This window comes from Mastacembelus armatus, chromosome 9, assembly GCF_900324485.2.
Source record: "Mastacembelus armatus chromosome 9, fMasArm1.2, whole genome shotgun sequence".
Classification (NCBI taxonomy): domain Eukaryota; kingdom Metazoa; phylum Chordata; class Actinopteri; order Synbranchiformes; family Mastacembelidae; genus Mastacembelus; species Mastacembelus armatus.
Window position 1 is genome coordinate 17,713,938 of NC_046641.1, and position 288,358 is coordinate 18,002,295.

Consider the following 288,358-nt stretch of genomic DNA (forward strand, 5'->3'; position numbering starts at 1 on the left):
CATAAAATATTGTTTCAGTTTCTCATCTAATACAAATTTACATATTTAAGACAACTATGCAGTGAGTTTTTCAGCTGGGCATTGTGATGTTTTATGACTGCAGAGCTACACAGTGCGACATGTTTTAAATCTTATGTTGCACTCCGAGCTGGCTTTTTAATGAAGTAGTTTGTATAACAACCTGATTTGCACGGGTTTCCAGTTGGCAGCTGTGACCAATGCATGAATCTTGCTGCACAAGACAGTACTATGGTTCTCTTCACTGTAAATATATCCCTTCAGTAGTAAACTACAATTGGATGAAAATATATATGGTAAAGGTTTAGCAAAGGTGATGTTGTTGAGGGTTTTCTGTAACCCACAAATCTCTGTTGTGTGTTAAAGAACAATGTGAACATCACAGAAAAAATACCAAAACACACAAACATTTTCAACCAATTTCAGTTGTGAAGAAACATCCACACATATGGGTCGTCAATGAACAGCGGGCCCAGTATGTTGAAGCACACAGATTGGTGTTCCAGTAAAAAATCCATCTGGCTCAGCAGGTCCAAACACAGACACTCTGCAAGATTCAGACAAATAGACCAGTTTTCAACTTGTCTAGACACACCCTGTGTATCCATCAAAAGTGAACCAAACATGACCAGAGATTGTGTCCAGTCGTCTGGAAGATTGTCCATCTGCTCCATCTGGTTTGTAACACAGATTAGCTTTCAGATGTATGACCTAATAAATCTCTTTATAAAATCATGCCAAACAAGTAGTCTACAGTAACTGTGTTGGTCCTTTTGCAGCCCCCGATTGCGCCGACATACTGTATTACTCCTCTCTGTCACTTTGCCTCTGTCTTGTTTCTGCAGTGCTGTGTTAATTGCCCTGATCCAAACTGTTACAGTGCTGATATAACCTGGCAGCACTGGCAGGTGCTTAGTGAGGCCATCTGTCTGCCTACATTCTTAAACTCTTAACCCTTTCTCTATCTTCCTCTCATGAATTAACGTAGTAAGCATGAGCACAGGTAAGTATGACCATTCAGGCCATAATAACTTTAATAATTTAATAATTGTGTCATTAGCATTCTCACTGATAAATGTGTGAGTGAGTTTTAGTCTCTTATTGTAGAATATACAGTATATTGATGCTGTAGATCCTAACTTGCCTAGTGGCACTACAGTCTACACAGACCTAAGACCAGATGTACAGTGTCCTCTGTGTGCACTGAAGTTTTTACTCATAATATTATTTGGGATTAAAAAAAATGTATTAATCCCTGAAGGGAAATTAGAGTACTCTTGCATTGAAAGTAATAAATAGTCAGTAGTAAGTGTAGTCAATAACAGTCCAGTTTATATGAATCAGTCATCTGCCAATGGCAAAGTGGTGCAAAGCCTGATGGCAGTGAGGGCAGTGGGGATGAAGGATCTCCTGTATTGTTCAGTCCTGCAGCACAGTGAAGTGAGTCGTCCACTTCAGCTGCTTCTCTGGTCCATCAGGATGTTGTGAAGGGGATGGTCAGTGTATTCCAAGATGGCCTCTACCTTTTCCTGTGTGCATCTCCAGGAAACCAAAGGAGGGTCCACCCCCTTCCCTCTGAGCTTGTCTCTGAGGATGATTGGATGGATGGTACTGATTACACTTGAAAAGGCAAAGAACATAATCCTCACATTTCTTCCAGAAGTTATGAAGCGTGTAGAGGAGAGCGTCATCCACACTGGTGTGTTTTTATTGTAAGCAAACTGCAGAGGATCTATTGTGTATCTGAGTATTAGTAGATGTAGAATCAACTGAGACTCATGGTCAGACACACCACAAATAGATCATTTGCCTAATAGGATGTTAACAGGAATTATTGTTGTGGCTTCCTTATGTTACAGATGCCACCACCAGATGGAGGTAATGAATTTGTCCTTAGACACTATAGCTCTCTACAAGTTACCAGGGGAAATCTGTGAACAGTAGAAGTGAGTCTGCTTGTTAACAAACAATGACAAATACAACAGCTTTAGATTGATGTTTTTAGTCATTGTAACTCTAAATGAAATTAGATGTTCTTTGTTAGGTTTTTTGAAAAAGTACCAATGCCTCTTTTCATATCTGAAAACTTACTCCCTAACTAACAACACATAGCATAATATGTACTAACACAATGCACATTTGCTGCTCATAGTGCTTATGACATGATTCTGATTCTCATTATTATGATTGATTTATAAAAATCCAAACATGAATTCATGTAGTTATGACTATACAAAGAGAAATCCTCCATCAGATCATAACAATAATTATATCGGACACAACAAAAAAACTTGCCAGTTGTTTATCTCAAGGAAATATCAGACCCATAGAGCTCAGAGATGGTGAGAATGAAACCATACTGATAGCTCTTCTTCACGCTATTGTCTTCTCTTTTTTTATTCTGCTGTCATTAATCATGTTAATCTTTTATTTTTAGAGAGATTGGCTTCCATGGCCAGTTGTTTATGACACAAAAAAGAACGGTGTCATATTTTAATCTCTGAGAACCTCAAACATACTACAACAAAAACTCTATCAAGTTTCTGGTCAATCCCCTTGGTGCCACAGGATACAGGTTACTTGGGAAAGTCAAACCTTGTACCAAAGTTATGTGCAAGCCATTTAATATTTATACTGTAAATGTAATAGTATCAACCCTGCAGTTTTACTAATACACAGTTCTTTCAATGAAACATCTTTTAATTTAGCGGGTTTTTTTCTAAAATGAGATAATTACTAGGGAGTAATAAAGGTCAAATTGATTCCTGACTGAGTGGCAGCAATAAAACTTTGATAAAAACTTTTGCAGTGGGTTTTCACGTTCTATAACTTCAGTATGTCTTAAGCTCTTCTTACTTCAGAAGCAATGACTGGTTCTATTTTCATCTTGTAATTCATTTATCCAATTCTCCCTGTAAGACCAAAATATCATATGATTCAGGAATATATAGTGAATTTTGTTACTTTGGTCAATCAGTGTGTCAGGTTGATGTTTACTTTGTTTTTGTTATCTTATGATCGCACTATAGTTTTTCTGTACTCTCAAAATAACCAGTGAGTGTGTTACTTGTGTATGTCTCCACTGTTGTTATATCATTCCTGAACTGAAAGAAAGAAAATGCCCACCTCTTCTTGAGACTTGGAGGGTAAGTTGTTTACTCATAACTTTCAGACAATCATTATATTTAATGCCATGATCCAAAAGAACAAAATACGTGCTGAAGCAATGATTCAGAGATGCATCTGAGTTAAACTTTGCCCTTATTTCTAGGAGAAGGTTTAATCAACACATCAGCCTTAGTTATAATGCAAGCAGATATTCCAACAGCAATTTGTCACCTAATTATCATGTAGTTGGGAAAAGTATTTGTTATCATATATGTGAACATTTTAGCATGATGTCAAAGAAACTGTAGTCACATTTCAAAATGTGATATGTTTGGATTATAACTATTGATGTATTACTGTGTAAGGATCACTTTAATGTTGCAGATGGTGAAGGTAAGGCAAGGCAAGTTTATTTATATAGCACAATTCATACACAGAGTAATTTAAAGTGCTTTACAGAAATACGTTAAAGTTAAAAGTACATATGCAAAATAGATCAAAAAGATAGTGTTAATTGTATTTATACTGTTGGGTAATCTTTAATAGGAAATTATTAATATTAATATCACAAAATGAGAGTATAAAAATATACAATTGGATAAAAACGAATTATTCAAGTAAAGTATCTCAACAACAATCAGATGTCATGTACTACATGTTTCGTTTTGCCCTTTGTTCTGTGACATCAGCGATGTTGAACAGAATCGATTCTTTGTTTGCAGGAGGGGGAAGTTTGCTTTCCTGTGTCGTAAACTCTGAGCCCAGCCTGCTACTGTTACTTAGTGGCTAGACTTCCTCTGTCTCTGCCTTTACTCACTCTATTAATCCCCAACTCCTTTCCATGATCGCTACCATCCTTCACTGCATCCAGATGACCAGCCACTGGGACCACATCCAGTGTTTGGCATTACTCAGATCAGTGAGAAACAGTGTGAATGGCCTCATGAAAAACAGCTATGAGTGTGCTGAGACCCCTGGGTTTGAAGTTAGTAACATTTGATCCATGGGAAACCCTCATGCACAATGATGCTGGCCAACAATGTGGCCCCAGTTCTGTGTGTCCCCAGGGGGCCACTGTAGACTGCAGATCTTATAACCTGTCCTGGATACATCACCCCTCTGGGAGCAGACAACTCCCATCTGAAACGACTGAACGACTGGCCTGTTACACTTGCGTTTACACACGCTCAGTAGTTCAGAGACTGAAAGTATGGCCCGTTTTATATATACATATATATAGTATGTGTGTGTGTGTGACAGAGGAAAGGTCCATAGGTCCAAAGGTCTTAGGCTCCTGATGGCATCATATACTTTAGCTAAGGCACAAAACCAGCTAGAAGGCAATGAAATTGCCAAGCATTGTTCTACCTTTCTTCACTTCCTAGCAAATGAAAACTGCAAAACATCTTTTGGCAATGCTTTATGCATGGATGGGATGGAATCTTACATATGAATGTTTTTACCAAAAGCTCTTTCAAGATCTGATTCTCCACTCTGATCCATTTTATAGTCAATCCCAAAAGAACACTAGAGACCTTTCATATCAACAATGAATGAACAGATCGTCACAGTTGAAAAACATAAACCTGTTTTGTTCCACATTCCTTCTCTAATCTATTTAACATAACAGACCAAATCTGAAGTATTTAGCCATTGTGATCTTCGAACAGAGCAGACAATTTGATTGATCTCTGGGTGCAAGAAAAAAAATAGTAAAAGTCATAGTAAATGTTTTTCAAATCCAAGGCGACTCACACTAGGAAAAAAGAGCATGCATAATCTCTGTGATCCACAACTTCAACCTAAAGTCGTGGGGGACAAGCTAAATGAATAGCTAGATTAGCAGGATATTGCACTGACTATTACTTGACAACTTACAATAACCTTTAGCATAACCACTATGTGTCTAACCCTAACCCAAAACCAAGTCTTAATCCTTACATAAACATCAAAGATCCCTCTAAATACATTTTAGGATACATTCTGCTCTGAGTCATTTTTTGTCTAAACACACACACGAACTCACAAAGTTAATACATTTTCTCCCTTGAATTCATGTTGATATGTCACATTCACTTGTTTAGCTGTTTCTGTGTGCTTTATTGCAGCATCTTTAATTCCTTTTCCTTTTCTTCAGTTTACAAGTTCTGTAGTCCAGCCAACCCCATCAGTCGATCCCTTGCTTTGCGTGCTGAAAACAAAGGAGTGTGTTGTCTGTTGTCGCTTGTTGGGATAGCTGTGTGACTGATGCCATGTGGGTCACTGTGGTGGGGGTGAAGGAAGGAGTGATCCTAATTTAATGCTTTCCAGATGAGCTGAACTTTAATGATAGGGAAGCCAGGGATTAAGGTTGTTAGAATTGGAGTGACACACACAGTCTGGGAGTTTTTGCAGTATGTTTTAGAAGTGCTCAAAATTCATTGGAAAATCTAGTCAAAGCAATGTTGAAAGAATCATTTGCCTGTAAGCTGCGGTGAAACATTAACATTTTCACAGTGGATCTGTCAGAAAAACATACACACAAACGCTCATACACTCAGCTCCTCTCCCCTGAGTTGAAGTTAATAAACTACTTTGATTTGAAGTAGTTGCTTACAATAAAAAAGAAATCTTTCCTCATTCCACTTTTCAAATATCTGTGCAAAAAACTTTTTAATACTGGTGCACACAAGGGAGCTGACAGTTACTCCATCTGTACTCCAATTTAGTATTGTTTCTGTTTTATTTTTTAAATACCTGTACATAAATAATAACGTTTAGATTTTAAATTAATCTTTATTACTGTATTTACCTGACCACACGATGACATCACATCGCTTTAACGTACACCAGCATCAGGGCACAAAGTGTGTGGTAAAAAGTGTAGTAAATAAAAGTCTGTGTTTATATGTGGAGTTCACTTAGAATTGTGTTTTTCAGCCATTACAAGCAGTGTGTGTGTGTTGCAAGTATGTATGTAATTTCATGAGCTCATGTCTTTCTGTTGACATAAACAGTAATTTTATTCTCTGTTGAGGAGTCAATGATATTATTACATTATCATATCACTGTAATAATAATATTACTCTAATGGTGAGTTGACAGAGAATCCAATATAAGAATAAAATACTGAAAAGGTTTGTTGGATGTCAAACCTCTTTGCATCAGTGTCTCTAAAAAAATGATGCTGTGGGATTTTCAGCCCTCACAAGACAGACACTTACAATGATAGCCAATCTGTGTGCTAATAAGCTAGTGACTCAGGCTAAAGTCCTCAGACTAAAGTGCTGAGAGGAGTTGTTCAGTGTTTCTGGGGCCCAGGAGATGACAGAGGCAGATCATAACACATTAAACATTATCTTTCCCTACAGTTCAGATGTTAACTGCCTGTTTATTCAAAAATAATAATGCAGGAGTCTCCTTTTTTGTGTTTTTGTTGCACCTTTATGCTATAATGACCACGGTCTGAAAGCCACAGCAAGTATTTGCTTTCTGATTGCAAACATGTTGATGTTTAGGATGTGCTCATACTTGTTTAGAGACTATAAATACTCATTTACAGTAACTGCACATCATTATACTTTGGAAAGAAAATGCTACTTTTACACCTGAATAGGTGGCATCTTACCAACATTTTATTATTTCTATAAATTAAAAAATTACACCAGTGAAAATGAAATCAGGGGAAATTTTAATAATGCAACTTGTCTCATCTTTGTTACAGGCAGATTTGTGAGAGACTGCAGAGATTGTGAAGACATTTTTTTCTTTAAAGTCTGTTTGTTTCTTTAAATCAGCTGAGAGTTAGCAGCTGTACTTTGGCACAGCAGTGGTTTGAACAAGACACTAATATCATCACACTAACAGACTTACAGTTTTGTGTTAATACATCCAAAATTTGAGGCATTTACACCCTCAGGAAATGTATGTACAAAATAACAGTGATGGAGCAATCAGTCAAACAGTATTATCAGAAATAATTCCAGAAGATTCTCTTTCCAAACAAAGGTTCGCTGCCAATGATCAAAAGATTTGAGTATTTCATTAGAAACTTTCTATCAAGGCACTGCAACCAACTGCTTATCATTGTAGCTTTTAATCTTTACACCATGCAAAGAAGCTGTTCACAACACGGTCTGTGAATTGTTGAGTGTTACAAGTGAGATGAAATATTTGATGATTTAAGCCAAATAAGACTATGAGTTCCACTATGTTGAAATAATCTGTCGACTTATCTCCACATATTAGCAAATTCAAACTTATCTGGCTGGATACTCAAAGTTTTGGATGAAAAAAGGATTCTTTTACACACATATAAGCATGGCTACTGTTAAAAATCTATCAGCGCATTATTTATGAAAATTCATCTGATTCCTAGTAGTTTGCAGGAAATATACCACAGCCAGCATGATTATATAATGTCAATGAGCTCATATGACACATGAGGCACTGTGTGTGTGTGTGTGTGTGTGTGTGTGTGTGTGTGTGTGTGTGTGTGAACTGAACTGAAACATTTCATAACATCTCTGCCAAATATGGATTCCCTTAGTATGAGTCAGTAAAGATGCCTTCAGCTCTGCCTCTCTCATTTACTTTCTCCCTCACACTTTTCAAACACATTCACCCACATCCACACACACATGCACGCGCGCACACACACACGCACACACACACATGAATGCACATTTCTTTACGTGCCCTCAGCATTCATCACACACGCCAAACTGTGAATTCCTGCATTTTGCTGCCAAAATAAACTGCTGGTCATCAGCCAGCTCGTGTTTGTATCATCCTCCACTGGAAGTGTTTTACTTTTTACTTGGCCCACTAACCTCTGTCTCCTGTGGTAAAGCTTAGATAGTTTTTATGTTTTTATGGCATGTCTGCCACGTTTGCCATAAAAACATCAGCAATAACATCAGTGTTTGCCAATGAACTCCAGATCTGAAATGTGTCATTGGTTGCACAGATTGTGTCTTTACTTGCCAAAAACATACATAGCACCAGCTGCACCGCTGGCACTGGGTAAATATTTACCTGTTCTGTTTAGCTTAACAAATTAAAGACTCACAGACTAAATGGACTTTGTATGGTGTGTGTAATGTACTAACATGCAGAAAAAGAAGGCGAACTTAGATTAATTGATGTGTGTGCATGAATCGTTAAGGTATGTCTATATATTTTCTTGGACAGGGGACTTTTATTTCTCTGTTGGTTCATGCTCCACAGGAATCTCCAATCAGGCTGAACTTATCAAGTGTGACAAAACATTTGAAAGGAAGGCTGAGGGCAGCCGAGGAAAACAAGAAGGTCCTTTCTCTTTTCCCTGCTTGGAAAGCTCATTATTCCCCAAGCTCCCCTCCATCTCAAAGCTCCCCCTCCTCTATGTTACTTCACTTTTTTAGACCCTGCAGCACCTCCCCACAAACCCACACCTTGTGACTGACTAACAGTAGTTTTTATTCTACTACAGCACCGCCCCCATTCTCTCACTGGTGCTTTCATTCCCACATCCCTGCCGCTGCTCCCTCCTCCACATCTCCTCCCCTTGCTTCTTTTCCTTCATTATTGGTTGCTCACACCAGCTAACTCACAGCCAAAGAGCTCCTCTGTGCGCCTGACACCGATCGCCAACAAAACCAGAACTTTCCCCTGAAAAAAAAAAAAGACATTACGCCAAAGGAAGTTATTGCTCAAATCTAAAGGTACAGAAACAACTTCTCTCTCAGTCTAAAATGTCTACAAATGCATTTTATCGCTTGATCTGTGCGTGTCTGAGTACGTGAGAAACTTGATCTGTGTATGTGTATCAGCAGAACCTCTAGAGTCTATAGCGCACGTGTATTGTTGTTACTAGAAAGGATATATGAGGAAGTCTGCATGCATTCAGAGATGTGGATGTTCTTCAAACATGAATTATAGCATTTCTTTGATGGAAAAGTTAAAGTATGTTTGTTTTCAAAATTAATTTTGGGGAGAATTTGTTGGATTAATACATATTTTCTACAAATGAGAAGGAATATCTTCAGAAATGTTATAATAAATTATAATTGCATCCAGTTTGTTGCATATTATATATAGATTTGATTTAAGTAAGTCTGGTGTAGCAGAACAATTATAGACAGTAGTTACAGACCTTTATATTATTATTAACTGAGTAGAGCTTGGGTTTCCTAATCAGGCAACGTGTAAGCCTCAAACCAAAGGAGAGGTGTGACAGACAGGAGAGGGGTTAAAAAGAGGTTTTCAGCACCATTGTGGAATACCTGTCACAGTTTAGTGGAGTTCAAGTTCCTGCATGTTTCAAACAGATTTGAAGAATCCAGCGGCAGCTATGACTCAGAGCAATGGGGAGCATCCACAGAGGACCCAGAGTGGCCTACAACAGATCCGGTCCAGGATCCAGTCCCGATCACTGCTCGCCAAGAAGAGAGTGCAGAACATCACAAAGAAAGATATGAAGGGATTCTTCATTAGAAATGCCTTTGTGATCTTTACTGTCGCAGCTGTAATTATTGGTGAGTGGGAATATTTCTGTAGTTTTTGGTGTGGGCCACTGTCACTTTAAATACTGTTTGGCCATTGGACTCTATTGATAATTCATTTGATATGATAGTTTGTTTTGTTTATTTAAAACTACAGATAAAGAAAGAGACTTTATTTGTTCTTCTCTTCATCTATCGCCACATTACCCCTCCTCTAGTCAAACTGATAAAAGAAGAAGGCCATCAATACCCTGTAGCAGAACAGAAGAAAGAAAAGAATAGGAACCTACTCACCAGTTAGGAGAATAGCGGGAACTCACATGAACTTAGCTGGTTGGCCTTTGCTTGACCCTGTTGCTGACCTTTGCCTTGTTGCCATTAACCTCTGAATCTCACTCAGTAGGAAGTGAGTCAGGCCCACCTACTGCCTGCACATCTGCAGCCCTGCTAGAATTACACCATACCACGATAAACTCATTTGATTGATTATTATATTCAGAAGGTTCTTCACTTCAGGGTAACAGGTCAGCCACCTGGGTGTGTTGGTGGGTTACCACTGCAGTGAACAGACTTGTTGGGAAACTAGATTTCACTGATAATGATGAAAAAAACATCTGTTTCATATTTAACGAGAAAATCAAGTTTAACAGGATGACAGATGGCGGAGGTGACTGTCATTGCACAATCCATGCTACTGGGAAGCATCCAAATTGGCGATTTACCCTCTATTGTCAAATTGCCAGTAAATACATGTTCCAGCAATGATCAAATAATGACATGCTTTCACCCTCCACAGCATAAACCCGCCTGTGTTGCATTATTCCCCAATAGATGTGAGTTCACTGTATTTTATTTTTGAAAATGAGACTCAACACATGTAATTTTCCTACTCAGAAAGACACAGGTTGTATATATATACTACATTTTGCAGTAATATGATCATCTTTATGTACTGGTGTCAAATAACGTTTCTTTAATGACTGATCATGTCTGCAGGTATCATCCTGGGATTTGCTCTGCGACGTTATAACATGTCTTACCGGGAGGTGAAGTTCTTCTCTTTCCCTGGTGAACTGCTGATGAGAATGCTACAGATGCTGGTGCTGCCCTTGTTGGTTTCCAGTCTCATTACAGGTATGAACATCTGGACAATTTTGTGTCATTGTAACACGAAAGTGTGTTTGTTCATTTTATTGATTTCCCTCTAAATGTTTTATATTTGAAACTTGAACAGTAAGATTTTTACTTTTAGACAATCTGATATCCCTCACTGATAAGTTGAAACATATAAGGATCTAATAGAAATAACTGTATCAGTAAGACTGACTAATAACGTGACAACGTTTTACACACCCGCATCTTACACACAGCACTCCCATTTGGGTGTAACATGAATACAATAAATAAATTGTTGCTGTCATTAAATTTCAAATTACATCAAACATCTAAAATAAGAAACTTACAGTTCCAGCCTGTATGACACTAATTTGCTCTATTAAACAACTTAGTCACAACCCACTGCACTCTAGTGCATCCCCTGATATAACAAGAACCATCTTTTTTTTTTCTTGAATGTATACATCTGCACCACATATGTGTTCCTGTGTTCTCAGCATGGCTCCTCTGCTCCCTTCACATTTGGTGGCCACAGTAGAAATAGCCCCTATTGGGTAAAAACCCATTCACCCTCTACCACTTTTCCCCCTTATATTGTATCACTACACAGCATCAGTTTTCACATGTGGAAAAGGACCACTGACTGTGTTTATATGAGATTTAAGTTACATTTTTATAGGTAGCATGTGTTTTCTTTGTATAAGGTTCAAACCAGTGACAGTGCTGTTTGCTGTTTTGTGGCTCCACTGACCAAAATGTGCCACATGAGTGGTAGAATGAGCCAGCTATTTGTTCAGACAAGGCTGTTTGTTGGTTTTGGGCCCAGTGGTGTACTTGGTTAGGATGACCTCATGTGTTAAAGAAAGAGAGAGAGAGGAATATACAATACTTGCTTCAATCACATGCTTGACCCATGTTGTAATGGGCATCATTTTTGATACATCATGACCAAAGCAACATGACTCAACATTATTGTGTTTTAATTGAACAAGCGATTCAAAATTTGTAGGCTGGATAACTTTGTGGTCTCAGTGCATTTTCTCTCTTCTGAAGTTCAATGTATTCAAATAACACAAACATTGAGGTTTTCATGTATAATACAGGGATGCAATGGGTTTATTCGTCATTGTTGATATGGTTTATAAGCCCAGCCAGACACCCAGGTACATGCAAAGGCCTGTGAGTTTGTTGCTGAGAAGAGCATGTACTTGTTATGGAAGTAGAAGTATAGCTTGAGTTACAGAACATCTGAGATTACAAAAACACTGGTCAACACTGACTGATAAATGTAGGTGGGATATGCTGAAATAAAATGTCCAGCCTTGGAATAGCGATTGACAGGGCAAGAGGGAGGGCTCCTGAGGGGATGACAGAGGCACGTTGTCTGATAATAAGCAGCTTTGTCCTGCAGTGGGGCGTAACATCAGCATCCTCTGACAGCATATCACATGACCACAGCTACAACATGTAGAAATCAACAAGGTGTGCTGTGCTGTAGCCAAGCCATACATGTCCTCTCTTGTTTGCTTATGTGCCCATATACAAGTTATTAGATTTGTACAGTATACTATATGGGCACAACATTGTCTGCTATGAAATTGGCCTTAGACTTGAAAGTCAATTACTAAAGTATATTTCTATAAAAATCAAATTACTACTGTCTCATTAACATTTCACATTTTCCAGGAACAGGCCTAAAATTATCTGTTCAGGATATGTTGTATTTCTCTCTATTGCTTTCATTTATCAGTGAATACTAATTCAGTTGTGCAGCTTGATTTGGAAAGTCTACGCTGCATTACCACAGAACATTAGCATACCTTATATTTTTTGTAATTTTTTGTTTCCTGATTGAACAGACATAGATACATGTGTTTGGAAGATGTCACTACCATGCATAACAGAAATAACAGAAATGCAGAAATTGAATTGGAAAATGTAGATGAGATAAATTTTGATTACTGATCTAACAAAGGTTATCTCATATTTCACACTTTAAATGGCACAAATCAGATTTTCTTGACATTTGTTTGTCTTTTGAAAGCCTTAAAACTCATCATCTTCATCTTATTATTACACCTGCTCTTACATCCACTCTATCACAGTGTCTCATCACTTATAATTGCCTCAGCCAACATTGTTTTCTTCAGTGCACATTTGGGTGGACAACTTCACTTGATGCATGTTGTGATTGCATGGTGATTTTCAATATCCTGTAGTGCTGTTATCAGCAATCCATTAAAAAACAGAGTACACTGAGGTCATAGGTCACTGGAACAACTGCAACATAAAAAGGCTCTTCAAGCTAGCTAGCTGTGAAACACACATGCGAACGGGAAGGAATTTTGACTTTCAAAACAAGAAAATAGAAGAAGCAGTCGATGATTAGATAAATTAGTAGACTGGTCTTTTTAACAGCTAAGCTCCTATGAGTTCTTTTCTTTTCTGCAAACTGTTGTGCACACAGTGAATTGTGGCTGTATGTGAAATTGGTTGTAAAGAAATTCCTTCTGAGTTTTGATCTTGTCTATAAGTGAGGCTAAACTGGAAATCAGAAAGAGGGGCCCTGAAGGTTATTAAATGAAGGAAAATAGTGGACAGGCAGGCAAAAGAACAAAGGATCAGGGATTATAAATTTCAATGAGGCAGTGAGAATGAGAGAGAAAACCATAGGGCCCCCATTGATACAATTCATTAATAACTACTTTTGTTTCAACATTTCTCTCTTGTTGTCTCTTGTAACTCTTATGCATGCTCACTCTGTTGTCCATTGACCACTAACCACTCAACATGCATTTGCGCCAAAATCCATTTTGGCTTTTTGCTGAGAGTATACTACTGACTACTTATAGAGCCAAGAAGGGGCTGAAAGAGGGGTTGTGCACAATAAAAAGTAAAATTAAAATGATTACAGAGGAGGTCATAATAAGGGAAGCTTAAATGTCAGAAAGGGAGGGAGTCAAGGGGAATACCAGGCCAAGGAAAAAAATAAAAAGGAGGATGAATGTTGAATGTGGGTATTAAAGTACAATGTGTAAGTAGCTGGTAAAGTGTAAAGTAATAGGTCTTCCTCAGTAGAATGGTCACTTGTAGTGTTAACTTACTGTACAGTCACATTAGAGGCTGTAAGATAAAGTACATTTGTATCAAAGCTGAACTGAGTTTGCCACAGCTTTTTTTTTTTTTTGAATATTTGCCCCTCAACATGTATTGAACAAAAATAATCTTTTGAGGTCTTGCAAAGCACTATTTTAAGTGTGTTCTAGCATGAAATGTGAGGAAATATATAAGTTATGGCAGATCTCCAGCTGAACTCCAATTCTAATTTAAGATTATGAACTACTTAGACTTGTAAAGATACTTTCTGTCTGTAGGCCTTTTTAAATTCTTGTTAAAACTATGAATTCAATCTTTGCCCAGCATTAATTGCTCTTTGGACAGACCTCTTGCAGTTGCTACGATGCCCCCCCAAAGTTTGCCTGCTTTTGTTCTTGACGAACAGTCCCCATATGAGAAAGAAAGTCATTCTCCCTGTGCTCCTTCAATCTTGGGTCTTTCATTCTTTTGAAAGGATGGAATTGGTGAGGCTGCGTCTGTTGTTGCCTGGACAACAAGCTGGGGATCATTGTGTGTGCAGGGCTGACTAAGTCAACAAGTTTTCCCAGGGCTATCAAAAAGGGAAGAGGAGGAGAAGGGGGCCATGGTTGTCGGGAGGAAAAAAGCAGCAGTGAAAGAGGATTGCAGCAATAAGATCAGCATGCAAAAAAAAAAAAAAAAGAGGAGGGGAGGCAAGAAGTGGGGTGTGGGTTAGGAGGACGAGTATGAGAGAGGATACTAGGGGGCACTGAAACAAGAGGTGGTTGAGAGAGGAGAAATTTTTTTGGGGGGGGGGGGGGGGGGGGCAGAGGATCAGAAAGAACATGATGAAGTCCTAGGCATGTTGAGACAAGAGGAGAGAGGGGCAAAGTAGGGTCAGGAGTTACACACAGTCTAATGCACACTCACACACTGTGCTGTGTGATATACACAGTGTCAAAGTGATACATATAAAAAGAACACATAGATCTCCAACCAAACAAAGCCTGCATTGCCTTGTGCAGTTCTGAATGAAGATAATACAAATAATAGGACCTGACACTTTGAAAATACAACACCACTGTCACACCTATTGAGACAGCTTGACTGTTTCCAAAAACAGTTCTCTGAATGGCCTTATTTCTTTTTACCACTATTATTACCTCAAAGCCTGCTTAACGCTATTAGAGCTGGGGAGGACACTTTAGCCTCCAGGCCTGGGCCTTCACTCTGGCTCACACCAATCTTCAGTTTTTTCCAGCAGTAGTTTGTTTATTCTTAACTAAGAGCCAGCATTGTCAAAACTCCTTCTCATACAACATGAAATTGATTTGTGGCTTTTTAGTCGGCCAATTAATGTATAATTTGACAGGATCTGATATCGGTTACAAGAATGCAAGTTACAAGATGTAACAGGGAGCAAAGCATTTCTGTGTAACTTGATCAGCTTTTTTTTTTCTTTTTTAATCATGCTGAAACGCATTTTCTCTTTTTGCAGTCTGTTATTCACAGCTACTTTCTATGTCTTGGTTTGGCATGGTGTTCCTCAATTTTCTTCTCATAATACAGATACATTTTTGCTGTATCTTTCCCTCCATAACACAAATATTCTGTTGGGTTCAGACTGTTACACTCTGTTCCCTGTGCTCACAACAAATATCACACTTGGGCACATATGGCTTTGTAAACAAAATATAAAGAGTGATTTGAATGATGCAAAAGTACAAAATCACCATTGGTTTTGGAGTTTTTTCCTGCAACTCATAATTTGGAATTGATTTATCTATATATAAAGAAATGATATATACACATTTTGTATATTAGATGTGCACCTGAGTGCTGTGAGTGTTTGTCCACCAGTAAATGTCAGAGTCAGACTGTGTTTCTTGCCATTCTTTGTTAGGTCAGATAGGCACATAATCCAGATACTGTAGGTGTATTCCATCTATAGTTACGGCACCTTTTCCCAGGTAAACTGTAAGCTCACAGACACAGAAAGCAGTGACACATTTGTTATTAATTTAATTCAGAAATTATTGCATTCTGTGAAAATATGAGAAATATGTTTTCGCTCTCTTGATGCTACAAATAAAAAGAAATATTGCCTACATGTAGCAATATATTTCTTTATTTGTTTAGTAAGATCTGGTACATATCCCTGAGTGTGATGTGTTTACTTGCAAAGTCTCTTATATAGAATACAAATATAACATGAAATGATTGATTGTCACTAAAGCATTAAGTGAATCTCAAAACTGTTTAGTGACGGGTAATCTGGTGCCACTTGAAGCTGCTTATAAAGATAAGTGTAGCGCCATTCCTATACTACTGCTCCCTCTACAGGAAAAGTCCTACAGCACTCCACAGTCAACCCATGTTTTTGATATAATGAATAAGAGTTTAGGTGGACGTGGAAATATATATATATATATATATACATATATATACAGTATATATACTGATATAAAAATATTTATACAATGTGTCCTTTGTAGGTATGGCTGCTTTGGACAGCCGTGCTTCTGGTAAAATGGGTATGAGGGCAGTTGTCTACTATACCACCACTACCATCATTGCTGTTTTCATCGGTATAGTCCTGGTGCTCATTATTCACCCTGGAAAAGGATCGAAGGATGAGTTCACCAAGCAGCAGCAGATAGAACAGGTCAGCCCTGCTGATGCCTTCTTGGATCTAATCAGGTATCCACACATACCCTTATGCATTTGATCCACCACACAACAAAAGAACACTCCAGTGCACGGGGTCTGTCAACAAAAAATGACAGACATTGACATTTTACTGTACATTTAAATTTGCATATTTGTTCATCTTTACAACAATGTACCTGTTTTTGTTACATTTTTCAGAAACATGTTTCCTCCTAACCTTGTGGACGCTTGTACTAGTCAGGTAAGTCTCCAACCAGTGGCCCTTTCTCCTTGTCTTACAATTACATAAAATGTTTTGGTCCTTAATTGTCTCACTCTAGTGGATTTCCATCAGTAGTCAAGTAGTTTGGCATGGTTTAAAGGTTTGCCAGTTGCACTGGAAATTCATTTTATGCTCTCAGTAATTATATCTAGATTTTTTCAAATATAAGTAAACATTAGATGTGCTTTCTGTCAACTAGCTTATCTCAGTCTCTGTTCACATAGTTCAACATAAAAATTGCAAAACCGGGTTAGGGTTAGTATATACATGTCATTTCAGACAGTGGTGGGACTTTTTTATGAGGACCTAATGAGCCAGTCTTTTTGCTCATGCTTACACCTGACACAGTTGAGTTGTTCCACATCCGTGGGATTGTGTACCATATGGTAATACAGGACTTGAAAGCACAAACAAATAACTGACTTCTGAAATGCAATTTTATTGAGCTGGAATCTTCAGTGACTCTTGATCTCAAATGTTATTCTTGTAGAAAAGCATCTATAAACTGTTATTATCCCAGGGATTAATCTCTCTCTCTCTTTAACCTTCATTTTTTAAATCTAGTTCAAGACACAGTACACCAAGAGAGTAGTCCATGTGAAAATAACAGTAAATGACACAATATTCGCACTCAATGGTAGCCAGGAGATAGCTCGGGAGGAGATGATCCCAGTGCCAGGTAGAGTTAATGGAATCAATGCTCTTGGCCTGGTGGTGTTCTCCATGTGCTTTGGTCTTATCATCGGGAACATGAGGGAACAGGGACAACCCCTCAAGGACTTCTTTGATTGTCTCAATGAAGCCATCATGAGGCTGGTTGCCATAATCATGTGGTAAGTGCAAAGAGGGTTGAATGAATGAACAAATGTAATAATTAACAAATTACTGGATATTGAATAAATTTAGAATAACATCCATGAACGATTGTTAGGTATGCCCCAATTGGTATCTTGTTCCTGATTGCCGGTAAGATCGTGGAGATGGATGACATTACAGCCATGGGTGGCCAGCTGGGAATGTACACAGTGACAGTCATTTGTGGTCTGCTCATCCACGCCCTGTTTGTCCTGCCAACGCTCTACTTTGTCATCACCAGGAAGAACCCCTTTATTTACATTGCAGGGCTGTTGCAGGCACTGATCACTGCACTAGGAACATCCTCGAGGTATGTGAACTTAAGTTCAACTCAACTAGTCAGGAGAATTCTAGTGAAGTGCAGTTGCACATACAGGGAAGTGTATCGTTTTTATATACTGTACAATAAAACAAATTAAATAAATGAATATATATGATTCCGTTTTAAAATGCAAATGTTGCATTTTGATCCATTCTTTGCAGTGAATGATTTTAGACATTGCTATGCGGTCAGTCCCTGAATGTGGCAAATGAGAGCTGATAGAGATGATTTATTTGTTTGTTTATTTGTTGTAAGTGAGAAATCTGTGTTAAAGCACTCACAGCACCATATTTCCTCAATGTCTCACTTCTGCAGTAATTTGAACTCTCACACTTTCTTTCTGCCATCTTCCTCTCCCTCTGTTCTCTTTTAGTTCTGCCACTCTCCCCATCACTTTTAAATGCCTAGAAGAAAACAACAAAGTGGATAAGCGTGTGACCCGTTTTGTGCTCCCTGTTGGTGCCACTATAAACATGGATGGCACAGCTCTATATGAAGCCTTGGCAGCCATCTTTATTGCTCAGGTCAATGATTATGAGCTTAATTTTGGACAGATTCTCACCATCAGGTATATGATGTCAACTTTAGCTATTTAAATGATGATTGATAATATCATTCATTCAAAAATTTGTATCACTGTAGTTACAACATCTAAATCAGCATGTTTTTGTACAACGGAAATGAACCCAAATTGATCCGTAAAGATTCTCTACTCTAAGAGGTTTTGGTGTGTCAAGAGAATATTTATATTACATCTGTCTTTTGTTATGGCAAAAAGACTATTTAACCCAAAATAATGCCAAAGGAATAAAGGGAGTGACCATATTCAACACAATGTAATGATTAATATTTGCACAGTCAAACCTGGGACATATTTGTCTTGAAGTTGTATTATAGTGAATGATTTTTGTTTTACACAGTTCATATTCATACTCAGCCAAGTTTTTCTTCATCTGCACTTCTTGACCTGTATTCCCATCAGTATCACAGCCACAGCAGCCAGTATTGGAGCAGCTGGAATTCCTCAGGCAGGACTGGTCACAATGGTCATCGTGCTAACATCTGTTGGCCTGCCCACTGATGACATCACACTCATTATTGCAGTTGATTGGTTCCTGTAAGTATCAGCTATATGAGTGCTTAAATAAATTTTAAATGGGAAAGTCAGTAATAAACACAATAAAGTCAGCAGTGCTCCTCAAGTAGCACTGTTTATGAGAAACTGGAAAATGTTCACTTAGAAACAGAGGTGGTCTGAATTCAAAGAATTACCACCAAAGGGGAATCTTAGGGGTTAATAGATCAACTTGGTGTGGTGTATGCTCTTGAGTTGATTACAAGACAGCTACCAGAGACACTCCCTTCACATTCCATGTATTTCAGTCCTTCTGTTTTTTATTCAGCCAGCATCCAATCCCAGTGCTAAGCCCTACTTCCGCCTATCTACTGGCTGTGTTTCATGTGGTTTGATGCCTGCCTAGAGTGTTTAATACTGCCTCCAGTATTTTAATGATATTTTCATTTACACACATTGGATACTCAACTGGGAATAAACTGAGAATACATTAGAGTTGCTTAATGTTCTTGTTTTATTTAGACCTTCTGGTTTTGTCTTGTGTTTTTCTTTTGTCTTCTCTTGCTTCATTTGTTGTGTCTTGTATTCTCTTTCCAATCCCTATATCCTTTCCTCACCTTGTCTCACCCTGTCTTTTCTCAGGGACCGATTGCGTACCACTACCAATGTCCTTGGAGACTCAATTGGTGCAGGTATAGTAGAACACCTGTCTCGCCACGAGTTACAGAACAAGGACCTTGAGGTGGGCAACTCAGTGGTGGAGGAGGCAGACAAGAAGCCATATCAACTCATCTGCCAGGAGAATGAACATGAGAACGAGAGGCCTGTCGACAGTGAGACCAAGATGTAGTGGCAAGCTTTTTGTTGCATACATTCTTAAGAAACCACTGCGTTGCAATTTCACCTTAATCCACAAACTTTCCTGTCATATGGATTGGAGGGTTCAAATATGTCTACATCTAAAATATTTCATCCAAGATAAGTTCCAGTAGTGTGGGAGGTCTGCTCTGCTGTGTCAGACTGTAGGCTTGAAATGGTGCATTGCTGCATTGCTTCTCTAAGGGTTTATGCTGTGATGCTTCTTCAGAGTACTATATGTATCTGCCATAGGGTGGGATCTGTTTACTATGTCAAATGAACTGCTCTAGACCCTGGTGGCCTGCATGTCATATCTAACTCCTCTCAGAACTGTGATGACTATTCTCACTCACTAGGTGCCAGTATTGCTGTGAATCTTACCACCCCAGCAAATTACAACGTTGGTGTGTACATGACACGTACTTGCAGAGACCTTTACAGGCTTTATTATTGTTTTTCTTTTGTTATTCTTATATGTGAACACAAAACCGTAATCACACTCTTTCTGGATAGTGGTGTGAAATGTGTTGGATATCATGCAGGTCCACTGGGGTGACCATGTTAACTTCATTAGGGAAAGAAGGGCTGTCTATTTACAAAATTATGTACAGACATTAGTGGTTTTATTTTCTATAATTTAGTGTACAGGCTCCAGCTGGAGGAATGAATGATGTACTTTAAGACACATACGTTTCTGTCCCCTAACTGTTCAAACCAGGGTTATTGTTAGGCTAAACCAAACTGTTTGAATATGCAGGCAACTATCTAGTGTTGCTTTTTCATTAGAGATATTCCCTAAACCAATCACTACGCTCAATAAGACTGACAAACCAAACATTTATATTTCAATCAAAAACATACCAAAAATTGTATCCAAATCTTATCAAAGGTTCTGCATAATTTGATTAAATCATACCCACCCATACAAACTACTAACCAGCACAGTAATGAAGTACCATTTTAATAGGAAAGGTAGTCATGAATTTATTCCTGATAAGTACTAATAGTGATTGTGAATTAATTCTTTATACAGACCCTGTAATATGGGCATTGAACTAAAAATGATAAAACCATACTGTACTTGTCAGTATGAAATATTCTTTTACATTAAATTAGCAAATAGTTGGTAGGCTAAAAAGTTTTAAATTGTGTTAGACTATATTCGGGTCTTGACTATTTGCATTTCTTGTAGTTGATAACATCTAACATTTATTTCATGTGATTGAATACATGCTCTAAAGTAATTGATTTCACTCGATTCCCCATCTGATATTCTAGCTAGCTTAAATTTATAAGTGCTGTGTTATATTTGAACTAATTCATTATAACAAATGTAACATTTATATAGAAATTGCTTTGTATAGATGGTGATTCAGAATATACTGTGCTTGTATAGAGAAATGTAGATACATTTGTACATTAATTGTAGATTTAAATTGTAAAAGGTTACTTAGGGATTGCATATATAAAGATGCTGTAACCATGCTCTTACAAACTAATGATACCTGTTGTTTCTTTTACAAATGCAAAACTGGCTGATTTTAAGGACCAAATGTTTTTCTTTTAAAACTTGAGAAAATTGATGTAGTTGCCTTGTTTACAATTGCTGGCATCTCGTTTGATATGTGTTTCTCCTATTAATTCACAAGTGCATGCACACACAAACACACACATACACACGCACATCACTGAACGATAGTTGTAGGTTTTTTTGCATTAATTTTTTTGAATAAAAAAAATCAAAATAGTGGTTGTGTTTATTATTTTATTGTGAACATCTGAAAAACTTGTGAATGCATCGGTATATTACAAGTTAAGCTTCAAGGATAGATATGTGTTAAATAGATGTTTTTCTACCTGGTGGCAGATAGAGTGAAGCAACCGCCAGAGAACAACACATATTTATACCTTAAAGCTGCCCACTGCCCATAACAGTACATCCCGTACTGTAATGAACAGCTTTAGGAGTGGAGTTTGAGACAATATCTTTCATGAGGTAACAAGAATCTTCCAACTACCATGGCTGTGATTGCTGGAATTGATGCTTCATACCAGGAACCCTTATCTACAGTCCATCCTATCTCTGTAACACACACACGACTTGTTCTCAGAATAGCCATCATATTTGCCCATAAGAATGGTGATGCTGACACCTTGAGGTCAAACACTGATCTCATCACCTTAAAAACACTTGTCTTGCACTGCCTGAAAAGAACAGTCACATGCACATTATGATTTACACATACATGCAACTTATTTTGCTGCTAAGCACATGTTGAAATTGATAATCAGCTAGATGCAGATGCCTTGTCTGTATAACTACTTGTCACTCTTTGATTTACTTTCAAACTGTGCAAAAAAAGTGTGTAAAAAAAGTATTAAAAAAATATAGCTACTCCAGATGAGATATATGAAAATTGTGTTGACATTTAAAGCACACATACACAGGTCATTTGGACACACTTAAAGTACACGCATACACATAATGGTGGAAAGTACCTATGAACATTTACTAAGAATTGTCCTTAAGTACAATTTTTAGATAATTGCACTTTATTTATTTTAATTTTATGACATTTCCCATTCTATTCTATTCCATTACATTTTATAGTATAGCCTACTTGTAACTACATTTATGACAGCAAATTGCTTTATGGAAAGTTATTTTAACAAAGCATATGATGACTCTTTAAAAACATTATTACAGATTTAATTTCAATGACTACAATAACTTACAAGTAGCTCCGATTTAAAATGAGGACTTTTACTTTTGATACATTCAAATTGTGTTTATTTTAAATATTGCATAGACTCATTAAAGATTAAAAAAAATTAACGTTACCTCTACCCTAAATCGGTGTAACCTGTAGGAATTGCATATATGATGTTTATATATTTATATAATCTTTTTAAAGTTATTTTTACCCAAGCCAGAATTGACAGCGGGCTGTATGGGCCAAGGAAAGCAAACTTGTCTTATATCGCTCTCCAGCGGCTCGAAGCCGAAACGTTGCATGGTATTTTGTTTGGCGCCGATGGAGGGAGTCACTCCTGAGATCTTTGGTCAGTCAGACGGCAGAACTTCCGGTCGGCATTTTGTTCTACGAGAGGAGAGCCTCTTGATGATCGCAACAATCGTCATATTTCTCATTTACTGTCGAAATTGGCTGCACTTATTGTTTATGTCGGCGCAGACCGACTGAAACTCCGAAGAACGAATGTTTCCCCATGAATGTACGCTGAAACATTCACCCTTGAGTGACGGAAGACGAACGAATCGGTCCGACCCGGATTATTGTTGATAGCTAGCAGGCTAGCTAACCAGCTAGCTGGCAAGCCAGTCGAGTTCCTTCTGGAGGAGCTGCGAGAGAGAAGAAAGGGGGAGCTAGAGACACGGACACCAACCAAGCTAAAACATTCCCCTCCCTTTGAACGCAACATCCGAAGGTAAATATCATCACCTATCTATCTTTACGAGCCGAACTTTACAAAACGCGTTTATTAATAACAACATTAATAAACGCTCTGCTGTGAGACCACCTACGGCGTCGTAATCGTTGACCGGGAGGTAACGGAAGCTAGCGACCTAGCCAGCCCAGCTAGCTAGGTGTGTTTTTGCTCCGCCGAGGCGCACGGCCTCAACTGGATGTCATTTGTCGAGCCCGAGGATTGGGCCGTTGCCACGGAATAAGAATCCGTGCCGCTGCCTTTACATCTACCCTCACAAACCCGTCGCCTTTTTCCGAGCTCAAGCAAAATTAGCTATAACCTTCATTAGCGTAACCCCGAGTAGCGCTTCCTTGTCTTATTCGAATCGCCTCCCCTTTATTTGAACGGGGAGCAGCATTAGAAGCTAACCAACAACAGTCAGAGCTAGTTAGCATAACTAGCTAGCTATTAAAACACGACTATTGTTGTTAGCGAGTGTCGGGCACCTAGCGGCGGTGTCTTAGCTGCTATCATAAGTGTAACAGTAGCTTCGCGGTTAGCTCGGAGCATCCAGGCAGACAACTTCTTGGCAGTGATGGTTTTGTTCGGAAGTAGCGCGGTCCAGCTAACTGGGGTAAACAGTTAAATTAATGCTAGCGGCAGTTATTCGTCAAGTTAGGGTTATTTTGTGTTAGTCGAGTCCTTACGTTGTGTTTTGGTTTTGGTAGGACCTTTGGCAGGGTTAGTGTTGGTTTTGCTTGCTGGTCTGTTTTGAAATGTTTTGACACACTACGGACTGAACACAAGCTACACCGCCTCCTCTGTAGTTAACATTACTTCACTGTGGGAGTTATGGTAATGCTTTCAGTTGGAATCGTTAACTTAGATATTTTTGCGACCACAACAAATGTAGGTAGGGTGCTTTCTGCAAGTTAGCCAGTTTGCAGAATCCGTACGGTGGCTGCTGGCTACTGGAGGATGCAGACCCCCATTACTGCCGCCACCATCACAGTGCATCTGTTCCTTTGTGCTGCCTCCTGCCTGTCAGTCTCACAGCTGTCAGCCAAGCCCCTGCCTACTGAAGGAGACCACATAATCTTTGGGTGCTAGCGTTGGGGTAGCATTGTAGCTAGCTAATGTAATGTTTACAATATTCATCTATGATCCCATATTGTCTAGAATCGGTTTCACGTATTTACTGTTTGACCTCAATTATGGACTGGCACTCAGCTCTGGTTGCAGCATTGTGATTATAGATTTATATGGTATTAGTAATATGCAGACGGTGCTGACAGGGTTCGTTCATTTCATTAGAAGTTATTGAAAAGCATTTCACAGAAGGTCAATAGAGATGCATACTGTTGCATTCCAGGTTTGAAGGTTCTGTAGCAGTAATGCAATTTTGAAGTGCATGTGTGACAGTAAGTGTTGTCTGGCCTTACTCTAATAGACAGAACTTATTTTATTTGTGTTAAAGAAGTTTCAACTGCAGGTTTATGTCTCAAAGTCTGATACAGAGTCATATTCTCTTCCAGCAGATTGAAGGAGTAGGACTTTTTATCTGAAATGTCAGTGAGTCCACCCGAGACTGCACAGAATTCTTCAAAAAGGTATTATCTTAGTGGTTTGTTGTTTATCTTTTTACTATCTTGACATTGCTAATAATAATGCCTGTTTATAATTTTAATGTCTACAATATGGACGTACATTAATCCCAATTTTGTGTCATGGAGATTAATGTGGATAGAAGGAGATCCCTCCACTGGCCTTTTTTTGCTTGTTGCAGTTGAGCTAAGATATTTTAAAAATTGCAGCCTAAAGTTCCCTGTGTTTTTCATTGACCTCTTGTACAGTCTTACTTAAGGTGACCAGGACATCTAACAAGCAAGAGCAAGAAAGATAAATTATGTTCCAACCAAAGCCCTAATTTATGTATATATATATCATATCAAGCTGTGTAGAGCCCCTAAAATTAATGATGGCACTTTTTAGTGAGTTTCACTGTTTTGGCATTGTAATATGTACATTTCAGACAAACAAGAATTATTGATAAAATAGAAGAATGTGTGGGTCTGTATTATATGCACTTTATAGTGTCTGCTGTATCAGTCAAGTCTGGTCTTCTATATTGGGGAACATTATTTTTATTTATATGCAGTAATGGCAACTTTGTTGTTATATTTACAATTTTAAGGCCTAGATTCAGTCTTCTGTGCATTTATATCTGTTAAACATTTCTTAAGGCTGCACTCACACAAGTGGCATGGCATTCCTGAACCTGCCTCTCTGTCTCCCAGCATTTCCCCTATATGCATTTGGAAGCAACACACTGCCATTGCAATATTAATAAGCGCTGCTGAAATTTCACGTTCATTAATATTCACATCGAAATGTAACTGGTGCAACTTTCTACATTGCTGTCGGACCTTGTTGAACTGAGGCAGGCAGCCCCATAGTTGGTGCTGTAGGGGTGGCTAAACATATGTAAATGCCATTTACTCACATCAGAAATTGTGAAATAGCATTTAGACAGATTTAACACCTGTTGGTGCACTAAAACTATAGGTGCCCTTTATTATTTACATCCAGAAATTCTAACACAGAATTTTTGGAACATTGCATCCTTTCTTCACACCCCTTATTTTCTCTTAACATGGACTAAGTACACATCCACCTCATGTAACAGACTATAATTACTACTTGCATGCGAAACAGCTCACTGGAAATATGACATCTTAATTGAAAATAGTGACCTGTTGAATTAAAGAGCATGATGTTAGTTGTGAGCCCTCAAGGTGGTCTGTATACATAAAGTTGTTTGTTGCTTCTTTTTGTTTAAGTTAGCTTGAGAGCAACTTAACAGCTGTTAACCTTTCATTGTTCACCACAAAGTCAGCAAACCATCACTATTGTAAATAACATGATCCAAGCTTGGTTACAGCTTGATGCAATGTTATATTTTTTAAAACAGGTGCTTTTTATATTGTAGAGAATGGGGAAGGGGTGAGGACAAAGAAGTTTTCACTCTGTCAAGTTTAAACAAGTGAATTTTGCATCAGTTAGTTATTTCACAGACAGGACTGCAACAGTAGATAGAAGCGGGACAGCCTGCACTGAAGAAGGACAGAGCTCTAAAGATGTTCCCTTGAGCAGTAGAGAGCTACTGAGAACTAGCTCTGTCTGGGTGACCCTCTCACCACTTGTCAGATGTAAGCCTATCAAATCAAAGTTAATAGAGCATTATAACACAGAAACCAAACATGTGGGATATAATTTCAATGTTCCTCCACTGGTGCATATCAGTGTAGGTCTCCTGGATGCAAACAAACAGCAATGCTGCTAAAATAAATTACAGTGGAAACACTCTACACTATCCCATTCAGAGGGCACTGTGGTTCGCTTATGGATTGGCAACATAAAGAAATAATACGCTATATGTGTATGGAAAGGGTGAGATCCAGCTAAAATGTCAAGAAAAGCCAAGGACATTGCAATTTGTCTGATTGATAAGGTTGAATAAGACATTGATTTATGGCCTGCAGATCGCAGTATACAACATGCATTTTCTCCTTCACAAAACAGAAGACAGCAGTATAGCATCTCACCTTTCACTGTTCAGTTTGTCAATAAGTAATATTTAAGTGCATTTTTATTGTTTTCTTTTAACCCCCTTTTTCTGCTTTTGCTTTTTACATTGCTGCTCTTTCTCTCCCTATGCCTTTGCCCTCTGTCTTGCTCCTTCTGTCCATCACTCCATGATGCTGTTTGTCTTCCTCCCTCCCTTATTAACCTCCCTCTCTCCTAGGTGTCAGGAGATGTGAGGACGGGTGTCGTCCATCGACCCCCTGATCTACCTGTGTATCAACACACTCCCCCACCCTCACCTTAAGCATGAATGGGGATATGCCTCATGTTCCCATCACCACTCTTGCTGGGATCGCTAGCCTCACAGACTGTGAGTGACATGCAGTTTTCTTCCAAACTCACAGTTTTTGTTCAGTTTCCTCTTTTAGTGTAATAGGCCAAACTCAAATATTCTGTCTGAACAGATGTAAATTTGCAATTGTGATTGCATATCCTTTTCTGCCTTTTTCTCTCAATTCTGCACCATATGTCCTGTATTGCTCATGCTTGTTTCTCACCCTCTCTCTTTCTCATCTTTGTTTACTCTCCCACCTCCATCCTTTCCATCATCTCTTTCTCCTTGTCACAGTGTTGAACCAGCTACCCCTCCCTTCCCCTCTCCCGGCGACCACCACTAAGAGCCTCTTATACAATGGGAGGATTGCAGAGGAAGTTACCTGCCTTCTGGGCTGTCGGGATGAGAATCTGGCTACCCAGCTAGCCCATGGCCTCAACCAGGTCTCCACAGAGCACATGTGAGTATAAAAGGGAAAGTGTCAACACCACAAAACTTTGTCATGATCCTTAACAGGGACAGTGTCTACATCCAGATCTATGACAACTTGTTTCCCTGCAAATGGCTCTGTCTCCCTGTTACAGCATGGGGCCCCTAATAATGTCGTTTTAAAATGGTGATGGTGATAAACAAATTTTAGATATTTGTTTAGCAATTAAAATAAAAAAAAGATGAATTTTAATGATATTGAAACATGGAAGGCATAACATTATTGCTAGAATAAATGTTAATGTATTCCCTTTGAGAAAATACTATAGTTGAAAAGTCAAGGACTATATGTTGTGTAATGATATATATTTAGTTGATATATATTTAGTTGTCTATATATACATATGCACACACACACACATATACATACATATCTGAATCAATATAATTCTTTATATTTTCACCAAAGTGCTGGAAATCCAGTTTGGCCATCCAAACCTTCCTATCTTCTGCTGATGGATTTGCAAAATTACTCATAAAGACCTAATACAACCAGATTTTAAAAATAGCTACATCTGCTATTAGCAAAATCTCTGCAAAGGTGAATTTTCTTATTGAATACTGAACTTTACTTTTAGCCCCAAGTCATAGATTATATATCTCTAATTGTGACACCTGTGTAACTTGCCTCCATTCATTTATAATGTGACTGAATCTATTCTTTGTGTGTTTCTAGAGAGCTGAAGGACAACCTGGGTAGTGATGAGCCAGAGGGCGATGCACCACTGTTGCTGCAGACCATGCTGGCCAGGAACCCTGGCATCTTCAGGGAGAAAAGTATGGATGCACATACCTGTTGTGCAATATGACACGAAAGTGTAAAATCACATAGAAAAGCTGCATGGTGAGATGTGTAAACGAATACACTATATTTTCGTTTCTAAATAGATGTAATGCAGCAGCCAATGGTACCACCATTCAAAATGACTCAAAATTCCATGCATAGTCCTGCCCAGTCTGCAAACTTCCAGCCAGCTGCCATTTCTCCCAATCCATCAAGGTGGGTCAAATTACAGGTTTGCAGATCTTTGCAGATGTATGCTGATTTAATATCTAGTTTCATATTTGATTTTCTTTAAGTATTGCAAAACAGCGAAAAGGTATTTTCTTTACGTTTGCTAATATTATATTATATTGCACTACTATTCATGCAACTTCCTTAATTGGTCAGTGTTTCTCACCCTGGTTTCTCCTCTACTTTGTCCAGTCGGTTTGTGGCACCGCAGACTGGGTCTAGTAGCCGGTATATGGGCCAACAGAACAGTCCAGTACCTAGCCCCTACACTCCTCAGAGCCCTGCTACTGCATACATACAGCAGTATCCCCACCAACAACCACCCAGCTATAACCAACACCAACAGATACAACAAGGTGAGAATGTTTGTGTGTGTGTTGCATGTTTGTGTGGTGTGTGAGAGGACAGAGGTCTTGAAAGATGGACTGGTGCTTCTTTGGGCACCTGGGTGTTGGACATTGAGTCACTGAAAGTCATTTCATTACATGAATGCAACAAATTTTCATATTTGCATATGAGGTTTACATATTGTTGAATTTGACATGCCACCTGCATATCATTAGATGATTAGAATGAGCATTGGTCTTTTTCAGTCACCTATGAAGTGTGCATGTAAAGACAAAAAATCCACATTTACACAAACTTTATGTGAAGACCAAATTTAAGCAGATCTGTCCTTTGACAGAATTTCATGGGTTCTTACAGTTATGCTTTTTGTCATGACTACATCTCTGGTAAATTTGCTAAGCTCTACATTTATTGTAATGGAAAATGCATTTAAGCCATTTGGAGAATTACCACCTTAGAGGATAAGGCTTGTGATTCACTGTTTTTATTTGAACAAATGCAACACGTAGACTAAATTAAATTTTGAAATTTGGATTCATAGATGTTATGGTGACAGGGTCATAGAAATTCACCAGCCTCACCTTTTAACATGGTGGAGGAGTTCGTTACAATTGTCGGTGGGGGGCAGGTCAAGACAGGGATTTAGATGGGCTTTATGCTTGTATTGTAGTAGGATTCCTGTGACGTGGATGTCACTTAACTGGTAGGGTTGGTGCATGAGATACCAACTGGATATTACTGCACTCACCTCCATACACAGCACTGATTATGGAACTAAACTCATGGCAAGGGCATTGGACTCTTTTTTTAGAGGTTTGGGCACTTAGAGAAGGAGAAGGGCAGATCTATCCACCATTACGTCCTGGTGTCAAGTTAAGTCAGAATGCCGGAGAAACTACTGGATCTAATGTGCCATGAACTAGGAGTGGCTGAAGCCCTTGTCTGTTTGGTCTTCAACACCAGCGTTAAAGTAGGCCATCAAGCTGAAGGAGGAGGCCTTATTGACATGTTTCCAGTCGGCTTTGATGGATCTTGTTTGTGACGTTCATGAATTTCAAGGTGCAACAGAGTGAGCAAAGTGTCTGTTTTTGCAACCACAGAAGTGCTTCCACTCCGTGCAGCACCTCTTAGGTCTCAGGCCTTGGTTTGTTGCTGGAAAATGGTGGATTGTTCCCACTGGGTTGTGATTGTGGAGCTCAGGCATCCAGAGTATAGTTGCATTGAAAGTATCCAGTTAAAGTGCCTAGAGCACCTGAGTAGGATGCCTCCTAGATTCCTTTCATCAGAAGTTTTTTTTTGGGGAGTGTCCAACTAGTGGGAGAACTCAAGATGGACTTGAAACATGCTGGAGAGGTTTTACATCTTGTTGCCTGTGAAAGCCTTGGAATTCCAAAGGAGGAGTTGGACAATATTTCTAGACAGAATTGCCTTGCTTAGCTCGCTGCCACTGTGACCTGATTCTGTATAAGTAGCAGAAATTAAATGAAGGGGCCATCTTAGAAATCGAATTCTTGAGTTTGTATTCTGAATGCACTCCGCTCGATGTTGCACTGTGTTGCTTGGGATTAGCAGCTGTGGTTTTGCAGGCAATTTTGTGCATAACATACTGCTACTTTTCTTGTTAAACCGCTGTTAATGTAAACTTACGTCTTTCAGTGGCTTCGCTGCAGAGGCTCTCCACCTTTTTCAAATTTCAATCAGAATAAGCTGTGATCAATATAAAAATGTAAGGATTGGATAAAAACTTGGAAAAATTAAATTAATTTAGTATCAGATTTAATTAGTTCTGTTTATGCTTTATAGTTTCATAATTCTGACGTTTACAGTTTATTTTCTAGTGAATTTTAATTGTCCAACATTTAGTGATCTGTTGACTGTTATCATCTTTTAATTATTACTAAGAATTCTTTGTTTTGGGTTTATGTAATGGGCAGGGTTGGCTAGAAAGTCCATGCCCTCTGAACAGGAAAAGTGATAACTGTGGCTTCTAATATAAAATGTAATTGGTTGTATTGTTGCACTTTTGCATTTTGGGTGCTGCTGTAGGGTGTTGAAGTAAAATGTTTTACAATGTCTTACATAGTGGTTCCCAAACAAGTTAGCAGCTGAGAGCCATAAAATATTCATTGTTTGCATCTTGCACGTTTGGTCTAATTACGTGTTTTATGTGTAGTGATTGATATATCGGTAATTAATTCTTGCTGGTTTTTATAAAACCTCTCTGTCAAGAACATCTGTCCATTTCAAGCAGTTAAACTATTGAATTATTCTGTCCAGTAAGTGGGTATTTGTTTTAGATTAGAACCCTTTGATCTATAAGTGAGTAAGTTTTTTTTTTGTTGTTTTTTTTTTTAGGATCAACAATGTTATAATTGTTTCACTTGGATGAATATTTTAACAATGACCTTTGTCTTTTTCTAATCTAACAGTGTCTGTGGCGAGTCCTTTGGTTCCTGGTGGCATACGAAATATCCATGAGGGCAAAGTACCGGGACAGATCGCCAATGCTGCCAATCACCATTCAGAGAGGCATGGCACCGAGGAGTACCTAAACATTGTACACCGATTGGGAAATGAGGTACTACTGAGTGTTTGTAGTATCAGCCAAAACGACATTTTCTCCCTCTAGCTTTGTAAATGGTTTATATGAATTTCTCTGGTATCAAAAAAGCAACAGTTGGCATCTGCTAGTAAGCACTCCCATGTAAGAAAAGCATTAAAAAAAAAAAAACTCTGACTGTTGTGCATTATAACACAGAAACAGATTGGGGAAGGAATTCAGGTACATGATTTTACCAGCTGCTTAAGGTGGAAGAGAAGAAAAGTAATATAAGGTGATACTTTGCTAGGGGTGATTATGTAATGCTGACTTAATATTAAATAATTTTAGGGATTTATCATCTATTAGTATTTCCATTTAGTCTTTTTTAACACTATTTTTGAAGTGTTAATAAATTATGGTTGTATTTGGTCACACCATTATTTATGTAACTACAGTATAAAAGCGAAATATGTACATTGGAGTCAGTTTGCACTCGTAGAAGTTATGTGCAGCAACTGCTGGGCAAAAATTGGACTTTCTGCTTATTGTGTTAACACCTTTTAGTTTGAAAGTCCAATGTGAAGCTAATTTCTGATCGATTACATTTGTCTTGTGTGTGTGTTTTGTTTTTTGTTTTTTTTTGTTTTTTTTTCTCAGGAAGGGGACTCTACCATGAGGAATCCTTCTTTCCCTCTGAGGTCTCCACAGTCTGTGTGCTCCCCAGCAGGGAGTGAAGGAACACCCAAACGTAAGGCCAGAGGAAGAGGAAAGGAGACACTACAGCGCATTCACCCACCTCTCCTCTTAATTTAGGGAAAGGCATTTTCAGCTCAAAGTTGCTCAGAATTTGAATTTTACAGTAATCCAGTCGGTTGAGGCCATTATCTCTCAAAATAGTACAATGCACTGTGATTTTCATTTCAGTCAGTCACCATCTTCCTATATAGCATTACATATTATTACAACACTGCCAGTTGTCATCACAGTGCTGTCAAGTATTTGTGCTTTTTATATGCTTTTAGAGGATAACTTTTTTTTTTTTAATTCTGTATTGCTTCCTCTCAGCGGGTTCTCGTCCCTCACTGATTCTGCAGTCGCCACCTCCCTATGCGCCTTCACCAAGAGAGGGAGGACCAGACCAGAAACAGCAACTCCAGCAAAGGAAGAAAGCCCCAGCAGTGAAAGAGGAGAAAGATATGTACGATATTGTTAGCTCTCCCAACAAGGACTCTACAAAACTGACCCTGAAGCTGTCCAGAGTCAAGTCAAATGAGTCTGATCCCTCTGGTAAGTGAAGATTTAGGGTCAACTAAGATTTAACGGACAGCAATTTTTTGTTACACCTTTTCCTGCACATCTAGTTTCATCACGTCACAGCTGTTTTGTCGATTAGCAATAGGTATGATGTGTTTTATAATTGAAAAATAAAATATTTTCAGTCAGAATCATTGGAATACTGGAGACCATCATTCCTTTAAATGATAGCCTTTAAAATGATTTTTGTTGATATCGCAGGTGAAGTTGTGCCAGGCATGGATCAGAACTCTGACACTATGGAGGCAGACCTGGGCTTTCAACAGGTGCCTGTTGTACAGCAAAATCTAGGGGCCCGACTGCAACAGCAGCAGATCTCACAGCAGGCAGGTGGTGTAAGTGGTCTCCAGCCTCCCAGTTCTCCTTATGATGAGGCAGAGCTGGATGCCCTCGCTGAAATTGAGAGGATAGAACGAGAAGCAGCTAGTGAGAAATGCTCCAAGGAGGTGCAAGATAAAGGTGTGTTGGAAATCTCAAAATATTATTATATGGATGAAAACAGTTAGTGTTGACATCTTTAGTGGGTTTGTTTGGGTTTTTTTTTTTTTTTTTTTTTTTTTTAGTAGTTTTATTGTCATGCCTCTTGTTTTGCAGACAAGCCTCTGAAGAAGAGAAAACAGGACTCTTTTCCCCTGGAGCCAGGTGCAGGGGGACCAGGTGGCCCCACAGGTGCCCCAGGCAGTGGGTCAACAGGAGGGGGCAATGCTGGCAAACTGACACCGCAAGAGGCCACCGCAGCTGGGAATGGTGCCAGCCGCCCTCCCCTTATGGTGAGCATCGACCTCCAGCAGGCAGGCCGAGTTGATGGCCAGCTCGACCCCTGTCTGGCTGCCCCTATTCCAGCCCTTGAGGCCCAACGCTGGCCTGAAGAACCAGCTTGTGGGCCAGCTGCATTGGAGGGTTCTGACACAGCTTTGCGGTTGAAACCTGATGGACGACCGGAAGTCATCAAGAACAGGGTCGATAAACATGATAGTAGAAGAGAAGGTCGGGAGTCATCCAAGCATCGACATGATGAAAAGTCCTCGGATCGACGAGGAGAAATGCCAAAGTCATCAAGTCGAGGAGAACATGGACGAGACAGGGATCGAGAATCTGACAGAGACAGGAGACATCGGAGTGAGACTGGTAGTCGTGACCGACGCTCCCCTGACTCTCGCTATCGAAGTGACCGAGAGAAGTCTGGCTTCCGTGCTTCATCCACTGGAGAGCTTGGTCGGAGCAGCAGCAGGCAAGATGGTTCCAAAATGTCCTCATCTGCATCTGGGGCTAAACTTCCAGATTCTTTCCCTGCTCAGCTCCTGGGAGGACATAGTGGCGCACTGAAGAACTTCCAGATCCCTAAGGTGATCTGGGCTGAACCAAAGCTACCCACCTACCAATCATTCAACTGTCACTGCCTGCAGTCTCACAAAACCAAATATCACTCACTCTTGTTTGTTTTTTTGTTTTCCCATTAGTCAACTTTTTCTTTATTTTTGGGATTGGTCTTAAAATTCAGTTAACATTAATATTCTGTTAACATTAACCCACATGTAACATCTGTTTAAAAGTAGATATAGTTCTGTGTTGAATATTCTTATTTATTACATTAGCTGTGTGTAAACAAAAGCAAGTACCTTAAAGAAATACTCCCCTGGGTAATTGCTACACAATTTTACATGCATACAATCCACTGTTCTCATGACAGTGTATGTTTGTTACGGATAGGGTAGAGGACATCGCAATTTGAAAAGTCTTTTCTCATTGGCCTAAGCAATTAGATTAAATTGTTTTTATCTGAGAGGGTTAATATAAGCATTGTCTCTGGGTGTGCTGTATTTATTTTTGTAATTGCTAGGACAGCACAACCTGGACACAAACTTTAGCATGCTAATATGTGTGCATCAGTTAAAGTTTTACTTCTTTGTTGACAAGAGGACCCATATGCCATATCCAGTGTCCAGTTTTGGCTCTTCACCCATGATGATAGTGAGTAGTAGCAGCCCTCCTGGATGGTTAAAGTTTGAGACAACAGTGGAGTATTCCTTTAAGTCTTTGTCATGACAAATATATTGGAAACTAACAATATCACTAAGGTCATGTCACTCAGTTTGAACCATTGTTCATATTTTTCTCTTCTGTAGGAACAGTTCATATTTTTTTCTCCAAAACTATTTGGAAAAGTGTTATTTTATTTAAGTTTGAGCTTCAAACTCAACAAGGGGCTCTTCTGACTAACTTTCTTTTTTTATTTTAATCTTTTTCAGATCAAACGTGATAAGGAAGGCAGTGGGTACACTGAAAGTCAAATGTGGGGCCAGCCCAAGGTTAAACTGGAGAGACTGGGTCTGGTGCAGGACTTTGAGAAGAGGCCTAAGCCTATAGTGGTTCTGAAAAAGCTCTCTGTTGACCAGATCCAGAGGATTATCCGGCACAGCAAGTCCGGAAAGAACAGGATCTCCTCAGGAAAGTCTAGCAAAAGTAAGAGCAAGAAGATGTGGAGCAGCACTTAGTTTTACTTGTTTCATCCAAGTAGTTTTAAAGGAGTCTTTCACTCTGTTTATACTGTATTTTCTGTTCATCTAAAAGAAAAATAAAATCGCCTTTTTGTTAATAACTTGAAAATGTTACTGTGAAATTTTCAGGTGGTATGGACCCGGCAGTCCTGAAGGAACTTCCACCAGAGCTGCTGGCAGAGATCGAGTCAACCATGCCCCTGTGTGAAAGAGTAAAGGTGAACAAGAGGAAGCGAAGCACCGTAAATGAGAGGCCCAAATATGCTGAGGTCAGCTCGGATGAAGACTTTGACGCAAATGGAGAGTGTAAGTCAGATCATTCGATTCGTATAATTTCTCACTCCTAATCTTTGCACAAGGTTTGATCATTTCATCTCAGAAATATTCTTGAAGTGAAATCAGCCCAAAGACATGACTCTCATTTTTAGATTTAAATGTTTGGTGTGGATACCAGTTTGCGTTATTTTGGAAAAAACATTTTTTTTTATATTTTAGGATCTAATTTCTGTATGTTTTAATGTTTACAGCTGCAAGGAAGCGGCAGCGTCGAGACAAAGACAGGGCCTGGGAGTTTGAAGAAAGGGAGCGCCGGGGTTCAGGGGATCATCGGAAAAGTGGCCACCGGGATGGCCGACGGGGTTCAGGCAGTCGCTACCGGGACTCCTCTGAGGAAGATTCACCACCCCCTAGCATGAGTGAAGGTTTGTAGTCCATCATATCTCATAGCATCTCAGATCATGTTTCTCTTTAGTTTGACAGTGATAAACCTGCATTGTGAGTGTTTGGTCTTCTCAGTTAAACCTAAAGCCACATGAGATTAGGAGACTTTATGTCCATATACCGACACATTGATGATATCACAGACTGGAAAGCATTAAAGAAAGTGGATCCTTAGTTTACAGTGGTGTGAAAAAGTGTTGGCCCCCTTAATAATAAAAACCTTAATTTAAAAACTGCATGATGTGTTTACTTGTGTTATCTTTGACTAATATTTAAATTTGCTTGATGATCTGAAGCATTAAAGTGTGACAAACATGCATAAAAATAAGAAATCAGGAAGAGGGCCAAAACCTTTTCACACCACTGTACTTGTCAAAATAAAATCTAGGTGATAAGGGTAGCTTTTTAAAATAATTAATTTTATAGGGACAATGTTGTGCATTACATTTACAATAAACCACCTAATAAAAGTCTAAGACGAAAATTCTGTTAATCAGTTGCCAGAAAAATGAAGATGAAAGAGAAACAGAAGAAACGGAAAGCATATGAACCTAAGCTGACCCAAGAAGAATTAATGGACTCGTCCACATTCAAGAGGTTCTTAGCAAGCATTGACAACATACTGGAGAATCTGGAGGATGTGGATTTCACTACCATGGGTAATTATCAGTGATCACTGGCTTTCAAACTGCCACTGTAGTCAGTTTTGAAAATACAGATATATCAGCTTCATTATATTTTATTGTGACTTTGTGTAATATTTTGTTTGGTGTTCTCCAGCAGCAGATGATGATGAGATCCCTCAGGAACTGTTGCTTGGTAAACACCAGCTGAATGAACTGGGCAGTGAGTCTGCCAAGATTAAGGCCATGGGCATCTCTAGCAGGGTATTGTATAGTACATGAATATAAAGACTTTTGATGTTGTTGTTACGTGATGCTGCTTCAGATATAAGTCTAAATGATGTCCTCTGTTGCAGATCCCATCAGACAAGCTGGTGAAGCTGCTTAACATACTGGAGAAGAATATCCAGGATGGGTCCAAGCTCTCCACCATGATGAACCATGTGAGCCATCTTGCTCCCTCCTTCGTTGCTTCTTCTTTGAAAATATTATTTTCATTGGTGCTCAATTAATATGATATATGACAGAAATCCCAACATCCAGAAAATAAAAGCATATTGTCACTGACACCAAAAGTAGAGAAGGAAATCTGAAGTGAAGTGAAAGTGACCAAGTATGGTGACCCATACTCGGAATTTGTGCTCTGCATTTAACCCATCCAATGGACCCACACACACGGAGCAGTGGGCAGCCCGGGGAGCAGTTGGGGCTTCGGTGCCTTGTTCAAGGATCTCACCTCAGTCATGGCATTGAAGGTGGAGAGAGTCCAGGCTATTCACTCCGCCCCACCAACAATTCCTGCCGGTCCTTTGACTCGAACCCGCAACTTTTGGGTTACAAGTCCGACTCTCTATCCATTAGGTCCTTAATTTCCACCTTCAGTCTAGTGGTAATGTGTTTGTATTCTTTCCCCTTCTAACCCTAGGACCATGATGCTGAAGATGAGGAAAGACTTTGGAGAGACCTGATAATGGAGAGAGTCACAAAGTCAGCAGACGCCTGTCTGACAGCTCTCAACATAATGACCTCAGCACACATGCCAAAGGCTGTCTACATAGAAGATGTCATAGAGCGGGTGCTACAATACACCAAGTTCCATCTTCAGAACACACTGTACCCACAATATGACCCAGTCTACAGGGTGGACCCACATGGAGGTGAGGATATAAGCTTAGGAATAGGTTGGGAGTCTACCTTCATGCAAGCATATCATCTATAATAAAAATGGTCTAATAAACTGGGCTTCAAGTATCTGCAGGTTTTTTGAAACTGGGTAGAGATAAATTTGTGTATTGACCTCAGTGATTACCTGAATTGTATTGAAAAACATTCAACAGAATACCTGCAAAATATTGCCTTTTTTCCCATCAAAAGAAACAGTGGGTTTGTTAATATGTGATTTTATTTGATTCATGATCGCTAACAATTGGAGAAAAGGATTTACCAGGGTTGCTCTTATCCATCTAGGTGGCATGTTGAGCTCCAAGGCAAAACGTGCAAAATGTTCCACACACAAGCAACGAGTGATTGTCATGTTGTACAACAAAGTGTGCGACATTGTTAGCAACATCTCTGAGCTTCTAGAGATTCAACTACTCACAGACACCACCATCCTCCAGGTAAAAACTAGAAGGACTGTAGAACCATGCTAGACTCCAGTTGCCAATCTGTCAAGGCAAAAATGGCATTGCTAACCAGGTGATGATCAGTGCTGCTCTCTTTTGCAGGTTTCCTCCATGGGAATCACGCCATTCTTTGTAGAAAATGTCAGTGAGCTGCAGCTGTGTGCCATTAAACTAGTTACAGCAGTAAGTATTTTTGTTTTTGAAATGCAGTGTTTATCTAAAAACTATGTGCAGGTATCTTCTTGGATCATGTTATCCAGAATATTACATTGCATTTTTTGTCTACACCCCTTGCTGTATAATCCTTGCATGTACTTTCGCTGTTCTATGAAACCGAAGGTAGACACTAGCCTCCTTATTTCCTGTCTCCAGGTGTTCTCACGTTATGAGAAGCATCGGCAGCTGATATTGGAGGAGATCTTTACTTCTTTGGCCAGGCTGCCCACCAGCAAACGCTCCCTCAGGAATTTCAGGTAATTTGTCTTATAAGAATTCGAATTGATTTATGGTCATTGGGTGTTGGAACAATAGGTCTTTAAATGAGAGCATGCATTATTATAAGGCCACCAGTGTAGCTAAATAGTTGAGGCCTAGATGAAGACATTCTAATGTAAAAATGTGATCCCTTGAATAATACCAATAATGGTACCCTATCGTGTGTCCTGACCTCTCATGTCCATAGGCTGAACAGCTCCGACCAGGATGGAGAGCCGCTGTACATCCAAATGGTGACCGCCCTGGTGCTGCAGCTCATCCAGTGTGTCGTCCACCTCCCCAATGACAAAGAATCTTTCGAAGAGAACGACACCAAGGTAGGAGAGCACACGAATGCACAATATGCCAACTACATAAACACCTATTGACACATCATTTACTCACAGATAAAATGTTTCTTTTTCAGGTGGATCAAGATGTTTTGATAACCAACTCATATGAGACGGCAATGAGAACAGCACAAAACTTCCTCTCAGTCTTCCTCAAAAAGTAATTATGACTTTATTCTACCTTGAAATAAACCACATGCCTTTAAATTTGAGTCTTGAATTCTACTCAAGCTGTGCTTTGTACTTTATTTGTTTATAGGCATACAGTGCAAAATAATGCTGAAGAAAAACTCTGAAGAACTAACACCTTTTCTTTTGGAACGTAGCTCCCTCTTGTGTACTATTGCCAGTGCTGTGTCCTTGGTAGTGAGCTGAGATGTGTATCAACCCACCACTATTCTCACGCTGTGCATGCTGGTATTGCATGAGATATAAACTATGTAGGAGCCTACTTGTCAAATCCTTGGGCTAGAGTGTGTCAAGTAGTCAAGAACTTTATAATGTGTGATAGATTTATTCTGTGCCTTAAAATGTTTATTTTTTTATGTGCTTTAAATGTCTGATTGCTCCCTAACCTCTGCCCCTGAATGTAATTGCTAGTATTAATTTTTTTGTCTTTATACTCTCTCTCTCTCTCTGTTCCTGTGATTCCCCTTTATTGCCCTCTCTCCTCCTTCTGCTGTGCTCCTCTTTCCCTACCTCAGGTGTGGCAGCAAGCAGGGAGAAGAAGATTACCGACCATTGTTTGAAAACTTTGTCCAGGACCTGCTCTCAACAGTAAACAAACCGGAGTGGCCTGCTGCAGAGCTGCTTCTCAGTCTGCTTGGTAGACTACTGGTTAGTATGACGAGCTCTTTCATTGACCTGGAAATGCAACCTTTTGTGCTGAGATGTTTCCAGATTGCTAGCAGGGGACAGCTTTAAGATCCTTTGACAGAAAGGATGAGTTTTTAAAGGTTGCAACTCAGGAGAAGAGAGATTGTATTTATTGCATTTTAAGTATTGTTGTAGCTGTTCTTTAAGACATTTTTATATTGGTAATTTTGTTCTGTACTTGCTCAGAGATCAACACGATTGTTAATTTGTGGCACTGAATTATTTAAATACTATACTAATTCAAACAGCACTAATGTAGTATTAAGATATTTTTTCTTTTTAGTAGTTAAGTGAAAATAAATGTGCATCAACAGTGCATTTCTTGCCAACATGTGTTATGTTCTTTACCTGTCTCTGCCTCTGCTCCCATCAGGTTCACCAGTTCAGTAATAAGCAAACAGAAATGGCTCTGAGAGTAGCATCTCTAGACTACCTGGGTACAGTGGCTGCCCGTCTGAGAAAGGACGCAGTCACCAGCAAAATGGACCAACGATCAATTGATCGGATCCTACAAGAGGTAGAAATGCAGCTTCACTTTCAATAATCTGATGTTTATGACAAAAATAAGTGAAATAAAACAAATATCCCAACCTTTTGTACTAAATATGGATTGTTTTGTTTTAGTCTCCAGGTAATGATGAGACCCAACAGCTACAGAAGGCTCTACTGGACTACTTGGAAGAGAATGCTGAAACAGATCCCTCACTGGTGGTGGGTTTACTTTAGACTGACTGTGCAAGTGGTGATTTTAAACACTGTTGGACCTCTAGTTATCAGAAACCTATGCATGTACTAAGTGTCACATTGGCTTTTTAGTTTAATTTAGTCTCACATGTTTGTGTGTGTTTTTTGCGGCCTGTATGATGCTGGCACATTCATGTTTCCTGAGGAAGTAATTCCTTGGGCATTTATTCCTTCCTATAGAACGCTGCTGCTGCATAACACCGAAAACCATCCATTAAAATTGGTAGACATAAATCCACATTGTTAATCTGCTAAGACTTCTCAACAACAATACACTCCACCATTTCCTTTAGAAGTAAAAGGACACATTAAAGGCACACAACAATGTTGGCTTATAGTATCACTATGTTTAATTGAAATTAGTTTTTATTTGTCACTTCAGAATTATATTCTTTGAGTACATCTGATACTCTTCATCCTCTAGTTTGCTAGAAAGTTCTACATTGCTCAGTGGTTTCGGGACGCCACCACGGAGGCTGAGAAGTCCATGCGGAATCAGAATCCAAAGGATGATGACTCTTCAGATGGACCACAACATGCCAAGGAGATTGAGACGACTGGTGAAATTATGCAGCGTGCTGAAAAACGCAAGAAGTTCCTGCGCAACATCATCAAGACCACGCCAGCTCATTTCACTACACTGAAGTAAGGATTTGGGTTTTGGCAACATGCCACTCTTGCTTATTTGATTGTTTCTACCTTTCATTTTTGCAATTGTTTCTTTCTTGGTCTCCGTTACACTCTTTAACATTCTTCCTGTTTGTCCTTCTCATACAGAATGAACTCTGACACTGTGGACTATGATGACTCCTGTCTGATCGTGCGTTATTTGGCCTCCATGAGGCCGTTCGCCCAGAGCTTTGATATTTATTTAACACAGGTAAGATTAAAATAGTCTTGCTGTAAGTAAGTATCTTGTAGGAAACACGGCAAGTTCATAAAATAATCTGTACATTACTCACAAAGTATAATACAGGTGATATTAGGAGTCATTAGGTTTGTTTTTGTTTTGTAAACTGAAAAAGCTTTGGTTAATTATAGACTCTTTTTAATTTAATAGATCTTGCGAGTCCTTGGGGAAAGTGCCATCGCCGTAAGGACTAAAGCCATGAAATGTCTGTCTGAGGTTGTGGCTGTGGACCCCAGCATACTGGCAAGGGTATGTGAGGATCTGTGTGTGCAAAGACAATTTGTCATGCCCCATTTTTACATTAATTTCATAAACTCTACATGATGTGGGCTGTCTTAATGTTTGTTCTTGTCATATTCTTTCTCTGTTACAAATCACATTTCCTGTTCTGTTCTGTACAAGTACAAGTACACAAGTACTTTTGTAGTCCTATTTTTCCTGGACAGTGTACTGACACACTCTGACCATTTCTGCAGTCTGACATGCAGCGTGGTGTCCATGGTCGTCTGATGGACAACTCCACCAGTGTGAGAGAGGCAGCTGTGGAGCTGCTGGGCAAATTTGTCCTCAGCAGACCCCAACTCACTGAGCAGTACTACGACATGCTCATAGAGAGGATACTGGTAAGTTGGCCAGTCAAACTCATAAACACATTATTGCGTTGTTAGGTCCTAAACGTCCCATATGAACTGTACAGTCTGCACAGTCGATGTCTCAAGGTGCTTCCTCCACAGTCTGCCATTGAGACTACACTAATGAAACGATGATTGCTTTGAACAGACAATATTGTTTTGACCAGTTAATTGAGGCAATTATCATTCTCCATACTGTCATGGTGTGACATTGTCCAAAAATAATTATCGCACTTTACAAATGTATTTTGATGCTAATCGCAGCAGGTGGTTTTGGCCCAACAAATCTGATGTCAAAATTGTTAATTTATCAAGAGCCTCCTCATACTAAGCTTTTGAATTGTGATTCATTGTGCGTTCTGAATTAAATCCTCGAAAAACATCTAACTCTCTACACTTTTAAAACCCTTTGAAGCCCTGATCTTGGTTAACTCTTCACATGAAAAACAAGTGTGTGGATGGATCCACTGATGCATGCAGCTGTTTAACACATATGCAAATGGACATGAGGCCTCTTCTACAGGGGCATGGCTGTGTTTTTTATTTTTTTTATGGTCACTGAGTGTACATGAATAAACACTACAGTGATTGAGTTGAATGAAGAAAAGCTTCTTCATTTTAGATGTTATTAATAGTATAGTAATATAATGATATAAATAAGGAAACAGTTTTTAAAAAAAGCATACCATATTGGATTAATACAGATCACTTTGGTAATATAAGCTATCAATATTGACATGCAGTACTGCACAAAAGCCTTGTCCTTATTCCTTGTACTGAGCATTGGAGAAGTGAACACATTGAAATTGTTGTGCCTGTTGTCATGGAAATGTTCAGGAGGGTTCATGAGAAGTTCACTCTTCATTACAGTCTTATACTGCCACCTTCTGGTAGTTAAATGCTGTTGCATCAACAACACATTGCTTTTGTAAATGAAAAAGCCCTGTTTTGATGTAATGCTTGCAGTGACTTAATGAATTTGGTCCACAGGACACTGGCATCAGCGTGAGAAAACGGGTGATTAAGATCCTCAGAGACATCTGTCTAGAGCAGCCGACCTTCAGTAAAATTACTGAGATGTGTGTGAGGATGATCCGCAGGGTCAATGATGAAGAAGGTATCAAGGTATGGATAAACTGCTCCTTGTTTTTTTGACCAATATATTTGTTTTGAGATATAACATCTATTCTACTTGTCATCATGGTTCTTTTTGTTGTAATAGAATCACCACTGCACACATGTGAGTTTATTAGACTTAACACACAAACTTGTGATCTTTATAGAAACTGGTCAATGAGACATTCCAGAAGTTGTGGTTTACTCCAACTCCAGCCCATGACAAAGAGACCATGACTAGAAAGATCCTAAACATCACTGATGTGGTAAGTTAACTGATTTAACAGTTTGTTGCATGCAGTGCTAAAAAAAAAAAGAATAGAATAGAGTAAATAGAGTAATCTGCATATTCTGAAGGAAATGTAACAGCTGGGAGCCACTGCTGGTTCATGACATTTGAGTTGTGTTTTGTGGCTCAAATGTTATTAGCTAAAAAGTCTTGTGATTGAGGTAACCGTGCCATAAACATCAATAAAAGATTGTTAAAAGTTTAAAGTTATATTTTCCCTGATGCAAAATAATGTTATCTTACAAACGTGTTACTTTTGAAATGGGGGCTATTAATCCTAAAATGTAAAATTAACCGTCTTATTGATTATTACACAAAATTGTTCGGAGCTGAAATTAAAGTTCACACTGAGATTTGATCCACCATATTATCCTATGAGACCATTTGGTTTTGCATAGTCAGCCTGTCCTGTGTTGAATACAGTGACCATGAAGGTGCCACAAATTTTCTCAAAAACCATCTGTCAACTCATCTGGTGGGTTAAGGTTCACATCAAAAAACTCCTGTGGATTAGAATGTTTCATGTTGCAGGTGAAGAAGCATGTGACAAACTTTGAGATGCACAATTTGCTGCTGAGATGATGCTGACAGTGCAGTTTCTTCAGCATGGGTTAATTAACAGTTTTGCTATAATACCAAAGAGGAATAAAATGGCATCAGAGCGCGGTCACCCAAAATCTTTCACTCACCCTGCTTCATGTTGAGGTTCACAAAGTATGTTTTTAATTCTCATGTCTGATTCTTCTTCAGGTTGCTGCATGTCGAGACACCGGCTATGACTGGTTTGAGCAACTTCTTCAGAATGTATGTATTCAATTTTTGTGACTTAATTTAGTGGGAAGAGCATTAAGTGTTTAAAATGAGCGTGAACATGGTCTGTCTTGCTCTAGCTTCTCAAGTCTGAAGAGGAGGCATCATATAAGCCAGCCAAAAAGGCCTGTGTTCAGCTAGTTGATAATCTGGTGGAACACATCCTCAAATACGAGGAGTCTCTAGCAGGTATGCAAGTTCATCTCTCACATAAACTTAAACTCTTATCTTAATACAGAAAGTTGTTGACTTTTCTTTTAAAGCACAGACTACTGCTGGTTGAGTTATCTAAACTCAGTACATGGTTGTGTGAAGGACATTTTTATATGTGGCTTTGTTTTCTTTCTGCTGTAGAGAACAAAGGTGTAAATTCAACACGGCTAGTGGCATGTATCACCACTTTATACTTGTTCAGTAAGATCAGGGCCCAGCTCATGGTCAAACATGCCATGACCATGCAACCATACCTGACCACAAAGTGTAATGTAAGTTGTTTTAATTAAACCTCCTTTTTTTTCTTTTTTTTGCTATTACAAAATTGTTTAAATAATTTGTGTTGCTTAATTGATGTTGCTTTACATCAGCATAGTGAAAATAAAGTGAAAATAATATAAAGGATTTGACTGCCTAATCCACAGATTGGATTCAGTTATCTCTTTTACTGTTTCCCCTGCAGACTGCCAATGACTTTATGGTCATATGTAATGTGGCAAAGATCTTGGAGCTTGTGGTACCTCTGATGGAGCATCCCAGTGAAACTTTCCTTGCCACCATTGAAGAAGACCTCATGAAGCTCATCATCAAATATGGCATGACGGTGTGTCACAGTGGCATTTTTAGGCATTTGTATAGAGTGCACCAACATAGAACCAAGTTTGCCTTGTGAAATATGAATATGACAATCCATGTTTTTAAACACATGACATAATCATCTGTGTTCTTTGTCTAGGTGGTCCAGCACTGTGTGAGTTGTCTTGGAGCTGTTGTCAACAAAGTCACACACAACTACAAGTTTGTCTGGTCTTGCTTCAACAGATTCTATGGTGAGATATACAGACAGTTACTTTCATCTTGTATACACTGAGGACTGCAATGTTGAGTCACTTTTACCACATTCCAAGGCAAGGAACTTTCCAAACAGGTTCTTTCACATAGTTTATGTCCGTATCCCAGATTTCGCTGTAGTATTTGACCTAGCCACCAGTGTTTAAAAATACAATCAAACCTTGAACTGCAAAAACAAACAAAATAGGATGCAACAATAATCTAATCTAATCTTTGTGAAATTAACTTAATATTATGTTTTTTTGGGGGTTTTTTTCCAGGTGCGCTTAACAAGCTCAAGATTCAGCATCAGGAGGATCCGAACAGCACAACATTGGTAGCAAACAAGCCTTTCCTGCTACGATCGCTCTTCACTGTGGGTGCCCTGGCGCGACACTTCGATTTTGATCTGGAGGAGTTCAAGGGCACGAATAAGGTAAGATGTCAGTTCATGCTGAGTAATACCTAGCATTGGCAATTTGGCCAGGGGAAAGCAGCAAAGTTGAAAATGTTGCAGTAGCTTAAGTTAGTCATAGCCAAAATTAGCGTAGATGTGGAACCAAATCCATTACCCTACTGCTGTTATTGCCACAGTAGCAACAGATAAAATGTATGCAGTCTCACAACTATGTTTGTGTGTACAGGTTGTTATCAAGGAGAAAGTTCTCGAGCTGCTGCTATACTTCACCAAACATGTGGATGAAGAGGTCAAGACCAAAGCCATCATCGGCTTAGGTAAGAATATCATTTTCAAATATGGCTTGGTTTGGCAAAGTTTAATATAGTATAATATGTAGTTACTGCAAAAATGTTAGAAACTGAATGTTTATAACAAGTGATCATATGGTATTTGGGGTGCTGCAATATTAAACTACAGTGTCACATTAACAGGGCATAGGATTGGTGAGGGCAGAGATGTGAGAGAAACTGAAATTAAGCAGATTTCCTCTATCCAGCAGATGATTAAGTAGATGGAGACTGTATTGTTTACTTGTTCTTATGTGTTTTTGCTTTTTATTTTCTTTCCTCAGGTTTCCTTGTGATTATGCACCCCAGCCAGATGTTTGTGCCTGAGGTAAAGTCTCTGTACAATGGCATCCTGGCTGACAGCTCCTCCTCCATCAACCTTAAAATCCAGATCCTCAAAAACCTGCAGACATATCTTCAGGAGGAGGACACGCGGATGCAGGAAGCGGACAGAGAATGTAAGCACAGATGAGGTTGTTTCCCTCAGCACTCCAACGGAAGACAAATTGCTTAGTAGCACCATCAATTCTGCATTGTGATTTCCACTACCAGTCAAAGGTTTGGACACACTTTACCATTGAATTGAATGAGAAAGTGTGTCCAAATGTTTGACTGGCACTGTATATAAACATTTTGCCTGCAAAGGTTGATGTATCAAAAATCCATATGTTAAATCAGTGCCATAAATATGTGGTGTATATAATGAATAGAATGGTTAATCAAAACCCCATATTTTGGGTCCTTGCAGGGAAGAAACTGTCCAAACAAGAAGACCTGAAGGAGATGGGCGACATTTCTTCAGGGATGAGCAGCTCCATTATGCAGCTTTATCTAAAACAAGTCTTGGAGGCTTTCTTCCACACCCAGTCCAGTGTACGGCACTTTGCTCTCAACGTCATAGCTCTCACTCTCAACCAAGGTCTAATCCATCCTGTACAGGTAAGAATTGAAAGCCAGAAACTGTCAAATCACAGCACCTGCACTAATTTATGTCATAGACTTATAGATATCATCATGATATCAATACCAAGCAATGAGTTTTCCCTGTTTTGTCATGATTTCCACATATCCAGAATATTGTGTGTTACCATCTTCTCTACTTCCCTGTTAAACTTCTCATTGTATGGTCAAAAGAATTATATAAATGTGCCGTATGCACATGAAGATAACATAATTTTTGTCATGTCTGTGTAGTGTGTACCCTACCTCATTGCAATGGGAACAGACCCAGAGCCCAGCATGAGGAACAAAGCTGACCAGCAACTGGTGGAGATTGACAAGAAGTATACAGGATTCATCCACGTGAGTTGGGCTTTAATGTAGTCGAGCTCGTGGCTTGTCTTGTTACTTGATAAGTAATTATTTTCTGATAACCTGTGACAGAATCTATAAGAGTATTCTCAGATTTATTCAATTTAATTAAATATACAGATGTACCTGTAGTTTCTTTCACAGTGTATATCTAACCTTTGTAGTGCTGGAGATAAACTGAAACATAAAGTTCATCGTTATTATTGTAGCCATCTCACCAGTTTTTTTTGGAATGCTAGATTTACAACACATCAGCATATCTCTTTCCACATATTCTTTAACAGATGAAGGCAGTAGCAGGGATGAAGATGTCATACAACTTACAGCAGGCTATTGATTCGTCCCGTAAAACCATCATAAGAGGTTTCAGACAGGACGAGACTCACTCAGCGCTCTGCTCCCACCTCTTCACTATGATCCGGGGAAACCGACAGCACCGGAGGGCTTTCCTCATCTCACTGCTGAACCTCTTTGATGACAGTGCTGTGAGTGAACCTACACTGAACATTTATTAGCACTGCCCAGTGTAAAATGTTCTTTTCTCATTAACTACATGCCAAATGAAAATCTACTTCATGTTGAGTGAACTCTGTAAATGTGAAGGAATGCCAGACATTTACTAGCAACTTTGCTGTTCCCCTTTTTTTCTTTCTGCAGAAGACAGATGTGAACATGCTCTTGTTCATAGCAGACAACCTTGCCTGTTTTCCATACCAGAGCCAGGAGGAGCCTCTCTTCATCATGCACCATATAGACATTACCCTGTCTGTTTCTGGCAGCAACTTGTTGCAAACCTTCAAAGAGGTAGCTTACCAGTGAAAGTAGTTTGCATATAAAATGCTCATGAGTTGTGCATTGCCTCAGGGAAGAAAAAAGGTTACAAATATTCAGTTCGATTTTCTTTTCTGTCTGTAAAGCTTTTGCTGAAGGAGCCGAGGCGCAAAGAGAAGAAGGTAAAGAAGGAATGGAAGAGCACATCAGATGGGGAAGACGAAGAAGAAAAGATGTACTGTGATTCTCCTAGGAGTGACGACGAAGAAAATAGCAACAGCGATGATAATGATGAAGATGATGATGATGTGGTACGGCGGCCTAAGAAGACCAGAAAACCTGCTGCAGACTCGGATAGCTCAGAGTCCGACTCTGATCTGGAGGATTTGGATGTAGAGGATGTGGAAAAAGTAATGAGGCTCCTCCCAGACAATCCCACGGGTCTCTTGGACTTTGCCAGTGCTGTTCAGGGCATCCTGTTACTGTTGGTACTTAAACAGCATCTAAAGAACCAATATGGATTCTCTGATAGGTAGGACCCTCATACTCATAACAGTGGTTTCTCTACCATCTTTATCTATATTAATACCTTCATTTTTCAATGTGAATTACTTTTGCCACTAAATATATTCAGTATGTTGGTATGTCAGTGTCCCTGAAACTCAAAAACATGTTTTGCCTTTCCACAGTAAAATTCAGAAGTACTCTCCAACAGAGTCAGCCAAGGTGTACGATAAGGCAGTGAACAGGAAAAGCAACGTTCACTTCTACCCACGACAAACTGTTGACTTCATCTCTAACAACATGGCTCATGCCACACTGACAGACGATGTCAAGAAGCGAATAGTCAAACAGTATCTAGATGTAAGTAACGGAGCCAGTTCATTATTTTAGCAACAGCTTTGCTTTATTTGACTGAATGAATGGCAGCATGATAAAAATGTAGTGGCAGGCTGCACTTGTGTATTATATTGTATACAGCCTTTATTCTTGTGGCTTCTCTGGGGTCACACTCATTAAGAGTTTTGCCCTTCCTTTTATACTCATTAACCTAACTTCTGTCACATTCAGTTCTTAGATGTTGGTATTTAACTGCTGAAAAGTGTGACACTTGTGTCTCAGAGTTTCTTTCTTGCCTTTTCACTCCACAGTTCAAGGTTCTGATGGAACATCTGGATCCAGACGAGGAGGACGAGGAAGGAGAAGCGTCTGCCAGCGCTAACATCAGAAACAAAGCCATAAATGCCCTACTGGGAGGCTCCGGCCCCATGTCAGGACCCAGTCCGCGCAATCAGGCAGGACCAGAGACAGATGACGATGACAGTGATGGTGACGAAAGGACCCCAGGGGTGAGAGAGAGAGAGATATATATACACATACACACATATACATATACACACACACACTTTTAAAAAGTACAGTTTAAAAATTTCAGGGGAAAATAGTGTATTCTTCTTTCTTCTGTTTTTCCCTGCAGTCCTCTCGAAAGTCAAGGCGAGCAGGTGACTCCTCAGATCCCGGCCGTATGAGTGAGACAGTGGAGGCTATGGATGTCATTGCCCTTTGCTGCCCCAAATATAAGGACCGGCCTCAAATAGCACGAGTCATTAACAAGACCTCCAATGGATACAGTATCCACTGGATGGCCGGCTCCTACTCAGGGCCCTGGGCAGAGGCCAAGAAACGGGATGGCCGCAAACTGGTGCCTTGGGTGGACACTATTAAGGAGTCGGACATCATTTACAAGAAGATTGCCTTGACCAGCAACCACAAACTGAGCAACAAAGTAGTACAGACTTTACGCTCCATGTATGCAGCGCGGGAAGGAGGAGCTAGCTAATGGCTCCCGTGTTTTTTGTTTTTGTTTTTTTTTTTGTTTTTTCCCCTCCCCCCATTTATTTTTATTTTTTTATTATTTTTTTTTGTCCCTTCTGCTCCATTTCTATTTTATCATAACCTCCTTTTCCCTGCTTCTTCTCCACAACCTGCCACCTCCAACAACACAGCCAAACTTCACTGGATTCCTACCCTCCTCCTCTTCCTTCCTCATTTTTGTAAAACACAAGAGGGCAAGAATATTTGACACTACATACTTTTACATGAGTTATTCTTGCAAAAATGACACAAAACATAAGACTTATTATATTAGAGGGACTACTCATGTTTTGTTTGTGTACAAGTTCTGAGGATAGAATCCAGAAGGCATTAAAGGAATATTTCACCCAAATTATCCCTTAAAAAAGGCTTATCAGAAACAAGACCTGGAGGGAAATGTTTTGTCAACATTGTTGTGGGAGCTCCTTCGCTGTTGTGCAGCAGATTCTAGTCGCTCATTTCTACTCCCACTGTATCATAGTTTAACACGACAAAAAAACTAAAATGTTTATATCTCTGAAGACAAAAAAGCTGTAAAAAAAGAATAAAACCTTAAGTGAATGTTGGAAATTAGTCTTTTTGATGTTCTTATTAAAGTGTTTTTGGAGTTTATTATATTACTAGCACCCTGATGGTTTTTCCTTTTAGCTTTTAGATATTTGAAAGAAAAAGAAAAAAGAAAAAAAGAAGAATTTTTATTTTTGTTCACTTTTATTTGTCCATGCTGTACAATGGCAGAGTCCTCTGAATATAATTTATTCTATTTCGAACTACGCATGCAGTATATGTGGCCTATTGCAGGAGGATATTTTGTAAATGTAGATTTTGTTGTATTAGGTCACTCTAGTAATAAGAGGAAAAGGGATTCATACCCTTTTGGTGGAACAAATACTGCAATAAATTTTCTACTTCTTTGTCACTTGTCTGCTCAAAGTGTTAATCTGATCTTTTTTTTTTTTTTTTTTTGCAAATATAGGAAAGTCTAGGAGCTGGATATTGCTAAAACACAGACAAGCCTGAAATGATATAAGAGGGCCAGACAACCCTTTTATGTGTTATTTCACCGTTGAAAGAAACAACCAGTATGGTCATTCATTTAGGGTTTCTGTCTGTAGCATTTGAAGATGCCATCATGTCACTGTGTGCCCTTTTGCCTACACCATTAATATTCAGCTCATTGGATCCTACGATGGATCATCTCTATGTGACAACTTTGTCATACATTCAGGTTATTGAAGCCATAGCTAGTGCAATTTAAAGTACTGTACTATGCTAATGGACGTACCCAGCACATCAAACAGTGTTTGTAGTATTCTGAAGTATAAATGTATTTTTCCCTTATTGATTTTTAGATCTTAAACAATTAGAAACATTAAGAGGGCTGTACATTCTGTTTTAAAACAAGTATAATTTCATATCTTACTATGCTTTATTCGCCATACTTACTTTACTTATATTTTCTGTACAAAACTTGATTGTATCTCATCTTGCAGCTTTGAGAAACCCACAGCAAGAGATACATGGAAACATGCGCTTCAGTTGGGAATGGTGTGCTATAACTTTTAGTAGCATTTTGAGGTACAGTGTCATTTCAAACAGGTGTCCACTGTCACCTAATGTTACTCCCATTGCAATATGATTTAAAATGGCAGGAAAGCCCAGTGTGCTAATCTTAAAGTCCCATCATTACAAATGCTGTTCTCACTAAAAGCACATGAGGGCAATCTGTAAACTGATTACAGCTATTCCTTAAACAGTAGGTACACAAAAAGCTTATCTGAGTTTTTGTTGAAGCTTTGAGACCCTGATGTCGTCAATCTCCTAGCCCAACTAGGCTTATTAGGTGAAGTATGTAACTGGAGCAACAGTCGTTAGACCTATACTCCTGAGTTGGTGTCACTTCACACCTGGCCCGAATAGGCTTATTAGGTAGACAATACAAGTGAGCACGGGTCGGCATGAGGGGTCTCCATCTTTGTGTGTCTTAGGGAGCCCATACAGACAGGGGATGGTCTTCCCTGTACCTTTCAAGTCTGTGGTAGGTAGTCCTGTCAAAGGCATTGTCCTTTTCTAGTTAAGACAGTTAATCACTTTTGTCTTGTAGGTGCTGGTAGGGCAAAGGCACAGAGGATGATAGTCTGATAGTCTGCTCAGACCCCAGAGGGTTACGACCACTGTGCATCTCCCTTTGTCTGCAGGCAGGATGGCAATAGTCTTGGCCTTGGACAGGGATGACAGGACTCTATTCTCCTGTGTGGTGAGACTGGATGGTGGTGGCATGGAACTACAGTGCTGCAGTGACTGCATCTCTATCAGATAAGCCATTGTTGTGAATGGCAGATTCTTTGGCTGTGATGAAGTCCACAGCAGGAAAATGTTTGGATGTGACTGCAAAGTTAAGTCCTTTGGCTAAAACGTTTCTCTCTGCTTGGGAATTGCCTGTCTGAACTTGTAACTTCTGTGGTTGTAGTTTTAACTATTCAAAATGTAATTTTAGATATCTGAAATGCAATTCTAGAATGTCACTCTAGCCTTTCTATGTTAAAGCTGCATTCATAAATACCTTTACAAGATATCCATAGTCTTTATAGATATCTTCAAAGGAGTTTTAACTAGTCACATTTAAGATATCTACAATGCATTTTTAACTAGTCAAAATGTAATTACAGATATGTGAATTCACGTGACATGTTCATGACATGTTCTTCAATTGAAGAATTTTGACTAGACAGTCTGTCATTGCAGATATCTTACATTTTGACTAGTCAAATACATATATCTTAAATGTAAAAACAGTTGGGTAATTGACTCTATGCACGCAACACTTCTGTGTTTGACATAAGACCACAGTCAATGATATGTGAAGAAGTTTTTGCTCTGAAAGACTATGCATGTCTGAAAAACCTGCAGTTCAGGAAATGTGAACTGGTGATTCATCCTGATCCACCTGAACTCCCCCACCCCCACACACACACACACACACAACACACACTTACAGAAACAGCTGTTAAACACCATAAACCAGGTGTGATTTGTTTTTCTTTTACACATACTTACCAAAATAGCTCTCTATACACCAATAACTCAAGAGCCACGGAAAGTCAAGGGAATTAATTAAGATTTCACTGTAAAGATTAAAAGAGACCTTTAATTGTCATCTGATTACATTACAATAAAACAGTAGTTAGTGAGTGGAATTGTGGTGTAAAGTACATTTACACCAGCATTGAACAGGTGTTTCAATTTTATGTGTCTCTGTCTCTACTCCTTTGAATAGGATGAGGGTTTGCTTGCCCAGTCCTTGAGTAAGGGCTGATTTTGGTAGTTAACCAAGAGGCAGGCAACTGTATAGAGCTGATTAATGCTGCTTATGAGTGAAAGAGGGATTACTGTACTGAATATCTTGTGCTCCTTCACTCTACGAATGAGTCTCTCCACATGAACTTTCAGTCTTGCAACAGACTGTATCTCCCTGACTTCTGGCACAGACAGTTGTGCTCCTCTGGACAGAGCTGCAGGTGCGTAGACCTTACAGGGCACACAGTGCTCCACGAGGAAATCCTTGTCTACCATGATGGCCATTGTTGGTGTGAGGAGGGACACAACGCCAGACTGCTTCAGGAGCTCTTTATCACTGATGGAACCGGCATAAAGAGGTGACACAAAGGTCACTGCCCCATGTGGTGCCATACCAATTAACCCTTTAAAGGCGCAGTTGGATTTGTAGGTGGAACGACCTTCACCCTGAAGAAGAAAGGAGTTTGTTGTTTGGCAGCGCAGCTCAGCGCAGTGCAATACCACCTGTGTGTCCCAGTAGTTTTTAAAAACATCTGGCATGTGAGCCTTTACTGTTTCCTCAGAAAGCCAAATGCCCACAGATCCAAGTACACAGTAAAGAAAGTTAGCCCACGTGTTGATGATGCGGCTCACCGCTGACTGGTGGACTTTGAATCTGTGTGCCAGATCTTTCTGCATCAGACCCAATGACAGATAGGTCATAAACAGAAAAAACTCATCAATGGGTTGCAGGAACTGCCAAAAGAAGAGCATACAGTACATTTTAGATGTTATTGCTTACTGTTACTTTCTTTCTTTCTAACCAGGGTCCTGTAGTATATCGTATTACAAACCGAAACAATGCACCGATTTCAGATTTTCATTTTCCACTCCATAAAGATAAGAAATAAAGTGTACCGTTGGATTGCCAGTGTGAGGGCCCTCGCTGGTCCTAGCCTTCCCTCGTGCATTTGTCACACGTATCATCTTGTGTGTTGCTGACTCTATGTACCCCCAAAAGGCCATCAGGTGAGCATGAGTCGCAAACCTGTAGAGCAAAGGCACATGTTAGAGGAAAGGATGTAAACACTGAAGGGTTTAAAAACCACATGATCATTTACTGAAGAGGTATGTTAATCCCAGCCAACAATGTTTAAGAAGTGATATCGTTGCATACCTGGTGTAAAACCTTATGTCGTCGTCGGAAGCAGCAAATCGCTCCAAACCAAACTTGTTCTTGACGGATATTTCCTCTATTTGTTTCTGCAACCTCGCGATTTCGGCACGGGGATCTTCAGTGTGGTTCAGGACCGGATTAAGAGCACTAGGCTCAGCGGTAGAGCAGTAGTCATGATCCTGGTGATCTACATCAATTGGGGGGTCCTTATTTTCTGCTGTGTCAGGATCCGGCCGTTCTTTCCCCTGCCAAACCCCAGTCCGTAGGACAGGCAGGGTAAAATTATTCCACGGGAAAAGGACTGGGACAGTCCCGCTACGCAGTCGTCGCCGCCCGATTGGACTCGGTGGCTCTATCAGGTCTGTAGTCTGAAAGTGTCGGCTGCACACCCTTGTATGATTTGTAACCGTCAAATCGTCTCGTCTGATGTTAACCACCCACATTTTCTGCAGTTCCTCGTCTTTGGGAAACTTGTGGAAACTGAGAACGGAGTTGAATCTGGCAGAGGCTTTGCACATTGGGACGCAGCAATGAAGACTACTGCTGCTATCCTCTCGTCTTTGGTATGTGACTGTTTTATGGCGTTTTGAATTCATGGAGTAATGCTTATACAATCTTACAAACAAACGTTCAAAAACACCAAAACAAACGGTACGGGTGTGTTGTCTATACCACCTTTCTGCCCGGCGTTACTATACAAACAATTATACAGACGTACACTCGGCGAAAAGTTGATATCACGCGTTAGCTCTCACCGGAAATACGTCAGTCTGTTGTTTTCTTCTCCCAGCAGGATGCGGCAGGACTTTCACAATAAAGGTCTATTGTTATAAGAAAACCACACCGTTATTCAGAGGAAGTTACTGCACCTTTACGAAGTATACTGCATACCCAATTTAAAGTTCAGATTTTAATTGTAGGTCACATTAATGCCCTGTTGCATGACGCACTTTCAAAATAAAAACCTTTTAAAAAATTACATTCTTTGAAAAATAAAAGTTAATTAACAGTAATATGACTGGCTCATGTGCTTTGGCTTCTCAAACACTGATTTAGGCGCCAGTGGAGGTTATTTTTAAAGCCAGGAATATTATGTTCTTCCAGTACGATATTTAAATATTTTCACAATAATCAAATAAACAATTTAAAAGAAAAAACATTCAAATTCTGCTTGTTAGTCATGTGTGCAGTGTAATAATACAAGCTACACTAATGAATGTAGACATCCCTATTATGTATAGATTTTTTTTCATAGGGTCTAGCCTTCGTTGCCAAGCCATTTAAAAACTTTGTCCCCCAAGGCAGGGTTGAAATCTGGACCGTCTGCTTTTAATACAAGAGGTGTATTGAAAATACAGATCGAATACTGTCACCAAATGGACTAAATGAAGAGTTGGATTTGAAATGTTTTCTCATCAACTAGTGTCTTGATGGTGGTTATTACTGTAATTTTGTTTCATATTTGTTTTAACCACAAGAGGGTGCTATTATGTGAGATCTTTGATTAAGCTATGTCATTATCCAATAGGAAGATTTATGAGATTGTATATAGTGTTTTTCATGCAGTGTTCTTGTTCAGCCTCTGATGAAGGCAGTAGTCAAAACGGGCTTTTATTTTGCTTTTGAAATAAAGAAGGAAGATGAAGTAAGTCTTTCCCCTTCTTTTTGTGAAGGTTTTCACAATAATGTAAGTACATTTATTTAGAAGACATTTTGATAACTTCTTCACGCCTATTAATTTCAGAAATCAAACATCAGCTTGTCAAACAGTTAGAGATAATAATTCAGTTACCCAAGATGGGCTCCAAGCAGTAGGCACTGATAATTTCTGCCGCAATTTTCTAGTTTGATATATTCCCTCCAGTTTACAGTGGTGTGAAAAAGTGTTGGCTCCCTTCCTGATTTCTTATTTTGCATGTTTGTCACACTAATGTTTCAGATCATCAAACGTATTTAAATATTAGTCAAAGATAACACAAGTAAACACATCATGCAGTTTTTAAATGAAGGTTTTTATTATTAAGGGAAAACAAAATCCAAAACTACATGGCCCTGTGTGAAAGAGTGTTTGCTCCCCCCCGTTAAAACATAACTTAACTGGTTTATCACACTTGAGTTCAATTCCTCTAGCCACACCCAGGCCTGATTACTGCCACACCTGTTCGCAATCAAGAAATCACTTAAATAGAACCTGCCTGACAAAGTGAAGTAGACCAAAAGATCCTCAAAGGCTAGATATCATGCTGAGATCCATAGAAATTCAAAAACAAATGAGAAAGAAAGTAATTGAGCTCTATCAGTCTGGAAAAGGTTATAAAGCCATTTCTAAAGCTTTGTGACTGCAGCGAACCACAGTGAGAGCCATTATCTACAAATGGCAAAAACATGGAACAGTGGAGAACCTTCCCAGGAGTGGCCGGCCGACCAAAATTACCCCAAGAGTGCAGCGACGACTCATCCCAGAGGTCACAAAAGACCCCACAATGTCCAAAGAACTGCAGGCCTCACTTGCCTCAGTTAAGGTCACTGTTCAAAAACAACATAAAGGCTCATCTCAGTTTTGCCAGAAAACATCTTGATGATCCCCAAGACTTTTGGGAAAATACTCTGTGGACTGACAAGACAAAAGTTGAACTTTTTGAAAGGTGTGTGTCCCATTACGTCTGGCGTAAAGTAACAACGCATTTCAGAAAAAGAACATCATACCAACAGTAAAATATGGTGGTGGTAGTGTGACGGTCTGGGGCTGTTTTGCTACTTCAGGACCTGGAAGACTTGCTGTGATAAATGGAACCATGAATATGCTGTCTACCAAAAAATCCTGAAGGAGAATGCCCGGCCATCTATTCGTGACCTCAAGCTGAAGGGTTCTGCAGCAGGACAATGATCCAAAACACGCCAGCAAGTCCACCTCTGAATGGCTGAAGAAAAACAAAATGAAGACTTTGGAGTGGCCTAGTCAAAGTCCTGACCTGAATCCGACTGACATGCTGTGGCACCTCCAACCACCTTAAAAAGGTGGTTCATGCTGGAAAACCCTCCAATGTGGATGAATTACAATTCTGCAAAGATGAGTGGGCCAAAATTCCTCCACAGCGCTGTAACAGACTCACTGCAAGTTACTGCAAACGCTTGATTGCTGTTGTTGCTGCCAAGGGTGGCCCAACCAGATATTAGGTTTTGGGGGGCAAACACTTTTTCACACAAGGCCATGTAGTTTTGGATTTTGTTCTCCCTTAATAATAAAAACCTTCATTTAAAAACTGCATGATGTGTTTATTTATCCTTGACTAATATTTAAAGTTGTTTGATCTGAAACATTATTGTGACAAACATACAAAAAAAAAATAAGACTCAGGAAGGGGGCCAACACTTTTTCACACCACTGTATATTCTATGACGGTGTCTGTGTGTGACCCGGGAAAGCGTTTGTGGAAAAAGCGTTGTGCGTATTTCTTGGACCAACTGATTCGCCGTACCGTGATGTCACCGCTATCTATTTTTTTATATTTTGGCGGTTTTTTCCAAATACGTTCGTTACGAGCGGACTTTGAATGTTTGATTAATTTTGCAAACATTAGTTTTCCACCTACGAAACATGGATCGGTAAGTCTTATATTCGTTATAAAATAACGTAGCGTTATTTGATATCGTTAAAAATAGCCCACAGTCAAAGTTTTGATTGTACTTGGTTCAAAATATTGCCAGACGGTCTCCACACTGTTTACATTAGTTAACGTTAGCTAAACTTACCAGTGTCATTAACCGTAGTAGTTACGGTTAGAACACCATGGTTAAGTAGTTAGCTATAGTAGCTTAACCTTGTTTGTTAACAAGGACTTTTGAATTTAGCTAACGTATAAGATGGGTTCTGTGTAGCTGACGTAACTAAGATGAACTACATTAAGCTACTGCAGTACCTTTAGATACAACTATTTAAGATAGCTTACGTTAACAAGCTTTGTCTATGGCTAACGGTAATGACTGTAAAAATGTAGCCCACGTTATCGCACCAGCATGTAGCTACTTTAATGCAGTTTCTGCGACTTTATGAAACAGCAGAACAACGTTAATAAACTGAACTTTGTTTTTTTTGTCCAGTGGAAGGAGTGGGAGGATGAGTCGAGCCACGGGCAGCAGACTATCGGAGCTGCCTTTGCGAGTGCAAGACACCAACAGGACGAGCATGGCATACACAACACCCCAGAGGTTGATTTAAAATAACATGCAATGCGTTGGGACATCACAGATAGCAACATTCTTCTTACTTAGCGTTATACTGTATAATCATGTTGGTTTTTATAACATGGGCAAACATCAACTCAAATTGTTATAACCCCAAAATGCTCAGTTTTCTTTCAGATTTAGGAAAGGTAGCACGGTCTCACCTTAGAGAGCCTGGAACCATCAGATGTGTGGCGTTTTTGCTTGATAAATTATGTACTTTAACGACTAATATGTCAGCATATTCTGTTTATTTATTTTGACTAATCAGTTAGTCAACTTATTGTTTCAGTTCTAATTTATTATATGTATAACAACAAACGTCACCATAAACAGCAGGACAATACTTATTTGATTATGTTAGACTTATTTTTAGTGTAGTGTGATATGTAAAAACATTAATTGTAAACATGTGATGAGTCATTGAAGAAACAGACAAATTAATACCCTAACCCTAACCCTAAAATGTAAGTTAATAAGTGGGCCACGTGTTTGTTCATGTTTTTGTTTTTGTTTTTTTAAAACAGTAAACAGCCCTCATTTGGAAAGCTCAGCATAAGCAAACCGCAGTCTGTGACCTCTGAAAAGCGGACCAGCTTCTTCGGTGCCCGGTATGTGAAAAATGTTTTCAAAACAAAACCAGAATTAGAGTATTCTTTACAAATAAGTGTAAAAACAAAAAAACTGAACTATAAACATGTATGACTACGTTTTATTAAAATATGTCTGCAACTCTGATTCCAAGAAGTTGGGAGTGTGTACAATATACATAAAAACAGAATGCAACTCTCATAAACCCACATTTTATTCTCAATAGAACACAAAAAGTATATCACATGTTTAAACTAAGAAATTCTATCAGTAAAATTGTACTGGTACAATCTGTATCAGCAGGATTAAATAAAGTAGGTAATAAAATGTAGTCTTTACATCATGTTTTAGAAGGAAATGTGTTCTCATAAATATCCTGTGAATATGATCCCTGAGCAAGTAATATTGTGCCTCTGAAAACCAGCTGCTTTTTTAATGAATTTCCAAATTTTGAAGTATGGTTATAATGAAGTAATTCCTTTGATTCCCTTGGAAATTAACGATTTTGTTAATTGATATTTTGGTGGTATGTTAATACTTTACTGCAGGACTAGTGGAGCTAGCATGCCTCGCAACAGCTTCATGTCAAGGTTTGGAGGGCCTGAGAAGATCAAGGATGCCAGACCTCTGCATGATAAATCCTATGTTCAGCAGTGTATCAGACAGCTGCATGAGGTAAAACACTGCATTTATTTATAGTTTGTGTAATGTGTATGCATGCTAAACGGTTCGTCTGTTAAATCCCCTCCTGTGTATATGAAAATCTTTTATCTAGGCACCCCATAGTGGTGTTGCCCAAACCTTCACTTTGGTAGACACACTGCACATCTAATTTCTTTGAACATCTCTTTTGAAAACTCCAGGTGTTATAGAGCATCACTGTATGTCAGCATAATGTCAACATTTGCTATATCATGTTGTGTGATTTACTGATTTGTACTTTATGTTCAAAACCATATAATGTTATTGTTGTTGCCAGTATCTGACTGAGTGTGGAAGTGAAATCTACCTTGTTTGTATCTACGCTTATAGAAAAAATATAATATAGGTGTTGGTTCAGAGGTGGAAATGGATGTTCTGCCTACTGTGATATTCTCTCCTATATCATTCAAGTTTTTGACAGAGCAGGGTTACCCAGGCCCTTTGTCAGCCAAGACCCTCCAGTCTCCCTCTACCAAAGAGTTTGTTAAGATGTTTGAGTTCATCTACCGCCAGCTTGACCCATCCTTTGAGATGCCAAACTCCAAAGTTGAGGAGGAAGTTCCAGCTATCCTAAAAGCCCTGAGGTAAAAGGCTATTTTTTAATGTTAATAAATGTTGATTTGTTTTGTGATACATGTGGTGTTTGGTTTATTTCATTTAGTATTCCTACAATCTTGAGTGTGTATTTTTATCACACAAAGCACTTGGTATCCTATCTATGTGTATTTAAGAGGTAGATAAGTACCCATAAAAGTAACAGTTGAAGCTTGCTAAAATTATGTTGCAATATTCATAAAAACAAACATATAAAAACAGATGTCACAGAAAATAAAGTGCAATAGTAAGAAAATTTCAGTAAAAAGGCTACAGCGTACAACAGAACACTTCAAGCTTGTATGTGACAATACCTTAACATTTGTTGGGACTTGTGGACTCCTTTTGTTGTTTAACAAACATTGATTACTGTGTCTGTATCTATTTCTCTCCATATTTATGGTTATGATTAAGGTATCCATTTGTGCTCTCCAAGTGTTCAATGTATTCTGTTGGCGCTCCCCATACCTGGCCTCAGGCTCTGGGTGCTCTCATGTGGCTAATGGATAATGTCAAGGTGAGACACAAGCAACACTTTTTAAAAGCAATTACAGTGGACTGTTATCTAAATCCAGTTTGATTTGCATGGAATACAGAATGCAACCAATTGAACAATTGTTACAAATCTGTGTTTTGAAATGAAATTTGGTAAACAAATGTTTTACTTGTTTATGTGTGTGTCTGTATATCAGATTAGCTGGAGAATGAATAAAGAGGGGCTTCTGTTCAGGGACTTTTGTGAAGACAGTGACAATACCGAGGAAGACACTCAGTATAACAAGGTATTTAGGGTTTTTTTTTTTTTTTAAACCCTCTCCACTCAAAATTGATTTTTTTTTCCTTCTTGTTTTACCCCCATAAATATCTGCCCTCCACTACATTAACTAGTGTAAGTGCATAGTGGCCATGTTTTCACATTCCTCTGCTGAAGGAGGCAGGTGTCCATTAAGTGCACAGTTTTCAATGTAAACCTTGGATGATCTCTCTACATTTTACTTAATGACTATTTAACATTAGGTTATATGAGACATGTTTGGCCCCCTGTTAGTAGCCTAATACTAATGGTTACCTTACTATAATTTGTATGTACTTCGTTCTCGAGTAATATTAAAATTTGTTTGATCTGAATCATTTGTGTGACAAATATGCAAAAAAAAATAATAATAAATTCACCTCAGCTTCAACATCCGCCACATCACTATCCAACACAACTGCTGAAGTTGTCTGTATTATTTGGCAGATGGGGAAAAAAATCTTCCAGCTTCCTCTTCATTTTAGCATTCTTCAGAGATTTCTTGCTATCACAGGATGCACACAGTAATGGTGGTGAAAACAATATTATAGCCTTTCTTTCCATAGAAGCGCACGTCTGCACCACACAGATGAGCTTTCTCTACCGCTTTGCCAAATTGGTCGCACGATGACAATTACACATGCTACTAAGTATATTTTGGGGTCAACTTAATTTTGGTTGCACCTGGGACTAAAATAGTCCCAATTTCAAGCCCTGCATTTGTTGCTGGAATCAAGTACAAGGCATTGTTTGTGTATTCTTACTGATTTTGTAAATTACAAATACATGTTGTGTGTCATTTTTCATTTTCTCTCACTTTGCTGCTGTGCAGCTCTTCATGAGCTACACATCTGAGACCTACTGCAAGTTTATGCAGGGTGATGACACATTTGATGAGGAGGATGGAGCATTCCTCGCTAAACTGAGTAAGACCAGCATCTCTGTCAAATGAGTTGTTTTAAATAATTAGTTCCTGTGTATATCTGTTTTTATATTTTTAAATAGAAATAGGCATTCCATCAAAAATATAGATAAATCAACAGGAAGTGTGTGTCTTTACAGAGAAGATTTACAACGTTGATGAAGCTCTCCTGGCATCAGTGGAGATGAAGCACAAAATACTCAGCGATGAGGTTGAAAAACTGGAGAAGGAGAGCCAGACGGTCAGAGGACTTTTATATTAACGTGTACAGATTAGATTATGATTTTAACTATTAATATTTTCTGCACAAAGTGGAAAGAAATAGAAATGTTCATGATTATTTTTAAGGTGCAACGGTTTTGAAGTGTAGTGAAGAAATATTTTCAGCCTATAATAGTTTAACTCAGTTGTGCTGTTTTATGTCCATATTGTTCCTTCAGTAATATAAAATATCTTTAGTGTGAACAATAATAAATCAGAGAATTTTGTCTCCTCCTCCCCAGGACCGTCTAATGACCAAGAGGATGGATAAAATGAAGCTTCAGGCGCACCTGAAGAAACTCCAGGAATATCGTAATGAATTGATTTCATATAAAGCTGTTCAGGAGAACAAAGCCTCAGAGTTGGATGATGAGCTGCAGGCCAATGGTAAACATGTACAGTAAAAGTAACCATATCAGCCAGCCAGGTCGTTGGCAGAATAAACTGGACTGAGCATTTGATGATGCCTACATGCAAATATTCAGTCACAATGAAGACATCAATATGCATGTCACAGGAATTCAAACTTTCCAAGTTATTTATGTGCCTCTGCATGAACATACAAGGGATTTTAATTTTATGTGAACTGGACTTGTCTTGTCGGGGATCATTTCCCAGCATTTAAAAACATTTAAAGCCTTAAAGTTATATTTCTGACCAGAGCTTAGGACCTCATCTAATTTTATATACATCCTAATTCTCCATCTCTGTCAATTTTGCAGCAAGTCTTGTGGAATCTCTTAAACATGAACAGGATAAATTGCAGCACCTCCTGGAGAACCAGAAGTTTACTCCAGCTGATGTGGAGAGGATAAACAGGGAAAAGAAGGAACTCCAGCAGAACATTTCGAGTCTTGGCAAGTCTCTTGAAGATGCTGAACAGCACAAGTGGAATGAAGAGATTGCTCTGGCTAAAGTGAAAGAGAAGGTACTGCATACATAGACCCATTTGAAGTCCATGAATTATAAGAATTTCTCAAATATCCCCCACCCTCCCTTTTGTAAAATGGTGGTACTATATATCTTTTTGTGTGCTTACCTGGTTTATTGTCGATGTCGATGGGGAATAGCACATGTTTTTGATCCAGTGGCACATATTCTTATCTTTCTGTGTCTGTTCTCAATTCCAGGTGGATTTGAAGATAGTGGACTACCAGAAGCTGGCACGTAAACTGAAACTGATACCAATGTCTGCAGAGAATGCCTGTGGTCATGACTTTGAGATCAGAGTTCATGAATGTGGACCAGGCAGCATGGTTCAGCACAAAACACAGACTCAGGTACTGATCCAATGATCCAATTTACACAATTCTGGGTAAACTAATTTTCGATTTCAGTTCAGTACAAACAAGACTAGCTTCAGACATAAATCTTTTTATATTTTAATGTTCATTCTTGGGTTGTCCCAGTTCGATCTAAAAGATTAATTTCAGGGCTGATTGACGCATTTACCTCCTGATTTGTATCAGCTTTATTCAGTCCGATCCTTGGTTTTGCAGCGCAATGCAGTTCTGCATGGCAGAACTATTCAGTTGTCAAACATACACTGGATTGATGTGAATAATTTACATGAACAGTGCACTGTTTAAATATATTATTAAGGAAAATACGAGTATCAAATTGGGACATGGTGTATCTGCAAATGCTCAGTATTAAATGACTAGGACGGGGTCCGGGGAACAATCCTTGATTGGGACACACCCAGTTAACTCCACTGAGGGCCACTCAAGATGTGTTATTTTATTGTGCATTGCAGATGGTCTTGAGAAAGTTGATCAGTGATGTGGAGGAGGAGAACAATCGATTAGTCAACATGAATCTCAGTCTGGAGGGGTCTTGTGAACAGGTAACACCAAAAATACTGTAATAAGCGGCAAAACCCTCATTGTAGCCTGTCAGTAGTGTGCCATTTATTCTGGTTATGTGTGTTTGTGTCTTCTAGGTTAAATCTAACGTTTTGGACAAGTCCAATGATCTGAAGCAGCTGAGAGAGCAGATTCGCAAGCTGGACGAACGGCTGGACTCTAACATGCAGGTATTGTTGATATACTGCTTTACAATAGTAAAAATGCCGTTAGTATCTGTCTGTCTGCTAGTTGATTTACACACAATGGGTAAATTTTATTTATTAAACCCAATAAACATGTGATTTCTATAAGGCAAAAGAAGAGAGGGATACTATTTGAAAGTATCCAGTAATCAAATTTTATGGTTTTATTGGTAAAGATTTGCAGAGTAGCTTTGCTGAACTAAACAGAATGTTTCACCACAAAAATGCTTTTTTTTAAAAAAAAAAAAACTATTGTCTTAAATTCTTACATTTTATGCAGATGTTTTATATTGTTTATGAAGGCATTGGTTAAAAGAAAGGTTGTGAAATAACTGTTGAAAATGTTATAAAGTCAGCTATGTCAAACATAAAACCATTTAACAAACTATAGAGGCTTTTGCACTTGCACTACTCAGCTCAACTCGGTCAACTTTTTGGATTTTCCATTAAGGGACAGTACCTGGTAACAGGTACTTTTTTGGTTGCTGCTTGGCAGCGGTACCAAGCGAGCTGAACCAATACAAAAATGTGACGTCAACAGACTGGTGGTGAGGTGGTACTCAATCACAATAGAACTGACCAAAACCAAGTCGAGTAGCATTGAGCCAAATAGTGCTATAACTGTGTAATGGAAGAGGGGGCATATGACCTTCGAAGGTGGAAAGTGCTAAAATACATGAGCAAAAAGCTCTTTATAAACTACAGGACTTACCTCCATTTTCCACCCCAGTTTTTTAATTTTTATTGGCATTTTAAATACTGCAAATCCAGAGATTAACATTAAAAATGACAAAGCAAAGCAACAAATTGTGAAAGGAAAAAACAAAAAAACATCCTAATAGTTCCTATAGGTTTCCCAACTTTGGCTGGGCCCTCAAAACAAACTGTGTATAAAGGCAGTGTTACAGTGGACTTTGTCAGTACACTTTTTGGGCTACATAAACAGATTTGATTTGGATTTGGATTTATTTATGGAAATCAGAACTGGATTCCAGTTTAATAAAATTCCACCAAGCCCCATCTCTGCTTGTATGTTTGTGTCTGTATAGGAACTGGCCCGACAGGAACAGGAGTGGGCAAAAGAGGTTGAGTCAGTGGAAAACCATCATAAACTTCTGGAACAAAAAGTTAATCATGGTTACGATGAAGCTGTGCAAAAATTGAAGGCAGCTCAACAACAGTAAGTGACTACCAACTGCAAAAATCAAAATAATTTGGAAATGCTGTTTCAGTTTCAACTCTGGAGACTTATCCTTGGACTTTAAAGTTTTTTGCTTTAGAATCAAAGATGTATGCCCACTTTTTCCCAGGTACCACCTGGTGCTGCAGGAGACCAATGAAGAGAGGCGAACGGTAGCCAACAACCTGACATCTGTATTTACTACAGCTGCTAACCATTTGTCCCTCATAGAGGTAACATTCCTAAACCACTGTGCCTGTAGTATTGCAAGGAACTCTGTATTTCACAAAATGTACTTAGACTTGCAGGATATAGGCATCTCCTGTCTTTTCTACAACAGTACAAAATTTTAATAGTACTAGAAAGCCAAAAGTCTAATGTACTGTTAAATACATCAAACGTTTTTCATGCTTTCAAACTACAGATTTGTAATTCACTGGTTTAGATGTGTGCATAGCCATTATTAACTAACTATCTTAAAATGTATCATGAAGCTTAAATTGCTGCCACTTCTTGTTCACCTCTGGTTCTTGTGGTTGCTGTACTACAGATGGACCAGGAGGATCTGCTTAGCAGAGTTCAACGTGCTAAGTCTAAGACTCATGAAGAGGATGTGTCTGCTACGGAGCAGATGCAGGAAGCTTTGAAGATCTTGAAGCTCAAGGGAAACAGTTTTATAAGTGAGACAGGTGTCCAGTTCTGCTGGTGAAGGTAATTTCAGGGGCAATGGAAGTGTGTTAGAGATCCCCTTGTAATCTGTGTTTTGAAGCTAGTTTTGAAAATCTATCTATTATATACTTATATAAGCAAAACTTCAACAGTGTGTTTACTGTAACAATAATTGTAAATTCAAAATAGTGGCTGTAAGATGCAGGATTTTACAGGAGGTTTTGATGTCAGTTCTTCAGTATTAGCTCCAGATTCACGTAACAGGCGTGTTAATGTAAAGTCTTAATCTCACCTATCCACCACAACAATGGTATGTACATGTGTGGGAAACGGGGGCAGAGAGGAAGGGAAGTGATAAAGTCTCAATTCCATTCTCTCTTTGACTTTCTTTCTCCCAGCTCCCTGTCAAAACACCACTGTGTAGCTGCATTCTGGCTTCCATAGACCTACATTATGACTAGCTCTGGCATTTTGCATTCTGTTCCAGCAGCTAATTGCCTCCAGATTTAGAAGACAAATGAACTTCAGCTATGGCTGTGTGGCAAACATGCACAGAAATGATGCAACAGTTGTAATAAGATTCAGATTTGAACATCTTTTGTGTATTTCTTGCACAGGACAATTGTTGACATTTTGACTTAAGCGCGGTAATTAACAACAATAGCAGTTGAGGAAATAATACGTCCTTTTGGGGTTTAATATGTGCAACATTTGCTCTTTAGGAAGTGCTAATATGATCTGAATATGTTTTGTGCATGAGTCACAACAGCAGTCTTGGTTAAGATGACTTTATTCTCTCTACCGGAGAATTGGCAACATTTTCTTGTTTAACCTTATTTGAACTACAGAGAAGATCAGGATTAATGAACAGTTATATGTGCATCTCTCTTGATCTAGATGTTTTCGACATAACTCTTATCTTAATTGAGTTCTTCCATGTGGTCTTGATCTCAAGTCTAGTATTTTGTTAAAGCTTTGATGTGGTTTTCATGTTATTTGGTGTGTGTGTATAGGTCAAATTATTAAAAATAATAAAAATAACAGTTACTCCAAAGTCTTTGTACTCTAAGTCTTTGGGGGGCTTTGGGGGTGCATTACTAAATCTCTGAACCGTGCCTTCAGGAAAATTAAAATTTCAAACAGTTCTCAGTTTGCTCTGCAACAGTGATTAAATACTGTATCACACAGGCAGAGAGGAGGAAGATCCTGACACAGCTTTGACACTAAAAGGCTTTCAAATAAAAGCCGGACTAGACAGTCCCTTGATCCAAGGCGACATTCAAGGCCTCAGTGCTTAATTGCAGTTTCTCTGCCAGATTCCAGCGTCTTGTGTGAAGAGTGTACAGTTATGTTTGTGAGTGATGAATCCATTTCTGGTGTGGACACTGTTGAGAAACTGACATACGTGCATATTTAATTGAAATGGTATTCACACGGTACAGGAACAACAAGATCATTTGCGCAACCATCAAGTCACATATTTGTCAAAAAGTGCTCAATTATATGTTCCTTCCAGCTTGGCTTGAACAGAAGCTTCTCCATGAATTCAAAACTACTTAGGACCACATGTGCAAGTGGCCCACATCTGATCTGAAAAAATCTGATTTGGTTTGTTCTTGCATCCATAAAAGTCTGTGTGCGTGTGCGCAACAGCTTTCTGTGTGCTGCTAATGATTGCATGAGGCCTGTGCCACCTTCTTGTTATTGTTCCTTTCATGGCAGTGTGCTGTGTTGACACTATGGCAGCTTCCTGTGTGACTTCACTGCTTGTTGACAGTTTCCTGTGTGTTTAGCGTCAGTTTGAAGTGCTCTAATCAGGGTATCTTGTTGAATAATAGATTCAGTGAGTGACTGGTTTACCCACAGCAGGTTTTTTCCATTTCAGCTCACTCATAATTCAGCTAAGGCATGATACATAACAGTTTCCCAAATGTTATTGTTTAGTGTGAGGCCATATATCCACAGGGTGCACAGATCCACCTCAGATTTAGTTTGCAAGAAGGACAGAAAATATTTCTCATGGTTATGCCACAGTCACAGAGAGCTCCACAAAAAATGAAAACAGCTGGAAACCTACTTTGACTTTACCCACGGTTTTTCTCCATGGGATATAGTGTACACTGTGTGGTTTACCCTTATTATTTTAATACAGACAAATTACTCCAAAGTTTTTCTTTCACTTTGGCTTTATTGTCCCCAGAATAAAATGTATGTTGTAGTCAGATAAAAAAAATATCATGCCTTGTTGTTTGTAAACATTAAGATATACAAAATATAATTCTCAACTCATATTTGACAATCTAGATATTTTTATAATACAATTAGTACTGTAAAGTGTAGAATCCTAGATTTTAAGACATGTTATTGCTCTATTTGTACTCAAATAACTGGAAGAAAAACAAAACACTTTAGTTTATTACAGGTAAAAAGATTTTTGTTGTAGTTACAGTATATTTACTGTATATATATATATGAAAATGATCTCAATCTTCTCGTGCAACTCTAAGAGGGCAAAATATTGCATTTCTCAAAATGTCAGACTATAAAGTATGTTGTAATGCTGCTGTTCTGGTTTATAGTTTTTAAACACTTATATACAGTATAACTGCTCTGGTGCTATTGAGGTAAATGTCTTAGAGAGTGCAGGAAAACTGGATGAAAAATCCAGTAAAAATTCAAGTTATTAGCTCTATTTTTGGCCCATACCCAAAGTAGCCAGTGCTGGAGATTTAGATTTTTCCATCTGGAGCGCAGAGGAATTGTTTTTTTTTAGTCTGATACTGTTGTTTTGTGCACCTCTACAGTTAAAGTTTGGCAGAATTATTACATATGTCAATGTTTTTATTCCCTTTTCTGGTAATTTCTGTTAAAAGGTAACCTCTTCACAGTGCTTATAACTTGTCTGTATTGGGTCCTAGTTGGATGAAGTATGTGAATGAATTACAGGGCAACGAGATATCAAATTTCCAGCAGTTCTGTTTCCACTCACTTAAAGCCTTGGATGGGGGTTATTAAAGCACTGTGGAGGGTCATAAGAAGGTCATCCTGTACCATGAAAGGTTATAGAGGGGTTGTAAAGGAGCTGTGAGCCAGAAGTTTAAAATGTTTGCTCCCTGCTTGGGCTCTGTGTGTCAATTTCTGGCTTAGTAGGATCAATTTCAGGGTCCATTCACCTCAAGGGGGAAACAGATGTCTGCTATGGGCCTGTAAATATTTGCTTAGGTATTTCTGGGATCTTACTCACTAATGTTTGGGTTTGACCACGACCTAATAATTGCAGCACTTATTTTTTCCCAATTCATTTACATTCCAATTCACAGCTAAGGTGTGATTAGTTTCTTTACACCAGTACCTGATGTTTTTGTACACTGAGTATATGCATGTTTGAGTATACGCATTTTTTCAGTTTCTTTATCAGTTTCAAGTACTTCTATTTTATCTGCGTGTTCATCTGGAAATATAATCACAAAGTTGTGAGTTTGGATTTCGGTCGTGTTCTATGGGCATGTCACTTCTGCAGCATATCTTTCCTCTGGATTATATGAACATGCTCTCATTTTTATGGTGTTGATTTTTCTAAAAGGACAATGACAGGGCAAAACTGTTGCAGTGGTGGAATGATTGCTTACATGGATGGGAAGTCCATATTGTTTTAGCATCCTGATGAGTGGTAGATTTATGTATATACATATGGCTCGTGGTATGTCCATTTTTGGCACACTGCAGTGTTGTTCTTTCCATTCGGCTCAAGGTTAGAGTATGTGTGGTTTGTGTTAGAAGAGTATAGTACTTATGTGTATGTTTGTATTTGTGTGTGTTTGAATTTATATCTTTGTGTGGACCAGTTTGAGCATATTACTATGGATGTGAGGACATTTAGGGAAGTGGCATTCCTAACCCTTAAGTTAAGTCATGGGTAAGGCAAAGGTTGGGGTTAGGCATTTAGTTGTAATGGTTAGGGTCTGTGTGTGTGTGTGTGTGTGTGTTTGTTTGTCTGCATCTATTTTCCAGATGAAGACCAAAGGGACAAGTTTAGTAATAGGTTTATGAAACTGATAACTCACAGTAACACAGTAATTAAACATAGGAAATGAAACCTAAACAAGGCCACGTTACAGTTTTGTGTAGACAATGAAACAAGCAACGCAATAATTTATAATATATATATATATATATATTATATATATATACCCACCATTTTAATCATTTTCAGCAATCAATGTGAAGTTGTTGGTTGAGTTAGTTGAGTTAATGTAATAGCTAACAGAGACAGTAGCTTTAACTCACATGCTATTCTTCTATTATCTTTAGTCTGAAGAAACACAGATGTCTAAAGTCATAATGCCTAAATAAACAGATTGCTACCTAGAAATTGATGTACCTATGTTTTTTTTAACTGTATCTGCCCAGAGTATCTGTTTAAGACATTTCAATAACTTCTGAGGTGTCTTATTTATACTGTATATCTGCAGTTACAGATAGCCCTTGCTCCTTTGCATACCATCGAGGTGTTTATGGAGGAAATGAGAGGTTCCTCCTTTTTGCACAAGGGAATATACAGACATACATAAGTGCATGAGGATTTACATGCACAAACACAGGAGGCTGCAGACAGCCAGCCAAGTCCTGTCTTTATTATTATGTTACAGAGGGTAACAGAGAACAAGAAAAACAGAAGGATGATGGGCTGGAGCTTTTAATGGGTTAAGCTAAAAGACATCAAAATGCAGGAGACACAAGGAAGAGGGAAAGTCTGGGAGAGTATGTTGAGATGTGGGAGGTGGTGAAAGGGATAAAGGGAGGTCTGCTGTTTCCTCATGAGGAAATTGAGGTCTGGTTTGCCTCCTGTAGTCTTACATACACATACGCACACACATACACACCAGTCCTGTGTTTACTAAGGAGATTAAAGCAGTTCCACTCTGTACCTCAGAGTAGCAGCAGTGCCTCAGAGCCATATGTGTAAACGATGAGGAGAATGTACACTGATGTATTGACAATATATGCTACATACATTTAGTTTTTAAGAAAAGTCAGTAGCCATCAGTTGTAGTTTGTTGTCAAAGTAGTAGTGACAAAGTCTTTATAGTGCTGTTTTGAGGATTTTGACCAAACCACACTGGCTGATGCACGCTACAAATAAACTTAGCTTGTCTGTCTAACTTCTGTTTTCACAGGTTTTTATTAGGTCCTTGTAAGTGCTTTGGTCTTCTCCTTTGGTCCAAAGATGTGCAGGTCAGGTGAATCAGAATCGTTGAATTTCCCAAAGTTCTCATGTAAGAATATCCAATATGTGATCTGGCATTGTCTTGGTATAAGTTACATATACACAAAACTATTAAAAGTAGTTTCCACAGGCTCAGTTTGCTGTTTCAGGTGTTAAGAATTATTAAAGTGGTAAAATATATACAGTAAACCTCATTTAAAGCTGAAGTAAAATGCCCCTTGAGTCTGCCTCAACACTAAAATGTAGATTTACACTCGCTTTTATGAATACACATACACACATTGATGTACCACAGGTGTGAGTCAGAGGCAGAATACTGTAACACACATCCTCAGGTTTCAACTGAATATTTAACCATCTGAGCCAACACCTTTCACCCACCAACACGCAGGTGCTAGTGTTACATTCACACCCATTGCCATTTCCTCCTGCAGCACTAAAAGTCACGTCTTCAATATTGTGTCCTGTTTGTACTGAGAAGGATCAGGTTAACAGACATATATATTAAAAAAATTATTAAGGCATATTTTTCCAGGGCTGCAGAAATTCAGCACACTGTCTTAAGAAACTGTCTTAATAAAAACAGTGTTTTCTTACATTGTATCAATAATGTGGTTTAATAAAATGGTGTTGATTGTCCTCACTCTCCCTCTCACTGGCCATTGGATGAATCTGTGCTTACTCCATCTGCAGCTCAGACATTGATGACTGATTGCACATATCTCTGTCTGTGTGTGTGTCTGTGTGTGTGTGGTATTACTGGGAGCCTGCGACTGGTTTAGTGAGACACCAGTTGATGATGATCAGTGCAGATCAGCTCCATGTTAATCCACTCTGCATCTGCTTTGTGTTGCAGCCAATGTGATGACAGCGCAGTCGTCTTTCTTAAACTACACCACTGACTGTGGAGCAGGTCAGAGGGTTTGTTTCTTGAATGAATTACATAAATAGTACTGTTTTCTTTATCGGTCTATTTCAATACAGCAGAACTTTTCTATTTCCGTTCACGACCTTTAAGGAATTTCAGTTTTTGAGAATGTCTGATTAAAAGCCTACTTTACTTTGTATATAAGGAGATAACAGATCTTCTTTTGAGCTTAAACACAGGGTGACACAGCATCGGTATTGTCTTATATGTCTTGAATTGGGAGCTGTATTGTTTTCATCTGTGAAGCCTTTTCTTTCCCCTGTGGTTGTCTTTACAATTGATTTGTCATATATTTTGAGTCATACTGACAAAGCTTCTTGTGGTTTGAAAAATCTCTTGTTGAGGACCCCACAGCGCATTTGATATGACTACATTTATCATTTGTATCTTTTCTCACGCCATACGATACAATAGTGGCAGACAAGGCTTTGCCCACAGTGGTAAACAAGCTCACCACTGATTTTGATTGAATGATTAGCATTTGAGCAACAATAGACAACAATAGACAGCTTCTTGTAATGTAAATATTAAAACCATGATGCTCCTGCTGAAATTTCAAAGAAGCTGGCTATGCTCTTGAAAGTCAGTTGCAGTGTCAAGTATTGAGTCATAGGTTACCTTTGTTTTGTCAGCAGTCAGAGTCCAATTCTGTGGTTACATGTGTAAAATGTCTTGATAACGAAGATATAATGTGAGTAAAACATGAGCAGTCACATGAAATGTACTGGTAGATGTCATAGTACAAAAGATGCAGTTACATAATTCAACAAAATTCTTGTTATTTTTCCAGAAATAGTGCAGATTTCTCTGGATAAACTAAAAACAGAGTTCACTAAATACAATTTTCATTCAAACTCCAAAACATTGGCAAATAAATCCAAATGTATCTGTACGGCTAGACAGCTTCGCAGGTTAGACAGAAAACATATTAGTTTGTAATTTGGGCGAGCTGATCCTGTAACGTTCTTAACGTGTCAACATGTGCTGTATTTTGCACCTGTTTGAAGCACCATCCGCTTAACCGCGACACTTGTGTTGTATTACACTCCAGGGGAATATTATCCTTCATTACAAGCTCCTCTAACACCACTAACAAAAGAGGAGAAGACTCATCTGACTAATGACACCATCCTCTGACTGCCAGTTAGCGCTAATGATTTCGTTTGTTGTCCATGGCTGAACCTGACAAACATGTTATGTATATTTTCCACTGTGGGGACACTAATACTATGGTAATGTCTGTAAAATGCTTCACTGGCCTCAATGCAGCTCTTATGTGTTTGGTCAGGCTCGATGGCAGTTGGTTTCTTTTTTTTTTTTTTTTAATATTTACGTATGAGGCATTTTGGCTCTGTGTCTGGTTTAGTGGGTTGAAGATGCAGATGTAATGGCTGTGAAAAGTGGTAACTCATTGTCCACTGCATTTGTAAATTGACCAAAAAGAAGTGTAGTTGAAAATAAAATACAACTTGGCTGCAATTTGAACTTAAGATCCTTTTCATTTTATGAAAACGCTGATGTTGTGAATAACCAGTTTAGTTCCAAAGTTCACTGACTGCAGATTTTCACAGGCATAATGTCTCCATGGTGATTTGGTCAGTCGGAAAAAAAAAATAAGTTCATGAAGAGTCTTTGTGACTTCAAGTTTCTCTTTGTGAAATATCCCAGAGAATGAAAAAAACAAAAAGGGAACTTGGGAACCCCAGTTTTGCAGTGTAGTCTTTGGACCAGTCTGCAGTGGCTCACAGTTAAGGAGACAGGCAGTGAAATATGAGAGAGCAGAGGCTGGATCAGATATCAACCACACATTAATTAAGAAAGACACATCCTTTCTTCTTATGTTCTCTAACATTGTCTTCTTTGGATATTAGCCACATTTTAATCACACAGCTTTTTCATTATTCTTCCTCTCTCTTCAAATATATAGCCTCCTTTAGGTTTTCATTGCTCTATTCTCTGTGTTGTCAGAACTGTCTTTTGGCCTTCACTATAGGTACTATAGGTGCTGTCCTGTACTGTATAGAACCTCTGCTCGCTCCAGTGGTTAATGCCTGTTCCTGTCATTTGATAACACCATATTCTATTCATCTTTTTATGTTTTCTCTCATTTCCTAAAGGGCTCAACAAGTTCAGCCCTAATGCTCCGTTGCTTTGTTCTTCTGAACAGACAGAAATATAGTGATTGATGTCTAATACCATTCAGTTTCAAGCTCCAACCACCCAGTTAAGTTTATAGGAATATCAAGGAAGTGTAATAACATTATGTAAAATTAGAAACCTAGTTTTTTCTGACTGTCATGTAATACTTACAAAGTAGACAGATTTATTACAGTAGATTTGTAACCTACAAATTAATTTTTGGGTTTAAATTACAGACTACACTAGACTGTGTATGGATGCATTTATTAGCAATTAAAGGAGACAAATTTTGAGTGAATATTTTATAAAAATAAAGTTGTAGTTATGTTTTTAAAATGAGGAAATCTTATTTCACACAGCAATTCATCTGAGGAGGACATGAAAGTAGCAGTGAATAGTGTTCTGTTATTCTAACCATGTTTTGATAAAGCTTATATCACGTTAGTTAAAAAAAAAAAATCCCAAGAGACTCAGTCAAACATTAAGATACCAAGGGCAAACTTTAAAAGGCGTCCTTTTTGGTTTTTGACCTTTAGTTGTGCTATACAGCCATGTTTACAAGAGTGACTTCCCATCATGTATCTTGAATGCAAACAGGCACCCAGGTGTTTGTTTACAACCCCCTCAGATATAATATAAGGTACTGATGATTTTTTATAAAGTAAACCACATAGTCTTTCACTGCTTTTACATGGAAAAAAAATTAAGCCTTTGGTAGACAGACAGATTACAGTAATAAATAACATTTATCCCTTTTAGAAAAACAAAATAAATATCAATAAGTTAATACATTCAAACATTCTTAAATACACTTTTTGTATTTAACTTTTCCCTATGTAACATAATATGCTATACCAAACTGATCTCACCTGAATGTGCTCAAGGAACATGCTTTGGAAATACCAATATACAATATGTACACCCAGTTCGTACTCACAACGTATGCCTAACTTGTTCCACCTATGTTACTATAGGAAGATGGTTATGATAAGGGACAGAGGTCATGGTAGATTTCACATGGCAGGGAAATGACTCGCCACCAAAACGTGTATCCAATATGTGAGAAATCAGCATTTTGTGTACATAGTGCATGATTTTCCCAAAGTCTGCTATATGAACACATTACAGTGAGATCAGCCTGGTTATACAGCAGAGCTAGTGAGTCTGATCAAAGTCTAAGATTTAGTATACATGGAAACAATCAAATCACACCACAACACATTTACAATCTAGATTTGAAGACTGAAGGAAGTCTTTATGATGGAGCCAAGGTCGAACTGAAGTGATGCCACCTCCTCTTCTTATATACTCCTTTGCTGGTGGACTAAAAATCATACATGGTCACAAGTCAAGCCAGAAGGTTTCCTCAATGTTAAAAATCGAAGCAGAAAACTCACTCGACATCGTACTTCGGAGTGGGAGTGAATTTAAAAGTACATGATGCCAGACACCAGCTCACACTCCCTACACACAACCACATTTCCTGGCAGAGTGCTTCCTCACGGTGTGGTAAACAAGATTGTCATCCAAAAATGAGAGATCGTCGTCAAACGCTATTGGCCGACAGCAAGCCTGAGGGGGAGAGTCTTTGGGAGGAAGCCTCCTGCTGTGAGCGAGGTTGTAAAGGATTTTGTCATAGTTGGTCTCAGACCTCCTGCAGGGCCCCGAGCAGTACCTGAATATCATTTCCTCACTTGTGCGGTAGCCGAGACCAAGGTCTGACACATTGAGGTGGATTTGTTTGAGCACACAGCCCTGTCCTCGTCCGCTGCCTCCTCCTCTTGTCTTCCTACCTGTCTGGACCCTTCTGGCTCCTGCTCTTTCTCCTTCACTGCTCTGCTGGCTTGCCAGGTGCTTCCTCTCCCTTCTCTGCTGAACCCTGCTGCTCAGGTTTTCTTTGGAGGGGGAGGACTTGGTGGAGGAAGAGGATGATGAGAACACGTTGGGTGAGGAGGAGCGTCTTATTCTGCTTATGGTCACTTTGATGAAGTCCACCACATCATTGAACTCAGTCGGGAGGGGCTCCTCCATGATGTCTGAAACACATTAAGAGAAATGGCAAAACGACAAGGATGTATCAAATATGACAGGACATATTGTTTCAGTTTACAATTACTGTTTCAAGTACACATGCTAGTGCAGAAGTGGTACGCATTGTTTTTTGTTTTTTTTCCTGTGGAATTCCATAATTCATCCAAGGTTACAAATGGATCCACTGTAATTTATGCAGCAGACAGTTTTATATTTGAGCGCACTATTGTAAGATACAATATGTGGTGTTGGAGAACATAGCTCTAGAGTTAAAATAATAAATTATTGGATCAACTATAAATGAATCATCAGTTCTCTTAAAGATGAATAAAATCTTAAGATTTAGCTGGTGAGAAAAAAAAAAAAAAAACAACCAATTCAAGCAATTACCTTTTTTTTTTTTTACATTTAAATTATAAATTCACATTTTATTTAAAAAAATGGTTTTGGTTAATCGAGAGATTCATTTGATTATTTGATAATTATGAGTTGCCAACCTGCATAGATTATTTAATTGTGTCAAAACAAAGAAGCTTATGTAACTTTATGCAGGTATTGTACTTTAGAGGAAAAGCCTAAAGAAAGTAATGGCATCAAAATACACTTGTTCTAAATTACAAATGTTGGAAATGCTGCATTGTGCGCTCTAAAACATAACCATATACCAAACCATAAGTTTGGTATAAAAATACTTTTGGAATGATTTTTTCTGGAGGAAAATATGCCAATACAGTGCCCAGTAACAGCCTGTAACTTGATTCACGACAGTTTTGATGATGATGCTTTGGGTTTGGGCATATTTGCCATACGAAATCACAGGCTCACATTTTTCTCCTCCAGTCACAGGCTCTTCCCAGCTCGATGTATCCGCCTCAGCGCGGCTGATGTCCGGGGAAGTGACAGACAGGCGGATATGAACCGGCGGGAGCTCAAGGGGACTCTCGACGACGCGCCCTCTCCTCTTGGTGGACGTGGACTGCTGTCGACTCCGGAACAGCGGGCTGGCGTGCACGGCGCTCAGCAGTATCAAACAAGTGGTCAGGCTATCCCATAACTTCATTGTCCACATCAGTCCGACAGAAGGACATGGCGCGATGCAAAATCAACAGGTATCATCTGACAAACGCGATAGACGGTATTTTGAAGACGTTTAAACAGCTGGAGAGGGAAAGGTGGGACAGACTCATCAGCTCGGGTCCAATGCAAATGGTGAAGATCAATATCAAATTGCCTGCGTACTACAAAGTGCTCGTTGTCATCGGTATGCCAGTTGGCAAAGGCTGTGCAGCGTGGCGCAACATCCAAGACGCACAAAACCAAAAAAAAAAAAAAAAAAAAGACAGAAGCGTAAAAAATGTGAAGCCAAGACTTTTCCCTGAACTTGTTTGCAAACAGACGAATCCCGCGACGCTTCCTAGTTCACAGTCCTTCATTCAGTGCGCACGGTCCCTGCTGCAAAACGCTGTGCCGCTGACTCCTGTTCATCACCATCATCAGTGCGGAGAAAGGAGAGGTGTAACAAGAGAGATGGGGAGTAGCGCTGACGTCGGACGGTCCATCCTCTGCTTCTCCCAGTCTCCACCCATGCAGACACGGCCCGCACAGAGGGATGGAGCTCAAATTTATGAGTGAACTTGAGGTCCAGAGTTGGTGAGAGCAGAGTTAGGATGTTATGAAAGAGGCTCAGTCACTGTGCTGCTTCACACTTTCCACTAACAGCAGATTCTCCATCCAGAGAATTGGTACAGATGGGAAGTGTGTTTCTAATCAGCCAGAGAAAACAGACTGAAAAGACTGTGTTGCTACTTTTAGCCACAGTGTGAATGAACTCAATGATGACATCTGACATCCTTTTGGTACTCCGCCATGCTCCGGGGATATGCCCTGACACTATAGTCCCAGATAAAACGGCAGTAAAAGTGATCCGATCCTAGGAACTGTTGGAGCCCCTGCCAGTTCACTATGGTGCGCACTTTCAGGGTGGTTTGTATCCACATTAGGTACAGGGCTCAGGAGGTAGAGCAGGTCAACCATGAACCAGAGGGTCGGTGCTTCGTTCCTTGGCTTCCCTGGTCCACACGCTGAGGTGTCCTCGGGCAAGTCTCTGAATACTAAGTGTCCCATGGTGGCTGTTCCACAGGTCTATGAATGTGTGAGTGGGTGACTGGACAAATAGTGTAAAAGCCCCTTGAGTACACCTGAGTGTAGAAAAGTGCGACACAAGTATAAGACCATTTACTTTTTCGGGGTCTGCCCGCACCCACCCCGGAGGACAGAGACCACGAAACGGTGGAACTAGCATTTCTCTACCTTGACAAACAACCGGTTCTCTAGCAGCCTCTGAGACACCTGGTGAACGTGAACGGTGTGTTCGTCCAGGGTGCGAGAGTAGGGGGGGGGGGTGCTGGAGAGGCCGAAAAGCATAACTAAGTACCCAAACCTCTTAACGGTGTTTTGAAGATGGTCTATGGTGGTGGTGGTCTTCCACTCGTCACCTTCACGAATAAGCATGAGGAGATTAGCGTTGCGGAGGCCAAGACCGTCTCTTACACCTGAGGCCAAGGACACTGATATATCTTCTCATTGATTCCCTTGATTGATGGAGAAGAGAAGTGATGAACAGGTATGGCTCATTGGCTCCGCGACCCCCTCACCCGCCGCACCTGCGGAGAGTTGGACGAATGAGGGGAACAGGTAGAGACACATGAGGGAGACGGAGGGTGAGTACTGCTGCCTCATGACACACACACACTCCTCTTCAGTTATCTCTGCATTTATTCTGAAGGGAAAATATATAATTCAGTAAACATCATGGCCAAAACATGGGGAGACACTTAAAGGTGACACCAACGTTCAACATGATAATGTACAACAGAGACAACAGATCAGGATCTGGCAATGATAGTTGGGTCACTGAGCTCCTAAATGTGACAGCACAAGTTGATTGGAAAAGCTTAAGAGTTACATTAAAAAGTGCATCAATACCTTTGATAGTCAAACAGTTTTTAGAGGATAATCACAAATCAGAAAATAAATTGTTTATGAAGATTTTTGAAAAGACGAGACACCACAGTCCTGTACACAAAGTCCTTCGTGTACGCAAAGTCTGGATTTTTACCAGATTTTGTTAGTTCCTGTCATGAAGGATGAATCTGGGAGAGTTGGCAGCGTGGATAAGTATAGGCCCATAGCTTTAGCCAGTGTACTCTCACAGTATTTGAAATAATCCTGCTGGACAAAATGATCAACTACATTAAATGTACAGATAATCAGTGTAGGTTTAAATCTAAGCTTGTTACAGACATGTGTATCTATGTTCTAAGGGAGACTGTAAACAGATATAAGAATCACAATTCCTCAACTTTTATGTGCTGTTTAGATTCACCCAAAGCCTTCGATAGACTAAATCACAGGAAACTATTTATTAAACTGATACAAAAAGGTGTTCCTAGATACATTATCTGTATTTTGGTTATTTTTGGCTTAGAGCATGACATTAAGTATAATCCAACTAAAAGGGGGATTATGATCTGTAGGACCAGAGGATAGACAAATAAATGTTCCTGAATTTTGCTTGTCAAATATTGTTGTTTGTGTCACGGATAAAGTAAAATATCTGGGACTTATTATCATAGAGGATATGTCTGATGATGATGATATGTATAGACAGTGTCGAACATTGTATGCTCATGAAAATATTCTATCTCGTAAATTAGGTTTTTGTACAGATCAAGTGAAGTTGACCTTGTTTAAATTATATTGTACACCTCTGTATGTATACTAGTCCTTTATGGACTAATTATTCATTTTCTATTAAGAATTAAACATCTAAAATCAATAACCAAATAAAAACAATAACCAAGCAGCTGCAGATTTCATATTGTGTTGCAGTTCCCAAATGTGTCCACAAGAGGGCGTTTCGATGAGTCACCATCATTCAATTTTTTATGTTAATATTATAGCCAGTTCTTTGACTGGATTTTGTATATTATCTGTCTGTCTGTCTGTATGCCAGCAGAGCCTTTTCCATTTAATGTAATGGTGGTGGTGATTCATTGTCGCCCTCTGGTGGACATTTATGGGAAGTACAACACACTATTAATTCAGCAGCTGCTTGGTTGTTGTTTTTTGTTTCTGATTATTTGGTTGTTTAATTTCTAATAGAAAATTAGGTTTTGGGTGGACTATTAAAGGAGTAGCAGTACAGAATGGGTGAAACAGTCTTATAGTCCTGCTATGATATGGTGCAATGTTCCCCCTTGGACCCTGCCTGTACCTAATGTGGATACAAACCTTATAGAGAAAAAAAAAGGATGTAATGGAGTCGATAATGCAACCCTAACTGAAGAATACTTAAGGAAAAGATAGTATAACTATTTAAGAATATACACGGACGGCTCTAAGGATCCAGGGATGGGGCATGTTGGAGCAGGGGTGTACATACCAGAGTTAAATATATCGATCTGTAAAAGAATCATATAATAATAATAACCTGTCAGTATTCACAGCTGAAATAGTTGCCATCCTGCTGGCAGAGAGTAGTTACCTGCTCAGACTCAGCTGCGGGTATAAACAGCCTAAATGCAAAGGAAACCTGTAGAGATGACATGATAGTATAATTTCACCTAACCCTACTGAAAAATTGTAAATTTCTGTTGGGAATAGAGGGGAATGAAAGGGCAGATCACATGGTAACAATAGCACTTAAACTGGCAAATGAAGAAATGATTAAAGTACCATGTGGGAAAGGGGAGGCTAAAGCCTTAATCACAGGTGAAAGGGTCATGGCAGAGCAGGTGGGATGCAGACACTTGTAGAGTATCCAGCAGTCGGTCGGTATGAAGGCGTTTCATGGGAGGTGCAGGACAGAGGAGGTGGAGTATTCATGACTCATGACTCAGGCACATGGAGTGAGGAGAAGACTTTATTTAATGGGTGTTACAGAGATATGACCCCATGTTACTGTGTTATCATACATAGACTGGAACCTGAAGTACTCACCCTAGAAGATACACACTCCGGGACAGTAGGTGGCGGTATGCACCTTCAAAACCCGGTTGCGACCCGCTGACATAAAAAAAAGAAGAGGAAACTGTCCTTGACTGCCCCACGTGAGAGTTGTCTTCCTAACTTTACCTTGCTCCGGTAGCTAACAGACTTCACCCTGCTCACATATCTACGTATTTCGACCCAAAACACGGTTCTTATGCGTTAGCTAGCTAGCTAACCTGACATCCGGTTCGGTTCTAAAATGTCGTGTAACGGGAAATCGGTGTTGTCGCTGCTGCGCCGGTGTGTCGCAGTCTCACAGCTGACGGCTGTGAAGACAAGAGGCAGCGGACTGTCGGGGAGGTCTGGACTCATTCAGCAGAGAACATGGACATCAGCGACCCGGACTGTGTGTCAGCTTCGGCCCGCAGTGAAAACCGAGCAGCACCGCTTCTGCACCAAGGTGGGTGCCGGACTGACAGTGGGCCACCCAACCCAAAGCACATTGATTAAAATAAAATCTCTGAGGCTGCCTGGATCTTATTTTGTGTACATACCTGAGGAGTCTGCTTGAAGTATATTTTAGTTTGTAATATCTACACACGTCACATGATACTAATTAAAGTTGTTAACTAAGTGACACAGAAGAGTTGGGACCAGGTAGTGGTCCTGTGTGGAAACTCAGGTAGTTTTTTTTTTAGTTCAGTTTTGGGGGGGGGAATTTGTGGCTAAACATTTCAAACATGGTCTTCCAGGCAGGAACACCTTGTGAGGACGAATACCCACCGCTGCCGGCCTATGATCCAAAGCCAGAGAAGAAGGAAGTGTATATTGTGCAGGTGAAAGGTTTCCCATGGTCGTGCTCGGCTCAGGACCTCCTGCAGTTCTTCTCAGGTGAGACTTTGGAGTTTCTCTCCAGGTGTACAGTAAAGCCAGCTGATCTGTATTTTTCTGTTGAATATTTACTGCAATCAGAAAAAAAAATTATGTATTGCCAAACTTAAAAATACACAGGGTTGTCATGATTTATTGTGCAGAGTGTAGGATCCGTAACGGGGTGCAGGGGATCCATCTCACTGTGGACAGACTGGGCAGGCCGACGGGACGAGCCTTCATCGAGATGGAGCACGAGGTGGACGTCAGCAAAGCTCTGGAAAAGCACCGACAGTACCTCGGGCCACGATATGTTGAAGGTTTGTCTTTGTGATGAGGCGTGTGAGGAAACATTTTTAGGACAATAACAACAAAACTAATGTGCTGTACTCTGTCTGTGTGTTTGAAGTTTTTGAAGTGACAAATGCTGATGCTGAAGCCATCCTGAGCAAAGACACTCTGGCTCCAGCTGAGAGTGCGGTGGTTCGGCTCAGAGGCCTCCCCTTCACCTGCACTGAGGACGACATCTTCCGGTTTTTCTCAGGTAAACTGCCTCAAAGTTTTGTCAACAGTGTGTGAACCTTTCAAGTGGCCATAGGAGAACAAGCTGTTTGTGAAATATGTGAATATATATGAATGAGGAACGTAAAGCACAGCATCTGGCTTTTTTTTTTGTGCAGGTTTGGATATAGCAGAGAATGGGATCACCATCGTTACAGACAACAGAGGAAGAAATTCTGGGGAGGCTTTTGTGCAGTTTACCTCCCATGAAGCTGCTAATGAAGCTCTGCAGAGGGACAGAGAGGTCATGGGAAGCAGGTAGGACAGTGGAACTGTATATTCCTGCACAAGTGGTTCTAAAGCAACATCGATAAACTGATTGAAGAAGCACAAATATCTCCTGTGTGTAATCTGTGGTTGCTGCTCATCCTCTGCTGTTTGTGATATTTCCTGCAGATATATCGAGGTGTTTCCCAGCAGAAGTGACGAGATTCGTTCTAGTTGGAGGGTGAGGGCGAGTTCAGTTTCTCAGAACAGCTTTCCTTCGGTGAACAGGACTGTCCCTGCCTCACAGGCAAACCCCAGAACTGGTGAGAGGATTTCAGGACTTGTCAGCTGAAAATTTAACTGTTTATTTACCTTAAAGTAATTTTTAAAAATAGATCTGTTCGTTTTAAAAATAATAATAATAATATTTTAAATACAAAGCAGTCAGCATACTGTGGTAAAGTGAGAAGTTTTTTTTTTTTTTTAAAGATAATTTTCTTTCTGTGTATGAACAAATGTGTTGCTCCAGCCACAAAATACTGTTTATCCCGTTGTAAACAGACACATCTGCTCCATCAGGGTTCCCTCAGAACCCCTCTGTGCCGCTGCATTACATCCATATGAGAGGTCTTCCTTTCCGGGCAGCTGGAGAAGACATTGTGCAGGTAAAAATAACGAACATGTTGAGATGCTGAAGCTGGTTGGGAATTAGAGGACAGGTCGACATGATTTAATAATTTATTTGTTTTCCTGCTGCAGTTCTTCTCCCCTCTGACTGTGTCTAAGATCTTGATCGAATGTGGTCCTGACGGGAAACCGACCGGAGAGGCTGATGTTTACTTCAGCTGCCACCAGGACGCTGTGGCTGCCATGTCCAGAGACAGACAACACATAGGTGATACTGCTGGGGAAGCTTTAACATCAGGACTGTGATTTAGCTGATTCAGGCTAACATCTTGTTAGCAGGCTCAAATGTTAAGCTGTCTACTCCCATCCAGCTAACTCGCTTCTTTGAGCAGTGTGAGAATTAAGTTGTAAGTCCTGGATGAGGTTAGCCTGATTAAAGGACCTTTATTTTTAAAGGAGGCATAAGAAGTAGAGGTGATATATACAGACTTATTGTATGAGTAACTTGAATATCAAACATGTTTGCACAAAATATGGAATAAATTAAAGGTTTACTGTTAGCAGATCTTCTCTGTAGTAAGGTGGTATTTTCTGTAACACCCAGTTATTCTTCTAAACTATTAAACTGCTGCAGGGATATTATATATATATATATATATATATATATATTACAATAAGATATATAACAATTGTTGCTACGTGAATTTGACTCATGTGAACCTTTTATTTTTCAGGTGAACGATACATCGAGTTATTCCTGAACTCTTTGGCACACTGATGGAAGGTGAGAAACTGAATCATTTGGCTTCTTTATGAGAATAATTCACTTTCATGTTGTTTGAGTCTCAGCATTACGCAGCTGCAAATGTTTTTAAAACGCTTCAAACAGAGGAGACTGAATCCTCTTTCTCTTAATGATAGTTTACTGGGAGTCATTGTTTCTCTAGTGATGAAGTTGTAATTACAACCCACCAGCTGGAACATTTCAGCTTTTTAACAACACACTGCAGCTTCTGCATCTCTGTCCTATTGTTTTAAAGTCCTTATCTCTTAAACTAGAAGACTGTGAATTTACATGTTAACTTATACATTGATGTGTAACTCAGCAGGTGTGATTTTACATGTTATATTTTCTCCTGCAGGTAAATGCTGACACACAGGTGACAAACACGTACATGAGGCTATTATATTTATTTTCCAGCCTGACTTGGGCATCAAATAATAAACATTCCTGGTGTCAAAGAAATGTGACATGTCTTAATTTCACAGGAGAGAGTTCAGCCTGGTTATAGATGAATTAATAGATTTAAGGATAGAGTTAATTCTTTTTTAAAAAATGTAGAGATTGAAACCTTAAGGTGCAAAAAACATAAAAATTGTATGTTAAAAATGACGTATCAGGGATAAGTATGCCAGTCACTGTAGAATTGAGGACGTGCTATTTTTTGAAAAGTGTTTCAGATCGAAGTACAATTCTTCATTGATTTAACCTGATATCTCCACTCTGCCCATGTCACATTCACATAAGATTTAATTTACGTGAGAGTGAACATGACAGAAGTCGCACTTCAAAAGGCCGCTGAGTGAAAACACAGAATTAAATAATTCTTGGAAATTTATTTATAATTGTGGGAAATTTCATCCTAAATCTGAAACCTGATCTTTGTGCTTTTACACGATCACTTTAATTTAAGAAATTAGCCAAATGAAAGATTTACAAGGTTTATCTAATTATGTTATTTCACCTTTTAAGTTGTTAAACTTTTTCTTACATATCATGCACAACTCCTGCAAAAAGGAAACACAGATAAAAATGAGCCCTCTGAGTTTAATAAGGATTGAGCTCTTTCTCCCGGTGTCCCAGTTTTCTAAAATACTGGTGGAAATAATCCAATCGTACACTGGTAAAACGTAGTAAAAGTTTATTGTTGATCTAAGAAGCATTTCCAGCTCATGTTAATTAGCTTACACAAGAACGACTGTTTGACTGGTTTTACTCAGCTTTCTAACTCTAACATAAAAATAGCTGACATGCCCACGTCACACCAGGCAGAGAGCCGAGCCTTTAAAAGTGCTGTAATGTGTTAAAACACCCAGAGGAAGAATTTGATTATCCAGAGAAAAGACTAGAATTTGATACCTGAACGTTGCACACTTTAAGAGATGATTGTATCGTTGTTTTTATGCCCCTTCTAACCACTACAGAACAACAACAGTAAAGAAAGAGTATGCCAGCAATATTCAGCTTTGGAAACTTCAAGGAACCAGAAACATGCTTGTTGGCAGATGCCACTCTAATGTAAGTAGTTTTGATAAATATGTTGACAGAAGCAAAATCTTCTACCTGTAACGAAACCATGTTATAGGTGGTGCTGGTAGGGGGAGATCCATGCTAACTGTTTCCACCTGTTTCCAGTCTTTATGCTAAGCTAGGCTAACGGTCGCCTTGCTGTTGCTTCATATTTAGCAAAGCTGACCTGAGCGATATCAATATTCCCATCTAATTCTCTACAAGAAAGCAAATAAACATTTTCCTCATCTGCACTGTGACAATTCAACAGCCTGAACACCATCAAATATTGATATCAATGTTGTGACACTAGATATATAGTATTCATATATATATATATATATATATATATATATATATACACACTCTATGACAGGATTTTTATTGTGATATAACTTAAATATTAACTCCTTGAGTGAAATGCACCTTTTCTAATAACTTTATATTCCATGAACAGCTTTTTACATCAAGTCTCTACCAAAATAATGTTTAATATCAGGGTATTTGGTCAGAAGTGACTTTGATTCTATCAATATTCCCCTGAATCAGTTCTCCCTTTGATCAGAAACATGAAAATTCCTGCTTCAAAGTAAAATAATTAAAAACTTTACTGATTATCACATACCTCAAAAACTGATCTGTATATGATTAATCACTGTTGTGAAGCAGGGCAGATAAGTCATGAGAAGAAAATCCAGTTTTTCCTTCCTTACCTTTTAAATCAAGAGCTTAAAATAACATGAGTTGACTTTTTAATCAAAAATCCACTTAGTGGATATTGTGGGAAGTCAGTTTTTAAATGAATGAGAAGATTCCTGCCTTTTGTCCAATCAGGTGCTATTTTCAGCTGTGCAAGTGCAAATGTAACAGCAGCTCTACACACACTTTAACCAGAAAAGATAGTTTGTGACTACAACAGTATTTGATCAGGTAAAAACCTGCACATACACAACTCTAAGTCTGTGGCACCTGTTTGGACTTTACTGACTTAAACTAAAAAAAAAAAAAAACACCCCACAGGGTCCAGGACTAGCAAGATTCCAGCAGATCTTTCATCAAAAAGTGCATTTTTGCAGTGCCACTAATCCATGCTTCTGGTTTCCTGGTGTCTGATGGTAAGTGTGTTCATGTTGGTGTTGAAGCGTACTGTTGCAGTAAGTGAGAGTAGCAGGTGGTACACACAGTCTCAGGGAGAATGGAGGAAGGTAACGGCAGCTCTTTGGACACACAGCTCTCACAGAAAACCCCACCGCAGTTCTTACACTGTTTCTAAAGAAAGAGAGAAAAAAAAAAAAAAAAAAAAAATCAGGGTTAAAACAAAGATTGACGCATTCATTTGTATTTCTTTGACTGGTCTTCCCTCCTCAATGGGCAGCATATTATGAGCTGCTGGGCACACAAATGTAAAAGGTCCTGACCCTCCATGCACTTTAGGGAGCAACATTCTCATATTGAGCAACCATGTGATTTGCAGTCAGTTTGTCTTTGTAGTTATTTTTGTTTTTAGTCATTTTTTTATGTCTTTGTAGTTCAGCATCTTTTACATTATGTGACTTTTTGCAGTCATATTGTTTGGCCTTCTGTTCTCTGGCACATGGGCCCATCTCTACCAAAGGTACAGATCCTCGGACGCTGACGCTTAATGAGACAAAGACAACTCAGAATACCTTTGTCTTCAGCAGGGAGTCGGCCTGTTCACACATGGTACAGAGGGAAGGTTCACTGATCCCCACGAATGGCTCGGTCTGCAGCAAGTCACAATAATATAGTGTTAATTATAGCCATTATTGGGTATGTGACACTATTACTCCTGTTAGCTGAACCCAGGAAATATGTAAATATGACTGATGAAAACCCTGCATTTAATGTGTGTTCACAGTATTTCATCTGTCTCATATGAAGGTAAACATTTCACCTCACCTGTTCATCTTCATGCTGTGACAAGGACCTGTAGGGGTTGAAGAAGGTTTAATTAACAAAAATAACAGTATTTGCCATATGTCATTAGTTGTAGACTAATCGACTGACTTACACACTGGAGCCCAGACTGCTTTTGTCCTCTTGGCCACTGTGCACCTGGTCACTCTCACATTCGATGGATGGGGATTCTGGGAGATACTGTTGTAAAAATACACGTTATGTTCAGGGACAGAGCCGGCAGCTCTACCGTAACTTTTGAACGCATCAGTGTGAACGCAGACGTACTTTTGGTGTGTTCTCTGGGTGTTTCCTCTCCTTCTGAGAAGTCCGGGATTGTCTGGATGCAGCAGTGAGATGATGCTCGCTCCTTCGCTCTTTTCTCAGCTGATGCTCCAGATTAGACCTGAAACAAGATTTGTTATTAGCAGAAACAAAACTTAGAAATCACTGATTTAAAGGATTCAATTTTGGCCTGTATTGCCTTTACATTTTTATTTATCTCACCAAATCCCATGAAAAGACTGTTCTGATTTACATAAATATTTAAAATCACATTGCCCAAATGCTCTTAGATGTGGCTTAAATTGATTTACAGGATTTATTAACATTCAGGAAAATGAGAAATATAATCAGTCTTTGACACATTTTGAGTTTTTAGCTTTCAATCTCCTCAGGGCTTTACCTGTGCTTCCTCAGCTGCTCCACCTCGTCCTGCAGACTCTCGATTTTGTCTCCAAACTCCTGTTTGAAGAGCCGGTTAGCCTCTAAGGCCAGATCCCTCTCTCTCTCAGCCTGTTTGCATCTGGTTTGGGGTGAGTGGGTTAACATAAACTTATGGTAAACTGAAAACTTGAAAAGAAAAATGCTGGAAAGAAACGTCAACAAAAACAATAAATAAAACACCCAAAATGTTAAAAAGTGTCCAAAGACCGAAACCAAATAAGGAGGGCAGGGAAAGTTTAGTCAAAGAAGATGAAGCAGGCTGGTTGTTTATTCTTTTATTAGCCTAATGATTACTACAGTTTACACCAATGTTATGTTCACATACATTTCAAAATTAAGTTAATTTTGCCCTTTTCTTCGTTCTTTATCGCGCTGCTGTTCCGACACCTGAATCACCCAAAACGACAAACTCTGTGGCTATAGGTCCCTAAACATTCGTTCAGATTATCTCTTTATCCTGTCAGTCTCTGTCGCTTGAAAATGTTTAAGCACAGTCTCTGGTAGTGGTTGAATTCTTTGGAATAACATCACAGCAAGACTACAACCTGCCAAATAACCAGGATGTTTTTGTTGGCACGTCAAGTCCACAGGGGACCTTCAAACCATCTACTCATCTTACCTTTGCCAAAAAGCATTAATGGGGTCTTTATATGAAATGTCACCCAAATAAAAGTATAAATCTGATGTGGCGAACACATCTGTCAGAGAACACAAGGGCTGAGGCTGCTACTGTAAAAGGATCTATTCAGTCCACACTACTCAAAGCTGATGCTGGAGAGCCACTGCAGGAGGTTGTGGGAAGATGGTTTTTATTTTCAACAACAAAGGAGCATCATACAGAAAAGAGAACATCCTAGTTTGGTTATTTCTATATTAGGCAGGGTTGTATGTTCAGATTTCCAAAAGTAGGGAGCTACTGCTGCAGCTGGAGCAGCTTCCCTGCTGCTGAGTTCAGGTTTCTAGCCTGCTTCACCAAATGTTTCTCACTGATTGAGGTATTTTTAAGAAAAGGGAAAATAAATGATGGAAAAAATAATAATAATGATAATGAAAATGAAGGAAAAAAGACAAATAGGACAGTAAGAGATTTTTGTACGCAAGTTATACGATTATAAATTTGTTTACCATAGTTATTCAAAATAATATGTCTTCATTAAATTGTCCTCACCTGGTCTCCAGCTGTTTTACAGTCCCTGACATCTGGTTTATTTTCTCCTCCAGGCGAGCAACGACTTCACTCTTCTGTTTAGAGCTGGCGTCTGCACTCTGAAGAGGAGGATGAGCCATTTAATCAAGTTAGATGATGTGTCTGTAGAGGTGTAATTAGTTCACTTTCTTTTAAACTACAATAACTGGAACAATGAGCACAAAGTCCTTTTCTATCCATTAACTGTATGAATTGTCTCCATCAGTTTTGCTGCTGGTTGGAGCTCACTGGAAGTGAGCTTTAACGCAGCAGCTGTGATCATTTAAGATTTATTCACATTTATCTTGAAATGTTTAGCTTATGAGAAAAGATGTCGGGCATGCAAACATGTTTTAGAATCAATTTGATAAGTGGAAAACAAGCAGGGTTTTGAGGAACATGTGTTGGGCACCACACCTAAAGATTAGATTTAGCAGTGGACACCCAGCATGATCTAGTGCAAATCTTTCTCATCTCATCAGAAAGACAGATACTGCATATTTAAATGACTGACTGCTGCAGCTCTGTGTCTGTCTGTAATCTTCCTGCACAGATGTGGTGAAGATAGCTGAGCTACAATGCTGCCTCACCTGCGACTTGTGAATAAGCTGTTGGTTGATGGCACGAAGGTCTTCCAGCTGCTGTCTGAGCTCCACCAGCGCATCCTGTTTCTCACAGATGTCTTTCTCCAGCATCTTCATGGACAGCTCCATCTCCTGCTTCATCCCGATCTGCACCTCCAACTCCTTCTCCACATCCTGTAGAGATCGGCTTCAACTTCAGACACACTCCACAACCAGAAAACACTCGGCTACTATATGTGCAAATTATGTAACTCCAGCCGAAACAAGTGTGTGTGTTCTGGTGAGTTTATTTCTCCCTAATATTATGTTGAGGCATTTTGAACATAAAATATTTAGTGGATTTATTGTTGTCACCTTAAAGTTTATGTGACAAAAGGTATGAAATACATCTAGGTTTGGATTTGTTTTTTCTGGGGACTTAGTGCCATTTGCTAGGTACATAAAAACTGATGTCTGCTCTTACAGTTTCCTTGATCAAACAAAACTTCAACTGGATTCACATAAGTCAGTATATGCAAAGAGCCTGAAACGCACCAATCGAAGCAGAGTTTCTTCTTTGAGCTGCTTGCGTGTTTCACCTAGTGCCTGTCCGTCTGCTGCTGAGTCGCTCCTTACTGCCTGGAAGACAGCAGTATAAATAGTTAGAAAGCAGTCACATCGCTGCACAGTGGCTTCTGAATTCCCATTGGATGGCATTAAAGCTTAAACATAGAGATGTGTTCACCTTCCTGGACTCCAGCTGATATGAGCTCTCCTCCTTTACTCTCTCCACATCTTCTTGTAAAGTGATAATCCTGTTATTTGCCACTGCAAGCTGTGAAGGAAAGTCAACAAAACACTTCTGTAAACACAACCATGTGTAGCAGCACAGAAAATCTCACAACTTTAGAGAAAAACATACTAAGTGCATGAAATGCCCCGAACGTCTCACCTCTTCTGTTAGCTTTGTGTTGGACTTTTCCAGAGCGTCCACCTTGGCCTGGAGGTTGTTTACTGATGCACTAAACACAGCCAGAAAATGATTAAAAAAAGAACATGTTAGTCATCAAGCTCGGTGAGCTGCTGAACAGGGAAGAGAGTGAGGCCAGTCCGTCTTTCTGTCTAACCTTAAATGTCTGTTCAGCTCCTCCACGTAATTCTTCTGATCGAGAATCGCTGTGATCTGACCGTCGCTAGGAGCAGAAAGAGAAAGAAACAAGAAAACACAATTAGGTGCCATCACCCTCGTTTGAATTAATACAGCATTGTTTCAATAATCAGCTGTCTGGGCGTAGCCCTCTGAAGAATGCCTCATATTTTCTGTCCCTTCCATAATCAGGGAAACGTAGGAAACATCAAATACAAATACGTTTATAAAGTTGTTCTATTTTTATGTTTAGCATCTGGCAGAAGCAGGTTCTGTAAAACAGGTGGCACCACTCAAAACATGGCTATTGTATTTTGCGCCAACAGATGGTGCAAAAATGCAACAAGAGTTATAACTACATGAAATGAAACAAAAATAACTTCAAACCAAGTGAGCAACCATTTTGACAAAAGAAACACCAAATATTTGTCTCCAGCTCTTTAACCGTGAGGATTTTAAGCTTTGTGTAAATTGTGTGTCTGTAGGTTTTGGACTGTTGGGTGTAGAAAACAAGACATTTGATAACACCAGCTTGGATACTGCAACAGTCGTCTTCTAGATTTCTGTATACACTAGTGACCAGGTAAGACCCTAATGTAACTACAGTGTCAGTTTTTTTCTTTATAAATATTATTTCTTTAATCATCTGGCCTTCACAAAACTCAGCAAAGTAACCAGGTCTACTACTGCTGCTGAGAGCAGCGCTGGAACTGACATAATACCAATGACTACATCCCAAAAACTAGAGAATGAAAAACAAATAAAAATGTGTGTACCCAACCCAAACCGAGGCACACAGGGTTGAATTGACTGCAAATACTGTTGCTAATGTGAGGGACTAAAATAGATTTTGGTTAAAAGAAGAGGAAGCAGGACTCACCCTTCTGCACTTTTACTACTGTGTCCACCATCTTTAAGGTACATTGAGAAATCAATCACACCGACCTGCAGAAGTGATTTAACAAGAAACAGAAAATCAGGCAATGATGAAGATAAAAACAACTTTATCACAGAAAGGCAGTTTATTGGGACAGAGGTTTGATATTTTTGCATCATTTGCCTTTGCTTGTAAAATCCCCCAAGCTGCTGCAACCACTAGTCGAACTTTAGCTCCTTCCTGTTTTACCTCAGCTTTAAATGGTGGTAGTGGAAGTGAAAGCAGAATCACCTGGGAGTCCAAGTCCTCTCCTTTCATACAGAGATTGGCATCGATGACATTTAGTCCAACGAGCAGCCCGGCGATGACAGCTCCCTCCTCCTCCATCATCAGTGCATTTGGCTCATAGAATTCACTAGAGTTAGAAACACGTCAGAGCAGTGAAATGATTTTGTTGATATATGTCATTAGGGATGAGGATGAGAACAAATAATATGTATAATAATGTAATACAGATGCCACTGGACATCAGCACAGTGTGATACAAACACACCTGAGCAGGTCCTTTCTGTTGATGATGGTCTTCATGTAGTCAGAGAGTTTCTTCTGCATTAAGGCCAGTCGTAACCAGGCACGCCCCCTTCCTAGAGGAGTTCTGTAATCAAACAGGGAAGTTGGCTATAAATACACCTGAAACTTAACAACTGAAACACATAAACACATGAAAACCTTTGCTAAACAGGGGCAGGCTGCAAAACAACTCCAACTGGCATAAGCAGCGATTCCCATGCTGTTTTTAAAGAACTGGTATGACAGACTCACTTGAGACCAGGCAGGTCTTTTACACTGGCAGTAATCTCTCCTGCCTCAGGTGTCAGCTTCTCAACCAGTTCCAACGCCCCCCAGAAGGACTTGTTCTGACCCAGGAAGGTCTTCTTAGCTGATGGTTGAAAGATAGCATTTTAGTAGATAGACATTTAGTAGCAAATTTGTCATTTGAATCCCCCATAAATCCATTCACTTGGTCTAAATATAATCATAGTGTTAATAGCTGAAAACTAACATTATAAATACAAAAATGTATGTATGAAGGTCCAAAGTGAGTTATACATACTTTTTAGCCCATGTTTCAGACAGTGCTCCATCACAACAAAGAACTGCTGGAGAGGTGCATAGTCAGAGTCGAGTGTGCGCCCGAGGTTGAGAGCAGACTCGATCAGGCCCTTGATGCTCAGTTTGGCCATGTTCATCAAATTGAGCCTTTCGATTGCAATGGGATCCTTAGGATCTAAAAACAGAATTTAAAAAAAAGAACAGACACATGAAAAGTTTCCTATAGATTCAGCAGGATTGACTCAAGGGGTAAAATTATTGAGTGCTGGCACAAAAACAATCTGAGTCAGTTCCACATTTTCAACACTACAAGATCCAGTGTTTTCCAGGATGTTAAAGGTATGAGGAAACACAAGATAAAATGTTTTTTAAGTATGAAACCCAAAACTCACTTTAAGAATTAACAAGCAAAACATTTATATATATTTAATATAAAGCTAAAATAAGGCAGAGATTTAAAAGAATAAAATGGTTCAACTAGGAAAATCACCAAACCTAATCAAGTTCCCTCTATTATTCATTGTTTATGTTAGGAGATAACAGACCCTGATAGGTTTTTATGAGGTTTCTGCAGAATTCTGCTATCCTACATTATTCTTTTCCATTATTTAATACATTTGGTCTGTTGTTTGATGGACTCCAGCACAGAACATTAGGATCCCAGTTCCATACTGAGTTTAATACCCAAAAGGACAAAACAAGTCTGTGTATCGAAAAACTCTGATGACTAAAGCAAATGTGATTTTCCTTTCAGGGAAACTCCACTTCTTACAAAGAAGCATTCAAGAACTCTCCTGCTACAAACGCACACACACACACACACACACACACACACCCAGAGACACAGATACATATAAAGAAAATGCAAAAAACATGACGTTCCAAAATAAACAAAAATATGAGCTGAAGTTTTGTAGATAAATGAGTAAACTTGGTTAAAAACTACACGTGGTAAAATCAGATTTTTTAAAAAGCAAGAGAGAGGCTGCAGCTTTGAATTTGCCAACTGGCTAAAGAAAAGTCTAAACTGCTGCCCAACCTGTCTGCTTTGTACTGCCAGAAGGCGTGGCAGGACAAGAGGAAGTTTTGTTGTACATATACTGTGATCTCCATTAAATCCAAAACCCAAGAAATTAAGTGCATAATGCAGGTTTGCACATCTCATGGCATGTGGTATGCATTCACCACCAAATTTAAATATCTGCATCCAGTTACATCCAGCCTTGCTGAGTCTCAGTGAGAGTATTGAATATGTAACTAAACAATATGTAGAGCTGTTTCTGCTTAAGGAAAACTGACACCACACATTACTGATCAAACTGTCACTTTCCTGTGAATAAATTCAAAACAGAATGCACTTCCTGGTTGTTTGTTGTCAGCCCTGGCCGATTTACAGGCAGCATCCTGCTGCTGTGCAGCTCTCAGGAACATCAAACCTTCTCTCCTGACATCCATCATGACACAGCTCAAACTGTACACATCAACACCACTCACCAGGCAAAATGTGTATCTTCTAGGGATCCTGTATGACACCACACCCTAACAAAGATCGCACAGCGCCCGCAAAGCTCCCCTGACGCTGAGCTAATCTGTCACATTACCTTCATGGGCCGGCTCTGGGTCTGGGGTGAGGGAGATGTCATTGAGCTCACGAAGACACAGCCACTCGCCGTCGACAGATACGCGAAAGTTACAGAGATAAATGGTCTCCCGGGCAGCCTGGGTGATCTTGTCGGTGGTGGGAGTTGGGGTTTCGCTCTGAGGCGTCAGGTCAGACATGATGACTCAGCTAATGCAAGGCAAAAGCAACACCACCGAGGGAAAAAGGCGTAGTAGCTTTTGTTCCAGAAGCCAGTAAAAACTCCAAAAAGATAACAGGTCAGAGGGAAGAGGAAATCGGAGAGGATGAAAAAAACATTTAAACAAAAGAGAGAGAAGGCCAAGATGGGGAAGGCCCACAGCAGCTTTCAGCAGGTGTTAGAAAGGGTGCTGCTTTCCCTCCTCCTCCTCTCTACGCCTGCATCCTCCTTTCCCCCTTGTTACAACAGTGGAATACGCTGCTGTCTTGAGAAAGGCTGGCCTGCCTTCTCCTCCTCCACCTCCAACCTCTTGTTATCCCTTTTGTGCAGACTGGGGATTTAAAATGCAAGACAGCACCGTACTGAAAATCACAGCCCTCCTCCAGTCAGCATAGCACCAGTTCACTCTGATTGGACTGCCTGTGCACTGCAGTGAATGCAATGGGTGGGTGTTGACCAAGATGGCTGACAGTAGTACTGGGTACAGCAAACACTCTGTCACGTGAGCAGATGGTGCATGCGTAAAAAACAAAAAAAGAGGGGGAGGTGGGGGGTCCCCAGAGTACTCAGCCAATGCTAATGATGCAGCAGAGGACTCATCTGCCTCTTAAGCATCAGCAGCGTCCCCCTGCCCTGAAACAGAGGCCTGTTATTTGACAATACAATTTCTGAGCTGGCTGCAGCAGCACAGCAAAAGAAATAAGGTCAAAGGTCCTCGATTTAAATGGTGATGGTTCCTTGTATTGTATTGTAACCTTAACGACTAGGTAAAGTCAATATTTAAGCTCCATTGTGTTACATGTGTCTGGTTACTTGAAAAGGGCTTACAAATATTTGAAAAGTGCTGTATAAAAGACACAATAGGATTTCTGTGGCTAATTCAGCTAAAGAAATACTGCAGGACGAATAGTTCCAGAAAAATTTGTGTTTTATCACACGTGGATGCAAAAGGAGTAAATAACCTCAAACATTGTTTTCAGTATCCTGCATCAAGGAAATGCTTATTTACAGTTTACAAACTGTATCACCATAACATTTAGTTTGAGAGCACAGATAAGTCCATAGCTTAATAAGTGAAAACATGTTTTTATTTAGATTTATTTGCTTCGGTTTTCCACTGAAAGTTGCAGACAGGCAGAAAAATGGCGCCAAACACTAATTATTTCCATTATCTGTTGTTAACCTCCTGCTGACCTTTATTTTATTTAATCAATTAAGGCTTGGTCTATTGAAATGTCAGAAAATGGTGAAAGATATCAATCACATTTTCCCACAGACCCTTTGGTGTCATTTAATGTTGTGCTTTGTCCAGTCCAGATATTCAGTTTACATGAAAAAGAAGCATCGCACATGCTCACACTGCAGAAGCTGGAGCCAGATACTTTTGAGCATTTTGCTTAAATCATGACTGAAATGATTAACTGATTGTCACAATAGTCCCTGATTACTTTTCTCCGATTCCACTATTTGATTAATTGCTGCAGCTCTACAAGGAAGAATCATTATTGGCAAATTCTTATTGATAAATAATGTGTGATTGCATTGCTTTTCTCCTTGTGATCTATGGCAGTAATGTGTCCACATGTCTTGTTAGTTCAATGACTTTATCAAAGAGAAAACAAAGGGTGAAGGTGAAAATCACAAGGTTATTCCTTCTAATGTTCAGTTAAAGCAGCGAATAACTGTTAAATACACACGTTTGATTAGTTAATGTCAAACACAACTAAACACAGAGCTCTGATCTAAACAAACAGCAAGCAGTGACCAATCCACTGTTACATGTATAATACAGCAAACAGCAAATATTTACGTCAATCAAAACAATGTGACAGGAAGGAAGTCCAACACATAAACTATTAAAAGGCAGCTGATTGAGTTCACAAAGCAAATATTATGTTGACATGAGCCAAGTTACCTGATCGACACACACCACCTGGGTTATTTACATCACTGAAACTTATTGATCTTTAGCTGGTTTATTAAAGACATCCAAGAATGAGAAAGCTGACATGATTTATTACCTCCCTAACTTCACCTGAGTTAGCTACTGTCATTTTCTTAAGCCATAACAAAAGATTTAAAAAAAAAAAGTTGGTCATGAAGAGTCAAAAGTAAAGCTAATCACATTAGCAAGCTAACCTAGCATCGCTAACTGCAGGTTTCTATTCGTGGTAAATGAGGACATTAGCTAACTTAGACAAAGGGGAAACTATCTGGATATTTTAAACACTTACTTCTCCGCTTGGACTCGATTCTTTCAATCTGGAAGTCATAATGTCGGAGCGGAGTGGGTGACAGCGACCCAGCCTTCCCAAGCCTCAAGTTTGAGGAGTTCAAAGCCTCCTTGAAGTAAATCACCGAGGTCGGAGACAGGGTCTCATCCGGACTGTCGCCGTGTCCGTTTTCATCCGAGGAATTTTGTTTCCCAGAACTTTCTGAGACCTCTGAGGAGGACTGCAAAGGTAAATCTCCCGTGGACACATCGCGCCCTGCCATCCTCCCTCCGGACAAACTCACTTCATGTGACCTGCGGAGCGGCTAAGCTAGGTTAGCGTTAGCGCACCACCGCCGTCACCTAAACAATCAAAATACCAGTTAGTTTACTCCAAAATCGGTCCAGTGATCACTCTGCCTTTCGTCCTGTCCTCCACAGCCTCACCTCGGTCCGACAACAGCTACGGATTAGCATTTTGGTCAAATCTGGTGATAATTTCGCGAGACTTTGAGTGCTGTGTCAGCGGATTACCCTGACATGACCAGAAACAATACACACCATAGAGACGCGTCACCGGCGGCAGATCCACGACCTGCCTTCTCCCATGATGCATTGCGAGGCAAGGTTGATCATCTCACGTTTCTAAGGCTCTCTGAAGTGTCGTGTAGCGTTGTGTTTACGCGACACCTTAAGCTTTTACTTTAAACTGGACAACAACAAATTTACTCTTTCTGGAGATAAGGTGATTTACTTTTAATACATGGCACAAGTTAATAGACAGAAAAAGACTCTGGCTAACACTTTTCAACTAGAAATTATTCTATATTTAGGCTGTATAACAGATTTGATCAATGTGATTTGTATAATACAGATTAATCCTTAGCCTCTACATGAGTCAACAGTAACAGCAATCTAATGTAAAAAAAAGTTCTGGGGGCTGACTCATAGAGACAGACAAACACTCACCAGAGCACCTGGAGAAAACCCACACAGCCATGGGAAGACCATGCAAACTCCACGAAGTGTCAAACAGCATTCAAACCTGAAATCTTCTTGCTGTGAGGTGACAGTGCTAACCAACACACTGTTGTGCTGCTCGCCATGAAACCCTCCTTTATAGCCTATTCAATTTGGCAATAATCCTACAGTTTCTACAATTAAGTAGAAAATATTCACTGTGGTGATTAGTAAATAGTACACTTACTAGCAGAAACGTGTACTGCCTGCCTTCTTATACATCTTATACATTTTGCCTGTTTTAATGTCATCATGTGGTTTGACACATTTCAGAGAAAAGGGGGAGGTGGATGTTCATTTACTGGAACACTTTCACATCAAAGGTATGAGCTGGCACAAAATAAAAGCCTGTGGAAAGACAACAGGGATCAAAACAGCCGCACAGATGCGTGCATCAAACATTTCAAAAGAACCAACAAGTCGACACAAATGCATCTGAAAGCCTCCTTTAAAGGGAAAATCAAGTCAAATACTTAGCAGGCTTTAAGTTTTTGAAGCTGAATCTGAAGTAAAGCTGAGGAATTGGCACACGGTATTATTCAGTCCTCCTCCTCCCACATTTATGTGGAATAGTCCTTTCTCATAACTTCCCTCAGATGTTTCATACTGGTGTTAGCCTTAACAATATTTTGTGTTATCAATAAAAACATAAAACATTGTTTTGAGAACAAATTTCAACTTAAGGAAAAGTACAGAAGGTAAAAGGACAGAAGAATAGTCTCTTCTTTTTGACTAAGGCATGTTCAAGTAAAAATGTTGTTTATCTTAACCATTCACACAAAACAAATTCATAGTAATAAATTACCTTTATATCATATAACCCAGATATTTTAATTAAAATCATAGAAATTCTAAATTTTGCTTAATATAAAAATCCACATTATCATTTTCTTTTCAAACCATACCAACTTTGACTTTTTATTACAGATAAATAAACCATCTTTATAAATAAGAGGGAATAAATATTCAAATCCCTCACATATTGCAATGTAGGTTATTTGTAATGTAAATGATCAATTATTAATTATGGCTGTAAATTTTAATGCGTTAATGCATGATATTAATCTAAAAACCTTAATGGGTTTCTTTTTAATGCAAATTTAGCATGACCAAAATGTCAAAGAGCAAATGTCAGAGAGCACAGAGTAGAAGAAGTGACTGTTGTGGAGCAGGAAGTAGCAAAGATCAGTAAGGATGAAGTGAGGAAGAGCAGTTGGTCCTGACAAAATACCCGTGGAGATATGGAAGTGTTTAGGAGAGGTGGCAGTAGAGTTTTTGACTGGGCTAATTAACAAGATTGTAGAGAGTGAAAAGATGCCTGGGGAATGGAGGAGAAGTGTACTGGTGCCTATCTTTAAAAACAAGGGAGACGTGCAGAGTTGTGGAAACTACAGAGGAATAAAGCTGATGAGTCACACAATGAAGTTATGGGAAAGAGTAGTGGAGACTAGGCAGTGGTCAGAAGTGAGCATTTTGTGAGCAGCAGTATGGTTTCATGCCAAGAAAGAGAACCACAGATACAATATTTGCTTTGAGAATGCTGATGGAGAAGTACAGAGAAGGCCAGAAGGAGCTGCATTGTGTATTTGTAGATTTGGAAAAAGCGTATGACAGGGTGCAGAGAGAGGAGCTGTGGTTTTGTATGAGGAAGTCTGGAGTGGTAGAGAAGTATGTTCGAGTGGTGCAGGACATGTATGAGAGCTGTAAGACAGGGGTGAGGTGTGCTGTAGGGGTGACAGAGGAGTTCAAGGTGGAAGTGGGACTGCACCAAGGATCGGCTTTGAGCCCCTTCTTGTTTGCTGTGATGATGGACAGGCTGACAGATGAGTTTAGACAGGAATCTCCGTGGACCATGATGTTTGCAGATTGTCATCTGTAGTGAGAGCAGGGAGCAGGTGGAGGAAAATCTAGAGAGGTGGAGGTTTGCTCTGGAAAGGAGAGGAATGAAGGTTAGCCGCAGTAAAACAGAATACATGTGTGTAAATGAGAGGGACTCATAGAACGGTGAGGATGGATAGGATCAGGAATGAGTACATCAGAGGGACAGCTCATGTTAGATGTTTTGGAGAAAAAGCCAGGGAAGCCAGATTGAGATGGTTTGGACATGTTCAGAGGAGGGACAGTGAATACATTGGTAAAAGGATGCTGAGGTTAGAGCTGCCAGGAAGGAGGCCTAGAGGAAGACCAAAGAGGAGGTTCTTGGATGTAGTGAAGGAGGACATGAGGATAGTTGGTGTGGGTGAGGAGGATACAGAGGATAGTTTAGAGTTAAATGGAGGCAGATGATTCGCTGTGGTGACCCCTGAAGGGAGCAGCCGAAAGGAAGAGAAATTTAGCATGACCAAGTTTGACCTCAACCTCTTCCCGTAGCTGGTTACCTGGCTGTGCGTGACGACGGCACGTCATCCGCGGATAATGTGATGCGTGAGGAGACGTAACCAGGTAAGTTTTGTTCTGAAAAGCTTCCAGGTAAAAGTTTGGATAAAACCAAAGTTGAGTGCAGATTTTGCAGTGATAAACGACAACACGTTGTGGTCGCCTGTGGCTGAAAGTGACTCACACTAGGCCCCTGAGTACATTTACTCACGTACTGTACTTGAGTACACTTTTTTTTAGCTATCTGTACTAAAGTATTTTTGTATTCTGCTCCTTCGTTCTTTGACTTCACTACATGTATTTATAACGGTAGTTAGTAGTTACATTTTGGAAATAAAACTTTATTAAGCCTCAGTAGGAGCTATTTCCAGCAGTATGTAAAGCAATAATGAATCAACAATATAAAACACAATGTGAAATATGCCATTAAATACTTTTAATTTTTGGCGGCTACTTCAAGTATATTTGGCATCTAATACCAATACTTTTGTACAGCTAAAGTAAAATGCAGAGTATTGCTGTGGTATTTATACTTATAGGTAAAGGATCTCACCACTTCGGCCTCTGGGCTGACAGTTCAGGGAAAGGATTATCACAAAAGATCCCTTGACGTCAAAAGTCCCCATCCTGGTTTTGTTTTGTCAATAACCCACATTTTCCAAAAAAGATTGAGTTACTGTGCAAATTTGTCTTAGATGACACCTAAAACATCTTTTAACCCCAGTCTGTCATGTTTAACCTTGAGTTTCAAAGAAGTGAAGTGTTACTCCCCTGTTATTGCGTTTAATCCAAGGGATTATTCTAAGAAACGTGCTGAACCAAAGGTTAAACAGTGTATAGATGTTCTAAAGGCTGTTAAAAACTGCTAGTCAAGCACAAAAGTGAACATTAACCACGTCATTACACACTTCTTTTAAAGTCCTCTCTGATTTTGAAAAGCCCTCTTCTGAAAAATGAAGGTAAACATTTACCACACCAAACTAGAAGTAATGGGTGAGACCAGTATCACGATGATGGTGGTGACGTTTTTCAAATGTTAATAGTACACATCAAGTTATGGAAAAGTCACAAATAATTTTAAACTGCAGTGATTCAGCTGAAAACCAGAACTTTGTTAGTTTAGACTAGTAATATTCAAACTCAGTGACTACATCACAATAATGATATAAAAATTGTTAGAAAAATAGATTTTTATAGCCCAGCCTTACAATGAACATGTCTTTTGAGCTTTATTAATTACTATATTTATCTAAAATGACCCTGATGGTGTATGTCCTGTGCTGCCCAACTGTGTGAACCTCTACAGAGGATCTTCAACCTGAGTCTACAGCTGGGGAGTTTCCAGGCTCTGTCGAAAACACCTTGTATTGTTCCGGTACCTAAAGTAAAGTGTCCGGCTCAACTAAATGATTACACCCCAGTGGCTCTCACATCCCACATGATGAAAGTCCTGAAGAGGATGATTCTTTGCCTACAGGAACTCAAAGTCAAATACACAATAGATCCAGTTTGCTTACAAAGAACATGTGGATGATGCTGTCCTCTATACGCTTCACTGTGCCTTCTCTCATCTAGAAGAACCTGCAGGTTATGTGAGGATTATGTTCTTTGACTTTTCAAGTGCATTCAATACCATCCAACCAGTCATACTCAGAGACAAGCTCGAAGGCGATGGGAGTGGACCCAGGACTCCGCGGGGGACTCTGTTGGATCTATTCGTCTACACACTGTACACAGCAATACTCTTCAGGCCAGTAAAGCTGATGGATAATTTCTTTGACGGCAGAAATCCCCAAAATAAAAAATAAAAAGGAAATAGTGGGTTAGACCAAACACAGATAACACAGAAGGACCGGCTTGTAAAACGAAAACAGACCAATGTGTCGTCTTTGCTTCATAAGCACTTTAATATTTGTGATGTAAGATTATCTCAACATATCACTGGTTTTATCCTTTTGATATTAAAAACCATAATCCTTGAAGTATTTATCATTTGAAAGTGTCCTTAACGGTGAAGGACAAGACAGTGATGACACAGCATCAAACATAACATGCTGAAAAATCATGACATAGCTTTACAAACCGAATCAACTAAATTATTTTCATCTTGATAAATGTAATCTGATGTTTCAGGCCACTGCTTGGTTTGTAAGTGTGAAGCCAGTCGCAGACATCATGCCACCAACAGATGGCGCTGTGCAGTTGCACAAATAGTGTTGCACGGCTGAAAAACAATAAACCCAGTAAAGTGTCCCATAAGAAGACAATGCAGGAATCATCCAATATACTGTAGTGAGATGTTTGACAATTATCCCAGAAGAAACTGTTCCAATTAAGATAGAGATGCTTTGTCTGTTGTTTTGGGTTAAAACATAAACATAATGTCTTATTGGCTAAATTATTCTGCCAGTGTCACAGGAAACTTCATGGCCAAATAATATAAAACTTGATTTTTACTAGTACAGGTCCCAGTTCACATACATTGAATCAAAATGTGTCTCAGTTTTGCTTTTCATGTCTTTTGGCTACTTATTCGTGTATTTTCCAGCCTAACTGCTGAAGTTTTCATTTTGTTTATGTTTTCAATAATGACAACAACAACAAAAAATAGAATAATGATTAAAAAAAAAAAAAAAAAAAGAGGCCAGTAACGTAGCGGAGCAGTTTGACCTCCCACCGGAGGAGTGGCTGACGGTCCAGCCGATAGAGGCGGCAGCATGTTGAGGGCAGGCACCGCACAATGCTACATACAAACTTACCCGATCAGTGGAACTAGACTTCTTTACCTTCATGCCACCACAGGGTTGACAACAGGAGCCAAGTACTTATAGCCAAAGATTAAAAATCCAGCGGTAAGTCTTTATACAACTTACCCAACCTGCACTTATTTCTCAAGGCCTTGTCTGAAGAGGCGTCTTGACTATAAATCGCCATAATACTTCTGTTTATTTTCCTGCAGCAGGTCACTGGTGTCTTGAAGACTTTAGCGACCTTATTGTGATGTATGTTGCTCTGAGTGTATTTCGAGCCGTGATGTGCGAAGCTGTGTGGAAACACTTCATGATTTATCCGGCCAGTAAAGCATGGCTTGTGCGTAAAAGCGTGGCTGGCGTGTGTTTGTTTGGGACGGTCTTTGGCTTCTTTGGCTGGTGTGTTAATGCTTAACAATGCGCTTAGTCAGATTTATGAGATTTATGATCCTTCTTCAAACTCCTGTTTCTGTTTACTATTAGAGCTTATGAATGAAAGCCACACATAATCAACTAAAGTTTTATAAAGTGTTATGTTTTTTTGCCGTATGATTATTGCGGTTCTTGCAATCTGTTAGACTGATCCTTTTTTCCCCTATTATTCCCTTTATAAGTGATACTGCTGTGATTGTTTTTTGTTTACTGTGTTTTCATCAGTCATTCATTTTTGCAGGTGCACATTAAGTCTTACATGTGCTGCATCCTTAGATTTTATTTCATGGTGTTTTTCTAGCCCAAAAGTCCAGTTTCGGTAAAATCCGAGTGTGTATTGAGGCTTCAGAAAACACAGAAATGACCTCTGTGTGTGTTACTTTGTCAGGTCAAACATCAGCAGCCGCTCCAGTGATCCGCTCTGCTCAGCACATTCAGTAAGGAGATTTATCACGCACAACCTCGAAAGATGAGCAGCAAGAAGTAAGTGACTTCAGCAAGTTTTACAGGAGCTCTTTTCACACTGCACAGTATATAAAATGAACACGACTGGCCACCAGGGCTTATTATGACAAGAAAATTAAGCTTATAGATCAGGTGCATTTGACAAGTGTTTTGATAAGAAGACTAACAGGTTACACAACATTCACTGACTGGAAAAAACTGTGAAATGTAGTTTTAATCAATGGGAGGGAGATTGGCTGTGGGTGACTTTGCTGTGTTTCAAGTTCATCTGAAAACAAAGTCATCTGATCTCAGTGTGCGCTACAAATCCCTTTACATAAGCAAACTACACTGGGCTGGGCGTTAACTAACTCATTACAGGTTATTTAAATTTGAATGTTAAAAAGTTAAGCATGAAGCCACAGAGAAAACCAGATTTGATTTTTGCGTCTTTAAACAGGTGACTATGACCAAATTGTTGGAGAGATCTTCTAACTCGAGGGCATCACTAACTCACTTCACTCTATTATTATGACTTTGTATTTTTGTGGTTGCTTTCAAAAAAATTTAAAGTTGCAAATAAAAGCTCCCGCAAGAGTTTGAATCCACTCAGTCATCTGAAGCCACATCCATTCTTGTTAAAAATTTTGAAGCCTATTGTTACATCAATATTGCTAATAATCTCAAGTCCAGTGCAGGATACCAAAAGTGAAATGTGTGCTTACAGTTCACTGAAATTGATTAAAAAGTCAGGGAGAATAGCATCACTAAAATACCTTAAATCAAACCAGCTGATTTCCTACCTTTTGTTTCCTGTGATCCCCATTAGGTTGAAGCAAGCAGTGGAGTGTTATGGTGTGATTTATGGCGTGATGTGCAGAGCTTTAAATATTAGCCTCATGCACTTGTAAGGTGTGAATATCATTTAACAGAAACTCTAGGTAGTCTTTTATTGTTTGGCATAACCCATTGAGGGTCAGGGAAATCTGATATCTGATGATATTTTGCCTTTATTGCATTGGGGATTTGACTTTGGAAGCTTGAATGCACAGGATAGAATACAGGATACTAGATATGTGACCTGGTCACATTTATTTATATCTCATATGATGACTGCAGTAGATACTGTATACAATAACACAGTCTGGATCCCTTCAGGCTGTTTGATGTTTCCGTAGTTTGGACACCCGGTTGACAGTTGCATCAGCACGGGTACAAAACCCTGTCTCTTCTCCAGCCAGATAGTGAATGTGGGCTACATGCTGAATACTGAAGGCCCTCTAAGAACAGGGAGACAGATATATTGTTGGTGAACTGACAGAAAGATGGCACATATTAAAAAATAGTGAATGCAGAGCAGCCCGTCTAGTTTCCATCGATAGTAGCACTTGTAATAAGGTTGACGTTTGGGTATTGAACAGATATGCAACTTAAATGATTAGTTTAAAGAAAGATCCACTCCAAAATGCTTTACTTTTTAATGCACAACTGTTGGTCATGTAATGTACATTCCTGGGTTTGTTATTTTTCTGTTCTTCTTATTCCTTATACTAATTTAACAAATACAATGAGGTCATATTGAGTCCTTTCCTGTGCAGCTATAACAGTTTAGTGGCATGGCATGTTTCAGTAATCTAAACCATTAAAGGCAGGGGCGAGGCCAAGACTCAGTTTCCAAGAAAATCCCAAGAAAACAAAGTCAATCTCTGACATGCAAAGAACAGACTTAAGTTCAATGATAAGACAACTTTGGCACTAAGAACAAAGAAGTGATGTTCTGGCAGTATTGTAATTCATGTCACTTGAAATGTAGTTTTTCCTGAGTGTGGTTAAGCACATTGATTTTATGAAGCTTGTTAAACATAAAAATTGTTAGAAAACGTTTGGTCTTAGAGAAAAATCACAAATTTGAAGGAACATTTCTGTCGAAGACTCAAGTAACTTGGTTGGACAAATACGTCATACCTCACTGAAAAGGATATGAACTATACCTTTAAGGTGAGCTCTTACCACAGGTGCTTTCCACTGACGTGACTGACACCAGGCAGCACTCAGTTCACCCCTCAACTGGATATGGCTGTGAGCTCTTAACAAAAGTGAATTAATCCCAGTGGATGTTGCTCAGTGGTGTTTAATTGATGCTTAAAAAGACCTACACCTTCACCTGGTGCTAACTCATTCTGCTGCAACCTGATATCAGCAGCCTGTAAAGGACAACAATATTCAAAGAAAAGATTTTGCAACGTGACTGTTGTTGATTGAACTGTTGCTGTTGTGTTAGAGCCATTACACCAAGAGATTATTAAACAGAAGAAGAAGTACTTTATTAATCCCCAAGGGGACATTCATGTTGTTACAGCAGTTATTCAGTCATTAAATTTGAGATTATTTAAATTATATTAATAAAGGTACATAAGGTACAATAACTGAACAACCACTTATACTGTCTTATCTTTCATTATGTAAATTTGATGTGTCCTGAATTTCCCTTCATGATTAATAAATCTTATCTAATCTTACTAAAATTGCTCCCTACACATTCCCTTGAAGGGTTTGTTCTGATTGTTGGCAGATTTTTTTTTTTTTTTTGCCTTAAATTGATTCTGCAGTGTGAATAATTAAGAGGTCAGGAAACATATCCAATATGATCTGAGAAGTCTTCTATGGAAATGCATTGTGGGAAATGTTGGAAATCGCTTAACACTGGGCTTGGACAAGGCAGATAAAAAAAAAAAAAAAAAAGTATATATGTTTTAAAATCACAAAATAATTTCTTGAATGCATGGGCAAGCACAAATTGTTGACATGTGACAGTGGATTTATACCTCTAGTGTCATATCATATCCAAACTATAAACATGTTTTCTTGCTGAAAGTGTTTACAGAAGCAGCTGCAGTTGTCTGGTCATTCACTGATAATTTGTAAATTTCAGTGTAACACAGATGTGTGTAGGCTGGTATCTGAGGCCGAGTGGACTTTGGCCTGTTATATCCATGGTTGTTCCATAGGTGGCATTGGAGGAAATAGGAAGACCAGTATCAGGAGGAAAACTGGGGAAGTCCAGAGATTAAAAACCTCAACAAAGCTAAAATTTGACAAGCTGTTTTTAGAAAACATCCTTGAGTTATCAGTGATTGATTTTAGGTATTATTAGTAGCAGTAATCGTAGTGAAAATCAGTTGATCCAGCTCCTGAAAAATCAAACTGAAACAGAAAGTGCCATTGTATTGTCAATTTGGCTTTTTGTCTCTTGTTATATACTAGAAACATCTGCATCAAGGGTTTAGTTGAAGGGAAAAAGTGTAATCACTAGAACAATAATTAACAACTTTGGTTTGTGAGTTTAATAGTTAATAACTGCAGAAAGAATTTCAGAGGCAAGTGTTAATTTTGTGTTTCACAAAGTGTTTAGCCGCTTGTGGAGCTAATACAGGGTTGCTGCTCAAAACAGCAAGTGTTAAACCAGCCTGCAATAGAATGACAGAAATAGTGTTGATTTGCACAGTCTGAGTCCTAATAACATTTACCATTTAGCCGCGGAAGAAGTGGACTTAGTTTCAAACTAACTTCCATCCTCTTGTGTCTTTGTAACCACCCAAATTAACTGAATCTTTTAGTCTATGTAATGTACATGCGGCATGATGCAGGGAGCTGAGATGTCTTTGAATAAGACATTGAATCCCAGGCAGCTGGAAGGAGCTGAACTTCTCATATCCATTCCAGTTTGACCTGGAAACAATTTGGTTTCTGGCGAAATTGACTGAATTATTGCTGGAATTATTATAACAAATATATATATAATCCATGGGATTACTGGTCACAGCAACAACATTAAATTACTGCTGAATGACCAAAGATTAACCCTTAAGAGTACAAGGAAGTCTTCAATTTATTGTACTTAATTTATTGAATTATTTTTTGTAAACTGAGGGCAGTTATGAACCTTTTAAATAATTTGTTAGCAAAACAAAAAAAAAATGATGCTGCAAACAAGTAAGTGATTTCAAAACCCAGGTAAAATCCAGGGCTTGTGGCTTGTGTGTGTGTGTGTGTGTGTGTGTGTGTGTGTGTGTGTGTGTGTGTGTGTGTGTGTGTGTGTGTGTGTGTGTGTGTGTGTGTGTGTGTGTGTGTGTGTGTGTGTGTGTGTGTGTGTAACATAGAGGGGTATGGTGACGCTGTTGGTGATGTGTTTACTGGGTCAGCGAATTCACTTCCTGTTGTTAGCGTGTTGTTTTTCTGTACAGCTCGTTTACAGATTAGTTTCAGTCTAACTCACCTAAAAACTTCTCTGTACAACGACTCCTAAAGAGTTACATATTCCTGTACCAGTCAAGTGCTGTCTTTTTTGTCCAGTACTTCCTGTTACTTCCAGACTTAGCGCTCGTTAGCCTACCAGTTAGCTCAGCTAGCTGCAAGCATGGCCTCTCCCTGTCTGTCCTGCTCGGTGTGCCACATGTTTAGTTTTTACTCTGCCTCCTTTAGTTGCAATGAGACCTGGAATAAGTGGAAGTTTCTGGTGACTTTGGAGGCAAGGATCACTGAATTGGAATCTACGCACTGTCGAACCAAAGCCAGCTAGCCTAGTCCTGTTAGCAGTTAGCCTGTTAGCTGTCCGATGGAAACATCCTACTAAGCAGAAGCCCGGGGCTCATCACCTGCCTGTTCATGTTTCTAACCGGCGTGTAACTTTGCCAAAACAATGTCGGGCACACAGACACCAAGAATTGGGATGTGTACTGTATTGTATAGACCCGTTGTGCAGACCGATTACTTTACGTTAAAGGATTTGCAACAGGTCAAGGCAGAACTAGCGACAAAAACATTTTTACTTTTTTCAGGGATATGTGTGAGGCAAACACATTATTAATGTTATCTTTGCGTTTTAAATTCAGCCTTTGCTGTACTATGAAGCAGTGCATTGCCATCGTTATATTTTATAACGACATAACTAGCAACGTTTTGCTAATTGCTTTGTCTTTGTCAGGCTGTGCTTGGTTGTTGACCCCTGAACCATCCCTGAGTTATGCTGCTGTAGACCTAGACTGTCTGAGGACTCTCCATCGGTGCACTGAGCTCCTCTCCTTTCCTCTCACTCCTGTCCCCTTCTCTCCTCTCCTCTACTCTTCTCCTCCCCACCTCTCCTCTCCTCTCCCATCCCCTCCGGCCCAAACCCAGTCCGGTTCTGCTAGAGGTTTCTTCTGTTAAAGGGAATTTTTCCTCTCCACTGTCACCAAGTGCTTCTCATAAAGGATTTGTTGGGTTTCTGGTTTTTGTAAAGTGCCTTCAGATGATTGTATTGGGATTTGAAAATTGAGTGTCTATAAAAAGAATATCTGTGGAGATTCTCAGTTGTCCAGGTGAAATTATCCAGAGGTGGAGTCATGGCAACTGGACTTCTAGTTTTTTGTGTCAGATGTAAATAATAATGTGAACGTGTCAGATGTAAATGATAAAATCTGATATTTATAAAGGGGTTTTATATTATTAAAGGGGTTCTTCCTGTTCACTGGCTGTCAGTCACTCAGTGTGCACATATGACACATATGAGTATACATTGAGTGTTTCTGTGCCAAAAAAATAAACAAAGCTTCTTTTTTACTCCAGAGCCAGCCTGAATGAAACATTTCTTAAATCCTTTTTCATGCTGGTGTTTGGGAAACAGTACGGCTGGTTTGAGGTGAAGCTGAATGTGTGCAGAGTCGTCTTGGCTCAGATGGGCTGACCTGTCCCTGGCTTGTGTGTGTGTTGTCACTTAAGTAAAGCTGGCGTAATCCTGTAAGGGCGGATGAGTAGACAGACATGTGATGCCCCACTTGTTTCCTAGGTGGAGGTGGTGAAGAGGGGGGCTGGCAGGCATTATCGACCAGATGGACAGGCTTTGTACCATGTGTGGGCGTTTGACTGATTAGAAACAATATTAACTGATGCTTTTTTTTCCAGTAATAAAACACAATCCCTTGATTCAGTGTTGAACAGATAAAGTGGGGACAGAGCCAGATCCAAATTTTGGTGGGTTCAAGTCTCAGTCAGTCGGTCATTTCTTGCACATGACCAGCACCACTCACTCTGTCCATCACAGTCAATTAGCAGAGACTTCCTGTCGTCTTCCTCATCCCCCTCCACTAGATTAAACCCATTACGTCCTCCCTATCGACTGCGCACTGGGCCCTTCTCAAGGACGATACACGTTCTCACACTTAGGAGAAGTTTATTTACTGAAAAGCAGATATTGAGGTCCTATCTCAGACTTCCATTGGGTGTCTTTAATGGGTGGAGATGAGTGCCACCAGCAGCACCCAACTGAGCAACCCCAATTTACTGCAGGTGAACGAGCCGAAGCGCTATGGCTCCACATTGTCGCTAGAAGAAAAGTGTGAGCAGTCTTTCTTCCTCTTTTACTACTACAGGATGGAAGATGAGGCGGTGCTGGACCGGGGGGCGTCCTTACTCAAGCACAAGTGTGACGAGGAGGAGGTAGAAGGTAAGTTCACCTGTTTTTTTAATTTCTTTACAAAAAGTCTTTATTTAACTTGTTGCAACACAGATTGATAGGCAAAATAACCAAGAATGGAAGCAAAGGGCACTCACTGAAAGAGGAAGGGCATCATTTCAACTTTTAGAGACTGCTAAATTTTGCTCACTTCACACACAAACGCTGTGACGTGTGAACTGGCTCGCAAAAGATGTAGAACATGGGAGCATGTGATCCTGTGTTTACCTCACTAATCTCCTGAAACATCAACAGGACAACAAAGACAAAAACATCCAGTATGCAAAGATGCAAATGCAAAAATGTCTTTAGTAGCAGTTAAGTCTTTATGAGAATGAATATAGTTTTACTATTAACTATAAACCCTTGGCAAGTAGATTATCACTGTCAGGGAATATAGCTGAACCTCACACATTTGAATTTTTCATCGTAATAAACACAGTTTCTCCTTATTTACTATATTAATTATACAGTATTTTTGTAGGATAGATTTCAAAATTGAGTTAACGAGAGATGGACATGTTAAAATTATATAATAATACAGTCAGATGGTGCATATAAAGTGGTCTTTTTTTTTTTAGAGTTGCTTTGGTACTTGTTGGTATGCCATTACTGTGGAGAACCAGCTTTTCTTTGCAAATGTTCTAACTTGTCCTGTATTTCTCTCATTTCTGAGCAAGTTGGCTGATTGTAGAGGCAGTTGTACCCTATTTTTTTTTTTTTTTAAATCTTAAAATGTTTAACGCTCTGGATGTTTCTTGTTACAGTGCATAGGGGTGAGGTTTGATTTAGGTGGTGGTGACATTAGTCTGCTCTTATCATCACACGTTTCTTCATTCTAGAGCAGATTAAATGGCCTGGATTCAGGTTTTAACCTCCATACTCATCTTCATTTTCTTGATAATGCTAAACATGGTTTAGTTCTGCACTGTACAGAGACAAAAGGAAAACAGTGGCTATAGAGTAGTTGTAAAAACAGTGGCATAAGTTAGTAACGGTGATATGAAGTTCAACTGCTTTGTGGGGCGAAACATTGTAATCAACAAAATTGTGGACATGCTTAACCTCACTGAGACAACTGTGGCATTTACACAGTAGCTTCCCTCATGCTAAAACTCAGTACTTTATCAGGTGTCACCTCAGCTTGACCCCAGCTCAATCTCTCTTGACTTCCTGAGCGTAACCAGCGTCTCAGCTGTGCCTGCATGTGTCCTTGTCTGTTGGCTGAATCTCTTTTTGGAGTCTCATTGAGCTCACAGTGCTGAAAGATTAAAAAAAAAAAAAAAAAAAAAGGAAGACATGACACAACTTGACAATTCTCACAATGTAGGAGATAAAACTGTGAGAGAAGCTTTGGTCCAATGGCCAAATTATCTTTGTCCAACACTGATTAATTTGTGTTTCTGCGCCTGCACTGTGTGTTGTCTGCGTCACTGTCACTGGTCCAGATAGACGATTCAGTTATGCAGCTCAAGGTGCAGATTGTGGCGTTTTTTTGTTTTTTTGTGATTTTTTTTTTTTTTTTTTCCTTATGATGTCAAACCAAATACTACACGTTAATCATAATGTGTGTCATTATTAAAGTAATATAATGCCTCTTAGAAAGGCACCCATGCACCTAAACATCCATCCATCCATCCATCCATCTTCTATACCCGCTTTTCCTGTTCAGGGTCACGGGGATCCGCTGGAGCCTAACCCAGCTCTCTCTCGGGTGGAAGGCAGGGGTACACCCTAGACAGGTCACCAGTCTGTCGCAGGGCCACATATAGACACACAAAGACAGACAACCTCACACACTCACACTCACTCCTACGGGCAATTTTAGAGTCACCAATCAACCTGACATGCATGTTTTTGGACTGTGGGAGGAAACCGGAGTACCCGGAGTAAACCCACGCAAGCACAGGGAGAACGCACCTAAACATGACTTTGTTAATCCAGTAAATGTTTGTAGTCCAGTGATATAATTAATTCAAAGTTTTAATATATTGTTACATACTGAGTCACACTCACCTCTGTCATTTCAATTCCAACGGTATATTTTAAGGCTGTTTATTATTAGCATGCTGTCAGTGCTGTGTGGCATGTTGCCACCCTCCCCACTGGTCTGGGCAGGGCCCACCGGCACCGTTACTGGGGAAACTGGCGGTGGTGTTGCTTCTCCTCAGAAATCTAGGGAGCTAAACAAACCTCCCAGCTAACACAAGGATTTTATTTCATTCAGTGTGTGCTTGTGGGCAGCTTCAAAAGAAGTTCTTCTTCTACCCCCCCACCAGTAAAGAAGAGGAAGTAGTTTCACAAAGCTGCTCTGGCAGTGCGCAAATCTTCCTTTCCAGCTCCTTGACTATTTTTTTATTCCTTCTCCTCCATCACTTTCCTCTCATTCTCTCAGCTCCTTTCTTGTTGCTGTTGAGCCTGTGCAAACGTCTTCACGCTCTGCTTTATTGCTCATCTATCAGCTCTAATGGCACTACGCTCTTTCTTTCTTTCTGTCTGCGTCTCTTCTTTTTTGTTGCCGTTCAGCCATCTGCTTCTGGGTCTTGTCATGCCCACTTGCTGTCTGGTGAATCTGATTGCTTCTTTGGTTGGCTCGATAGCAGCGGTTCTAAATAAACCGGTACAAAGGTAAAATGAAACATTCACGTAAGAGGATTTTCATTCCATAAGGCCTAAATCGTAAAGCTTGAACTTTAGCTCACCCGATGCAACAAAACTTAACTTAATAAAAGCCAGCATTGATGTTTCTGTGGTCCTTTTGTAGAAGTACAATACCAAAAGTCAAAGATGAACATCTGATCAGTATCTACCTGCGTCTCAAACTGACCTTGATATCTGTAGTGTTTGAATGTTGTGATTTTTCATGAACAAAACAAAACTCCGGCTTTTGAAAACTGACATGAAGCACAGAGCAACATTTGTTGGCTCAGCACAAAAATATTTGAATCCCCTATACAAAAACAACAACAAAAAAACAAGCAGGCACTTTGACATCTGCTATAAAGAGAATAAACTGCATGCAAGGGTGTGACACAATTTAACTCATCTGGTTTTCAGTTGTAATTTGCTTTGGTCATGTGACTTTCAGAGTTTTGTTCTGTGGAGTAGATGAGGTTTGTACCTGCAGGACTTCAGCCGTGTATGTTTGATCTTATGTTTTTATGTTAACACATAAACATGGGACAGCTGCCATCTTTGTTGAGTCAAAATCCTAGTGGGCAGCAGCTCTGGTGTGGGTGATGCTGGTTCTGTCACCAACTGTCTGTTTTCTTCTGGAGGGTCCATCAAAGTCTTTGTCTTTGTTTCCCTTTTTTCACAATTTCTCATGTCCGCCCCTGTCTTTGTCTTTCATTCAAATAAGGGGGAACTTATCAAAACACGCTGACTGAAAGAAGTCTTAATTAAAATGTTTGCTATTTCTTGACATATATTTATTGTTTTTCTTTAATAGCCCTCAGTAAAAACTAGTCTTCAGAAATCTGCATTGAAAAATTAACCAGACAGAAAGCGTGCCAAATAAAAACATTCTGACTTACAGTTTTCCCTCAAAGTTCATGTAACTGTTTAAAATCTTCCTCATCTCTGATGTTCAGTATTTGCTTGATGTGCTGACTCGGTGTCAGTGAATTCAGATGAACCCCTAAAAAACAAGGCATTGTGGTACGAGTGAATAATGAACGCTGTTGTGCTTCAAGAGAGATCATTGTTTTGCTGAGGGGTTAAGCCACTTCCTAGTCGGGTCATTTGCAGTGCTAGGTTCAGCGTTCCTCGACCCGCTCCAAAAGGCGACGTTTGACACTGATCGAGCCTTTTGTTTCAGGACTACTTTTGATGTTTACTCTCCAATGTTGTTTTTTGGAATTTTCCTCTATGAAAGAAATTCATGATGCCAAAATGTGGTTAAAGGTTTTATTCCAACTTCTGGGAATGCAGATGGTTAAACCCTTAACAAAAATATGCAGGAAAATTATTTACATTTTTTAGGCGTGCTGTAATCACTCAACTATTTGCTCCAAGAGTTTTTTGAAATACAGTATAACATCACTAAAACTAAAACCCAAATTGAAAAGCCAAACATCAGTCCAGTTAAGAATAGTTTATTGAATTGACCACAGTGGCCATATTGCACTGCTGTGGGATGGGAAATTCTCCAGGAAATGTTTTTGGGCCCCCAGGTGCCAGCTACAAAACTCCTCTATAAAACCTTACCTTTGCTTTGATTAGAGGAACCAGGGTCTGAGAATAGTTTCTGATGACCTCTATTCCTTTTCACTCCTTTTTGCACAACAAATGTGTTTTTTTAAAAAAAATTTTTATATCAGAGTTAGAATTAGTTTGACTCTGAAAAAGATACAGTTATTGTTGAAACTTTAATCTGAGTCTAGGTTATTTGCACTATGAGAAGCAGCAATTAATCTGTGTGCTGCAGTCTTGTCTCTGTCAATGTTTGCTGTCCTGGATCTAAGAGGCAGCTGACAGGGCTGTGTCTGGAGGGAGGATGTGCAGAGAACACCTTATTGTAATATATAACAGTAATGTGTTAAGGCTGCACATTTCTTTGAGATCTACTAAGATCTTTTCTTGGCCACCTGAGGATGTTCTCTGTTTATCTGAAGTTAGAAATGGTCAAGACTAGTTTAGGGTTATGTGCTTTGTTTTACTCATTCTGCAGCACACTGGTGGTCATGTCATGATTTTATAAAAGTTGATGCTTCTTCATAGGATTTTAATTGTCTTTTCATTTTCAGAAGTCAGCTGTACAATTCAGGTTTATCTGTGTCCTAGCATTGTGAGTGTGCCAGGATGTTTCATGTCAGAAGGTTAATTTGCACTTTTGTTTTTTGCAGGTCACCACACCATCTACATTGGAGTGCGTGTACCTAAGAGCTATCGGCGGCGGAGACGTCACCGTCGGAAAACCAGCCACAAGGACAGAAAGGAGAAGTTGACGGAGAGTACCTCTGACAAGTCGGACACAGAAAACAACGATGAAGCAAGCACCAGCATCCTCAAACCTCTCAGTAAGTTCTGATGGGCTCCATGTCGAGGCTGATTACGGCTCATGTCTGTCTTTCCTGAAGGCTGCTTTTTTTTCCCCAGAAAAGCTCCTGTAACTCCCCGTGACCCCAACAAAGTTGCTGAGTCCACTTAGTGGCCAGAAATAGCCTGGCACGTCTTTCTAAGTGATGAGTCTGTTTCGACAGAGTGAATTTTCATGAGAAGTAGTGGCTACTCTGATACAGTTGTATTAGTGCTGATATGAGACTCTTGAGTACATTGTGTTAGTGTGTGTGTGTGTCTCTTGCTGTGCTGTTGTTCCCTGGTTTTAGACATAAGTGTATCTGTCTTCTGTGCGTGCGGCTGTGTTAGCATCTATATGTGTCAGTGCTCGTGTTCTTGGATGGCTGGAGCGTCTCCGTCCCATAGAGTGAAAAGTACGATGTGCCCTCAGGCGCAGCTGCTGTGATCTGTAGATGGTCGGACAAGCAGCTCTGTCCAGTTTGAAGGAAACTTGAGAAAGAAGGGGAGAAGAGAAAGGTCATGTTAGGCAATTGGATGTTAAGATAGAGTTAAAGTATAAGCCCAACTCTGACTGATGTCAGCATTTTCATCTGCTGTGTTCCCAAGTTAATGTTGGAATCAATGTAAAGCTAAAGTCCTTGCAGCTAATAAAACCAGTAACAGTCCAGTGATTTCTGTCCTGTGGGAATGGTGTGAATTTGCCATTTTTACAACCATTAAGTTTCAGTACTTAATGGTTTCTAGCCTGAGGGGTCATGAGATGATTTGAAATCCAACTAAGAAAAGTTTCTGAGAAAACATTTTTTAAATGTTTCTTAAATCCCTAAATTGAGTTTCATCCCCTAAGGAAACTATCTAGATGAAGTTTGAGGAGACATCCTGCTTTGGATGCACTGCTTACATAAACATATAGTCATTCATAGAAACAAATCAGAAAGGATCAGAGTCACATATTGGTCCATATTTGATGAATGTAGAGCTTTTCTGATAGTTTGGATAAAAAAAAGTAAGTCTGGTTATATGACGTCCGTGTGTAACACTACTCATCTGTGAATGTGCCTAAAAATGTTTTTGCTTTCTGTCAAATCCAATAATGAGGCAGTCCACTATCATTTCTACAGAATGATGTAATGTTACACATGATGTGACAAGAAAACCAAAATACACCAGAGCTGGATTTTATAATGTTTGCACATCACTTGATGTGAGAGATTTTCTTCAGGACAATAATCCAATCAGAGAATAGATTACAGCCAGCCCATCTGGTTGTTGCTACTGACTGTGATGATACATATTTATCAAAAATGTGGGTTTTATATGTTTTTTTGTTCTTCTCTCAAAGATGTGTTAGGCTGTTTAAGGATACAATGGTCAGTAATAAGCTCCCAGAGTGGCTGAAGAAGCCATTAATAATATTTCTGGGTTGGTGCTCGTTGTTTACAATAGGAAGCAGAATCATAGTATGATTTATGAATCATACTACATTTTGGGCCCAATCCTTCCTGGAGTAATGCACTGAAAGCCACTCTTTTTGGATTAATAGCCAAGCAGTGCTTAGTTGTCACCACTTGTCATAGGTTGCAGTAGTTTATGTCTTAATTGCTGTTTGCCAGTCCACCCCTGAGATTTATTTTAACAGCTGATTTGTCTGAAGGAGCTTGAAGATGTTTTTGTCCAGCTCATAGCTATAGAGTGATTGTCTGTAGTTAATGTATAAAAGATTTTAGGCTACTTAAACTGTTGTACTTGTTTTCCTCCTCCAAGCCTAACCCTACACTTAGCCCTAAACCAGACTGTTCAGTTACTGGACCAGCATGGTAGAAATACAGCTGTATTCATTGAAGTTAATGAATTGCAAACAGCAGTGCAGTTGCTGGTTCATTTGCTCACACTTTAACTATATTAGTTATTTTGGAGACCATTATGAGTTGATATGGATCATAAGCCGTACACTATTATTGAGTGTTTTGAGTCCAAAGTCTGACTTTTCTGTTTGTGTTTTCCATTTGTTAAAGACAAGGCAAGTTTATTTATATAGCACAATTCAATCACAGTAATTCACAGTGCTTTATAGAAATAAAAATCAAGTTTAAAGTACATAGGCAAAAGTTTAAATAAGAAACAGCAAATAGTAGAAGATCAACTTGAAATGAAATTAAAGGAGAATCAGTGCAGATTAAACACTTTCAGTTGTCATATGCAGAGCTGAAAAGAAAGGCTTTTAGATTGGACTTAAACATTGCCAGAGATGCGGCTTGTCTAACATCATCAGAAAGACTATTCCAGATTTTATGCATTTGTGCCAATTTATTGTTTGAAATTTCAAGTTAAACCAGTAAATTCTTATTTTGTACTGGCTGAAAATCCATTGTATGATACCAAAAATATGCAGTATGTGTCAAAGAGGAAGAATGATATGTAATATATTTCCAAAAAAGTGTAATAAGATAAAACCTGAAGCTGAGAATAACCTCTCATCTCAGTTTTTTAGCAACGGTTTTGTTTTCATTCATAGCAAAGCTGGTTTTATTGGCAAATGTGACAATGTTGGCAGGAGAACGTGAGGATTGACATTAACAGTCAACGCTTGTACTCTGCTGGTTCATGTGGCGATGTGGTGCGAGTACTGTTGGTGCTAAGTAAAAATCAGTCATGGGATTAAGGTATTCATGACATGCACAGTGAAATGGCATTACAACACAAACAGATAGGGCCGATAGGACAGTTGGTTTGTTTGCTTTTGTAAAGTCTCTTCTGGTTTTTATGAACCATCCACATTGTTGCCACTAGCCTCTCATTATTATTGTATAGCTAAGGATATGTGCAGAGTTGAAAGTGAATTGTTGTTGGCATACATTTGATTGAAATATTTACAATATAAGTCAAAGATTTTCTGCATGCAATATGCAATGCATCCTGGTACATTTGTGTCACCAGAGACTTGACAAAGTAAAACCATGTAATACACATTACATGAAAGACACACTGTAACTGTAACAATAAGCAGCAAATTCTCAGCAAACAATAATATTTTATCATTTTTTCCAGTGCTAGGAAATATAAACTGCCTGATCATTGTTTATTTGTATCTTTTGATATTTGTGACTCCTGAGAGGTTTTGCCTTCAAGAAATGTTTGTACAGCTAAAAGTGAAGTGTGCACCTACCTAATGTCCTGCTGTCACTCCCGGCCCTGGTTCGTGTTACTCTCTCTGGGAAACATGGCCGGCCTCAGGGGAAGGCCCTCGTCTGTTGTCTGGACTGAAATCCTCTTGTTTGGTCAGATGGGCGCTGCAGGGTCTGTGAGTCCATCCTCCTGGTTTCATGGGTCTCCACTGCAGAGTTATTTGACCTCTGCTCATTTTGATGAGCATGTTTTTTTTTCTAAGCCTTTTCCATCTTTTCCTGCTAGGATCAAATGTTCTCTCAAAGTGGATTACAAAGATTACTGGGTTCTTATACAAATGGGTTTAATTTCCCAAAGCCAGGGAGAGCAAGCTATGACTGCTGTGATCTTCAGTTGTTTGTGAACACATCTTTAATATTTATGTTTCACTGGAAGGATACCTGCTCCTCTCAGAATTTGGAAGTGCAACCCGTAGATTTATGAAGACTTTCAAAACTGATTACATAAACCTCAGGACAACGTAGACACAGAAACACGTTTGGCTTCCCATTAACACTCACTGGTCTGCCTTGATGAAAACATCACAAAAGCCATGTTAGGTTTTGTAAAACGTTCCTTTTCCACTGGCGCACTGAAAACTCTAGAAATAGGCTGTTTGAGTTATTGTTCAGTATCACGGAAACAACTTCAGTAGAAAAGGTCTCTGGATATTGATTAGATAAATCACTTAAATGTTTGAAATGCTCTTCTTGTTGTTTGACTTTGTATCTTTCTGGACAACAGGATGAATTCATTGTCACTGATTGATCAACAATTCCACCACTCACATCCACAGCCTTATTTTACCTCTCTGTTCTTCTGAGAGTGTAAATGTAAGTAGCTTTATTTTCTGTCACAAACCCTTTACTTTGTATCTCTTATGTGACTAAACTCTTTCATTCCTTTTTAAAAGACTTTTACCTTGTTCTTTGCCACCACTGATTTGAATAGGTAAACAAAAGAAGCAGCAGCTGGACAGTCAGTGGAGTTGTCTAATCCAAAACTCTAACCCAGGACCCTAAATCAGAGGTGGGCGGATAATTAAGATAAACCAAGACTTTACCCCTGACAGAAGATTAACTGATACATAGAAATACTGGTAGTATTGCTGAGCCTGGATAAAGCAGTGCATTAAATCCAAATCTAGGCTCCTGCACAGTGAAAGCACAGAGTGAATGTGCTTGTACATTTGTTATACCTGCAGACACCACAGTGGTCATATCATTTCAGGTGCTTTTCCACAGCTGGTACTAGTTACAATCTCATCAGAACACATCCACCTTGGCTATCAAAACAAAATACCAGAGCTTGATGAAATACTGCACTCCCAGTGGCTCACCCTCAGGGTGTCACTCTGCATTCAGCCCAGTCCCCGTTGCTGCCTGTGTGCTTGCTGCTTTGCATACTGAATTTGTGGCATGGAAGACTTCTCCTGTGATCTTCTCTCTGAATGAGGAGAGGTGGAGTTACAGTGTCATTGTGTACAGTCACAAACAATGGATGTGATATTAGAGCTCATGTAGCTTTTTGCTCTGCTGAGTTGTTCAAAAAGGTCAGAGGAGAGGGAAGGTATTTGTGTAGGATGAATGTCAAGAGTGGGTCTAAACAGGCCTTCAGTGGCAGTCAAACTAAGCTTTCTGCTGGGCAGCGGGCATTCTTCCTCCATCCCCTATCCCATGAGCCTCTGCTGCTGGGACAAAGTCCTCTTTGTATGCCCATGGCTCTTGGCTAGAGCACACAGAGCTTTGAAATTGCATTTGAACGATGGGATTTTCATTTCTATCCCTCCTTTTCGTGCTTGCTCTCACCCCTCTTTGCTTTCACTCTGCACTGAGCCTCACCCCACAACCCTCCTCACCCAACCTCCCACCTTTCTCTTAGCAACTGCTCAAGTGGGACAGTATTGCATTGACACCAGCATTTCTTGTTACCAGCTTGGGCTTTCTTCTCTGGATAGCATGGTTAGAGAGCATCAGTTTCTTGAGAAGAATTAAAAACTCTCTCTTGGGTTAGAAAGTAAAAACTAGTGTAGATGAGAACTAAGAATTAGAGGAAGCTCAGGAGAATTTGAGTTGATGGTTTTTGTCTTTGTGAGGTTGTCTTACAGTTAATTAGAAAGTTAGACAATTTTTGTGTCCTACTGCAGCAGTCCTTCCTTTACTTTGTGCTCTTTCCTTTAGCATTAAAATACTGTGAAATTTGTAATTAAAGTCTGTAGTTTGAAAGCATCTTTACTGCTCTGTCTATACTTGATCTCTGCCACTTCTTTCTCATTAACAGCATGCACATGTTGGAGCACATCAGTATTTTAGTTGTTTGGGCCATATAGATATTTAAAGCTTGTTTTAGCTGTCTACTGTAATTAGTGTAAATCGCAGCGGATAAGAGTGTCAGCTGAATGTGAACATACATGTAAATTACTCAGCCTAAGGTGTTATTAAGCAGGTTGTGGTGACTTAGGTTAGTTGCAGCTTGTGGAAATGTGTGTGGGAGTGTGTGTGTGTGTGTGTGTGTGTGTGTGTGTGTCTGTGTGTGCCAGCAGACAGTTTATCCCCCACCTAGTAATCTTCCAGCAGCTTGTCTGGCTCGTACCTGCTGCATTTGCTGTTATTGTGCTGCAGAAAAAACAAAATGAGCTGAAACTTTGTCTTAACCCAACTTTACCTGCTCACTGATTGAGTGAATGTCTCAGGATGCTGGATGATGTAAGGTTAAATATTGTGTGTAAGTTTCACTTGGAAAGAGAAACATCCAGCTAAAGACTCGACTCTTTGCTTAGCCTGGGTTATTGTTGTTATCGATTTATGTGAATACTTCATTTAAAGGCAGGATAGCACATAATTCCTCTTGTCATCATACCAAATGTTGGATTTCCCTCTGCCATCCTTTTTTTAGGGTCCAAGGGAAATGCTAATTAAATATGTTTTGGGGAAGAATGGTCAAATTTAAATATAGTCTCTGTGTAATCAACACTTTGTGCCACAGCTTTTAATCAGCTGTGTTATCACTGACACACCCCATCCTTCTGTACTTGTGAAGACCCTGATCTTAAAAACACCACAACATGACCATGCTCTTATCTAGGTCTTAATCACGCTAAGCCCTAAAAACAAGTCTTAAACCTCAAAAAGCCTTTGGAATAAATGGAGACCAGACAATATACCCTCACTTTCCAAAAAGACCTAGAACTCAAAGTGGGTCCTAAAAAGATAAACGTAAAACAGCGCAAAGACGATACAGAGGAAAAACCTATTGCTAACAATACAACACTTTTAAAAAGGTTGAAGTACAGTTAGTACTGTATATTGTGTGCACAAAGCAATACATCCATCAGATATGTACTACATATTCTAATAAATAATAATACTATAAATATCACAACAGATATTACACTTCTTCTGAGCTGCTGAAGGTGTTTCTGCACTTACTCTTCTTTAAATGACATCAAGATCGTTGTCTGCGTCACTTTTATCTTTGCAGATGTGTTTACATTCTGCAATTAAATCAAAACCCTGCAGGTTTTCAGCTCTGTTGAAGATGTTAAAATAATCAGATTACATCATTTAAATGACAATCAGTCATTGAGAGTTGAGTCCATTACACAGGTACAGAAACACATCAGCCAAATGATGTAGTGATGTACAGTAACATAAGTACATTTGCAGGATTACTAGGATAAAAACCAAGGGCAAGTGTTATGGTTCCTCTATGTATGAAACTAAATTCTCACTTCAAATAAGTGCATAAGAAGAGTGCTGCTTTTAGGCTATAGTCAGAATTGAGAGATTTTAATCCAACTTTTAATGAAAACACTGACTGATGGGCATGGATTTTTTTTTTTTAAATGTTTTTTTTTTCTCTGCTTTTTAAAGGCTACAAATAATCTGGGAATTTGTTTCTGAGAGCAGAACAGCATCTCTGTCTGCGGCTCGGTTTTTCTCGTTCAAACCAGATGAATGGTTTTTCATCCCCTGACAATCCATTTGGACTATCTGACATCTAATACTATAACTTTTATAAAACTAAATCAGATCAGTTTTTTCATTAAGCACATTTCGAAACAGTTGAGGTCGACCAAAGTGCTAAACAATAAGTCAGACAGACAGTATATAAACACATTATGAAGTTTCTTTCAGATGGACATGTGACAAGAGATTGATGGAGCTTTTCAAGGCACTTTGACTTTGACAGGTCATAGCAGGAAATGCACAGGTCTAATCAATAATATTAATGCATATTGTGGTCCATTTAGGTGTCCCAGATGTGGGGCTCATACTGTGAACATGCTGAAACATGGATACTGTTAGTGTAGACAGTGTTGGAGGTCAGGACAGAGATGGTTTCCTTCATGTGCTCCTTTCTCTCTTTTCTGTAAGTCAGCTGTACCTCTGATGTTCCATGCATTGGTCTTGTGTGGTAGTTTACTAATGACGATAATATTTGTGAGTCACTTTCTACGTGTGTGGATTATTTCATAAAAGGGGCAAGTGATTATTTGTAGGCTCATATTCAGTGTCCATATATTGTTTCCACTTGTTGGAACAAGCTTATAATGGTGTCGACCATTTGCAAAATGTTTGAGTGGCGCTGAAAAGTATTATGCATTTATCAGTCCCATCGGCTGTGTTTTGTGCCCCCTAATATTCAAATGAGAAGACAAAAGGAAGGAAAGCCAAGCCTCTGCTGAAGAACAGGCCAGATTGTGATCCATTTCCTAATTGTTAATGAGGGGCTCCAAGGCAGCTTGCCAAGGCTGGAGGTCCAATAGCGAAGGCTTGTTTGAACAGAGAAGGGGGGGCAGAGAGGGAGAAGGGACTCGCTGTGGGACACTTTCACTGAGGGGACCCCTAAGCCCCATTGGCCCCCTCCTACCTGGTTCACAAAGTGCTGGAGCAAGCAGCTGAGAGTGGCTGTCACTTCCACCCCAGACTTTAATGAGGGTCTAGCTGCAGCTTTGGGACTGTGGTGAGCTTGTCACTGGTATCTGAGGAGCAAACACTGGGTCAGCTGATTGGAAGAGTAAAGGGGTGTTGCCGAGTTTTTAGATATGTCCAGCAACAACAACAACCAAGAAGAGAAGGAAGAGAAGGAAGAGGACACGGAAGAAAAAGGAGAGGAGGTCATGGTGAAAATCCCACCACCTCCACCTCCTCCTGAGGTCAATGGGAAGGGTCCGGCTGTGGAGGGAAAGCTGGTGCCCAAACCTTTGCCCAATGGGCACCACTGCCAGCCGATGAACCGCAGTATTTTTCCTCTTTCCACAGTCTCACCGGCAGCTGAGAGGATTCGCTTTATCCTTGGGGAAGAGGATGATGGCCCAGCACCTCCACAGCTTTTCACCGAACTGGATGAGCTGCTGTCGGTGGATGGGCAGGAGATGGAGTGGAAGGAGACAGCTAGGTAAGGATGCCAGTCTCAGACCAAGGGCTTCCTCTCGAAGTTCTTGTATGTGCACCTTTGAGTTTACAGCCTTAATGATGTTCTGAATCCTTCTCCACACACTTTCACTCAAACAAAATATAATGTATAATGAAAAGTCACCAACACAGCAAAAAGTTCACTTCAGAACTGTTACTTTAGTGGTTTAGATATAAACAGCCACCTCAGCCATGTTGAAACCAGTTCCTCTGACATGATTTCACAGGTTTCTCCTGTGTGGCCCACTAATGGGACAGGATGGGATAAAGACGGGATGATTGTTTTTATATCATTAGTGTTGGATGAGTGCAGCTCTCTCAGGGGAAACGGGATCCATGGGCTGCTGCTTGAGGCTCTAAATGAGTTGATTTGTTTTCCTAACCTCTGACCAATTGTACCACAGTTAGAAGTTACATCTTGGTTCACTGTTGGTTGAATCATTTCCAGAGGAAATGAAAAAAACTGAATTCTGCTGTCAAAGTCTGTCAGTACACTGTCAGAGACCTTTCACTTTTTAGATTTAGTTCTGCTTTTGTTGATTATAAATTTACTTTTCAATATTCCTCCTTATTACAGATGTTGTAAACTTTTGGTGTATGCCTCCTTGTCTCTCCCAGATGCATAGACACGACATATTGTTTAGGTGTGGAATTAGCAGAGTTTTAGCTTAGTTATGTCAAAATTCAAAAGGTGGCACTGTAGTTTATTTCTGCAGAAACCTAGTCATTGCAAGGCAGGATTTAACCTTATCTCAATCTGCATTGGGCCAAATACATGCCAGTCAAAATGTAAATTAAATGAGACTGAATTATAATTAAGTTTTTTGATCATGACGAAGGCTGTCATCTACAGTGTTCTGTTGAATGTTCCTAAAGTGCTGAAGAAATAAATCAATTCTTAATCATTTATGTCTGAATTAGTATTCTCCAAACAACTGTGGAGATTAAGACCCAGTGCAATGTTTCAAGTGCACTCAGGGACTCAAAATGAATAAAAGATCTCACAAGTGCTGGGTAGTCCTGGCTGTACGCCAAGTTTTAGCAGCCAAACGGGCCAAAAAAAAAAAAACACCCTGGTATAGAATCAGCTGCTCAGTCCCAGTTCTGTTTCTCATCCCCCCTCCCAGGGAGGGGGAGAGATTTAAAAGTACATGAATAACATAGAAATGTTACTACTACTTTAAGAAATGATGATTTTGTCTTTTTGGCTAGCTAAAATTATTGAAATCTCAGACACTGTCAGCCTGGCTTTTTTTTTTATGTGCATGTCTACTTACTGTGCATTAGACAACAGCTGACAGTAGGAACATTTGAAAATGCATCACTTGCTTCATACATTTTTATAATGCTTTCTTTCTAATTTTTGAGATTCTGTTAGTTATTCTCCATGATACTGATACTAGAAAATACCATCTTGTGAGATTGTTGCATATTTTGACATTCAGACGATATATGGGTCTGTCATCAGGTTTATAATGAGGCTGGAAAACAGCTGTATGTAGACATACTCTCCGTTTACCGCTCTGTCCTGTAGATTAGTTCATGATTGTCTGATGTACTGAATGGCACTTGAGTAGAGGTGCTTACTTAAGATTATGGCAGACCTGTTTAAACCTGTTTGTGGTTTCTGATGATTTTATTTATTTGAGTTTATAGTTAAGACTCTTTTGTCCCCTTTTCATCCCTCCAGATGGATCAAATTTGAGGAGAAAGTTGAGAAAGGTGGGGAGCGGTGGAGTAAACCCCACGTGGCGACGCTGTCCTTACACAGCCTTTTTGAACTGCGGACATGCATAGAGAAAGGCACCATCATGCTGGACATGGAAGCTTCCACTCTGCCTCAGGTTGTTGGTAAGTTAGCCTCAGGTCAATCTTCGATTTCTGTCTGTATGAAGATAAATCGTATTCGATTTGAGCAGAGTTCAGTTTCTTTGGCTGGTGTTTTTGGAAGGAAAGGTACTGTTACCCAGACTGTGTTCATGTTTTAAGTGACAAGCTCTTAGTCTCTGGTCATATGAAGCATGTGATTTTAGCAACTGGTACCGGGGTCTGTGTTTGGACTGGATATTGGCAGTGATGTCCAATTTGATTTCAGTTCACAAAGAATTGATTGGTTTTGATTTGATTTTTGATTCAGTCATGTCTCATAAATACCAATGTTGTTCTCAGAATTGATCCTGGAAACTTACATTTCTTCAACATTCACCAAGTGAACAACACTTGTATTTCCTTTAAATGTAAAACTATGTGAAATGCAGAAACCTTCATACACAGGCTGAACAGTAGTCTACTAGCCACAATGAGTAAGTAGATTTTGTAAAATCTGTGGACTGCCCCTTTAACCTTAATCAAGTGTTTAGTTACCTTAACTCTACTTTACTTAACATGGTTGTTATCAATCACTAAACATAACAAAACAACCTTAATGATGTCTTAAATGCCAAGAGTAGATATTACTAGGCGGATAAATTCATTTTGTTAAATTCATTAAAGTACAGGTGTAGTACGACATTGATGGAGGTCGGCGTCCCCTTGCCTGTGATACAAGAACCTTTCTGTCAGGTTGATTTTTATCTGCTCGGTGATCTACAGTATTGTTCAAGCTGGTCTGCAGTGTTGCGTGCAGGATTATGGATTGATTCATGGCACACAAGACTCAGAGGTCTTCTTCCTTCCTCTCTTTTCTGTCAAGAGTAACAAAGGGCCAGAGCTGAGGTCCAGGCTCTACTGTCTTACATCAGAACACTGAAGGACTCAAATAGTAGTTTGTAAACGATCACACATAAACTTTCTAATTTGAGGACCACAGCCACTGTCTCATTGCTCCGAGATGATTATGCCTCTCATGCCACCACCACCCCAGTGGTTTCGTCTGCATGAGGGAGCAGGAGGAAGAGTTCCCACTTGGAGTGATTAATGTGAAGTAATTGACTGTGTTGCATGGACTGTACAGGCCAAGCGGAGCTGGGCCTCTTGCTTTCAGGCCAGCCGACTTGACTGATGGGCCATTAATGCACTGTCCCTCCACAAGAAGAGAAACTCCCCGAGGCTGCTATCTGCCTGCATTCAGGCTTCTGACCTTCTTTTTAAAAATAGACCAGACCTCTGATTGAGCATTTTCATGTTTCCGTGATGACTCTCATACAGGCCGGTTCTGGTAAGGGAGCCACTAATCGAGTCCTCGCAAGTATGACAAGACTTTTTATGGTGACTGAGTCAAGGTTTTACTAAATGAAGAGAAAACATAGACTCTAAATGAGATCTCTTTAAACAACTCTCTGACATTATGCAAGTTGCACAAACTTAAAAAAATATTTCTTTAATATTTTTTTTTAACCTTTTATTGATTAATTTGACTAAACTGTTGAGTATTAATGCACTTTAAAACTTTGAGGATGTTTTGATAAGAAAAAGTTTTTAAGTATGCGGAACAAGAGCTAACACAGTTTATCAAATAATAGAAATATGTTACTTATAAAGTAAAGAAAACATTTATCAGTTATAGTTGGTTTGCATTGATGCTGCCAGGTTGTCTTCATTTCCTATCCCTTTATTAATTGATCATTTTGGTCACAGCTGGTCAAACAAAATAAGTTGCTGTAAAATACAAGCTCAGGTTCTCATAACTTGACTATTTATCAATAACATTGAACCCTTAAAGTCATTGATTTAATGGTTCTGAATAATAATACACAACGCAAGGTGGAAGTAAAACTAAAAGTTCCCCTTCTCTCCTCCTCCTTTACCTTCAGAGCTGATCACTGACAACCAGATAGAGGTCGGCCAGCTGAAGGCAGACCTGAAGGACAAGGTGATGTACACGTTGCTACGGAAACATCGGCATCAGACCAAGAAATCCAACCTGCGCTCTCTGGCTGACATCGGCAAGACGGTCTCCAGTGCAAGTAGGCTGTTTTCCAACCAGGAAAATGGTAATACTGCTGCCAGTTTGGTGCAGTCTCTGTTTTTGATCGATTCCACTTTAGACCAACCTTATCTTCACATACAGCACAGGGATTCAACAAGATTTTTTTTTTTTTTTTTAACCTTACCTGAAGTTGAGGCTTAAAGTGAGCTGTGAGGACACACTACTGCCCTCCACTGCATGAACACACTAATGTGGCACTAAATCTCAGTACCAGATTCTCTTTAGATGCAGGAAAACATTTTTGTTAACATCCTTAAAAAAATCCAAACTCTGGCCTATAATACTATAGATTTAAAGTGTTAATGGCAAGAAAAGAAACACAAACATGCTTTAATATTGAAGTTTGTAGATTAATCACAAAAATGTTGTCACTTTGTCACAATGCTATTAAATTTACTAACTGTAGGTAACTAACTGTATTCAGAGACGTCAGAAGCTTTACTGAATAGTTAAGTGAGTGAGTAAGAGCTAGTGGAAGTCAGATTTTCAACATGAAGGAGTTGCATGATTTTATGATACTGAGAAAAGTCCAAGGCCAGGGTAAATCATAAAAGTGGCCCAGCACTGTGACAGGACAGGGCTGGACTAATGGATAACTTGAGATATTAGCATTTATGACAGTCCAAATCTTTGAAATTGATTAGCCTTTAATTTGTTAGAAATTTCTAAAATTGATATTAGACTATACCACATTTTTAATCATACATGATGGTCTGTTGCTTTAACATCAGGTTGGGGTTCTCTGCATATAAGATTCACTGAAATTATTTTGGTAGAAAATCTTTCATGTTAATGAATTTGAATCTGGTTGGTGGCAGCACCGAGCTGCAAGTAAAGGCCTTGTCAGACTTTATTAAATAGTTTATTAAATAGCAGCAAACAACAGATTCAGCCCAGAGGAAAGTGAAGAGACTGACACACTGATGTCTGTCTGACGTTAATAACATCTGTGTGCTTTTATTGTAACACACTGAGTAACTAGATGCTCCATTGTTGTCAGTATCATTAATGTGTTACCAACCTTGGGTCTTTGGAAATGTCTTTATTACCTGCTATCAGATTTATGAAACCAGTTTATGAATGAATGGATACCCACCTCTTTTCTATAGCTTCTTATCAAGATCATTGTGTTGAGATAAGGAGCGTTACTGCTAATTATTAATTGATTCAAGGTCTGCAGAACGTCTGATAAAGTCCATCTACAGATTTATTAAAATACAGTTTGACCCATGTCTTCTGTCCAAAGACCCATCACCGCTCCTCTCACTCTGCTGCTTTTCTTTTGTACAAATACACAGAAAATCATGTTGTGCAGATCTTTTAACAGCTACTTAATTTTGTTTTCCTAACAAACTCATTGCTTTGGCTTGGTGTGTGTCAACTGTTCTGTCATTTCTCCCTGCTCTGTCTTTTTCTTCTTCTGATAACCTGCTGCTACTGCTGCTGCTGCTGCTGCTGCTGCTACTGCTAAAAGCTCGTAGTCCTCTTGAGAGCTCTGTGACTTGCCTGTCGGGTCGCATGTCAATGGAGGATTTGCAGACCCAAAGGAGTACCAGCATGGACTGGCTTAGTAAGTTCACTGGTCCCAGTCTATGTTCAACCTGCAGACCGCTGATCAGTTCTGGTTGTGTTCCTCAGCACCCTCCCCCAGTCGTGTCACATGATAATCAGAACTGGGAAGCTTTCAGGAGCAGTTTGACCATAATCATGACTCAGCTGTGTTTTGTAGATTGTAGTTTTCCGACAATACAATAACACCTTCACCGTCAGTCCATGGTATTTGACATTAGCTTTATGGCAGCTATATGTCAACAAGACTTATTTGATTACCTGATCTCCATACATTTAGCTTTAATCTGAACTCAGTATAGTCAATTTAAATGAGTACAGACGTTTTTAGTTTATTTACTTACATGGCTACATATATACATTCATTTATACTGACTGCATCATACTGGCAAGCGTGGTATTACCCATAATGTTCAGGTGGCAGATGCATGAAAAGCTGCAGTGGCATCAGAATTTGCACCGTGTGAGATTTGTCTGTCCCTGGACCCGTCTCATCAACGCTGAAGTCAGGGCATGTTCTGCTGTCAGACCTGTGATGCTGGAGCTGACAAGCTGAAACTAAACGTCAGCAGAGCATCACTCAGTCTGCTGTTCACCTGCTTCAGACCAGGAAAGCACTTACTGGGAGAGTGTGATGTGAAAGATGGGGATTATGCTGAGGAAATATTCTCTGTAGGAGTAAGAATAGATGTTTACAGTAAAAAAAAAAAAAAAAGAGTTTGAAAAGATAATAAACAGCCTTTTGAATTTGAAATATAGGTAAAAAAGTCAACCTCAGGCGAATGCAATGTTATAAATAGAAAATGCGACATATTTTTGGCACTAAGACGGAACTTTAAATGCTGTATCAAATCCTGTCTGTTAAATGCCAAATACATAAAAAGCATGTGTTTGTAGTTTAGCACTGAGAGCTGCTCAGAACGTTTGACAGCAGCAGATTTCAAGATTTTAAGCTGATTTGTTTGATGCAGTTATTGTTCTCATCAGTTAGTTTCTCCTTAGAGGATTTCTGTGATGATAATGATTTTTTTCTTTCATATATAATAATCAGTGATAATTAAAATGGCTTGGTTTCTGCGTACGGTTTGCATGAGAATCGCTGCTTTCTTTGTTATTCTTTTCGACACTGCATGTGGATCAAACTGTCTGGGCCACTGTCTTTTCCTGAGTCTCTGCCACCTTGTTTTCCACTCAGTTCTTTCTAAATGTGCAGGTGAAGGTGAGGCTGCTCTAACTGTCCTGGGTTGGTATTTTTTTAACAGATAGTCCGACCCCAACTCACCGGAACCTGACCTCCAGCAGCCTGAACGACATTTCGGACAAACCAGAAAAAGATCAGGTGAGTTGACCTGATCAGGTATTAATGAAAATCTACCTTTAATTTTATTTTGAATCTTCATGTTTTTAGCAGAGGTCACCTGTGTAGCAAACTCTAGAAAATGCTAAAACCTGTTTTTTTTTTTTCCCTTGGAACACTAAGTTGATTTTCACATGTGCCATAAAAACATCAGCTGTCTTGTGAATTGGGACAAACAGTTTTATCAGGTTGGGTTTTAACAAATCGGAAATGTAGTAGAAATGTGTAAATCTCCATTGATGCCAGCCAGTTTTAAACAGGCGTTACAGCTGTAAAGTTAGTGTTGGTTCAGTCTGAAATGGATTGCCATTTCCAGGCGGATTTTTTTTTTCTGACTGAAAAATCAAAAGCTTAGCAGTGCAGGAGCAGAAAAAGGTGAAAAGTCTCAATCATGTATTTAACAGCTGGTTTACAAAGACCTTTATCTTAAACACCTGCTTTCCAAGCACATCAGAGAATCCAGTACAGTGTGTACAGTGTCCCTGTGGCTCAGGGACAGAATTGGCTGAAACAATTGGATCCATGAGCTGGAGACACAATTTTGACTGATTTACATTGTTCCAACCCTTGTCATCACCAGGCCGCCTGCAGCAGCCACGTGTGGGACTATATCCAAGCTCCTCTGTCAGTTTTGTTGTTTGAGTGTGTCGATGAACTGAAATAACTTTTCCTTCAGTGTGGAGAGTTTTCTTTGAGTATCTTGTTGTAGTGAGCGTCTCTGCATGGGTGTTTTTTCAGAATTGCCAACCTCATGTTGTAAGTTTCACTCATTCTGATGGTGGAATAGTTACCAGCTGTTCACAGTAGCCATTTGTTCATTTGCCCTCATGTGACCCAGTGAGTCGTCCTGTGGGACACGTAGTGTAGAAAAGAGACAACTGCACAGGAAACACGTGTCCTGAACTGAAGCACTTCTTATTCAACCCATTCAGACGTTTCCTCTGTGAGCTGACAGGCAGGGAGGATTTTTCCACACTGACCATATCTGATAATTAATGATCAGGTGGAGATGAGAGGCAGCCAGATGCATTTTAAACAAGTACATTTACAAAACCACATGTTCTCAGATTTAAACTCTTTTCTTTAGAGATCTACATGTCCTGCCTCTCTGTCAGGACCCGTCAGACCTCTAAGGTCATCATGGGCCCTGTGGCTGTTCAGTAAAAATGAACTAGAATTATGCTGCTTTTGGTTTTATCATCCTGCTTGAATAACCTGCATATTTCAATGGGTTTGATTAGAAAGTCTGTCTGTTGTCATCTGGGTGAATTGAACTGAGTTGAGCCACTGGCAGTTTAAGAGGCACATAAAACATTCAAATATAAAAATGGGTAATATTACTCAGTAACTCACAGAGAACAAACTGTGCGTCATGTTTCCAACTCAGCTGGGACAAGAACAGATTCAAGGACTAAGTAGTTTACAGGGGCAGCGTTGTGTGGATTAACCGTGACAGGACACAGGTCAGGGTGTACGGTTGCACAGGTTTAAGCTCTCAACTCAATCATTTACCAACTCCTTGCCAAGAAGACTAATAGGATCTGTTTGGATCTTGCCAGTAAAAGGTCACAAGTTTATGGGATTTTAGTTCCAGTCATACAAGATGTGGGTTTGACAGGCAAATCAGGACTGGTGGACAAATTGCTTGGTTCCAATTTTATTAACTTCCTTGGCTGTAATTAGTGTTTTCATTCTCTCCTATAATATTGTTTGGTAAATTTTCTCTCTTTTTTTTTTAAACAATTTATTATTTTTTTCATCTATGAATAATTTTCAGAATGACAACATGGTGCTTGCACTGTACTTTTCAGCCTGTTTATCCAGTCTGCTGTGTGTTACTCACTAATTGCCTCAGTGTAATTGTCAGTGTTGATTGTGGTCTAATCCAATTAAAATGTAGACACAGCTGATTCTAAAATCAGGTTTAACGTCCTCTGATACTCCACTGGCATCTTTAAACTGATCAGACTATTCTCTAGCCAATTCAAAATATTTTTGTGGCACCATCTCAAACCTGTGACACCAGGATTGTGCGTTACAGCAAAAATATCCCAGAAATATGGACGAAATCTGGAGTTGAGGTGATGAAATTTGATAGTTTATGCTGTCATTGTGCATGTTCATGTGCTTTTGCAAATATGGTGAGTGAATGAAGCAGTTACAGCAGTCGTGGCCTAATGGTTAGGGAGTCGGACTTTTAACCTGAAATTGCAGGTTCGAGTCTCAGGTTCCCGCAGGAATTGTCGGTGGCACAGAGTGAATAACCAGCAGCCTGTTCACCTTCAATACCACGAATGAGGTGAGACCCTTGAGCAAGGTACCGGGGCGCCGCAGCGCTGGCTGCCCACTGCTTCGGGGGTGTGTGTTCACGGTGTGCGTGCACTTTGGAACTGGGTTAAAATGCAGAGCACAAATTCAGTCACTTTCACTTACTTACACAACACAATGTGAAGCTTTTGAACACACTGAAAACACAGACTGGAAAATAAGCAGTACTCAAAATACTTGTACTGTAGCTTGAAAACTTTGTATTTCTAAAATGTCAGCTCTGTATTGTCAACAGATTTGCCGTTTCTGGAAATCTCCAAAATCTTTTCAGTTTGGAACAATTTGGAAAAAGTCTTCAGCTCATGAAAGTGCAGTTTGCTTTTCTAATTGTCGTCCTCCTAGTTGTCTTTATGTTGTAGTGAAACACAGTACAGTCTGATTTTGTTTTTTGGAAAAGTCCTTGTCTAAAAAGTGTAAAAACACTGATCTGCTCCTTTAATCCTGATGTCCTGGGTGTGATAAAAACTCTGCGCTGTTGGTTTTAGTAATTCTTAGATGATCTTAGATGAAAATTACAACTTAATTCATTATTTAGCTTCACACTGTGAGCTGTGTCACTGTTGACACAAAAGCTGTTAAAATACACGAATGTCAGTGAAAAAGATTTTAAACACTGACTCAAAGACACAACTGGAGGACGTTAGCGAAGGTGAAATGTTGACCCAGCAGGTGTCTGGCCTCCATCTTCACACATCTCACCATCGCCATGGGAGAAAGAAGTCCAGACCTCATGTTACGACTCACTTGTTGTTTCGATCCTGCGGGGCCTCCGGGTTGGTATTTAAGCTGAAAGGGCTTGTCCTGTTTTCATAGAGGTGGCGTAATTCACTGTGCACTGTACTGGGTAGCTTGCTGGTGTGAACTCAACAGTAAAGGTCTCCTCCTGTTCTTCTCTTTTGTACTTTCAGCTGAAGAACAAGTTCATGAAGAAGTTGCCGAGAGACGCCGAAGCCTCCAACGTGCTGGTGGGGGAGGTGGACTTCCTGGACGCGCCGTTTGTGGCATTTGTTCGTCTGCAGCAGGCGGTGATGCTGGGAGCCTTAACGGAGGTTCCTGTTCCCACAAGGTGGCTGAGATTCATGGAATTCACACATTTAGTCCTAATTGTCAGGGAGCCAATTGTTGTGGATGCAACTTAGGCTGCACTGTGGAAATCTGAGAAAACCCTTTATAAAAGTCACCAAATGTCCAACTGCATGTTACCTCGTTTTATCTTAACACTGTTCATCCATGCCAGTGAAGTGCAGAGGAGCAGTGTTGTTGATGGTTTTGTTCCTTCTGCAGGTTTTTATTCATCTTGCTTGGGCCTAAAGGCAAAGCCAAGTCCTACCATGAGATTGGCAGAGCAATCGCCACGCTGATGTCAGATGAGGTTAGACTGCCGTTACTAGACATCATGTCTGTTATATTTCATTGTTGACAGTTAAGCTGATCATATCAGTTTCACACATAACGTTATTGCCTGATTTCGGAGATTGTCTTAAGTCCAGGGTAGATGAAACCTTGAGCTTTGTGTGAGCTAAAAATAATATGTTGGTGAAGACATGGTTTGATCTTTGCTCGCACCGATTCAACTCTGTGGTCATTATTTAGACCGTTTTACTGAAGTGTATAATGTTGTCAGGTGTTCATGACAGTTTGTTAGCTCCTTGAATATATGTTGAGGTTTGAGCTGCCTTTTGTTTTCTCCTTCACTCACATTTATTTCACAATATATGTGTTTGCAATAATATCTCGGAAAAAATAGTTTATTCTACAATTTATGAATAAAATACTTACTGAGCGTTTATTCAACCATAGGATTCGTCAAGGCTGTGCCAAAAATCAGGAATCTTTTTTTTTTTTTTTAAACGTTGGAATAGAAATTCCTAATTTTAGGATTTTTAAGTTAATATTGTTAGTCCTCTGTATTTTACGATTGTGTATTTTAAAACATTTCATCACTTATGCAAATGAAAACTTTAAGTAGAATGTTTGATGTGAGCAGTAGCTCACAGAAGAAAACATGAAGTTTTACTCAAATTTTACTCAAACATCAACTGCAGGCTGCTCATCAACTCTCAGACTGCACTGACTTACAGTAAATGATCTTTTCCTTTCACCTTTTCTGAGTCTTGCCCGAGGTTTTTTTACTTTGACATTCACATTGCTTCATTGGTGCATTTCTATCAATATTTAGATATAAATGCACCTCTGAAGCAATGTAATACTGAGTTTTGCTTTTGATGTCTAGTGTGTACAGCATCTTTCTTACCCATCCATTAATCCTCAGGTCATTATTCCACTTCACTGCCTGGTGGCACCTCATGCTGTAACAGCTCTCCTTCACCCCTGAATGCCTTGTTACTTTTTGCTTATGTTCAGGTTTTCCATGACATTGCGTATAAGGCCAAGGACAGACAAGACCTGCTGGCCGGTATTGATGAATTTCTGGATGAGGTGATTGTGCTTCCTCCTGGAGAGTGGGATCCTGCCATCAGGATAGAGCCTCCGAAGTCTCTGCCCTCCTCTGACAAAAGGTTGGTCTGTGTGTAAACACACACTTTGAGCTTTTTGCCAGCAGCAACTTTTCCTGTCCAGTCACCAGTTGCAGAATAGTACAAATGGTTTTACAGTGAACAAACCATTTAAAGGGGACTTGTCTGCCATTTTTGTCAAGTACTAGTACTGGTCCTAGTACTACAAATGGTTAGCAAGTAAAGCAGAGACGGGAACCATTTAAATGTCTCAGTAGCACTGAGTCTGTGTCTGCATATGAAGTTTTCCCCAAGGTAGTGTCCTCAGGGAAATGATTTAAACATTAACTCACTTTCTGTCGCTCTACTCTGCATCCTCCAATCAAATACTTAAGAACAACTGTGTAGTTAAAGAAATGAGAGTATCTGAAGTTAAAACATGGAAGAAGCTTTACTTGCTGACTGCTTTGTGCACGCCAACATTGTGTTACAGCAACTGTTACATCACTGCAGTGCATCCAGGTGAAGAGCCCTGTGTTAAATTATTGAAGAGCAACACTGTCTATTTTCAGCTAAAATAATTTTGCTGTGTCAGCATTGGGTATTAAAGGGTTTTTTTTTATCATCAGATAACCAGTTTTATGTGATCAAAGGTAAAGTCTGAACAAAATTGTGTTGTGTGTTTTAGAAAAAACCTGTATGCAGGAGGAGACTCTCAGATGAACGGAGACACGCCTCGTGATGGAGGCCATGGAGGAGGAGGAGGAGGAGGAGGAGGAGGACACGCTGTAGGGGAGGAGCTAAAGAAGACTGGACGGTAAGAAAACCCAGTGTTGTTAGATAAGAGCAGAGAATAATTGGACATTGTTTTAACAGCTAAACATGAGTTTAAAAATGTTGATTAATGAACCAAAGTGCAGCAAAAATTGTAAAAACAATAGTGGGATTTTGGGCTTCACTGTACAATGTTTTGTTCCTCATAACTTGAACCATTTGGTTTCAAATGCTTGATTCTGTCATATATTGAAGTTCTCTGGGTCTGTTTGCCAATACTGCCAATACATTGTGCCTAATGTTTACACCTTTGTGTCTGTCCTTAGGTTTTGTGGAGGTCTCATACTTGACATCAAAAGAAAAGCGCCTTTCTTTGTCAGTGACTTCACTGATGCATTTCACATTCAGGCCCTGTCGGCCATCTTGTTTATTTACCTGGGGACTGTGACAAACGCCATCACTTTCGGTGGTCTGCTGGGAGATGCTACAGAAAACATGCAGGTGAGTTTGTGGGGTGTGTTGCTCACGTTATTTATGGTTTATGTTCTGAATGATTCCCTAACGTCTCCCTCCACGGTGCAGGGTGTGTTGGAGAGTTTTCTGGGCACTGCGATCGCTGGTGGGGTTTTCTGTCTGCTGGCCGGTCAGCCTCTCACCATCCTCAGCAGCACGGGGCCTGTTCTTGTGTTTGAACGGCTCCTCTTTAACTTCAGCAGGTACATGCTACATTTTCTCACCCAGATAATAAGAGATCATTTCAGTTTTGAGAAAAACATCATAAAACTGGTGACTCTCAAAAACCTCCAAACTTTCCTCAAATCTCTATTCTCTGAACTCATCGGGTTTTCATTTAGATATTAATTCCTGTGTTGTTTTTCCATATAGAGACAATGACTTTGACTACATGGAGTTCCGCCTGTGGATCGGCCTGTGGTCTGCGTTTCTCTGCCTGGTGCTCGTGGCCACTGACGCCAGCTTCTTGGTTAAGTACTTCACTCGGTTCACTGAGGAAGGCTTCTCCTGTCTCATCAGCTTCATCTTCATCTATGATGCCTTCAAGAAGATGCTCAAATTAGCTCACCACTACCCCATCAACTCCGACTTTAAGATGGACTACGCCACGCAGTACGACTGCCTCTGTATGGCCCCTGCTGTGCTGGGTAAGATTTTGAGCAGAATGTTTTACCTAGCCTCTGCAGGAGGTCTTCTAGTTTACCATATGTAGGCAGTTTAAATGACCAGATACTTTGTCATTTGTACTACACATTTTTTGTCACTACAAGGAAGTGAACAAACTGTTTATAAGGTCACTTGTTTCATTTCAAGGATTTTGCAAAATAGCCAAATGTCCTGCAAATAAAAAAGCCTTGTAGGCCGAGGGCATTGTAGCATACAAAGCATACTTTCATTATAAAGCTTTATTAATTCCAAGGGGAAATTGCAGATACAGTTCATGACAAGAACTTTCAAATTATTCCCAACATACAGAGTGTACATGTAAATATGCATATGTCTGTACAAGTACTATGTTATGTAACTTTAAGATTAATGTTTAAATTCCTATTTTTGTAGAGAACAGTACAACCATCATTGGTGAATCTTTAGATGATACTTCAATCTGGTACTGGAACAACACTGGTCTGGTAAGTGTTTCCTGTATTTTATTGAAGTTTATTAAAACTATTAATTTATAATATAGTATATAAACTCTAAAGTACTAAAATGACTGTGTATGTCGTCTTCTCTTCATTTTGGCTCCAAACCAATCATTTTCAGTCAGAGCTACTCAACCCCTTAGGCTTATTGAATCACATCACCTGAAAAGCCCTCTGTTGTATCTGTTACACTGATGCATGAGTAATTATGTCTTTAAAACCAGAATGTCCTTTGTTTCCTCTGTGCAGCCGATGAATGCCACGTGGTCGTCCCTCACAAAGACAGAGTGCTTAAAGTACAAAGGAGAGCTGGTGGGGAAGGCCTGTGACTTTGTTCCAGACGTCACCCTCATGTCCTTCATCCTGTTTTTTGGCACTTACACTTGCTCCATGTGTCTGAAGAAATTCAAGACCAGCCCGTTCTTCCCCACCACTGTGAGTTGCTAATGACGCCGACATGCTGAGATAATTTAACCCAACAAGTCACCTGTAAAGAAAATAAATTAGGTTTCCAAATGTTTTCCACCTGGCTGTGGACAAGAAAATGAGAGAGCAGCTTTGTAAGTCTTTGTGTTTGTTTTCCCCCAGGTGAGGAAACTCATCAGTGACTTTGCCATCATCCTGGCCATCCTCATCTTCTGTGGAGTCGATATGCTCATAGGAGTTGAAACTCCTAAACTCATTGTGCCAAGTGAATTCAAGGTGAGTCCCACCGCCCCCTGACCCTCAACTGTTCAGACAGCATCCACAAGTGAAGTCAATCACAAGGGCATTTTATTTTGATGTATGATGCTTTAAGAAATTACTTTAACTTCTGTCCTCCCTCGTAGCCAACAAGTCCTAATCGGGGCTGGTTTGTGCCCCCGTTTGGAAGAAACCCATGGTGGGTTTACCTGGCTGCAGCTCTTCCTGCCCTGCTGGTCACCATACTGATCTTCATGGACCAGCAGATTACCGCTGTGATCGTCAACAGGAAAGAGCACAAGCTGAAGGTAAATAAGAAACTTTAATGACTAAATGCACATTTTTCTACGGCTCACATGTAGTTTTAGCATGAATTCTATTTCAGCACTAACTCATCAGTGCAACAACAGCCTGGTCATACTCTGCTGCTCTGAGTTTCCCTTTTTAACATGAATAATGTTTGGATATTCTGCAGCCTTTAATGTAAAACCTCTGGAGTTTCATTCACTGTACCTGAAGTGGTACGGTGGTTTGGTGAAAGAGGAACTCCTGAGGTGAAGCTGTACTGATGAAATTATTGCTGAGGAAACTGATGTTATACTGATGTTATTTAGAAAATAGGTAAAGATGTAGGTTTTCAGTTTGCATTAACTAGTTAACAGGGGAAATTTGAAATATGAGAGTAATTTCTGGTACTTCATACTTCAAACACCACAGGAGCTCTACTGGATTTTCTGTGTTGGCAGCCTTTCTCTACCTACTGTCTGTAGCTGAACAAAAATAACTTTCACCCTGTTGTTGTTCCAGAAAGGGGCAGGTTACCATCTAGATCTGTTCTGGGTGGCTGTGCTGATGGTGGTGTGCTCCTTCATGGGTCTGCCGTGGTACGTGGCCGCCACAGTCATCTCCATCGCTCACATCGACAGCCTGAAGATGGAAACAGAAACGTCAGCTCCTGGAGAGCAGCCAAAGTTCCTGGGTGTGAGGTACGACTCGTACAGCGTGTGCACGTTAACACATAATGTACAGTATTCAGCTGCACCTGGAACCACGTAAAAAAAACACTGACATACTAACTGTTGTTTTTAGAGATTACTGCAATCCTGCCTAGGAATACTGCAGCATAACGTAAATCCTGTGGGAAAAATCTGTTCAATGACAGCTGAATGACAGTAAATAAAATTGCTCCTGTCATCTGAGTTTAGTTTAAATGATATGACAATTTATTTTGGCAACTAGTGCTAATGGACAGCTTATCAAAACCTCAAACAACCTTTGTGACTTTGACAAAACATTTTGTTTTCCCAAACAGGTTTTCCCTGTTTAATTTAAATTTAAATTTACTAATCTGGTACATGAAATATTTTAGACAGAAAATAGTGGGACACAGTGAAAGATTCACTTTGAACCAGCAATCCAGGAAAAGAATTTGGGTTTTATTAAGAGCTCAGAAAAAAAGATCAGGAGTTGCTCTGTCTGGTTGAAAATTAAACTGTACCTGACCTTCCACCAAATGTCACTGGTGTTTGTTTAGCACTTTGAGTTGTCCTGCAAAAAAAAAAAAACACACACACACACACACACACACACCCTGGATTAGAAACAGAAAATACGTCTTCTTAGAGGTAATGAACTGTAATAAGCTGATTTGGTTTATGAATTAAGCCAAACCTCAAATACATTTACACACTAGATTATCGTTTGACTGTTAATCCTGACTTGTAAAATGTTTACTGTCTCTGGTTAACGTCAGAGGGAGGTGGAGGAGATTACACCACCTCCATGAAGTGACAGAAACATTACATGAATCTCTCTCCTTAACTGGATTTTAAAGAAGCACTGTGAAAAGAACAAATCCCCTTTTCTGATGTTCTTTGAGGATCTATTTAGTGCAGTGAAGTCATGGTAATGTTACATGACGGTAAAGACATATTCTGATTGTCTTCCTGTTTTCAGAGTTGTATTTATTTAGTTTTCTTTCTGTGTCTGTCCTGCTGAGCCTCCTGATGTGTCAGCTGTAAGCTGAACTAACAAACTCAAACATCTACACCAACTCTGAACTTCATAAAAATGTTGGACTTGAGTTTGCTTTGGCTAAACTGGATGAGATTTGCTAAATGTTCCTGATAAAACTATTAACTAGGTAAAAGGGACTAAATCCATGTTTTGTTCTTGTAATAACTGTTTTTCAGAGAACAGAGGGTCACAGGTGTGTTAGTGTTCATCCTGACAGGACTGTCTGTGCTTATGTCTCCCATTTTAAAGGTAATAGTCAGATATTTATGTCTACTTTTGTTGTTAGTTTCAAGATGACTACAACTGGGGCATATTAAATGTGGCTTTGTAATAGACTGGTCTCTTATTGGCAATAATTATTATAGTCTCATACATAACACTAATATTTGACTATGAAACATAGTGAAAGGCTCTTTTTATTCACTATTCATGTGAAATACAAGCCACAATGTTGATTGTGAAGTTACTAGAAAAAAAAAAATCTACATTTATTTATCTTTCTTGGTAATAAAAATATCTAATATCTAATAATGATAATTATCAATAATTATCTGCTACATATTTTAGAGAAGACAGAACTCTCTTTCACTGTTTAAATTTTTATGTTTTCTTTTCATTTACTGCTCTTTTAGTTCATCCCTATGCCTGTGCTCTATGGAGTGTTCCTGTACATGGGAGTTGCCTCTCTAAATGGTGTGCAGGTATAAACTTTTTTATTCTTGAATGTGAGCAAAACAAATTTGTACTTTCTACTGGACACATTAAACCTGAACTGAAAGACGCCTCTGAGTGTCCGAGAAACAGTGAGAGTCTGTGTCTAGCTGCTCTTTTGACATGTACATCTTCTGTGTGTGTAGTTCATGGATCGTCTCAAGCTGCTTCTCATGCCAGCGAAACACCAGCCAGACCTCATTTACCTGCGACACGTTCCCCTCAGGAAAGTCCACCTCTTCACCTTCATCCAGATCCTCTGCTTGGCCCTGCTCTGGATCCTCAAGTCCACTGTGGCTGCCATCATATTCCCTGTCATGGTAGGAGACATTTAATTTAGGATGTGGCCTTAAGTCTTGCACTGATTGGAAACTTTCAGCTGTATCTCATGGCCTTCATCAACATTATGCTCAGTTGTCGTGTAGGGTTTGTTTGTTATCACTTGACCTCAGTGTGGATTTTTGGTCATGTGGTAACAAGTTTTCCATTAGTCCCTTAACACAACAATGGACTTGCCATTTAGAGGATGGATGGGAAAAAACTGTTACCTTGAGAATTGTTTATGAGTAATAAACTAGTGGTCACTGTTACCAAGTGGTCTTTTATATAATGCACACTCAAGATTTATTATGTAATTTATTGTACTTGTAAAGTTGTACTTTGTATTTTAGGAAGGAACTGACCTAGAAAGTCACTCACAAACTCTAACTCACATAGTTATGAAAAGGTTACGAGTGTATATATGTAAATAGTATTTCTCAAATGTTATGTTCTAATGTATTTATATATTAATAATCAGTTCACGAAATTGTCTTTTGCTCCAGTGGAGATGTATTAAAATGTACATATTTACAATAGAGATAAAAAATAACAATATCCAGTACTGTATTTAAACTTCATTTAAAGAGATGGTTTCAGCAGATCAGACTGATCTTTTTCTGGGGTCAACAAAAAACTCAAAAATCAACTCTCAGTCTATTCTGACTCTCTTTTGCTCTTAGATCCTTGCTCTGGTCGCTGTCAGGAAACTGATGGACTACATGTTCTCCCAGCATGACCTCAGCTTCCTGGATGATGTAATTCCTGAAAAGGACAAGAAAAAGAAGGAGGATGAGAAGAAAAAGAAAGAACTGGGCAGCACAGACAGCGATGCTGAAGACGTAAGGCATTTGGTTTTACAGTTTTCACACAAGTGGTCAGTCACAATGTCTTTTCTCAAGCCACAGGATGTATGATGCTCCTGACAGAAGCTCCTGCCCTGTGATTCTTACAGACCAGCAAAAATGTTTATCAGCTTGATTCTAGCTGCAACCAGAAATTTTGTCCTGTTATATTATGTTGCTTATGTATGTTTTATCCTTTGAGAACCAAGAAGGTTTAAAAATGGGCAGAAATATTCAAGATGCATTAACCCTAACTTGTATTTCCCATTTGTATGGTGATGCTAACTTACGACTCCAGCAGAGGCCCAGTCTCAGGTTGTGTGTTTCCTCTCTCCAACAGTCTGACTATCCTTACACTGAGAATGTTCCCAGCATTAAAATACCCATGGACATAATGGAGCAGGAACCCTTCTTAGGTGATAAGGCCTCTGACAGTGAGTAGACTTAAAAGCACCTGCAGAACCAGAGGAAAAACACTTTCCTCCTCATCATCTGCCTCACTCTTGCTGCTTCCTCATTCAGCCTGATGACTTCTCCTGTCACTAAAACATCAATGTTTACCTGTCGCTGCTCATCTCAAACTGCATGACAGTAACATGGGTTTTTCTGCTTTGCCTCTCTCTCCTTATCCTTTTTGCCAGGTCTGTAATTTTCCAAAACACGCATGAAATTAACATTTTCTTCCCCTGATTTGTTTTTCTCTTCATGTAGCGCAGTGAATTGGTCTAACCCTCTGCAGCTGAAGTCATCTGATATGCCCTGATTTCTTCCTTGTTTGAGCTAACCTGTTTTATCCTTCAGTTTATAATTTGAATTGGCCTGTTTCTATTGTACTGTCAATTCATGAGATTCATCTTATTGGAGAAAAAAAAAACACACACACACACAGCTATAATTTCAGTAATTGTAAAAGAACTTGTACAATTAGCACAACTACATCTAACTTTTGCCTCAACATTATTTAGCTGAAATAACAGGTCATGTTTCAGTGAAATTAGCTGCTGCTGTTTTTGTTTGGACTGAAAACCTGTCTGTAAGTCAATGGTCTGAATGGATGTCAAAACTGAAGGGGGACTGACAGATCAGTCTGCTCTGCTGGGATATATATTGGATTCACACTAACTCTGCTTCTTCTTTCTACAGGAGAGAAGTCTCAGTCATTGCTTGAACGACACACGTCGTGCTGAGCAGCTTCGCTACTACCAGGCCAACTACTTGTCCAGGTTAAGTGTGTGTGTGTATGTGTGTATGTGAGAGGGAGAGGGAGGGGGTGGATACAGGTGTTGTGTGCAGGCTCAATGCAGTGAGCAGGCCAGATTAAATGGTAAAGAGGGGCTGAGACAAAATATAATTGGCACCGATTTTCTTTTTAAATGCATTCATGACCATGGCATCAAATGTTGCAAAAGGTCAGAAGGCGAGCTAACTAGATAATATATAACGGTAGTCTGAACTTTAAAGGTCAGCTAGGCTAATTAGCTTACCTATGGCTAAACTGCATTTTTTTTTTCCTCCAGCTCAGACATCTCATGTTTCTCTCTTTGGACTTGAATGTTACTCAGAGGAAAAAAAAAACACTTTTGCTCCACAAAGTCAAATAGTTCAGTGCCATAAACTTTTAAATGCTTGCTTTCTTTAATAGTACTTTGTTTTGTGACAGTTCAGGGGCCAGAGGGAAGGAAGACGAGATTCATCAAAGGTTTTTGATGTAGGGGAGTTTAAAGGGGCTCTAATCGATAAACGCCAATTCGAAGACATTGTAAACGGGTCACTTGTAGTGATAAAACTGCAGAGATTGTAACGTCACTATTTCAGCTCACTCACCTCTTGGCAGACAGCTGCTCTCCAAGAAAAACCCACCGTACACCACCTGCAACAACAGAGACATGGTTAGAAAGAAGCTGGTGAACATGGAGCTTTTAGCAGCTAAAAAGTAACATTTTTCAAAATCAGAGTGAAGACTTGGAAATAACAGATTAGCATTTGGTAAATGATCCATTATGTTAGATCCTTCTTAAGGCAAATGACAAACCTGTGTAATCTGCACTGCTGCACAAGTTGCAAATATTTGAAGCAATGATTATGATGCTCAAGAAGAGGATTATGTTTCCTCATCATGCACACAACCTGTCCTGATGACCAGGATCCATGGGTCAGATGCACACGGTCCCATTTTGTTCTGTCTGATGTACAATTGTAACTGAGCTGATGAAAGAGGATTAGTGTTCGGAACAATGTGTGAAAAGCAGCTGTGATCACAGGACATTGTGATGTAAAGCTTATAAGGTTGTTTTTTTTTGGTCTTCAGCTGGAAACGTCAGACTGACTGGTTGGATTTTGGTCATGATTGGTGACTTTAAATATTGTATTGATAGAACAAAACAGACTGAAAAATTCTTCTTCAGCTGTTGCCAATCTGAACTGATTTTTCATTAGAACTATTTTCTTTAAGTCAAAAATTTGCCTAAAACCAACACAGCAACAGTTTCAAGTGGCTCTGCACTGATGGAAAAACAGACTTTATCTCCTTTCCAAACCGGAAGTAGCAACAAACAGATCGGAAATCAGAACTGTGAAATTAGATAGAGAGCTCGGGCATTTCAGTGGTCTGGGCACGTGTCCATTAGTCGGTGACACTGGACTGGGCATGCATCACTGTGATGCCATTATTCTGCCTCCCCGCCTCTAAAATTAATCCTGTCCCACTAAGATTGAAACCAAATTGCTTTGAGCTCCAATGACCCCAGGAACCATCAAACCTTGATCAGTGGTTATGTTACTGCAATGCCTCGAGAGACAAAAACACGTGTAACATGCAACAATTACTGACAGAAAATTAATCTGCAACTATTTTTGTTTTTTAAATGTGAGATTTTGACGGTTCCTAAGGGAAGCCAACATTTTTCACTGTTCTGCCACTTTGTAAATACAATGATTTAACAGGTAACTGAGAAAACATTAGCCTGTCTCCACTGTGTGCCCATCATGCATTAGCATATATTGGGATCACACAGTTACAACTAGTTTCTCTAAAAGACAATTAAGCTTCAAATCCCCAAAGATTCTTCTAACCTTCTGGAAAATATTATAACTTTTTGAAGGTAATATTTCTTAACTTCAGTACAGTTTTGAATGTAGGACTTAAGAGTATTTTTATACTGTGGTAGGATCTGAGTACTTCTTCCATCACTGGCTACAACACATCGCAGCAAACGTCCTAACAGTGGCTGTATTTGTCTTCCAGCCCTGAGATGAGTCCGCTGAAGTCTGTGCCTCAAATTAGAATCGACATGGACCCAGACGACGATACTTCGTTCTACTGGAAGAGCAGAGGCTCGGAGACATCTCTGTAGAGGACCAGACCACAGCCAAGCAACTTGCAACAGCCGACATACACAAAACAGAATGCACTAAGTAAAAGCAGTCTAACACGACAGATAGAATAAAGAAAACAAAACCTTTTTTTCTATTAATGAAGCTATTTTAAAGTATTTCTTTCTTCGCACTCCTCTCTCATCATCCAGCTCCACAGTAAACAGCCTACTGGTAACTGTAATTCCTTACTACTCTTCTATGCAACTCCTCTCACATGTCTCTGATCAACGGTAAATGTCGCAGCTCTCTGACCATGCATGGAGTGCACTCCCTGCTGTTTTTATATCAATATAAATAAATATATATATATATATACTTTTTATATAAATTCAATTTCTCTAATAACATTTTCCTGTAGCAGGAAAATTGTTTTTATAGCTCTACCTCTTGTTTTAGATTAAATGCTTACGAACAAATGCAATGTTGATTTTTGACACAGCATGGGGTTTTGATATTTTCCCTCTGTCCTGTTGTCAAGGTGAAATGATTCAAAAGATTCACTGTACTATAGCTTGTGAAGGAACTGTGTGCAAATAGACATTTTAAGTTAAATAACAGTTAACATTTGTATGTGCAGATGAGGTAAATATTTTATTACTTTTGATGCGGTTTTGATTGCTACACTTTATAATTTTCTGAAATGTTTTTTTTTTTTTTTTAATGATTATGTTTATATGTTGGTAACCCTGTTTGTGTCCTTAGAAAACAGTTCAGCGATACATTAATCATCAGATTTTCCTCAAACAATAACTAGGACTCCATATCATAAAACTGCTTGTGCTGCACAAACTACTTTACCTAAGTGACTTTTAAGACATCGATCCAGACTGGTGACACTAGGACAAGTGATAAGAAGGGAATCAAATCTATGTGTTCTCTGGGAAGAAGGACACAGGTTTATTTCTTTTGGTCTCAGCTGCTGTTGGAATTATCTGATGTGAAAATGGAATCAAGATTTTTTTTGTTTATATGTTAAAGAATATCTTTGTTCAGTTCTATTCTAACACACTACTCACATGCTCATTCTGTATGTACACTAAGGTGGTTAGTTGTTGCTGTAGTTATTCCTCCTCGCTGTAGTACGCTGCACTGTCAAAGATGAGGCACTAAATTCACATTGGAATCAGCTTATTGCAGATAAATCGCTATCTCAGTATGTGTGTGCAAGAAGAATGAGAAGAGTTTGCTGAACTGAAAAGCCAAATTATAGAAAGTTACACAAATGTTTAGTATTAATACCTTGACGATATGCATATATATATTGTCTTGTGTCACTGTGTCTTTTTTAAACTCCTAAATACTGGAATCATTGGTTGAGCTATTTTCTCCTTGTTCTGTGCAAAAATGCATTTTTCAGCTTAGCTAAAGCTAATCTGAGCCTTTAGCTGAGTGTCTCAGTCTTCAATTTTTCCCTGTAAATTTATAATAATCCAGCTAATTTAGATCTTTCCAAGTAGGATTTGGTAATCCTGTATTATAGATTTATCTTGCACAAATGTGTGCTCTTATTTTGAAACTACATGAGCAAAGGGCTGAACGGCCACCTGGCTCGTTTGGCACTTTGCCTACAGAGATCACATTTTTATTTCTTTCCAAAACATTTAATTATGATGCACCAACAATGAGTCTTAACTAACATCTTGTTTTTTTGGTGGGATTTGGTGGTGCCTTTAGGGAGCTGCTCCAGATTTTAAGAACAGTGTGTGCAACAAATATATATGCAACTGAACAAACTCTCTGCTACAGCTCAGTGACTGAACACTTAAGAGGGAAATTTGTCCTGAAAAGACTGAAGGCACCCATATGATTTGTCTAGTTTAGGTTGTTAATTTCAACTGAACTTAAAAATGCATTTTTACACAGAAAGAGCACTGTGAACTTTGACCTCCATCTTTTCAGGCGTCAGGAAGGTATGGAGTTATGTCCATTACTAGGAGGAAGCATAATTACAGCAACGCATAACTTACTCATAAAAAACATACGCTGTATAGCATGTGACAAGCAAATCAAAAGTTGTTTTTAGGACTTAGTTTGCTAAAATGAGGCACGCGATGTAGAATCCCTATAATCACTCCAAGTGAGACTCCTCGATCTGACAGCCGGACTTTCATTGGCCAGTAGTACCTACAGGACAACGAGCCAGAACGGCTTCTTAAGCACTGTTTCTCACTGTAGTGTCCCCGCTGTATTTCTAAAGGGCACACTGAAGCACTTCTCACTTTGATTTTGAAGTAAACAGGAAGTCTTCACTGTTTTAAACACCATTGTAGAAACTACATGAACGAGCCACCTTCTTTCTCTGTAAATCATGTACATAAAGACATGCAGGCTCAAGTTACTCTGCACTGTCACGGTGGCTGTGTTTAAATTTTTGCAGTTCATCGGCACAAAGACAACGTAATTTAGACTCCACGTCAGTGTGATTAGCCATGTGACTGAACGTCGAGGACATGTCCTATGGGAACTTGTTAGATTTCAGTATGTCGTTCTGTGTCAGCATGTCCAACAAAAGTCTACAACATGAAATGAAAAACTTGTCGATGTTAATTTTAGCCTATGGAATACTACTTTTTTTTTTATTATTAACTTTTGGTGATTTTATTTTTTTTTAGAACAGCTGAAATGGTTTATTTTAGAATTTATATTTTTCAAATGAAGTGGACATTGAAAATAAAGAGTTATCAAAGTGATAGTGTCCTGCTTTGCTTCTCAGTCTGTGTGGACAAATCTAACACCTGAGAGGAAATATGAATTAAAAGCTAAACCATGTTTACAACAGAAACAGTTTTAGCTGAAGGAAGGAAAATTACATCAGTAAAGTGATGTTTAAGTAGAGTAAATTAAAACTATTAATTTGGACTGAAACTAGTCAATATTTTTACTAACTTGCCATCTTTAATTAGTGATAATGGTTCTAAAAGTGATTTCCTGACTTTACCATTTAAAGTGATTTAGTTTAAATGGTTTTGTGTCTTTAAGGGTCCGGGGGGTGGGTGTTAATAATTTAAATTGTAGCTGTTGCTTATAAATATCAATCACATACAAAAAGATAAAAAGCTAAATTGCCTTAACATAACATGAGGCTATCAGGTCTTTTTAGTTAAGTTATGACAACCTTTCTGAGCATGTTATGAAACAACTGTCCATATTATAGTAACAGCTGAGAGAACTATGAACCTATTTTACTTTACTTACTTACTAAAACAGACTATTCCCACCTAACAAGCAAGGGTCTGAATAGCTCTGTACATTAAGTATTTCTGTTTTTGATTTTTAGTATAGTGCAATTAAGTGCAAAAGTGTCATTTGGTTTATTGATTAATGGAATCCTGCAGTCACTGTAAAGGATCCTGTCAACAGACCAGTTCCTCATTTCTAACTCAGTGGCTCCATCTTGTGTCAGCGCAGCAGCTTTACAGCTCAAAGACATATCTTTTACCTCAGCACTAAAGCACTACTATACTGTACTATTATCATCAGGGCTAGTACTACTGCTATCACTACCACTATTAACCATTACCACCACCACTACTACAGTACAATTACTACTACTGATGCTAATACACCTCCACCATTACTACCAAGACTGACAATACTACTACCACCATTACTACTGCAAATATCACCAACACCACCAGTACAACTGTACTATTACCAGCACTCAAACTTATACAGTACTACTAGTATTACAATTATCACTACCACCTCCAGTAGTGAAAATACTGACACATAGCATTATCAATCCCTACAAATCACAATAGTACTAGTACTTCAACCACCAACCACCACTACTACTCATTACAATGAACTACTAACTTGGTGGCAATAACATCAGTTTACTTTGCAGTGCAATAAAGACTTTCATTTGCATATCAATGACAGTACTGACATGTGGTTAACTAGTTACTGAACTTGAAAAAAAAAAGTCATTTAAAAGTAAATATTGTGCAGGAAAATGTGCAGAAAATAGCCCTCAAACAAAAAACACAAATCCCCTGTGAGAACCACTTTAGCAGAGATATAAAAGGAAACTGCTCTTTGTTTCCACTACTAGAGTGTAGTAGTTTCCACTATACATGCACATATATGTATATGAATCAGAAACTGAGCAACAGACAGAAAGTGGATGTGGATCAGGAGTTGAAGAGGAGGGCAGAGGACACTGATAGACAAATAAATAACAGGAAAGCATTCATTTGTGGCTACCCTGACAGCCAAGTCATGTCAGCAGGCAACATCTACTTTTACATTTTGCATGTATGCTGTCAGTGGTTCAGGTTTCTTGTCTCCCTCTGTGTCTGCTTATTGATTGCTTCACTGTGACCCATGGTCATAACTAAGAGGTTAGATCAGGTCTAACATGTTACTCTAAACTCTAATTTAATTAACTTTTAGCAGTTTTAATGCTTAATGAATAATAGCTTTATAGAAGCAATGTACTAAAAAAAATGTAAGCTCTATTAAACACATGAACATGTCACAAATGTACTGTTTATTAATATAATATGGTTTTCAGACAACACAGACAGTAATTCAGCACATTTTCACAGTCTCAGTGAAACAACAGAAAACAATTAAGTAAGACCTACTAACATTTTTATCACTTGTTACTAGTCCTAGCTTCATCCCCAGATGCTGGAGATAAAGTGTTTGAGAAGAAGCTTCTGGATATTTCTGCTGCTGCTGTGTTTAAAAAGAGCTTTGCTTCCTTTATCTTCCTCCCTTATCTCTGTCTTGCTCTGCATGATCACAATGAACAACTCAATGTGCAGCTTCACGGACTGAGCTACATTCATCACAACAAACCAGTCATCAATCAACTTATGACAGTTTTGAAGAAGTAAAACTAGTAAATCTGAAGAAGGAATAAATAGGATGTACTCTAGGAGTAAATCTGAAGAAGTCAGATTGACATAGTGTCTACATCATGGGCGTTAGCTTTTATGGATCTTTGTTTTTTTTCTTGTTTTGCATATTGGTCCTGGAAGAATAATTTTACCATTATGGGATTTATTCTTGTTGACTGGTTGGACATTAAACTGAAAAGTTAGTTATATGTGATTAATATTTCCTTCCTTCACATGACTGAAGGGAAGTAACAGGATGCAGTTTTTTTTTTTTTTCCTTCAAAATGAGCCATATGAATTTTCCTGCCTGGCGCCGCAGGAACACAACAGGACTGCAGTTAATAATCATTATGTTTATGTTGACTTGATTCATTATATTGTCAATATAAAAATAGCAGAAAAAAAATGCCTTTAAATTGCTTGTCTCAATTATGTTCAACTTATAAGGATATGAAATGTAGAAAAACAATCTTTCATTCATTCATTCATTCATCCATCACCTGACAATTATTTGATTTTTGTGTTTGAATAATTACTTATTTAAATTAATTGATTCAGCTCTACATATTACTATGACAATTATGTAAATTACCATTTTCTTGTGGGTGAAGTACATTTACTCAAGTGCTCTATTTAATGGTTCAATGTGTATTATTTAGAATATATATATTTAGGGTAATTGAATATAATTTTCATACATGTGTTGGAACAACTTTCAGTCCAATTTTGAGGTACTTTGCTTGCGTATCTCACAGTAATTAAAAGAGCTTCTTCACTACATATATTCCACTGATTGGTACGTTTCAGATCAATATTTTATTTTAAAATATAGATCTTAAATATATATTTTATTTTTTATACATCTTATAAAATACAAACCTTACAAAAAGCAGCCGATTTGAGAATTCTAACGGTTGCACCAAACAAACATTCCCCCTCTGTCAAAAAGACCAGAAAAATGGACAGTAATCATAAACAGAATCTGCCCAAAGGGAAAGATCAACAAAGACAAGAACCACCTCAGGCCCAGTGAACAGCAGAATAACCAGGACTAAAGGAAATAGTCATATAACCTTGGATTGACATAAAAAATGACATCAATACTAATTGCAAAGGAATTATGACAAAGATGGACAAAGAAGTGTCTTCAATGATGCAAAAAAGGACAAAAGGAGGTGAACAGGTAAAAGAAATGAGAGTCGACAGTGACCATGGCAACGTCCTTTCTCAATGAATAAGAATCTGGCAGATGTCACAGGCCTGACTAACATATTTATGTTTTAATTTAACAAAATCTCAATTTCAAGAGTGTACTGAATATTCAGGAAAGTGAAACAGTAGTTTACACCCTGTGAGATTTTGACACTAGACTAGCAACTCAATATTTAAAATACATCAATAAGCTGCATGTTCTTTCATTACTACAAACATTCACACTCCACATAAATATCCTGCTGCCCACAATATTCACTAGGACGTCAAATGTGGATTAATCGATCGCTGAACAATGAAAAATAGTCTCCAACAAATACATTGTTTAGTCCAGTTTCTGTTAGTTCAGAGTCTGTTAAGAAATTAAAAGCCCATCTGTTTAAGGAAATGACAGTGCCACACTGGCAGCATGGCTCAGTGGCAACATCAGTCAGTGTTAATTTGAAATATTAGTATGCTAACAGGCTAATCTAAGTGAGCATATTTGCATGCTGATGTAGCAATGGCCATAAGCACCAGTGTGCTAAAGTCCAGCATCACAGAGCTGTACATGCTCAGGTTTGTTAAAAACGTCCTGTGTGAAAAAGATTAATGTCTTCAGGAGGAAACAATGGGTTTGGGAGAATCACAGATTGGCTGGGGATGCTGGAGAATACTAAGACTGGACTCACACACTGCTGGTGTTTGTCTTGTAGAATCAGTTAACAAGAAAAACACAGGTGTACAGCTGAGGGAGTCCTAGCCTTCACCAACATGTTTAAATTTAACTAATAGTTGGAAGTGTGTTTAATCAGGTACATTTCCTGGGTACAAAGATCAACATAACATCATGACCACCTGCCTAATACTGTGTACACAGATTGGCACTTGTGTTACTCTGCAGCTCACTGTGCATCATCTGTGAATATGTTTGCTTTTATAGTTCTACTGTCAGGAAGACCAAACCTCAGTCTGCCATTCAGTGAAAAACAGATGGAAAAGGAGTGAAAACTGTGATTATGAGGACTACAGCTGCTAAACGACTCTCTTCATAGAAACCAATTATAGACTAGTTCTCATTTTCAACAATTTTAACCAAGATTCAAACAAACAAACCAAGATTCTTTCTGGAAAGACTGAATGAAAATTAAACGTTAAATCCAGTGAGCAGTGGCAGTATATACTCAAAAGTTAAAAGGGAGCTGCAACCTTTAAGTAAACATATTGCACACCAATGCAAATAATTATAATCCTATAAAATACCATTATGTCGGTAGTTTATATTTTGATGAAAATACTCTTGTATTTCTACTCATGTAAAACCCTGAACAGAGGACTGAACAGAATATTTCTTTGTGTGGGAACGTTTCTTGAAGAACAGATCTCAATATGTCTTTCAGAGCTGAATGTAACCAGATACAGTTGAGCTAGATTTTTTATTTTAACGAAAGATGAGCACACAGCAACCATAAAACTAACCCACCAACAAACAGCTTCATGTGGCCCTAAGCTGTTAATAATTAACACGTGTTTCACTGAACATTTGTTTCTTCAGCTTGCAATTACATTAAGCTCAACTAATCAGATTAAAGCAGCACTGCTCCCTGAGAAATGTCACATAACTTTCCATCTGACGTGCTCAGGTAAACAACCAAATAACATTCGTGTGATCTGGGATGGATGGAGAGGGCTGGTTGTACAGTTTGTCTGCTCACTTGTAAAGAAAGCACCCCTGAACTTCAGCTGCTGCAAAGATACCAACGATTTATATCGGTGTCACAGCTTTTGAGCATGAGGCATGCCTTTGTTTTGTTTATTCCTTTCACAGCAAAGACTGTGAGAGAGTGCGCTGTCACAAAATTCAAGCCCGGCTGGATGCACAGATATTCAGTTCAACCAGTGAACCCAGATGGCACATGGGGCCCTAAGGACAAGAAAGAGGGAACCAGCACAATTCATTTCTCCACACTCCTGGTGCTCTAATATGCTCAGAAGCTTCTTGTTGTTAATTTACTTCACTGTCAGCGATTCAAACTAAAGATTGCACTGCATGCTTCACATATTGTGTGTGTGTCATTGTCTTCATCCTCCTTCCCAGGTTACTGCCTAGTCTGTCTCTGCCTGTAGTTCAGTTGTACAACGTTCAGTCTGCAGCTACAGAGAAAGTCAAGAACCAAGCAGGTAACAGATCAAATGTTTACACCTCTACAATTCAATAAGATGAAAAGCCAGAGAGACAACTAAGATGTTTACTGTACCACAACAGAATAAACAGAGAAGTCAGTGGATCAATAATAAAAAAAAGAGATTTACTGCCCCTGGACATGTGTCTCTATGGATATACAGGACTGTTGATCAACAGAAGTGAAGCTTTCCTGGCCTCTTTTTTTCCAAACTTCAATGTCTGTCCCTATGCCTATTCTCCTGAAAATACATAAGCTTAATTTATTTTGTTCATTTTCAAGAAGACCATCAGTGATTTGGCATTTTTGCTTGGATCATGCTGTATAAATTAGGAAAGGCAACGGGACATCTGAGTAACGGCATGCCATGTAGACTGAAATTTAAAATGTACAAACTTGTGAGGCTTTTTTTTTCACTCTCCTACATCTGAAGTGTCTACAGCAATGCTAGCAGCTCTAAGAGCCTCTGCTTAGGCACAGCGATGCTTTGAGCTAAGTGCTAATATTAGCATACTGATGTGCTTACACATCTGTCCAGGGTGTCTGCTGGGATTAGCTTCAGCTCCCTGACAACCCTGTGGCAGGATAAAAAGCATAGATAATGGATGGATATGCTCACAAATTAGATATTTTTAACTTTTTAGGATCGTGGCTTGTCATCCTAATATTAGCTCATTAGCAATAATTTGATCATAAACAAAAAAACAGATTAAAAAAAAAAAAATTAAGAAATTACCAAAAGATTCAGAAAGCATTACACTCTCAGGAGTGGTAAATTGACTGTTTATCTAAAATGTTAATCTTAAACTTCTTTGCTGGCGCTGCCTGAATCTACAATGAAACCAGGATCAAATGGTTGAATTTAGTCCTGTTTTGGAAGAAAAGGTAGGAAGAATAAACCTCAGCAACCAAAAGACCACAGAGGCTTCCAACCACAGCTTAATGTGCTGCAGATGTGCATCAGTCTAACATTCTGACCCCTTATATACAGCACAGAGGATCTGAAACTCTCCTGGGAAAAACCCTGTTTAGACATGGTGTGGATATGGCATTGGAGGAGACTAGTTCCAGGCAATAATATTTGGCCTTTAAAAAAAGAAAAAAAAGAAAGTTTCCACTTCTTCTATGAAAGGAAAAAATAAAATCCTAATATTAGCTCATTAGTCGTAAACCATGGCCTATTTCAATTCTAATCTCGAATTAGGCTTTCATTTATGTGTGCCATTTACCGGCAAATTGTCTACCATTATAGACAATTTTATCAAATTTAAAGTGAAACTGTTTTATTAGGGAAAGTGTTAATCCATACTATGTGTTCATCACCTTTTTCGGAGTTCCTGCTTGGACACATGAAATGAATGACAGTGTAGAAATCAATGTTATACAACATGGGATTGTTGTATAACAGATTAGTGAGAAATGTCAAGTCAATTCGAAGAATAAGGAACATACAGAGTCAACTACTAAATGATCTATTTAAAAAAAAAAAAAAAAGGAAAAAATGAATATTATTATCACACGCTCACTCAGCAGATAAACCACTGTGCTATTTTACATTTAGCTGTGAAAATGTTCCAGCTGGCTGTCACCCACCAATCTGTCACTTCACTGATTCACCTCCTGAATCCAGCAGGACTTCAGAGCTGAGAAGTGATTTTCACTGCGGGTTACTGCCCTGCTTGAAAAATTATTTATTTTCCTTTTTAATCAAATTTTATGAAGTTTGAGAAATTCATACACACTACTGCAAATCATGTTTATAGAGTCTATAAAGTATATATTTTCATCTGCATATTTAACGTTATCATTTTCCTCTGTAATATTCATTAAAAAAAAATAAAAAACAGCATGTTACATAATGCAGTGTTAAAATCTGGTATAGCTACAGGTTGAACTCAAAAATACAGCAAAATATGACACAAACACAGCTAAAGCACAGGACTGGCACCTCCATGGAGAAAAACACTCACGTCACTCCTATATAACCACCAGGCATGATTCAGAAACCACAGAATTTATCAAAAATCTCTGACGACTGCCAACTAAAAATGCTTAAGATAAGCAATTTATATTGATTAAGTAAACAAATAAATAAATGAATAAAACTTGAAGCATCAACCACAGCTGATGGAAACATCTGTTTTCCTGATATAGAAGTAACTTAACTGAACTTTTGGTTCTTTCTGTTGCCCCTTCGGCCTTTCAGCGACCATAAGGCTCTGAAATGAAATTTCAGGCTGGATCATTGGATTGACTGACATTTTGTTGTCCCCACGGGATAAATCCTACTGACTTTAGAATCTGACTTTAGCGCAAACATGAGGTTGACATTTGTTGTTTTGAGTTTGTTTTTAATTTGACATTTACAAGCCCGTTAACCATCAGTATGCTAACTGAGATATACAAGCATTTAGTGAAAAGTACTCCTGTACCTCTTTTATTGTTGTTTTATACTGTTGTAGTGCCTTGAGTGTAAGAAAGGCACATTATAAATAAAATATATCATTATTGTTATTATTATTATTATTATTATTAATAAGAGTACAACATTACAGTGCTGCTAACATGGCTGCAGGCTCTTGTTTTGCTAGTTTTCACACCTTCTGTTATGATACATTTGCTGTTGGTTTAAACGCAATCCAATACTAAAGAGTTCTGCAAAAATGTCTTTCTTGGGGGATTTATGAGTTTAACATGCTCCTGTGACTACTTCAGGAATGTGTGTGAATATGTGAAGCTTTAGTTTTGCTGTAATAAAATGTTAATGTAGTTTGTTGTGCTCTGTTATTTCTCCATTCAAGCACTTTACTTTGAAAAGGTTGCAAATAACTAAAAAGACCCACAAGTGTTTTTACTTCTTTAATCAGTAGAAATTGTAATCTTGAAGGTTAAAGCTCTCAGCAAAGGCCTGTGTTATCTTAAACTATATACAGACAAATCTTGACTAGAAGTGTGGCAGATTAAACACCTGTGCTTCACATTCATTTAAAATACCTTATAGGAAGGTTTGATGGTGCTTTGCAATTGGCATGAGCCATATTATAAAGTGTTGTGAGAAATCTCTGCATTCACTATTTATTAATGTGAAGAGGCTTTCAGCAGCAGGACAGCACTTCTAAAATGCAGCAGAACCACCTCGAGCTACTGAACAATGGGACGATAGATGTTCAATAGGAACAGAGAGACAACAGTGAATGAACTCACTGTTCATTTCCTTCCTTTCTCTCTTCAATGATACAACCTATAAACAGCTGTAAAAGTTTTCATGCATCACATTACCTCCTGCACTGATTACTAAAAGAACAAATCATCATAAATTGCTCATCTGTGTCATATTCATCAAAATTAAGGTTGTAATGGAAAAATGAGTTTCAATGATTGATTATTGCTACTGATTATGATTTTTATTCTTTCTTACTGTATTCTTGGTTTTTCAGATTTCACAGGTTTTCATTTACAGGTTGATTCATAGAGTTCACTAAGGCTCATGTGTTTTTCATAATCATATCTGATGTTTATGTTCTTCCTGACCCAGTATAGTCTGACACTAAGGGACACAGTGTCACATCTCAAGGATGTTGGTGAGGAGGATCTGGGAGAAAGTTTCTTTAGGACACCAGGAAGGGACAAGTATAAGAGAGCACGCCCAGGATGGAGGGTTAACTGTCAAATGAGAATATAGAGTTTTAGAATATAGCCTTACTAGGGAATCACTTTGTAGAACAATAGGGAAGTACAGACTTATCTGATTATGTGAGTGATTATTTGCATTTACTTTGCATGTCTGTATAAGTAGAAAGGAGCTGAGCAACCGAGGAACAACTGGGGAAGACTCTGATCAATAACAGGAGCTGAGCAACCGGGGAACAACTGGGGAAGACTGATCAATAACAGGAGCTGAGCAACCGGTGAACAACTGGGGAAGACTCTGATCAATAACAGGAGCTGAGAAACTGGGGAACAACTGGGGAAGACTCTGATCAATTGTGTTCTATTCTGTTATGCTCCTTTCTTGCAAGAAATATATTCTGAAAAGACAATCTGTCTGCACTCTCTTTATTGCTCATCCAACGGTTTTTGCCACAAGGTATAACTGAATTCTCTAATAAACATTTCTATTTTCTGTAAACACTTTTAATAGCTTGAATGAGTCCAGTGATTTTTGAGTTTGTTCATGGTTGAAGCATTTTTAATACAGACTGAAAATTTCAGTTCACTTTCAATGTCGAACCGAAACAATGACCTTTGCCTAACCTGAAAAAAAAAAACTGCTGAGGAGGACAGACATGAGTCATAATGAAAGGATTTTAATCCAAGATTAAAGAAGTCCAAACTTCCACCCAACTACCTCTCTGTGACTCCAGGGCCATTTGTAAATGAAATCACTCAAAGAAACACTGCTTGTGAATTGAACCCATGCAGTGAGTATTAAACATAACTGAAAAAACAAATTTCCTGCTGATGAAGACAGCTGAAAATGTGATGAATGAGGCATTAAACCGGAATTGTGGCTTTAATTTTGATGGATTGGTGAAACAGGCCTGTACCTCACTACAGGTTGTTAGTACAGGTTGTTAAATTAGAGGACAAGTCTGAACAGAAGCACAGATGGCATTAACATTTGTCAGAAGGTGTTAGGCCATAACATGTGTAGAAGATTAAAATGGATGAGGAAAAAAAAAATATAAGGAACAAACAAATTAAAATAAATGTAATAAAAAAAAACATAAATGGACAATTATTTAGCTTTTCCTACAATAGACTGGCAATCTGTCCAGGGTGGACGCTACATCTCTCACAGTGTTAGCCATGACCCTCATTCTGCTTTACGCAGTTTTAAATTTTTTTTTGCTGTGGAATTACTACAACGCCCCTATCCTTTCACTGACCACTCTACATTTCTCTCAAGCCTCAAATAAACATGGACATATGTAGTAATCACTGAAAACAGCAGAATCTACTGATTACAGAACTATGTGCTGTATGTGGTATATGTGGGGGCACAGAGACTGTGACAGTCTTGTACCACTACTGGTCCATTTCTTACACGTGTACTGTATTAATTAAATATTCATTAGCTAATGTGAAGAATCCATATTACTGTTATTGCACAGATTGCCAGTCAATTAAAGCAATTTAATTAGACAATTTGAAAAAAACTGACTGTGCAAGTTAAGAGCACTTTAAACTGTGTGATTGTGTTACCTAAACTCTGTTTAATTTACATGTATGTGTCAGGTCAGGTCCAGATTTCATTTAGAGATAACTGCAGATAACAGGTTGGGTCCAAGATGGAGCTTTGTGGGTGCAGGTTTGAAAAATGGAAATGGTTTATAGCTGTATTTTCTATTTTGTTGTTTTGTTCTAAGTGTTCTTGGGTCAACATTGGCAGTCTGCACCACACATTAGTCTGCCTTTCTAAACACCCCAAGAAGCTGAGACCTGCGACCATGTATTCAGAAACAAAGACATTCTGGGAATCTGAGGTGTCAGTTAAAGACATGTCAGTTGTCCCAAAAGTGGAGACTAAAGACCAAAACATGAACATGACTTCACCATCTGGACTTCCTGATAATGGAACTATGTGCTTGTTCAGACTGGCATCTTTTAAATTTCTCCCCTTCCAATTACTTTTTTCTTTTCTTTCAAATTAGCAGACTGTAGCATAATTTTGTGGTTTATTTTTTATTCAGCTTTGCTCACCGTTGACAGTTTCATTATTTCACAGAAACATTCATCTTTCACCAGAGTACCAATTTGTGAAAGAACTAAAAACAACACACAAAAAATGTTGTCTCATTTTGAGCATGTGCATTTCTTATCTGAGCTGAAACCTAAAGAAGACATTGATGAATGATCCTCCTGTGAGGATTTAAGGGGCAAAACAGAGGAGAAGGATTTCCAGTGGGACTTAGGTGCCTCATGTGAAACTGCTCTTATTTATTACATAACCTTCTGGTTTTTACACTGATATTTCCATTTCAAAGGTTAGCAGTAGCTCCTGATTTCTGTCAGATAAGGTGTGAGATCACCATGGTTGCAGTGGGGCAGCAATTAAATCCATGTACCATGATCACATCACTACTGCATCCCTTTTGCTGTTCCAGTTTGACTTTGAACAAAAATGAATCCGAGAGACGTAATGACAGGAGAACATTACCTGTGCTCTCACAGAGGCTTAAAGTATAACGATATCAGCACTCGCTCCAAGTTATTGAGTACCATCCTTTTTCATTGCAGATTATCAAGCAAACTGAGGTTTGCAAAAAATGCAATGACACCTTTATTTGATAAAGGGAAATTAAAGCCTTTATCATGATGTACTAATACCTATTATTGACCATCTTATTTATCATTGAGAACTACTGAACTACCTCCAGTATGCACAACACAAGCTTGGTGTAATGAGGTCAGAGCTTGCGTGCATTTGTCCAAATGAATGCAGGAGCAGGGATAGAATTTGCGATGCTGATGAACCTCAGGCTCTGGGCAAACAACCTTTCAGGTGTTTAGAGGCAGATATGTCAGTTGGTTTTGGAGGAACTCAACCTTGATGTCTGTGCCAATCAAGATCCATATTTTGTTACTGCTGTGCACTTTCGGGACCTCACTTTGCAGAAATAAGACTTAAGACTCAAGTTTATAAATGTGCAAAGGATAAAGACAATCTGAAGGAAAGTAACTAATAGTCATACCTCTCATGAATACTATGAATATGTAACAGAGTGCATAAAGAATCCAGTGATAAATGTGTATCTGAAGCTGGCTATTTCACACATCATGTGTACAATGAGATACACCACTTTGTGCTAAAGGCTTCTAAACATCCTAAAATTCTGTTTAATAAGCATTTGTGTTGTGTTAATGTTTTCCCCTCAGCCCGACGGTCAGAAATAGATCTTCATTTGTTTTAAAAGAAAACAGCCGAGTGAATTATTTGATTTTCTGTCAAAACTCAATCATCAGAGACAGTCTATAAAAGTTCAATTAGCTTATTAAACTCTCCATCAGTCTTGGCCCCAAAACACTTTCTACCAACTCACAACTCAACACTGCAGTGTGAATTTACCTAAAAAGAAAACACTAGTCACAGAGCCCAAGTAGTTGAAAAATGTGATGCTTTTCAAACAATCCCAGCTGTATTGGACCACTCCCACTCCCTGTGCATATAAAACACTGCTATTCTCAGTGTTCACCCTTTGGGGAAAAAAAGCCAAAGCTGTACCCATCAGCATCGCAGGATGTCTGTCAAGTATGGTGGCACACTGCTTTGTTGTTACCATGGAGACTTTCATCCACACTGGCATTGGAATAAGGTTCTGGTCCTATACCATCAATATACACCTTTCTGGCAAAAAGATCTAGTTTGTCTGACTTGAAAGGATAAATAAGCAACTAGGCCACTTAGAATACCTTCAGTATGAGTTTGTTCAAACTTGACAATATGTCTAGAAGCATATGTTTCTAGACATATGTTTATTAGTTTTACCAATAACTATTTTTATCATTACCAAATATTTGAACACAAAGAGAGCTTCAAAAAGCAACGTGCTCCTTCATTCGTCACTTTTCTACAAAACTGTGTAATCAAAAATGTTTTTTTCTTAAGTAATAAACATTAAACAAGAAACAGCTGACAACATTTAAGCCAATTTAAGACAAAACAGGCAGCAGCAGAAAAAGGGGAAAATGAGTCTGATATAAAAAAAAAAAAATAACTAAACATTGCAATGACAATGACATGTGTCCCCACTCTTATCAATACAGGGTAAGAAACAGAAACAGAAGAACAAATAAACATGCATGGATCCACTCCAACACACTCAAATTTGTATTCAAATCCATGGAGAAAGTTTGAAAACTCAACCTTTCTCAGATCTGCCTGCAGGCACTTTATTACTTCAAACAACACCATGAATCGTGTTTTCAACAACTGCTGAATGATCATGTCTCTCAAAACTCTATCCATTCATCAGAATGTGAAATTTCAGCTGATTTAGATTCAAGAATACAGCATTACCCGAGTGTCAATGTTTATTTTGGGTGGATTTTTCCATCATTACATTATCTTTAACCTCCTCACATTGGTTTATTATTTTACTCAACATAAGACTATCGTATATATGTTGCTGTTTTTCTCACTTTATGTGTCTGGTTAGCTATTTGTTGTCCCTCCCCACTTAATGTATTTTTCAAACAGTGTGCACCACATTACCATAAAAAAGTCTGGTATGGAAAAACATACTATAAACCTGTTTCTGATTCTGGATTTAAGCTGAGGAAAAATGCAAATCCTAAATCTCACATCTGTGTTAAACTCTGTTAGTTTGCCATTTAGTACTACCTCAAAGTCACTTGCGTAGCTGCAATCTTGTGGTCTTATGTCATTCAGGTGAGATCTTCACATTAGTGTTACAACAACAGTTTATATTGATTAAGTAGCTTAATAAGCATAAAATGGCTGGTTCCAGCATTTCAGATGTGAATATTTGCTAGTTTTCTTTGTTTTCTATTTTTAAGACAAAACCCTGTCTGACTGAAAACCAAGTATATAATTTGCTGGCATTTATTAGACCAAATGGGTTATGAATGGAGAAACTAGACCGGTTAGAACGATGATCAGGGCGAGCTAGTTTACAGTTTGTGTACACTGAGTTTTAATAAAAACAGCATCAGAAAAAGTGATGCGTGTGGTTAGGATCATTATGATTCATTCTCTCTGTTAAGGCATATACGTACTTCACGAGAACAGAGAAATTTGTTCTCTCCCCTAGGGCTGCAAGAAAAAAATGAACTTTGTTCCTGTTCTCCCCACCTTGAGAAAACGAACAGATTTCTCTGCTCTCGTGGAGTATGTAGCAGGCTTTACAATTGAAGTGGATGCAGTGCTGGGCAGGCACCACTGGTGGAGGGAGATAAAATCTTTAAGAACGTTCTCAGTTTTAAGATATATGGGAAATTAGGCAGTAAACAGCAACAGTAAGAGAAAAACTACATTACAGTCAAGTTTTATTTTACTATGTTAATAAAAATGTATTATAAGTTCAATATATACCGGTCATGTATACGTCTTCATAATATCCAGTGGAATTAGGAAGTTTTTTCCGTTAAAACGAAAAACCACTAATGGTATACCTAGATCCTTAATTAGGCAAATAATATCTGTATCTTACAATACACTGGTTTGATTGATTTCTCTTTACTTGCTGAAAGCTTTACTATATATTAATATAGCTTTAAAAAAAATCTATAGCCTATAAATAGTGATTTAATACTGTCTCAGTAACTGCTCATTTTGAAACCCTTAATTTCTCATTCAACTGTTCTATTAAACTATGGCACGTTTGAGCTTCCCTAGATTTGGGGTCAAAATGGGATTTCTTTGCACATTTCAGATATTCATAGGACTACAGTGTCTTCAGCATGTTGTTGCAACACACATTAACTCTTCTTGCTTTTAGTCAGTGAAATGTGCGACCATCACCATTTGGGATGCGCCCTCTCAGTATCTGCATTAAAGACTCTTTTTAGGCTCACAGAGACTGCAGCTGGAAAACATCAATCATTAGTCTGTTCATCCAAGTCTCCACGCACCCCCTTCGCTCCTTACGTCAACGCATCAAATAGAACTGATCCGGCTGCGCATCCTCTACTTGCGCTTCAAGCGGCAGGCTGAGCGCATCCTCTGCCGCACGAAGCAGATTCCCAGCAACGGGCATGAAACTGGAGTGATAATGACACAGCGGGAAACTGACCCTGGTTCTTTCTTTCCCTCACGTTCATCTGCATCTTTTCGTTTGCTTTGACCTTCGTGTGCCAGAGAAAAGTGGACATTTCATACTTTTTCCGTCCATTAGAGCCCACATCCAGGTGTCAGCATAATTTGAAATACACCAAGGTAAGGCAAGTTAGTTTATTGGGGTTTATTGGTTTGCTATGAAATGCCAGGTACCATAGGTATGAATACAGGGGGATATTTATTAGTGAAATATTTTTTAACCAATTTTGTTCATGGCTGTGCTCTGAAAGTTTTGAGTTATACTTGTCGCGGTTAAAGCTCCTAAAGTGCTTGTTATAGTTAACGAAGGCGAGTTTCCAGATCAGTTATCAAGTATTTCGGTGCGCACTCGTGGAGATTTTCATCCTGGTCTCTGTCCATTTCGTTTTTTTGGTTTAGCCAGGAGTGATCACTTATGCGTGCTTTTGCGTCAGCTCTTCAAGTCCGCATCCAGTCCACATTAGTGCAAATTTACGTGCACAGTGCTCAGGAGGGATGATCGGTAAGCAAAGTCAAATTCAAAGTAAACGCAAAACAGCTCTGGTAACAGTTTATTTTCCATCAGCGCACATAGTGACTGTTATACGCGCAATGCAGGCACAAAATGTACTTGTGCAATTTCTTTGCGTTACAGCCTAGTAAACAATGAATCAACAAAGCCCTGTTTGCGTGGTGCAGTGGGGAAATTAGGGGCTGAATTTCCTAAATCCTGAAAAAAAAAAAAAAATCCTAAATTTCCCCTCGGATGAAAGAAGTTCCTCTTCATCTACAGTACACGTTGGTATGGGTGAATGACGAACAGGCAAAATCGCTACAATGCTTATTTCAATACAGCTTGTTAAAGTGAATTGAGAAAATTAGTAACAAAGCATGAACTGAAATTAACGCGTGATGCGGACTGTAGTGGACTCCAATCTGACTGTCATTGCTTTGATTTGAACAAACCCTTAGCGGTCGAGTATAAATGTCATATTAATTTGAAGCTGTACAGTTGGCAATACTCAAACAAGTGAGGAATAATTAATGTTATTAGATAGCTCAAGAACATATCAGTCATCTCTGCAACATCTTAGACTGAAGTGAGACGAGTAATGTGGTAACATCAATGAACATGATATAATGGGATAGATGGAGCTGTGGTTTTAGGTCGCATTAATCAAAAGAGAAACCTCAGGTCTGCAGTGCTGAGGAATCCGTTCTTGTGACTGTTAACGAACAGGTCATGAAGGTCGGTTAATGAGATTATACTGACATGGTGAAAAAGATTCACATTTTGAGTTTAGGATTAGTTTTAGTCCCTACAGAAATGGACCTGACAGTCAAAGAGACTAGAAAACAGTGAATATAAAATACAAATGTCATATAACAGTGATATTTTACATTATCTCTGAAACAATAAATGGCAGTTTAACAGACTATTGACAATAGTTGTATATACTATTGTACATTTTAATCTGACAATTAACATGCAAATCTTAATCATACCTGTAGCAATGCAGTTTTTATGGAATACATATTTTCCAGTTTTTATGATGTTATGTGAAATATTTATCTTAACAAGACTCCTACATCATTCCACTTCTTGGATTTCCAGGACACAACTTCTTACTCATCATATCCTTTAAAAAAACATCCAGAGGAACTCTCTGACCTGGTTGCATATTTATTTATATGTGCACTAGATCATACAAATATCATCTAAGGTAGGAAAAAGGCCATTTATTTACAAATGTTCGATCCATTAGATCCAATAAACCAGAAACCAACAAAGCTTATGCCCAAAATTTCTTTAGCCTATGAGCTTTAATGCAGAAGCAAGTCAAACAACAAATCTGTGATTTTGTGCACCTTGGATACATAAAGTGTTTTTATTAAGGTTAGGGTTCTTGGTTGATTTCACTGTAAAGCCTTTTGATGATGCCTGTGATGAGTGAATTTATATTACATTAGGTGTAGATATCTTGTTGCGCACATACCAAGTTGCCAGGCAGTGAGGAACAAAGGATAGACTAACCCCCCCCCCCAACACACACACACACACACACACACACACACACACACACACACACACACACACACACACACACACACACACACACACACACACACACACACACACACACACACACACACACACACACACACACAAACACAAACACAAACAAACAAAGACCTGTGTCCCTTGGATGCAAAAAGCTTCTCTAGGTGCAAAAAGGACTATTTGAAAGTGTCTCATTTTAGCCATAATTAGATCTACCTTCAGTCCTGCTTCAAAAGCAGCTTCAATTGCACAAATTCGCAGATACACAGCATCCCGCCTAGACCATGAGGACGAATCTACATTTCCATGGCTAAGTCATTAAAATTTTGTTATAGACTAAAGAGCTTTCCAAGTCTGTAAAGCACCATGCTCTCTATTTACCCATTCATAACGTATTCACACAGATAAAGCAACAGTAAGCCTATAAAGCATTTTTATCCAACTCTGAGGATTACCACTGTCACTGGAGCTATAATCCAGAAACTCTCACATGGAGACTGATGCCAACAGTCATCAAGAAGGACAGAAAGGGAGAGACAAGAAGGAAATAATTTAAGGTGCAACCTTCAGCAAAGCCTAAATAGTCAGCATCACAGATAGTAAATAAGTTTTCCATCTTCTAAATGGTGCCATTGTCCTGAAGCATTGTGACATACTGTAAGTAAACTCAAATCATGACTACGCACAGTTATAATGAGGCATAATAACTCAGATCTCAGATTTATAATATATAAGAGCTTATCTGATGCAAATCTCTACATTATAATTACATATCTAGATACTGACAACTGTTTATTTGCTAGAAAATCATGCACCTCAGAAATAGCTGTTAAAGACAGAGATGGCATTTGCATTTCAGGGGCAATTTCTGTCCACTTATTTTCTTATTTATTTGAATGTGTCAGTTTCCAATATGGTACACTGGAGTCAAAGATTTTTATGCTCATATGAACTAAGAACAATACTGCAAACAAGAAATACATGTAAACTGGAATTTCGGATTTCTGAATAAGACGTAATGTTCGCCCTTTCAATTTCAGTCACATTTTGAAAGACACACACTGGAGTCTAAAGTTTTCGGGCAATTTCACTGCTTGACGGTCCAGACTAAATCATTAAAATCTTTGACAAACAAACCCACTTTGTGGAAAAGTGAAAGTCAGTCTTCAGTCATTGAATCGGTTCTAGTCATCGGCATGGAAACGGGAAATGGAAATGGCTACAGAAAATAGTCTACTACAAACAGGACAGGGCTCCAGACTAACTTTTGCATGGGTTGCACTAGTATGCCCAACAATTCTTCTTGTGCACCAACACAAAATTTAGGTGCACTGATATTATTTCACAGTACCTTTAGCATCGTATGGTCGAGAATATGCATATTGGTGCAGAGCACAGCATTTTTCATGATAGAAAAAAATTATGTATAGACCTAATTCGCTTCATAAGTTACCACTGTCATCATTAATGAGTACTCAAGTCTTGATTTCAAACTCACCCCAGTGTATCGGAACATGAAAGTCAGAGATAATGAGAGGCCAAGGCCCGTCCCAAGATGTGCTCTGACCTTCATTGGGGAGGTGGGGGCTACACTCATACATGCACAGACCTGAGAAATGTTAGGTGTATCAGCGTGACCAACAAAACTTTAGTCACACTCAATATATTGTTGGTCACATTGACAACCACATTAGTTGCTCTCTATGGCTCTGTAGTGGGGATCATCAGTTATGCTTAGGGCTACAACATCTTAATTTATTGTTATTTTTGATCTACACACAGACACACCCAGACACACACAGACACACAATTCCAAAACAAGAGATACTGGTCTCTCTAAAGAGGTGGTATCACAGCACTGTTCTTGTTTGGGGATAATTTTCCTGAAATTGGTATTGTTCCCTGTCTGCCCCTAAGTTTCACTCACAAGATAATACAACCTCACACTGCTATTGTAATGCTGCCATCTCCTCACCTGCACATACACAGCAAGGAAAGCTCTGGCTCTAAAAGTTGATGCAAGTCATTTTAAGAAATTTCCTGCATCAGTAACTTAAGTAGTACTAGATGAGGGAAATTGAGGACAAGCAGGCACATGAATAGCACTTCATCAGTTACAGTAAAAATTGTGAAATGCGCTGAACATAAACTAGTGTCAGCTGTAAGACCAGCGCTTCATCTCAGTAACCACAGGTTTTTTCTGAACGTTATCACAGAAAAAGATTGAACAATTTGTCTTGTACCGCTTTGCTGAAATTAGTTCACTATAATGTTGTGTTAACTTTCTGGCTTCAGTTTTGTTACTCTTTCCTCTCAGGATCTGTTTTGTTAGGTATGTCCACCCAGTGGAGATTTTAGAGCATTGTTTGCTATGTTAATAGGCTATTTAGATTTTGTCTGGCCAAGTAACGCACTGTTGAATGAAGTAATTATTTTGTGTGGTTTAATTTAAAACTCAAGCAACCTGTTGTTTACTTACTCTGTTCTTTAAATTGCTAGTTTACTCTGATTTTGCAAACATAAGTCACACTGGTGGTTACAGTTTTATTATGGAGAAACACCATAAAATGTTAATAACTGAATATTTCATATAATATTTTCATATTTCAGATTGAAAATGAATGAAGGACCTGAGGACAACCTGACTCAACTCTACGACAATTGGATATTTTACAATTCCTCCAGGCATTCCGTCATTCGCAGGAACAACATCACCTATGTTGGATTTTACCTGCATCAGCCATCCACAGCTGCCATTTTCATTGTGTCCTACCTGCTAATTTTCCTTGTCTGCATGGTGGGGAATGGAGTGGTGTGCTTTATAGTCCTGAGAAGCAGAAACATGCGGACTGTTACCAACTTATTCATTCTAAATCTTGCTGTGAGCGACCTCCTGGTTGGGATTTTCTGTATGCCCACAACACTTCTTGACAACATAATAACAGGTGAGCAGCTCTCATTGTCTTGTTTATGACTGCGATTTGGGTCAAAACTAGTGTCTGAAATCACATTAGTGTGGTATCAGTCTTTGCATCTAACTTTCTGCAAGACAAGCGGCAGGTTTTGCACTAACCATGCATAAACACTTTTTTCTCAAAAACACAATCATGTATAAACTTGCTGCTCACATATTATTGTAGCCAATTTTGTGCTGATTACAGTGTTATCAGACTTTAGACATTAATATGTTTAAAAGACACTGAAAAAAGCACAAATGTCAGGACATGTCAAAATTTGTCCAGGCCCCCTCAGACCCCAGAGGGTTAATGTATAACATGAACATTTAAACATTAACCCATTAACCCTGAAGCATAGCTGAGCATAAGAAAGCTGGGATTGATAAATGTTGTCGATGTAAACAATAACAATATCAGGCTTAGAGACTATGGAACGCTGAGCCAAGTTTGACATTGTGGAGTTAAACCTAACATGTCTTAAAATGCCCAGTGTATTGAGGAGAAATGTTAAAATCTGCCTATGGTACCACCCTCAGCTTGATCTTTAATTTTTATTTCCTCTCCTAATTAAAAAATAAATAAATAACATAAGTAATAAAACTGTATTGCACAGTTGAAGCTCCATTTTTTATCCAACGATTCTGTTTTCCAATCTGTACAGAAGCATTGCATCTTCACAGGGCTGCTACACTTGTGAAACCTTTGATTAACCTTTAGCCTGAAACACTGATATGATTTCCTTCACTGCAGGGATGCCTTTTTCATTTTAGACTTGCATTAGTATTGACAATTATGTGGAAGCCATGATATACATAATGAACCTTGTGAACATCATGACATAATCTGTTGTTTATTTAAACAGCCTGTGGGGATCAAAAATAACAAAAGCTCAGTGGATTGTGAATTGACATGGAGGCAATAGTCTTCCCTGCCTGCATGATATACACAGCCATACACTGGGGCTTTTTAGTAATTGTACTGATTTAATTTGACAGTTGGCGCTTGACAAGTATAACATGAGTGATTCTCTGGGCTGTTTGAATGCTTACGTCCTTGTTCTTGGCAAAGATGGACGTGTTTATAATAGTCTTCTGCATCAACAGTATGAGCAGAACAGTGCATAGCTGTTCCAACTCCCGTGATAAACTATGGCATCTGAATGTGGCTGATGACAGTGATTGCTCTGATGCCTTGGGATGCATTTATGGGCAACATTATTAATAAGCTGGTCTGCTATATGTTTTTTGATTTTTTTATCCCTTAGCCCACATACTCCTTATGTTTTTTTAAGATTTCAGATCAGTTGCACCTATTTTTCAAACAAAATAACTGCATGACTGCATTGCATCCTTAATGCTTCTATCATACTGAACAAAGAGACATTAGCCAAGCTTGTACTGTCATGGTTTTTCTACACTGTCGAACACTAACAGCATTGTTGGCAGTGTTGTGCCACTATGGAAGGCAGACCAGTTTCAAATGGCATATTTGTCACACCAGGAGAAAACCCACACAGATCTGGGGACAGCATGCAAACTCCACACAGAAAGGCTCTAGCTGAATGGGATGCAAACCCACATGGGCCTATATTTCTTTAGTAATTAAGTGCTCAAAATTCTGTACTGCACATCATATCAGAAGTGAACTCATACCAACAGTGATGCTCCATATACACTAGTCAAAGGGAGAAGCGTTGTGTGTGGTGTGTTTCTAGACTGCAGTGCTTTCAAATAAGTGTTTTTTTTTTACAAATGTATTTCAGAGATGTGATGTGTCTGCCTTTGAGTGTGCTGGTGACTTTTGGTGTTTGTCTGGCTGCGATGACAGTCCTTTTGTCTGACTGTACTGTTTACTAAACATGCTAAGCAACTGCAAAATCACCAGCCTTACAAGAACCAACAATCAATGCATGACTCTAAAGGATGAGTGTGAATCTGTTTGAGGTCTGGTTCCATTCATTCAGTATACAGATATTAAGTCCAACTTTTATGGCATCGTAGCCATCAAGCTGTTATGTCTGAACTTGTCTCAATGGTAAATGAACAGAATGCATCTTTGCTGTTAACAGGTTGGCCTTTTGGAAGCCTGGTCTGCAAAATGAGCGGCATGGTTCAGGGGATCTCTGTGTCAGCATCCGTATTCACTCTGGTTGCTATTGCTGTTGACAGGTACAGTGGCTGCATTTTATTATTACTGCTGTATAACCTATAACAGCCCATTTCCATGTCCCACAGCATTACAAAAGAATGCATGGGAAATGAAAAAATAAAATAAAATTAGAAAAGGCTGCACTATCCAAAAAACTACAGGGCATGGCCTGTTGAGACTGTACCCTGAGAAATTTGACTTTATAATTATGATAGAGTATTTGCTTTTGCCTATTTTTAATTAGAGGCTCACATTTTCAATAAAAAGTGACAGCCTTAGTAACTGAGCTTTGAGCGTAGAATGGCTAACACAGACATGTCCCAAAAGCCAAGCTCAAGAGTGAACCTCAGACTCAACTCTAAATTTATATTTAGGAATTCCTCATTTTCATCTCAATCCCCATCTGTGCCAAAATACACTTTTTAATTCAAGAAGTAACAAAAACAAGAACTTTAATTGGAAATCTTAAAAAAAATAATTCCACAATTTGGGAATGGTATCCCAAAATTAAAAATCACAAAAAGTAAACTTTTTTGTGATGCCTTGCAAAAAAAAGACACACAAACAGGATCATGCTGCTCAATAATATTTAGCTGGTGCTTCAGAACCAAGCAGATGTTCTTCATTGCTGCTCAACAAAGCAAGCTGGGTGTTAATGCACCTTTATCATTCTAGGCGGCAGAATCCCACAAAAGGGAAACAATTTGTTGCCAACGCTTAAACCATTAAAAAAAAAAAAAAAAAAGACAGAGCTGGTATTTTATCATTGCCTGCTCCTCAGATACTAGCTGTGCAGTAACATGATTCTGTCACTATGTGAAGTTACTAGAGGGTGTCTGTGCCTATGGAAAGGACATAAATGCTGTGACATCCAAAAGTCAAAGTCACCCTACATATCTATCAGCCAAGACTTAGACTTGAATTGGTGTTGAAATACAGAGCTCTCATGTGCTGTTTGGGCCAGAATAAACCAGAACGCTTTCAGCCTTATCTACTGTCTTAATTTTAATGTGACCATATTGCCATTTCAACATTATCACACTATAGAAGTCCTACAGTGTGGTGTAATTACACACCTAACACCTCATAATGGACACGGTTTTTCATTATCGAATTACCACCAACTGCAGTCATTTAGAAATCGATGATCAACCACAAAGATAGTTTCTTGATGAGAACTCAAGTCAGCCCACCTTTTTTTTGGTCATTTTGGTCTTGTGTAAACAAACAATTTTTCCATTTCTTGAAGGCAATGTCTGGAACTAATCTGTTGGCAGAAAATGAAAAATATGGAAATCTAGTTTGAAATTAAATTTAAAAAAAGTATTTTTTCCATTCATGTTTACTAACTTGTAGGATACAGGGTTAAACTAACAACCGTATTTTCTGGATTATAAGCAGTGATTTTTTTTTTCTTTTTTTGCTCTCTGGCTTGTCGTGCGACTTAAATAGCAGAGTGTGTGTTGATTTATTTCGACTCTATCGAACAGTCATTAGCGTTAGATGGCACTCTTGGGACTAAGGCTGCAACAAACAACTATTTTATTAATCGATTAATCAGATGTTTTCAACGTCTTTTTGTCAAAATATATAAACCTTAATGGGTTTCCTATGCATGTAATAGAAAAAAAACTGTGTGTGATGACATATAAACAGATCTTAAATTTTATTAAGAATTGCTCACACTGAACATTAATTCTAAAGCCAAAAAAAAAAAAACAACATAAAACGCCACATATTTCTTAAATTCTTATTTGCACATCTTTTTTGCATGTGCATGACACCAAGGTTCCTGACAACAGTCATCTATCTTATTAGACCACAGATTTGTTTATAAATTACACTATTTTAAATTTCACGATTAGAAGAACTGCTTTTTAGAAAATTGGTTTGAAAATCTGTTTATTATGTATAACTGCATCTACCTCATCCAGTCTCTTTTAATCCCTTTGCAGATTCAGATGCATTGTCTATCCATTCAAGCAAAAGCTGACCATATCCACAGCTACCTTGATCATTTTGATTATTTGGGTTCTGGCCATATCCATCATGTGTCCCTCTGGAGTGATGCTACAAGTGACCAAGGAGCAAAGTATTCAGGTGTTACTGGGCTATGACAACAAAACAAGCCCATTTTACTGGTGCAGAGAGAACTGGCCAAACCACGAGATGAGGAAGATTTACACCACTGTCCTGTTTGCAAATATCTACCTTGCACCTCTTTCACTCATCGTGATCATGTATGCCCGGATTGGCATCACTCTTTTCAAAACAACAGTTCCAACAGGTGGAAAGCCAGGCCATGACAACCGCCATACTGTGTCAAAGAAAAAGCAAAGGGTGATTAAAATGCTTCTAGTAGTTGCTTTGCTTTTCATCCTTTCCTGGTTGCCTCTATGGACTCTCATGATGTTAAGTGACTATGCCAGCCTAACTGAGCAGCAGTACAGAATCATCAACATTTACATTTATCCTTTTGCCCACTGGCTAGCCTTCTTCAACAGCAGCGTCAACCCCATCATCTATGGTTTCTTCAATGAGAATTTCCGCAGAGGATTTCAGGCTGTGTTTAAGTTTGGCCTGTGCACGGCAGATGGACAGCAGAGGAAAACCTACTCACACAGGCTGCAGGGAAACTCTGTGCTCCCAGCCAATAATGCACAAACATTGCTGGAGCCTATTTCCCTCAACAGCCTGGGTAAGACCACATCTCGGCGACTCAATCATGTTACCGAACAGCATTTGGTCATGGAGGACCTGGAAAAGGCATCTTGCAGTAGTGGGGGTGTTACTGCAGTGTCTATCTAAGGAGACACAGGAGCCGTCTTTAAGGTGATACACACAGTTTTTCAAATAAATCCTCCACATATTACTGAGTAGCTAGAGTCACGTGAATAGGTTGCAGAAGCTTATATTTGTCTACTTCGGGTAAAAAAAAAAAAAAAAAAAAAAATCAGCTTCAAACTTTAAAGAATGACATCCTGCAGTAATTCATCCCTTTGGCAATACTGCTCCAATGAAAAACAATTCATGTAGCAAGCAACCTCATAATGTTTGCTCCAGAAATATACACACCAAATAAGACAACCATGTGAATGACCAGTTTGAAAAGAGAATACTCATTTTGGTTGTTCTCATTACTGGTCATATTTAAGACGTGCAATGTGCAATGCTACACATGGAAGCAGGTTGTGCTGTTGAGACTAGCTATCAACAAGGAAAACAAAACCTTAAAGCTCTTGCTGTCCAGTGCAAAAGTGATCCATGAGGATTAGCTGATACTGCATTGATAGGCTGATTTCCTGCTCTATGACATACCCTAGAAAAGCTTAATGTATAAATGTATAACAGTGCATCAAATATGTACAGTGGATATAAAAAGTCTACACACCCCTATTCAAATGCCAGGTTTTCGTGATGTAAAAAAAGTACATCAAGATAAATAATTTCACAACTTTTTCCACCTTTCATGTGACCTATAACCTGTACAACGCAATTGAAAAACAAACAGAAATCTTTTAGGGAGGTGAGGTAAAAATAAACAACTGAGATAATGTGGTTGCATAAGTGTGCACACCCTTTTATAACTGGGGATGTGGCTGTGTCCAGATTTAACCAATTACATTCAAACTCATGTTAAACTGGAGTCAGCACACACCTGTCACCAATTAAAGTGCCTCTGATCAACCCCAAATAAAGTTCAGCTGTTCTAGTAGGCTTTTTCTGACATTTTTGTAGCCACGTCTTCCATCACAAGTCATGGTCCACAGAGAGCTTCCAAAGCATCAGAGGGATCTCATTATTCAAAGATATCGGTCAGGTGAAGGCCACAAAAGAATTTCCAAGCAATTAAATATACCATGGAACACAGAGAAGCCGTCATCATCAAGTGGAGAAAATATGGCACAACAGTGACATTTCCAAGAACAGGACGTCCGTCCAAAGTTGATGATAAGACGAGAAGAAAACTAGTCAGGGAGGGTGCCAAGAGGCCGACAGCAACACTGAAGGAGCTGCATGAATTTCTGGCAAGTACTGGCTGTGTAGTACATGTGACAACAAGCTCCCGTCTTCTTCATATGTCTGGGCTATGGGGTAGGGTGGCAAGATGGAAGCCTTATCTTACAAAGACAAAACATCCAAGCCTGGCTTAATTTTGCAAAAAGACATCTGAACTCTCCCAAACGCATGTGGGAAAATGTGTTATGGTCTGATGAAACCAAGGTTGAACTTTTTGGACATAATTCCAAAAGGTATATTTGGTGCAAAAACAACACTGCACATCATCAAAATAACACCATACCTACAGTGAAGCATGGTGGTGGCAGCATCATGCTTTGGGGCTGTTTTTCTTCAGCTGGAACTGGGGCCTTAGTCAGGGTGGAGGGAATTATGAACAGTTCCAAATACCAGTCAGTGTTGGCACAAAACCTTCAACCTTCTGTTAGAAAGTTTAAGATGAAGAGGAACTTCATCTTTCAGCACAACAATGACCGAAAGCACACATCTAAATCAACAAAAGAATGGCTTCACCGGAATAAGATTGAGGCTTTGGAATGGCCAAGCCAGAGTCCAGACCTGAATCCCATCGAACATCTGTGGGGTGATCTGAAGAGGGCTGTGCACAGGAGATGCCCTCGCAATCTGTCAGATTTGGAGCAGTTTTGCAAAGAAGAGTGGGCAAATATTGCCACATCAAGATGTGCCACGCTGATAGGCTCCTACCCAAAAAGACTGAGTGCTGTAATAAAAGCCAAAGGTGCTGCAACAAAGTATTAGTTTAAGGGTGTGCATATTTGTGCAACCAGGTTATTTTAAGTTTTTTATTTTATATTTTTGCCTTTTAAAGGTTTCAGTTTGTTTTGGAAAAAGTTGTGAAATTATTTATCTTGCTGTCATTTTTTTACATCATGAAAACCTGGCATTTGAACAGGGGTGTGCAGACTTTTTATATCCACTGTTTGTACTGTGATGTTTGCAGAGCAGATAGCAAAAGATACATTTATTGTATAACATCCCTGTAGATTGAAACATTAGATCAATACACTTGTTCCTGCATTTGTCACATTAGTATTATTTACTACCACTAAGAATAAGGAGTATTTCAAGTATGATCGAATCTTAAATGGAAAAAGCTCTATTGACCTGTAAAATTAAGCCTCAACACAGTGATACTTCAAGTCACAGACTTCAGCATAATGAGAGCACAGCAGAGAACAGTGACTGACGGTAATAGCAGTAATAATGCTAAAATAGGCTACACACAAAGTTCGCTGTGCAGGCTGAAAGAAACAACCTGCGTGTCCATCAGCTAACAGCAAGGATTCATTTTATGACAGAAGCACAGTGCAGTTCAAGGAATGTTTATGTTAGCCGGTCATGTTTGCCTACTGCAAAGGTTAAGAGCTCTGGTCATTCGCTTTGACATGTGTGAAATCTGGTTCTTTCCTCAAAATAAAGCAAACTGGAGATATACCAAATGTGCTACATAAATACAAAAATTCATGATAAAGATGACTGCAGCACAAACACACAGATCTTCAATCTTCAATATTATTGATTAGCCTTACGAGATCATGAAAGAGACACTGGAGGCTGTTTATTCTTTTCATCTGGAAAATTATAAGCATAACAACACATTTTCCATCCAAAAGGCATCTAGAGCACCAACCAGATTACAGGAACTACCATCTAATTCTGCCCACAGAGCTAACAAGCAGGTTTTCTCACACACTACCTCCTGTTCCATTTTCACTTGATGTGTAAAAATCTTAATGCACCTTCAATATTTGTCATCTTGACTGAAGAAATGTACACAGAAATGTTTCCTGTGAGTGCATTAAACTACAGCAGATTCTTTTGCTGTTTTTCTGTGCCAATTTGTCTGGCTCTGGGTGGGGTAGGTGACGTTACTACAATGAATCCTGGACAACTCTGATGGGCTCAAATATGCTTCCAACCAGTGAAAACCACTAACAGTTTGATAAAGGTAATGGTTTGGTACTAAAACCTTAATTATAAAGCTGGTTAATGAAAATAGAATAACCCACAAGATAGTTGATAGTTAAAATACGTCACCTTAACCATTAAAGAGTTTTGTTTAATGAGAGAATACCAGAAAACCTGACAAAAAATTGCACACATGAAATTCCAGTTACACTTACACACATTATCAATTTTTTTTTTTTTTTTTTTTTGCACAGGACAGAAGGAAGCCATCACTATGATTGTAATGTGAATCGTCTGTTTTAAAATCAATTTTGAATCTAGGTTTTTCTTCTGAAATCTGCTCTGTAAACATGCACATAAAATGTGATGCTGGATTTATTCATTCATGAGTATCTCATGAGCTTGCTATGAATGTACATTGTAAATTTCAGTGTTTTGTTTAAATGTTTTGCTGTTATTTTACATCTCTATGAGCAGTATTGTGCAGTTAACCCATACTAAATAAGAAAATCTGAAGGCCTGCAGTGGCCCCAAAAGGCATTGTCTGCTGTAAGTATGTGCTACTGAGTCTGAAGCTTACATTTGAAGTTATGTGTTTGTGTGAAGTGATTATTAGGAAATATCTTGCAGGCTAGTGAATCATAAAGCCAATGGAGCAAAGTTTTTTTTATATATACACTACAAATCCCTTCCACACATCTTTTAGCTTTTTAAAAGGACCTCATTTGTATGGCCATGAGGTAAGAAAAAAAAAATCAGGACTGCTGATTTCTTAATTTGAACATTTATAAAATAACTTCAAAGCAGGGCTCGGTGAAATGACAATACATTAAATGTCATTTAATCAGTGTTATAAATTTTTCCGTCCAAAATATATATCGTTGCATAGTAACCGAATCCATATGTGCAATATCAGCAAATGACAAACATCACTAGCAAGGTTATTCTCCTTGCTGTGCAACAATAAGGAAAGAGCAGCAAAAACAATGCCGCTATGAATTTTTGTTAAAAGAAAAAAAAAAAAAAAGTAATAACACACCACTAGAGACACTATGCAGGCATCAGCATAGGTTACTATCATTAGTCCAGAGACTGATGTGCAACAGCAGAGGCATTGCAATTTGGTGATTTAGACGTAGTTATAATTAATTTAATATAATGCCAAATCCTACTTCAAAGCTATAGTGAAGCTATAATAATACACTGTCTGGCAGACATATTACAGGTCTTTAGCACTGTACCAGTGTCTCTGTCTTCTTCACTGAAACCATTACACCCCACAGAGCTCTTCTGCTGAGGAAGGGATAGATCTTATCTATATATCAACAAGCAGCTGTTGTGCTTAACTGTGAATATGAAGGTCTTGAAAAAAGCAGACTTAAAAGAAAAAAAAAAGAAAAAAAAAGAGCAGTGCTTGTGACACCAGTGTACTGAACCATCACTTGTTCAGAATAAGCCTGTGTTTAGACAACAGGATGTACATAAGACAAAAAATGGGTTTAGATCAGATAGAGCACTTTGAATGCAATAACGTTTGCTCCACATCATTTATTAGAGGAGAATGTGCAATGCACATTCACAGTTGCCGTGAAAGATCAGTTATCCAGGTCCTTGGACATCCACATTGTAGAATTGTTAGACATGGAGCAGGTTACACAGGGCTCTGAGATCTCAAAATGTTCTTTGTGCTCATACCTCATGCTATTGGGCAATGTGACTGTGTTCAGCAGTGCAAACTTGACTTCTTAGATGGGTTTATCGCTCACTTTTAAAGCTGTGCAGTGATGATGACACATGTAGCACAAGCCCTTTTAGTAGAGCTAATTCACATCTTGTTTAATAGTTCTATTCACTTAGGCGTTTATACATCCAGACATTTATTTTGCTGGGATTTTCTGGCTGACCATTTGGAGCTTCTGAACATACTGAGTGCAATTGTCAGTATTAGTTCTTTTAAATGGAGCTGTGTGACAATGCTCATAATAGTTTGCAAAATTTCAAGTTAATCTTGGCTGGGAAACTAAAAAATGTTGAAAATGTGTGTTTCAGTACTACAATTCTTGGAATTTTCTGCTTGTGCTATAACAACTGATGTTTTTTAAGCAGCCAGAAGTCAGATATCTTCAATTATTTTAAGCCACAAAACATATTACTTGTGATACTTCAGTACTGAATGTAATGGATTTGTGCATTTTGGTGCCTGTAGTTAAAAAAAAATTCTTTCTCCTTCACTTTCAGTTTTTTTACGGATGAACTACTGTAAACTTCTTTGAGATGTAGAGACTCTTGGTTCCTTTGAACAGTCTGCATGTGAATATCTTGTGTAGTGGCATGTGTGTTTTCTGTGTTTGCACCTACATGTTCTTAAAAACTTTTATTTGCTAGGACACAAATGACAGTTGCACAGGAAGAGAGATCCTATCTTTTTATAGAAAGTGAGAAAGTAAATCGTGTCCTATTTAATTGTGAAGGGCTATTCATCACATTATCTATTACCTCTGTGACTGCACAAAAAAGAACTACAAGGTTTGATTAGGTTAAAAATATGAACAAAGGCTTGGGCAGTCTCTGCTTTGTAGAATAATGACCACATTCTTTGTACATATTACACAATTTGGTATAAACGGAAGATTCAAAAAAAACATTTTACTAGATTTAAAAATATGAAAACTGATGCGCCTATGGGAAAAAATTCCAAAAACACCCATAATGAAATAAAATTTCGCACAGAATCTCTGATGCAATGTGCAATTCAAAGTTGGCCTAGTGAAAAAATTACACATATGGATGATATTATTTGCTCCATTGAGGAAATAATCTGAATATGATGTCAAAAAAATATTTTGCATTTAGATTATGTTACAAATATTGCAATCTAACTGACTGACAACATATATACTGACTTAGATCCATGTCTAGCTTCAGAAAAAGATGAATGTGTTTAAGGGTCTAAGGGTTTGCAATAAAGATCAGGGTATTTTAACACTATGGCAAGTTGACACAGCAGCAGCTACAGTATTTTAGCTTTTATCATAATGATTACAAAGTAAAGCACCAAGAATATGCACTTGCACGTATTTGACCGCAATGTATCAAAATTTAAGCTGGGTTCAACTTTTTTGTTAGCCACACAATACTGGACTAGAAGCAAACTCACAAGAAATATGCTTGTGCTAAATTCATCACTGCACTGGTTCTATTATTTATTTTCAACAAATTTTTTTTTCTTATCGATTGCTTACTTTGTCTATTAAACAAGATCCAAATGTAGAATTTATCTGAAAGAGAACAGGGGTAACACTGAGGATGCATCTGAAATCGTTCACTATTCACTGTATTGTTTATCAATTACTGTTGCTGTCAACTTAAAATGCACAGAAATTATCCCTGAATATAAGAACTTCAGTCAAACTTACCAAATAACACACTGCTCAGTTTGTAATGTAAATTGGAAATAATGAGCGATTTCTGACAGGCACTCTTTTCTTTAAGTCGTGCTTTTTTTCTCTCTAGCTACAAAGTGTGAGGCTTGCCTTCTGTTCTACACAAACTCAGTGACTAGAAAAACAACAGACTCAGTTCAATACCACTGTGAACCATTTGTGGCCCTGACAGGGCCTCTCAATTGCTGAGACTGAGGATCATCAGTGTACCGGTAGCATCCTGATATTAAAAATTTTGGATTCAATATATGTTGGTGAACTAATAAACACTAGTTTACATTAGTGTTTACATTAATGTTTCTTGAAACTTTACCCATGTGTGCTTGTACTAAGATGGTTTGTGATATCTTTTTAAAAGTGATACCTCTTATTTCACACAGTATTCGGCTGCTTGACATGTTGAAATTGTGGCTGGACTTCAAATATGCTTTATGTATGTGCTCAGTAATTTGTTAAACAATTTGTTTTTTAATTTGTAATTTGTTTTTCTAAGCTAATGTGAAGATACAAATAATATATATGGCTGGAGGAACCGCCAGACATCTCGAAGGGTAAGAAGACCCTTTGAGGTTCATGGCTGAGACATTCCTCTACCAAGGAAGGATTGCTTCTCACTCTGCAGTCTTGACTATGATCACATCTTTCTCAAAGTAATAACTTTACATGTTAAGTGACAGAATATGAATGAATGGTCATCTGCAAGGGCAGCCTTTCAATCTATCTGGTTACTGAGTGTATATATCCTTAAAATAAATGTTTTTTTTTTTATAATGTAGAGTATAGAGTTGTAGTTGTGTTTATGCTGTTTAAAACTGTGAAGCTCATCTGTCTTGCCTATATCAAAAGATATTTAAATGCGCCCAAACTGTAAGAGGGTGCATCTGTGTTCTTGTGAACAGCAAAATGTCAATGGTCATTGATAAGATATGGCTCTTAACTCATTGAGAATAAAAGCTCCTAAAAATCAGTCTCTGTCATTAATTCAGCATAGGTAAAAGACAGTAGATTTTACAGTAATTACTTTGACAATTAACTTTTAGCAAGAGCTGACATTTAAAGATTAATCTCCACAGTTCAGTTTATAAGAGCACTGAGATTGATTGGATGCTGAGATTTATTTCCAAGCATCACGGCCAGCAAATTTATTAGCAGTCACTACATTAAAATGGACTGAATTTGCTAAGGTGTTTGTGTCATTTGCCTATTAGTTGGGCTTTATTTATTTAAAACAACTGTTAGTGACTGGTAAAATTTTTAATTAAGCAAACTCTAACCAGGCAAATTGGAAATAAATAAATAAATAAATAATTAAAAAAAAAAAAATCGTTTTTTTTTTTTTTACTAAGGATGTGAATCCAGAGCTTGTAATTAAAACACTATATCTACAGTTCTTTTAGATTTATATTTTAAGAGAGAGCTTGATTTTATTGTAAAACTTAAGGTAAGCCAAGCTGTTAAACCTGCACTCAAATCCACTTCTTCCATAAGAGTTGCTAAATTTGCGGTTTCATCTAATGTTATTGAAGTCTGATGGCTAATTCAGAGGTTTTTATATTGACATAATTAACACTTTCTTAAAGACCGAAGTTATATAATCTAAAGTTCCATCTAATATCTGCTCACCCACTGAATTTAATACACGTTGGTAGAGGTTCAGACAGAAGACACTATGATAATACTTCAAATAAGTAAATAAATCATATTCTAATTCACTTCCATCGTCACAGTATAGCTTCTTGTTTTCAATGTTTTGTCTTTTCAAGTTTTCAGTGTTCCCATTTTTCTAGCAGATCGCAGAGAGAGAGCGAGAGACAGGAAGACACATATGCAACATGGATCTACAGTATGTCACAAATACATGGCAAACATCATAACCACTCTCCCCCACAATGTCAGTCTCATAAAAACAATATGGTTGTTGCACTGCTATGTAACTGTTTCTATATCACCATTGTATCAGATAGAGTGCAAAGAAGTATATGCTTATAGCATTTCCTGGAGGAACATTTGTCTGGTAGTGTCCATCTAAAAAACAGAGGCAATACTGAGGCACAAGGCTTTGAAAGTTGTTTTAGTCTAATGGTATTGTAGTCATAATTTGGTAAAATGTGAAACTTTTGGAATTACCTCTTTTTTATATGAATTGGTCAAAGACTGATCTGATCTTCATCTTAGTGATGTACAGTATAGTCAAGTATAATGTGTTTATGCTAATATCACACGAAATTATAATCTTAAATGTCTTTACTGAACACGCCCTTTAAAGAGTCACAACGCTGCTTTGCTGAACATACCTACACAACATTCACAAGATATTTTGGAACATTCATCTACACATCTATGGCAGTTCAGAAATATTTGGCTCTCACAGATTAAGCATAGTCCAGACTGTGGATCATGGAGGTCAGAGCATGCTGATAAGGAGCTGCATGAGTGCAAAAGGTGTGAAGGAGACAACATTTGTGAAAGAGACTATGAATACAAGTTTGGATAGAAAATACTAAATGAAAGGATGACTCCCAGTTTCAACACACTTGGGTGGAGAGGGATTCCTAACAGGATACTAATCCCAAAAACACTTCAAAAATCAAAAACAAAGTTTTAAAAAAAAAAAAAAAAAGAAAGTGAAATTCATGACCTGACCAAGTATGTCACAAAAATGTCAGAAATAAATCTGTGCACCACATTAAAGTTTATCCAGTATTTAGGCAGACATTCTATTAAAACAACAAAAAGTAAAATAAAAAATGCTGAGAAGAGAAATTTCAACTCAGTCAGTGCCTTGTTCAGCAGAACTAACAATAGACATTAAGAGAAGCCCTTAACTGGAATGAGGGGGCAAAGGCCTCGGAAGTTCATTCTAAATTTGGCTTTAGGACAAACATGGAAAAAGAGAAACTCTATATAACTCTGTAAGAATCCACAATCTAACACAACGGTACCATCAAATTTAACAACTACCTGCTGGAAATGATCTGGCCCATGAGTTCTAAACATCTGTGTAATTGTCTGCAATTTGGTAAGTTTAGTGCAACACACTTCCTCTAAAAGAGTAAGAGCCCAGCTGGAAAACAAAAGCATCTCCTGTAAACACCGAAACTGGAATAGAGGCGCTCAATCTCAGAAACATTTCATTATCTGGTTAAAAGGGAAAGAAAATCTCATTTTGGCAAAACAATGACCAGTTAGAACAACTAACCAGCAAAGTATGGAAACATGATTGACAAATTTCTAGAGGTGGTCAGTCAGAGTCAGTTATCAGAGCTCAGGTAAAATAACTAATCATTTAACATCAGTTTGTTTGCCTGCATTACAGCCCACAAGCTACTTCAACTTTGAGCTTATAAAGGGAAACATTCAGCTCCAGATTTAGCTTCAGTTGCTGTGATACTACGTGTGTCAACACTTATCTGAAACAATTTTCTTAAGGCTAATATTAGGAGCTTCATTTCAGGCATCCTGTGGGCACAAATTACTTGGCTGTGGGATTATATACTGTGAACGTCATGCCACAGTAAACTTAAGAGTCAGGAGTGATATCCCACATCTTAGCAGGAACACAAACTGTCTATAATTCCCCAGGCAGGAAAATGCCATACAGATGCCAGGGTGCCTTCAAAAATAATAAATAAAAGAGAATGATTTAAATTTAGACTTATGCCCCTTTTCCATTATACAGTTTTAGTACTACTTTGCTCTACTCTACTTGATTCGACTTGGTTTTGTTCATTTTATATTACAATTGAGTATCACCTCATTGTGGGCAGGGCCATCATAGCACAGTGGCGCAAAACTACAGTGACTCCGCCAAGCACAGAAACGTCCACACCATGTTGTTGTTTATGTTGTTGCGAGCCTTTTGCCTCACTAAAGACTATAAAAATGAAAAACAAACGGTTGCTGCTGCCAGTTTTTAAAAATGACTAGTTTGAATCTTTTAGTGGTATGAAAAAAGTGTTGGCCCCCTTCCTGATTTCTTATTTTTTTGCATGTTTGTCACACTTTAATGTTTCAGATCATCAAACAAATTTAAATATTAGTCAAAGAAAACACAAGTAAACACATCGTGCCATTTAAATGAAGGCTTTTATTATTAAGGGAAAACAAAATCCAAAACTACATGGCCCTGTGTGAAAAAGTGTTTGCCCCCCCTGTTAAAACATAACTTAACTGTGGTTGCTTTGACCTGCCTGACAAAGTGAAGTAGACCAAAAGATCCTCAAAAGCTGGATGGTACTCAGCCCTGTACAAGACTTGCATACACATACACACATACAAGCGCTATAAAATAATGAAAAATTGGTTTAACATAAATAATCGAAGTGCAAACAACATTAGAAATAAGAGACAAATACATCTACTGATGGAAAATCAAGGAATTCAGGATGGATGTGCTCGTGACTGCTCTAGTGACATCACTCCCTGGCCAATCAGTGGCGTCTGTTGACGTCACAATTTAGTATCACCTCAGCTCACTTGGAACCTCGGCTTAGGGGGTACTAACCCCAAAAACCGAGACAAGTTTAGTCGAGTCAAGAAAAGCACCAATAGAGTATTTATACATGCTCCTGGTCTGTTTTTCTCTCCTCGATAATTGAATATTTATTTACCTTTACAGAAACCAGTTTAGCAGCAGGTTTTACACGTTACACAGTGGTGTTTCATGTCAGAACAATGTAAGAAATTTTACTAATAGCACCATGAGGACTGATGATACTTTAGCGAAATTGATTCTTTTTGAATATTAGTTTATCAAATGTAGTATTTTTATGTCTTAAATAAAACGTTGTTATAAAACTTATGAAGAACCCTAATTATATAGTTTGGAATCTTTAATTAGCTATAATTATTTAGGTTGAAAAACTGAACCCCCCAGCACTGTAGTGGAACTACATAGAAGTTTCTTTCTACAAGTGGAAGAGCAAGCAGCACATTTCACTTAAGTTTCATCAGGCTTGTATTGTTTGCTTTTCCACTTCCAGAGAATGTGTAAAAACATGCCAAGATCTTTTAAGTTGGTCCAGAGTTGGGTTTGTGGCCTCTGACAAATTTCATTTAGTTTATATAACTGGTTTACCTAAAACGGATGTATAAAACCACCAACAATACACATTTTATTTGGGTCTTAAAACCTGATTTACTTCTAAGCATCTAGTGCTTAATATTTAAGTTCATAAATAGAAGTAACTATAAAAAGTTATCTGAATGCTGCTTATAGCTCTTATTATGTAAAAAGGAATCATATGTTTTAAAGGAACTGAATACAACCACTAAATATAATCATTCAAACCTGTGCATTTACAGTTGTCAGGTCCTTTTGTTTGTTTTAAAATAGACATAAAGACTGTGCTCTGTAAATGTGCCAAACTTTCAACTTCATTTTTTCTGACATTTACAAAAGTCATTTTACAATTAGTACTTCATTCTTATTGCTTGGAATGACACATTCTGGAGCCTTCGCAAAAGCAGTAACAATTCTGCAGTAACAAACCTCTGACCTGTGAAGAATATACACATATAGAAGACTAGTAGTGTACCTTTTTGAAAACTGTCACAACTAATTTGACCTGTTCTGATCAGTCATGTAGACGAAGACCAATGAAAATGTCAGCTGCTAGTTTTAACTCTTATAGTATTTCACCTGTCCATGAGAGTGAACACATACATCAAACTGCAGTAAACATGTGAATATATGTATTAACTGTACTTTTTTAGCTCTAAATTGTCATGATGTTTAGACTAACAGACACTAAAAATGACATCACATATGGCTAATATAATACCTTATAATACCTTTAACTTAACCCCCTTACCTTGCAACATTCATTTTTGTGCACAAGCTGAAACATAATGTACACAAAATTAAAAAAAAATGTTATTGTTCTTCAACCCTTGTGATTACACTTAATTTAGGTAACAAATTTTTTTACAATCAAAACATCAAATTGAGTAGATAGGAAGATGAAAGCAAGAGTGTCTTATGGGTGGGATGGTGTCTTTTAAAGCTAAGACAATATTTGAATTTCACTGCTTCATTAAATTCATGTTAAATTGTCAGACATTTCAGTGGCCCTAGATAAGGTAATAAACACTGCTCATGCCCACACAGTTCAGAGGAGCTAAGCAACAAGAAAACTATTAAACAAGATGCTCATCAATATAAATATACAGTATAAGCTGTGCATCTGTAATTTTATGTCCAGAGACTGTGGTGCTCAGCCCATTAATTTTCTCCTTTCCACATTTTTTTTTTTTTTTTTTGCATTTAAGTTATTTTTCTTAACAACATATAAATGGCCAAGCAGAATGGGTTGCTCTCTTATGGATACTATTTTGAATGTACTTGTAAGGAGTATTAGCACTAGCCCCAGGAAGAGGGATAAAACAATTTCCACATTGTCCAATTCACTGGAAGCATATGCCTCCTTGTTTATCAATTCCTTTTATGCCAACAGTTGCATGAGTGTCACTACCTCAAACTGCAGCTCCACCATTGGGAACTTGAAACAAAGAGGAGTCAGGTTCAGAGAGGAAAGAAGTGGCATGAAGCATGGCTTGATTTCACAAAGATGACAGCAGAGCTACTTACAGTGAAATACTCAAAGCACGTGCAACATGTTCAGACATCATGCAACAAAAGCATGAATATCACCGTTTCCCAGCAGAACAGTATGTCAGATATTGAGGGCAAATATCCTGTGTTATGACAATATTAGCACCATACAGGCAGGCTTAGCAGGCTTATTTCACTAAGAAAATTCAAATACAAATATTCTCTCATTTAATCCATTTTAGGAGATGACAGACTGTTAATACACACAGAACTGATGCTGTCCATACCATGCATGTTCTGTGTGCAGCATGCTGTGTCCTGTACAAGACTTGCATATAAATTGCATTATATATGACACATACAAACGCTATAAAATATAAAAAAATAGGTTTACTATATATAATCGAAGTGCAAACAATCATTTATATAACCAGAGAGACAAATACATCCACTGATGGAAAATCAAGGAATACAGAGGGATCCGAAGAAAGCTGAGGAGAATCCAAAACCACTCCTAAACTAAAATACTACAAATAATTTTAAAGAGCAGTACACATTATATCACATGAACGATATAATCATATATTAAGGAAGTGAGTCAAAAATCCCATATCACATTGCTATTGTATTATATCTTAAATTTGACCTGAACTGTGGAGTTCAGTTACACTAATCACCTTAATTGTAGATTAGCACCAAAGTCTCAGTAGCAACACAGTGGGAAAAAAAAGTAGATGTTTGCATGTCATAGTTTCTAAAAAAGATGAACATATTGGCCATTTAAATCAGCCTCAGTGCAGACTGGTGCACTTTTAAGTTTAGACAGGTACTACAGCAAGACAAATGCACCCACAACTAAGTGCCATCAATAAGAAAATAAACAAGCAATTCAAAACTGAATAGCGCCAAGAAAACTCATACCTCATTTATCTTTGCTTCTGCAACTTCTCTGGTGCTACTCAGGATCTTGATCAGTTTGGAAAAGTGCTGGTCCAGCTGGTCTGACAGTGTTTATCTGTAAAGATATAACAGTGAAATCACACCCTGTACACCGACAACTGAGACCACATTACAGATGAGAAAAGACAGCACAGCTTTCTGTCGGTCAAGCTAACAAACTGTACTCCTGATGGTGTGGGAAATCCACATTCCAGAAATGAGGCAGAGGGGACTTTTATTTTTTCTCATTTTTTCACTGTGTTAAAACAGACTTCTCAGTCATTCACAGAAATATTTTTTTCAGGACATTTCACAGTACAGGAGAATTTTTCTTTGTCCAACATAAGTGATTTAAAAAAAAAAGTCAATAAGACTCAGTAAGAGTGCACAGATGTGTTCCACAAAGCAGGCTGAAGAACATTTGAAGTTAACCCTGAACTTTGAGTTTACTAACCCTGAGATGGGAAAGGTTCTAGAAGAGCTGACTAGAGTTACCTCAGTCAAGTATTTTCACTCTGAAATGAAGGATAAAGCAGGTGACGTTCTATGTTTTTACTAATTTCCACATTCATATACAGAGACTAAAAGTATAAAACAATTTCATGCAATGTATTCATGTGATTTCAGAGTCAGTTTCAGCATATTGTCTATGCCACAGACCTCCAGTGCTGTCTGACAACACATAACCAGACTGGCCTCACATTTTTCATTAAGACAAAAAAACATGTCTCCCAGTTTAGCTCAATTGTTTGTTTTTTGTACAGTGATGGAGCCCTACAGCACAGGCTAAACAATATTTTGGATTCACAGACATGATGTTCTTCTCCTTTTGGCTGCTCCCTTCAGGGGTCACCACAGCAAATCATCTGCCTCCATTTAACCCTATCCTCTGTATCCTCCTCACCCACACCAACTATCCTCATGTCCTCCTTCACTACATCCAAGAACCTCCTCTTTGGTCTTCCTCTAGGCCTCCTTCCTGGCAGCTCTAACCTCAGCATCCTTTTACCAATGTATTCACTGTCCCTCCTCTGAACATGTCCAAACCATCTCAATCTGGCTTCCCTGGCTTTTTCTCCAAAACATCTACCATGAGCTGTCCCTCTGATGTCCTCATTCCTGATCCTATCCATCCTCGTCACTCCCAGAGAGAACCTCAACATCTTCAGCTCTGCTACCTCCAGCTCTGCCTCCTGTCTTTTTCTCAGTGCCACTGTCTCTAAACCAGACAACATTGCTGGTCTCACCACTGTCTTGTCCACCTTTCCTTTCATTCTTGCTGACACTCTTTTGTCACACATCACACCTGACACTTTCCTCCACCTGTTACAACCTGCTTGCACATGTCTCTTCACTTCTTTTCCACACTCTCCGTTGCTCTGGACTGTTGACCCTAGATACTTAAAATCCTCCACCTTCTTCACCTCTACTCCCTGTAACCTCACCGTTCTATGAGTCCCTCTCATTTACGCACATGTACTGTTTTACCGTGGCTAACCTTCATTCCTCTCCTTTCCAGAGCAAACCTCCACCTCTCTAGATTTTCCTCCACCTGCTCCCTGCTCTCACTACAGATGACAATGTCATCTGCAAACATCATGGTCCACGGAGATTCCTGTCTAACCTCATATGTCAGCCTGTCCATCACCACAGCAAACAAGAAGGGGCTCAAAGCCGATCCTTGGTGCAGTCCCACCTCCACCTTGAACTCTTCTGTCACCCCTACAGCACACCTCACCCCTGTCTTACAGCTCTCATAAATGTCCTGCATCACTTGAAAATACTTCTCAGCCACTCCAGACTTCCTCATACAAAACCACATCTCCTCTCTCGGCACCCTGTCATAGGCTTTTTCCAAATCTACAAAGACACGATGCAGCTCCTTCCGCCCTTCTTTGACGTCGGACGCCCTTCCTGGCACAACCCTCTGCATTTACCCGGACTTGGGACCGGCACATGAAGACACTGGATTGTGCCCCCCTGTGATTGCATTGTTGTTTTGTCTCAACAAATAGCTAACTACACTTACCAAAATAGCCCAACAAGAAAGGCCGACATTTAGAAACAACTAGCCGCAAGTACGATTCTAAAATTAATGTATTTGTGAATTTATTTCGCAATAACACGGTGACAATTAGTTACGATCCAAAACAAGCTAACAAGCTTGCACGCGCGGCAGACGTTTGATTTGTTTTCTGACATGCGCAGTAGGTGGCATTCGAGTGAGTGCACTTTTAATACGACATGGCGTAAACCCCCAGAACCCTCTGCAGAGAAGGCGGGGTTAGCACCCTATACTCAACATTTAAAGGCACTGTTCGATTTTTAATCACTCAAACTGTGGACGTGTTTAAACACAGCATGCATTATATTATATTCGTACCGCCTACCTACCAGCCGAGACCGCCCACCAGTGATACATAAACATGGCAAAGAAAATCACCTGGCAGTCCCATTAAGAGATACATGAGGGGGAAGCGTCTCAAAACTGTTTACTGTTTACAAAACTGTTTAGACAGACACGTCTCAGCTGTATAATTAATATTGTTTGAACACCAAAGTAGCTATTTAAAATACAACCAGAGAAAAATGCTCAGCAATGAACCCATATTTATTATATAAAGGCTTGTTTAAAGGCGTCACAAGAGTATCACAACTTCAGCAGGGCATCTCTGTTATTGCAAAACCCTTTAAAGCATAACACACTTCGATACAACAACATGGCTTGCCATAGTTCATTTAATAAGGCTGATTAAAGACAAGCGTTTTGAGCCAATGGGGGTTGCAATAAGACTGAATTAAATAACTGGGTAGATAAGCACCAGCTGTAGTGGAGTGGAGTCAGAGCAGTGATGCACACAGAATTTACAACACAGCTAATACTTCAGCAGCCTATAAACTCTGTCATTAAGGTCTAGAAGAGTTTACGTCCACACTGTCACCATTCATCTCTGATGAGCCATGAATGGCAATGAAAACAGTCTGTAAGTTAGTTTTGATGATGGAAATCAATCACTGATTTGATAAGCTCAGTGAATGACTGTAGAACAGTTTTAATTATAACCACTGTGATCCACTCAAAAATAGACTGAGCATTTATGAGATGTGCGTTTAAGCAAGATCCAATACCTCAAGAGTCCCGAACATCCTGTGATGGGAGTCAAAGATTCACCCATCCATTCAGTTTCTATTCTGCATATCCTGGAACATCCAAGGTGTATGGGCTGGAGCCACATACACCCTGGACAGACAGGCATCAGTCAAATCACAGATCTTCTCTACCACATGAAACAAGCACTGTTTTGCCAAAAGCTTGTCAGTGTCTTCCAAGTCAAGTCATTTTGTCACAGGATTTTGGTGATCTCACCCCTCATTCAGTCGAGCTCAGACAACTGGAGATCCTGTCATGGAAATGTTCACACAGGCTGAGCCCACTGGATGAGCCCCTGCCACTGGATGAACTCTGCTGTGGCTGTGCACACTGTCAGGAGAGTTACTGCATCAACAAATCATCTGTAGGTGTTTAGTTGTTTTTTTTTTCATCCTTTTTATTGACTCAGCTCTTATACCACTCATAGCTCAGCATGCCTCAGACAGACTTTTCACTCATAGACCTGATGGTTAATATACACATTATACAATAACACAAATACAAATCCAGTAATTTTATTATTTCAATTTTATGATTCAATTACAGGCTTGTTAAAAACACATATACAAACATACATTTACACATATTAATTTTAAAAAAGCATATACACACACAAACATATCCCAGATTGTAATTTGCACATAATAAATTGCAAAGTGCTCAGAATGAGATATGCATTTACCACCAACTTCTGATACTGTACATGTTAAAGTGACCTTCGGCAAGACAAGGAACATCAGTAACATCAATGATGTTCGTTCACATTAGACTTGTTAGGCTTCATTAACAACGATGAACAGCACTGATATGGCCTGGAGTTGTAATAATAGGGAAAGCTAGAACAGATAGAACATCTAATTTTTATTAAAAGTGAATGCAGCAGACTTTCTCAATGGTCTGCCAGTGACTGAAAATTAGCAAGTCACGCTGGTGCAGGCCAGTGGCTTTTCCATAGCTTGGTTACTGTATGCCATGTTTCTGCAGCATTGACAAAAGCAGCCACCCTATAAGTGCAAAGTATTTTATAGTGTGTCAGCTGAGAGGATAAGCTCCATCAGTCATGCACCTAAGCTCTGAGCACTGCAAGAAAGCAACGCAAGAAAATAAATCATCCAGTGCTTTGCTGGTTGCTCATGAAAAATATGACTCTTTATGTGCCTCTGTTCACGAAGGAAATGTAGAAGGAAACAAAAGTTAAATTTTTTTGTTTTGCTTAACTAATTATCTTTTACATGGCCTTAATCTGAGTGGACAATGTTCTCAGGGTTTTACCACAGATAATCTAGCCCCATCCTTTGCCTATATTCTCCTGATTTTGTCATGCAGCACAGGGACTCTGGCAGTGGCGATGACTGCACCAGCAGTGTGCCATTCTCCTTTCTGTCTGCTCCTGCATTTGTGGTGCCTCTGTCTCATCCTATTTCTCAAGGGAGCTCAGAGGCTTACATGCATGGATGTCTCCAGCCGTGCTCCTTTGCTTTTGGTTGTATTTTATTGTTATCTGTGGAGAAAGTTTTGAGGTGTCGATCTTGTCTTCTCAACATCTCCACTGCAGCACTGAGTAGAATAAAAGTTGGAATTTTATATTTTTAGTATTTGGACAAAACGTATTTCTCAGATACTCTGGGAAACATTTCTCAAAATCACATCTTAATAAAAATTAATTTTGCAGCTTATCCCAAAGGGACTCAGTCCAAATACATTCTGCAGCAACATAAACTACACCATACAGATTGGAAGAATTCCGTGTTAGTGGGAAATAATCTAGAGTCCTATGAGAAGGTTGAAATAGGCACCTGGACTAATCCAATATTGGATTTCTGTTGTCCATATTAGCTTTCTGTAGTAAAGTGTAAAAGGCAATTAATACTAGTGAAATGCTTGCTGCTTTTACACAGTGTATACAGAATGATTTTGCTGCAGCTGTGAGATAATCACAGAAGAAAAACTCACACACAGAATGACATTGCAATTTTGTCAAGTTAAAAGAGAAATAATGACTGCAGAGGATTTACATAAAAAGTGTATTTAAATGAGCAATTCTTGGACATCTCAGATGAATATATTACTAGTAAAAATTGAATTGCTGGTATCTATCTGGTCAAAACTATAGTGGAGATATATTGAAATTGAGAATTGAGTTATTATTCACAGTCATCACAGTTGTTTTTTCAAAATATTTAAAAATGAGTCACGGGTGTTTCTTTGGAGACCTCAGGTACAGTATAATAAATTGTAAAACAGCACAATATGGATATTTTTAAGGGATTTTTGACTAGTTGGAGTCAGAATGCATTTGTAAATGCCTCCAGTGTAACTAGAAATGAACATGTCAAACCTAGACAATGTTAAAAATGCTTGTTATAATCTCCACTCTCCATGGGATTTTAGAAACTGGCTGTAGGGTTTGCTCATTTAACTACAGTGCATTCAAGTACAGTACAGTAATTAGTAGCATCTCAATAACTAGACTCCTCATCCAATCATCCATCTGTTATCTATTCCTGTTATTCCTAATTAGGGTCACAGGGATCTGCTGGAGCCTATCCCAGCTGTCTTTGGGTGAAAGACAGGGGTACACCCTGGACAGGTCATCAGTCCATCACAGGGCCACATAGAGACAAACAACCACACACACTCACACTCACTCCTATGGGCAATTTAGAGTCACCAATCAACCTGACATACAGTGGGTACGGAAAGTATTCAGACCCCTTTAAATTTTTCACTCTTTGTGTCATTGCAGCCATTTGCCAAAATCAAAAAAGTTCATTTTATTTCTCATTAATGTACACTCAGCACCCCATCTTGACAGAAAAAAACAGAAATGTAGAAATGTTTGCAAATTTATTAAAAAAGAAAAACTGAAATATACATATACTTATGACCAGGTGATATTTCAGTTTTTCTTTTTTAATAAATTTGCAGAAATTTCTACATTTCTGTTTCTTTATTCATTTCTGTGGGAGGAAACCAGAGTACCTGGAGAAAACCCACACAAGCACAGGGAGAACATACAAACTCCACACAGAAAGGCCACTGCTGGGTTTCAAACCAGGAACCTTCTTGCTGTGAGGCAACAGTGGTAACCACTAAACCACCATGCTGACCACTAGACTCCACCTGTGCTCAGAAATGATGAAACCCTTTATAGTTTCTGACCCAGTAAGTTTATATGCCACTTTAAGGAATTGCAACCCATGTTCAGAAAGACTTTTTTCCTCTTAGGGGATCAATATTTGAAATAACATACTGACAAAACTGAAGATAGATCATGACAGGGACCATTTTAAATTCAAGCCAAAACAGTTTAAAAGAGGGCTCAGTCGTGGTGTCATGAATAATCCAACGCAGCAGAAAAGATCAGCAGCACTTACCTAGTCTCCATAAAACAAATTAATTAAATACCGCGTACCTGTCATGATACATGACAAGATCTTCTCATTTGTTTTCTTAGCACTCAGGCTTCAGTGTTCTAACAGTGGATGAGGTTTAACAGAGTGCTTTTCTTCTTCTCATGGCTGTCTTAATACTCAGTTCAGCACTGTCAAGTAACAAACCATACCCTGAATACTCCTCCTCACACTGCTAATATATAATCCTCCCTTTTTCTCGCTACAAAGGTGTCAATTACTTCATCGTATGATAGCTTTCCAGACACCATAGGACTGATGCTGAATACAAGACCACACAGGTGATCCTGGGCCACTGGTAAATTTCTGTTAGGTTCTATAAATGAACAGGGCAAAATTGTGGTGCTTGTATCCCCACACTGTATACTGGTCTCTATGAAGAGAAACATTCAGCAGCTATAGTGGTGATTCATAACTAGATTGGGGAGGCTGTTGAATTTATCTGAAACATCCAGTTTTCATTCCTCTTCCAACTGTTTTTCATTGAATGGCAGATAGATGTTTGCATTTTCTGACAGTAGAACTATGAAAGCAAACATACTCACAGAAGATGCACACAGAAGATGCACAGTGAGCTGCAGAGTAACACAAGTGCCACCCAGCCGCTGCATTGACTCCTGTGTACACAGTATTAACCAGGCGGTCATGATGTTATGGCTGCTTGGTCTGTATGTGACTTGTTTGGTTGAGTGTGCAATGCCAGTTTCATAATCATTCTATCAACTGGAGGTCAAATATGGGACAGGTCCAAGTCACTATCACTAACGATCATAAACAATTTTCATTTTTCATAAGAAATATTTTAAATATTTTATAGTCAGGGAGAGGAGTTGAGTGATATTTTCTAGTAATAAACACATTTTTAATAATGTTTCTGCAGTGTGTTCTGCGTGGATCATCACAGTGTGGAGCGGACATGACAGTGTATTTAATTGGTGAAACAGCTGGAGTTGCAGCATACAGCATGGTTAAAAAGTTGAGTATCTGAAATAAAATGAAACAAAAACATGAGTGCTGTTTATGTAACGTCCCCAGGAGTAACAGTGGGGTGTATACTGCAACAACTTTATGTTTTAGCACAATTAAAACATGGCGTAATGGTGCTGGTACCTGTAGATTTGAATGGGCTTATTAACCTCCTGGCTCTCTAGCTCCATACTGCTCCAGAGTGTCAACCTATTAGGTAGCAGAGATCACTGGAAGCATATAAGAATTCATAAAGTCATAATTTACTTATTATCAAATACAAGTATATACATAGACAGTCTGAAAACTTTGACTTTACTCACTACTATTGTAGGTAGCTCATTTGAAGTATCTTGAAGCATCTTGTCTACTAGCTTGCTGCTCTCGGTTGGTGACACCATAATAAAAATGAGATTGTTCAAAAACGGATATCCAAAAACAACAGTGGACTCATTTGAAGAAAGAAAGAAATCCATCTCATCACACAACAAAGGTTTAAAACACCATGAAAATATGAATCTTCTTTGTAGGACTTTATTGGTGGGTTTGCAACTGTGGTGTGACTGTCAGAAAGGAGACTATCTAATAAGAAACATTCAGTTTGCTTTTGCTTTTGTATGTGTTTATAGTGTTAATATGTTTAAAAGTCAAAAATGAACTTTTATGCCAAGAGTCATTAATGTTGTTTTCTTGTCTGAAATAAGGATCTAAAGATAGCGTGTTATTCTTCACAGTGTTAGGCCCTGACAGGAATTAGTGATCTTGGGATATAAAAAAAATGGAACTAAAATTAGCGAAATAAATGATAAAAATAAATTAATGTTTCTTTAATGGTGCAATACTGAACTTCACAGATGGACAATGATGATGGAAGAAAGCCAGGAAACAAGAAATCAGAGTAGTTCATCATATCTTTTATTGCTATGTGCTCCCCATTACAACAAACAGCATCAGTAGTGTACACTCCAATCTACATAAATATGTAGAAAAGTGAATAGAGCTGAGAATGACTGACAGTCATGACAATCGTAATACTTCAATGCACGTATAGCACAGGGGTATTGATACAGTACATGGAGAATCCTATGCAGTTATATCTGTCTGAGGCTCAGGGATTGTCAATGTAACATCTACAACTATCCTATTTATTATTAAAAGCTCTGTATAACATTAGCAGCAATGTTTTATAGGCAGCAAGTAAGAGATATGAACAAAACTGGTGGAAAACGTAAATGTCTAGACATTTCTGACAACTACAAACAGCATAAAAAAACAACTTTACTGGGTTACTGATACTACACTACTTTACATTTATTGGGTAAAATAAGGCATTTGTCAGTTCAGTACAAGTCGCTGTGATGTTACAGCTTTGTTAACAACCTCTACAAAACAGCTGTGAAAAGACAGCTTTCTGACGAGTAAATATCTCAAAGTTGAGCATGTATATTTACATCTAATTGTTTTCCAAAAAACAATGTCATTTCTAGTCTACTGTTTTTTAAAAAGTAGAAATCCATTTAAAGTTGGAAAATGTGGATGAAATGAAAAGGTGATCAGTTTTCAATCATTTATCTGCTGCAGCTTATAGACCAGTCGGCACCACACAGTACTGTACTGTACTAAAAACAAAGCAGAACCCTTTAACTTTCAATAAATATTTATGTACTCAATGCTATATACATGTTCTATACATTGGCACACAGGAGTGAGTGTGAATAGTTGCGAGCTACTTCTGTGCTGAAAACACAAAACTGTGTCTTTGCTATTGCAGTCAGATGCATGGTGGTTGTGAGGAAATCCTTTTTTTAATAAATAGCTTTCTTTTTCCTGAATCTTCTCGCATGATAAACAAAAGGCTTTTAGAAAATCCTTTGGGAAGAAAACATGTTCCACATACACTAAAACTGAATGTGCAGCTTCCTGTGCTTACAATGAGGATTTGTTCCTGCAGACCTTTAATCAGACTGAATGCAAAAGGATACAACAGGCTTAAAACTCCATTAAGCAAGATTGTTGATATAAAAATTCAATCAAATGAGTCTAATGTGAAAGGGCTATCAGTACTGACCCAACCAACAATTAATAACCAGCTCTGAGCATTGCAAGGAATAGTTCAACATTTTGGAAAATATGCTTATTCAGAAAGTCATACCACCATGTTTGCATTTAGCTAAATATAGTTTAGCTTAGCATAAAGCCTGGAAAAATGAGAAAACAGCTGGTTGGCTCTGTCTGATAGTAACAGGGCACAGACATGAGAGTGGTCTCACTCTTCTCATCTAAGTCTCAACAAGAAAACTAAAATGTTGAACCATCCTTTAAAAAATACTGTATCTGCAGTACGTTAAACCGCACCAACATGTAGACTGAATATTTCCCCCTTTAACTCCCTTTGTAATTTTGTTAACTCCAGTGAAAAGGTAAACACAATGAAGAACCATTGTTATTTGAATCAATAATACAGGGTGTTTGAAAGTCCCCTTAGCTTCTTAATATAATACTGAAATTTCCATGACATTTTCAAGTACAGTATTTACAGGAACCTTTATAAATACCCACTGTAGACTGCTGGATATAAAAAAAAAAATCTATACAACTAAAATAATTTTCCTAATGGCTTTCACTGGTACATCTCTGGTCACTTTATCTGTGCACTCAATGTCTGGTGTTTGATTTGTGTATGCAGTGATTCCACAAGTACTGTAAAAAGTCAAGCTTCATATGTAGATTTTTGGCAAGAAAATGGCAGTTTTAGCTCTACTGGATTTAAGATCTTAATCGGAACACATAGCAAACTAAATCTCTCATCCAGCTCAATAGGTCACAGGCTAGGCCTCTGATATGCAGTGTTATTAAAATGCATAACACCTGGGATTTACCTAAAGAATATATTAAATGTTGCTGCTTATGCTTCAGTTCGTACGTTGTAGTTTCTTTGATTTTACTATAAGTGCACCAATACCTGTATCAATTTCTGTACTGACTTCTATCGATGCAAGTCTGCACAGATTTTTCCAGAATGAATCAGGTTTAATATTTGCACCTGTTGACATTTTCTCTCTTGCTGTCTGCTGTGTGTTTGCCAGATGACCTGGTGCAAAACACTCCAGACACCAAGACTGAGCCTGATTCATGACAAGAGCAGAGAAAATACCAATCAACAGGGGAAACGCAAAGACCTTCCTGCATCTGTCACCTCAGCTGTGACAGTGCAAGTGTCAAAGAAACCCAAACAAATCTTCAAGAGTCACTGGATCTTAAGGTTTGATTGGAATCAAGCAATCTTAGTAATATTCTGTATCCCTGAAATTATTCACTGTAAACTAGCAAAACTGTGTTTCATTTCCTTTCAGATCATGAACCCCTTTACTTTGAAATTATTGCAAATTTTAATCTAAATATAAAGCATGGAAGCAAAGAGTGCTGTGTAAGCCCATATACTCACTGCACGATGTCAAAGTGATATTAAAAGTCAATATCAGGGGCAAAAAGGAAAATTCTTAAAGTGAACCAGCACTTTTCTTTTGTTCTCTCTGTTTTTCTTTTTGTGGTGTTTTGGCATGAGAAGACTCAGGATGAAGCTGGATTATCTACCGTACATTAAAAGTCCTTAAGTGAAAAAGTGTCAGCACTTTCATCTTTCCACTTCAGAATATGCTGTAGGCCACCAGCTATCTGTGAAGCTGCTTGACCTGTGACCATCGTTAGATTCTGCCATGGGAGATGGTGTCAGGGCAGGCAGCTTCCTGCCATCGAGACCCACGTCCCGTGGAACCCGCTTTGGTGCTGTAGTGATCTTTGTAGGGATTTTCCGTATCGGAGCAGGGGTGGTGAGGTGTTTTGCAGCATTGGCTGATGTGACAGATGCTTTGGTTGAGCTTTGTTTACCACTGCGAGTGCCATTGGCAGCTACAGAGGCTGTTAATGTCTCTAGCAGCTGGGAGGCTGATCCGAAGCGGACCTGCTCCTCTGTCTCAGCCGCCTCAGAGAACAAAGACAGAGCTCCGCTGCGCTTGCTGCAGGAGTCGCAGCACAGTTTGTTGTAGCCTGGTATAGAGCAGTATCGCGCTAGCACCTCCATTTGACAGAAGATGGATTTATCACCATTACATGGCTCATCTGAAAGTCAAAGGGCACACAGTGTGAACCATGGAAAGAGATCAAAAAGGCTTAATGGATGGGAGTGAATTACAGAGCACTAGGGCCCTGCTTTAATCAGTCTGACAGAAAGTGTTTACACCATCAGGAAACTGTTGCACATTTCAGTCACAGCACATTCAGCAGCAGACCTCAGCAGAATGAACATCATTCTGTTGAAGTTTGTGACCTAGTTTTATACCACTGTAAATGTTAATTCTAGGCAGGTCTGAGTTTTTCCTGTTTCAATCTCATGATAGCATTACCATTACAACCGAGTCATGGAGTCACATGCCTGGCAATGCTTGAAAACCCCAGAGGGTTCCTGAACAGTACTTATGGCTGACTCTATTTCCAGATTCTCAACAACTCTTCTAACCATCAGGCAGCCCAATACACAATATCCATAATCCATTTCCTAAATTTTTCTCTAAGATGGTAGATGATTGCTAAAATTGATCTAAATTTGATTTTATTGTGCAGTAGTCAGAAATCTTTGTCATTCAGATTTTTAGACTTTATTCATTTTTATGATATCCTCAGTATTACCTAATATAGACGCATCCCACAGGTGTATGTTCTGACCACTAATTTTAAACTTCTACTAGAATACCCATAAGTCTTGGCGTTTGTTGCCACAGATTCGAACCACTTTGTTTCAAAATGAAATGTGGAAACACAACAGCTGTAAAAGTGACTTAAACTTAAAGGTTGAATTGAGGGATGCTGCAGGTTGGTTTGATGGATATCAATACCTCTGACTATTCTGCAGAGAACGCTTTAGTGTCATTTCTGTAGGTCATGCAAATGTCTTGAAACCTTGTTGTTTGTAAGTAATCAAAGACAATACACTATTTTTCGGAGGTTGGTGCACATTGTTGAGTAAAAATGCACATGATCTGCATTTACAACTCAAGCAAAATAAAAAAAATAAATGAATGCAGACTCACAATGACACGCTCACTTTGATGAATTACTCAAGCAAGTTTCACATTTCTACCAATTGATTTCAGTGCCAGGTGGAATTGGATAGAAACTAATGGCTGCCTTGAAGGTTGAGGAAAATACAGGGCTTATGAAACCTGTAGGTTTGGCTCCTTTTGGGTGTTTTTGAAAAGCAATGACAAATTAGGTGGGTTTTTTTTTTTTTGGGTCTAGAGAACTTTTTGGATTAAGCAGCATGGCTGATTATTACTGCCTTTGATTCCGAAGGACACAAAATGTGCTGAAATGTTGATTAGTTGAATGAAAAAGAAACTGCAGCTGTGTTGTGACTGCTAGAAGAGGTATTCATTTTCCTTTCTTAATGACTGACACTCTTACCATGGCAGGGTCTTGGTCTGCATGGTCTCACAGTCTCAGGTTTTTCTCCGTTACACTGATCTCCGATGCGACAAGTGACCAGACGCCTCTCCATCCCCTCCCCACAGGTCACAGAGCACTGTGGAGAGTGCAAACACAGACACCCTCATATACAGCAAAACAGCACAATACCTGCTTCCGCACAATGTGTGGAAGCAGGTCACACACACACAGAGGTGAATGTCAGAATAACTCTATGGGTGGTCAAGACGGCCTGATCGCAATCTCCACCTAGAAACAAAACGTCCCACTGTTGACCCAGTGAAAATAAAAAAAAGCAGTGTGAATACTTCTCTTTCTATCTATTAGCCTGAGAACCTACTGCAAAAATGTTTGGGAGCTTGCTTTGCTGTTTGTTGGTTACTTTCAATATATTTCCTTTACATAACAGAGTTCAGTTACATTTGGCTAAAGGGTTTTCTTTATTCTTCCACCACCATACTTGGCTTCTACAGAAGAACAAGTGGATTACAGGCCTGAGTGCTACTTTCATCATATGTTGTAAAACCTTTGTAAAACGACAATTCACTGCACAATTCTCTAAATGTATTTCTATGACAATAGCAACATATATTTATTCATATCTCCATCTGGTGGTGTCAAAATACACACAACAGTATCACGTTGGTGGCAATAACATTTGAGTTTGGTACAAGGATAAGTTGTGTATTACTATTTAAACATATCATTTTGTTATAATGTCACCTATTGCAAATTGCTCTGACTTCTTGTACATGGCTCCTGAGTTTATCTGTATTTGCTGAGTGAAAATGATAAATTTATCATTCAGTTCGTGTGAGTTAGGCTACATCTACAGGAATTTGTCAATGTGGCAGCACATATTCAATCAAAAACATGTCATGTAGCAAATGTGGTGAAGATGGAGTAATCAAATGTGCTCTGGAATAAACTTGATCTCATGCTCCACGTTTCTCAGGGCTGCACTTTTCTCAAAATTTCTACAAAATCGATTTAGTAAGTTTTCTGATAACTAATAGTCAAGCAATTAAAAAAAAGTAAAATTAAATATACAAGACTGAAAACAGACTAGATGACTAGATGATATACAAGTATTTGCTGGATGGTGAAAAAGTGGCTGAACTATTCCCTGCATCAATTCTTATCTCATAAAAAAAAACAATTTAACAAAATTGTACTAGTGTTAGTCTTATAATGTTGTCACTGATGGCCTGAATATGCATACTGTATATACAGAATATGTGTAGAGGAGTTAAAGTATATTTTAACATGTTATGCCAGAATAACTGCTGACATGCAGATTTGCGTTGTCAGATGAGATGTGTCACTATTAAATTAAATATCACAGATTCCTCATTTTTGATGCATAACCTGGTCTATGCTCTTTAAAGTTGTAGCAATACGAAACGAGAGGAAATTAAGAATAATAAAGATTATGTTAAAAATAAAATAATTCAGATGGCTCTGTGACCAAATGACCTAAACTCAGACGAACTGAACTTCTACAGAAAGAAAATCCATCTTTTGAACTAGATCTTGTTAATACTGAACCTCTGACCACGCTCCCATCCTCCACTGGGCAGGACATGGGACTCTGTTACAGGGCCTCCTGCTCTCAGGCTTTTCCCCGCTGCAGTATTTGCTGTGGACGGAGCGGTTGGTGCTGTCGTGGAAGAACTGCACACAGCGAACGGTCCGGATCTGAAAGCCCAGGCTACCACAGGTTTTTGTACAGTGCTCCCATTCCTCTGAGATCCATCTGGACAAATTAAAATGAGTAGATGAAAAGCAGGTTTCATTGTCATGTCATAACACATTTAAGAAAAACAGTGGTTGAAGTAATAGACACTGTTCAGTCATGTAAGAGGTACAATAACTCCCTCTGAAATGTTGAGGAGTATGAACCATAAAATTAAAATGCTAAAGTACCATCCATCCCGTTATTCCTAACCAGGGTCACAGGGATCTGCTGGAGCCTATCCCAGCTCTCTTTGGATGAAAGGCAGGGGTACACCCTGGACAGGTCACCAGTCCATCACAGGGCCACATAGAGACAAACAACCTCACACACTCACACTCACTCCTATGGGCAATTTAGAGTCACCAATCAACCTGACATACATGTTTTTGGATTTACTTGTTGCAGGAGTTGATCAAATATCAAATGCTTCTTTTATTGTGAATGAGCCGTGAATATAATTTTAGTCAGCGGAGTTTTTGGGAATTAATGCATAAATATCAGTGTGTAACTATCAGGACACTTACATGAAATCTCAAAGTCCTTGATCATTGAATCATTTTGTCCCCAGAGCAGGACATATATTTACTACAACCTCAGTGCTGCACAGTGGCATCATTTAATTGTTTTCAATAAATAAAAATTTGAACTCATCTGACAGTCAACAATATGATGGACTATGCAACGTGGACTATTACCTCACACCAACAAATACTGCTGGTTTCATAATTACAGTTATTTAGCCTTTGTCTGGTCCATCTGACTGCAGGGACAGAAGCCAGTGCTGTGCTGTCATATTGGTCTTCATTGTATTTCACTGTGTTGCTCTCTCTCGTGGAAATGATCAGAGAGCTCAGCAGCAGTAGATCTTATCTTTAGGTATCATTATTCCCTTTACAGACACTGAATGGAGAACAGTGGCAATAATTACTATATTATCATATCAATCAAAAGAAAACTTCAAGAATAGATGGGGAAGAGTTGATTGAGCATTGATTGGAGGAGAACTCACAGCTACACTCACTGTGTTCATTCATTGATTTGGACGTCCAAGATATGTAATTTAGATTTTAGCAATGCCAGCAGTATGCTCATAGGAAAAATGTCTCAGCAACTACTGTATGGATTACTGTGAGATTTTGTAAGACGACTGTGTTATGTTTGCTGCTTGGTATCTTAAACCCCCCAGCTATCTCTTGGATAAATTTTCAGGTTTGTAAAAGTTGAGGTTATTTTGTACTTCACTTAGGACTGAACCATGTCTCGGATACAAACCTCTGGGCTAAACCAAAATCTATTGCGGTATTTTCTGTGAATTTAGTCAGTTTGTAAGCTGAATCTGTAAACCACCAACTGCTACAAGTCCCAACATTTTCAGGTGCACTGTGCTTGCTGCTACCAGTGATTGTCCTGCTTTTCATTGTTGCACAGGATCCTTTTTACTCTGAAAGTGTAGGTGAGAATTTTAAAGGGCTAGCTGTCGATACACACACATTAAAACATGGCCAGTATGTCTCAAATTGTGCCATGTAAACTTATGAGAACAACTATTTATACGAATACCTTCAAAATGACTCCATGATTTTGTTTTTCATTTTTCGTATGTAGTTTATGGTTTCTGAAAGCTTTTTCAAACGTGTCAGATTTGTGGGAAATAAACTCTGGGTAATTTAGAAACAAAATGCCTCACAGTATGTGTGGACCTGCCATCACCTCCAGGCTGTTTAGACAATAAATAACCTGAAACCTTTCAGGTTTTTTGTGGCAGCAAAGAATGGAGTATATAATTTAGGAGCAGGCAAGAATTGTTTTGAAAACATCATTGGCTGACTTGGGAAATAAATGCAGAGAATTAGAATGTAGCAGTTAAGTGTTTGCTAACAAAGGCTGAGCGGCCTGAATGCAGACTGCATTTAAACTCCCCGAAATGCCGAGACCCATCAGCAAAGAAGACTCAGGCAGTTTACTTTATTCACAAAGAGGGGAAAGAGGGGATGTGTCTTGGTGTGTTCTCCACTGAAGAGACAAGAAAAACAAACAAACACCAAAAAACAACACACATATCAAACCCAAGCTTAAAAGCATTATTAAAATCTACCTTCCTTAACAGTTATTATAAAAACATGTTAAAAGGAGCCGCAAACTAAATATGAAAATATTAGCTTTTTATTTTACTGCTTTACATCCATCATCTCATTTACTCATAACTTTTTAAAGCACACTTCACCAAATTTCCTCTGACATTTTTTTTAATCTTCTCTGCTCAAGTGTTCTCCAAGATCTTGACCCTGTCTGAGCTAAAGAAAAGACAGACTATGAATGAAGGTAGAGTCTAAAAAACATCAGGCCAGCTATGAAGAAATTCATCTTGCTTTTCAAAGGTCAGCCTCCCTACACTGACCAACTCAGACTACAAACTACAAAGGCTCAAAGAAGTAGAAAAAAAAAAAAAAAACTAGAAAGCTTTGAGAGAGCATTAATCTCCACTGAGGCTGCACAATTCTCTACATGCCCTTTAGAAATTCAGATGTGAAGCTTGGGCTTCAGAAAAATACACATACTGATTGGTTTATTTCACTCATTCCAGTTTGTTTATTCAAGCAAGAGAATATATGACAAATGATCAAAATACCGTCTTTCTTAACGTCAAAAAACTCATCTACTTGTTTGCTTGGCCAGTGGCCTCATGCTCTGTTGACTCATGATGCCACCACAAAAATCAGACAGCGCTAACAAAACCATGCCAACATGTTGATATAATGTGGTCCAGTGCAAGATTGCTAACAATTTTTAATTAGCCCTAAAAGTTCACAACTGGTTTCGGACAAAATCCCTGTGAAGGAAAGTTAAAACTGACCATGGCACTAGATCAGGGGTGTCCAACTCCAAGTCCAAAAAGTTTGTTTTCCAACCCTCCCTATCCTGCCCACTGCTGATTACCTAGATCAGGCGTATTCAGCCAATCAGAAGCTGGAGAAATCTCAGATGAGGTTGGAAGTTGCTGATTCCTGCCACTCTGCCTTGAACAATCCCTCTGATGAAGTTAGGTTTGTTCATTATGATGCATAAGGCATGGTGATTTTTAAGTAAAACCTTTCCTAGGCTAAAACACAGAAAGAGTTCCACCCCTGCAATATCGGCTTTGTTAGTTTAAATGAAGTTTGCTGTGAGCTGAAGTAAAAGCTCCACTGCAGAGACAAGTCACTCAGGACTTAAGAAATAAATACAAACAGCATCAGATCTTAGCAGCTTTAGATCTCTCACCTTTCTCTACTTTCTGTTTAAAGCTGAAAAGAGCAGCTGGGAGATAAACATTAGCTCAGTGCGTGAGGTCTTCAGTGTGTTTGGTTGCGTCATTTCTGAATACTGAATTTAGCTGATAACCCAAAGAAGCTGGGTCGTGCAGCTTTGAGATTAAAACAGATGAGATAAACTTTATTAATCCTTAAAGGCAAATTCAGGTGATGACTGAGTGAAGTCACCTGCCTTTATTTCCTTGTCTTGGTGTTTCACAGATTCTACCGCTAATCAGCTTATATGTATCCTTCTGCCATTTCTCTCACCTGAAGGTTTTTCTGTCATAACCCTGAATTTAGACTCCAACCCCTCAGCCAGCATTTTAATCTCCCCTGAATTTTTTTTTTATCTCACATTTCTGCTGCTGTTTCAAGTGCGGCCACATGCAGGTTGTGTTTTTACACTCATGTTATCTTGCCTCTAACCTGGCTGTCATTTTTTTTTTTTTTGTTATGATGACTTGTCCCGTGACACAAGTTGGATGTATTGATAAAAATTTTCTTGGCAGATGAGATTTAAGGCTACACACTTTGAATAGGTTATTTAGCATCTGAGTCTTAATTTGAAACTAAAGGAAGCAGTAAAACAAACATTAGGAGACAACTACATCCGCAAACGAATGCTCTGAAGCAGAAGCTCGATGCTAAATGTTGAATTATTTGTGAATTTGTTTTTGGTGCAGTTCATGTATGTTTTTTTTTTTATTATTAGCCTTTTTCTAATACATGTTACACTTTACATCTAATCAATACCAGATGTCTGTGTGCCTGATTAGAATTTGATTATTTATTTGAAATGGCTTGGAGAAAAGTTTCTGACTTTCCTTGACAGAGTCAGTTCAGGCCTAAACTTCACTAAAAATCTGTGGAGAGAATTAAAGATGACAGTTCAGGTGCATCCACTCCAATCTGACAGAGCTTGAGAGGATCTGCTAGGAGGAACGGGATAAACTGCCCAAATCCAGGTGTGTAAAGCTTGTAGAAAAAGACTTAAAGCTGTAATTATTCCCAAAGGGGCTTCTACAAAGTCTTGAATTAAAGCACTGATTAACATTTGATGAGATTTCATTTTAATGCATTTTCTAAAATTTCTAAAAGTATGTTCTTATTTTGTCCTCATGGATTATTGAGTGTGGATTGGTGGGCAAGTGTAAATTTTACCCATTTAAACTTATACCACAATAAAGTGAGCACAAAGTGTAGTGGTCCAAATATTTTCTGATGCCACTGGGCAAAGAAATCCAGGACAATAATTAATTTTGTTTCCACATGTTAAAAGACCTACAGTTCGAGCCAAAACATGGAGCTCTTTGACAAAAATTGAAGACATCTAGGACAATGTCAGGACTGGGGTGCAGCTAACAGTTCAACTCTTATTAAAACAAAACTGATTTTTCGGTTGTTTGTTTTCGCTTTTCCCATTAAATAGAAGCTAATTTACTTGCAGCTATGTGTGAGTATGAATCTAATCAACATGTATGAAAGCCAATGTGTTACCGTGTGGGAGGCTGGGAGCTCTGTACTCACTGAGGCTGTGTGCAGTCCTGCAGGTTGCACATTCTGCGGATGGGTTTCGGCTTCTTGCTCGTGTCACAATAACCTCGATGGACCATTTTAGTGTCTCCCTTCTTTCGACAGCCATACTTGGTGTACTGAAACCCTGTGGAATAAATATAATCCCTGTATGATCTATGAAATAGGCAAGGCACAATCATAGACAATGAGTGAAATGACATTTAGCAAATACCCAGACACTAGACAAGATTTAGAATATATATATATATTTTTAGTAGTTTTCTTTGAAGCAGAATTTTGCCAATTCTAGACTGAAATGAAATGCATTTCATCCAAGAAAATGCTGTTATAGCTTTTTCATAAACCACATTTCAGAGACATAAATCGAAAACAAAATCTTATTAAATGCATTTAAAAATATAAAGCTTTAGCTTGAGAAGGCAGCAATTAAAAGCACTTGATCTGTGATACCTATATATTTAAATTCGAACTGATTATTTTACAATATTAATAATATTTATAAACATAAATAGGAGTCATTTCTCTTCCTTCTTGTCCAGGTTGATGATAGATTATCCATTACCTCCAGCACAGGGCTTGGAACAGGGAGACCAGCTCTTCAGAGCCCACTCATACGTGTCCTCCTGGATGACGTTGTTGTTGTTGACAGGCACTGAATCTTCATGGATGATGTACTTGTACATTAAAGTTGACCGTGTTTCATTATCCTTTGGTATAATCTGCAAAACACAGGAAGACATGGAAAAATACACAGCTGAATCATCGTCCATACAGCGTGGAAATTGCAAATCTGTGCAAATAATTGCATTATGATTAAGTTTAAGGCACAGAAGATAAACTGGCTCAAGGTTCAGAGGAAACTATTGCCTGATTTCAATACAGGGTAACATATTGAAGGCAGGATATGTACTCACTGGACAAAAGGAGAGTTCATGTGCAAAATAAGACTGAACCCACCATGACACCAGAAAAACGTCTGCTGCTCTGCGGTTTCTGAGCTTTTCTTTGGATCAGACATGTTACAGGGTTGTTGCTGAGTAGATTAGGGAACTTAACTCTACATGAAAGCTACTGGCAGAAAAAAAAACTGCATGATGGTGGAAACTGAACTTGAAAGAAGAAGCTGGTGAGAACACTGGGTTTAGGGAGTTAGTAGATTGCATCCATTATATAACTATCAATCCCAGCTGACATTAGGTGAGAGGTGGGGACAGATCACCAGTTTATCTCATCAATAATTCAGTGTTGCCTGAAATATTTTACAAGCTAGAAAACTGTATGTAGGCAAATATGTAAATTCAAAGACTTTCATCTAATATTAAATCAATGGTTTGTATTATATATTAAATACAATAATATCATTAGTCATAAAGTGAGAGCAGCTAGTACTGTAAACAGTCTGACGTGACTTAAAGACAACATAATATCACATTTTCTCATAGTCTCAATTTAGCAACTACCTTTAAAGATGTTATTTCCCAAAAAGTGCTAAACTGGAGCTCTAACGAATGCAGTCTCAGTGGACTGTGGCCCTCACAGTGTTTTCATTAGGTGGGTTTGTACTTATGTGTTTTTCTGAGCATTTTCACTTTGCACTTAAAAAACCTGTGTGGAAGCAGAATTTTTGATTTTTTTTTTTTTAAATATCACAAAAAGTGTTTATGCTTGGGGGAGAAGGTGGATCTGCTGCAAAATCTAAATCAACAAAGTTCAATGGAAATAGATTTAGTGCCTTAATCCTGATGAACATGAAGCAAACATCCACTGGAAACTGCGATAGATGAAAACATGACTGTAATCTTCCACAAATTAACACAATTAACACAAATCTCACATTTCCATTATGTTTTCCACTTTGCATTTACTCTTTGAGGTTTGACTGGCACTTTTGTAATTATGTCCCTTGTTGGAATTCTAGGTTTGTTTTTGCTCCAATTTAATAAACTTGAATATTCACACTGTATTTTTCTTTAAAGACTCCACGAGTGTTTGCTTATTCCAGTGTCCAGTTCCTTTCTATTTATCACAGCTCCACAGTCTCACCTCTAAAACACAAAATATGTTTCCATGACATAGTTTAATGTCTGTTCATCATTAATTATCAGAACAAACTGGGACATTAAATTTAACACTGAATAACAGACAGTACAGAATTATGCATGCCTCCTAAATATGATATTTGATCCAATTTTTGGAAAAATTACCTTTTGAAACAGATTTGCTTTGCACTATAGCATTTAGCTTTTATCCTCCACTTGCTGCCAAATTGAGCAGTAATAATTATCTGAAGCAGAAAACACATGTAAAAGCATTTTTTCATCAAAGAGAATCTTATGCTTTAAGAAGACGCCTCTACATCTGCATGTTTCTGAAACACAGGCTATTTGTCTCTTGTCTCTTTTAAATGATTGCTTTTTTTGAAATGTGCTTTTCATTAGAGAACTGCAAATTAACTTCTGTCAGATCTGCTGTTCTCCTCAGTGTGCTTGAAACCAAATGTCTTTCCTGTCATAATAAGCAGACTTCAACTGGCACATGGATCATGTTACTGATGTGAAATTAGAGCTGGTGTCTGTGGGGAAAAACAACAAAAAGGTAATGAGCAAATAAAAGGTGAGACTATGTGCTTGTGTGTGAGTCTGTGTGTTCAACAAGCCCTTAATCGAGGAGAAAATATATTAATGTCATTAAACACTAATGACACAAAGAATATTGTTGTATTTCAGTCCTAAATTCCTCCTACTTTGATGGGTGAGGCTTGTTTGTAAAGTGTGAAGTTACCAAACGCTGACTGCCATATAAGGCTGCCTGCTCGGCTTTGCTCGTGGGAAAGTTTCATTTACAAAATTGCTGCACAACACTGAGGATTTCACATTGTGGAGCTTCAGGCCTGCTGTCAGAAATCAGAAAACCAACAGCTGAGCAGAGTCGGTAGTTGTAGGAGAGTAGCTAGAAGCAATTAGAAAATGTTAATAGTAGATTTGTCAGTGATGTGCCATCTGAGCAAAACTGCTGTGACAGAAATGAAGACTGAATAGTTCAGGTTACGTGAGGTTAGATGGTAAAAATGATCAGTGCTGCATGACTAATGTCCAGCTACTGAAACATAGAAGCTGCTGTGACAAAATATAACAGGAAATGAACAACACATGATGATGATGAGACAGTGAATATTATTATTATTATGGTAGCGTTAGGTTTGTTATATTTTGCATATTAAAGCAATATCTGTGATGTAAAAACATCAGTTATTCAGATGAAACACTCAGATTTTCTTCCCGTTCAGGACTCAGCCTGGACAGAGCTCATTTCAGACACTGAATACATCCATTTTCTGGCTTCATCCGGTTGTTTAAAACTTGTTAAAGCTGTCAGACATACAGTAGATGTTTCTTATTCACTTCATACCTTCATTCAGAAGGTGCCACTCTTGGCAATGACAAGTTAAATAACACTGATACAAAGGAAGAAGAATATTTGCTCTCTTGGCATAGGCAAAGCATTTTGCTGGATATTCATAACATTGTCAAATAATATGATGAATATGAATAAATGATTCGGCATATCAGATAATATTTTTTTTCTTTTTTCCTCCACTTGAAGACAAAAAAACTAGACTGAGCTGATGGGTGAAGAATCTTAACTTCAAACTAACCCATTCACAGTGTTTCCTGGTTAATTAAATCAATATTACATTTGTTGCTCATATAAGGTGATAATTTAGTAATACATTGGTAGTTTTTCAGTATATTTGAGGCTTGGATTAATCATAATTCCTATGCTTCTCTCACTGAGTTCTTAAATGTCTCTTTAAAGCCTCTTTTGAAAGCTTATTCAAGGCGGGAGTTTTTTTTTTTTTGCCAGTTTTCTCCCTTCCTGTTCTAGTTGGGGGGCTGTGGTGGAATGAAGATCTTGAAACTAACTTACGAAGCATTATCACAATCCCAGAGTCCTTTGTTAAAGATATTTTACCTGCACATGGTGGCCACTACTGAAAGATGTCAAAGAATTTCCCTATTTAATAAATCACAAAACTGGATTTTACCAAGTCCATCTTCATCTAAAGAACCTGACTGTTTCCTGTGTGACTAATCTGAACATTGTGGATTTAATCTGAGAGTACCTGATGAAACAGCCTAAACCCACTGAAGAACTGGGGAAAGTTCTCTAAGATCCTTGGAGCATTTTCTTGCTGACTCGACTTTGTACGAAGTGATAAATAAAACATATTATTTGGAAAACATTCTCACTGCACAAATGTACACTAGAATAAGAAATTCTTAAGAGCCTTTTATAGATCTGTCATTAAAGATATACATGTGTCTTTTCTTTGGTTCTAAGCACAGTGCTAAAATATGCTGAATGACAGATCCTTGTAATTTCGCCTCCCAGTACTATCATTATTTATTACCTTACGTGCTGCCTGGGGAGCCTATTGATGATTGTGAGGTCTTTCAGTTTCAAACCTGTGATTAGATGTAACTAAAGTGGCGCAATCATGCTTGGTACAACTAAGGCAGTCTTTTCCTTCAAACCTGGAAAATGTCATCCATGCTTCTCTACCATTTTTTGATTAAAGCAGCTTCACTGTTCTCAGCTGGAGAAATGCCTCCAAAGTCCAGAGAGCTGCTGTGACTCCACTACACTCCAGAAGAAAGATCTGTCTTAGCCCAAAAAGTCAAGGTGCTTATTTAAAAATCCACTATCACATTGTAGCATGCACATGTTTTATTAAATCATCTATTAAGTATTCAGGAAAGCTTTCTAAATTGCCATTCATTTGATTCATTAATGAGTTTCTGTACATTAATTAAAATATAAGTGCCAAGAGAAAATTAAGAGGGGGTTGGGGTTGTGGTGCTTTTCTAACAAGTAGCCCTTTAGACGAATGAAAATAAAGGTTTTAATAGAGGAGGGGTGTAATTACCAAAACCACCACAGGGTCATGCAGGGGTCCGTCAGTGTGCAGAGTCTCCATGTCGTCCTCGATTAAGTACTGCCACTCCACGCCCAAGTCAATGAAGCTCCTGGACCTGACCTCGTCTCCTTTCCCGTTGAGAATGTAATGCCCGGTAGCCTGGTTTTTGATCGCTGTAATCAAACATTATTATCTGGTGTATTCAAACGCATCTATGGGCAAAATCAGTTTCAGTAAAAGATTCTGAAATTACCCACATGTCCTTGCTATGAATCATTTCCTCTGGTGCTCAAGTCTTACACTCTTTTTTAATAATTTAATGATTTAATTATGCAAGAGACCAGATTTTCTTTTAGAAGTAAAAAAATCTATTCATTCAAACATGATTCAAGCCTGACTTATTGCAGCTAACACAAAAAGCAGAATCCCACTCTGCTTTTTTAAAAATGAAGTCTCCTAAGTGCAGTTCAAGCTCCCCTTTATGTCATTTTAACCCAAAGCCACATTCCGAACTGCAGTACATTTTCAAATTATTTGTAATCTTTCATATTTCACTTATAAACTAACTGTTCACTATTTTTACTTTTTGGTTTTAAATACCCTGCATTAAGGGAATCCCATTACCATACCAAAACATAACTCTAATAATGCTAAAAAAATATATATATATATATATATATTTAGTACTTTTTTGTTTTGATAACAATCTTTAGACGTTGTGTTCCTTTCTTTCTTTTTCTTTAAAGAAATCTGCAAATGTAAATATCTTCATTAGTATTTTGAGTGCAACATATTTCTCTTCTTATTTTTGTTCTGTTTTGTGTGCTTTTGATTACATGCACAGATTTTCTGTGCTTGTCTTGAATTTGTAACAGCTCATCAGCTTTGTAATGATCTCTGATAGTACTCAGTGTGCAATCCCTTCTTTTGTTTTCTATAAAAATATTGAGGAAGCATTACCTGCTGCTTGTTTTCATGTCATATGTTACACTATATATTTGGATTGTTTCAATCGGGACCATTAAGTGTTTGCCTTTCTTTCACCTTTCACCTGTTTTATAGTTGTACAGTGTCTGATCTCATTAAGTGAACAATGTTAAAGTTTTAGCCTGGAGCACCAGAAAAACACAGATTTTACCAGATAAATGTCATAAAAATCCCAAATCCTGCTCTTTCTTCTATCTAACTATTGATTGTGTTATGGTACATATGAAATATTGACACTGTCAGAAATGCAGAACTAACAGCAGGCAGCTAAACATTAGTGTTCACAGTGATCCATCAGCATGTCATTTCACAGATAAAGGATGACAGGATGGATGCTGTCACGAAACTACAGCATGTTTATAAGCCAAAGCTGTTCAAACAGTCTCACATCAACAACCATTTGTGTGCTGAAGATGAAGTGATATGATCTGTTTCAGCTCTTTTGCAATGCAGACCTTCTGTTTCTCTTCTGACCCAGAGCCCTGAGCTGCAGGGGTTGGGTCAATATCAAGGCAATTACATCTTAGTGATGTTTCTTAGCGACTGATGCCTTTATCAGTGACATGGTTCAGTTCTCTCATGATGCTCAGAGCCAGCGATCATTTTACAGCTATTACAAATCAAACTCATCAGCCACTGGGCTTTTCTACGTTACAAAAATAGTCAATTACTTTCACAGCTGGCTCGAGAACCCATCTGTGCTATTACGATTATACTCTTGTAATGTTCTACAATCACCATTGCCGTGTTAATGGAGACATTATGGGGAAGAGTATGCGCTCAAAGAATCACAGCATCAGTCATTTGTGCTAAAATGACATACAGTGTGTTTCATTGAAGTGAAAGTGAGGAGAGGAAAAGGAAGGAAGTTAGATGACGTTATTACATTGTGGAGGGGGTGGGGGTGGATTGATCAAAAAGAACTTTCAGCTGTTTTTTTCTTAGAGCATGACTGCAATCACTCCTTAACTGTGACCATATGTTTATTCTTGTAAACATGACAACGAACATCTTTCAATAACAGTAACAAGGCACTTATTCCAACCCAAACCACTTTGTTGCACATTCCCTAACTGTTAAATAGATTTATTTCCCGGTGGAGATTTGCAACAGGAAGCAGCACACAAATGATGCTGCTCTACCAATGGTCAGATCAGAAAATGCTCCCCTGCAGGGCACGGCCAAATGATGGACTTCAATGTGGAGATGATAAAGAATCAGAGGTTACATTTCCGAGCAGGATGTGGATATATTTTCTGATGATGCTCTAGTTTATAGTTGGAATGTTTACTCTGACATAATTCTGAAATAAAAATCACACTACAGCTGGTGATACAGGGTTGCCACTAATAATAGTTATACTGTATTTTACAGAGTCAAAATCCTTAATGTTTGACAACCACAAACAAACTGCTCCCTGTACATAAGATGTGCATCATTTAATAAGTGCTTATCACAGCCAATGTCAGTGTTACCGGTTATTACAGTTTGTCATATAAGGCTTAGGATAGCTGGACTGATAAAGTGCTCTGAGTCATACAGAGGAAGCTTGAGAAGTCTTCACGTCACTGTGTTTATTTAGACCACACCAGTGTGTCATTTTAAGGAAAAGATACAGAAATTCTTTTTTCACCTAAACCCACAATCCCACAATTTATCCCACTTATAAGTATAGCCTTATGCAGTATATTTCATAATAAACAAAGAGAATTTCTGCTTTACGTCCATGGCTCTATGCATAAAAACACATTTCTTGTTTACTTAAAAGTACACCTGTCAATTATTTAATGCAAGAATCTAATGTATAGTCTAATGTATATATGTTATGAGTGTTTTCTACAGAGTTGTGTCTTCATTGGGAACCAAACAAGCTCCCCAGGGGAGGGTGCACTAGAATAAATAGAAATAATGGCATGCTGGAGCTCAATCTCCACTGATGAGGTGACTGCTTCGATAATAACAAGGTGTGGAACTTAAGTTTCATTAAACATTTAATGGGCATCGATGCCTTGGAATGAAGGACTGCTCAAAGAAGTTAAGACTGTTTTTGAAAGTTCAAGCTTATTTAATGAAACAAATTAGGAGGTATTTCAAAACCTTCATTAACACTAGGAAGTCAGTTTAAGAGTGAGGTTATGACTATTACTAGTTATATTGTTTTTTTGCATGAAGTTTAACACCTGACAAAACTATTTTGTCCAGTTATTGAGAGATAATCTTACATTTAAAGCATCTGGCAGGAAACAGTGTCTAACAGCATCTGTGCAGTTTGGTAAAATGGGCTATAAATGTGCTAAATATTTCCTATGAAGTGCTTAAACATTTCACAGGTTCAACATTATGAATGTGCATGGATGAAACGGATGAAAATGCAGGACATTCCTGGTTTTAGTGCCGTTAGTAGACACAATACTTTCCTTTTACATCAGCCTCCTCATCATATACACAATATAAATCGGTGTGTCTCCAGTACATGCCAATCAACAATGAAATTGCTTGAATGTCTGCGACTGACTGACTGATTGGAGACTGAGCTGGAAAACTTCCTCCTGCCTGTCAAACATTATCAGCTCAGAGGGAGGCAAATTGAGGGCAATGACCAATTAATCAAAGGATGAGACGGAGTCATTTTCAGCCTAATCAGCAGGGGTCGGCACACTGCGCAGACACAAAAAAACTTTCATTCATCCATATATGACAAATGCCACTATAAAAGTAAATTTATATACCATAGAAAAACTACTTTTTCTAACATGCACTTCCTGTCTATCAAAAAAACAAGATTTAGCCTGTCATTAATCTCAGTTCAGGAATTGGTTCGCCCACTGTGTGCGAGCCAAGATGCTAATATGTGAGAGTTTAGGCTAACAACAACTTTCTTTTGCTCTATTTTGATTTGGAGATGTTTACGTTCCAGTAACTCCAGGGAAATTTGTTAGGTTACTGCTTATTACATCTAGCAAACTTTTTGTTGATCCAGATATGGTTATAAGTCTGCCTTTATTATGACACAGGATCACAAAAATGGGGGAGACGGACAGAGAGGGGGGAGACCTGCCAGAAATGGGGAACTAGCTCGCCTAAGAATCAGCCTCAGCAAAGTCTTCCAACAGCCAATATTAGCTTTTAGACTCAGGGTGAGAGGAGTAGTAGACCACAAGCATCCTGATCTACAGCTGTGAGCTCCCACTCCTCACTTTGCCATCTCTGGTTGGTTAGAAAAACAAGGTTTGATCAAAAACATTAGCCAGAAATATCTCACTGCTGCCAGGCAGTGTGTCTGAGTGACTTAAACCTTTGACAGCACCTCTCCATTTGTTGGTTTGTTTGTTACAAATCACTGTTTTCAGGGCCTGACACTGCCACAATTCATGTTTGGTTAGAGTCAGCCACCAAAAAAACTGGTTAGGCTTAGGGAAAAATCATGGTTTGGGTTGAAATGGTGACTATTAAGGTTAGGAAAACCTTTGTCATTAATTAATTCGACTATCAACAGAAAATCAGTGTTTGTTAATCTGTTCAGTCATTTTGCAAGTAAAAAACAAAACATTTCACGTGAGATCAAATGTGAGATCTGATGTTTGTCTTTGTCATAATATTCTATTTAGTTGAATATCTTAATCTTATCTTTTCTGACGTTTTATAGACAACAGACACATCCATGAAATGAGAAACTAATCAAGAGATAAAATCCTAATTTGTATAAGGTTGGGTAATGACCACAGTAAAATAAACCAACAAGCAGGAAGCAGAAAGGAAACAGTGGCCTCCCATGTCAAAGTCTGACTTTTTGTTGGCCTATCACTCCTCCCTCCTTTGCTCTAACAAAGAACAGACATATTTCCTACAGCTAGAGGTTTTTGTCACTTCAACATAAACACACTGTATGTCCATATTGGGCATGTGCACAAACAGCTGATGTTTTTCTGCTGTACATACAGATCCCAGCTGTTTTCTCTGTGCTGCTTCTGGAAATGTTCACGACAGTCCTGCAGAGGTGCCCACTGCGAACTTCAATATATTTCATACTGACTTATTACATGCTTTATTTATCCTGGTTTGGTCCTCTGCATATGCTTAATTATGACTGTGAATGAGCGTAGTCAAATATATTGCATCACCTAATACCACACACTGACATTTTTGCAGTAGACCGAGGACCCACTAATGTAGGAGCGTTTTTCATTATAATATATAATAAATGTCCATTTTTCTCAGCGTCGGAGGTGACAAGGAATAATTTATGCAGACTCTATAATGTATGATTTTATACTACATGCTCCCATTATACTACATGTTCCCATTAGTCGTCCAAACATGAGACAATGTTGAGCTATATCCAGGCATCCTCTGATTCTGTATGTTTGTGCTGTGAAGACACACTTACCAAGATTTTGAGGGGAGGCCTCATGTTCTTGGATGATCACATGTCTAGCTCCAGGAGGAATGAGAAACATCTTAAGGTAACCTTTGCCAAGTTTGCAGCAGCAGCAGCAGAAGCAGAATGGGGTTAGGAAAGATAAGACAGAGACAGGTATGTTAAGCAGATATAGAAACTAAGTTTGTTTGCAGAGGTGGACACTGCCTTGTGTTTCAGAAGTTTTGTTCACTTTGCTCTACAAAGTTGTTTGAAGAAGTGCGAGGGAAAATAGAAAGTGCTACGCTCCCTCTTGTTGTAGAAGCCTGTGGAAGTTTTATTGAAACAGGACATAAGAGTTCATTCATATCCATCTGTCCTCAAAAGACGCAGAAATATCAATATCGTCTTGTAGTGCTGTTATACAACATCTGCTCATGAAAGGAAGTACTTTGACTTCCCTTCCTTTGTGTTCTGGTTTATTATTGATCATTGTGATGATGTGGATACAGGATGTGAATGAAAAGAGCCTGGAGCCATGTTTCAATAAGGCATGACAGGTAATTTCAACTACAGGGCAGCAAAGTCACCTTCTCTCAGGCAGGTCCACAACTTACAAACCTACTGACTCACCAAGCACATTTCTAGAGTCTTCTGTTTCATTTAAAAACACATTTCGAGCTCCTTTGGGCAAAAAGAAGGCTCCTCTGGTCTTCCCTTCAAAATGAAATCAATCAGTTAGTGTTGCAGGTTTATTCTCCTCTACATTTCATGTCTCACGGTTTCTCAGCAAAAATCTCCTACAGTGAAAACACATGTAATTAGCAAAGCAGGGACCAGAGGAATTCATATCCGATGAGGAGGCAAACTACTTTTGCTGGCAGGGTGGCACTTGCCAATCACCAGGACTGAACTGCAGCGGTGTAATTATTTGTCCTTTCATTCAGCAGGTGGGTCCAGCATTCTGGGCCTGCTGTTGCAGACACAGCAGTGTCGCTGAAGTGATTATGAACGCAACTGGTGTGCTTTTGCAGAATTCAGAGAAGGTTCAAACAAAGTGCAGAGCAACGGTGCAGCTCACTCTACTGTATGTTAAAGACACAAATCAACAATCTAACGTCGGGGACAATTATAGAAAATGTTGCACACAAACTGGCTGGATCTGTGGGTGTAGGTGCTGAGCTGAACTCAACACCAGCATTTGGTTTAATGAATCAGCTGCTACATGACTAAAAACATCCTGCCTCCAAAGCTCTGCACGCTTGTTAAATGTGACATTTTTATCTACACAAAACTTTAAAGTTAGCTTGCTAGGCACAAGTATGAAAAATAACTTGTCACAGAGCTTTACAGGCTTAACTGTGACTTAAGTGACAGACTTGATCAGTTAATTAGTAACAAGGAACAGGAGCAACAGCAGGTTATAACACTTGTGTCTATGTTGTCTATGTTAGGCATCCATCGGCACTACAAACAGAAAAGCAAATGTTAGATAGGAGGTTATGAGGGATTCGGTAACAATGGATACTTGCATATTGTGTTTTCCAACAAAGGGGTTTCTTTTTGGGCTCTCTTGCTTAAGTGTTTACCTGTTAAAAACAGTGGGTGGTTAAATGACAGAGTGAGATGTTAAGAAAAAAAAAATAAAGAATGATTATGGTTTCAACTAAATGGTTTAATGAAGCCGCTACGCTGACGTCTCAGAATTCATTTTCCTCATAAGCTCTATGTTAACTTCATGATGTCACCTGGCCTAGCTAAAAATGTGATTATGTATTATTTGAGAAGGTTTTAGAAGGCATCATGAAACCGTTTGGGTAAAGGTGCTAGTTAAGTTATTCTCTTGAAGGTTAATGTGAAGGCAGAAAAAAAAGAAATGAGCCACTCCACTCTGCAGCTCATGTGGCTGGAGAGTGGAGAGATAACCTGCAGGAAGCAACTTGAATTATACATTTCACAAACGTTCATAGAAAAGATTTGCACAAATGTTTAATCTACTTACAAAAAAACTGACCTACACTAATAAATAACTAAAAGTGGGACTTTGCTAATTAATATATGTTATTATCCAAATGACCGTTTGGAGCGATGGCTGTCAGATCAGCACACCTTCATGTGCCTCTGGACCTGCTCTGTAGGTCTCTTTATTCTGGGTTTGTAGCCTTAAAATAAGTGTGAAGTCACACACATCTATCAAGTATAAATATCTATTGGTATATGTCCCTATTGTTTCATCTTCCATGCCAATTTTATAGGGCACCACGCTGTTAACCTGTGCTGTTCTATGTATAAAGGTTGACTCTGGCGGCAGCCCTGCAAGTAAAACTACACCTGTTCAATAAACACAGTTAATCATCACATCATGAACTGTCACTGTAATATATTCTCTGTACCAACAGCATTTACAGTAGTCTGCTCTTCATACTACTCAAAGACCATGAATGTCATAGCCAATAAAATTGCCAAATATTTTCTGTAGCTCCTTCACTTCCACATGCACATATTATTTTTTTTTTTAGGTGTACCAATGCTACCTCACTAAATTATGAATTTGAACATGACAAAATGATAGCTGTCATAAATTAGTATTTTAGCATTGTCATTTTGAGCATCTATACTATACAATAGTAATCTGGACCTTTGTCATGTAGTCATGCATAAACAAAGGTAAAAACTGAAAGTGATAAATAGCTCTTGAATTTTCTGATGCCACTTCAAAGGTCAGAAATGAACCGTCAAGCTCATGCTTTCTTAGAATCAGCACACACCACAGTGTGTGGAGAAAATGGCACTGCAGCAAGAAATCCCATGCCAGCTTCCTTCGTCATTTGAAATGGCCACTGCTGAGGCAAGAAATGTGGTTCCTGGCTTTATTTTTGCAACAGTGATGTTCATACGCTTAAAAACTGTGTCTGTAAAACTGCAATAATATTTACTCTTTTAAAATTAATATTGCAAATCATATACTGGTGTTCAGTATATCCACCTCCAGCATCCCACAAAGGCAAAGGAGTGACATTAATGAAATCATAATCTTTTTACAATTTACCACTAAGAACGCTCATGTGCAGCACTCAGAATGAATGTGTTCACGAGGTTACTACAGTATTTGTTCCCGGCTGTATGACTGCTCTGCAGAATCACTGTCAGTTGTTTCAGAAAAATGAGGGAAGTGATTTCTTGTTTGAGTCCAGCTGCACATCAGTGAGCAATTCACTGCACAAATCTGAGATATGAAATGACAAACAATGGGACATACGCTGGAAAATTGTGTCCTGTACATGCTCTGACCCATCACTTGACCCTTTTTGCAGTATGACCAGTTTCTCCTAGTACTGTACAAGAAGGGGGATTTGCCATTTTTTGGTTCATTTCAGGCCTGATGACTGTGAGTCAAAGCTAGTTTTGTTTTCAAAAATCAGATTTTGTGAGCAGGGTTGGCATGAAGGTCTCAAACAAGAACCTGTACAAAGGTCATAAAAATAAACAGCAACCAAATAAAATTATAAAATGAATACTGAAGTGTAGTTTCTCCTAGTATGTTGAATCTGGGTGGCTAATCAAGAGCTATTTTAAAGCGCTAGCCACTTTTTTAATCAGTGCTGAAACGAATGCATGCTCTCATCAGAGTGACGGAGGCGGTGAAAAACTGCACTCCAAATTTAGTTCCATCAAACTAGGACCCTTTGAATAAGATGCTTATATTTTATTCCAGATATTTACAGCAGTAATTGCTTAGATCCTATTGGGGGTGTATATCACATGCAGAGGATACAGTGTCCGTTTCCTTTAAATTACAGTAGGGAATGCATGAGTAAGAACTGACTTTAAAGATAAATTTCTCTGTAACTATACAGACTCATAATTAGGATGTTTATACTTCTGACTGGTTCATTAAGATTATATACTGTATCATGGCACCTCAAACACAGTTAAAGGCAGCAATTTTTGAGAGACTCTCTGGGAAATGATATGACCTATAAGGCTAAGGTACCTGAAGGCTTAGCTGAGCTGACACTACAGATAGTGGGCTAAGCTGCTCTCATGTTCACTGCTAGTTTACCACTTGCTGTGACAGCTACCCTCACAGTGATGCTGCAGACCAGATTTAAAGATTATTTTGGGGATTGAGAGCTACACACAGGGTCTGGGAAATACTGCAATATGATTTCCTATATATCTACACAGTGTCAAACTATTTGGCTGATCAGTTGGAGCAATGTGAGCCAGATAATGCAAATGTTTGCATTTGTACATCACTGCATAATGATTAAAGTAAAGTAAATAACTGGCAATGCCACACTGCCTCACGTTTTGCCTCCTCCTTGTTTATTATCTTCATATATGGACTTCAGTGAATAATTATATATATATATATATATATATATATATATATACTTTAAATAATTCTAAAGTTGGATTCTATATATGGCTAATTATTATTAACTTACTGTGTAGGAAGGATTCTAAATAATAATGACAATCTGCATCCATGAACACACTGGAGTTGAAATAATGTGCAGAGAAAAAACTGGGAGGCTCATATAAAAACATATATTCTTTGTGAAACTTTGTTTTAAAGGGATCCTGTTGATAGAAGCTGTGTGAGCACCGGTTTCATTGCATCTTACCAGCTTTCTTTGGTGTTCGAGTGAAGGTTCCTTTGACGGTGCGGCAGTGGGAGTTGTCCCCACCACAAACCCCACATTTGTCCTCAACTTTGGAAGAGCCAATTTCTCTGTCACAGCCAACTTTCTGCAGACAAAAATAAAGAATCTTGCATATTTTTGTCTTGGTGTAGTAGGATTCATGATTTGATGGGAAGTTAGATGTTTTTCCTAAGGCTTCATTAGTTATTACAGTGCTGACTGGATATAAACATGCGAGCCGACTGCTTCTGGACGTGGGGGGCAACTTGAGACAGTATCAACAGTCCTCGCTCTGAAATTCAGACATACCAAGTGAATTTTTCTGCGACTTTCACCAAGGAAGCACTGTCGGCTAATAAACTAAGACAGACAACTATCCCAACAGATTTTGACCCTACAGCACCTGCATATGGCCATTCATGAGGTACTTTTATTTAATATTTTTCTTTATGTTTTGGCTCAAGACATCTCTGCCCTGAGAAACAGAAAAAAATTTCCTGGATAAGTCTCCAGTGGGCACATTTCTACATATTAAAATTTGTTACTATTCCCTTGACACGCATCTAATTGCACTAAATATTGAAAATTGGAAATGGAATTAATTCTCATAAAGTCCATAGAAGGTCAGTATGTGGTCAGGCTTGTTATAGCCATTATGATAAAGCGCTTTTTGTTACATTGATAAAATAGTGTGTTGTGACTATTTGGGAGCTTGTTTTCCCTGTGGACATTAACTGCCTCCCTGTGCTTTGTGTCACTTCACTGTGAGATTCCTCATTTGTTTTGGCATTTAACAGATTCAGATAAGTTAAAGCAAAGGCTGTAATATTTTACTGTTGTTGCCAAATAGTAATGAATATGACATATTTGACATAAATTGCTGTAGTGCTAAATTCAAATATGTCCTTACCACACATTCTCCACGCACACAGATGCTGTAGGCATCTTTGTAGGAGCATCGCGTCCCATCATGCACCAGCTGCTTCATGTAAGCCACATCTCCTGTCTCCTTTGACTGACAGTACAAGTGGCACCTCTTGCTGGCTACAAGACAACAGATCAGTAGGTTTTCATAAGAACACTATAAAGGATTTCAAAGATCTTGTGTATTTACATCATGTATACCACACTGAGGGCATAAGTATGTTTGTTTGATCCATTTTAAACAAAACATTAAAAGATCCAGGTTCAAACTACATATAAACAACAAGATTATATATACCAGTTTGAAATGAATACACACCAAGGCACAGGTAAAAAATAATCATGACCACGAGTTGGTTCTGAATGAAGTAATGACTAATAAACTATGGAACATTATATACAAAAGATATAGAAAATGTACCTCCTCCTTAGCTCCTTAAAGAGGTTTGTAGCTACAAAGGCGATGGTGCAGTACAGTAAAATTATGATATTAATTATGGTTCCATCAGTTTCTTTAATATTGTACCTCTAAAACGAAGGACAAATAGGACAATAATATGCCAATGTGTAATTTATGTCGATTTGCCATTTTTCTACTAGAACCCACCACAGACTACAATGTAGTAAACTGTGTTCATTTCCATATGTAAATATTTTTCTTATCTTGAAGCTACTTGTTATTTATTTATGGAGACATCTATTGAAAGCATAAATATTGAGCCTGCATAAGACCACATTGTTGTACCGTTGTACTACTGAAAACTGCACTAGTCTACAGAAACGCTGTTTACCTTCCACCTATGAATGGGTTCCCACTTTCCCACCTTACCCCAGGGAAGTTTCTCAGTGGGGTTCTTCTTTTCTCCACGACTGGGCTTTCAAAACCCATACTAATGAAATTTAAATAAGTGGTAAACAGCTCCATGGAGTGAAGCACAGACTGAACTAGAATACACGTTCTGCATTTACATCAGCAGTCCATTACCACTGTCGACAGGCACATTTTGCAGTTGGATGGCTTTAAACTCAGAACACTGGCACAGTGATGGGAGATCAGAAAAAAATAAAGAATACAAAACCAGGACAAAAACACACTTCAAAATGTACCATTTGCATAAAAGAATGTGGTCAGTTTGTAGTAGCACCTCTGTTGTTAATATAAAATACCTTTCTTCAGTTCTGACCGTAAGAATCCAGATCCCTGGTCAGCTTTCATCGTGTTTTTTTTTTTTTTTTGCTTAGAAAAACCCAAGGCCACATGCTGGAACAAAACAATCTGCTGACATGAATGGGGCTTACCGTCGGGATGCTCGTAGGGCAGCCAGTGGTGCTTGGCATTCTGAAAGTCAAAGTGGGAGTTGCGGAGCTGGCACTGCTGGGCTCGGAAATCTTCAAAGTGCTTGGGACAGTCGTCCGTGTTGCACAGCTGATACTCATAGTTTACTCCTGGGCAGTCCTGTCCACCATTGGAGGGCCTGGTGGAAATGGGCGAACATCAGAGAGGCAGATCACACAGCGAGCATTTCTTTGAGCCCAACAACAGGAACACAAATCTTGCTTATACAGTCTTACAACACTGAGAAGCTTATATCAAATATTTGGATTCTTTTTAACAGGGCCCCTGCAGCTAGAGAAAAAATGATCTGGTCTCTTTGGAGCCACATTGATGTTGATTGTCAGGACATATACATGCTGCTAACTGACCATTAACCAATACCACAAGTTAATAAGACCCACAATGCAGTGATTAATTTACTGTATATTATTATTCTTATTATGATTAGAGGAGACATCCTTCGAACACATGACTGGAATGTGTTTTCAGATTTTCGGCCAGTTGCTAAGGTTAAGAATTGTTTAAAACAATAGTAACAGAGATATTTTAAGGAATATAGTTGTTTGGGTTTCTTGTGGAAAGAACACTGACTTGATGACTATGAAGCTGAAGCCAGGAGAGGGTTATAACTTCCAACCAGAATCAACACCTCCATTATTTATTCCTTCACCCAGAATCAAATCCTGTTCCTGCCGCTCTGGTCACTTACACTGGATTGTTGCACTGACGTGTCCTGAAGCGAACTCCAGTTCCACAGGACCGTGAGCAGGAGCCATATTTGCTCCAGGGGCTCCACACACCATCTTGCTTGACCTGGTTAGGATTTTTCCACATGCAGTGACCTTTGTAACACCACTAAAGAGGAGGACAGTGTTGGGGGAGAGAGAGAGAGATGTAAACAAAGTCTCCTTTCTGCACTCAGCACATGATTATACACAGGGGAAAACGTGAAAGCACACTGAGTACTGAGTATATCTGGTCTGAGGCTGTTTTTTTACACTTTGGGCCAGTTCCACCCCAGTTCCAGCTAATATAATATTTTAGACGAAGCTTCCAGCTTTGTGTCAGCATTTTTAGGGAAGGTCCTTTCCAGGTCCTTTCCCGGTCCTTTCCCAGTGTGGTGTGGAAGAAGTCCACTGGCATGCCAGGACTTCAGCTCCATCCAGCAGCACTGGAATGAACCTGAAGGCTGCCCGTGAGCCTGGCCTTATCACCCAGCATCAAGCATTGGACCTCACTGATGCTGCTGTGGCTGAATGGGAACAAAGTCCTGCAGCCGTGTCCAAAAATAGTTTAAAAGCCTTCCCAGAAAAATGGAGCCATTTAGAGCCTATAGTTTCGAAAATCACATATGCAATGTTAATGCTGACCTAATACAGGTTTTCAGTTGAATTTTCATTATTTATTATTTGTGACATGATAATGGGAAATTGCTGTATGAATAATATCTTGTCTTGTAAATCTTAATTACGTCTGCGTCTATGCAATTTTTTGGCAACTTACTTTTCCAGGAGCACACTCCGTCCCGTCAAGAGGTGGGCCCTTTTTGGTTTTGCAGAAATAAGGGTTGTCTGGGTGACTGCACCACAGCTGCTTACACGGGTCAAATGTTCGAAACTGAACACAGAAAAGAGGAAAACCATGTGTTATGGTAAGCAAGCTAATGATATTCTCTTCACATGCTCTGTGTAGACAGAAGATGCCGATTTCACTAAATAAGGTTTGTAGGTAATCCACAGTCACACTGCTGTATATACAGTGGGTACGGAAAGTATTCAGACCCCTTTAAATTTTTCACTCTTTGTGTCATTGCAGCCATTTGCCAAAATCAAAAAAGTTCATTTTATTTCTCATTAATGTACACTCAGCACCCCATCTTGACGCAAAAAACCAGAAATGTAGAAATTTTTGCAAATTTATTAAAAAAGAAAAACTGAAATATCACATGGTCATAAGTATTCAGACCCTTTGCAGTGACACTCATATTTAACTCACATGCTGTCCATTTCTTCTGATCCTCCTTGAGATGGTTCTGCTCCTTCATTGGAGTCCAGCTGTGTTTAATTAAACTGATTGGACTTGATTAGGAAAGGCACACACCTGTCTATATAAGACCTTACAGCTCACAGTGCATGTCAGAGCAAATGAGAATCATGAGGTTGAAGGAACTGCCCAAGGAGCTCAGAGACAGAATTGTGGCAAGGCACAGATCTGGCCAAGGTTACACAAGAATTTCTGCAGCACTCAAGGTTCCTAAGAGCACAGTGGCCTCCATAATCCTCAAATGGAAAAAGTTTGGGACGACCAGAACTCTTCCTAGACCTGGCCGTCCAGCCAAACTGAGCAATCGTGGGAGAAGAGCCTTGGTGAGAGAGGTAAAGAAGAACCCAAAGATCACTGTGGCTGAGCTCCAGAGATGCAGTAGGGAGATGGGAGAAAGTTCCACAAAGTCAACTATCACTGCAGCCCTCCACCAGTCGGGGCGTTATGGCAGAGTGGCCCGACGGAAGCCTCTCCTCAGTGCAAGACACATGAAAGCCCGCATAGAGTTTGCCAAAAAACACATGAAGGACTCCCAGACTATGAGAAATAAGATTCTCTGGTCTGATGAGACCAAGATTGAACTTTTTGGCGTTAATTCTAAGCGGTATGTGTGGAGAAAACCAGGCACTGCTCATCACCTGCCCAATACAATCCCTACAGTGAAACATGGTGGTGGGAGCATCATGTTGTGGGGGTGTTTTTCAGCTGCAGGGACAGGACGACTGGTTGCAATTGAAGGAAAGATGAATGCGGCCAAGTACAGAGATATCCTGGAAGAAAACCTCTTCCAGAGTGCTCAGGACCTCAGACTGGGCCGAAGGTTCACCTTTCAACAGGACAATGACCCTAAGCACACAGCTAAAATAACAAAGGAGTGGCTTCGGAACAACTCTGTGACCGTTGTTGACTGGCCCAGTCAGAGCCCTGACCTAAACCCAATTGAGCATCTCTGGAGAGACCTGAAAATGGCTGTCCACCAACGTTCACCATCCAACCTGACAGAACTGGAGAGGATCTGCAAGGAAGAATGGCAGAGGATCCCCAAATCCAGGTGTGAAAAACTTGTTGCATCATTCCCAAGAAGACTCATGGCTGTACTAGCTCAAAAGGGTGCTTCTACTCAATACTGAGCACAGGGTCTGAATACTTATGATCATGTGATATTTCAGTTTTTCTTTTGTAATAAATTTGCAAAAATTTCTACATTTCTGGTTTTTTCTGTCAAGATGGGGTGCTGAGTGTACATTAATGAGAAATAAAATGAACTTTTTTTATTTTGGCAAATGGCTGCAATGACACAAAGAGTGAAAAATTTAAAGGGGTCTGAATACTTTCCGTACCCACTGTATATATATATATATACATATGTATAACAGACAGCTGACACCATGCAGACCTACAGTAATTGCTGTTTACCACTGCTAGGGGCTTCGCTATAAGAGCCACTACTGCTGAGTGGTTTAAAAAGGTTGATTTTAGAAATTGCTCATTGTTAACCTCCTCTGCAGTGAATGTGGTCAGACATTTTGAAGAGACCATCATACTGATTTGAGAGAGCTCAAAAATTACACCGCTGGCTGGAGAATCCTTTTTCCTAAGAGCTTTCTGAACAACATGAGCCCCTATCATCACATCTAAGAGCTATTTCCTTCAACTGGTTGAGATGCATCTCTCAAGCTGGTCAATTTCCTTTTCTGTCTGACGAGGCATGAAGCACTTTTTCATCTGCAGCTAATTTACAGCTGCTGCTCATCTAGGCAGCCCCACGAGGAGAGATCAAACTATATTTACCATAATCAGCACAATGACTTTGGTTTAATTCATCCAACTCAGCAATCCATATTTTTCATAACTCTTAAATTGTTTTATTGATCTAGATATTTTCTATGATCCTGAACCTACAAGTGCTGCAGCAAAGACTGAATTAGATAAGCTGACTTTACTACTGTAACATCCTACATCAACCTGGCAGCACCAGCAGAAAGCAAGTTAACCCAGTCACAGATACAGTATGGTTAGGGTTAGATAAATGCTAGTAGTGAAAGTTAGAGAACGAATGGCACTTTGAACATGTAGCTTGATAGAGTAGTGCTGGACTGACGGGAGGGTCTCCTGTGTGTAAGTTGGACACACTACATACTTTACCTATCAGTACAATAGTCTGGGTTTACTTTCTGCTTCAATATATAGAGTAAAGGCCACACAAACCCTTTAACCTTTGACTCTTGAAGGCATTAATAAAACTCTATGAACATTTCTGCCACAGCCACATCTCCTTTTCCAACCTTGTTCAATTGCTCTGGCGAGTGGCTTTTTGTTTGTAGAGGCAGACGATTGCACTGAATAAGCTTTTTCTAAACAAACAAAACCTTTTTAGCTTGTGACGCAAAATGAATCCATCGGGGTCCGACACACAATTACTGTACAGCAGCCCCATTATTACAATGTCAGCTGTTGCTCCTTTGCTTTGTTTACATGGGAAGCAAATAGAAAAACTACTTACTGAAACAGCTGGTACATGTCAGTCACTTCAGGCTCAACACAATTGGAAAAGAAAAAAAGTAATTGTGATATTTCCACTACGGTGACAGTAACATTTAATAGCTGCTTGTCCTGATGTCCAGTCGGACTTGTGAGGGGCTTTGTGTGTGTGACAGTGTGGAGAAAACAACTAATGATCGGTTGGTTGTAAGTCTTCATTTGCCCAGACCAGAGAGTAGTGACTGCAGCTGTCACTACTGTTTTAAGCTCAGATAGTCTGGGAGGGACAGACTGAGTTGGCTAAATGGAAAATCAATGAAAATAAATCTAAGTTTCACATATACAATCAATGCATAGTTATAGCCTCCACATGGGAACGACACCTGGCATAACAAGTCATTTTGGGTGTGAAGGATTTTTTTCTGTTAAACCAAGAGAAAAATATGTCAATAACCTTCCATCGTCTTGTGTCCAGCACTTTATTTAGAGCTTTTCAGTCAATGAGTCAACACAAACAAGATTATTATATACAAGATTATATATAGTACTTTGCCAAATCATTCACATATTCAGGTAACAAGATTTAACAGGCTAAATGCCTTGTTGAGAGGAATCTGGAAATAGAAGAGGATTATGTTTCTGATGAAGATTTGCAGAAGTGAATCTTAAAAAAAAAAAAAAAAATCAAAGTAATTTATCTGATCTCTGCAAATTTATACAACCTACTGTATCAGTGATCACCTGAAAACTCTGAGGTCTGCTTTTGTATGGCAAGGAACAGAAGGCACACACAAGCTCAACAGTTTTCTGAACAAATAGACATCCTGTGCTCTTTGTACGATCACCTTCCACCTCGACCACCTGCTTCATTAAAAAATAAAAGCCTTGTCTCTAAACATAAATGCCACCACAACATAACTGGGAAAACACTTTAGTGGTATTTTGAGTTATTTCTAGTAGACAGAGTTGCCTGCAGGTGGCACAGCAAGGAGGTTACCGGTTCAAACCCACTTGACCTTTCTATGAGGAGTCTTGATGTTCTCCCTGTGTGGGTTTTCGCCACAATCCAAACACATGCAGCTTAGGCTGGTCGGTGTCTCTAAATTTCTCATAGGTATGAACGTGCTTGTCTGTCTCTGTGTGTCAGCCCTGTGATAGACTGCTGATCTGTCCAGGGTGGACCCGCCTCTCACCCACTGCATGCTGAGATTGGCTCCACTCCCCTGAGACCCTGGGTGTGCCAGGATAAGTGGCATATAATGGATGAATGAAAGGAGGGTTTCCTGCAGACCCTTGGTGGAAAGCAGTGTTACATTAGCTTCCATGGACTCTAATATTCCACTAATAACCAAAATAAGAGCTCACTCAGAATAATCATCATTTTTCTCTTGTAGGAATAAACTGAATCTTTCTCTACATGTCTGTGTGGCGGTGAGTTCAGGTGACTGTGACAAGTTTCTGGCAGGGACAGAAATAAACCTGGACTGTTTCTGAGACAACACCTTTGTTGGAGACCTTTAGGATTGCTGAATGCTTTGCTAGTCGAAAGGCTCCAAACAACAAGATGTTCAAACAAAGTGTTTGCAAAGATGAACGAAGCTGGATTCCACCAAACCAAATCAAGAAACGTCTTCTTCTGTTATATTTCCAGCAGATTAAACACATCACTGACCTCGTGTCAATGAATAATATGTGTTTTGTTCATTTGAGATGTGAGAGCTGGTCTGATCATGTTAGTGAGAGTGAGTGTGTTTCAGTCCACTCTAAAGAAGGTGAGTGAGATGCTGAAAATTTTTTTACATTTACTGTAGTACTGTTTCTAGTTACAGTAGCTGAGTAAAAGTAGTTTAATTATTTCTACTCAATGCTTTTTTTATACTTATTGCAAGTTTGGTGTGCTATAAAAAGACAAAATGTTTAAAGAACAAAGTAACTTTCAGAAAAAGGAGCAAATCACATCAACTGAAAAATACAGAATATTAAATTTCAGATGAAGTGGAGTGACCTGATTCTTTCTTGTTGAAATCAAACTGCACAGCCTTAATTCTTAGTGGAGCTGCCCACCAGGAGTGTATTGAAAATCAAAATGCTTTTAAAGAAACTTCAGCTTGATTGAAAGTCAAGAGCATAGTCATCAATTGAATATCAGAGCCAGAAACCCCCTGAAAGGTCTCTACAAAGTCCTCATACACTCACTCTATCACCATCCGCAATTTTAGCTTTTCAGAACTGAACCTCGTTATAAAACAGCTCACCATCAAAAAATAAAGGTGTAGAATTTTAGCCCTGATGCTAAAAATAAAATCAAATATCACCTTGTCATTTAGTGCTCAGTGATAGACCACCACTCTAATTAGCATTTCTACTCTTCAATAAAAACATCTATCAGTTATGAGGCAGTGCAACTCAAGGGGGTACGATCAGCAAAAGTGGAAAAGTTGTGTTGATAACAGAATATTTATCACTGTGCTATCTGTGGACAGGCAGCCAGGTAGCAGGTGTGACTGTGGTAAATAAGCAGATGTCTGACATGCTGACTAATCCAGCATATCAATCTACCTGTACCAATCTGATGACATTTGCCTGAGAAATAGTCGGAGAACATCTGATCTGATAGTATGTTTCTTATCTTTCGCAGGTCTCCCCAGCTGATCTTCACTTTTAGAGACAAGTTTGAGGACCATACTCACTGAAGTGCAGATCTTATAGCCCACACCAAAGTCAAATCGACACTGCTCATCCATTGAGTAGTTGATGCCTGGAAGCTCAGGAAGTTGAGGCCAGTCATGTTTGAAGGGATCATCCAAGAGACAATCATACGTGCTGTCAGGAAACGAAAAAAAGAGTTGTCACTGTTGTTGAGTAGTGGGCAGAACCCAATATGTCATCCTGGTAAAGACATATTTTATTTTATTTCTTGAATAGTGCTGCTGACTCTTTACATACGTTAAATACAGAGATAAACAGTCTCATATTAGAGACAAGCCAGTGAATGAAGTGTTTTCATTTTTTCATTTTCATAAAAACCCTCAACATTTTCTGATCTGCTCCTGTCAATGTTCTGCTCTATTTACTCCTAAATGAATGGCATTTTTAACTGACACATTCCCTGCACATATTCCTGCCCTACAATAAAACCTGCAGAAAGTGTCAGCTTCACGGACAGTGGTTAAAAAGCAGTAGATATGAGGCAGCAGCTGAATGGTAAATATGGCTGGACTTTGGTGTTGTACTCATTGAACAGTGATGTTCCCACTATGCAAAGTTTACCATGTAAGCAATTACATTACGTATACACAAACCCACCCCACCAGACCCAGCTATTATTTGTATACAAGTTTTTAATTGTCTATTGACAGTAGTTTCTGACCTCACAGACCTGGAAAATTAGTACCATTGAACTATTGAGACATCAGTCTTTATGTCCATTCTCCACCACGTCAGTGCCCTGAGGTTACGCTTTAATTTGCCACCTCTTTAATTAGCCAGCAAACCAAAAGAGAGACGTGCTTTGGAAAAGGAAAACAAATTAAATACACCTGTTAATTTCAGCTCAAAGTGAGCAGCAAAACATCCCCCAATTCAGTGGTTTGTTGTCATGCAGCTCAAACATAATTGCTCACTTGTTTAAACACATATCACTGTGATGCCTGTAAATATTCTAACCTAATACTGCACAAGGCTTTAAGAGAAATCCAATAACAATTTGTAAGAGTTTACGCATTTGTATTTGAATTGGCTTGGCTGTTTTTGAAGTCAACTAAAGCCTGGCCAGTGTCAGTCGAGGCACGTTGCTTCTGCTTTTTCAAAGTGTAAATTTAAACTTTAATTGTATTCATGTTGAGCGGAAATATAAAAGTTGCAGCAGCAGCTGCCTTGTTTTCTCTTTCCCTCTGTGACCCAAAGCTTCCATGCCATCATGCTGTAATAACAGATGATATGATTTTTCTCTGCAGTGGATCCGCTGACAAACCTGTGAGCTGCTATTAAAAAAAGCAAATAGTCCATGGCCATAGATTGCACAGTGCCACTGTTGTCTCCTTATATGCACTGTCAATTGTTTAGTCTCAATGCACAACTCAGCCTTCTTGGTCAGAAGTTGATTCATTACAGTTGAGTGAAAAACTCTCTATGAATCCAGCGTCTATAGGACACATTATACTTCAGTTCCTAACCAAGAGAAACAAGAGGAGTAAACAGCTCAAAGGCTATTCGGTTTTTTGAAACAATAAATTGCTTTTTTACAACAGTCCTCACAAAATTCTACATTTGCTTTTTCCCCCATGCTGTAATATTTAAGAAAATACATCAAAACATCAAACATCTCATTTTATAAACACTGCATGCATGTTAATGCCGTCTCACTGTGCTGTGGCCATGAACTCACTGGATGTATCGCTTCAGCTCCTGTCCGCTGCACATGGACCAGTGGTATCGATGGAAGGCCGCCTGCACCAGAGGAGCCATCACGCTTCCCATCGCCGTTTCATCCCCACAGCGGTTGCCTTGGCCGTCATGCTCCATGCCCAACCTGCTCCCACAGCAACATACAAGAAAATATTTTAAAACTGCATGGCATTTAGTAAAGGTTCTGAAAAATTATTTTAAACACTGAATTACAGTACATAATTGTGAATTATCTTTCATGGCCAAATGTGGAAAATATCCAAAAGTTTCTTTCCATCTTTTCTCCTGTTTCTCTTTTCTTCTTTCTATCCTTTCATCACATTTTAAAGGTGTGATTTTTGAGGACAAATTACATTTTTGCCAAAGTCTGATCATTTGAATTATGTTTTTCATTCAGAAGAAACACATTTCATTTTATTAAAGTGACACTATGTTGTGTCAATTTTCCATCACTGGAGTTTGTATTTCTTACAAACTGTTTCTAAATACATGTAGGAATCGCTGCATTAGCTTTGCCTGACATTTTCAAAAGGTACTTTCAAAGTATAGTTTTAGTAGAACAATATATTGCGCTGTATACTGTATTTGTTCAGATATATGTTCATCCATACACACCCGCAATTTCAGGCAGACATCTGCACTGAAAAAGGAAAAGCTGTAGTATCAGACTAAAGTACGTGTTTTGGAGCCAGCACTTCATTTTTCTTAGCTTTTGGCTTCACATATTCTCAAAACTGCACTTTTATTTCCAAGAATTTATCTAAACAATAAAACTGTATGACTGTACAAACAAACCAAGAGGAGTGAACATAAATGGACAGCATATGGACCCATATGGGATAAACAGATCAAACAGAAGATCATGCTGTGGCTAACAGGTTTGTAGGTCTTCTCTAGTTATTCCAAGTCTCACACAGATATAAATGAGCATAATTAATTCAGACTGCAAGTAGCTTTAATAATATACATGGTATATTCACCATGTACCTGCTATGCTTTAATTCTCTTTGCTGTATTTGGGGGAAGAAAACACTGCACATAGTGTCAGCAGCACATTCAGACAATTCACCCACTTTTTTTTTAACATAATTATATAGCTCAGTAACACAGATTGTTTCAATTATTTCCCAGTTCTCATGATTAGTACACTGATTTAATAGGTGTTGAAGTTTGAAATTCATAACAAATATCAAACAATGTAAAACACAGAGGTGGTTTATAAAGAGAGCAGATGGTGGGTGAGTCTCATTAGTTAAAGGATTTTTGCTGCATTGTGGCTCCTTTGGGCCTTAGCAATCATCATGCATCCTTGGTCATCATTTAACATGATCCATGTTCCTTCCCAAACCTGTAAACAGTGCTGGAACTCACAATTTGAAAGCCAGGCTGCACCAGGCTGTGAGAATAACATTCACAGCTAAATTAAAAGATTCAAAACATTTGGGATATTAAGATCATATATAAGGAATACTGCAATATCCTGCATACCCTGAAAGCACAGTGAGAGAAAACTAAAACCAAACTCTACATGTTGGACTGGCCTTACTACAAATAATAGGTCATGTTTTTATAACATACATGACATTCAGCTGTTTTTAGAAATGCATTAACTGTTGAAGTGTTCCTGCTGTTGCAGTGTCAGCCTGTGACCATGACGTTTTGTTTTGTAACTCTCAATTCTGACAATGAGGAAGCAAGAAAACGACTCAGTAAAAAACATGTTGTGCCCAGCGTGCAAGTCTTCTTTTTTCATAATATTTCAAATGATGAAAAACTAAATGCTGGCAAACTCTACAAATCTACTGTGATGGTGCTGAAAGCTTTTCTTTAGGTGTTATCAAGTTACTCCTTCCATTCATTTTTAACAATATTACTTTTACATATTTCATATCTAGCATTGTGAAGTAAAAGCATTTTCTAGAGTTGGTACATCCCCTTTGTACAAAAGTGATGAGCACAATAAGACTGTTATTTGATTATTATGTTTGGTCTTTATAGCCCTGATGTGTCAAGGTCAGCTTGGCACATCAGGTTTTATTATGCATACTATACAATACACTAAATTCTACTAATTATTAATTAATGAATTTAAGCAATAGCATCAGGAAGCATCCTGTGATCCTCTTAAGCTGTATATTCAACTGACATACCCGTTTGTCTCAATTACTCAATATTTTCATGACCTGCTGTTTTCAGAAATGTGGTCCATATTTATGGTCCCTGGTTTTATGGTCACATGATTTGATGTATGGTTACCTAGAAACAAAGGGTGATGCATGCTAAATAATCTCAGTTTGGCCTTTTCCATCCATCTGGATTAACACTGCATGCCAGGGGAAATAATGATCCACTACGTCATGGCATTTTTGAGCAGTCACAGTAAATAAAAGGTCCTAACATGGCAACAGGTTAATTAAAAACCAGCAGGGACATGCCTGTTCTTGGACTTCTTATCCTTTATTAGTGATCGCTGAAGTCATGGGCAAACAGGGGGTTTAGCTGTTTTAAATGCAAACACATTTGCAGACAAAATCAGTCAAAAACGTATCGGCACACAATCCAATCCACATTGCTTTTTTAGCAGCTCTCCCCATGTGTTCACCTCATGCTGCCATTTATTTCCAAAACGTAGAAAAACACTTGAGATTTTCGAGGATCCTGTTCACTTCTCCTACAGTTCTTCATCTTAGAAGGTTATCTGCTTTGTGAATAGCTTTTTCTCTTTACAAGACTCTAATCCTTGAATTAAATTCTACGCAGAGTTTCCCTTTAAGATCACCTCTTAACACAACGAACCACATGTGTGTCCTACAGTTTTACGTGATTTTTCCTCTTCTTGTGGAAGTCTATTGATCCCTGAGGATAATGCTAGTACAGAGAGAGAGGGGATTCGGGGTCGCTTGAGGACATTTCAGCAGGATGGTGCCTCGCTGTGTCAGCTGCTCCACTCTGATCTCCCTGCTGATGGATAGCTTCTCTTTTCTCTACAACAGCTTCCTGCCTCCCGTTAGTTTCCACCCTGCAGATGGTGTTCGAATCTGTCCCATTTCTGCCTCAACCCTGACTACTACTACAACTTCACAGGTGACATCCACCCTCTGGTGTTGTGTGATGTTTGTCGAAGCTGATCGGACTGATTGGACCAGCCTTTCCTCTGTTCATAAGCCCTGGGCTCTAAAATTTGCCATCTAGAAGCTTAAGTCCTTTTTGTATTGGACTGAAGTGATCCTGGAATAGTAGCTGTTGACAACTTGCAGAAAATACCCTGTTTATTATTCCCAGTGATTCTTTAGATTTGCTTTCTGTTGCCTGATGTTCCCACTCTGGTTATTTCAAGAGTTTGTCTTTAACCACTCAGCAGCACACCTGTGAGTAGGAGGCAAAACTGTCAAACAAAATAGTTTGGGCACTGTTTACTGCTGCATACTTAATCCAGGTTTAAGTGCAGAGCCTTTTTTCTTGATTCTGTGCCTTTGCTGTGTTGCAGAAATGAGTTCAGTCTGCATGTTTTGAGCAGCTCCATAAACAACCCTGAAATTCAATAAAGCATTGAAGGCCGATTAGCTTAAGGGAGGATGTTCACATGTAGCCCAGGTGTTAAACAGAAAAGGGAAGACTTCACTGGGACTTCAGCACACAGTCTTCTTGTTGGGAAGAAGAATGTGTGTGTTTAAAAGATTATAGCACCTACACAGACAAAGCAGAAAGAACGTAATAGGAGCAACCTACACATGGCCAGTCTCGTGCGCCACAACAAAGGCTGAGGAGAAGCCGTCTTCATGGTTGAGGGTGCAGCTGCGGACTGGGTGACACATTCCTGTGACTGGAGCGTAACCTGAAGGACATCAGCAGAAAGAACTAAGGTTATTTCAGTAGTGACTGACAAAAGCCAAAGCCAATTGATTTACTAAGGAACACTTTCCATATGTACATTAAATGACAATTTTAGACTTTTGTGTATATTCCAATATTTAAGCAACATCTAAAATTTCAGTCTGCAGCAGTCACTGCTGAGGTGTTTATAGAAAGTCTACAATCTTTCTCTAACCGTCATCAAATGCTTTAAGTTTCCTAAAATACAGGAATAAACTAGCCACACCAAAAAATTACAGACTGTTGAAATATCTCATGCAGCAAACACCCAGAAATTATTCTACAAGTCAAATAACACAGGCATTAAAACTCAAATGCAAATGTAATCTCAGCCAACCTCAGCTGTAGAGAGAAACACTGAAAACAGTTGTCAGAAAACCTTTGCAGATACAGCCAATATAAAGTCTCTTTCAATAAGCTACTGAAAATGTGTCAAATTCAATTAGATCAAAACTTTTAAAATTTCTGCTGTTTTCCAAATACAGTGGAGGCCAAAGCAGATTATTGTGGTTCTGCAAAGTCACACAAAAAACTGCAGTTTGTTCTTCTAAAAGTAAAGGTTCTTCAAGTGTTGTTCCCTAAAACACTTCCTACTAAAACAAAGCCTATTTCTGCTAAGAGATGTTACTGCTAATGCAGTTTTCAAATGCAGCTTTTAAAGCTTTGAGCCTCACAAAAGAAATTCCATTTACTGCCCCTTCAAAACCTGAGCAAATAAAATGGATGAGTGCATGAGTGAAAGACTCAAGAAGGGAGGCTGAGTCTGTCACATGTGCATCAGGATGGTGAAGATATATGCAATTATGAGCTCTGCTGCAAAACAGGAAGCAGACAAATCAAACAAAGCCATAGGGGGAGGAAAAGCAGTGGAGGAAAGGACTGGGACACCTTTTGTCAGCTTCATAGTTATTAATTATGAATAAAATGCATATTATTACTGTCCTACTACTTCCTGCAATACCTCTGTTGCATGCTGTTGCATCAGTCAGTCCAATGACATTATCAACTTTAGTGACTGATAGTAAAAGTAACAGATGGCAGCAATGATTAATCTCAACCTTGCCATGATTAGAATAAACATGTCCTTCCTCCAGGTTCTGGTAACGAATATTGTCCGACCCTCAGGTTCTTTCTGTGTGGAGTCTTCATGTTCTACCTGTGTCTCTGTGGGTTTTCTCCTCCCACAGTCCAAGGTTGGTTGGTGACTCTAAGTTGCCTGTAGGTGTGAATGTGAGTGTGTGTCTGTCTGTATCTATGTGTCACAGCGATAGACTGCTGATCCGTCTAAGATGGATCCCACCTCTCGCCAACTGCATGCTGGGAATGGCCTAAGACCCGACTCCCCCCCTCCAAGCCTGAAAACCTGAATTAGATTAAACAATACAGATCGATGTCCTTCCTCCTTCAGCCCTTTCTCTGTGCTGCTGGTTTGTTATGTTACTGATGTTACTGCACCACCTGCAGCTGCAACATAATGAACAGAGACTGACCTTTTTTGGCAGCAGACCACAAATGGTGAGAAAGGGGATATAGATTTAGGCACATTAAGGCAGATATACAAGAGTGCTACTAATTATGGCTTGTTCTGAATTAAAGACAGATTAATCCATCACTGGGACACCATATCACAGATGAAATCACACATTCAATCTGTATTTCATTCTGGATGACTGGATGTTCCTCATCTCCAGCTTTGGATTTCAAAGTTGTTTTCTCCTCAAAGGTTTTTAAAAAACTAAACTAAGGCAAATATGAAAATACATGTTCGTCTTTAGTTAAACTGAAGCTATTGCTTGTTTGCAAAGGACAAAATCATAAATCATTATAGATCTTAGTAATCTTTCAATAACTTTTCAATATCTAAATCAATACTAGATTACAGGCATTACACCTAGACCTATAGATATTAACAATGTACACAAAATCCATATTGTGAAGCTATTGAACTTTACAACAATCCCATTCCAGTCATGCTGGATTTGGACATTAAGTGACCAAAAGTAAACATTTGGAAAACAGTCAAACTAAAATTACAAACCAACCAAGGAGGTAACTGATACTAAATTATCAAATACTATTAAACATGAAGTGAGAAAATTTGAAAGCAATCGCAAAGAAAAACCCCGACATGAGCCTTCTCTGTGGCAACCAGAGGAGAAAACACAAAAACACTCAGTGTTAACTCAGACAAACATAATTGAGTTTTTCATGCGTTATGGTTTCCCAAGGGTGGAATTTACCCTGTGAATTGGACATTTGTCCTTTAATTTGCTGTTTGGGTGACTTTGTAAACACTGTCCTCTTTTGGTCCAGTTGTTAAAATCTAGATTAGCAAATTTTATGAGTTGATATATCCAGATCCATTCATCCAATGGGGCATTTCCACAACAAAAGCTGCAGCGAGAGAGCAACCTGAGATCAATCTGACGTCTGCTGGCCCACTGTCACTAAAGCTGCACACAGTTCAGCTAAGCAACCATAAGTGTGTGTGCACTGACAAAACAATGAAGAACCAAGTTACACAGCATGCAACACTTTTATACAAGAATGTATCAGACACAGACCAATTACACAATAACATGATAGTGTCTGAATTATCATATGTACAAAACAGTATGCACATCTTTAAAAAAGTATTTGCACAAAAGGTGTCAGAACAGAAAGGAAAAGAGGCCATTATCACCTGGATGAAGTTTAGAAGATGTGTTACGAACAATTAGGCTGTTCTCAACAAATTCCTCTATGTAATTAACACAACATTGATTATTCTGTGAGACTTTGTTTAGTAAAGACCATGCAGCTCTCTTGGGAGGCTGCAGTCTCCATTAAAAATTTCTAAGACCATTTGTCCTCTATTCAACAGACTTTGGGCTCGCAAAAAAAATGAGCCGAAAAATGGTATGATTGAAATGAAAATTTGGGGAAACAGGGACGATAATGAAAAAAATGAAATGAAGTGGTGTTGGCAACGGCAGCCATAGAAAAGCAACCATAACCATACGGTGAGACAGAATGAAGACAGAAATCAAAGAGAGGTGGATGGGAAATGTTTCTTGACAGAAGCAAATACACACATAAAGCTGAATGAGTAAAGCACCATATTCTATTTTTGCCAGATTTGTCTCTAAAAATGACTGAGCTCATTATGATTGAGACCTCATGAATTCAAGCTGACTTGTTAAACAGTTCAATTTATTTTGTTTGAATTTCATCAGGCTCCATGAGTGGAAAGTTTGGGACTACACAGATATTGACCCCTGCAGACAAGAGAGCCACCATCTGCAAATGTGGACTTAACAACATATTTGACTATTTCTGCCTGATGTAACATTTTTACAGCAGCAAGAATCCACAAAATGTTTTAATTTTGTATCTTCAGCCACACATACAATTTAACATTTCTTAACAAACTGTTGGCAATGACTGTTAGATCAATGCAATCAATGCGGTGATGTGATGTTTTTGTCCCAACACTTAAAAATGACTGGTTAGCTTATCTAGTTAACATTAGCCACACAGATTGCATTATGGTAATTGCAACTAGGCAATTTTGTAAGTGTGGCCTTAAGTTTTAAATAAAACCTGGTCTGGCTGTCATGTACAGGAAAGGTCTTTAAATATTATGACACTCAAAACTGTAAATCGTTTAAGAATCGTTGCTGCTGTAACTGAGAACAAAACGTTGCTCTGTGGCTTCTGTTATTATCTGGTGAGTTGATTGAAAGTGAATGAATGTAGTAACAGATATCTGACAAATAAAGGCTCTGCTTCCGTGGTGTAAATAACCAAATACTATGCTATAATTGCTAGACGGTCTTGCTGTTTTGGTCGCAGCTTCCTGACCGACCTTTGAATATTGACTTGAGTTGCAATAATAGATCAGTGCAAGCTTGACAAAAGACCAAGGCTGGTGTTTTTAAGGAGTGGACTGTCTCCACTGAGCGATAGAGTAAAGGGCATTTGATGTTAATTAACTGATTGTGTGTCTAAGTAGACTCACTAAAGACTTAGGAAATGCAGGATCCCAACCTTTACAAAGGAGCCAGTATCATGCAGCAGAGAGATTTTGTTTGTTTTGTTTTTGTTTGTTTGTGGTATTTGATGGATTAAATTTGCTATTTAGGGAATTCAATTTCATCTTTATCATCAACTGTCTCTATCAAGCTATTATTGCTGGGGTGACATCTGGTCATCTGCTTTATTTATTTCAGTGTGTGAAAATGACCCAGTTTAAAAAAAATTAAAAAATCTCACCCAAGTCGGGTGAGAAGCTTAATGAAATCTTCCTTACAGGAAAGGCTGTGCTTGTCAAAACCTAACAATGGCTCAGGGGAAGACTGCAGAGAAGTGATTGTAAGATGTTTTTCCTCAGACAGACCTGAAATAATCCTGAACCCAATAATGTCTTAAAGTCCTTGATCAAAAGAAAGTGATGCTGCTTGGTGTGGGGATTGTTTAGTTGGACTCATTTTCAACCACAAGATAGCAGCTATGGGTTTCTGTCTCAAAATAGTGTACACATCATTAAATATTCCCTACTATGCATACATGAATCTGCAATACAAATGGCCTGACACCAAGGGTGCCAATAGACAGAACAATGCAATTGAGAAATTCATTTCTCTTCTCTCTTTTGAGAAAGAACTATTGGCTGGCTGTGACTGATGGGTGAAGGATTGAAGCACTATAGAGTGAATAAAACTGCCTTCTACTGTAGCTGTGAAATGAAAAGCAGCTTCAAAATATCTGGGCTTTGCACAGAAATACAGGAAAGACAGGAGAAAAATACGTAATAAGAGTACTTAATTTTTTTCAATGATGACTTTATTCCTAAAATCAATGTGAAGTCAATTGTGACACAATGAAAAATGTCTGGTACACAAACAGTCTCTCCCTCTCTCTGCTCTTGAAAAGGCTGCTATGCAAAGATTGATCTTCACTAAAAAAACAAAAACAAGCCCATTTGTCATTTGTGCCAGCAGGTTATTACAACCAACAATAACGTGTCACAGTTGTGTGACCTCCAGTGACCAGTGTAATAATGCCACTGGAAAAGGAGGAAATAAAGTGACGCAGCAGAAGGAGTGACTAAGGCTGTGAAACGTATTTTTTAAAGCCATGACCAACTGAACTTAACTGAGTATTTAATCCAAGCCATGATCACACTGACAATGCTAACATGCTGATGTTTACTTAGTCTGTTAACATTTGCTGATTGGCTCTATTAATAAATTACAGTCCAAATGTGAAACCGAGGAAAAACCATTGGATCAGCAAAGTTAATGAGAATGATCCTCTGGTGAGTCTGTACAAAATTTTAGGGCAGCTAATGTTTGCTGATGTATTTCTGTCGGCAGCACAGAGGTGAACCATCCAAGTGCCAAAGAGCCACAGAGCCAGTGTGTTTAAAGTCATGGAGAGGGAGCAGCTATCTGCTATTTTACCACATGTTGTACATCCATTTTAACAGGAGAAATGAAGTCCTGCAGTAAAAGTCATGATGGGTGATAATCTCTATTTTTGTACATCCAAATATGAAGTAACAACAATCAAAGTGAAGATTTTCTACGTTAATAAAAAAAAAAGAAAACTGCTTTCTTCTTCTACTGGTTTATTGTACTTATTATTAAGATCAGTCCAAAGATGTTCGGTAAGTAAGGTTTTAATCCTCTATTTTGAAGCTGATTTGAACACTGCAGTGAAGAGAACACTAAAATACAGTGTGGAGTAATTTTTATATAGAGCAGATGTCCCTAGATGATCTATCTGTCACCAGTGCTTCTTCAATTATCATGTGCTCAGTGTGAAACAGATTCATTGAAATATAAAGACCTTTGTGCCAGGCTTAGTGGGGAGAAAATACATCATGGCTCCTTTTAGCATGTTGCTACAGTAGGATGTAGGCGTTTGGATACAAAGAAATAATAAGATAAAAGGTTTTGTCTGTGTGCATGATGTTATTTTGATTACACTGTTAATGCACAGACATGACTGACACATTACTGATTGTAATGTCACTCTATGTCCCTCAAACACTCCAGCTCACAGGATCAAGCCAAAGCCCTCAGCATGGTGGGGACCATCTCTGATGTTCCTGTTCTGGAAGTTGTTCATGGACAGACCCTAGTCAGGCTCAAACTAGGTCATCATCATAAACAGCAGATGTAGGAAAGATAAAATTTCCTATTACAGGATATTAAATTTGATATCTGAAATGAATTAAACCACACAAAAAGTAAGAGTCTATATATGGATAAAATAACCACATTCACCATTTGTTTTTTATTGAACCAGTGAAACAAATACCTAAAAAATATTAGCTACTTTATCACATTGACACTAAAATCCTGTTAATCCACGATTAAACTGTACTACATTATATACAGTGGTATTCCTGTACCTTCATGGCTATAAAGAAAATGGAGTGGACTAAATCAATACCTTTCTAAAAACAATTTCAATAAGAAATGAGCCTTATCACCATGGAGAAGGGAGGATTTACTGCAGCACTGGTAGCTATGTGTATCCAATAACCTGCTAAAGCAACCAAAAAGTTATATGCTGCAGTTTTTTGTTTGAATGTGCTGCCCAATTACAACTGGGCCTGTTCAGTAAATGAGGAGCCATGAACTCACAGGCTGCTTGTTAATTCAACCAGCTGCTAATCTGGTGGCAGTGGAACTGGAACAGCAAAAAACACCAGATTTTAACACTACAATCTTTATTTCTAATCGCCACATGTTTTAGTATCATGAGGCTCATGATGTTTCTCTGCTCCTTAGTGTTTTACACTGTGAGTTTATGGATTTCTCCTCCTTTTGTGGCAGTTCTCGTCGCTTTTATTGCAGTTAATATTTGCAGCTTGATTTGTTTGCACCGTACAGAGGCAAAGATTTGGTTACCAATACTGTTGGTGGAATCTTCATAACACACACACACACGCACACACACGCACACACGCACACGCAAGGGCACACAAAGCCTATACAAATTGGAGATTCCATTATTTTTGGATTGAAAACAGCACTGGGTACTGGCAGCTAATTATAGCACTCTAGCACTGTGAAACTGCCCTCTTTTGTTTCTTGAGTCAAAACAAATCAAGACTTCACCTCAGCACAGTGAACTCAGTGTTCCAGATACACCTCAGTTTTCTACACAATTTACTGTTTTACAGTTGTTTTCCTGTAAGTAACTCAAGTTATGTTCTCATTCTGGGTAAATGAATATGCATACCTGTAATTCTGTTTATTGATCTAAAATTATTGGAAGAACTGAAGCTGTCAGAGCTGCAAATGCTTCAGTTTTGCCAGATAATGGAAAACATGTCAGGAACATGCTCTTTAATATTTCCTTTTGTTTCCACAAAAATAATGGCATTAGCCAAAGTCAAAGAACACACAGTTCTCTTTCAAGCTGTTCAAAGACAAAAAAAAAAGAGAAAAAGCAAGTTTAACAGGCCTTTTACAGACTGTGAACCATTAGTTTCTCTTATTGTCTCAGTTTGGCTGCTGCAGATAAAAAAGGCAGCTAGTGCAAATTGCCTTCAGCCTCCAGCCACAAAAATATAAATTAGGGAAAGGTGTCAGATATGAAAAACAAAAAGGTCTTGGGGGCTTATTCATGGAAGATCAGTCACTTTATTTGCACTTGGTATTAGTCATATTGTGGTCCCCCCCTTCCCAAGTATCTGGGGCTCAAAGAATCAGCAAAAGTGCATTTGAAAAGCTGGCGAAGAGAATCGGCACCAAATTTACAAATGAGAGTTGTGTATCACTTTAAAACTTTTTAAAAACTGTTTGTTAAATGTGTAACATGTAGCTCAGATTTTAACATCCAAGTGAAACAAGTATTCACTCCTGATTAGAAAGTACCATAATACTTGTATCATGAGGAACAACCTCCTTTAGCCACAGAGCAGGTCAAAACACTGCAGGCAAACAAATAGCTGTTGGACTTACCTTGCATCCCTGTGGGGCCGAAGCCTTGGCGAGTGAGGAAAATTGCATGGTCGTGGTGTTCGGCGTGATCAAGGTCACCTTTCTGCTGCACAAACGCCCAGCGGCACACGTTCTCCAGGCTCCGTGATGGGTTGCCTCTTTCAATGAGGCTGATGGACTGATGGGAGAAAAAGGTAAGAGAAAGCGCTTACTGCTGAACCATGATTGTGAATATTGTGAATTGAACAGTATTCTGTCTGTAGTTCAAATTGCATTGAATTCATCCTGACAGGTCTGAGTAGTATTCACTGTAGCCACACATTAATTCTGGGGCATCTGGCATGATGATGAGCAGTTAGCAAAGTGAACTCCTATAATCTAAAATGCCAACACACATCACACTACAGTATGTCATCGCAGATTTATTCACATAGTGTCAAAGAGTGAAAGAGAGAGAACTTCTCATTCCTGCAATCTTTATGAATTTTGAATCTCTGCTCCATTATTAATGACTGTGACCAAGCAAACCAGCACATTTTATCCTTTGGATGCCCTTGTTGGATTGTCATCTCCTTTCTGATACCTATTTGCCGCCATTGTTTCAGCTTAAATGCACTTTTCTCTATACATGATTGCCATTACACTAGCTGTCTGAGGCTAATATGTTATGAGTACTTATATTGTACTGTAAGACCTCCCTGTGTTTATTAGATTAATTATTGTGCTTTACTTTCTACCAGGACTTTTAATTATTATTCTCTCATTTGGTGATAATCTGCTGGCACATAAAAATCCATTCAAAGAGGTTTCTGGTAGCAAAATCTTGGTGACAAAGTCAATATCTTCAGTGCTTGTCATCTGCAGGTGTGCACCAACACACAGAGGTGTAGTTTGGGAAACTGTAAATGCAATTATCCATTTTTCTGTAAACACATTTGGTGGTTTCAATGGAAGCTAAATTAGATGAAAAAAAAGAAAACTCTTAAGGGGACCCCTATTACTCTGTAATGTGATCAAATTCTGTGCTCAGTGTCGGGAAGCAGTCTCAGCTGCAGTAGAGTCATCTTACTCTCCAAGGAAAAAAAGAGAAATGCCTGTGAAACCTCACCTTGGCATACCCCAGCATGATCATCCTCACCAGGACCACATTGATGTGGACTCCCAGCGATTCGTCATGGTAGATCTCGTTCACCTGAGAAAACCAGAGAAATACATTATGAGGGTAGCTCACACAAATAGCATTTCTTTAAAAGCATCTGCGTCACTGAGATGTTAATTGTGGGCTTCTACTTTCCACTCATCAGAGAAAGAGAACGACAAGTGAGCAACAAACTATTCTTTTCGAATCACTCCATGAATGACTGTAATCACAGACCTGTGTAACTACTGTTCTGTGGCATTCTGAAAGCCAGTGAACACAGTTAGGAGGAGTGTCACATCACCGTGTTCTTGTCTCTTAAAGATATGGTTGAGTAAAAATAATAAAAAAAAAGAAAACCTTAATCAGCATCTCCAGTAAAGGTACTTGCAGTTTGTGAACTTGCAGGCTTTAACTAAAAAATGTCTGAATTGATATGAATTGGATATGAACCTATGTAGATGCACCAACATCAGGGAAAAGCCTTAATTGCATTTTTAAAATGACAGACCTAGAGAGGAAGCAAAAAGAGCATGGCAGAGGTTTTTTAATATTCAGGGTGTTTTAAGCCTTAAGCCTTGAGCCTTAGATTTAAGGTAAAGCCAACTGTATGAGTCAGCTGGCCTAGCCAGTGAAGACACTGCACAGGTAGTTCAATTAGCATTTTCCATTACACTAAATCTAAGAGAAAGCAAGGAGACCCCAGCTGTGACCCCATTTTTGCCAGCCATCTTGTTGTTTAGCTCCTTGTTTTCTCGATATTATTATTTGACCTGTTATGGGTTTTCAATCAGCCAGAGAAATCAAATTTCCCCTTCAGGGATCAGCTCCACTCACTCTATTCGAAAGTATGTGGGACATGTTAAACCCTCTGATGGATTTAAATGACACTGTGATAAATGCCTCCATGTACATGATCACTTATCTACCTGAGGATGCAGAGTATATGAGCCTGCCTTTGCACTTTTCTTTTACAAAACCTTTAACCTCCATATGAAAGTCATGCCAATGACTGAAAGAACAAATGGAAATATATAAGTTAATGTTTTTAAACCCTTGAAGAGAAATTCAGGTAGTTTTGGACAGTACTACATATATCTCTATATATATTACATATATATGGGTGGCAAAGCAGTGCGGTGGTTCGTACTGTCGCCTCACAGCAAGAAACAAAAGATGCACTTTGCTGACAGCTATCCTTTAATAAAAGGCTCAGTGTGATGTGTGTTATTACTGCTGTCTTGTCAGTAACTGATGGACCACACAGTAAATACCAACTCAATACTGTGGGCAGCACTTTGATACTGTATATAAGAAGAACTGATTAGGAAACAGGGACATTTGGACTGAAACAACAGGAGGCATCACAGTGGGTCTCATTTTCTTTGGACCAATGATTTCTCACTGAGCTTTTTCACCTCATTGCACGATATGTCAGCGATTTCCCCACAAGTTAGAGGTGGTAGAAAAAAAATCGTAGCAGCATGTAATCACATGCTAATTTGTCTTCACCACCATTTTCACCTTATCAACTTCGTAGGACGGTTAAGGGGAGAGCATCAAACTCCAGACTACAATCTTACTCCACGTCCAGCAGATCCCATTACTCATTTGGACTTGTTTGGACTGCATGTTACCGGCAGTTACAGTCAGGTTGACTGTGTCACATGCTGCAGAAAGGTGGAAGGAAAAAAAGACAGAAAAAAAAAAAAAAAAAAAAAAAAAAAAAACTCCTGTTAAACATCCACTTCCACTGGTAGTGCCTGCACCATGAGCCACTCCTTCAGGGCTAGCTAAAATTACACCATACATAATCTGCCTCCCACACACAGATCTATTCCCTCTCAAAGCCTGGTCGATGTACAGCAATTACTTAACAGCTTCCTCTTGCTATATGTGTTCAGCCTCACATTTCATTTATGCAGATCATGTTTACATGCTGTAAAGAAGCAGGGAAACCTCTCTAACTTGATGGTTTCACTGATCAACTGCAATCTGAGCTGATTAATGTGTTAATAGGACGTTAATGCCATAGTACACACAGCCATCTGTGTCATATCATATGGCAGAACCCAGCATTTCATAAAGTTAAGCATCAGGTTTGGTCACTTGTTGGTTTATCATCAGAAACATTACAACAGCATGTCCCCCCATTAACAGCAGCTGAAAATGAGACAACTTGCTGGGAAAAGGAAAGATGCCATAGGATGGAAAAACAGAGAAAATCAGAGAGAAAGTTCAGAGTTGGACTAGTAAACCTTTTTTACTTCTCTTTTTCCACTAAACTCAGTTACATTTAGAGAACACATCTTAATCCTGAAGCATTCTGATGAGTAATACTATACTGGTCTATTTTAGAGAATGTTTGATGAGGCCTAAAGTACATGGACATGGCTGTTGTCATCCCTTTGGTTTCTGGCTGTTCTACATTAGTTCCACCTGAGAAGATTCTTATTTCTACAATTATCAATTGTATTTACATAGTAAACTTCCTTCAAATTTAGTAACACTTTCAGCATGACATGGTGCACAGAGCCAACTCCATAAAAATTCGTTTTTCACAGTTTGATGTGGAATAACTTGACTGACCTGCACAAAGCCTTGACCCTATAACCCAATCCATTAACAGGAACGTTGGCTGCTGTCCAGGACAGAATTGCCCAGCATCAGTGCTGGACATCGCTAGTGATCTTGTGGCTGAGCCAACCCAGGATCAACAGGATGCCAAGATCCAAAATCTGATGGAAAGTCTAACAGCAGAGAGCTGAGTTTGTTACTTCAGCAGATTGATGTTTGCTTTTAAGGAGAGATATTTTAATGGTTTTATGTTTAGTGGTGGCCACCACAATGTTTTCTTTATTAACTGTGATAAGTAATTTTTTCAAGGGACCTGAATCTATGCAACATTTCTCATGTAATTTCAACATCAGGATAATGAAACCCTAAACAGCTCTGCAGTAAATGCTACAATGCTAAAGGGTGTGTAGCATTGCTAGTAGTGTGAGTAGTAGGGCTGTAAAAGCCAATGCAGTAATAATGAATTAATGCAAATCCCTTTAAACGTCACAGTTTCTTTGATGTGTGATTTACACACATATGTTCTGTAATTATGACTCTATGCCAACGCTGGAGTTTGGACAGTATTTGTTATTGTTTTACTGCAACAATATTAAACATACACTTTTATAAAGCAAGCATATCTGTCCAGTCCCACATTGATGAGAGTATTAAATACATGAAAAATATCTCTTCAAGGTAAAAAAAAAAAAAAAATCTGTGATTAATTTGCTATTAATCATGGGTCAACTATGGTCAATCATATGATTAATTGCAAACATTAAATATTTCAGCTATAGTTAACAGTATTTAAGATGACAAAGTACTAGAAATGCTTTCAACATAATGCAGCCCAAATAAAAATTAAACACTTTTATACACTATCGATAAAGAAAATGAGCATCGTCCAAACCTTTTGTTTGTTACACACTGTATCTGTTGTGGTGGGTTGAATTAAATTGCACATGTAGTTAATCAGTGTATATTAATGTATGCTGTTACACCGGTCACTGACAGAGGCTCATAACATTATTTTGTGCTGTTAACAGGACTCATTAGTGAAGGTCAGTAATGTGGAACCAGTGCTTCTGGGTTTTCTTGCTGTCATGTTTGGCTTCTACTACTTTTTATTTCTTTGTGGAATTTCTTTTTACTCTGTATGGGGCCAGTGGTGTTTGCTTTGTGTATCTCAGCCTACGTTGAATTCTGATTTATACACTGTTTGTATCTTTCTCTTCTGATTGTGTTGAAGAGATGCAGATGAAATGCTTCAGCCTTTTTGCTACCTCTCATATCTTACCGGTATCTGTTGACATGCTGATGCTGCTTAGAGGTGTAATTTTCTGGAAGAAAAAAAGTTCAGATTGCACATCTAAACTTTTCATTTTCAACCGTTTGAGGAGCTGAGATGATGCGTAATAGCCTCAGCCTGACACTCTCATGAAAGATGCACCAAATGTGAAGCTGTTATTGATTTGACAACCTGAGAGAGTAAACGAACTAATTTCTTTCCCATGTGTGTGCTTTTATGCACACCAAAGGTGGAAAGAGATCCACCAGCAGCAGCGCCCCCCACCAAAAAAAATAATAGAAACAGTGTAAATCCTCCAAGGAAGAAACCTCCTCTACTCTGACATCCAGGATCCAGGACAAAATCCTGGGATAAAATAAAAGAAGAGAGAAAAAACCAAAATGCTTTCGTACCATTCATTTTTACATAATTTATGGACATCAGAGAAGGAAGTGAAGGAAGCATGTATTTAACTAAAGTGTATTGCAGAGTACTGTTGAATCCACGTACGATATGTGAGAAAAATGCAGACACATACTGTACGCAGACAAACAAACCCAAAGATGCAACAATAGCGGAGAACAACACGGGACAGTTGCTTATTTTATGAAGACAGATTATCCCCAAAAAGACAAGCTGTTCGTCTCTGTCAGGGGTGAAAGCCTGAGCTGTGTTTGCTGGGTACACCTCAACAATGACAAAGGGTCTGACAGTAAAAGCAGGAGCTAAAGTCTCATCTCACTTATTGCAGCAGACCTGGAACCAAACATAAAGCTTGAACAGCACTAAATAACTTAACACACTTATTGTTGGGCTGTGTGTGCATTTTCAACTAAACTGTGGACATCCATAGCACATAGAACCTCATTACATGCTCCAATCAGTTACAGTTCTCTGGAGGCTGGTGAGGCTAAGAAGCGCAGCAGAAATAAAAAAAAGAGTAGATAGAGGAAGAGCAAAGAGAAGAGGAGGTGGAAGGAGAAAGAAGACAATGGGTGGTGATGAGAGGAGACGAGAAAAGAAAGATCAGACATAAAAGGAAACTTCAAAATAGGAGAGTAGGTGAGATAAGGGAGGATAGAGAAGAGATGAAAAGAGAAAGGAAGCAGGACAAAGGGAGTAGGAGAAGAAGAATGACAGAAAAAAGGGAAGAAGAGGAGTAGAAAGTGGAGACGAGAAAATCAGAATAAGTGAAGAGCTGAGGAGAGGAGGTAGGAAAAGAAAGGAGAGAAGATGAGGCAAGAGGAAAGACATATAGAAGGGAATAGAAGAGGAGAAAAGAGGGGGTGAAAAAACAAGGAAAAAAGGAGAGGAGGAGAAGGTGGAGGAGAAAAGTGGAGAAGAGAAGGGAGGATAATTGAATGTAAATGAGAGGTGAGAAGAGAAGTGGAGAGGACAGAAAGGAGAAGGATGCAAAGTTAGAGGATCTAAGAAGATATAAGGTGATAGGTAGACAGTAGAGAGGAGGCAGGAAAAAGGCTGGAAGGGAAGAAGAGATGTGGAAAGGAGAGAAGATAGGAAGAAAGAAGGGAGATTATAAGGAGGATGGATGGATGTGAAGAGGAGGAAGATGGAAGGAGAGAAGGGAATAGAAGAGGAGTGGAAGAATAAAGGTAAGATAAAGTGACAAAAAGAAGGAGAATAGAAGAGGAGGATAGAATAAAAGAAGGGGAAAAGACAGGTTAAAAAAGGAGAGAAAAGTAGAGGAAAGAGGACACGAAAAGACAAGAGGAGAGGAGGAACAGGCTCAGGAAGTAAAGCAGGTCGTCTACTAATCGCAGGGTTGGTGGGTTAATAACATAAGGATTGGGAGAAGAGAAGAAACAGAAAAGAAAAAAGAAAAGAAAAGAAACAAGGTCCTGATAAAAAGACAAGGCAAAGCTGGACACTGTTGTTGACAGGCACAGTCATCAGTGTCACAGTTGAAGCCAGCATGGACCTCTACTGGAAAACACCATCAGTATCCTCGTCACACTGTCAGTGCTGCCACAGCAGCCAGAGACAGACAGATTTAACACATGGCAGCACATCTTCCTCTGCACAGCTGCCCAAGACTGGAGCCAACATTTCTAATATGCTCAGAAATTCACAAGCAGAAAGTGAATTGAACAGTCAGTTCGGGAGAATTCAATGAAATGGGTTAATGTATTTTTGGTGCGTTTTATTCCTTTGTTAAAAATTGACAGTACAGATGACATTGAATCTTGATCACCACATATGGAAGCTCGTTCATGTGAGGAAATGAAAGGAATACACGTTAAAGAAATCTATAAATACTAAGTGATTGAGATATTACATATTTTTATGTCCAATCAAAAATGATAGGATATAAAAAGTTTGAGCTATGAAGTTTTTATTACTTTATAATATAAGATCTAAAATCAAAATTGAGAAAGTTAAAAAAAAAATTCATTAAAAAAAGAAGTGAATCTCTTTTTAAACCTCAGTAGTCCATAGTTCTGATGGAATACTAAAATTGTTGATTCATTGACATAAAAATATGGAATATTAAGTTAAAATTTAAATTAAGTGAAAGTAATGAGAATATGTGAGATTATGATTTATTAAGTTTAAAAAACTCAACTAAAGCCTGTAATCTCTTTCTCATTTCCAACTTTTCTTCATTTGTTTCTTTTCCTGGCAGAAACTAAGCTCCATAATAACAAACAGATATTATGTTGACGGCCTGTCAGGGGCCAGCATTATGAATGTTTTTCACTTGAGGGCATTCAATTGTACTAACTAAATGCCAATACACAACACACACAATGTGTGAGCTCAATAACAACAAGGTTTGTGATGGTTATAATTCATCATCAACCAAAAAAAAAAAAAAAAAAAAAAAAAAAGCCTGTGTTTGCAACACAGACAATTGTTTTCCAGACAAAACAAGAACACAATAAAAGAAATAACTGCAGAGAAAGAGTTTTTAAAAATGCATTGAGCTCCTGTGGAACACATGCATTTGAAAGGATTATCTTTTGCAGTGCTAGCTGAAAAGGATTTCTGGAATACACCCAGCTCTTTCTGCAATTAACAGATAGCTAAAACTGTGACACTCGAAATATCAGTGTTAAAATCAATGACAGCACAGTCCTCTTCACATCTGGCTCATATATATCTCCTGGTGATACACAGGGGTGTCTTCCAATCCAAAGTCATAACCCGCTTGTCAACATTTAGCCACTAAATTGCTTTTATAATTCAAATGTAATTGTTCTGCCCTAAGGCAGACCTATAGCATAAAACAAATGCCAATCAGATTTGGCATGAATACACACACATACACACACACACACACACACACACACACACACACACACACCGTAGTGGTCTAGAATCAGCTTCAACCTTCTTCATCCATTGGGGATGTTTTAATCATCGTCACAGGAAGAGTGCTGCAGTGAAAACACTGGGATGAAAGTATTGTCTCTCTATAGCATTAAAAGTCTCATTAAAATGATACCGCACCGTGCCACCCGCACACCGCGGCACTTATGGCCAATTTCTTCCACCACTAGTGAGGTGATGATGGCATTTGGGACAAGATGATGAGTAAACACTGTAATTCTAATTTGCCTCTGGAGGCTAATTACTGTCAAATAACAATTAAGAACATATAATGGGCCGATTGAGGTGCACAGAGCGCAGGATAATCCCAATTGAGTATTTGAAATTTGAAAGCACACTACAGTGTGTCTGCATGGAAATCATTTCTACCATGGATAAAACTGTCATACTGGTGCAAATACTATAGAGATGCATTAGACTACTCAGCTGTAGACGACTGATTACTCTGCATCAGAACAGAACTCATAGGCGAACTCATAATGGCTCATATATTCAGATCATGCTGAGCTGATTATTGCAGTAGATTAGAGGGCAATGTAATCTCCTCTGTATTGTTTTTGGCACTGGAACAGAGTTCACTAACACTGACTCAGCTCTCAAAAGACAAAACAAATGAGAAGTGAAAAAACAAGTTCAGTTGCTGTTTTATCTTGGAAACCATAAACACACGACATAAAACCGAAATCCAGTTAAGTTGTATTACTGCTGCCTCTTTTACACCTGTACAAAGGATTCATTACTTGTGCCACTTTGGAGCATGAACAAGCAAAAGCAGCAAAAGTGCAACAAAAGCGTTTTTGATTTTGTTATTCACTGTCCATCTGGCTTCTAAAGTCACTTTATGTGAAAAATATCTGTTTTTTTAGCTGCGAAATGTTCTAGCTGTTTTGTTTTTTTTTTTTTTACCAGATTGTTGCTAATTTTGTCTGCTTGCTGTTTGGTGCAGGGTAGCTGGTGTGCACTGGGTTTATCAAAGCGTTTGCAGAACATAGCTGCATCTAGAAACAGGGTCAGTGCGAGTTCTGAGACAGTAAAAGCATACAAAATGATTCTTCTCACTATGATCAGTGACCTCTTTCATAATACACATAGTAATTTAAATCACAATTAAGATTAGATGCACTGATTTGTTGAGCTGTAAAGAGATCTAAGGGTGATAAAAAGGAACCAAACAAAACATTACACTGATATATTCTATGTTTTATGGGCAAATACAGTATATCAGGATTCCAACAGTTTTTATTCCTCTTCTCCTTCCTACGGCCCTATTTCTGAGCAAAAACAGTTTTTCAAAGTTCAGCTGGAGTTAATATGAGGCCTCAGCAGGTACATGGTCTACTCAAGTTGATATCCATTTACTGACAATGTTTTGTTCTGGCCACAGCTCTACATGTAACTACCAGGTCATCCTTCATAATCACAATTTGAATAATTCCAAGCTTAGGGAGCCTTTTTGGAAGAAAATGAGACTGTGGATTTAGTTTCTCAGCCATTACATTTATAATTACATTTGGAAGGGATTTCATTGCAGGTATCAAGGAGAGTAAACATTGCATGTGAACATGCAAATGGCTTGTGAAAGACTTAAAAAACGTCAAACCTACAGTATGCTTTTTAAATTTGTTCAGCAACAAAGATCAATGCATTAGAAATCAGACAGTGACTTACAATATTCATCAGAGTCAGGAGGTAGTTCTGCACGTGCTCCTTGCCATGAAACCGAACCACAGAGTCATCAACTCCCAGCAGGATTTCAATGTTGTAATCATCCTCCCCAGCATCACGGCGCCGCCTGACGGTCTCATTGACCTTCTGGGTTACAGAGATTAAGGTCCCGGGTACATCAAGCTCTGGGTCTGTACAAGAATGAAGACAAAGGGGGCAGGTGTAAGTGTTAATGTGAATGTGGAAAGACAAGAATCCACAAAAGATGAAAACTTTTTTCTTATCAGTCCATTATGTACTGCCTGCAGGGGGCTGAGGCCAGTCCCTGCAGACACCGGGCGATAGATGGGGTCCACCCTGGACAGATCAGCAGTCTATCACAGGGCTAACCCACAGAGACAGACACTCACATCCACACCTACAGGCAACTTAGCCCAAACCCAAGCTGTACCTTCTTGTACTGTACCTGTGGGAAAAAAAGGTGTAGCCTACTATATTTGCTGTGGGACATTTCCTAAATTTATTTTCAAGAGGTCTTATCACTATAAACATGTTTCAGACACCAGAAGTCACAGTGGGACTTAGAGGTTACCCTCTGGCCACTTCTGATGTGAATTTGTTTTACATTTGATGTTCAAAATGTAGATGAGGACATGGTCAGGATTTTTACGATGAACCACATACAATCCAGCTGTAAAGTGCATGTGGTTTTGCAAACTCAGACATTTTATGGCGATATATATATCAATAGATATAGTCAACAGATATAAATATACAGTGTGTTAGAATCAATTTTTGTTTTTTACTTATTTGGTTCCAGCTTCTAAAATTGGTATATATTTGCAGCTTTTCTTTATTTTATTTATCAAGTGTTTAAATAGTAATTTTATGCATGAAGCCATTAATGCCAATCTTCCATACTTGTGCACATTTCTGTCTTGCACTCTCAATCCTGCTGACAGCTGATCAGGTGGCCACAGATATCCCTTACGCTGCTGCTTTACTGTAAGAAACCCTGGAGATGAGATTTTCCACAATGATGAATTTAAAAAAAGCAAGCCTTCCTCGGGGCATCAGCAGCTCGGTCATAAAGCAGCCAGCAGCAGAGTTGCAGGTTCAGACCCCAGCAGGGATAATCTTGGCAGGGATGTGAATGAATCATCAGGTCTCTGAAAGAGAGTTTTGCTTTGCTGGCGCTGGTGGCCAACAGGAAGGTTGCGATTATGCCTACGGTTTGTTTTATTTGGTCTCAACCACAGAGGAAAATTGTAGCTCTTGTTAGATGTGCATTTAGCTCATTTTAATCCTGTTTGACATAATCCCAAATTGAAATGATGAGACTGAACCTTCACTACACTCCATGTTGTTTATACAGTACCAGTTACGTTTCCAGACAGAGGAGATTGTTTTCTGAGTTTCCCTCATTTTGCTGCTCATGTGACTCTCTTAATAAGTATTTCATTCCATGAATGTTTCTGTCAGCTAAGAAAATTATCCAATTTTCCTTTAGTTGCTGATACAAATTCTATTTTAAAAGCTCATATGATTATATAACCACTGTGATGCTTTGTCACACAATGACATGAAGTTAAAAATCTCATTAAATACTAACAAAGCCTCTGCCTGTCATCAAAATCCACAGGAGAATGGACTAAATTAGAGCGCTGAACCCTTTTGTTTTTGTTTTGATAACAAGCTTTTAGCTTTTACAGCTTTTACATACAAATTATTACAGCTCAGAGTTTTGGAGTTAAGTTTTTAAGGTGTAAGCTAAAATGCTTACAGTGCACACAGTGTTATCTGTTTCATAGTGCACAGCTTGGTGTCAAATGGTCCCCACTTGGGGCATTACAAGTTTTAGAATAAATACTATAGCAGAACTGATAACTGTGTATGTGAGATAATCTCCCCAGGGTCCTTATGTATTTGCTGAAGGCATAGCTTCATTCTGACCCTCGCACTGTATTTAAACTGAAGAGGCAGCTCATCTTTCATTTGGTAATGTAAATAAACCTTTGCCTGTCTGCACACAGCACTGGCCTTGAACTAAAAATTGGGTTCATGTAGGTTAATGCAGCCCATTTACAAACAAACCAAGGTTGGTAAACTAAGTTCACACAGACTGTTGTGAGTCTGTGTGAAAGTTGTGTTTCAAAGACGTTTCGGTAAGCCGTCATCCTGCCGTGTTGGAGAATTTGGCAGCAGCACGAGTCAAAACAAATCTTGCCCCAGTGACTGTGAATTTAGCTCAACCTGCTGAATGGTTCTTAGCCATCTCCGGTCCAGTTCACATCAAGAACCGGACAAATACCTGCATCTATCTAAAACCATTCACTGGCACTGACCCATAATGCACTGCTCTTAGGACAATTTACAGTAGTTGTTGTTCAAATTACTGTAGCTGTATATAAAGATTAAACTATCTTACAGTCCACCTAAATTCACCTAGTGACCAATGAAAACTTTAAAGTGTGAATGTCTGTATCTGATGAAAGGTAAAACAGAGTGTTCCTGCAAAAAAAGCTCCTCCATGCTCCGTAAACTTCCAATGAACAAATACATCATTAAAGTAAAAAAAAAAAAAAAAAAAAAGTTCAAAATTTTCATCGACTCCAGGTGAAGATGTGACTCTGGCAGCAACTTGGAAATCTCAAGCCATAAATAAAAGTGCAGACCATTTTTCATTTTCCAGAGATACTTATGGCCGCAGACAGGGCCGGTGATTGAGTGGAGAGGGAGCTAAAATAAATAGGAAGAAATGGCTGCCACCTCAGCCGTGGCACGGCTCCTACAGTGTTGGGATTGTGGAGAGCATTCCTGCTTTCGGCCGCTCCCATCGTGACACAGGCATTCTTGTGCAGCAGGCTAGCTCCCCCCTCCCCATCCTGAGTAAACAGGCTTACTGAGGTCCCTACTTCAAACGCACAGGACTTCCCCTCAGCAGAGCTCCTTAAGACCACTAGTGTGCTTCAGGCAGTGGTGAGCGTCCCCTCTCCCCATCTCTGCCCCACCCACAGCCCAGTCCCATGGGAGCACCACCATGCAGCAGCAGCAGCAGCCCAGGAGACAGATGGGGCCCCCAGCCAGTGCCTGCCCACACGTGGCGCTGCACAGCGAGGTGGCAACAAGGCCAGCCAGCGCTGCCGCAGGCTAAAAATGGCACAGAGGTAGGTGACAGGCAACTTGCCATCAGCCTGGAGTGGAAATCTACTATGTCTGCATTAATATCCACACTGCACTGTGCATGCTCCACACTCCAGCCACCCCATCAGGAGACATGACATAGACACTGCCATCTCGACATGTATATTGTAAAATCTACATTTATATGTTTACATTCAAGGACATCAAAATACAAGGCAACAATTACCATAAATAATATCTAAATAACACTTGTAAATGCTTGTATATGTGACATGAAAAGCATGCAGGGTCTTCATCTAAGTATGCAGGGTATTATACCAAAAAAATGCAAAAAACAACAAAATAAAAAAGTTGAGGTCCCATCATGCCTTTGGTAACATCCAGTAAACAAATATTTGCACCATAGAATTTAATATAACTGTCATTTCGTCTATGAAAATACAACAAATTGCAGGGTTGCATTAAAAAACCTGGGTGCAATTAAAGGTCTGAGTCTGAATTCTAATCAGGCAATAATGGCAGGTCAAACATCATCCAGTCACTTAGGCAAAGCTCAGCTGCAATCAAATCAAACATTTTGTAGGTGCAGCTTATATAACCAATTAATTCTTTTCATAAACATTCATTACTTTCTAAATGAACTATCTGATTGTTTGGTCAATCACATTTAAAACAAAACTGGATCATTAGTTGATTTACTAATTGATTATCTGACCAATAGTCTGAACCCAATTTCTCTGACTGCAGTTGAATATAATACGTCTAAAAATGTCACTTAATTTGAACCTTTAGACGTTTTTTTCTACCCCAGAATTACCAAATGAATATGAACTGCATTACAATGGCACATACAAGAGCAGAAGCTGTAACGAGAACTACTCAACTGATAAATTAACATTCATCTCATGAATAATTCTCGTGCAAAGCAGGAAGTCTGGTTCATGGAAAGAGATATTTAGAGATACTGAGGAAAGTGCAAGTGAAGGGAGCGTGTTGATTCTTTTGGTTAGCAGTTGGAGCTGAAGCTGCTGTGACACAAAGTTCATGAAGGTAATTAGGGTAATAAATTAAACCATTAACAGGTCCCACAGTGTCAGACTTTGCACTGTAAACTTTAAAAGCAGCAGGTTCCTTCATTAATGATTGTAACAAAATATTGTTCCCAGTCTTCTTATCAGAGTTTCTGATATATTTTCAGAAACATTCAAGTTAAACAATGTTAATGACCTGCCAACTCCAACTCTAAAACATCACCCGTGGACATTAATGCCCGACATCAATGTCTGCTTTTTCAGCTTTAACACCAGGACTCTCTGGGTCTCTGGTTTTAATCATTACACCAGTGTGGGGCAGCTGTCTGCAGGGCCAAACATGGAGCTGGTCAAGGGTGTCCTTTCAAAAATCTGATGTGTGTTGTCTATTAGTGAATACCAAGAAATGAATGTGTGACCAAAGCCATTAACGCTTGGTTGACATCTCATTTTACAGTAATCTTGAATAATGTTTGTATTCTGTTACTGAACAATTTCCTTCTGTTTTGTTCCTGAAGATTGGTTTTACAGAGGGTCAGTGAATGAGGGCCTGAAATCAGGTGCCCTACCTCAACAAGTCAAATTCTACCTCAGCATTAAACAGAGAACAAAATGACTCTTTTCTAGTGTTACCAACATGTTCTCAAGCTGCAGCTGATTTAGTTATGCAATTAACAGATTGTCATGTAAGGGAATTTTTGACTCCCTAGAACATATAAAACCTAGTACAATTACACGGGATTTTATGAGTGAGGCAATATTATTTTAGCCTTTTTCTTCCCTCTGCGTCAATAAAGTTGAAAGTGAGTGGTGACAGCAGCAACAACAGCAGCCTAATTACCTGCACAGCACCACAACATGAGAAAAGATGTTGGGTGAGGCATCACATGCTGGAGACAAAGGTGAGCAGTGTGTTAATGTGCAATTTCTGTGGACCACCCTAAGCTCCTGAATCACTATTAACAAGCGGGTGGGAAGTTTTACCATGAAATTGAAGCCAACCCTCCTGATCCCACTGGGTTTTATATTAAAGCATTAATGATTTCTAAACCTTGTCTGCTGCAGCTCATTATTTTGGTTTTACTGCTCACAACTTTACTTTCTTGGGAGGGACGTTTTTTCACGGAAAAGCTTTGAGAAACTGCTACCAGCCGAGCACAAAGCAGCAGGCAGACTAAGTACAGCAGGGCAGCAGCTAAAGAACCATTTAGTCCACTTTAAGAGTTAGTGAAAACTGAAGTACACTTGTTAAATGGACAAAACCATGACTCTAGATGAATGTGAATGTTGTTTAATGCTGTCTAACAGTTGTAAAAAGTCTACTGTCTAACTTTCCATTGATAATATATCAATGACTTTCCAGCATCAGGCTGAAAAGAAAGAAAAAAATATCTTTAACTAGTTACCAAAAAAACAGAAAATGGATGAATATCTGTCAGTTCTGTGTTAGTGATGATCTGTCCAGGTGAACTGTGCAGATCCTGAATACTTGCAGACCACAAACACAAGTGTCTTTTGTGTTGTCACTGGTGTGGAGCAGACACCAGGAGAACAGCAGATATTAAGGTCAAGACTGGCCAAAACCAGACCACTCTTAGGCCTGGTTCTGTATCAGGTATCAATAAGTTCAACCTGTCCTTAGAGATACCAGGGAGGCAAACCGGCAGCACACAGGGCTCTGCAGTCTCCCAGACGGTGGGCACAGGGCAGGTTCCTGCAGTCGCCTGAGACATCTTATTTAACACCACCTCAAATTATTGTGCTGCACAAACAGTTACGTACCAGACTAATGTTTGCATATCTCAGACATCAACGAACATACATATACACAGAATGCTACAGCGCAAGTACAACTAAAACACCAACAGGCCCTGTTTACTGCTAAAGTTAAAGTCATGTCCATATGTTCATGAGCGCCTGAATTATCCTGCTGCTTATATATGTAGTCCACATGTCAACGTCAGGAGTGTGAATGCCACTAAAGAGCCTCGAGTGCGTCTGACTTTTGAGAATCCCTATATAAGTACACGACCATTGATCATACGTAGTCAGACTTCGGTCGGAAATCTTGGTGTCTTCGCATGAACAGGAACCACTAATGTACAAATAAAATCAAACCTTGAGGCATGAAGCGTATAGTGGAGCTAACAGTCGACATCTTGTTTAGTCGACATCTATTGTAACCACAACAATTTCAGAAGACACTCCTATGGGTCATATTAAGAGGGAACGGACAAATCGCCCATGTGGCTGTGTAGGCTAGAGGACGTGGTTGTGTAAAGAGGAGTCTAACAAAGTGTCGGCTTCTAAAGGAGTCATTTGGACTGGAAAATAAACCATGTACCACCGCTAGAAAACATTTTAAATATCACAATAAAAACTCTTTTTCTAATAGCAGCACACAGCAACTCTGCCAGGAAACCATTGTTGCTCTGGAAACTTATTTAAAATTGAAATCTGCTATTCTTGCTGCAACACTTTGATGAACATGACAGTAGTTAATTAGTATTAGCTGTGTACTCGGTGCTGGAGGGGTCTTTTATATAAGACCTTTCATTTTCAGTGGCTACTGTTTCCCTCCCAGGCACGAAGACCTGCGATGTGAAATAATTACAACAGGCCTGGGTTTAAACAGTCTCTCAGGTTGGTAGTTACTCCGACGGAGGCGTAGTCTATTCCCATTTCGAGATAATGAGTGATAACCTTGGTATAACAGACTCATGTATATCACATTTATTTGACTATGGATTAACTGCTCCATAGTCAAATCACTTACCGAGCAGTAACAAGTGATAAATATCATGTTACGGAAAAACTGTGTCTGAATGATTAATCTGATTAAATGTCATTAGGAGGCTGATGGCAGCTGTTCATTAACATGGAGTGTTAGTCACTTCCTTTTAATTTGGTAGATATTTGGATCTTGGAGCTTAAAATGTGGATTTATGTCAGACAAGCTGAAAAAACTGAGGACTTGAAGCTCACTTGACTTGAGAAACAAGACTGTTTAGACTTAACATGATAAAATCCCCAGAATAACTGCAAATACCTCAGACAGCAACAGGAGGGTCTTACAGAATCCCACAACCTAAATATCAAAAGGATTATTTTTACTTGGGTTTTGTTTTGTAACTTTGCTCAGCTGACAGAACTGGTGACATTAAAAACTCAAACTGAGAATGACATGGATTAAACAATTACAAATAAAACCCCACAAAAAACAGAACAACTGAGAGTACTGTTCCAACAGAAGGTGAAGAGCTTTAATAGAAAACGCTTCAAATGCCAGATTTAGACAGAGAGGAAAACTTTCAATTTCAGTGCTTTGAATCAGTAAACTCTGATACGACGCCCCCCCACTGTTTCCGGAAACCAGTATTATACCCAGAGATGCTGCACAGGTATTTTATCGCTGTGCACCTCTTTTTTGTGGATTAGAAAATCATAAATGTTTGTCTTTACACTTTCATTTAAACAAACCAGATAAACATGGTGAGCTTTAAAGGTGGTTATTATAAAACTGTTCCCTCTGCTTCCACTCTTTATGCTACACTCAGTCCTGACTGGAGCTCTGCATTTAACACACAGGCATGAGAGAGGTATCAATCTCCTCATCTCCCTTTCGAAAAGAAATCAAATAAGCTGAAATTGTCCTTGATAAAAAAAAATAAAAAAAAATCCCACTGCTTCTCTGTTACAAAGATTCTTATCAGTTGTTGTGCTGCAGCTGTTGAGCAACACAATTTGAAACTTGTGTGGAGTGTGAGTTAAGAGGGGCAGAGAGAGTCTTGAAGCAGACAACGGTAGGCCTTGTTGGTCGGGCAGTTACAACATGCAGCAAAACTTTAGCTTCATTCATGGTAGGGTGCGAACTGCCTTTTTGGAAGAAATGCTCACTGTATTTCCTTTCAGAGAGTTCAATATATTTTGGTGACCTGCATCTGTTTTTTTTCCCTCTCTTTCTCTCCAAGAACAAACACCCCAATGTCATCGTCGAAAGGTCAAGTGACGAACTGTTTCCAGTCTCTCTGACCAGCACAACTGATAAAATACTGAAATGCACAAACCTAAAATACTCAGATGTGAATGAAGCCTGTTTTTTCTCCTTTACCAAGGAAGTCTGGGGTCCTGTTGGTTCCCTAGTTGGCAGGAAATCTTAAAAACTACTGAACATTGCAGCAAACCTTTGTAGAGTGTTAGGTCACACACCAAGAACCAGCACTTTCATTCTGTGCAGACGCAGATCCAGGAGTAGGTCCAGTTTTTACAACCTTTTTGATACAACTACTCTGGTCAACTACTCTGCTTTTTAAATCTGACACATATTGTACATCCAGTGATGTTTCCCTTAACGCAGATCCAGGTGCAGATAATAAAGTTATTTTAAAATAAGAAGCACACACGACAGGGACTAGCAGAAAGTTCTAGGTTTCTAGTGCTAGTTCACCTTTTATCATTAATTTCAAAGATATTTAGCATCTTTAACTTAGTTATCCAATATAATCTAACTAACAGATGCATCATGACGCATAGAAAATACAACAACAAATTACCAACTAACTGAAGAATTAAACTCTAAATGAAATATTTGCCTACTGGCATCACTGACAGAAGCTGCAGGTTTGTCCAACTAATCAGTGCGGCTCATTTCAGTGATTTCCCTGATGAGTTTGTCCTGTATGTCTACTGAGGTAGCAGTCCAGCTGGACCACAAGCGGCATGTTTCTGGATTCTCTAGTAGAACGCACTGGTCCACTGGTAACAGGCTAGACTTCACATGTATTTACATTAAACAAGGACATGCATTTGGTTTCAGACGTTCAGGAGACACAATGAGAGTCCGAGCTTCAACTCCCACATCTCATATACATTTCTATGAATTTGAAAAGTTTTTTTTGTTTGTTTTTCTGGAGCGTTTAACAACACCTCACAGTGTTTATCAGTACATGGAAAACTGCTGATAAAAACTACTTTAGTTAAAAGATCTGGAAAAACTGACTAAGTGCTAATAAACACACTCTACAAGAATTTTTGACTGCGAAAAATAAAAATGTGAAAACCTATGAGGGCAGCACAGACACTACAGTTTCTGTCAGTGATCACAAACAACAGACTAAGCAGCATTTGAGATGAATTTGGGCCTACAACAACAAGATCTAATCACACGATGAGCACTGGGCTTTTCTTTTGATGTGCGTGGTGTAATTTCCAGACATGGGCAGTGTTATTGCAGTTCTCACATTTTTATGCAGTCCAAAGACATTTGAGTCTGGCAATGAAAACCAAAGTGTTGCAACACTCAGGAATGCTAAACACACAACTCTGCTTTTGGGTCCCAGAAACAGCCACAATCCTGTTTCTGGGACCCACACAGCGGATGTAGTATCAAAACAAGCAGCAAGAATTTGAAGTATTTGTCTCTTGCTAGCAGACAGACTGCATGGAAAGAAGAAAGATGCTCATTAGACCTTTCCAGCTGCCATCTGACTTGTGGAAAGCAACTGGATGATTCACAGCAAGTCAAGAGCGAACACAACTGAATGTTTTTCGATTAAAATATTGCTCAATGCTCCCAATGCTCTTTTCCATCCTTATTCCAGACCCTTGGCTTGGGCTGGAGTTGCTAATTATCACCAGGTTTCAAATGGAAAGAACTCACCAGGGCTCATACTTCTGAAGACACAAGGCAATGTGGAAAATATCTTCCCAATCTGATGGATCATCATGCAAACAGGGAGGATCAAAATATGAAGACAAGGCATGATCTTCATTAAAGATTTATTTACTTCACTAAAGACAGGGCAGTGTCTGTTGTATTCTGCACGTTGTATTATGTCTCGATTCAAACTGAACTGATTTTGAGGCGGGCAGTGGTGGATTAGTGGTTAGCACTGTTGTCTCACAGCAAGAAGGTCCTGGGTTCATAACCCAGCAGGGGCCTTTCTGTGTGGAGTTTGCATGTTCTCCCTGTGCCTGTGTGGGTTTTCTCCAGGTACTCTGGTTTCCTCCCACAGTCCAAAAACATGTATGTCAGGTTGATTGGTGACTCTAAATTGCCCATAGGAGTGAGTGTGAGTGTGTGAGGTTGTTTGTCTCTATGTGGCCCTGTGATGGACTGGTGACCTGTCCAGGGTGTACCCCTGTCTTTCACCCAAAGACAGCTGGGATAGGCTCCAGCTGATCTTTGTGATCCTGGTTAGGAATAAGCAGGTATAGATAAAGGATGGATGATTTTGAGGGTTGACAACAGCTTTTTTCAAGCACCATATATATATATACACACACACACACACACACACACGCACACACACACACACACGCACACACACACACACACACCACACACTCCTGATGGGGAGGATACGGTTCCCCACCTGTGACATCAAAAAAAAACAAACTTCAGTTTAAAACACAGAGGAACCACTCATCATTGCTAATAGCACCAACCAAACACCCTTACTGTTTTTAAATGACTAAAACTGAATTGCTTTATCTAATACTACAAACCACAGTGTAATTTAAAAGACACACCTTTGCATCCCGACAACAGTAATCATATGGAGATGCACCTCATTACAAGCTCCTTGTCAAGCTCAGCCATGTCTGAGGGGGGAGAAGGCACCATGATGTGTTTTTTATACTTCTCTGAGCAAGTATCTGCACAGGCAATTACAGCACAGCTGAGTGTGAAAACAGAAAAGCCATTAGCTTCTGCAGAAGATTCATTTCCTTTTATCGCAAGACGTCAGAACAAAAGTTATTCATTTAATAAAGCTCAGTGCAGCAGCCACAGTTAGTCAGATCACATACTCCTTTCATTTCATGCAGCGTTAAAGTCTGGGCAAGAACTAAACAAACTGTTGAGATAGTTAGGTCAAAATTCACTAGATCATCCCATACACAGCATTTATTTGCCAAACTGGCTGATTGATTTTTAATACAATATCAAACACATGGCGTGCTACAGTTTTGGAGACTGAAGCTCATCTGAGCACAACTGAACCAAAACAAACAGAACACAGCTAGAAAACTCAAGAGAAATTAATCAACTGTGGCAAATGTCAGCTCTCCAGCTGCAACACCTCCACCACCTGTTGTCTCTGAACTGAAGTGGTTCCCACAATGTTGTGAACATTGTTTGTAAATGTGTGTTGTTGCCGCTGAGCCTCACCAGCTGTGCAGGCCTGTGACATCATCTGATGTAGTGATGTCACTGCACAATCGGCCGGCAAACCTGGAATTTATTACCTGTTGCTTCCTGTTTTCACTTCTGCCTGTTCCTGGTGATGGTTTCAATGCTTTTAATTAAGCTTTATATACCACAATAAAACTGTTTTCCACGCCAATGTTTCTTATCTGTATTCTTCAGTGCATCACCTAAATCACCTGGCATTTATTTCTTGACTTTGACATATTGCGTCAACACACTGTAGCAAAAAACATAAAATCGGATTTGGAAAAGTATCTTATTATTAATTTTGAAGATTGAAAATTATTTTAGCATGATTTTTTTTTTTTTTTTTAAATCAGCTCTCCTGAGGGTTAAAGTACAACTGAAAGCTGCCACCATGCCTCTGTGCTTCATTGGGGAACCTTCACTCAGACAATTTTAACAACAATGAAGGTGATTATAGCACTTATGAATAGCATTAAGTCCTCTAAAGACGAGCAGTCATTCTATGAGGGCTGAGTTGGGTGTGTGAGGGTTATAAAAGACTACATCTGCATCATTAAAGCCTCTGGCTGACATGCATGTTTGCTCACTCAGGTGTGTTAGAGAGTGCCAATTTGATGTTACCACAGAGATAAAAATGAGAGCCTGTGCTGCCAGCATCTGTAGCAGTGGATCTAGAGGACCGAAGTTATCCAGCTTTCTGCTTACAATAGTTGTGACTGGTGCACTAGGATCTATAAATTGAAGTTTGGTGTTTTTACACCAAGTTTTTTACAAGTTGGAAATTGGTAATTATGGTAAATCCCACATGACGGGAAAGTTGCATTAGGCTCTAACAAACACACTGACTGATCTGAAAGAAACTGTCACCTACTAATGAGCACTGCAGCTCCACTAAAGCAGCTGGAGGTGACAGGCTTGGCTCAAAGGCAATTAAAAAAATACAATCAACTGCTCCTACACACTGTGTAATTTGGTCTCAGTAGTGTAACTGCTGACCCTCACACTTGGCAGCTATAACCACCCCTCTATCTTGTGACTGTTCTTCTGGTTACATACCACAGAGTGCCATCTGCAAGTGACAAAATGTTTCAGTTCTCGCTTTCTCTCTGGCAGACAGAAAATGCTCCTCAGAAATAATGAAACACAAGCTCCACTTGCTTCACCTGGAAACAGATGGTCAAACAGCATTCATTTTTCACTGACTTTCACTGCTTTGACGCAGACCTCTGGAAGCTTTCGTGGAGCTTTGTCTGCTAAAAATCAAAGGATCCTGAGGCCGGAGAGGAAAAACGCCTGACTGCTGATCCTCTCACAATAGAGTACAGTATCTGCATTCGAAGTGAATAGGGAAAAAGGACACGCCAGTGAATGTTCAACCTCCACACAACAGCATAAAGCAAAAGCCAGGCACACAGGCACCTTGCAAAAACCTTTTCATCCAGCTGAGTTTTGCTGAGCACACATGCTCGTGTTTTGAGGTGCTCCACTTTGCATTGCACGTATTCACTGAGCAGCTTAAGTCATTCCTTTCCCTCTGCCCAGACTAACCACAATTCAAGATGAACCCAACAGTCCTATATGAAGCAATTACCTGAGTCAACCTTAAAATCAATGACCTAACAGCTGTGCTCTGCATGTATTTTCCAACCTGCTGGACTGTGCAGTGATGTGTATGTGTAATAGAAGAAATCAGGTGGTTATGCATTTAATCGGCACTAAAGAGTATAGAGATTTGTCTCTGTTCCAGCTGCACTTGTGAGCTGTCGGATGTGATAGTGATTAGATTAATAATTACAGCAGTAAGCAGCTTGGCAGCAATGCAAATGTCTTACTGCAAATGGATCTCTATTGCCAACTGCACTCAGTGAGTTTTGGTGTTTACTCACCCCCCCGTACACATTTTCAGGCAAATTCTAGCAGGATTACACACTAAAGATGCTTTTTTGTCTATTCCTCCTTTGAATGTTTTTCATTCCTGCCAGCTCCCCAAATTCTTCTATATTCAGCCAACCCCCACTCTGTCTAATACAGCTGTGTGACAAATATAAATCACCATTTTTCTTTACTGTAAAGATCTTTCTGGCTTTTTCTTCCCTCTGTCTCTCTCAGAGCTCAGCTTATGTTCCTTAAGCTCCACCAGGTTGTGAGAATCATCGGTACGCCCCCAAGCACAAGGCATTTCACTTGTCTTTCACTCTATTTTCCTTACCATGTGAAAATAAAACCTAATATCCAAGTGCCACAGAAGGTGAATCCCTCATCTGGACATCAGGCCAGTTGACAGATGATCAGATCTTACATATCCAATGTGGACTGTAGACATTTGCTCTCACACTAATTCTTATTTCCCTCAGATCTCACATGCGCACAACCATCTGTCAGCATGATTGGTCCTGTGTATATGTGCTGTTTCCATTTTTCTATTGTTCCCATTTGCTGTTTTTCTGGACCACAGCTCCCAGTAAGAGCAGAACAAACTCCAGTGATCAGCTGTCACTGGTTCTGGAGCACAAGGAGAAGCAAGCAGGAGGCTTGTCTGAGTTCAATTAACAGGATAATGTTGTACAGTTTCTTTTTATGCTCTGATTTCATCAGAAATTCTAATATGCTAATTAAAGTATTCAGAGTGCATGGTTAGCTCCCACCCACAGCGTTTTATTATGATAGGAAGAAAATACTCAAATTAATATGTCTGATGCTGTGTTCACTGATGCACTCTAGTTTAAGCTCTAATCTCACACTTTAATATACTTTACCACTTTGCAAATAAACAGCTGTATTTCTGACTTTATATTTATGTAGATACTCACAGATGTGTCTTACGTATATGGCCATATTTGAGACTGGAGCTATTTGTTAATAAGGTTAAGGTCTTTATTATCAAAACTTATTTCTGATTTTTTCTTAATTTTTTTTGCATTAAAAACAAATCAAAATCAATTTTCTTGGTCTTAGAACATGAAGACGACAGGTGCAAAGTGAGCGCCCTAAATGATCCTTTAAATTAAAACTAAACACTGTCTGGGTATGACATGAAGTGATTCTGCTAAAAGCTTATAACAGGGAGCGACTGTTGAGAGAACATCCTTAATATTCCCACACTATCAGGGAACTGCTGCAGTCCAGGAGATAATAATATCATAGGCATAAGATGAAGTAAGCATTTGATTGTGAAAATACAGGACAGAAAGTCACTTCGAAGAGGTTTGGTAACTTTCAAACATGTTCACTTCCATGAATCAAACTGTTGATACAGTGGAGCTCTGTAAAGAAACAAGGCTTTGGATGATTATTAACACCTTTGCATGTGTAATCCTCTGGCTGGTGTTTGCTTTCCTTGGCATCTCATAGCACAGAAATTTGTTTTATAGAAAAACAGATAAAATGCTCACAGCTATTTAACTTGTAGGAGTGTCAGCCGAATCTCATTTCTGCTAACTGATTGTTAAAACTGAGATATTAAGCAAAGACGTTGAAAATTATTTGTTCAGAATCTTGTTCCATAAATGGCAGGATAATCTTTTGTTATAGGTGAGGCTGCAATAGGCAGAATTCCCACAGTGGAGGTGACCTTATCAAAGGTTGGGAAGGATTTCTCACCATCAGCTGAAGGGGAAAACACATGGCTGAAAGTATGTGGGCATCCTTCTCCAGTTCTGCAGCATTATAGCCCTCTTGCACAAAACCATAAAGAGATGGCTTTCCCAGTTTGGTGCCAAAGAATTTCACTGTCCTGCAGAGATCCCTGACTTCAACCCAATCCAACACTTTTGTCATGAAATGGAACACCAACTGAAAAAAAAATCTGTTTGGATTGGTAGCATCAGGTACCACAGTAAATCTATTAAAATAAACCCAGGAAAACCAGTTTCCTAAATCTGTGAGTTTTTTCAAATACGAAGTTACCGCACAACGGTTTAAGATTTTATAAACATGTTGGCACTGAAAACTCATTCTTGAACACAGCAGGGGAAGAACTAACCATTAATCTTTTTAAGGTGATGTAAGTCCATGAAGGGCTCAGAAAAAAAGACTATTTGAACATTCATGACAACTGTGCAACCTGAATCTACTCCAGAGCAACGAACAGTAGATCTTGTAATGAGATAGTTTTTTTTTTCAAATAGCTTTAATTCTGGATGATTTGACACCACAGTGTGGTGAATAAACTTTCCTTTCCTTTATTTGATTGAGGCCAGTCTGTGGATGCAGCGGATGGTTTCCAGCACATTTTCTTCCACTTTGAAAAGGTTTTGCTGCAATGCAACTCCAGAGAATCTCCACAAAAGCCAGTAAGAGAACCTGAACATTCAAATACTTTATCATATGTGGTATATTTTATTTATGTGCCCTACATTCTTTTGGCCAGCTACTGTCTAAGTGTAAGTTAAAGAAAGCTCAGACAGACTTTGTCTCACCTCATGACCGCGAAGCAAATTACCACAGAGGAGCAGTTCCCTCAGTATCCCTGCTCACAGTGTAACTCTCAGGCCTCAACAGGAAACCAGAGGTGCTGAAATAAACACAGCACCTTAACAACACAATCTGCTGAGATCAAGTGGATCATACAGAGCTGTAACACTTTCCAAGCCTCCCCTCTCTGTTTCTGAGAAACCCAGTCACAATGTATGTTGTTTTCTCTGACACTGCCTGCAGGAAGGCCAGTCCTGTTCACAGAAACTATTCAATATTACTGATATTAAGCATCAGCATCCCATTATAGTAAACACACAAACACAGTGCTGCCTTGTCAATATTAAGTTCATTCTGTACAAATGTGTTTATCTAACAAATTCAGATGTAAAACTCAGAGTTTGGGCAAGAGTCTCTCTGGTGTGTGTGATCTGTTTATTGTGGTTAATATTACAGCACTAAATATCTGGTATCATTATCATATTGACTATATGTAACCATAAGAAAAATAACTTAAGGTTTAGATACTCTGAGAAAAGTGCCCTTTAACACCTGTTTGGGTAATTTTTCACGCCTTTCTCGGGCAGAGACTGTTAAGAGAAGGGACAGATTCCATCTGCCATCACCTGGAGTGAGTCTGGAAAAATCAATCTTACAATCATCCAGTCACAGGACATGACAGAGGCTGGATTGGTTCAACGTATGAAATCCAATCAACACCAAAATGAGCATGGCGAGGAATCAAACAGGATGATGGCTGGGCTGTACGGTGCAAATAATCTGCTACAGCACCTAGAGAATTGATGTTGACTCTTTATTACTGTCTGTGCTTTGTTGTTTACTTGCCAGATTGTTTGATATAAAATCTAATTTAATATCCCAGTGAAGGTAAAGCGCCTCTGGAAACTTCACATGTGGTGGCAACAGGTGGCACTGAAACAGGTTTTGGCTTGTGATGCTGACACAAAGACATTTCCTCAGTCTGGACATGCAGTCAGTAAAGAATGAAATTCGAATGAACCATATTGCTTCATGTCACTGTTTCAATATTTCTAAAAAATCAGAAGCAGAAAACCAGACAAAAAAATGCTTAAACTGTCTTCCACCAACATTTTCACTCTCCTGTCAGCTATGGTGTTTACTTATTGTAAATTTAAATCTAAACTACTCATTTTCTCTTCAAATATAAATACATAGAAATGTCCTTGATTGATAACCATGAGAGTCCATTACTACTATTGGCTTCAGGGACACAGTGGTGGTATCAGGATTAAGGCACCAACAGCAGTGTACTCAAGTTTTATGAGAAATCACATTTTTCACATCAGTTTGGCATTTGCAAATTGCTCTAAATAGTATGATTCCACTGAGCCTCAGCAGTCACTGCAAAATAGAAAGAAAACAAATCAAGACTACATCCCCGTGTTGCTGAATTCAACCAAGAAACTGGGCACACATTCATATAAATTGCTTTTAAATTAGTGTTTGCCTGTACAGACGGCCCTACAAGTGTAAGGCAATGTGCAACTTCTGCGCTCCATACTTCTTCAGACATGCAACTGGGTGTGCTCCAAAATCTGGCCAGGACAGACCAGCACAGTTTGAGTCACACAAGCATGGCTTCCACTCCATTTACATTTGGTACACAAACTGGCACATGCCACTTGTCAAATGCAAACTTGAACTGACAGCTCTGTATGGCATGTGCATAAAATACCACTGTCACCAACAACACTTTGACAAATGCAGCCTGATTAATACATATTTCACTTGGATTTTTCCAAATGATGGGGGCACTGCTCTGTCACTGGCAGTGTTTAAAATCTGTGATGAGACAAAATTAAAGTTTATCACAGCATCTGACCTACCTGCTGCTGTTTGATTTACGTAACAACAGTCACCTGTCAGCGTGTCATTTAAGCAGGTTTCCTCCTTTCTGCTATGTACCAGGTGGCACAGCACCGTGGGCACATGGAGTGCAGCCACTGTACCAAGAAGCTGATCTGCTTCATCTATCCCAGTGTCCAGTAGGAAGCATTTTAAACTAAACTCTGTGTGACATCGGTAAATAGTTGCGCTCCATGCCAAATAGAAGGACAATCAACAACAACACTGTCAATTTCAACTTGAAAATCTATTTTAAACACACAGGGTGATGTTGTCTGTTAATGTTGTAGGTTGACAGGTTTAGATAATGGAGTCCCATGTGGACATGAAGAAGTGACCATATATGTAAATTTCACTTCACACTAATTGACTGATCTGTGACTGAAAAGGATGGAAAGCTTCTCTCAGTTGCAGTTTACTGACTGTGGCCTATCAGTTCTTCCGTTTACAGTACATACAACACAAAGCTGCACACATACCAACAGTCTGCTGTGATCTCTGCCGACCTTCTCCATTAATAATCCAAACAAAACGTAACTGTTGCTCTGTGTTTGTGCCCCCTGATGTTTGTTTCCACCACAGTTTTGTTGATGCCACCTTTTGGATGCCTGTAGTCTCTAATTAAAAGCAATGCTATTTAAAATGCCTTTCATTTACTGAAATATTCATCTAATATGTGAACCCCACTGTGATGATAAACAAAAGATATTACAAAGAAAAGATATTGATTTTGGTCAGTCGTCCACCTAACCCCAAGTGCCATGATACGGTGAGAGAAGGTGTATTAGGAAAAAAACGTAGTTTTGTATTTGTAAATAAGGGAGATTTCAGTTTTTTAAAATAAACATTGTATCGGTTGTATTGCTAAGTATTAATTGTTGGCCAATTTTATTAATTTAAGATTAAATCTATAGCACAATGAAATGTGTCAACAGTGAACACCTTTGACCAAACCTCGGGCCTTTCTGTGTGGAGTTTGCATCTTCTCCCCATACCAGCATTGGTTTTATCTACATACTCCAATCTCCTCCCACAGTCCAAACACATGGTGGCTCGAAACTTCCCAGAAGTGTGAATGTGAATGTTTGTGAGTCTTTCTGTGTGTGGATGGATCGGTGGATAAAGAATCCTGAAAACACTCCCCGGCAAAAGGGAATGACCCGTTACAAACTGATCACAAGTAGCAAAACAGTATAACTGCCTGTATAATTAGCAATAGCCCCTCTGGTTGAGTCTCCTACCTTGGTAGTCCACAGAGATGTCGGAGGGGGCCTGCAGCAGAGCCGACCTGCGGTAAATGACGTGGACCCTTCCCTGGTCCTCCAGCTCCTGGGTGCCTCTCTCCAGCGGCTCGATGAAGTACTCATCTGAGTCAGTGCGGATCATCCCAGCCTGCAGCACAGCACCGGATCAGTGAGCATGTGGCACCATGCTAATCACACAGCAAGTCAATCTGCTTCTGTTATGACACTAAAGACTAGACATGATCAATTCTGGGAAAAGAAGCAAACAGCATACGTTGACGTTGCAAAAAGTGAGGCATTTGAGCTCTCAATTCCCTCCCATATATAACAGGCACCAACAGATGTCAAGTTATTTTGATTTAAGATGTAATAGCATTTTCTTAATGATTTTTCCTTTAATAACATCTAAATTTCAAAGCAAGGGTCTTGAAAATCTAACCAGACAGACAAAAATGTATGACATTACAATGGCAATTATTAAATGGAACATTTGCTCATTTATACAAGAGAAGCTGTGTAATATTGCTACGTGCTGTTCTGTTAACACTGTTCTTGTTGTTCTGTTCCTGCAACTTTTTATCTGTTTACAATCATCAGCTTGTTACCTGACAGGTGGTGATCAGAAAGCTCCACATCATTAGTGACACATTGGTGCACAATTGCTTTGTGATGGCTTCTGCTACCTTTTGATTTCCTCCAATAAGAAGCCGGTCATGCCTGACATTTATCATTGATTTAAAGGGTCACAGTTCAGCTAACTCAATAAAAACACACAATGTGCAACTCTTCAAATCCAAACGATGTATTAAAGGATGAAGACAAGATAAAAATGTATCAAAACACTTCATGTAGTTGAAGGAAATACACTTCTCTAAACCATCTATTCCTGCACAAATATTACAAACGTGTCCTTCAGAGCTGTCAAAAGTGTAATTCAGAATGCTAATAAAGCCTCGGCCCTGGGTAATGTTGTGATTACCTGAGGACACAAATGTAAAACCTAAAAATGTCTGATCTGCTCCAAACACTTGCCACAAACACTGTGAGCAAGAAGGAGCACTAATAATTTAATCATATTCATCCATTACAGAGTTGTCTTGGCAGGAAGAAATGCTGTTACTCTGCACCTGTGCGCAGACAGAGCCACCTCTCACAGAGCTACAGAGGAATTCGTTCCAGCTCTCGGTCGCTCGGTCCAGCTCCACTGCTGCACCTCACAGGCCTTACCTCGCTCTGGCCTCTTCACTGACACTGTTGGACTGTGCACATATGGAGCTGTGCAATCAACAAACACACTGAACTCATTTCCAACTCCCACAGTCCCAGATCAACCAAACACTCCGTCTCTCCTCCTCATATTTACATGCACCACCAGCTACACTTCAATTTAAGTTCCTATTTAGTTTACATGTACCTTTAATGCTGTGTGACTGAGTCTCACTGCTGCCAACAATAAACACACTGGCAGAATATTCATGTCCTGAGGCTTGCTGCACATAGATGGAAAGTTTGCCAGTAAAATAAAATCATTACAAACCTCAGGTTCAGGTTTGATATCTACAGTACATGACCTGTTCATTCTGCAGCAGAGGAACATGGTCACCCCAAAACACAGCAGCTTTTGAATTCACAGTGCAGCCATAATGCTGTGCTATTGTGAATGGACAACTCATCCTTACCAAATATTCTCAACAGGTTATGAGATGGGCGTGTCACATTCAAAGTGGGTTATTTGAATTGCCAGTAGTCCTGCCACCTGTCACTTGGTATAATTTCTCATTAAATCTAACAAACAAACCTAAATGACAACAAATCTAAAATGCAATAAAACTGTTGGTACTTGGGACTAAAATGGTGTGAAAATGCACATTATTTACTCATGACTGAATGGCCAAATTGGTACTGAAGTAACTGTATACACCTTTCCCATATCTGTGTGGTGTACTGCTGCCTTGGTGTGTTTACGCCACCAGCTGTCAGTTACTGAAATCTTGTGAAATTAAGGGATGTAGTAAGTCATGTCTTTTTTTTTTTTTTCCTGCAGTATTTAATGTGCAGGCCTAGCTCACGACCGATAACTCTGCTTCTTCTTTCACCCGTTTGTGTTCTTCTTTCTCGTGTTTTAGAGTTTGAATGCAACAGTTTGTAATTTCAGGCATGTTAGACTAAATCTGAATCACAGATCCCAACCAATTTTTTAACATATAAAAGATTCATTTCCAATCTGTCTTGAATTATGCACTACAGTCTTTTTTGCAGCCCATCTATACATGCCTCCACCTGGCTCTATTGAAAAACAGACTTACAGGTTTCTATGACCAACCACACATTGTCCATGCAGAACAAAGACCTGAATGTATGTTGGCAGTAAACTACGAGCAGAGAGGATGTAGATACACACTGAAATAAAAACTAAATCCTAGGGACAATTTTCAACAGGATGTTCTGTTCGTAGTCAAATGAAATCTGCGTTAGTCAGCTGTGAAGATGCTAGAAGTTATTGTTGACAAGGATGAATGAGCTAGAGGAGAACACAGACTAGGAGAGATGAAGAGCGTTGACGAAAGATTACAGCTTCTCCTGCAGAGAGAAATTTTTTAAAACTCCAGAAGTTCTTGATTTTAAATATTTAACTGCTACATCAGAATAATATGCATATATATATATACACACATATTTATATAAAGGAGACATTGTAATAATCAGTTTTGCTGTGGCCTTATAAAAATATTTGCAGCCTCAGTTCCCTTCTGGATTTATTGTGTGCATTTATCTTACACCTGCAGGCATCACCCACAGACAGAGATTATAAATATTCTGTATGTGAGCATTGTCAGACTGTAATGCAGTTCACTTAATAATGTACCAATTACCAATTTGAATTATGCACTAGTGTTCAGAGATCAGCAGATGATCCAGACTGAATTGCTCACAGCATTACAGCTATATCCACACAGTTACTGCTGTGTGTTTTTTTATTTACTCTGAGCTCAGCTCCCACCCTGACTGACTCCTTGGGTTAATTCACCTTAAGACTGGTATGATGACAGTGACTGGATTCACAATTCCTCTCTCTCTCCAAGAAAAGAGTCGAATGGCTCTGCAGTTAATGGGATCAGATGCCAATAAAAAAAACCTGGAGACACATCTTCAACAGGTCATGCTTCAATTTTAGATGAGTCTTTCCTAAGCATCTCTGTCAAAATGAAAAATTGTAGATCTTTATATCTTTTCTGACACACACCATAAATTAAAGTGCAGGCCTATTCAATTCCTGTCCAGGTAAAGGTTGGATTTGGGGACTGCAAATGAAGTGATAGATGGATCATTGGAAAAAAGTTGTGATTTTGCCCAGCGGTGTCTAATTCTGACCATCTTATGAACAACTGTAGAAATTGAAAACACCTCCTTTTTGTTAAGATGTTGAAGCAACCCAGACACAGCCTTAAACACCAACATCATGTGGGAGTGACCTCAATGAGATTGAGAGCTGACATTTTAACACTGATCAAAGCTGCCCCACAGGAGATATCAAACATCTATCTATGAGAAAGGCAACTAGCACTAACTGCACTTTCACTTAATGATGCTGTTTTTATCTAAAACAATATTTTCTAATGCAACTTTTGCAGATGAAAACTAGGTCAACACACCAAAGCTCTAATCAATACAGCCACAAATGGCTGTGTCTACAGTTTCTAAACCTTGTTATCAAGTAAACATTTCAGTGATGGAATAAAAAAATTATGAGACCAGAAAAAAAAAAAAAGTCTATCAGATCAACCCCCACTAAACCCAAAGAAGTCTATATCAAACAAAAAACATGCTCATTACATCTTAAAAAAACAAAAATCCTTGTCTCAGGGCTTTTCAGTAATCTGTGTTCACTAGGCCAAAGGGTCTGACGATGAGTGGAGCGATGAAAAACACAGTAGTCAGCTATTCAGAGATTCATTTTTAGTTTGTATTTAAAGCAGAGAAGAGGTAACATGCTGTAACACGGTAAGGGGGTTGTGTATTTAGGAAAGGTAAATTAATGCCAAATAAAATTTCCACTAAAGGAAATGGTCTCAAGGTGTTTTCAGATCTCTTGTTTTGTTGGACCAACAGTCCACAACCAAAGGATATCCAGTGCACAGTTAGAAAAGCACAGAGAAAACAATGAATCCTTTACTGAAAACTAGTAAAACAATTTCTGTTAATCAACTAAACTGACTAATGGTTGAATTTGATTATGCATTGGCTAATCAAATTCATCCTGCTGGATTTGTATTACTAACACCTCACATAAAATGAAATGCAATTATCAACTTCAGCATTTTCCAATGGTGGCACTAGAGGAAAAGTCAAGGGATCAGCAAAGTTTTTAGGATTCGTCCACTGGTGACCATGAACGTCTGCACCAAACTTCCCAGCTATCACTGCATTAGTTAATAAGCCTGGACCAGAGTTGGAGCAGATAACTGACAAACAAATAAATTCTACGCCTGAAGAAGGCCGAAAGAAACTCAAGGCCAAAATTGAGACTTAGGGGCCAAATAATACAAAGCACAGACTTGGAGAAATTCAATTATGATATTCTGTTACATCTCATCTGCAGTAGTGGACTGATTGGAGCAGTGGCAGCAGACATTGCATGGTCACAGTGACCTTGCACCATCCATCAATAATAATGATGTTTTTATTGAATAATTTTGGTGTGGGCCACAGTGGCCTGTTGGAGCATTTCTCTACTGTATAGCATTTTCTCACACTCTACAGCAGGAACAATTTGTAAATAAGTTAAAGAAGATTGTAGAGGCAGTTTTATATAGCGGATTTCTTTTACTCACAGAATAATGAAGGACATCCCCACTGAATTATTTTACCTTGAGTGATAATGTAATTATATGTCAGTAAGAGACCTTCCTGACTCACTGGAAATAATCATGTGAATAATCTAACCAGAGAAAAAATGATGAACCTCCATCTCATGAGCAGGAAGCTGATCTTGGGTGTTATTGTGCTGTGCTAGGGGGTTTAAAGCAGTGATATCATTAGCATAACTGATTTAGCTGACACAGCCACAATTTATTTAATTTCCTGGCACCTTATCTGCTCCTGATGATGGTTTTAAAGTGAAGTCGAAAGCTGGAAATTGACACAATGCCTCTCTCCTTTGGTCTAAACCTCAGAAAAACTAATTTCTGGATAGGACAGGCTAAAAAACTGTAGCTGGAAATTACATAAAAAAATATTTTCAGTCAGACCATGAAATGGAAAACCTTTTAGACTAAACAGACAAGTGACTGACCATAAAAAACTCAAGGTCCTTGCAAGCTGAGCCCCTTAAGGACTTTTCATCTAAATCAAACATTACGATTGATCATGGAAACAGTAGTAGCAATTTTTTGAAGCTTCCAACTATATCACATTTCTTTGATTTATTAGATTTTATTTATTTATTGCATGATGAGCGTTTTCAACTTTGCTTCTAAGAACCCGGTCAGAGGTTATCATCACATTTCTCTCTGTCTAAAATCTTCAGAGAAAATATCAATGCATCAGCAGGAAGGCCATAGTTAGATCTACAGTAGGAAGCTGTTCACCTTCACAGTCAGAGATCATGTCTGAAGAGAGACGACGGTAACGATCTCCCACCGGTTTATGGTAAAGGTCAGGCTGAAATCTTGGGAAAACAAACCTTGTAATAAAACTGATCATATTTACTGTGTGCTTCAGTGAATTTATATGAGCTATTATCAAGGTAATAAAATCCCTTATGTTTTTAAAAGCAATTCAGTATTCATGTCCCGCTGCATGTTGGCCTAGCACAGCTTCCCACTGAGCACTGTCCTCTCTTTGTCATATTTCTGCTGTTTAATCAATGACGCAGTTCAGCACAGTCACTATGATGAAAGGCTTCACCCTAACTTCAGCCACCTCAACTGGCTGAAGCTCAGTACTGGGACCAGTTGCTCAATAATTACTGATTGGCATCTATGATCTGGTCTCTGGCACAGCCTACAGTGCCTTGTAATAGACTTTGATAATAACACATTTTTACAAAAGAAATGGAAACCTCTAATGCAAAGGCAGCACATGTTTTAAACATAGTTATAACATAGATATAGTTATATTGAGCTACAGGGGCTATAGAACCATATAATGACGTGAAAGCATCAGTGACTAAACTTTCAAAAAACTACGACACTGGTTTTCAAGGTGGGGCCGGGGCCCAGACACAGTGCTGCAATAAAGGTGAGGACGTTCTTTATTGGAGTACTGATTAATTTTATCTCGTCAAGACCTTCAAAACTAAAACAAGAAATTTTCTGTGGAATTACGTACATGCAGCTGGAGTGGTTACAGGGTTACAGTGAAAATGCTTGTTCAATGATCTTCCACTTTCATTGGAGGATAAAAGAAGCATTAGCCCTAAAGTGATAGGAACCCACAAAGATAAGGTCAATGTGGCTTCAAGGCTGCAAAAATGTGCATCTTTAATGAAAACTATATTTCAAAAAGTACAAAGAAAAAAATAGATTTAATTGAGCCTGTTCAATATAACCAAGGTCAAGTTCAGGCAAGTTGATCTGCATGAATTCACACATCTCTTCTCCCTCCTCCATACTGCTTAATAATGATCATCCAGGAATCTCATTCCTAAACAAAATCATCAGGAAAACATCTTCTGCTGGAAATTATGTTTCCAGGAGGGCAAGTCTGTAAAATAAATTCCTTGTGGATGATTATCTGGCAACAGTCCCATATCCAGTGTAAAAATGAAGTGCATCAAGTGGCTTTAAAACCCAATTTCACATCACGTAAAATTTTAAATGAGGATCCCACTGGTTTACAATGGCACATTTTTTTCCCAACCCAGTATCAGAGGAGACAACAGCAGGTGTCTCAACCAGTTGGTACCTAAACACAACCCTCAAAAAAGGATTCAACAGTCCTGTGTTCCATCAGTTTAATATCCCCAACATCAGCCCTGGCCAAGCAGACAGCACGTGCCTGCCAAAAAAAACATATGGGATTCAGCTGAAGGGCTCTAGTTTTTCAAAAAACAGTCTCTTTCAGTCTAAACTTCTTAAGGAGGTTGGTATGAACGTGCTTTCGTTTAAAAAAAAAAAAAAAAAAAAAAGTTGAGGTACAGCGCTGTTGAAAAAAGGTCTGGATTCAGCCAGGACACTGCCACCTTTCACCCTCTGTGTTGTTCAAAGGTGTGTTTGCTTTCAAAAATGTGACCAAACCTTCGTCATCATTACTTGCCATTTTCATCCCAAGCCTTTAAAGAAACTTTAGGGGGAAAAATACACAAGTTGAATTCTTATAATTTGCAGGGGCGTGGTGCTGACAGTCTTCAATCCCTTGGAGGAGAAGTAGAAACTATTTGAGAATGCTGAACAATAAGCAACAGGTATTTACCAAAAAACTCTGATATGTAGTAAAATTAACATGACTACAAATCCACTTCTGTGTACATTCAAAAAATGTCATTTACTTCACATATTTGTGCCTGAAATTCATGTATTTAAGCATAGATTAGCAGTAGAGAGGCAACAACAACAAGTTTACAGGTAATGAAATTAAGGAGACTCTTTGGTAGACATGTGAAACAGACAATAGAAGAATTTACTATCACCCTGTCTTTTGTGCTGCTCCATCAAACTTACAGCAAACATTTAGAGAGACCTAAGAGGAGGCTGAGAGGAGTCCAGCTTGACTTAAAATAAAACGCTGCTGAATGGCTCCTAATGTCTGTCTGAAACGACAACAGAAAATGTGGGCTCCTCTTAGGTTTAAATAGGTCACGATTATAAATGTTTAAACACATAAATATCAATAAAAGCACATTGCCAGCACACACTGAACCGAACCGTCGGCTACTGAGGAGAAATAGCTTGGCTTTGCATATCTTGGTGTGCCTCCCCTCCTGTACCTCAAACCATATACCCAAACAGCTCTGGGGTCAAGCCTCTGCAACAAGCCCAGGCTAAGTCAACAAGGAACATTAACAACTATTAGTGAATACAACTCTTGTGTCCAACTACGTTTCAAGGCTAAGGGGAACTGGATCACTTTCTTTTTCTAATCAAAAAGGATATTTTCTTTTCTTTTCCCCCTCTTCACAGCCGCTCCAGATATGTCAAGGGCTGTGCACATCCAAAATGCTATTTTTTTGCCTCAGAGGCTAAAAGTTAAGGCAACTGAACATATAGCTCTTAGTAGAACATTAGAACCTCTTGTTTACTCGTTTGGTCTCTTCATGAATCTCAGCATTGTAAACGTCTCCTCTGAGGCGAGAAGTGCCGGAGGAGTTTGGGTGCTGACAGAGAACGAGCAGGAGAGTGGTTCGGAGAGTTCGGTCTTCCAACAGTCAGGCTTTAGCTCTGACAGGACACTCTAACTTACTTACCCATCGGGCCTGCAGTGTGTTCACACTCGGGAGTCTCACACACCACAGACACTGTGCCTCACCACTTTGGCTGGCAGAAGCAATTATGCAACATGACACACATAAAGAGATGGCCAGGTTTTGCAGAGCCGCTGGTGATGTAAAGGTTAATATCAGCAGTCAGCTCTCCCTGTCTGTCTGCATCTGTCAGCAGAGCGGTTGGCCCATCTGCCAAGGCCGGCTGAAAAAAATATCCTCCTTTATGCAACACAGGGTAAGTGGAGGTTTTTTTGTTCCAGCTGTCCTGCTTCATGGAAACAAATGAGTGAGGCTAAGCAGTATTTCATGGTTGCTTGAGGCATTTCCGGGCAGCTAACAGTTTGTTTGTCAAGCTGAAATAAAAGCTGGTACTTCATGGTACACAGACGTACTTTATCCTTAAAGTCTGGTAACTGCTGTGTGTTTTCATACTATAGACAGGTAAAGAGTTTGTGGAGAGAAGTTCTAGTGTTAAATACAGCTGACATCCCAGCCTTCCTTCAACTGGTGGTGTTTTGTAATGCTTCTTGTAGAGCTTCAGAAAGTACAGCCTGTATAGTACTTTGTATAACATCTGCAGGGAGAGAAGCATTAGTGTTATCACTCTCACACCTTACTGAAAGATCTGCACAGCTTCTCTTCATCCCGAACATAAAAATACAGCCATTTTAAGGTTTCTCACCTCAGTTCCAGAGAAATCTAATTCAGAAAGGAGCAAACTACAGCAAGACAAGCAGGACTACAGGCTCACAGCCACAGATGCTCTGTGAAGCTCTATTTTGCTACAGCAGTGCTTAATTACTAACTAACTAATATGCTGGTGCTTAGCAGGTATAGTGTCTGCAATGTTCATCATACTAATTTTTATGTTAACATGCAAACAATTGCTCATTGCACTATACACTAAGAAACATTTCTTTATCAAATGTTATAGTAATCCATCTAATTTTCAAAAGAGATATTTCACTCAAAACCACAAACGTCAACGTCATGGTGGTTCTAAAGGAAAAGTGCAGCAGGGATTGCCAAAGTCATAATGATTCATCCACTGGGAATCATGGATGTCTGTAAAACATTTCATGGTCATCCATCAGGCACAGCAGTGCCAGACTGCCATCCTGAAAGCTGTGCAGCTACAGCGGCTAAAAACAGACAGACAGCTGAGTAGGTGACTTGAATGCAATTTGAGAAAAACTGATTACATTAAAACTTAAAGACGTGAGACATGAAACAAGTTTTACAGTTACTCCTGATCTGCAAGTCAGCCAAGACCAACAAACTAAAATCTAGCCTATGGGTGAAAACCTAAATGTTTCAATGTTACTAAGGCCTCGGGCTACATTTCATTAATAACAGTGTGAGGGAGTCAGTCAACACAAATCTGTGTTAGAAGCAGATTATTAATTTCCTTAATCATCTTCACTGCTCTGTGTAGCTGGACAAAGCACAGGCCTCTAGTCCTTCAGTCCAAAAATGCATCAGACATGAGAAGTTTCCCTTTTGGAGATGTCAGACATGAAATGAAGAGTTATGCTGAGGGCAGAGGAGGAGGATGATATGGTATAGACGCCCTCCTGACAGGCTGATTGCTCAAATGGATTTCAAAACTATATGCTGCAAGACTGACATAACCTAACCCAGCCCCAGCACAGTCCCTCCTCCTCCTTCTGATTGTGTTGGACATAGTGTACTTGTAACTACTACTACTACTATTGTAACTACTGTCCTTTCACAAAAACATACAGACCAGGTGTGTTTCAAGGATAAAACACTGTTATTACAGCCTGTAAACAGAAGAAATGCCTTCATGCAGGCCATGAAAAATCTCCAAAGACAATTCATGTCTTAAAGATTTTCTGATCTTGAACTTCACATTCAGATGAAGAATACATAAGATGGTTACGCTCTGGATATTTATCGGTCTGATTGATCCTTATACAAGGTCCACAAATTAGCCTTAAAATATATATAAGTGCGTCAAAGAGAGTTTCTGAACCACACAAGGCTGTAGTGTTTCTCAGTGGGAAAGAAGCTTCACAAACAAGACAGACCACTGCTGGGCAGAATCACTGAACTCAAGTCTTTATTTCAGCACAGACCGAAGCACCATGCAACAACCTTTCCATGCTAATAATGTCTCGGAGATCATTCAAAGGCCACAGAGAAGATTTTGCAACATTTGGAAAGTTTGTTTTTAATGTTTCACCAAAGCTTTTTGAAAACTCATTTCTCAAACGACAAGGTAGCATCTTGTTTAATCCATCCATCAGATAAGATGAAGCAACAAAAAGCAACAAATCCTTTAGGAAGTTGCAATCAGAGTGTTTCTTTAGTTGTTTTGGTTTTAAAAAATGACATAACAGATGAATCAATAATAAAAATAGTTACTGAGGAGATGATTTTCTTCTACCAAACTAAGACTCATATTTTCCATCACTAGTATCATTATTTTAATGGTGGCAGATCATGCAAAGGCTAAGTGGCACCTGGATCTGTGAAATGAAGGCACCAAATGGCAGCTTATTAGGTACACCAAAATAAACCTTAAGCAGTCTAATACAGCAATCCTGCCTCAAACTCTCCATGAATCAATGTAATAATGTTCAGTTTTGATTAAAACTGTTTCACAGAGGTGTTGGTCATTTCAGAGGCTGTTCCAGCTGCTATTGTATCTCCACAGATTTATTGACTGTTGTATCCAACTGCCAACTGAGAACAGGAAGGCTCATGCTTTGAGTTACTATTGGTTTTCACTTGCAAAACAACTGCTCAAAATTACAGTTTGCAAATGGAAATCTGAGTTGGGAATCAGTCAGGTTTGGATAAATAAAGGGGCTAAATACAGTGGCAGACGCTGCTTTGCACCATATTTGTACATGATCACTGCTGAGACCCTCACAGATTCATTCTTGCTTCACACATGAGACTAAAAGAGGCAGAAAACAGAGCTCATTGGCTTCTATGAAGAAACCCTGGTTTCTCTGACAACAAGAGGGCTGTCTCCTACATGATCAACAAAGATCACCCATGCTTCACCCCCACGCTGCTGAAGCACAGGAAGTATCTGCCTCATAAGTAGTTTGAGCATTTAGCAGTGAGGCTGCCTGCATGCTGCAATAAAGACTTCCAGACAGCAGCCTGGCTATAATTAAGAAACAGTAAAACACACACCTAGTGAGGGCTAAGGCTACCACTTGAGATCAAAGACCACTGGCCCTCAGCCACAGGCTCTTTCATTGGCAACCACAGGGTTGGTGGGTCTTTGATCTCCAGTTATGCAGCCCTGCATGCTTTGCATTTAGGTTGCAAGAAAATGTGATCATCTGCATTAGAGAAGCCACGAGTCCAAACAGCAAAGGTGCAGAGTATAGTTTAGTATATCTAGAATAGTATAGTACTACAGTATGTTGTAAAATAATACACTTTTTGTTTCTGTAGCTTCAAAAAAATGCAGAAAGATTTTTTTTGCAGAAAAATTTTTGTTAAAATTTCCAATTGTAACACTGATTGTAACCGTTTACAGTACAATAAGTGCTCGGTTTAGCAAGTGAAGAGAAAAAAAATTGGAAGAAAAAGCAAAAAAAAAAAAAATCAAGGTGGGCAATCGCTCAGAAATGGGGGAAAAGGACAACCAAGATTCTGACCACAGTATGAGGCAGAGACCTATGATGCCAGTTTAAAAAAAAAAAAAAAACAGCATTTAAGATGTAAATAGCTGACATTTAAAAAAAAAAACAACTAAAATCTAATTAAGATTTTCAGCCATGATAAAAGCACATAAAGTGCTGTGCAGCAGTCTTCTTAAATTAATCCTCCAGTGGGGAAAGTGAATGACCTTTGATGGCTGGTGGTGTCTTCACTACAGTATTTACAAAGCAAGACATCCTGTGTGGCCCCTCGCAGGCCTGAATCTATCATGAGGTTCAACCATTAATGTCTCAAGCAGGAATTTTTGAAGAGACTGAATCTACCAAAGTGATGAATTGCTTCCTCCTACTCCAATCAAAGGAAATAGGAGACTCCTGCAGCGACTTAAAGGTCAGACTGTCGTTATCTTTGTTCAAGACATGCGCTTGTCAGTACCAGTGTCACACACAACATTCAACACTTTACAAAGAGACACTGCTGCTGTTTCCTTCAGAAAAGATCAAACAAAATGACATTTTGCTTTACAACAACGATTTGTTTCAGTACAGTATGAAAATCACACAGGCAGGAAACAGGCAATCAAGAACATGTT

General features: G+C 38.9%; 10 protein-coding genes and 1 long non-coding RNA gene across 23 annotated transcripts in view; 6 read left to right on the top strand and 5 right to left on the bottom strand.

Annotated features, from left to right (window-relative positions):
* The first annotated feature begins 8,566 nt into the window (after positions 1-8,566).
* Positions 8,567-21,570, top strand: LOC113138895 (excitatory amino acid transporter 1-like). 3 transcript variants are annotated; one of them, XM_026321733.2, is made up of 10 exons: positions 8,573-8,810; positions 9,417-9,623; positions 10,587-10,724; positions 16,277-16,481; positions 16,650-16,692; positions 17,278-17,546; positions 17,645-17,878; positions 18,264-18,458; positions 18,873-19,007; positions 19,608-21,570. In XM_026321733.2, the coding sequence occupies exons 2-10, from the start codon at positions 9,440-9,442 to the stop codon at positions 19,813-19,815; spliced, it is 1,611 nt and encodes a 536-aa protein (XP_026177518.1). In that variant the 5' UTR covers positions 8,573-8,810; positions 9,417-9,439; the 3' UTR covers positions 19,816-21,570. The 3 variants fall into 3 exon arrangements, with proteins under 3 accessions (XP_026177521.1, XP_026177518.1, XP_026177519.1); XM_026321734.2 differs by lacking the exons at positions 8,573-8,810; positions 9,417-9,623; positions 10,587-10,724 and having other exon boundaries at positions 16,310-16,446; XM_026321736.1 differs by lacking the exons at positions 17,645-17,878; positions 18,264-18,458; positions 18,873-19,007; positions 19,608-21,570 and having other exon boundaries at positions 8,567-8,810; positions 16,277-16,446; positions 17,278-17,414.
* Positions 21,571-22,887: 1,317 nt separating this feature from the next.
* LOC113138637 (nipped-B-like protein A) lies at positions 22,888-51,213 on the top strand. 4 transcript variants are annotated; one of them, XM_026321217.2, is made up of 49 exons: positions 22,888-23,270; positions 24,788-24,862; positions 27,058-27,207; positions 27,466-27,631; positions 28,337-28,437; positions 28,549-28,660; positions 28,868-29,031; positions 31,453-31,601; positions 32,223-32,313; positions 32,631-32,852; positions 33,081-33,338; positions 33,474-34,225; positions 35,129-35,342; positions 35,507-35,683; positions 35,905-36,078; positions 36,595-36,756; positions 36,878-36,984; positions 37,077-37,163; positions 37,646-37,877; positions 38,188-38,339; positions 38,448-38,528; positions 38,718-38,818; positions 39,028-39,157; positions 39,247-39,329; positions 39,874-40,006; positions 40,419-40,562; positions 40,670-40,756; positions 41,214-41,434; positions 41,567-41,669; positions 41,850-41,948; positions 42,176-42,322; positions 43,322-43,456; positions 43,615-43,713; positions 44,487-44,540; positions 44,627-44,735; positions 44,901-45,031; positions 45,223-45,363; positions 45,496-45,589; positions 45,872-46,026; positions 46,235-46,325; positions 46,622-46,795; positions 47,086-47,276; positions 47,532-47,639; positions 47,933-48,133; positions 48,306-48,452; positions 48,566-48,951; positions 49,109-49,283; positions 49,571-49,768; positions 49,897-51,213. In XM_026321217.2, exons 3-49 carry the CDS (start codon positions 27,144-27,146, stop codon positions 50,257-50,259), a joined length of 7,665 nt encoding a protein of 2,554 aa, XP_026177002.1. In that variant the 5' UTR covers positions 22,888-23,270; positions 24,788-24,862; positions 27,058-27,143; the 3' UTR covers positions 50,260-51,213. The 4 variants fall into 4 exon arrangements, with proteins under 4 accessions (XP_026177002.1, XP_026177004.1, XP_026177005.1 ...); XM_026321219.2 differs by having other exon boundaries at positions 36,881-36,984; XM_026321220.2 differs by having other exon boundaries at positions 33,474-33,649.
* Positions 51,214-53,422: 2,209 nt separating this feature from the next.
* LOC113138963 (uncharacterized) lies at positions 53,423-55,492 on the bottom strand. Its single transcript, XM_026321864.2, has 3 exons — positions 54,748-55,492; positions 54,489-54,618; positions 53,423-54,326 (listed from the first exon to the last, which is right to left on the bottom strand). Exons 1-3 carry the CDS (start codon positions 55,341-55,343, stop codon positions 53,556-53,558), a joined length of 1,497 nt encoding a protein of 498 aa, XP_026177649.1. The 5' UTR covers positions 55,344-55,492; the 3' UTR covers positions 53,423-53,555.
* A 2,734-nt stretch (positions 55,493-58,226) lies between these two features.
* Positions 58,227-67,787, top strand: ndc80 (NDC80 kinetochore complex component). The gene is made up of 17 exons (XM_026322597.1): positions 58,227-58,353; positions 58,849-58,956; positions 59,499-59,582; positions 60,111-60,237; positions 60,676-60,848; positions 61,273-61,375; positions 61,551-61,640; positions 62,484-62,577; positions 62,714-62,814; positions 63,077-63,221; positions 63,557-63,762; positions 63,965-64,114; positions 64,591-64,680; positions 64,777-64,869; positions 65,934-66,064; positions 66,195-66,297; positions 66,615-67,787. Exons 1-17 carry the CDS (start codon positions 58,346-58,348, stop codon positions 66,771-66,773), a joined length of 1,965 nt encoding a protein of 654 aa, XP_026178382.1. The 5' UTR covers positions 58,227-58,345; the 3' UTR covers positions 66,774-67,787.
* Positions 67,788-76,392: 8,605 nt separating this feature from the next.
* Positions 76,393-78,494, bottom strand: LOC113139071 (glial cell line-derived neurotrophic factor-like). The gene is made up of 2 exons (XM_026322028.2): positions 77,884-78,494; positions 76,393-77,063 (listed from the first exon to the last, which is right to left on the bottom strand). Exons 1-2 carry the CDS (start codon positions 78,125-78,127, stop codon positions 76,492-76,494), a joined length of 816 nt encoding a protein of 271 aa, XP_026177813.1. The 5' UTR covers positions 78,128-78,494; the 3' UTR covers positions 76,393-76,491.
* A 3,631-nt stretch (positions 78,495-82,125) lies between these two features.
* grsf1 (G-rich RNA sequence binding factor 1) lies at positions 82,126-87,916 on the top strand. 3 transcript variants are annotated; one of them, XM_026321082.2, is made up of 10 exons: positions 82,126-82,510; positions 82,803-82,941; positions 83,085-83,240; positions 83,330-83,464; positions 83,601-83,739; positions 83,878-84,011; positions 84,250-84,353; positions 84,448-84,583; positions 85,050-85,099; positions 86,521-87,916. In XM_026321082.2, the coding sequence occupies exons 1-9, from the start codon at positions 82,310-82,312 to the stop codon at positions 85,091-85,093; spliced, it is 1,188 nt and encodes a 395-aa protein (XP_026176867.1). In that variant the 5' UTR covers positions 82,126-82,309; the 3' UTR covers positions 85,094-85,099; positions 86,521-87,916. The 3 variants fall into 3 exon arrangements, with proteins under 3 accessions (XP_026176867.1, XP_026176866.1, XP_026176868.1); XM_026321081.1 differs by lacking the exon at positions 86,521-87,916 and adding an exon at positions 85,458-85,557; XM_026321083.1 differs by lacking the exon at positions 86,521-87,916 and adding an exon at positions 85,458-85,557 and having other exon boundaries at positions 84,268-84,353.
* rufy3 (RUN and FYVE domain containing 3) lies at positions 86,221-98,691 on the bottom strand. 4 transcript variants are annotated; one of them, XM_026321078.1, is made up of 18 exons: positions 98,168-98,691; positions 94,136-94,309; positions 93,844-93,961; positions 93,575-93,676; positions 93,313-93,436; positions 93,025-93,089; positions 92,125-92,190; positions 91,950-92,019; positions 91,743-91,832; positions 91,553-91,636; positions 91,025-91,192; positions 90,417-90,514; positions 89,208-89,327; positions 88,811-88,928; positions 88,638-88,723; positions 88,526-88,553; positions 88,273-88,350; positions 86,221-87,874 (listed from the first exon to the last, which is right to left on the bottom strand). In XM_026321078.1, exons 1-18 carry the CDS (start codon positions 98,427-98,429, stop codon positions 87,731-87,733), a joined length of 1,995 nt encoding a protein of 664 aa, XP_026176863.1. In that variant the 5' UTR covers positions 98,430-98,691; the 3' UTR covers positions 86,221-87,730. The 4 variants fall into 4 exon arrangements, with proteins under 4 accessions (XP_026176863.1, XP_026176864.1, XP_026176865.1 ...); XM_026321079.2 differs by lacking the exon at positions 98,168-98,691 and adding an exon at positions 95,736-95,934; XM_026321080.2 differs by lacking the exons at positions 86,221-87,874; positions 88,273-88,350; positions 88,526-88,553; ... (2 more) ...; positions 89,208-89,327; positions 98,168-98,691 and adding exons at positions 89,355-90,234; positions 95,736-95,934.
* A 5,540-nt stretch (positions 98,692-104,231) lies between these two features.
* slc4a4a (solute carrier family 4 member 4a) lies at positions 104,232-149,984 on the top strand. Of its 3 annotated transcripts, none has more exons than XM_026321291.1 (27): positions 104,232-104,393; positions 105,112-105,206; positions 111,575-111,648; positions 116,505-116,678; positions 125,109-125,244; positions 126,952-127,112; positions 129,014-129,193; positions 132,021-132,097; positions 135,352-135,509; positions 135,728-135,815; positions 136,808-136,962; positions 137,588-137,716; positions 138,000-138,174; positions 138,256-138,389; positions 138,559-138,833; positions 139,246-139,316; positions 139,578-139,763; positions 139,917-140,030; positions 140,159-140,320; positions 140,820-140,998; positions 142,205-142,277; positions 142,661-142,729; positions 142,886-143,059; positions 143,741-143,899; positions 144,243-144,336; positions 145,046-145,125; positions 147,147-149,984. In XM_026321291.1, the coding sequence occupies exons 2-26, from the start codon at positions 105,193-105,195 to the stop codon at positions 145,087-145,089; spliced, it is 3,255 nt and encodes a 1,084-aa protein (XP_026177076.1). In that variant the 5' UTR covers positions 104,232-104,393; positions 105,112-105,192; the 3' UTR covers positions 145,090-145,125; positions 147,147-149,984. The 3 variants fall into 3 exon arrangements, with proteins under 3 accessions (XP_026177076.1, XP_026177077.1, XP_026177078.1); XM_026321292.1 differs by having other exon boundaries at positions 129,014-129,166; XM_026321293.1 differs by lacking the exons at positions 104,232-104,393; positions 144,243-144,336 and having other exon boundaries at positions 105,141-105,206.
* A 19,950-nt stretch (positions 149,985-169,934) lies between these two features.
* Positions 169,935-175,230, top strand: npffr2a (neuropeptide FF receptor 2a). Its single transcript, XM_026322024.1, has 3 exons — positions 169,935-170,262; positions 172,343-172,442; positions 174,378-175,230. Exons 1-3 carry the CDS (start codon positions 169,935-169,937, stop codon positions 175,228-175,230), a joined length of 1,281 nt encoding a protein of 426 aa, XP_026177809.1.
* A 14,058-nt stretch (positions 175,231-189,288) lies between these two features.
* Positions 189,289-191,466, bottom strand: LOC113138353 (uncharacterized). The gene is made up of 3 exons (XR_003296446.1): positions 191,336-191,466; positions 189,761-189,821; positions 189,289-189,382 (listed from the first exon to the last, which is right to left on the bottom strand). It is a non-coding gene; the product is annotated as an uncharacterized LOC113138353 (long non-coding RNA).
* A 6,263-nt stretch (positions 191,467-197,729) lies between these two features.
* adamts3 (ADAM metallopeptidase with thrombospondin type 1 motif, 3) overlaps positions 197,730-288,358 on the bottom strand; it is a 98,121-nt gene continuing 7,492 nt past the window's right edge. Inside the window, exons 4-22 of the mRNA XM_026321908.1 lie at positions 275,694-275,844; positions 256,804-256,991; positions 247,908-247,991; positions 246,821-246,977; positions 238,716-238,821; positions 234,967-235,110; positions 233,270-233,402; positions 227,559-227,672; positions 226,765-226,910; positions 226,019-226,194; positions 224,706-224,839; positions 223,778-223,901; positions 219,177-219,257; positions 213,812-213,975; positions 209,447-209,603; positions 208,876-209,008; positions 203,866-204,073; positions 202,297-202,414; positions 197,730-200,955 (exon numbers count right to left, since the gene is read on the bottom strand). Coding sequence (XP_026177693.1) covers positions 200,471-200,955; positions 202,297-202,414; positions 203,866-204,073; positions 208,876-209,008; positions 209,447-209,603; positions 213,812-213,975; positions 219,177-219,257; positions 223,778-223,901; positions 224,706-224,839; positions 226,019-226,194; positions 226,765-226,910; positions 227,559-227,672; positions 233,270-233,402; positions 234,967-235,110; positions 238,716-238,821; positions 246,821-246,977; positions 247,908-247,991; positions 256,804-256,991; positions 275,694-275,844 — 3,003 coding nt within the window. The 3' untranslated portion in view covers positions 197,730-200,470. The remainder of the gene's footprint in view (positions 200,956-202,296; positions 202,415-203,865; positions 204,074-208,875; positions 209,009-209,446; positions 209,604-213,811; positions 213,976-219,176; positions 219,258-223,777; positions 223,902-224,705; positions 224,840-226,018; positions 226,195-226,764; positions 226,911-227,558; positions 227,673-233,269; positions 233,403-234,966; positions 235,111-238,715; positions 238,822-246,820; positions 246,978-247,907; positions 247,992-256,803; positions 256,992-275,693; positions 275,845-288,358) is intronic.

Coding starts and splice junctions, on each gene's coding strand:
- LOC113138895 (XM_026321733.2), top strand. CDS start 9,440: ATGACTCAGAGCAATGGGGAGCATCCACAGAGGACCCAGAGTGGCCTA. Junction 10,725..16,276: donor GGTTTCCAGTCTCATTACAG/GTATGAACATCT, acceptor TGTCCTTTGTAG/GTATGGCTGCTTTGGACAGC. Junction 16,482..16,649: donor GCCTTCTTGGATCTAATCAG/GTATCCACACAT, acceptor TACATTTTTCAG/AAACATGTTTCCTCCTAACC.
- LOC113138637 (XM_026321217.2), top strand. CDS start 27,144: ATGAATGGGGATATGCCTCATGTTCCCATCACCACTCTTGCTGGGATC. Junction 37,164..37,645: donor TCTCCACCATGATGAACCAT/GTGAGCCATCTT, acceptor TTCTAACCCTAG/GACCATGATGCTGAAGATGA. Junction 41,670..41,849: donor TTGATATTTATTTAACACAG/GTAAGATTAAAA, acceptor TTAATTTAATAG/ATCTTGCGAGTCCTTGGGGA.
- LOC113138963 (XM_026321864.2), bottom strand. CDS start 55,343: ATGAATTCAAAACGCCATAAAACAGTCACATACCAAAGACGAGAGGAT. Junction 54,619..54,747: donor GACATAAGGTTTTACACCAG/GTATGCAACGAT, acceptor TTTGCTCTACAG/GTTTGCGACTCATGCTCACC. Junction 54,327..54,488: donor CTCACACTGGCAATCCAACG/GTACACTTTATT, acceptor TTCTTTTGGCAG/TTCCTGCAACCCATTGATGA.
- ndc80 (XM_026322597.1), top strand. Junction 63,763..63,964: donor TGGCTAAAGTGAAAGAGAAG/GTACTGCATACA, acceptor TCTCAATTCCAG/GTGGATTTGAAGATAGTGGA. Junction 64,115..64,590: donor AGCACAAAACACAGACTCAG/GTACTGATCCAA, acceptor TGTGCATTGCAG/ATGGTCTTGAGAAAGTTGAT.
- LOC113139071 (XM_026322028.2), bottom strand. CDS start 78,127: ATGTGGACAATGAAGTTATGGGATAGCCTGACCACTTGTTTGATACTG. Junction 77,064..77,883: donor TGTGACTGGAGGAGAAAAAT/GTGAGCCTGTGA, acceptor AATGTGTTTCAG/ACATCATGGAGGAGCCCCTC.
- grsf1 (XM_026321082.2), top strand. CDS start 82,310: ATGTCGTGTAACGGGAAATCGGTGTTGTCGCTGCTGCGCCGGTGTGTC. Junction 82,942..83,084: donor CCTCCTGCAGTTCTTCTCAG/GTGAGACTTTGG, acceptor TTTATTGTGCAG/AGTGTAGGATCCGTAACGGG. Junction 83,740..83,877: donor AGAGAGGTCATGGGAAGCAG/GTAGGACAGTGG, acceptor TATTTCCTGCAG/ATATATCGAGGTGTTTCCCA.
- rufy3 (XM_026321078.1), bottom strand. CDS start 98,429: ATGGCAGGGCGCGATGTGTCCACGGGAGATTTACCTTTGCAGTCCTCC. Junction 93,437..93,574: donor AACAGAAAGGACCTGCTCAG/GTGTGTTTGTAT, acceptor TTCTAACTCTAG/TGAATTCTATGAGCCAAATG. Junction 90,515..91,024: donor AGCTTATTCACAAGTCGCAG/GTGAGGCAGCAT, acceptor CCTCCTCTTCAG/AGTGCAGACGCCAGCTCTAA.
- slc4a4a (XM_026321293.1), top strand. Junction 127,113..129,013: donor CACTCTGCCTCAGGTTGTTG/GTAAGTTAGCCT, acceptor CTTTACCTTCAG/AGCTGATCACTGACAACCAG. Junction 140,031..140,158: donor TTGTGCCAAGTGAATTCAAG/GTGAGTCCCACC, acceptor CCTCCCTCGTAG/CCAACAAGTCCTAATCGGGG.
- npffr2a (XM_026322024.1), top strand. CDS start 169,935: ATGAATGAAGGACCTGAGGACAACCTGACTCAACTCTACGACAATTGG. Junction 170,263..172,342: donor TCTTGACAACATAATAACAG/GTGAGCAGCTCT, acceptor TGCTGTTAACAG/GTTGGCCTTTTGGAAGCCTG. Junction 172,443..174,377: donor GTTGCTATTGCTGTTGACAG/GTACAGTGGCTG, acceptor ATCCCTTTGCAG/ATTCAGATGCATTGTCTATC.